Genomic DNA, 288,358 nt, shown 5'->3' with positions numbered 1-288,358 from the left:
ATCCAGCCTATTCTACACTTAGACATTTATCCAAGAGAAAAGCACATTAATACAATTACTTGTTCACAAACATTTGTATGTAAGTGTTCATAAGAGTTCATTTATAGAAACTAAAAAACCAGAAACAACCCTAATGACCCTTAGTGAGTGAAGGGATAAATAACTTTCCAACTACACAGACTGCAACTGAGCAATAAAAATGAATTGACTAATAATTAATGAACACACAACAATGAGAAGATTCTCAAAATGATTATGTTAAATATAAGAAGCCAAACAAAATCAAGAATACATTCTGTATGGGGCATGGAGGGATAAGAGAAGGAGAAATTATGTAGGAGTACACAGTTGCTGTAAGATATGATGAATATATTTACTACCATGATGGGGTCGATGGTTTCAGGGTTGTCTGTCCAAACTATTCAAATTATACTCTTTATATCAATTATACTTCAAGCAAGCTATTAAACCCAGGAGTGATGGCAAAAGCCTGTCATTTCAGAGGTACAGAGGGCTGAGAAAGGAGGATTGCAAGTTCAAAGCCAACCTCAGCAACTTAGCAAGGCTCTAAGCAACTTAGAGAGACCATGTCTCAAAATAAAACATAAAAAGGGCTCAGGATTTGGCTCAGTGGTTATGTCTTCCTGGATTCAATCCCTAGTACAAAAATTTAAAAAAATAAATAACAAAGCTATTTAGAAAATAATTTAGTGCCGCATTGTACTTAGTTATTCAAGTGCTTTCACATACACTACCTCATCTAATCATTCTAAGAACCTTTTATAGCATTTAAGACAATTACTATTATTCTGTCTTTCCAAAAGAAGTCTGTAAGATCAGAAGTGTATCACATGATCAAGGTCATGTATCCCTCAAATTGCAGAACGAGAAAAATGCTCACATTCCTATTTCCTGTGTTTCCACAAGTCTCCACGCTGACTTAATTCTGAATCGCATTCAGAAAAAATCCTTTCCAGTGATTAGATTTTACTGGACATATTCTCAAATCCAGCTTACACATTTTAGAAAGAGTGACTAGTTATATAAAGGAATTTCTTTATAGCACATGCTGCTCTAACTTCACAAAATTTGTCTTATTTCTGTTGCATATTTTCAATACATTTTCATGAAACCAGGCATTTAGTATTTGGAAACAGAATGCCATCTCATTTGGTTTGAGTTTCTTCTCATCTTCTCAGGACTTTAAACATATGACACTTATCAATAATGATTTTTCCACCATTATCTATTTCCCCCTCTTCCACATTGCCACTTTTACGATTACATATTTCTTTCAGATCCTTTTATTTCTTAGTGTCTTACTTCTACCTCATCAACGAGGTTTTACATTCCTTGAGGACAGGGAAGGTTGATATGCTGTTTTGAATCCTTATAAAGTGTTTCAGTAGACCACAATGCAGTATTTTACTTTTAATATATGGGAAGATAATATTTGTTGATGTGAATACTTATTTTTTCATTTTATGTTCAGATATTTCATGAACACTTGCTGTATAGTCTTATGCTTTCCAGTGCTTCACTGGCTCCACATGAATTCTCAAGCGACTACTTACTTTTCACAGAAAGATTTGATATTTTCAGTTGTAGACTTAACTTTTATACCATACTCCACTCAAAAATTATAAATTTCGAGAGACTCAAAAAGAGAGAGGTAAAAAAAATGATATCCTGGTAGAAGCCTAGATGAATATTTATTAGAAAAGGATAAAAAAGGAATCAATGTATTGGCCAATTCATGTAGCTGAACCAAATATAATAGAAATAAATATTCTAGAGGTTAATGTGGAAAAAGCAAAAATTTTAGACATATAGTTTTGATTCTTCTCTTAGTTCACCTGTGCTACTATAACAAAATACTTGGGACTAGGAAATTTACAAATAACAGAAATTTATTTCTTACAATTTGGAAACTGAGAAATCCAACATAAATGTATCTGAAGACTCTTTTGGTGAGAGCTGCAGTCTGCTTCCAAGATGTTGCCACCAGCTCTGTTCTTTTGCAGCAAAATAGGTAAACAGCTCCCCCATACTTCTTTTATAAAGATGTCAATCCCTCTCATGGCGACATCTCCCTCATGGCTCAATCCCTTTCATAAAGACCTAACCTCTTTTTCTTTTTCTTTTATTAAGATAAGATTTTGCTGTGTTGCTTATGGGGGTCTCAAACTATTGAACTCAAAGAATCCTCTCACTTACCACTCCCAAGTGTTGAAAGTACAAGCAAATGTCATCAAACCAAGTTCTAGGCCCAACATCTTTTTCAAAATTATAATTATTATTGCATATTAATAATACACAATAATGAGGCTCATTGTGATCATTTCATACATGTATATAATGTACTTTGTTTTTACCCACCCTCCCTTATTTCTTCCCCTCCTCAATACCTCCTTATATTTTCATGTCATCTTTTATTTTCTAGATTCTACATATGAGAGAAAGCATATAATTATTTGTCTTTCTGAGTCTGACTTGTTCCACTTAACATATATTTTTCAACAACTGACATGATTTTCTTCTTGTTTATAACCTAATAACACTCTATTGTGTGTGTGTAAACAATGATAAAATAAATAAAATGTGATATATATATGTGTGTGTGTGTGTGTGTGTGTGTGTGTGTGTGTGTGTGTGTATCCTGGCTGATTAAACAAATTGGCTAATGTGAAATAATCTGCAAGATGCATGGGTCTCATGTATCTCTATAGTATGCTGACTTTCAGTCTTTCTGCTACATACCCAAGGGTGTTATAGGTGGCTCCTATGGTAAGTCTACTTTTAGTTTTTTGAGAGGCCTGCACATTTTTCCATACTGACTGCACTGCTTTATAGTTTTTCTTTCTCTCTGTGTTCCTGCTAGCATTTTGTTGTTGTTTTCATAATAGCCATTCTGATTGTAGTGAGATGGAATCTCCGTGTAGTTTATCATTTACATTTCCTGGATGGCTATGATATTAAACATGTCTTTAGCCCAACTTCTTAATACCATCATATTGCTGAATTAGTCCAAACATATGAATTTGGGTGAGATACACTTAGACCAAAGAAGTCCTCCTACTACATGACTTTTGTTTTTATTAGAGATTTGGAAATTTACTCCAAAGTATTCACTGTGGAGGACTGGAAATCCTTTTAGGTTAGATTTTCAAAAGGAGTAGTTGGTAGCATGAATATAACACAAATGAATCAGCATTGGTTTACTTACTCAAACTCTAGGCCAAGGATTCTTGTCAAGAAAGACAAGCAAACCCCTTTGTCACAGCATTAAAACCTGGGACAACACAGGGAAGACCTCCTTTTAGTCTCATCCTATTTTTCCATTAACCCTTAATATTTAGGAAGTGCTTCATTGCTTGAGTCTCTTAGCTCAAGCCCTTTAGAGAAATCCCTGTGAAAGAAATACCACAGATTTATCATTTATGAATTATTCAACATTATCATTATTAGCTCTCATAATTCCAGCCTTGCTGTTCATGTGGCTCCATCTTTTTGCTTAAGTCATATAAAACTCAGCTGACAAAACATTAGCATGCATACCATGGGGAATTGTTAGGGGCTGGCAAGGCGGATTATAGCTGTCTTCTTCTAACTCCAGTGATTTTGTGTGCACATAACTTTGTAATTTCCAAACACAAAGTTTCCCCTAGAAAAATGAAGTGTAACAAAGCAATAGTTTGAAGACAAAGAGTGTTCCCAGTTAAAGAACTTGAAGTCTGAGCAGGGCCAGCTTCAATGAGTAACAATGCAACCTTCAGCTCCATTGATGACCTACAGTACAGTAAGTGGAGTTACGGCTGGCTAATGTACAATTATAGGGGATATCATACTTAGGACCTCGCAGGCCTTCAGAGAGTTGTCCTTCAGTGATATCTTAAATGTCACTAACATGACTTGTGCTTAGAATTTAGGCCTACCATCATAATGTGCAAGTATCCCAGTTAGCTGTTACAACTTTACCTCCCAACCCTCTACTATAAATCTTTCCATCAGGTTATTTTGTTTAATCCAACTGGGAAGGGAATAGATTGAAAACACAGCCTCTCTGCTTGGATTTGCAACCAAGGGGTTCCAGAAGAGCTGGCCAGGCAGCAAGTCTTATGCTGGCTTCCCACTGTTCAGTGTACTGGGCTCCTAGATTCCCACTGGGATTCTTATAGATTTTGGAACTGATCTGTCAGTTTACAGGGAGAAGCCAGTTTCTACATAATAGTATAAGCTTAAGTTTATGTTTGTTTTTCTTTCTCTAAATGCCAGTCCTGTAGATGCCCAACTCCAGGCCCATCATAGTGAATCATATGCAAAGTACTATTAATTGGGGAAAAATACCCCTACACATTTTTTGTTTAGAAAATAAGGAAAGAATATAGTAACTCTTCATAAAATTCCATGACTGTTTTATCCCATTCAATTACACAAAAACAATCATCTTATAGAATGAATATCATTATATCATTTTTATAAATTGTAGATGGACAGAATGCCTTTATTTTGTTTGTTTTTATATGGTACTGAGGATCAAACCCAGTGCATCATGCATGCTAGGCAAGTGCTTTGCCACTGAGCTACAACCCCAGCAAATCATTTTACATACAAACTGTTTCAGAAATTTGTTTTGATTTGATCACTCGTTCACACATTCTTTCAATAAATATTTATTTATTGGGTCCTCACTTTGTGCCTGTTATATGGATTGGGGATACACAGGTATATGGAGTGTGTGTGTGTGTGTGTGTGTGTGTGTGTGTAAGGATTAAGTCCTCCTTAAGCATTTTACAATATTGTAGGAAAAACCACAGGCAGATATATATTTTGAGCTCATTTCTGTCATTCATTTTCCCTACATTATATATCATCATCAGTCTGCGGGAAGCAAAGAAGTTCATTTATTAGAAAAAGTTCAAGGTTTAGAATTATATTGTCAAGATGAGGAAGGATTATAACCTCCACTTTCTCTAACTGGAGAACCTGTGTTTAGATCTGGGTCTCCTCTGGAAGGAGTTTTGGAATATTCATGCTAACCGACTATCTCCATAAATGAAGAGTCTGCTGTGTCAGAAAGCACATGTTGAGGTGTCTAAGGTCCTGCAGTTTATCAAGGTGATGCAGGGACCCTACTTTGCAAGGGTCTATTCTCCCCACCTCAGGCGATGCCTGGACCTTGAACTTCTTTTTTTTTCCACTTTTTTTTATTGGTTGTTCAAAACATTACAAAGCTCTTGACATATCATATTTCATACATTAGATTCAAGTGGGTTATGAACTCCCATTTTTACCCCAAATACAGATTGCAGAATCACAATGGTTACACATCCACATTTTGAACTTCTTTATGGCTGATTTCTTCAGGGACTGACTGGATTTTGCTGTTTCTGAGCAGCGGCACTGTGTGCAGGACTACACCACTGCCACACGAGGAGAAGGAAAGACTGCATCCGCCACATTGTAAGGCCACCTCAAGGGCCTTCTAAAGCCCAGATTCCTTCTAAATTGGGGTGAAGCAGAGCTGGGATTGCCAGTAAATCAGGATGGGGTTAGAGTCTCCGAGTTAAATATCGGTGGGCCTACTGGAGGGACTTAGAGACACAGGCAGGCTCACACCCACCCACGCTGCATACACACTCTCACACACAACCCCAGGTGGAGTGGGGAATTAGTTAGCGGAGGCCTGACAAAGTGCTTCCTACACATGCTGTTCTGTCAGGCGGCACAGCTTCTCGGGCTTCAGAAGTAATTACATGGATTTTCTGTCTTGTACTTGCAAAAACACAGCCCAGCACTGCGCTGCTGCTGCTGGCTCGTCGCTGACAACGCCTTTGGCTCTAGCAGGCAGCAGGCTGCAGGAGAATGTTTACATGCTCTCTTTTAAGAATTCAAACCCCAGGAAGGCACAAGAGGTACCAGTGGAAGGAAGTCAGCCAAGAGTTTACATGAGGGGAGGAAGAGCGTAGCAGAGGTACTACTGGATAATCAAGCAGGGTATTCTAGAGATGGGGGTTATGCAAAACTGGGGTGGGGTGGGGTGGAATTAATGAAAAAAAAAAGGCTACAATAATGCTATTAATGAGTTTTATTTTCTTTCACTTCATCCATCAGCATAATTACTGGGCCAGTAATACTCATTTTGCTTTCTATTGATTCATCAATCAATCAGCAATTATTAGACCCTGTACACCCAAAATTCTCAGCTGGGCAAGCTGTGTTTATGTGGTTTGAGGAATATAATATAAACTATAGTCCTTGCACACAGGGGACTTATACAGGAGGTGGAAAGATGATTCCTCATTTTAGTAAAACTGAAAGAGGGTGGTTAGTGATGTGTGCCCAATTAGATATGGAATTCAGACCCTGATATCAAGCCTATACTAATTATTTGGGTATATTCCCTTTTGTAATCTTCATCTTAATGTGGATGAGAACCATGAAACAAATATATATATATATATATATATATAATGTGCTAGGGTGTTGAAATGGTCAGTCTTGCCTATTGACTGGACTACCTTAGAAGGACACCTAGAAAATTGTAAAGCACACTTCTGGGTGTGTTTGTGAGGGTGTTCCATAGAAGATTGGCATGTTGGTCAATAAACACCTTCCCTGAATGAAAGGAGCAACATCAAATATTTTGGAATCTGAATGGAAGGGAAAAGTAGATAGTGGAAGTGAGCATGGACACCCCAACTCTGATTGAGTATGTTTGTTTTTCTGCTGTCATCATCCATAGGCATCAGACTCCAGTTTCTTCTGCCTTTGAATGCAGAGATGCACTAATCACTCTTCAGGGGGCTTCGGAGCCTTTATTCTCATTCTGGGGCATGCCATTAGTCCTTTGTGTTCTGAGGATTCTGGTTTCTTGAATTGAACAGCTACCAGTTTTCATGGCTTTCCGGCTTGCAGATGGCCATTGTGGTATTATTCAACCTCTAGAGGATGGTATAAGAAAATCTAATAAATGCCATCTCATCATTATACATATTCTGTTGGTTTTGTTCCTTTGGAGAATTCTGACTAATGCAGGTGCTTTTCTATCTTGTGAGCAAAAGCGACAAGATACAGTAAGAGTAAGGAAAGAAATATCACTGTGTGCTGAAGAGATGTTTATCATAATAGTTTGAGCAGTGAGACCTGTGCAAATTTTATAACTAGCATACAATATTCCACATGCAACTTGTGTTCACATTGCACATGGGGTCTTTTAGGTGTGAGACACCTCAGCTTTGTGAATGGAAAATCCCAGACTGAAACCAACCTGGCTGTTATATTAAGTTCAGGTAATAGCTACCTATCGTGACCATGGCTCAGTTTATGAAGTTCTTAAGTTTTTGTGATTTTTGTATTTATATATTCAAAATGCTGAACCTAATCCTGTGGGAACCTTAGAGTCATCCACAGCATATAGAATTGAAAAGAAATCCAGACTAAGTATGCATTTATAACTTTGATATTAATTGGCTCTGTGATCTTGGACAAGTATCTTCATTTCTCTTATGTTCTTAAATTTTTGGATGTATTTAGGACCATTCAACTTGTTCAACTGTGACAGATTTTTTTTTCCAACACTTTACCAAACAGTCAGTATCCTCATTTCCATACTTGTGTCTCATTTTGGATCTTCACCCAAACTATTCTCTTCTAGTGCTTCCCACTCCTTTTCAGTATATGAAAAGCTGGGTGTGTTTCCAGACAACATGTTGTATGGAGATAACCACTTGAATGATTTGAGAAGATTTATAAAACTTAAATGAGGGCACCCCTATGCCACCTAAGACATGCCTATTAAATGGCACGTTTTTGTAATGGAATAAAGATTTTACTATATATAAGATATGTAAGAGAATCTGTCAGGTTAAATCAAGAAATGAAATAGCACAGTATCAGGTTGAAACAGCACATGCAAAGGTTTACAAAGAGTAACCAATTTCCTTTTGGTGTGGGTATTACTCTTCCAATCACTAGAGTCCCATTTGTAGTACCGAAGAAACAACTTGACATAAATTTACAATTTTACATTACTCTTCCAAAGAAAAATAATTTACAGATCTGCTTGATGTTTATAGTATCTGTATTTTAAGAAATTGTGTTGTTTTAAGTTTTCTCCGTTTTTTGTAAAATTCCACATACATTGGATAAGTAAAATATTTTATATGTATATCTTTCTTTCTTGAAATCCTAGTAAAATTACAAGTTTATAACAAAGTCTGCAAAACATTAAAAAATATGTAGGAAATTAGATAAGAGAAACCTCAGACAAGAGTTGTAAACAAAATTTTTGAATAAACAGGTAGATGGTAATAACTGACTTAGCAGAACTATAAAATCATAAAACATAATTGCTCCTATATGGGGAGAGACAAAAGACATATGATTCACTTTGTAAAACTCTGTCAGAAATTGAGGTTCCAGACACATTTGAAGTTGAGTGTTTCATTATGGGTTTGGAAATTAAATGGGTTTTCTGGAATTCACAAAATGAACAGTAAAAGACCAATGTTCCATTTCAAAATCCATTCTGTTAAGACACTCTGTCTCCACTCAGAATAGAGAAGGTTTACCCTTGAGAGAGGGTGCACAGTGATGAATTTGACTCAGACATGGCAGGCATTGCTGAGGAATGGGGTAAATGCCATGCTAAAAAATGAAAGATATAGTTAAAAAAAGAAAAAAAACTTATTGAATGAGATTGTCCACCTTCTATTTTGTTTCTCTAAACAATTCTAAGAAATTCTGAAAGCTAGGACCATAGCCCCAAGGAAGAATACTGGAGTATTAGTCTATACTGAAACTCCCAGCCCAAGAAAAATGATTTGTTGTTACTGATGAAGACAAAGAGATATGTAGTTTCCTATCATTTTATACTGAGGCCAAGCCCACCACCCACCAAACCTGCCAGTGCCATACATAACTTTTGTCAGCTGATTTGAGCCTCATCCTTATGTGTGGATTATATCAAAGGTTCATCATTTGTATGCTTTGTTTATGAGCAAAATCTCTCACATGAATGACAAGGGAAAAGAAAAAGAAGACAAACAATATAACAGACTGTGTGAAATAGAGACAAAGCAGAAATCAGAAGAACACTTCAATAAAACTATAACTGGTTGGGAAAATATTATGTAATCATTTATTCAACAAAGAGTAACAAAGTTGTAATATAAATTACCTATGCCAGCCATTATTCTGGATATTTGGGGTATGTTGATGAAGAGCCCCTGCCTTTTGGAACTTAAATTTGGTGGTAGAGAGATAATACTTCATCCAAGAAAATAGGATGATATGCTATAAATAGAAGTGTTTTCAAAATGAACGATTATTTTTGAAAATGCATAAGTTAAGTTACTGATGAATAAAAAATAGAGGAGTTGTAACTGAAATTGAGAAAATCTCCTACTAACTAGAACAAAATGATAGAGACGGAAAGTAGAAAGAATAGTTAAGATTATTGAGGAGTCAAACCAGAAAGACTACTATTTAAAGGGAACACAGAAGTGAGAAAAAAATTGACGGGAAGGAAAATTATGAAGGTAATAAGATAAAATATTTCAGAAATAAGAGACATAGATTTAGAGATTGAGAGAACCCTTCTAATCCAAGTGAGGACTCATCTTAATGAATTTCCTTAGCAGTGGGGAAATCCTTTAAGTAGTTAAGGATTTGTCCCATTCAAAGTATTGAAGAACAGAAGACCTGAGATTTCACACCAACACGAACAGAACCTGGAAGATAAGCATATTTGCTTTTAACAGTCCAAAGGAAAACTACAATTGAGGGTTGAATGAAGATTTAAATGTTAAGGATCTTCTTTCCCAAGAGCCAAATTTAATACAGGTCCTCCCAAAGAGAAGAAGCTAAAAAAGAGAAAGTGGTGTGGCGGCGGGGACATGGTCCCACAATCCCCTTCAAGAGTGTGCCCCAGTGACTTTAAATTCTCAAATCAGAACTCACCTCTTAAAGCTTCAATGAACTTCCCATAATGCCAAGTTGGGGACCAAGCCTTTAACATATGAGTCTTTGGGGGGACATTCTAGTTCCAGCTATTAAAGTACAGTCCAAATTCATCAACATGATTTAAAAACATTTTTTTTTTGCAATTAAAGAATTCATAGCTCATCTCACTGGTCCCATTTCCCCACTCAGAGATTAAGCTTTAAAGAGGATTCTTTGCAGTTCCTGAAAATCATCATGGTTGCTCTGCCTCCTTGCCTTGGTCATGATGGTTCTTCTGCCCAGAATGTGTTCTCTCCTTCCTGCATGGCATCTGTGTATCTGTGAAGACCAAACCAAGCATCAGTTTCCTGGAAGCCTTCTCTCACCCTCAGCTCCGTGTGACACGACTTGACAGGTACCCTCCACAGGCTCCCTGATTCCTGGGCTGGTCCTTTATGGATCAACGAATTCACCCAATGTTGGCTTATTTTTGCTATCTTCTAAGAGAATGTGATTTCCTGGTCTCCTGAAAGGTGAGAGTCATATTATCTTCATTAATATATTCTTAGTTCCTTGGATATTATTTTAGCTCCTAAAAACTTCTTATTTTGGCATTAAAACAATCTTAACAAACAGGAATTCTTTCACACTTGGAGAAACTCAGAATAAAAGACTTGCAGAAAGGCAAACTTTTTTTAAGTGGTAGGGCTGAATTCAAACTCAAGTGTTTGTGGCTCTCATGTTATTCCTACCAGTACTAGAAGATAATAGCTGCTTGAGAAATGAGCCAGCCAACTAGATGTGGGATTCTTCAGGCCTAATTCTGGTGAGAAGAATTATATAGTTTTAGCAAGTTACTTTGTTTCCCTGTTAGTCTCCTCCCTAGGTGCATTTCTTAGCAGAAGTACCCGGTGTGTTGTTTGTGGCAGGCTGTTTGGGGTGATGTGTGGAAGCTCTGTGAAGTACGCAAAGAAAAACAGATATAAGGTTTTAATTGCAATCTGCTCTGTTTGCATGTTTCTGCAATGGATTTTCTTAAATATGAAACTTCGTGCTTACGTTCTCCTAAATGATATTTTTACCTCTCCTTTTGTCTGCTTCTAGATTACAACACACAGAAAATACAAACCATGCTACGTTGTTAAGTCTTATTTCTTGACAGTTTAGATGAAAATAAAGCAAAATGAAAGGCCAGTATTAATGCTATTAAAGTTATTTAAATTACATCTTCATCCTAAACATTGCATAGAATAGCTGGATACATTCAATATTAAAAAATAGCAAGAAACAGAATTAGACAAGATATTTTATTTGCAAACTTTTAACAATGAATCTTTAATAGGTAGGATCTAAAAAAAATTAAGTCTTCTTTTGACAGTATTTATTTAAAAGGGAGAAATATGTTGGAGTATATAGAAAAGTCATTTTTTAAAGACAAAAAATTGATGCAATATAGTTTAAAAGATTTATTTTTGTTGAAAAACAGACTTCTCTCTATATTATATTTCTACATCCTATTACTTGCATTTGATACAGAAAAATGGAAAAAGATAACTCATATCTAAAGAAACATTGATTCCAATGCATTTTCAATTCAAATAGTCTTCACTCAACAATGAAATTTATATAAAAAAGAAATACATTTTTTTCTCTTTTTCTCCTTTTATTTATACATCCACAATCAGTCAAGCCATAACACTATCTAAACAACTGTATGCATTAACAAACAAACATAGATCAATAGCTATAATTTGACACACATGCACTGTTCTCTATGAAAACATCAATAGTCTAAAAGCTGAGTGAGCATAGCTGGGAAAAATATGCTTTTCAGACACAATGTTGGCAGAAGATTAAATAACCAGATGTCAGGGAGAAAAAAAAATTCAATGAAACTGAATGCATATTGGAAATGTACAGGTATTCTGTAGAGCTAAACTGTTCAGGATTAATAATAAGAAAATTATCTTCTACTTGCAGTCATTCAATTACCGTGTGTGCAAATATTTTGGATTGGATGTTTCCTATTCAAATATATTATTATCTACCTAAGGAGCCCTGTTGGGAGTCAAAGCAGAACTGGGATATGAGTTGCACAATGCAGTCTAATCTGAAAACAATATCTTAAGTTGCTATAGAAGCTTTCATAAGCGAAACCACAGATGACGCGTGTCATTCAAATCTATAGCGCTGTGATGGAGCAATGAAAAGGGAATATATAACTTAGTAATGGGCTCAGGCAGCTGAGAGAAGCCAAGTTTATGTAGAGCATTTGATTGAAAATAGATGAAATTCAAGAGTGTGTCAACTCAGCCAGCACCTACACAAACCAAAAAGCAAATAAGCCATTTGCCATTTTATTATAAGGCAATATAGATGTGGATAGGGCAGTGCACTGAAGACAGGGCTATACAGCATTTTTATCATTTTCCAATGTTATTATATGAAATAATTCATTGTAATTACACACAATAGAAGAGAGTGTATCTCCCATGAATAATATTTTTAAAGGTTGACTCTCAGCTTTCTAGAATGCGCAAATTATCAGGAGTGACCACACCAGGAGAAATGGCCAATTTATCTAACAAAACTTTTTATTTGCTTATTAAAAAATTGCTACATTATAAGTCTTCAAGCATCATCTCACATACACCCCTAGTTCTATAGTTCCTGAAGTTTCTTAGAAAGCAAGCTCACCATTTCTGCAGTCGTTATTCACATGGGAAAGGAGCACATTAAAACCAATTCATGTGCTTATGTAAATATTATACTTCAGATTATGCCACAGAAACAAGAGAATGAAGAGAGGAAATGGGCTGTGGGTTGGGGGATTAATATGTGAAGATGTTACAGAGGAAGAGGAGGAGACAGTATAAAGGGGTTATCTCTCTCTCAAAAAAAAAAAATGACCCAGGGAAAACCAAAACTCATCATTTAGATGAAAGAGATTCCAACAAAAACTTCTGACCAGAGCCTGGGAATCAGGGCACAGAAGTCCAGGAAGGTATCAGGCAAGAGGAAAGGCAAAGTTTTAAAGTAATGAGTCACATGTTTAAGAGTGAATATAAAGAAAAAAAAAGAAGAGGCAAAAGCCATTGGTATAAAGAGATGTAAAAGATGAATATAAAGAATAATGTATATAATGAGTTACCCATGTATGTATGCTCACTTTTCCAAATAATTTCCTAAATAAAAGACTAAAATACAGAAAACTATTGTTTTTTACAAAAATCAATAAGCAAAGGAAAAGCATATTGATAAAATAAACCAACAAAGGACATGGGCAGACAAACAACTGTCCAATGCACAATTGTAAAGATATTCAACCTCATTAGTAAGTAAAAGCAGAATAAATAAATGTGCTGATTTTTAGCTTATCCAATTGGCAAATATTAAGACAATAAAAAGACACATCATTATACCAAGACTGATGATGTAGGCACTTTTTCTGTCAGTATGATGCTTTAGGACATACAAGAGAAACTTCTTGAATTTTCCATTCCTATTAGCCATTTCAATAAATCCATCCTATGTAAATAGGGTTTATGAAAACCCTTAAGCCAATCAAATGTATTAATTTGACATCCACACATAAACACACATGAACATGTAAATCATTTACACAATTATCGGAGCATTTCAGAGAATTCTGCTATTGCTTGGATATGAGGTGTCTCCCCCACACCACTTGTGCTAATACAAAAATGTTCAGAGGTGAAAGTACTGGATATTGTGTACTGTAACATGATCCGTCAATCCTACTTTGAATGGACTGCCTAGATGGTAACTGTAGGAAGGATGGGTATAAATGGAGGAGGTGGGTCCCAGGAGGCATGCTCTGGAAGGGTACAATTTCCCTGTGGCCCCTTCTGCCCACCCCTCTGCTTCCTGACCCAAACATGAGCTGATTAGTTTTTCTAATCAAGCCCCTTCTGCCATGATGTGTTTCCTCACCTTGGGCCCAGAGAAATGGACTCAGCTTTCTATAGACTAAGATCTCTAAAACTATGAGCACCAAATTAGCTTTTCTTCCTCTAAGTTGTTCTTGTCAGGTGTTTTGGTCATAGTGATGCAGAAACTGACAAAAACAAAGTCTAACCTGTTTTTTTAGGTCTTTTTTTCCCAAGAAATTGGCGAACTGAGATCTAATCAGGTTTATAACGTGCATGGAAAAATAAAGAAATGGAGAAAAGTCTTTGTTTCCAGAACTATGGACCAGGTCTGAGTCCTGAGGAAAGCAGGCTGCATGAGAAGCTTGCATTGAAGGGAATGGTTTCATGAGACTCTGGCCATAACCACACTTCTCATGGTGCCTAGAGACAAAGTTCTCCAGGAGCAGGTAGATGGATATGAGGAAAATGTGGAACACGTTGGTGCTTTTGGGTGCTTTAAGTCATGGAAAAGTTGAGGAAAGCAGAAGAAAAGAAGTCTCCAGAGAAAAGATGATGGGAGTAGCGACAGCAAAGAGCATTAGCCCCATGGGGTCTTCAAGACATAGGCATCACCAGAGGATGGCATGGGAGCCTGAAAGAACTTAGCATATGGACATGACAACATCGAAGCATCCAGAGACAATGATGAACACTCTTGAAGGTTGTGATTAAAACACTAACTCCCAATACAGTCAAAATCAGTAAAAAAAAAAAAAAAAGTCTCACTGCTACCACCAAACAAGGGACATAGTCAAATGACATACAATGTTCAAACCCAACTTAGGAAGGAAATGGAAGATTTTGGAATGGAGTTTTGTTGCTATTTTTGAGAATTCTCATGTATATCTTCAAATGTGGAGCACACTAACAACATTTGAGATATTTTCTCACTTTTAATTCGCATATTTCAGACACAACTACTGGTTACATTAGGGGGAATGAATGATAGGGCTGCATTTCTGATGGAAAAGAATATTCTGGCTCCACATATTAGTAGGGAATGCAATTGGGAGTCTGAGGACATGGTGAGCACCCACTAATTAGGTGAGGTGAATTTGCCTCTAGAGGGAAGTTAGGTCACTCAAAAATGACAGCATCTTAAGGGAAGATGAGACACTAAATAGGAGGGTTTTGATATAGTTATTGTGCCCAGCTTTTTGATAAAGTTATTGGCCCCAGCCATGTCTAGAATGAACTTAAGATAAAACTCTATAAAGATTTTTTAGGTAGCTCACTTCTCTAAGTAGGGAGAACCTGTTCTTTTGCCTGCCTCTCTGCCTAACTACTGACTTATGGGAAGCTGTTCTTAGTGTCCCAAAGAACATACTGAAGGCCATTTTATTTGAATTCATGCCCTTTCCCAGACATGCCCTCAAAGTATAGAAAATACAGGCCAGAAAACAAACACTTGAGTCTTAAATTATAGCTCAGAAGGGAAAGCACACAGATCTCAGATATTATGAGAAAGAGTAAATAATTCCTCTCACAACATGTACATACACGCACACACACACACACACACACACACAAAATAAAACAAACGTGGTCTAATAATATTATATGATCATATGATGCTATAGCAATGTTATATGCAAAGATCGAATTCAAATTGGAAAGCAATAGGCAAATTGTCAAACACTAAGAAGCTCAAGGATTTCAACATATCTACAGGTACCTTATAAAGAAAGTCTGGGGTTGGGGTTGTGGCTCAGTGGTAGAGCGCTTGCCTAGCATGCATGAGGCATTGAGTTCGATCCCCAGTACCACATAAAAATAAAACATGTGAAATAATGTATTAAAAAGAGTATTTTTTAAAAAAGAAAGTCTAGACAGAAATACCCGAATAAGAGATTATAAAAGAATGAGAGAAGAAATAAAGAGAGATGTGGAATAGAAAACTAATAAAGAATGGATAGTTGAATGCAGATTAAATGTTCAAATTGAAGACACAGAAATGCTTAGAAAACTTCAATGATAGCAAATGAATAAAAACAGAATCCAAGGAGATTAAAGCACACAGATAGGAGGCAACTCACAAACAGTATGGGAGAGATGAGAATCCTTGAAGCAGAGAACTCAACAATATATATATAAAATACTTACCAAGAGCACAACAAAATCATTTCTGTAATAAGAAACAAATGAATCTTTAAATGAAAACATGCACAGAATATTTAGAATAATTAAAACAGAACATTGCATATTGAGAAATATATTGGATTGATAATTTTTGAAATTCAAGGGAAAAGGCAAAAATGATTTAACTATCCCACAATAAAAAGCAAATTTTAGGTGAAGAAGACAATGCTGGATGGACTTATATAGCTTCACAGTCAAGAATTTGAGGTAGGAAGCCAGAAAAGCAATATTGTCAAATTGTGAAGGAAAAATAACAATTTCAAGACCTCGTCCAAGTAGGAAAGCAACAGGTAGTTTTTCAACCATAATGACAGTTGGAGTTTCATACTCATGAGATGTTCTTGAAAACCACAAATGACAGTAACAACCAAATGTTCTAAAAACAATTTCCAGCAAATTAAATGACAAATGAAAATCAAAAGCAGATAAATTTGAAAGATTATTTTTAAAAAGTAATTATTCTATGTCAAGATAAAGATCAAATAATCAAAATGAAGACACTTTGCCACTGTCTGGAACTGGGAAGGAAGGAGTGATAAGAAAAGGCAATGCTAGTGCCCTCTTCTTTGCGTACAAGGAACACATCGATGGCACAATGAAACGAGACATGGAATTTAAAAATCTTGGCTATAATTAATATTAAAAGAATCTTTTAGAAAAAAAGAATATCTCATTTTTTCCAATTTATTTTTTAATTCAACTATCCTTGCAATTTCAACTGGGCCTTTTTTCCTTTGGCTAGTTATGTAAAATGAATTTGAAAACTCTTTACTTGTGAGTCTGCATGCATATATAGGAATCCAGAATAATAAAACTACCACCCTCTCATTCATCCTCTTTTCCTTTATTTTCATCTCCCTCCCTCCCTGCCTTCCTCATACTATCTTTCCATTTATAATGCAAAAAAGTCTGAGATGTTCACAGGGCATTTGTTATTTCTAAAATTCTTCATTTTGGGGGTATTATATGAATTTTACATATATATCTATGGATCTCTGTATGTGTGCGTGTAGGTAAATAAATAGGTCTGCATATGTTTTGTGGATATATGTACTTGTGTGCATATTGTGTATATATGAATGTTTGTATGTATGTGTGAGTGTGTGTGCACTGGACACGAGTCTTACCTAAGTCATATGAGGAAGATGGTTCTTTGCAGCAAGCCATTTTTAAGAACACAAAATGAGGTTGAGATTATTTCTTAATCTTCTCTTTTTTGAAGATTGATCATAGGAGTCAAATAAAATTACAATACAGCTGTCATATGTATGTGTGTGTGCGTGTATATATGTATATACACCAGCATATATGTGTGCATATATATTATGTATAATGTGTGTATGTATATGTGTATATATAAATATATGTGTATATATACATATATTTATATTCATGAAATCTTTTAGATGAGGAAAAACAATACCTGTACAATCAAATTTATTTCTGAACAGTCAATCTGAGAATAAGAAATAATCAGGGACAAGAACACTAAAGCAGGCCTCTGTTTCTGCACACGTGTTTGGCATTGTAACACTCAACCACCAAGCTCACAGTGGGGTTCATGGAGGTGATATGGGCCCTGTTTAAATAGTCTTAATTTCTTTATGAAGATATGACTCAAAGAGCCAAGACACGTGGTGCTCAGTGAGTGCCAGAAACACAGGCTCTGGCCAGAATTGAACAACATGACCTCCCTCTCTGCTTCCATAAGACCCTCACAGAAGTTGGCCACACATCAGCAGTTTATCACACTCCTACATGTTGAATATTAATTAATGAATATATTAATATTGAATAATATTAACAACATGAATATATTAATGAATATTAATCTATCACTTTATTTATTTGTTTTTTCACTCTTTGAAGAAATGTTTATGAAACATCATCTCCTGTCCTTCTATCCAGGGTGAGTATAAAATTGAATATGATGCATTCTGTTTTTTCTGGGGATCCTTGACATCCCCCATGATTATAAGATTCTGGTGTGCTAATGATTCGAGTAATAGTACAATACAATAAAATAAAAATGCAGGACAAACTAAGCATGTAGAGAACATACTGACAAGAGGAGATAAGGGGGCCAGTGAAGACAACAGGGCTCCATACATTCTCCCCTAATGTTGGGCGCCTTCTTCCAGAGTATTGTACCTCTAGCTTCAGGCTGAACATGGGAGAGAGAGGCAGCAAATGTAAGAGTTGAGGGATCCAGTGGCTTTCTCATATTATCAGGAATCTCAGACTATAGCCCACAGTGGGCCCACCTACCGCCACCCCAAGGATGTGTCTCCTTTATTGATGCACACACACAGGGTTCTCTTGGATGGGGGCATCTGCCCCTCTCTCAAATCCCAGTCAGCACTTTCCCTTCTCCTTCCTCAGAGAGTCCTGGATACTTATTGTTAAGCAAGATCCATAGATATTTTATCACAATGTGGCCCTGCCAAGTCCTGCTGGCTCCAGGATGAGAGAGTCATCATATTTATTGTGTAACTATCTCTATTTCAAGGAAAGTCGAACCTGTTATTCTTTACTTTGTCATTTGGCTGAGCCTTGACACCTTTTACCTTGGCTTTTCCTCTAATCCATCCTTCATCTTCCTGGTGAGATCTCTTTCTTTTATTTACTGGTGCAATATGAATGTTCATAAGGCATATTAGAGTCAAGTGCGAATAGAAGCATACAGCTTCTATAAGGACATATAAAGGTAGAATAATCTTCAAATATGAGTCTATAATTTAATCACTATCCAATTACATTTTTATACTTGCTATGTATTTATGTAGGGTTATATACCAAAAATATCTCTTTATTATGGTGGATTCTCTTTTGTTTCTTTACAGGGTTATCTCATAGATTATTAATTCAAATCACAGAGAAGTTAGGTAACTATACTCATTCACACAGTAAATAAAATAATCTATATGTAAACTTTATCTATATGTAACCCATATCATCTATATGTAAACTTCAGCATATCACCCGTTCTATGTTTAAGTTTTTACCACTCTCTTCTTCACTCTGGAATTTCCTGCTACCCTGCTAACTTATGAGATTTCCTCAATTATAAAATATAATTGATTGTTCAATATTGAATCAACTTAAACATTGCAGTTTGAAGCTGATTTGTGATAAAAATATATTTGTTGAGTTAAGATTATACTTCTAGTAGTTACATACATGTGGATTTTGATAATGTTAAATGTAAAAAATGAGTATGTTATGTACTAAAATTTGAGTGTATGGTATATACCTTCATTCCACAACTGCTAATCTTTGAAGTCCAAGGTTAATGTCAGCATATCTGAGAAGCATTTTCTATTTGCTTCACCTGAAAATGACTGATTCTTCCCTAAAATCCACTCACGCTTGTTTGTTAATTTCTCACGTGAAATTCACATACACTGCTTATTTGGATAAGCTGTGCTCTTTAAAAAAAAACACTTAAGCATAAAAGATACAATAATATCTTATACTCCCAAGCACTTTCATGTAAATGCATTAGGCACTCAATAAATATTTCCTACCTATCTACTCAGAGTCAAAATTGCAGATGAATTTTTGTCAGTTAAGTAAAAAACAAAAGTTTGGTTTATATAATATCATAGGTCTTTTCTACTTATTTGACTAACATCTGTGAATGTTTGGTCATAGGTGTACCTTTTTAAAAATTTTTTTGGTTAATTTTTATTCTATTCTGGCAGTCCATCTGTGTTCTCACAAGTAAGCAGGGATTGTTAACCTTGGGATCACTCATCAGAACCTTCCTATTGGGAAGGTGAGGCTTGCCTTCCTTTAAGATGGTGTCACTGTACTCCAGTCTCAAGGTCTGGTGGATGAGGGAAAGCTTTGGTTCCTTTGCAGCAGCTTCAGAAGTGGTGTGAAAGTAGCAATCTATGAGCTCCCAACACTGGTTTATCATAAATGAAAGCATAATAATAATAATAAAGATAGAAACAGAGTGTCTGGCCCATCATTGAGGCAGCTCATCTCTCTTAGCTCCACGATCAGTACAGAACACTGCCTGGATTTCTATGTTCTCATTTTTGGTTTTGGCAATTTTGCTATCTATTTATTTTTTTCTTTCAGTATCTCTCTATTTATCCCATCTTGCAGTTGCTATTTTACCTTTCTCTAGCTTCATCCTTTCTCTTAGGTGGAAACAAGATAATATGTTTTAATGAAAAAAGTATGAGTAGACAGGATTCTAAGACTTGAAGTGAAGGTATATAGATATCTTCCCTGATTGAAGTTTGGAGGGATTTAGTTTGTGATTTGGCATTGTATGCTTACTTTCCTGTTTTCGATAGTTTTGTTTCACAATAGAGCAATGCTTCTACCCTTAAATCTCCTGCTCTGCCTGGTATCCTCAGTGCTTCTGATGACCTTTTCATTTAATAGTTTACATGGGCATCTGCTAATAAGGCTGTAAATATTGAAAACTCTTTCTCCCTTTCTCACTAATCATTAGGTATTCTGTATCTCAGCCCTTCTTAATCCCTGGCTTGTGGTATAGAAATACATTTCTGCAAAAGATTCTGAGATATTAGTTAAATGACACATGAAATGTACTGTAGACATCTTTAGTGCACTCACATATGTGGGATGGGGTTCAGGGAGAATCATTTTGTTTAAGGAGATAATTCGTTTTGCCTCTCAAGTCCTACCTCATCTACCAATCTATGGATTGGTTCTGTAATGGATAGAATCTGTTCTGTAAAGGGAACCACAACTCAGCCATAATATAGATCAGCCATCAGGGATAATATCCTATTGCAACGCCTAGCTATAGTCTTTATATGTACAGAAGAAATAAATGTGTTTTTTACTCACTGTTTTAATGCATTTTAAAAAGTTATTTATAAAGTTGTAAATTTATTTTTTTCTGCCAATTAGTCATTGTCCTTTCCCTTTCTGGGTACCTAACCTATCTTAGCAGACACTGCAATTCATGAGTTCCTGATTTACTATTTTAAACAACAACCATAAAAAATCATTATTTTAAAATTTTTCCTTCTATTGTTCTATGTGTCTTCTGTTTGCATTTATTGACTCATGAAAATTCAAAGCTGGAAGGAACCTATAGGGCATAGAGTTCAACTTCCTCCTTTCGTAAACTAGAAGGAAAGACACATTCAGTAATTTTTTTCCATGTTCACCTGCTATTTAAATAACTAGATCAGGGTAAAAAAACTTGTAGATACAATGAAAGGTCCAGTCAAATTACCTGATGTCATTATCTTTTGAAGCCTATACATTCCTTAAGAAGTTGCCTTTAATGATTCCATATATCACATTACTTGGAATATTTGAATAACTTTCAGCTTCTCGTCCTTCTAAAATTTACAGGTTATTGCAAATATTAATGGAAAAGAATTCCAAACTTGGGTACAAACCTGGTTGAAGGCAAAATGATCTACATATTCATGTTGGCTTTGATAGCCTGGCACATCTCCAGCACACAGTAAACAGACAGATAGAGAGGACCTTTATTCCAGCTGCTGCATTTAGCAGGGTGGTATCTAATACATTAGAGATGTTTTCCCAAGTTTTGCCCTGTTAAAATAATTCATAATGATATCAAGGTCAGTGCAAGCTGAGGCTATTTGTTCTGTAGATACCAGACATGCAAGGTAAACCTCCTAGGAGACTATTACAAGCCATCAACAAAGCACCCGCTAAGGATGTAAATTTTTATTCTCTCTGTAAATCTTCTGCTTGCATCTCTCATGGCAACTTCTGCCCATTCATACCAACACTCCCTGACTCAGTCCTTGTACAGACTTCAGCAAAGAGCATTTACTACATAATTTACAAAGCTGTTCAGGGCTTAGATCTACCTAGGAGTTCCTGTAAAGATAGAAAACAAGGGCTTCTGAGCTGTCAAACTCAAAGGTCTCATTTTGTTGTTGCTGTTGTTTTCCTTCTCCTTCTTCTTCACTTATTTTTAATTGACAAATAAAATTTTTGCATATTTATGGTGTACAACATAATGCTTTAAAATATGTATTTAATGTGGAGTGACTAAATCAAGCAAATAAGCATTATCTCACATACTAGTCATTTATTTGTGGTGTGAACACTTAAAACTGCTCTCCTGTTGATTTCAAGTATACAATACCTGTTACAGACATCAGATTGTACAATATGACCTTATTCCTCCTGTGTAATGAAATTTTTTTTCCTTTGACCAATGTCTCCCCAAATTACCTCTTGCCCAGCCCTAGTATGGTAACTGTTTGACTCTTTCCTATGTATTAAACTCTTTCTAGATTCCATATGTGAAATGATTTAGTATTTGTCTTTCTATGCTAGCTTCTTTTAGGTAATCTCCTATAATTTTATCTATTTTATTGCAAAAAACAGGTTTTCTTCCTTTTTAAGACTGAGAAGTATATCACTGTTTTTGTGTATGTGTGCGTACATCAAATTTTCTTTATTCATTCATTCATTCACTGAGGAAAATATAGGTTATTAGGATATGTGTCAACAGTTGGATTGCTAGTTATATTTTAAATTCTTTGAGGAACCTCTATACACTTTTCTATAATGGCTATACTACTTTATGGTTTCACCAACAGTGTATAAATCCTTTCAATTAATGGTGTTGGGGAAAGTGGACATCTACAGGTAGATGAATGAAATTAGGTTCTTCTCATGGCATATACAAAAATCAATCAAATTACATTAAAAGCTTAACTATGAGCCCTGAAAACTATAAAACTACTCAAAGTAAACAAAGGAAAGCTCCATGACAGTCAACAGTAACAAAAATAGACAAATGGGATAATATGAAATAAACATGCTTCTGTAGAACAACCAAGAGTAAAGAGATGATGTAATGGGAGAAAAATTTACAAACCATATACCTGATAAGAGGTAAGTATCCGAAATCTATAAGAAATTCAAACAACTCAATAGTGAAAAAGTAAACAAATTTAAACTATGCAAAAGATTAGGATGAACATTTATCAAATGTCCAATTTATACGTGAAAAGATACTCAAAAATCACAAAGTATTAAGAAAATACAAATCAAAACACAAGGAGATACCACCTCACCTTTAGAGTGGCTATAATAAAACAAAATGAAAGATAATGAATAATGTTATCGCAAAGATGTGGTGAAAGGGAAAACTGATTACCTAGTCAGTGTTCTTGCTAATCATTAGGTTAAAGCAAAGGATATCGTTTTAACTGGAGTGTTTTTACTGAAACCTGTTGTCCAATAACCTAAACTACCTTAATTTTTATGTCTTTAAAAATTGAAGAAAATTAAGTTCATGTACTAGACTTCATGGGATATGCCCTTGCTCAGAGTCTATTCCTCTAGGAAAAGTTTCCAAATAAAATGTAATCATGGAAAATCAATAAACATTGAATATTTCATTTGTGAATGAAAACATTTCAGTACATTTTATTAATATTAGATATATTATGCATTACATATGTACAGTGCATATACAGTAGAGTTCTTCATCCAGTCATCCCTTTGCACATATCTGTGCATGGCAGTAAATTATCTGTGAATTTCTGAAAGAAGAATCAGGAAAAGAGTGAACAGTTGTGGGAACAGCCTGGTATTCATTTCATGACCAGCCTTGTGCAGAGAACAGGTCAAATGTAACTAAGAGTATGCAGTTGGTTAAAGAATTATTTTCATGGAAGGCCTTATGGGATCAGGGGACTTTGGGTAACAAATTTAGCACAGAGTTAGCTCTTAGGGTTGTAAAAGGCTGGGTGCCCTTTGTGTGATGTGATGCTGCCAGTATGAGTAATAAGTAATTTGCTAGCTTAGTTTTAGCTTCTTACAGAAAAGGAGGCAGAAATGCATCCCAAGTAGCATCAAGAAGGGCAGAGGCAGTACTAGTTTGGCTGTTACCATGAAAAGTATATGCATAAGGGACAAAGGCAGAGATTTCCTATATTTGAGTCCTTTCTATGGCCTCCTCAAAATGACTGAGGATAATCATGACTGCAGAAGTCCTTGCAGACATTACCTCCTTCACAATCCACAGGCAGTGTAAGAGGCCTTGATGCATTATTCTCAATCATTACAGTCCTCATTCCTCCCTGCCTTGGCCATGCCTAGAGTGTGCAACACATTAAATGACATTGGCAAATGATGAAACTGCTCTTTGTTTTTTTAATTTTTAATTTATTATTATTATTTGGTTTTTTAACCTATAAAACCTCATCTTTAAACCATTTTTAAGGTTTTTTTTTAAATTTTAAATTTAAATAAGTAAATCAAGCACACTTTACCAGTTCATATGGTATCAAAAAGTAAACAGTGAAAATTAATTCCCATCCTCCTCTTTAAGTCCTCAGATTTAGCTACTATATTATCAGTTTTTAATGTATCGTTCCAGAAAAATCCTATGAATATTGTAGACTTTGCAACTTCTTATGAGATCACTGATCGTGTGCCATATTCCTTAGAAAAGGTTTGGATGCATATACAGTGTTTTCCAACTGTATATTAATAAAGACCTTGTTTCAGTGCTTTTCAGAAACCTGGAAACCCAAGGGTGGGTAAAACTGTGGATGTGGCCACAGTGAGCCCCAGAATCAGACCACAAAAATTTACACACAGCTCCAGTGCTACTGAGTCTAAAGAGTCAGCATTGCTGGGGGATTCAAGATAAATGATACTATGGAGACTATCAGATCTTGAAAAAAGGAAGCTGAGCTCTGGCATTTTACAATGTGCAAAGACAAATGCTTTGCAATGTGTATTAAAAGAACTCTGTGATCAAAGATTTGGCAAGTCACCCAGAATTCTTAACTTTCCCACCACGGAAGAAATCTCATTATGTATAACCTTTTAAATGGGACCAGAGAAATATTTTCAACTTGACTCTCATTGAGCTCAACCTCTACCTGGAAGTGCAGTCCAAATCGAGACAAAATGTATATTATTTTTGCACTAGATATGTCGTGCCAAGAGAACTGTTCCACTATTCCCTTTTATTCCAAAAAATGAGTTTCTCTTCTCCTTTCCTCTCCACTATATATAGCTCAAATGCATTTTAGTACACAAACTGAGCAATATTTTTGTTTGTTATTTATTCATGTTTCTTTTCTTTGGCTATACTAGGAATTGAACCCACAGGTGCTTTATCACTAAGCTATATTCCTGGGCTTTTTTTTTTTTTTTTTTTTGAGACAGGGTCTCACTAATTGCTGGTGACATTACACTTGCAATCCTCCTGTGTCAGCCTTCCAAATCACTGTCGTTAGGACAGTATTTGAAGTGTCCACTCAATCTACCTCCCAGATGAATGATCCTCCAAGAGCTCTATCAAATATGTCATTTCCTGGGTAAAACGCTACAGTCAGGTTTCATCCTCACTGAACTCAGACATGACTCTGAATCTTTACTTTCTACTCTTCACAAAACTGAATGTCTTTCTTTTTGTATAATCCCTTACAAATCTATAACTCTATAACTTTTCTGACTGCATACTTTACATATGGAAATCCCCCATAGCCCATCTCTACTTCTTTTACACTCTGTCTATTTTTAAGGAAAATACACTCCAGTTCCATCCCTATCATGACCTTCTTAGCCAAAGGTTGCTTATGTCTAAGCTGGTTTTGCAGAATTATTATCTCCTGTCCAGAAAAAAAGATGCTGTAAAAACAAGGCAAGGTAAGAAGAGAAGACTATGCTAGCATACTGTTTCTACCCTATTATTATGCCTCTGCAAAAGGAACAAAATTGTATTTTAATATTGAAAAGACAACTTCAGATTAAAGGACAGTTCTTAAGTCCAGTTCATTTACTTCAGTATAGAATATGTTTATATTTTTCTCTCTTTTCAACTTTTCTCTGGACTGGTAAACGTTCCAACAGTGTTTAGCATAAATATTCAGAGTATAGTTTGGTAACTACTGTCTTAGCTAATTGGCCATGCAGTACTGATAAAGCAGGGATGAGAAATGAATGAGCCCAAGAGATTCAGACATCACATCCGTGCAGGATTCAAAACTCTCTCATTATAGAAAGCTGAAATAAAAAAAAAAATCCCATATCCAGACATCTGTTAAATGAGGTAACTGACATGGTTTCTACCTTTGACTATGCAGGAACATTCCACATGTAGGTAGGGAGAGGAATATCAGCCCTCCCCTGCTGTGCAAGCATTGCCCTCCCAATCTGCTTAATATCATGCTGTCTCATTGTCCCCCATCACCATCTTTCTTTTTATTCCTATGTCCATCTTATCATCTCACAATTTCTGCTGTAGGGTCTGACATGTTTGTTATTTTGAGTATGATAGTGGTCCCAGATAGATATTGGATTCCTACTTCATACCTCTGAAAAAAATGCTCTGAAGAATACAAATAAATTATTCTCTTTCCTTCTCAGGATAACAAAAGTAATTGAGAAAGTGACAGAGAGAGAGAGAGAGAGAGAGAGAGAGAGAGAGAGAGAGAGAGAGAGAGAGAGAGAGAGGAGAAAGATAAAAGCACATATGTCAAACCTCACACAACTATTACAAAGTGGAAGGAGCCAAACATTTTTTTAATGCGAAACATGAAGGAGCTTGCTATCATAGTGAATGAAGCAAGTAGAGAAATAAGGGCAAGATAATTTCTCCATGTTGTATCAGACAAATAGGGTGACTCAGAGATGCATGTTAGCAGCATCTATTATAGAAGACTTTGAAGTCTCTAATCTATTATTACAGGGTCATTCTTAATTGGATTTTCAGAGACTTTTTCTATTTTGGATATCAGAGCGTGCTTCTCTATAGAATCAGATGACCCTTACCCCCAAATACTTTATATCCCCATTGCCCTGAATAACATGACATCTTTTGGACAAGGTCTTATGTTATATGTATCAATAATAGAAATCCTTAGAAAGACTTTCATTCCCTTATTCACAAATTTAGTAAAATCAGTAAAGTGATATTTAAATTCTGAATTTATGGTTGCTTTTCTACAACATTCTTTGTGTAAATTTTGTGCTACGAGCTGATTATTTGCTCTTCAAGTTCTAGTCACAAAAATCTTGTGAGAGAGACGTGATTATGATCATTTTACAGAAAAATAAGCTGAGAATCAAAAAGGATGAAACCACTTAATAAGATGTAGAACATATGTTAGAATTTGTACTGAGTTCTTCTAACTCCAAGGAAAGGGAAAGGAAGAAGTCCAACCCCTAGTTATATACCAAGATTGTGTATCTCTTTAAACACAGACACACATGCACAGATATGGCTTCATTAAATAGATACAGCATCAGGCATTGTCACACCTTAAACCCCTACAGTGATTCGAAGAAGAGCATTAGAGAAATGTCTTTTGTTTGTTTGTTTGTTTCTTAGCCATTTAAACTAGCAGGTAAACCAAAGTTCGAGATTTCTTGAATTGGTTGGTTTCAAAAGTGTTTATTCATTTAATTCAACAAATTCCTATTAAGTATAGGTGATTTGTGAAATAATAAAAAGTGTGAAATGCCAGAGATTCAGTGATGAAATAAAGGAAAATCTATCTAACCTTATAGAGTTTATTGTCTACATAGACCAGAACAGAGATTGAGGAACATATTCTAGGAAATGCCTGATAGAGCATATTTTCAGATGGTGGGTCATATGATGTCTATCACTACTATTCAATTTTGATCAGTCTTAGACAATGAATAAGCATGGTCATCTTACAATAAAAAGGTTATTATAACAAATGGAATTTTAATTTCATATAATGTTCTTATATGTTGTTATTATTATTTTTTGTTACTCAACCATTTAACATGTAAGAAACAAAGTAACTTCCTTAGCTCAAGAAGGTGAATTGTGAAGACCTACCTTTAACATGATTTTCAATGATGAAAGCCAGAAGATTTTCCACTAAGGTCAGAAACAAGGTCACAATGCCGGTTTTAAAAGTGCTATTCAAAATTGTACTGAAAGTTCAAAGAAATTATGCTACATGAAGAAATAAAAACCATTTAAGTTGATAAGAAACAAAGAAAACTATCTTTATTCCCAGATGTCATGATTCTCCAGAAAGAAAAAGCTGCTAGATCTAATAAATGAATTTAGCAAACTGAAGAATGTAAGATCAACCCACTAACATCAGTTGTTTCTTTACACCAGCAACGGACAACTTGAAACAGAATTAAAGGAAACAATTGCATTCATAATAGCAATCAAAAAGTAAAATATAAAACAATGAAATTCAACCAAAGATATGGAAGATTTGTAAAATTAAAACTATAGAATTGATAGCACAAGTGATAGCAGCAAATACATACTAAACCGGTGAAAAGACATCCCATGCTCATGGATTCAAAGAGTCATCTTAAGGTCTCAAAATTACTCAAAGAAATATACAGCTTTGATGAATTCCTTATCAAAATCCCAATAGTCATTTTTCTTTAAAACTGGAAAATATTATCCTTAGATATAGGACTACATGTATCTCAATAGTTAAAGCAAAACTGATAAAGAACAAAGTTGGAGAATTCACATTTCCCATTTTCAAAATTTATGAAATGGCAACTGTGATCAGAGTACTATGGTAATAATTTTAGGTTAGGTATATAGACCAGCTCAACAGAATAGATTTGGGGTTCTAGTAATAAGCCCATATCTATGGTCAACTTACATTTTATATTTACACATGGTGATAATTAATTCATTGTCATCTGATATACTATTTCAGTTAATGAAAGTGCAATTTACTTTTAAATCTTATTCTTTTTAATTTTTTTATTGAGGCATTATAATTAGACATATTGGTGGGTCACATACATGCACATAACATAATTTGGTCAATATTGCTCCCCAGTATCTTTCCTTTCTCTTCTCTCCTTCCTTTCCCTGACCCCTTTCTTCTTCCCTACTCTATACCTCTTTTTTTTTTTTCATGAAACAGCCCACATTAATTGTTCTATCTAGTTTCCCATGACCAAAACCTATCAGGTGCATTTCAGATCCTTATCAATTGTAATTTTGCATCCACTTTCCAAACCTATCCATAAGGCTGTGATCCTTGAGTGTAAATATTACATAAGGACTTCAGAGCAAAGGAACTCATCCAGCAACACATAAGATTCAAATGAAGGGAGAAGTCAGTAGGTCTGACCACCAGGAACCAAAGTACAGGGGGAGAAACACAGGAAGATACATAGGTTTGGTTGTTTCAAACAATACTTTGGTACTAAATTCATGGTACCTTCCATAGCCTTCTGAAACCTGTGTTGGGGACTGATTACAGAGTAACTGTTCTATGCTGGATTCTCTGATTACCATTTTCTTACCATATTTTTGACAGAGTCAGGCTCCTGAAGATGACTTGCCTCCAGTACTGTGGTGATTTAGGGACTTGGAATAAACACACAAGACTTTAGTTCTCTGTCTGGCACTTTTTTGTGAGCATGACATTCATTTTGAGATCTAAAAAGAAAAACAAAATAATAGGAGCTATAAATTAAACTCTCCCAGAGAACTGGCTTGAAAGGAGCATACAACTGATAAATACGTCAAGATACAAACATCATTTTTTTGCCTTCAAATGAAGAGAAGATTATAGAATTTCTTCAATAATTTCTAAAATGAGAGTAAGTATAATTTTTCTTTGTTATGAATTTCAGTATCTTTAAGGGATATATACAAAATGAAAATGAAGAAGTCATAGGAAATCAGAAATCTTATACTATGGACAGCCACATGATATAACAAATAAACAAACTCATATATGTATATATAGGCACAAACTATATATATATATCAACAATTGGACATAGAAAATTCATCTTCATATTATTCCATGCTTTTATAGATTCTCTTTCTAACCTAGAGCTCTTTAACATTTCAAAATATTTCAAGATCATAGTGAAAATAGGAAGATACTTCTAATGAGTTATTTCATAAATTCTAATAGAAATTACATATTTACTCATGATGGAATTGCAAAGGATAATTTAATTACAAAGTGCATTTTAGTTATTTTGCTTTTGACTGGGATTAAAATAATGCATTTGGATTTGTGTGTGTGTGTTTTAAGCAAAATAGAAGTTCTGATTACCTGCAGATGTCACATCAGACATTTGGGTCATATGGAAATTAAATAAGGAAGTATATCTTTGGTAGTTAAAATGTTTGGACAATGGTTGTAAATATGCATAATTCTTTTAAAAATTTTTATATGTTAACATTGAATTATAAAATTTAATATTGACTCTACCTTTGAACCCGAATCTTCTTTGGAAATTTGGAGATAGCTTTGTGACCACCCAATGATCCCTTAAAATTTCAGAATCAATATACTAAAGTTAAAGTTTCATTAAAAAATGAAAGCTGGTGGATAATTGTGTGCTGATTACAGAATAATAGAGCCATAGGAAATTCACCATGGGAGGTACACATGGGCACCATAGACCCACTAGAAATATATACCATAAAACCCCTTCCACAGTACTCATTCACCCACTCTCTCTTTAGCTATGAACACATCGAGCTCCTCCTAGACCACTGGTGCTCTGCTGTAACCTGTGGGTACAAAGATGGCAAAAGACACTTCCTATCTCATAGACTTCTAGAATTCTGTTATTTTTCATTTGGTTTACACACCACATTCTTTAAGTATTACTGATGTGAATGAATGGAGCTTAAGAATGGTAAGATTGGCTAGATCAAGGCAAGGTTTGATGCCCAAAGGAAATAGGAGACAGGAGAAGCAATTAGAGTTGGAACTCAGACATGAAGTCAAAAAAGGGGATTCATCAGAAAGAATGAAACAGGTTATTATATATGAATATAATAAGAATATTACTGGTGCTCATTATTTTTGGTATTCTCTCTGTTCTTCAAAACTACTCACTGGAGATGCAATTTGTCTAGAAGTGATGATGAGACAAGACCTAAAATTGTTGACCAGGAGAAGGGAACATCTGTAGGGCTAGGCAAAAACTTTCATGGCCTCCGGTGGAATTTAGTTTAACTAAACAAAGACAGTGCTGTCTAGAATTTCATGTTCTTCATCCAGTGAAAGTAGAGAAATAGAAGAGATGGAATCACTGTCATTAGTCCCAATCCAATCAAACAGTGTCCTTTCAATAAAGGTAAAATCATTATCACACAATGGTGAATGTATTTAGAAGAATCATATCAGATTAAGCGGAGAAAACAAAATTTTGCAGTCCTGGTCCCCAAATCTATTAAAAATGTTGTGAAATTCTTAAAACAGTAAAATAGTATTAGGTTTGTCTACAAGATTCTAGTAAGAAAAATAACATTGTTTAAAAAAATCATTTTAACTGCAAAGAAAATAATTGTGTTTGATGCATAGTTGTATTTGTACGTTAGATTAATCAGAAGTTTCATTCCTTGGGCATTTTATTTATTTGAATTTTAATTCTTAAAGATAACTTATGCTTAACAATGCCCTGAAAAAAAATAGGAATTTTGTTATTGTGGGAGAAGGCAACGTAGTTGATAGAGACATTATTTTATATACTAATTGTGTAAGGAAATTCTTCAGTAGAGCATTCAGTGTACATCCTATTTGCTAAGGCAGATGAGGCATATGGGAAAGTTATCAATTCTCTGTCTCTCCAGGTATTTAATAAAACTAGGAACATTTTTCATTCACAGCTGTGAGAATCCCCAGGAGGTTCTGTGAGTTTTGCACTAGTTGGCACTGTATTTCAAGACCAGACCAGCATCTCTCCCACGCCAGTATGGCAGCAGTGTTTTCTTTAGGAGTGCAGAAGAAAAGAGCATCTTCTCCTGTCATGGAGTGTTGGCTACCAAAACAGACAGGCCTGTGGCCCAGGAGTGTTACTTGGTGGTCTGAGTGTGAACATTTTCCTAATTTCACTTTGACCATGTGGAGGGCACTTTTGCATTTTGATTTTCAAGGAAAATTCACTGAATGCAGCCTCTCCTATTTCTGTCTTCTAATGCTCTAACTCGCCACCTCCAACATTCCCAAAATTAGTACAGCCAGAAGCATAAGGAGTAGAAATTATCTAATACCTAATAAAAGAGAAATTCAAACAAAGAAATCAATGAATAAAAACCTCTTGCCACCACTGAAGAAATGAAAACAGAAGCTCTGGTAGCGGTGAGGGCCATGACAGGTGAAGGCCACTCCTCAGACCTCTTTGCTTTTGCTTTAAACGCTGTGTTTAATTATTAGTCACGAAGCACTGTGGGCAGAACAATTAGTTGTATCTATATTAGATCTAAGCTGTAATTATTTGTTACATTAATCATGACTAGAGTGAGAATTTAATTAGTCACAAACATTAAGTGAAATTTTCTGAAGCGAAGGAAAAAAATATTTTCTGTTGTTGGGTGCATCTGATCAAAGCGGGGGCACTGTAACTGGATGGTTGAGCTGGAGGGAGGCCAACCCTCAAGCTTTTCTGTCTATTGTCAAAGAAATCTGGATCCAGGTGATCTCATGCCACCATTTATGGTTCACACCCAAATGGCGAATAAGTGCAGGTTCCTCAGCACCAGCGAAGGAGGACCCTGCATGTCAAATGTCACCCATTGATTCAGAAGGGACTTCTGATATCTAGTTGCTCTAGATTCCTATTTGTTTCCCTCATTTTCTCTCCGATTCTGTTTTTATGATGGCAAAGATGTTACCAGAGCTATCCCAGGGAATGAGAAAGGAAATGCCCAGGGAGAAGTCCACGTTGCGTTATGTCAGTATTTGTCTGTGTGATGTGTTTTGAAAGGAACAGAATGCTTGGCATCCATCTAATCACACAACTAAAGTGCAATGCCTCAAAGCTCTGCAATCTGTACTCTTTTCAAATTAGGAATATAAAGACTTTGGGGGGCACACAGGGGAGGAAACAAAGCATAAAGGTGGTGGCTGTGATAGTGTGGGCCACAAAGTTTGATAATGTCACACATTTAATGAGTCACATACGTAGAGCTGTTATCGCCCCAAACAGCTCTACCCTGCTGATGCGAGTGAAAACTTTTAGACAAACTCAGCGTTCTTCTGCTCATTACACTGACCTGTCAGAAATGACAACTTGGCCCAGTCTGGTTATTCCATGCTGACAAGGTACCATTCAGGCTTCGTGGCTATAATGTCAGCTTTTAAAGGTGCAATGTACTTAAGGAAGCTCATTTCTATGATTTGGCCAAAAAGAGCCATTTTCCTTGTCAGTGGTGAGGAATGCCTTAGTTTTCTTTAAATTAGGAGTCATTTTCATGGAGATTGTTCCTGGGAAAACCTGCAGAAAGGAGAGAAGCTATTTTTCGAAAGGTTTAAAATAATTTAGCCCACTGAGCTATGGTATGATTACTCAGTCTGTTGAAGACAGCCAGGGATACTCTGCTCTGTCCAAATCATATTTCAGAACGACCAGTAATGCAACAAATAAAACTTGAATTTGGTCCTGAACACTGTGTACCATTCCTGAAAGTAGAGGACGGTGAGTTTGAAAGATTTTGCTATGCAATTTTGGGCCACAGTATGTAGAATCTGGGGTACGATGACAAAAATGCTAGACTCTTGTTCCAGAGCTAAATGTCTTCTTAGCTTTATCCAGGAAGGAGGAACAGAAGGATTGTATGGTTAGTGTTAAACTTTATCCTAATTCTGGTACAAAATATGAAGAAAACTGGCAATGAGCTAGTAAATTGAAACAAGAGAGAGGAACACAGAAAGACACCACTACCTTTTATTACTTCTCCAATAATTCAATATCACAGTGGAGTCCACCTGAATTCCAAATTCTTGGTAGAACCAGAATTACATTTCAAAGTTTAAATATGAAGTATCTATGCTCATTTATTTTAAAAATCTACTTTCAAAATCCAATAAATAGATGGACAGATAGATAGACAAGGCTGGTTTTGCAGTAGTCATGAAGATGCAGAAGATGTTCCTCAACACTGGTGAATTCAAGTCTGACTCTACTGGTCTTATATTTTTTCCTCACTTTTTCCAATACTCTGGCTCATGCTAGGACTATTGACAACGTCTAATCAGCTACAGTGGATGTATCCACTAATAACTCATAGAAAGGTATGGTGGTAGTTTTTTCCATATCCACTATAATTTAAGACAAAAACCCTCCGGATGGGCACTAGATTGTATTTATCACATAATCAGATTGAGTTTTTGGACTAGTCCCAGTCAAATATTTCTATATGACAAAAAGAGACATTACTTAAAATACAGTTTGATTGTTGATATTTTTCCATTTTTTTATGTAAAGAAACTTGCATCTTCTCAAAATATTTATGACCAAATTACATGAGCCAACATTTTCATAAATACACACCCCAGAATTAAATTTCCTAGATTATTAAAAGTACATTTAATCTGAGGAATAAGGTGTTATGTTTAATTAAACTTTAAAAGCAGTGAATCTAACAGTCAACTAATAAAGTTCTATTTAACACTTCATACTCTTATGCTATAGAAAAGAGCACATCATCTTCAAACACCTCAGAATCTAAATGGGAAAGTTACACTGCAACATAGAAAATACTAGAGACAACACAGTGTCTGATGAATAGGCATGTTACTATGCATGCTATAGATATCTGAGATCTAGAAGTTTCAATACCTGGATGAGAATAGTCCTGTTTGTGGCTGCTTGGATAGGCAAGTAGATTTGCATTCATGTGCTGAGAAAGACATTGTAAGCAGGAGATAACAATGTAAGTAAAGAATTGTGCAAAATGTGTTTGAGAGGATAGTGAACTTTAATTGAAAGTGAGTAAAATGAGTAACTTCATTGCAAGAGGCACTGAATGACAGGAGAAGGAGATCAGTGTACTATGTTTTAGTCAGCTTTTTTGCCACTGCTACCAAAAGAGCTGACAAGAACAATTTTAAAGGAGGGAAAGTATATTTTATTTCAAGGTTTCAGAGGTCTAAGTCCATTGATGGTTGACTCAAATTGCTCTGGGCCCAAGGAGAGGCAGAACAACATGGCAGAAGAAAGAAGTTCAGAACATGGAAATTAGGAAGGAGAGAGAGAGAGAGAGCTCTGTTCACCAGGGACAAAATTTGAACCCCAAACGTACAGCTCCAGGACTCACCTCCTCCAGTCATTCCCTACCTGCCTACAGTTACCACCCATTCAATCCATATTAGTGGATTAATGCACTTATTAGATTAAATCTCTCATAACCCAATCATTTCAACTCTAAAATTTCTTGCATTATTTTACAAATGAGCTCTTGGGGGACACCTTATATCTAAATTATAACATACCATTTTGGTGTCTATTTTCTGATCACGTAGCTTACATTGCTAAGAATATTGAGAGTTCATACTTGATTATTTTTAATCCATTGCCATTGCAAACCTATAATTCATGTGACTCAACACAGTTTCAACTTTTATTATGTGTATTTCTATTCATTGGTTTCCTTTCACTTACTGCAGTTTAATATTTTTATTCAATATATCCTGGATGTCTAGTAGGGAAGCAGTCTATAATAGTGATGCTAAAATAAAATTTATGACTTCCTATCCATTGAGAACCTTCAAATCTAGGTGCCTTGGAAAGTTCTGTCTATGGCAGTGTTAACATGAAGAACTGTATTTAGAAACATAGACCAGGATAGCAGCCAGGCACATGGACACATACCTGTAATCCCAGTGACTTGGGAGATTGAGGAAGGAGGATTGCAAGTTCAAGGTCAGCCTGGGTCAAGTTAGCAAGATACTATAAATAAATAAATAAATAAATAAATAAATAAATAAATAAATAAATAAATAAATAAATAAATAAGTTAACTAATTAATTGATAAGGCTGGGGATGGCAATCAGTGGTCGAGTGCCCCTTAGTGGTGGCTCAATCCTCAGTACCACAAAAATTTTTTATAAAGTAAAGAAAAGACAGGGAAACAGTGTCCAAAAAATAGTTTGTGGGCTCAGGGAGTCATTCCACCTTCTTTGGGGGATCATGAGATCAACATTACTTGCTGGTGCAATTACTAATAATAACAATGCTTCTATGTGTTCAGGAATTTGTGGATGATAAGACACTATAGACATTTCATTTCTTTTGTAACTTCCTCTGACTTCCTGAAGAAGCATTCAGTGGACATCTCTAGGCTTTATTCTTCTTCTCCTTTCCTGCCACATAGGACATCTTTTTGTGTCATACATGTGTCATAGGTGTGAAAAAAATGTTTCAATATTTAAAGCAGAGAATTTAGAGTTTCTTATGACAGTACATCTCTTTCTGAATCACATTTTCCTTACTCAGCACCCTTCTACATCCTTTCTCTCATTTGATCCTCATAAGTTTATTTTTGTCATAAAGTATATTTACATATTATTCATATTTACACTTCTCCTCTCATCAAATGAAACCAACAGAACTTTCACAGGCATTGCATATCAATTTCTTATAACCCAATACTGTCAAAGTCATTGCTTCTTCTCACCTGTCTCACCTACACTTTTTCAATAATGTTCTCCATTTTGGCTCCCTCTGCTGAGTCTTACTAATGCATATGCATCAGTGGCTCACAGGTACTCTCTTCCACAAAGGGTGTTTTTTTTCTTTTTCTTTTTTTTTCTCATCTCTTTTATTGAGAAATATACAGCCTCCCTATACTAATAATTTGACTACTTTCTATTTTATAATTTTTCCACTTTATTTTTGACATATTTTTTTAAACAAAGGAGCATTGGGAGCCTACATAAGGATTTATATTCCAATGAACAGACACAATTCTTTTCCTGCTGTAGGAACCTCCTTTGTCTAAGTCCAGTTGTTGATTATATAACACACAACATCTAGTATCTCTGCTTTGTTCCACTCCTTCTGCTTCTTTCAACACCTCAAAAGAATAAACTTTCCAATATTTTTTTCTCCTTTGGGGGTTTATGTCCACCTAATCAAGAGGCTGTGATTATTATCCTCTCCCATTTTCAAGTTAAAATCCAAAACATTAAATGTTGATAACACTGAATTTTATGATTTGTCCTTTCTCTCCTAGAGGTGACCCATTAAATGACTTCTAAATTTATCCCAAGTATCCATAGGTTCAAATATAAATTTCACCTTTATAACACTTCTCAGAATTCAATGAGAGGAGGCATAATAAGCATCAAAAACAAAAAAGTCAAATCCCCTGCTAAGTACACACAATGATATTGTATTACACTTCCCCCATTTTTTTTTCTTTTTGTTCTTTATTCTTTGTTCAATTTTTCAACTTTTCTGTTTTAAATTTTCTTCCAAAATATATCCCAGCAATTCTCATTTATCGTTTATGGTCTTTTCATCTTAAGTCCTATATTTCCTCTCTAGAGACTACCATATTCTGTTCCCTCTACTCTTCCTCTCAGTCCTTTCTGTGTTCCATTCTTCTTCTTTCTCCTCTTTACCCTTCTCTCTCTGCTATATGATAGTCCTCATTTTTGCTTCTCCAAACTTTATTCATCACTTTAACATCATAATATTGTAGGGTTTTTTTTTTGTTGTTGTTGTTGTTTTTCTCTCTCTAAGCTAGCAGTTCTCAACTGGGGAAAATTTTGTTCCCCAAATGACATTTGAAAATATCTGCAGACATTTTTTGGTCATCATATCTGGAAGTAGAGCGCTACCAAAATCTAATGTGTAAAGTCCAGAAATGTCACTAAGCACTTCCCAGTGTTCAGGGCCTCCCTGTGAGTGAAAGGTTATCTGTTCACAATGTCAAAAATGCTGAAGCTGAGCAACAGCTATGCTTCTATTAGCCTTCTATGCAAAACCATATGTAACCTATCATAAATCAGAGGCGGTCCCAGCTGATGCCACAATGCTTCTTTTTAAACATTCTCACTGTACTTTTCTCAAATGTACATAATATCTTTTTGAAAAATGCTATATATAAACCACACATAAAGTTGAAGATCCCACGAAACTTTCTGATTACCATCAGACATATATATGGAACATAATATAGTAGCCCACCTGACATACCATAAAGTTTCAAAGAGAAAATTATCTACTCAAATAAATACCTATCTCAATTTCTTATTTTAGTGTCATTGATGACCTACTAGAATCAATAGTCAGAAATTTTGAAACTTTTTTTTTCTGCAATTGGACCTACTTGGAATTACTCAAAATCTTAATCAATGTGTTTGCAATCTCTGACATAAATATATAATTGTTCATATATTTATTAGTCATAAAATCTACTTGTCGATCCATTTTTAATGCCCTAGACAATGCATTTTCCATACACAACTACAAAAAATTTCAAAATAATTTTTTATGTTCCTTCAAAGATGTTTACAATGCCCTAAAATCAGCAACACTTTTGCTTCATCAATGACATACTTGGTTTTCAATGTGATTTTTAAAATTTCTCAGATTTTCCAGAATAAATCCATAATTTATTACTTTCTACATAGCATTTTTTCCTATTATGAGTAAATAATTTTAGCATTATTTTAACCTATTACTTTACTATAACAAATCCCAGAATTTTTTGTTCTATCATAATTGCATTCTTCAAGGTACTTACAAATAATAGTTTCACTTTTTCCTATCATTTCTTTTTATCAAACTTTGACCCTATTTGCAAAATTTCCCACATTTTTACTAGCTTTTTTCCTTCATCTTTGTTTACTAATGTTCTCTATGTTTATTGCTTGAAATATTTACTTTGTTCAGTAAAAATTGTTAATTTGTGACATTTGCAATTTATTTTGTATTTCAACATAAACTTATTTAAGAATCATATTACATACTTAAAATCAGTAAGGATTATGATAAAAGATCATGAAATCTATGTTATATTTCAAAATATTATAGATATGGTTTTTATCAGTTTAAAAGCCATCCCTTCAGCCAGGCAGAATTGTGCACTCCTGTAACTACAGGTGCTTGGTAGTCTGAGACAGAAGGATTGCCAGTTTGAGGCCAGTTTCATCAATTTACTGAGGCCCTAAGCAACTTAGCGAGATTCTGTCTCAAAATAGAAAATAAAAAGGGTTGGTGATTCAGCTCAGTGGTAAAGTGCCTTGGGTTTAATCCCCAATATCAAAGTAAACAAACAAACAAATAAGTTAGTAAATACTACTACGCTCTTTTTTCTTGTTATTGGCAGATTCTGTTATTTAAAATGGTACCTAAAATGCCAAATACTTGCTTTTCTAGTGCCCCTTGTACTTAAGAATGATTCATAAATCATTTCTAGCTAAAAAGACACATGGGAGAGTCATCTGAGAACTTTCTAAATAAGACTATATTCTCTAATAAAAGATTGTGGTGAGAAGAACCCATCAATTACCTTTTTCTTGTGTTGGACATTATCTTGAAGAAATGATGTTTACAACTCATATTTCCTTCACCACAGGAAGTTTGTGTCACACCCAAGACTAGATGAATAAATCTAAGGACTAGTTCACCAGTAGCGTTGTTATGGCTCTGAAGCAATGATTTAGAGGAGATGTATGATGCTAATAATAATAACAGATGCTTTTGGAAGTTTGCTACATGGCAAACATTTTCGTTTTTTATGCAACTAATCCATTTTTTCAACATAGTCCTACCTGATGCTTTATAATTATTTCCACATTTTCCTCTGAGGAAAGTAAAGGACAAATGGGTCAGATAGCTTACCCATAATGACAAGGCTGACCAATTGCCCCAGTAGAATTTGAGCCCTGACAGACTCACTCAATCAGTGATATTTTCCCACCACAGCCTGGAGGTCACCTACTCCAGACATTGTGGTTCATGAGGCAGTTTGTCTGAGCTCTGCAAAATGCTATCACCAAATATTATAAGTAAAAGCTACTGAACACAATCACTCTGCATTCCGATGCAGGTATCAATTGTTCCTTTTGGACTCACATTTATTTTATTTTTTTCTTTGTTTCTGTCAGCCTGTCCCTTTATGTTGGTGGTGTAGATTGCATACATGCATCAACCCTAAAGCTCACATTCCCATATTTTTCTATTGTGTGGTGCCCCAGCTGCTGTTCATTTCTCCACTCTTCTTCCAGATGCCTGGTTCCAGATACTTCATTTGTATTCATTTGCCTTCTTCCCTCTCCCTTTCTCAGAGGGCTTTTCTTATTTTCTCACCAATAAGATTTATATTAACTACCTCTTTGGAAGAAGGAAGGAAAGAGCTGTCTCTCTACTCCCAGCTTTTTCATGCTGTTATAATTTTGTCTCTGATTAATGTATTTTTTCCTTCTTTTGCTTCATAGACTAGATTGCATCCTCTTTACTTCCCTCTTATTTTCTAAAACCCTAATGGCTGTGATAAGTAGCATGCTATTAATGAACTCCAGAGGTCTTCCATGAAATATTTATTTGGGGGGTTACATTCTAGAGAATATGCCAGAACCCATCACCTGATAGGATCTTCATGTTGCCCATTAAAGGAAAGAACACATGAATGACTCCATTGACAACATCCTGACCATTTCTTCCTTATTAATTTAAGAAGGAAGATTCTTAAGTATCTTCTTAAGAATTCTTAAGAAGGAGATTCCTTTTCTGCTGTTGTGGTTGCTTTTTCTTCAGAGCGCTGAAGCTTGTCTATTGTCCTTGGTTGTCTTTTATTATTTTATTTTCTTGTGCAGTTTGGATAGATGTGTCCTTTTTATCCCCAGAAGCCATCCAGAGTCTTCTTTACTGATGGTACTTATTCTCTGGACCTAAAACCTTTTACCTGATTGTACCTTTTACTTCAATGATTTCCTGAGCTTCATCAGTAGTTGATCTTTAGATGTCCTCTGTGCAACTATAACTCATCTCAGTTCTTAAGCGAAGAATGCCCATAGGCACCACTTCATCCTCAAGCAAATGAACAGGGTCTTTAGCCTTGGCCTGTTCCGTGCAGTCACTGTAAAGTTCTCTGAACAGTATCAAGCCTTTTTATTTCTGACACCGTCTCAATAATAAATTCAATTTATCTTCTCATCTAATGCTCATATCAAATTTCTTGCATCCTAGATTTTAAATTACAGCAAATATGTCCCTTGGTATGTCCAATAGAATTAATAATCAGGTTCCCCCCCAATGTGACCCCTCATGAGGCTTCTGCTCTCATCTCTGGTGTCACTGTTTCCAGCAAATCATCCCAGAAAATGATTCCTATCATGGCTGGGCATTTACACATATGTTGATCATTTGTTCTTCGTCTTTCTCTTTTTCTACAGGAATTTTCAATAAGTATGTTTTCTTTCTTTCTTTCTTTTTACATTGTAATCTATTTATTCTTCCTACTTCCATTTCTCTTTTTTTTTTCTTTTCCAAATTACTTGGCTTTTCCATGATTTTATTCTACTTCTATCTTTTTGTTTTACTATGTAGTATGATGATTATAAAGTACAATGCTATTTATTATCATATACCTGGTGTGTACGTATTTATGTATGTGCATATTTTTTACTCAAAATAGATATAATAAAATTGAAAATTTATGACAATTAGTGTTTTTAATTGACACCAAATCAGATATGATAATAATTAGTGTTGTGTTGTGTACAGCTCAGTTGTGTTAAAATAGTGGGCAGGTTGCAGATAGGTCAAAGAAAGTGCTCAAAGACAAAATGGGCAACATATGGCTTATTGGGGAAAGCTTTCAAGAGGTCAGTGTCTACTCTAAGAAGAGTGCAGTGGAGACAGACTGACAGATGGCATGTCTGTCCCTCGTAATGATTTGCCAAACAGTGTCTCTTCTCCTTCAGGGTGTTTTGTCTAATGGCAGTAGACTAGATGAGTGACAGATTCTTCCTACAATGCCCTCTGTTATGTGCCCATCCCCACTCAGAGAGGACTTTTATATATTAAGTTATAGAAACAGTGACATCATCAGCCTTAGCTTGCTAATTTGTTTGAATAACCAATACCCCAAGAAGCTACTATCCTGGTGAACATGCAAGAAAGTGACTTTCGACAGATGCCAGTAACTTCCCCAAGTCTCCAGTGTGCATAAGAGAAGCCAATGTTCTTCAACACAATATGTACCTGTAATTTTGAGCCCAGCCTCACTTTCATTGTTCCTTCAACTTGGCTAGGTTTTGGGGAAAAGAAAGTGAGTTTTCTAAGACATGACATTTTAATTTCCCCTTGGTCTTTAGGGAAAATACAATAGTATATGGGTGAATGGATATATGTACACACACATACACCAAATGCATGAGAACTAAGTGTATGTATTATAATCAATCTCTCTCTCTCTCTCTCTCTCTCTCTCTTTCTCTCCACACACACACACACACACACATGTGTATACACACACACATGATAAGCTTATTGAGATAAGTGGGTTTTTTTCTCAAATTTCATAAATGATAAAACTGAGATTTGGTGAAATTAAAAGGTCTGACCAAGTCACAAAGATAGTAAATAACAGAGGAAAAATTTGAATATTTAATTTAGTTTCCAAAACTTTTTATGCTATCTGAACAATTCATTCATGTCCTCAAATAGCCAACTATATCCTTGGCATGGCTAATATTCCTAAGATATAACTGAGTGGGAACACACGGAGCAGTCCCATCTTTGTGTAATGACCTCTACTCTCCAGTGCTTAATTTTTATTCCTACTGATTTTGAAATTTTCTTAGGTCTTATTGTTTGTCTGGTTTCTCCATTATTGTTTCCTAACATATGCTCATATAAAACCTTCCCATATTAGTTCTATTCTCTTCCATCCTTGTCCACTTTACCCTACCATCTTCCTGTGCCCTGCATCTTCTTAGCAAGAATTACTCACTAATATCAGCAAAGTTCATTGATTATTGGCCATGCATTTTATTGGTAGGACAGATAATTTGTGATCCACTGAAGAGGACTCAAAGACCTAATAAGTGTTGGTGATTTACTCAAAGAAACATTGTGAGTTAATAGTAAAGGCTGGCTAGAAGCAGGTCTTATGTTTTCCTCAGGGTCTGGTACTTTGTGTACTTACTGTACCTTAACACTCATAGTTTTAAATCTAATTTCATCTCGGGTGTGGCTCTCCTATACAATTTTGAGCGTAGCTTCATATATTTTTCTGAAACTTGATTAAAAATGCCTGGTCCAAAAAGAACCAATGATGAAATTATCACTAAACCCCAGGATCATTACTGAGTTCTTATTTCAGTTGGCATTGGTTCCTCCTCCATGAACCATCCCATCACTTGGCATCACTGTCACAAACTACTTAGCTCCTCTCCTTCCCCTCTCTGGCCATTCTTCCTCAGTGTTCTTTAGGGGCTCCACTTATTTGCCACATGGTTCCATTCTGTGTTCTCTTCTCTTCTTATTCTTCGAGTTTCTGGCTATATCATTGACCACCATGTTTTTACTTACCATCCATGTGTTGAATGAAAGACTATTTCTAGCTCAGATCTTTTTCCCCAAATTTAGACTCATGCAGTTCACATACAACTAAGACTTGTTTGTTTCTTATATAAACCACATCTGACATATCCAAAATTGCACTGATAATTATTTTTAATGATCATGGTTCTTATCTCCCTGCCATCCTTCCTTCCATGTGTTCTAGGGGTTAACATTCTCCATATCCTTAGTCTCTCTTCACTATCACTCTTATATATAATCAATCTGAGTGAAGCTGTATTCATATCCATTTTTTTTTCTGAGCTTTATCAGTTTTTTTCCTATCCCTACCACTTCCACTCTTTTTGTTCCAAAAACCTATGAGTGAATTTTTAGGTTTGTCCATAATTATGAGGATCATACCTTGCAAGCCTCACTGGAAAGCTGAACTTTCCCTTCCCACAGTCAACTCAGTGCACTAGAGTTTCTAAAGAGGATTTCAGTCAAGGATTCAGTCTCCTCTTGTAGACCATGGTTTTAGGCATATCTGTAGTTATGGCCCAGAAGCATCCATCTGGAGATTTTCTTATCAGGAAAGCTTGAAGATACATTTCTCTACTCTCAGCACTTAGTGCTAATGCATTCCCAGGAATTCCCCATTTCCTTCTCCCAAGTCCAGGATCCATAAAACTTCAAGAACTTTCTGTTCAGGGTTTCCTCAGCAGCAATGACCCTAAGATTTCTGCTGATGCACCTGGTTCCTGACAGGTGAGCTGTTCCATGAGGGAAACTGCAGTGGAGGAGTCAGTACTTTCTCTGATTTTATCCTCTTGCTTACATTATTGTAATTGATGACTAAAAGATTGACCATTCTTCCATTTGAGTTTCCTCTTAGGATTTTGAAATTGAAGAAATCCCGCTGACTTTGCTGGGTTTGCTTTGAACCACCAGGGTCTAAGTATCACCATCCTTCCCTATGGTATCTGCTTTTTCAGAAGTGATCTGAAGGTATCTTCCCTGTTTCTCAATTGCTTGGTTGTAGTGGGAAGTGGGCATCAAATGATGTTTTGTTGATGTGTTTCTTGTCAAATTATAACAATAAAATTCCAAGCAGTGAATTACTGGAGTGGCCACAATACAGTAATCCAATTTGAAATGTTTAATAGTCAGTATAGAAAAGAAGGCTCATAGGACCAAAATGTTGCAGACACAAAAATAGGCCCAGAAGTCAGTGTGAATGTTTCTCTTGCATGTATATATTCATAAATAGGATGTTTGAGTGTTTGGGATTATAAATTTATAAGGGATTATTTATAGTGTTTGAGCTACACATAGGTAGGGAACATCAATCTCTTAACCTCTCATGATTATTTCTGAGATGGGTCTAGAATTATAGTGTAAATCATTTGAAATTTTTGTTCACTTATCCTTATTAATGCATATCACTGAGGAAAATAATATCTGATTGCATACTACATATTTCCATATAAAATATGGAGTCTAGAATTTTCTTTGGGATAACATGCAATGTGATAATATGTAGGGTCAGGCCACCCACAGGAGTATTTGGTACATCACACTCCCAAGGTACTTTGCACCATTACTTGTTTCTATGAGGTTTATACAGACCTGGGTGGAACACATGAACTCAGGGCAGAGTCTGAAATACACATCCTGCAATCCCAAAGTAAGACAGTAGTTAGTGGATTAACAGCAGCAGCTGCTGCCACTCACATCCACTGCCTTGAAATCTCCCACTAAACTTAAAGCAGCCCACATGACCTTTCCAACAGCACACTACCTTTCAAGGGGAACTACATGTGTGATACTTCTCTATACACATTACTTTAATACTTGGAATTTATATAATTTAAAAGTATGGTAAAAGCTTAAAGATTTTTTTTATTCTTTTATGTTATAAATCAGAATTTGAAAATCCAAAGAAGAAAAATACAGAATGCCACACAATTTGCTGGTGACAATCTACTCAATCTGCTCAGATTGAACTTCTGTTCTCCCTTTCTCCAGAAGGTAATGCTTGCCCTCATTTCTTACCTTTAATTTTAGCCTTCAAGTTATCATTTATATCTTCCTTTTTTCACTATCTTCTTTGGTTGTTCAAGTGACTTATTGGCCATTCTCTCTATGTAATGTCAACTAGAGATGACCTCTGCTCTTCAACTCAATAGTAATATGTCAGAGTCATTTTTATCATCTCAACTAAATAAATTCCAGGTACAGTATTTTACATTTCATAGTGTCTCCACTACATATTCTGGATCTAGGACTTTATTCCTTAACTCTGAAAGAAATGAAATTAAAGTATGTAAATAATCTCATTGACATTACAAAGCACTTTAAAGTATATTATCTAACTTGATTGTCATGATGATTTTATGAATAAAATGGTTCACCCATTTTATAGATAAAAATGTCAAAGCTTAGAAAAAAAATAAATGATAATTTGACCATCAAGGTAAAGCTGAAACCTAAGCCACTTGAATAAAAATTCCATGCAGATTTTCATTGTCCACTGAAAACATTCCTTGTGTGCCCGATTTATGTTCAAGAAGTTGGTTTTCTAGGAGATGGTTACTGTATGAAGCCAGACAATGATCCCAAGAGGTCATTGCAAGATTCAGTGGCTGCTCCAGAAATTTAGAAATGCAACTGGTAAAGGTATTATTACTATGGCTCTCCCCCTCCTGAGTTACAAATGCAAGAAACTGATTATTATGATGATACTTCATTCCAATAAGAACTGAAATAGGACAATGAAATCATGATACTTAGCACTTACATAGCACTATTCATCTTCTGAGCTCTTTACAAACAGTAATTAATTAGAGGAGGGCAACAGAGAGTTCAGCTGATCTGGTGATGCACGTGTAATAAACTGACTCCTTCTGAATTAAGAGCCAGAGGAAAGTATCTACCTGAGATCCCGGCTGAAATGTACACTAGTCTTTTTGTGTAGGGGAACAGGTACTAAAAAGGGAGCAGGATGCTCTAAAATAGCCAAACTTTTATATCTTCCTTAATCAGCCTTTGAAAAAATGAGGATTGCCATTTGAATTATAAGAGACTTTTAAATAGGAGAGGAAATGGAAGTCAGTCAAGTGAAGGGAAAGATCAGATAAAAATTACACTATATGTTGAATTCTGTTGTAAGCAGATAGTCCTTAAGGGTACAAAAATAATGATTTGATTATCAAAGAAGGAAAATGTGCAGTTTCCCTCTGCCATGGATACCTAGAGTTTCTCCTTTGAATCTGTTGTTCATCAAAATGTGTCCTGGGGACTGAACAGGACAACTGACTAATCTCTTGTTAGAAGACTTATAAGCAGAAGAGAGAAGAGATAAGGAGGTAAAAACAAACAACAATCTTAATGTCATAAGCTCTTCCCTTCTCTCTTATTTAAACTCTGTTCAAAGAAATAGCCACAAGGTCTAGTGACTGACTGACCATGTGTCTTCATCTGGCTGAAGGACATTCACACCACACCCCAACACACACTCTGCCCCTTAGTGCTTGGCATTTGGAAGCAGATATACTTTTTTTTCTTTTCTTCTCTGATTTATCTGTCTTCTCAGTGCAATCATCAAAAAGATACTCAAATACAATCAAATTCCTTGTATGCTCCCCCAAATATGCTGGCTTTTAGTAGAAATAAAGTAGTGAGAGATGGTGCCATTGTCTCTACATCAGTTGTTTTAGAAAAATAGAATTTTGATCCTGGGGGCATTTGTCTTTCTTGCTAGGTATGAGCAATTTTGCCTTATACCCCAGTGCAAATCCAGCTCTGCAATTTGCTGGCTGTATGATAGTAGGCAAATCATCCAATTTTCTCATCTTCAATTTCTCTACCTTATAAACTGAAGCAGGAAACCATTTACTTATGATATTTATTTAAGGCTTTGCATTAGATGTGAGAATATGAAGATGGGAAACGCAATTTTCCCCCTTATAGTGGCTAACAATCTTTTGGATATCACAAATAAACAAGAGTTTATCAAAAAGGGGTGTGATAACTTGGTCTTGATGGTATAGAAGAGGGACCCTGCACCGAAGTGATAGAACTCTTCAGAGATATTCCGTTAAATGTTAAGGAACCAGCTCTCCTGGGGGAAAACTGCACATATTTATTCATAAGCATAAATCTATTATAAACCCTGTTATATAAAATATCATAAAATATTTAACAAAATTATGAAATATACAACATTACTTAACATAAATTCCATTCAACCCATCAATTGATTCTCAGAGACTGTTGTCTGCTCTTAATTTTCACTGATTCTTATATTCTTGGCGGACCTAGGGAAATTGATAAACCAGGGTAGTTAAAACATGAATGTTGTTTGATGTTTTCATTGATGTCAATAAGGAAGGTAAAAGTAATACAAGACTAATTTATATTTACATTTTTCTATTCATTAATGATGTCAGCAATTTTTTTGCCAGATTTAATAATATAATCATACTAAAATAAATTTCCTGATTTTATCTGATTAAGAAAACATGGCATACTTTTTAAGGTTTATTCTGCTTTAATATTTTCTCCATCATATTCTTACTTTTACTTTAGAAAATCAACTGTTACTCTGTTACTCTTACTCTAGAAAAACACCTGAATTTTAAAAACATATAAAAGTTTCTTTTTTTTTTAAATCTGATTTTTAGTATTTGATAGTATTTTTAACTTGGCTTGAATTCTATCTTCCAGCATGACATTACTTTTTTTTTTTATTTTTTTGTTCTTGATCTGTTTTTATTGTGGTTAATTGTTTGGTATTTTCCCAGGTGAATTTTGAAATCAGCTCGTGACAGTACAAAAATAATCATATTGGCATTTTGATTAGAACTACATAGACTGTACAGATTTATTAATGAGGAATGATATCTGAGTTTCTCATGAGAGTTTCAGGACAGCAAGAGGGATCCATCAAAAAGTTTTAATGTCCCTTCATCCACAGTGAAAACAATGCTCATAACACCCAGACACTGTCCACATCACCCCAGCCTAGGCTGAGCAGTTCAGGGTTCCTGAGCTGGTACCAGCAGCACCTTGGTCAAAAGACAGAGGCAGAAACATTTGCCAAACTCCCCATCATGTTATATGGGCCCCACTTGGATCTGGCTTGTAAGATATGTCAAGGTCATTGTACTGTCATGTGTAACTAATTAAAACAAATTAAAAAAGAAAAGGCAGAAAGCGTTCTAACCTCCTCTAATGCCTGTTGAGAGTTGGGCATGGTAGTGCATGCCAGTAATCCCAGGGTTTCAGGGGTCTGAGGCAGGAGGATGGTAAATTTAAGGCCAGCCTAGGCAAGTTAGTGAGACTCTGTCTGAAAGTAAAATTTAAAAATAAAAAGAGTTAGGGGTGTAGTTCATTGGTAGAGCACTTTCCTAACATGCTTGAGGTCCTGGGTTCAATCCCAGCATGACATCAAAAAATAATTTTCTTAAAAAAGCAAATATTGATAATTGTTGAAGTTGTTGTATGTATTGAATGTAGCATTGGGAAAAGACCCACATAAGGAGTTTACAACATAATATTCAATAGATGTCAATGATTTCAAAAGCACAGATAATGGCAAAATGTGATAAGATAATTAGGAAGCTATGACTATGAGTTTGAGTATTTTTAGTATGGCTTAAAGTCAAGTTCATTTAGTTGTAAATTTATTTTGTAAAATGGGTATGCTTAACAATAGCTTAATAGACTCATAGAATTCCAAAGATTTTGACAGTTGACCCTAGTGAATGAGTATGAATGGACTGTATCATACTCTTGGGGACATAGAAAGACTTTGAGAATATTGAAGTTACTACTGAGGAGCCCTCAGAAAGCAAAAGAATGTTTCTCTAAAAGAAAACAATCTGTGCAGAAAGTGAGATGAAAGTTTATAAAAAAATAGAAGATGAAAGATTAAGGACAATATGGTCAGCTTGGGGCCTGCTGTGGTACCTTCCAGCACAGAAAGCCCTCAGGGCTCTGGGGTACAAACAGGAAAACTACTCTCCTAGAGGAAATATTTGGAGTTTAAGGACAATAATAAAAAACTACACCTAAAATATACAAAGAAAATTACCACAAAAAAAACACTACAGTATGTGATTAACCCTATATTACTTTTTGATCAAAAAAAAAAAAGAAAGAAAGAAAGAAAAAAAGACAGTAAGACAATGTCAATTTCATGACTTATTTGAACAAAGTCTTAAATGGAGATTGTCTTCTTTCTATGGCTGGGTGGGCACCAAATGAAGGAGTATTGATGTTGCTGTTTTTAATAAAACTCAGAGACAAGGCAAGAGAGAGAGAAAGAGAGAGAGAGAGAGAGAGAGAGAGAGAGAGAGAGAGAGAGATATCACACATGATACAGTAAACTGGTACCCTAAATTAGACAGTATAATGGTTCAGTACTGTTCCTATGAGAAGCTCCCAAAGTCCAAAAATAGAAATTCAGGGAAAAAAAATAAAATTAAAATATCCAGATAAATAGTGATTCCAAGAGGAGTACAGACCATAGGGTGGCTAAAGGGAGGGAATAAATAATGATTCATGCCAGCTCTTGGGTCCCATGTGATCTCATTAAGTGTTAGAGATTTTGGGTAATTGAAGTTTTTTTGCAAAAGTTGGAAACATGTATACCCCCCCACACACACAATTAAATATTTACATATTGCTTAGAAGTCCACAGAGTAATAAAATTTATATTAAGAAAAGTCAATTGATGGGATACATAAAATCTATTCCCAGTACCATCTCCCTGTTTTCTGCCCACTATGGAAGATACTAGAATATTTTCCCATCCTCTCTTGAAAATGGCAGTGACTGTGATCCTGTTCTGGTTTCTAAGGCAAAAGAAAGGACAGATGGAGATAGCATGGCTTTTCTTCTTTCTCTTTGCCTTCTTTTTTTATCATGAACATAAGCATTTTGATAGATATTAAGAGAAGTCATGTTGCAACTATGAGGTAACAAAGTAATGAACAAGAAAAATACCAAGGTTGGCCCACCCTGACAATGAGCTGCAAAACTTGTGCCAAAAGCCACCTGCCTCTTTATGTGAGATTAACAAACTTTCATAATCTAAGCCACTGAAAATAGGAATTTCTGCTTCTTGCAGACAATCCACAGATCAATAGAACACTATTTAACTGAAGACTTAGGGCTAAACCATAAGGTATATTGCAAAGTACATTAGTACTGAAGATTTGTGCATGTATCAGTGCTAAATTCTTTGAAACCTTTGTTTTAATCTTTTAGTCTAGGTTATTAGTTGTAAATACAGAAAACAATATTAAAAGTTGCTCCCAGCAACAGGACATTTCAAGAACACAGGTTACTTTCCTACTGAACTATATCCTCAGTACTTTTTGTATATTTTGAGACAGATTGACTAAATGGCTGAAGCTAGGCTCAAACATGTGATCCTTCTTCTTTAGCCTTGTAACTCCTGGGGTTACAGGCATGCTTCATTGTACCTGGATTGATATCATTTAAATTTAATTACCTATTAAAAGGCATATTTTCAACTGTCATCCTATTTTGAGGTACTGGGGATTAGATCATCAACATGTAAATTTTAGAAGAACACTCTCATCCCATAACCCAACTTACTCATGTGAACTTTTGGCTATGTGATATATCTTGTGATTGAAATTAGGAGAACTATGACATGGAATTATGGCATTGGCTGGTAAATGGATGCAGCTGGAGAATATCATGCTCAGTGAAATAATCCAAAGCCAAAAAGCCAAAGGCTGAATGTTTTCTTTGATATTTGGATGTTAATTCAAAACGAGGAGTGGGTGGCTAAGGAAGAATACAGTTACTTTATATTAGGTAGAGGAGAGTGAAGGTAGGGGAGAGAGTAAAGGGGTAGGAAGAATACTAGAATGAGTCAGACATTATTACCCTATGCACATATATAACTCTATGACTTGTGGATTGTACATCAAGTACAACCAGAAGAATGAGAAATTATACTCCATCTATATATGATATATCAACATGTGTTCTACTGTCATATGTAACTAATTAGAATTTAAAAAGTGGGAAGACAAAAAGGCATTTGGGACACAATCAATGAAGGAATCAACTATTCCAACCATACTTCCATTTATGTAAAACTTGCTAGCTTATAAAGAGGTAAATAAAGATATTAATTAGTGAATTAGATAGATGATATGGTAAGTTTTACTGGCACATTCAAATTGCACATATTAAGTGCAACAGTGTGACACCGTCAGTGCTACTGCAACATAATAAAGGATGAAACAGTTTTGTTTACATGAATGTACAAAGAACTTAGGGATAGTTTTTAGAGAAACACCATAGGATGGGGTTGAGCAGGAAGAAGGATAACTATTCACAATTGGCTAGGAAGAAGACAACTTTCTACCTTTTGAAGCACTATCAGTGTAGACAAGGAGGAAAAAGAAAGACTTCTACTAGTAACAGGCAGTGTATCATTTCAACACAGGGATTTGTGCAAAGAAAAGTGAAAAACAAGTTTGGAAAGATAGCTAGGTATACAGATTGTCAAGGCTTTAGATATTGTAATGTGTGTCTGCTCATGCAGTCTTGCAAGAGTTAAGCTGAACAGTTTTCTGCTAGAATTTTCTGACATCTCTGAGTTGGCCATCTAAGCTCTCCTCCTGAATTAATACAGGGTTTGGGGTGACCTGGAAGGTCAACTCTTAAGATAATTAGTACCAAAGAGCTGCACTCTTGCCATGCTGCCATTTCAGCCTTCTCACAATCTAGCAATTTTTCATGATAAATTGAATCTAATAACATATTTTTGCAGCCAAGATACATGGTGGATCATTGTCTTGTCACTTTGATAAAATGTTTGAGGTTTTTTCTCTGGTCCACACTTGACGATAGATCAGGTGAAATATCTACAGTTATGTCAAACCAACACAAATATAACAATTTCCTGAAACATGGACTTGGAAAAAATCATTAATTCTTTGAGTAAAATAATCCAGGAATATTGCTTGTGCTTCATGATTTAAAAATTTTTTGGTGGTGTTTCTGTTTTTAGGGTTTCTTTAAAGACTAGTAGCCAGGTATAACCCTTTAGAGATGTAGAAAGATGTAGTCCTTTAAAGATGGACAGTTGAACTTTGAGGAGATGTAAATGAGAGGCAGCATTGTATATGCATGGCACCAAAAGCATTCTGTTTAAGTGTGTTGAAGGGACTCTTTTAATATTCCTAACCTGAATCTATACCTGATATAAATAAGTTAAAGTCCTCTGTGATTCCAAAGAGTGGTTTATTTGCTGAAATGAATTGCAACATGGGGTTTGCAATGCCGCAACCTGGTATGTCTTAATTCTCTCAATTAACTCTTTGTGTAATAACAAATAGGTATATAGGCTCCTTTATTTCATGTCCAAAACTGCACATGTAAAATGAAGAATCTCATTTTGCTGAGAAATGCACAATGCCTGGCATGTAGATGCTCACAAATTTATATTTTGTTAATAAAGGCTTTTGTGGCTACATTTAAAATACACAGTTTAAAATAGATACTTTTTTCCTTATTCGATGCATATAATCAAAAATTTTCTTTCTCTCCTCTGAGGATAAGTATTTTGGAATCATTCATAAAAATCTTTTTTTTTCTTTGTAAAACAAACAAAATGCAGCTTCATAAATTATTCTAAAGCAAAGTTCACAGAGGGTCCATAAATACAACCTTTCTAGCCACCGAGAAATATCTTCCATGTGTTTGGTTCCAAGTGCAATGCCCTCTCCGCTTCACAAGGAATGATTGTCCTGACATTTATGATGCAACCTGTACATTTTTTGTATATTTATAACCCAAATGTACTTTAGCATATACTGTCATTGATGCTGTGGATATATTTAATTTTAATAGCTTTTAAAAGTTTCTTTTAATGTATGGGAGTTCTATATATTCTCCATCTCTTTCATTTGCTGAAAAACCTGGACTATTGGGCATGTAGCGTTTCCCCTGGTCTGGGTTTTGCTGACGGGACACACCATGCAGTTCATCCAGTGAAAAAAATCCTCTGAGGTTACTATAACTTGGCAGCTAGCTCTAGATATTGAATCACAATAAGATTGAGACCCCTTGATAAGACTCCAGGCTGTGCTTGGTAGATTGTAAGGGACATGATGGCTTGTTGTCCCTCTGAATGATCTTCGAAACACTAATGATTATTGATTGCATTTAGTCTTAAATAAGAGTTACAAAATGGGAGCATTCAAATTCCAACCTTTGGGAGCTGGAGTTGTGATTCAGTGGTAGAGCTCTTGCCTGGCTCACATGAGGCACTGGGTTTGATCCTCAGCACTACATGAAAATTAAATGAAGATATTGTATCCACCTATATATATATATATATATATATATATATATATATACACACATATATATGTATATATATATATTTAAATCCCAACCTTTGTTTCTAGGTTGTGATTATTTTTATATGTTATTGATTAATTAATTTATTTATTTTGTTATTATGGGTTGAACCCTGGAGTACTTTACCACTCAGTTGAGTCCCAAGCCCTTTTTTATAAATCTTATTTTGAGATAGGGTCTCACTAAGTTGCTGAGGCTGGCCTTGAACTTGTGATCCTCTTGCCTCAGTTGCTAGCATTAAAGGCATGCACTACCACAACAGCCTGTTAAATACATGTACAATTTTTATTTTTTATACTCAATACCAGTAACTTCCAATTCACTATCCTTGTTACTTGTTCATTTACTAAATCGCTATTATTTAGACGTAGTATTTTTCCATGCTCAGTATTATAAGCTGTGACATATATGTAGAGTCAGGTAACAAGCACCATTAGCAATGTGTAGATAACAGATACAATGATGTCAAAAAACTTCCTTGTGATGCTCCATCATAGGTGAAAATTCCTCCTCTCTAATCCCTGCAGGTTCTGATCTGTTCTCAATCTATGTTGTTTGCCTTTTCCTAAAATATCAGGTGGATAAAATCACATAGCATGCATCTCTTTGAGACCGATTTCTCTTATTGGCGTAATACTTTGAAATTTTTCCAATGTCAAGCATTCTTGTGTGTGTGCACATGTATAAGGAGATTGCTGAGGTTTTTTTTTTTAAAGTAATGATATCAACTGTAAAGGACATTTTATGTCTTCCTTTCTAATTTGTATACCATTATATTTTTATTTTTCTTGCTTTATTGCAATCTCTAGGATTTTCCATAGGACATTCACTAAAAATGTTAATAATCAGCATCCTTAATAGAACCCCAAGTTTTTTTTTCAACCAAGAGATTTTATTGCAGGTCTGCCCAAAGGGGAAGAGAAGGAGAGGCAGAGAGCAGAGAGAGGAGAGGAGAAGGGCAAAGAGAAAGAGAGCAGAGAGGAGAGAAAGAGAGTAGAGTGAGGAGAGAAGGAAGAGGAAGAGGGCAGAGAGAGATAACCCCAATTTTAAGGAAACATAATCTTTTATCACTAAATATTATGATAGTTAATGACTTTGGTTGAGGGAATAGTGTTAAATAAAGAAATGCTTTTTCATTCCTAGTTGGCTGAAAATTTTTTTTAATCATTACTTTATATTGAATTTTATAAATGTTTTAATTGACATAACAATGTAATTTTTCTTCTTTAGTCATTTCTTTTTTTATTAATGAAAAATTTTATTTTTTTTGTTTTTTTGTTTTTTATTATTAGTTGTTTAAAACATTACAAAGCTCTTGACATATCATATTTCATACATTTGATTCAAGCAGATTATGAACTCCCATTTTTACCCCATATACATATTGCAGATTCACATTGGTTACACATCCACTTTTTTACATACTGCCATACTAGTGTCTGTTGTATTCTGCTGCCCTTCCTATCCTCTACTATCCCCCCTCCCCTTCCCTCCCCTCCCTTCTCTCTCTACCCCATCTACTGTAATTCATTTCTCTCTCTTGTTTTTTTCCCCTTTCCCCTCACTTCCTCTTATATGTAATTTTGTATAACAATGAGGGTCTCCTTCCTTTACCATGCAATTTCCCTTCTCCCTCTCTTTCCCTCCCCCCTCTCAACCCTGTTTAATGGTGATCTTCTTCTCATGCTCTTCCTCCCTATCCTGTTCTTAGTTGCTCTTTAGTCATTTCATACGGTAGATTTTACCTGCATTTTCCCCCTCTTTAAAAAATAGACTTCAATTTTATAGCATTTTGAGTCTACCACAAAATTGAGCAGGAGATATAGAGATTTCCAATATACACCCTCTTCACCCCCTGCAAATTCTCCTCTGCTATCACCATCATTCCACCATGGTAGTACATTGATTATAATCAATAAACCTGCATTGTCACTCATTATCACCCAAAGTCCATAGCACCTACTGATATTTCAAATACTTATGCAGTCTCACATTGCTGACATAAAATTCAAGCCATTGGAGTGTGTTGTTATTTTTATATTACTATAATCAGTTTATAAATATTTTGCTCAGAAGTTTTATATCTATATTCATGAGGCATATTGATCCAGTTTTTATTTCCTGCAATTTCTTTTATTTTTATTTATTTATTTTTGTTAAGGTAATGATAGCGTCATGAAATGAGTTAGGATGAATTCCATCTTGTGTTTCCTAAAGAAAATTCTATAGAATTATTATTTATTCTTTAAAGTTAACCAGCAGAATAGTCTAGGTCTAGACTTTTTTTAATGAAAATTTGAAACTATAAAATCATATTTTTATTATACTTTACTTATTCAGATTTTCTATTTATTTTTGTTGGTGATTATTTATAGTCTCTGTCTTGTTTAAATCGTCAAACTATAGATATTGAGATTTACATAGTAATTCCTATTATATCTTAAGTATGTATAGTTATTGGATGTTATCCTTTCATTGACAATATTATTAATCTGTAATTTTTCTCTTTGTTACCCTTGGTAGAGTTTAACCAACTGTTAATATGGGACTACTCTCTATTTGGTCTACAAATTCAACACAATTCTATTTAAATTCAAGCTAACAATTTTCTAGATGTTGATAAGATACAAAGTTTTCTTTCTTATATTTTGTATGCAAAAACAAAATATGGAGGATATACAAAATAATTACTGAAGAAGTAATCAAACTAGCATGTAAATTAACAAAATAGTAAGCACATAGGTCAATGGGATTGAGATGTAATCAGACATAGACTTATGAAAATATATTCAATTGGTCTTTGAGAAATAATAATTTTCTAAAAGTAATAGTTCTGCAGAAAAATTACATACATTTTCCCTCTTTATTGCACCCCCAATGAAATGAACTAGATCCATGTCTTATATCTTTCACAAGAATTGACTAAAATGCACAGATCTAAAATGCTCCTCTTCTCTCTAACAGAAAACAAAAGAAAATCTAGGTAATCTTTGGTTTGGTGGTGAGTTTTTAGACACATCACTATGATAGAAAAAAATTGAAGTTGGACTTTACTAAAGTTAAAGTAGTCTGCTTTGTATAGCACACTGTTAAAAAAAAATCAGAGTAACCACAGAAAGGGAGACTACATTGACCAAAACACATGTCAGTTATAAGACATGTAATCAAAATAGATAAAAACCAGTTAACATTGAACAGAAAATTATTTTTATAATGGGTATGTACTCAAATTATTTGAAAACATAGGTTCACACAAAAATATGCACATGGAAATTGCCAACATTTTTCTTCACAATTGCTAAGATATTAGATGATATAAAGCTTTTCTTTAATTGGTAAATAGATAAACAAACTGTGTATTGATCCAATGGTACATTTTTAATGATAAAAAGAAATAAACTAATAAATTCTGAAGAGACAGATGAATTTTAAAGACATAATTACTAAGAAACCAACCTTAAAAGACTAAAATACTCTGATTTAGATTTTATGATATTTTGAAAAAAAAACTGTAGCAACAACAAAAATATTGGTGCTTGATGGAAAGAAGGAGAGGGTTCAATAGATGACACATAGAAAAAAATGTAAAATGGCGAAACTCTCGTCCATGAAAGTGTAACAGTGTGTACATAAGATTGCATTTGTCTAAACCCTTACAAATTCCAGCATCACGAACAAACTGCAGCCAGGCATGGTGTCACACACCTCTAATCCTAGATTCTCAGGAAACAGAGGCAGGGGGATAAAGAATTCAAAGCCAGACTCAGAGAGACACTAAGCAACTCACTGAGACCTTGCCGTTTAATAAAATACAAAAATAGGACTGGGGATGTGACTCAGTGGTCGAATGCCCCTCAGTTCAATCCCCAGTACACTCCTCACCCACTAAGAAAGAACAAACTTTATGGTTTCAAAATTAGAATTCATATTTATCTGTAAGCTGAGAGGTCTTGGAAACAATGACACTACAACAGCAATGAGCACCTGGCCCCTAAATTCTGTTTTCAATAGCATTCTTCAATAAAAGGAGTTTGGTCTTCATGGAGAAATATTGAAAATACAAAAATAAATATGCAGAATGAACCTGGAGTATCTTCTACCACCAGAAAACAAAGTCGACGGGGTGTGTGTATGTGTGAGGGAGAGAGACAGGGAGAGAGAGAAAGAGAGAGAATATGAATATGAAAAATTCAGTGTATCAAAGGAAGAAAGGAGACAACTTAGAGAATCCCAATGGCCAAAATTAACATAATTGCAGCAACAATATAAATAAGTTTAATTTTAGTTATAATCCTAAGTACAAATGTTCATGGGTTCATAGTGACATAATTAAACTATTAAATAGATACATAAATGGGGAAAAAGAAGAAAAGAAAAAAAAAGATTCTTCTGTCCTAAAGAATCCAAAGGTGGAACATAACTCTTCACAAGTGAGGACCATCCATAGTTACTTCCATCCAAAGAGGACACATGCTAAAGGGGAAGGAAAGTATGACTTCATAGAAGAGGAAACAGACAAGCCCTATCTTGTTGAGGCTATCAGAATCTCATAGGCAATGACAAGTCATGTTGATGATATGTAATCAATATAATGTGACAAAGGTGGCATTTTGATCTTATTAAGATGATCAAAGTAGTGAAGTAATTAACAATGCTGAAATTGATTCTGTTTTGTGAGCAAAGTTGTTTTCTCTATCAATGGTGTAAAAATGTTGGAAATTTCTTTTGTTGTTTTCTTGCATGGATCATTTCTGGCTACAAAAACATTGTGATGGTGCTTTTCAATAAGACTTTCATTTTCATTTATATGTCTAATTGCCAGGTTCAACTGGGAGAGAGGAATAGGATTTGGGGGCATGGACAACTTCCATGGGTGCAGGAACACTTGATGGAGACTCAGCAACAGGTCACCAGATACAGTGACAGTGCACACAGATGCGACTGTGAGATCAGTGGAAAGAGCTTCACAAACTAAATCTACCCATCCCTGCAGAATCTCTTAGGTTAAGGGCCAAAGCCAGTTAAAACAAGTCAAAACTCAAGTCAAAAATACTAAAAGGGGGAGAATTAACTCAGAACTCAAATTAAGTAAGGCTTCTTTGGACCAGGGCTGATTAAACTCTTCTAGACTTCCTTCTTCAAAGTGACCTGTCCTTTCGGCCAGTAGGCCCAACTCTTTAACCACCATTTCAGTAAAATGCAATCAGTAGGTTAGTTTTCAGTTATCAGAAACAGTACAAAAACATTAAATTTAAAAAAATAAGAATTTTAGATTCCTTGTTATCTATATGTATGTCAAGAATAATTCAAGAGATTGTCTATTGAATTTGCAGAGAGGACACCTAAGCAGGCTATGTATCCATGCTAATTATAGCATTTATTGTACTCCTAAATAAATGTGTAATTGTAATGATTGTATTTATTAAAATAATCTTTTCTCTTATTTCTTTTTCTTGATAGTTAGAGGTTTGATAAAGAATAAACAGCTATTCCTACACAGTGATACAGTCAGGAACAAAAAATATAGAATTCTGGAGGATGCTTTGGTGTTTTGAGCTTAAAGAGAAAACACCACAGGAGAAAAGTCTATCGATAGAGTTATGTCTGTGTGATTAATTTTTGTCACATGTATTTCAAGTCATTTTATTTGAATCTCAGTTTCATTATCTGTGAAATGGAGATAAAAAATCCAGTGAAAGATTTAACTTTCAGCATAATATGATAAATATAAATAATTTTTGAATATGGAGATTGTTTAGATGGACATTATTAAAAAATAAGTTATAATAATTATTAATCAAACCACTACAACAACAAATATTTCGAATAAAGCTTGATTTTTCTAGAAAGTTAGGAGGTTCAGCTTGAGATTCTGACATACTGCCACACCATCCACTTAGTACAGAATGGGGTATGGGAATTATAGGTTATATTCACTATGTTCCAGATGGAGAAATGTCTCCACCGTACAACAAGCTGGTGGGGATCTCTCGGCAGTACTGACAGGCATCATACAGTAGCTAAGTAGAGAAGGCTCAGCACAACTCCTCTCTATGGAATGCCTTTGGCAATGCCTTGAGTTATTTATAGTCCATCTACACAAAACACACCTGTTATTCCCACAGCTCAAGGAGGGTCTCTGCAAAGGCTCTCCTTCCTGGTTTAGAAAGTCTTACCTCTACCTGCCTATTTGGAAAAATATTATTCATACTTTAATTCTTAGATGTTTCTGTGAAACCTTCCAGTCTCATATGTGCTAAGTGTGTGACTTCATTTTCCTGCTGTTAGTGATGTTCTTCAACTACATATTTCTTTAGCACAGGAAATGTAACCTTTCATCTTTTTAATTTTTATGAAATTACTTGTAAATTTCCTGACACATGGAAGGTGATCTATTTAATTGTTTTATTCAGTTATAATTGGTGTATAATTAACTGCATAGATCTAGAGTATACAGTTTGTAAGTCAAAATTGTGCTCATATTCATCAAATAATTTTCTAATAAAATAAAAGCTTATTCTTAAAACCTGGCAGCATTTACTTTGAATTTAATGTAACAATTAATTTGGTTAATTTTTCCAGACTTATTGAGAAATAATTGACCAAAAATATTGTACAAGTAGCAAATACATACTAGTATATATCCTACGCCAGTGATTGCAAAGTCCATTGGTGTGAAAACATGAATAAAGTATTAGATTTTCTCTTAAAAGTCTTGTTCTCTGGTACTGATTATAGAATAGAAATGAAGTTCCTAATCTACTCAATTTGTTCATTGCCTATCAAATTATTTTTGTGTTTGTAGTTCATAACATGTAGTTCATGGAAATATATCCCCCCAAAGAGTCTATGTGGTTCACAACATGTAGTTCATGGAGATCTATCCTCCAAAAGAGCTAACTGAATGAGATACTGGAGATCTCAGTGATCAAGACAAAGAGTAGCCTGACATTTGCACCTGAGTGCAGTTATTCATCAAAGACAAGAATAAAGCCAGGGGTTGGACCAAAGATATAGATAAAATCAGGATGAAAGTAGTATATGGAAACTGGGTTAAATGTGAAGGAATTAGATTATTAGCAAAGACAATCAAAATCATGAAGTCAAAAATGATGTATAAAATGTAAGTGTTTAAAACATTTGTGATATTAAGTGTATAACTCCTGGAAGAGATAATATGTACTTTGTACATACATATATACTTCCGTTCTCTTCTGGGTCAGCTCTTGAGGAAAGAAGATTCCATGTGGTTTTATAATAGTATTCAAATGGTTGAGATGTTAAATATTTACAGATGATTCTCAACCTTTGAAGGGTTTGTGTCCCAATAAGCCCACAATAAATTTAAAATGTCATTGGGCAAAGAAACATTTATTACACCCAATCTCCTAAACACCATAAATTAGCAACACATTACACTGTAGAGAATCTATTGTTTAGCATCATGGTTGTGTGGCAAGAGTATGATACCTCATATTTCAAGCTTGGAAAAAGATCAAAAATTCAAGTGCAGTTTCTACTGAAAGTAAGTTGCATGAAACTTTAAGTTGAATTATCTTAAGTCAAGGGACTATCTGTATATCTTACTGACCTTGATGAAAACCTTAATTTCTCCCTAATCTGTTATGAATATACCTAGTATTTCAACTTAAAATTCAGTGGAATCCTGAACACCTATAGAACTTTTATTCTATGGCTCCTTTTCATAGGTTATGCCTTTTCTAGAACCATTACCAGATAAAACTTGAGTTATTTTAATTACATTCTTACATTCCCCTCTCATGATGTTTTCTCTGTTCTAATTACATTCTTTGCTGTTTTTTTTTTTCTTTCCAGAATCTCAGCCCTCTGTTGATGCTATCTACAAACTCTCTACCTCTTTTTCTTTCTATTTACATACAACACTGGGTATTTGGGCCACATAGTTTGTCATGTGGCTATATTCAGTTAACCCTCAGCTGGTTTATTCTTAATCATTTTACATTGATTATAGTTGAATTCACGTTATTAATTTTCTTCAACGTCAGAATTTATGAACAATTTATTGGAAGAAAAAAAGCACCTCAAGTTTGTTGCTTCTAACAGTGAAGCTATTTGCTTACAGAATCCTTGTGTGTGTATGTGTGTGTGTGTGTTTTCTTTTTAGTTAAACATGACTGTAGAATGTATTTTGGTATATCATGTATACATGGAATATAACTTCCCATTTTTGTGGTCGAACATGATGTGGAGTTACACTAGTGGTGTATTCATATATGAACATAGGAAAGTTATTTCTGATTCCATTCTGCTGTCCAGAATAGATATTTACAACCTGACATTCTTCCTTGCATATGTTTATGAGAGTTTGGTGATGGAACCTCTGGCATTCACCAGACTTTCAAACAAGGAATTCTCTCCCACAACAGAGATAGGAAAGCGATGATCAAGGAATGCAAGTTAAAGTAAGGTGCACAGACTTTAAGTGAAAACAGGAAGATTTAGGATACCTGTAGGAAGACAACCCAGCAATATATAGAGACGAATTAATACTTTGGGATTAAACTGTCTGTGAAGGATAGAAGCATGTCAGACTAAAAATAGGCACAGAGTAATTCAGAAGCTAATCAGGCTCTGTCACAGATAAAATTAATAAGTAAAAAAAGTTTTAACAAGACATTAGCCATCTGAACAGCCTAGAAGGCTTGGGGAGGGAGGTGAGTATTATGGCTGCTGCATTAACATCACTGTTATTAGGTTGGTGATGATTAACAGGATGTGGTCCCAGAGGGAGCAAGGTGAGTCTTCATAGGACAGCACTATGTCAGAAGATGATGGTCTCAAATTGGATAGTGAAGGTGAACTGTCTGTCAGGAGGGACATCGGGCCCAAGGACAAAACAAGGGGCCGGACCAGTCTAGGCAGGAGTAAGAATTATACCAGGGAAAAAAATTACAAGTGATATAAAAGTAAAGTGACACATAGATTTGTGACAAACAGCCACACCTGTTAGTCCTTGCTTTTAACTCTGTTCATATTTTGGGAATATTAAGACAATGTTTCTTTTGGGTCAATCTCATTCAGATTTTATGGTAAGAACTGAATTGAATCTATGAAGCAGAAAACCAAGGAACTTTGTAATTGCTTTACCCAGGAAACTTTGGGGATATATTATTCCATTTATTATCAGGATAAATTGATTAAATGCCCCTTGAATTTAGAGCCTAGTGCTAGGTGCTGTAGAAAATGGAAAGGAAACCTTAAGCCCGGCTTTTCACAGGAGATTATAATGTAGTGGAAGATGCAATGCTAACACAGACTAAAATATAAATAAGTACACAACTGGTAAATAGCTATGTGGAAATGTGAAAGTTCCTTCTTTTGGACAAGAGTATAGACTGTCATTTTTTAAAACATTCAAAATGAAGCAAATAGATTGTTGTTGAAAAATTTTTCAATAGGGGGCTGGGGATGTGGCTCAAGCGGTAGCGCGCTCGCCTAGCATGCGTGCGGCCCGGGTTCGATCCCCAGCAGCACCACATACCAACAATGATGTTGTGTCCGCCGAGAATTAAGAAAAAAATAAATAAATGTTAAAATTCTCTCTCTCTCTCTCTCTGTGCCCCCCTCTCTCTCACTCTCTCTTTAAAAAAAAAAAAGAAAAAGAAAAATTTTTCAATATGAAGTTCATTAAGTATTAAAGGAAAGAGGACATCAATTGTTGTGAAGGCAATTGTGGAACATCATTTGGAGATTAAAAGGCTGCATTAAAAAAACTAAAAGTTTAAAGGAATTATGATAAAATATTTTGAATTTAACCTATCATTAGTTAATGTTTTGCAATATATATATAGTCCTAGCAATAAAATAATATGTACATTAATTGATCATTTTTTATTGGATAAAAGTTCAGAGAAACCTCTTAAAAACTGGTTTAATTTATGAGGAATTCTTACACAACACAGTATCCAGAAGTGGATCATCTTCAGGTCTCACACAGGTGGGACTTTGACTCTGCTTCTTTGACAACTGGTCTCAGCAACATACCAATTTTGTGTGTGCACTTTGTCTCCTCTCTTGCTTTCAAGGTTTCTGCCAAAGACACATATTGTAGGAGAGAAAGGACCTTATCTCTCAATTATTTTTCATTAGAGAAAGAAAATAACTTTTCAGAATCACCCAGGAACACTTTTTCAGAGAATAACTAGTTAGTTCATTTGCCCATTTAGACACCAAAAAGTAGCAGAAAGTATAGTGTTACCTTGTTCTTAGACAAGTAGAAACTCTACCTCCAAAACTGACGTGCAGTCAACATCCCTTCAATCAACAGGGTCAAAATGAGAGATGAAAGATTCCTTAACACTATTAGGTCTGGTAGGAAATTGAGAGGAGGGGATAAATACTGGTGAGCAATCCCCTTGGAAACTACAATATCCTGAGTCTATTATCAATATTCCAATGAGACATTTCTTTTTATAAGTTTAGTTTTATTATCTTTAATTAACACATAATTGTATAAATCAGTGGGGTATGATATGTTGTTTCAATACATGTATACATTGTGAAATGATCAAATAGGTGTACCCATCACCTCAAATATTTACTGTTTCTTTGTAATGAAACATTCAAAATGCTCTCTTCTTTAAAATAAAGTACATAATGTATTATCATTGACTGTAGTCACCTTACTATGAACTAGAACTGTTGAACTTATTCCTCCAGACCACAACTTTGTACTTATTGATCAAGTTCTCCACATCCTCCCACTCCCACCCCCAACCTTCTCCAACCTCTGGTAACCACTATTCTACAGGATTGACTTTTTCTGGATTCCCCACATGAATGAGATCATGCTATATTTGTCTTTTCTACTTATGGCTTGTTTCCCGTAACACATTATACCCCATAGATTTGCACTATTATTCTGGTTCAATTAAAAATGGATTTTCTATTTTACTTTCTTGTAGGTAGAAAGAATATGGAACTAGAGACCCTGAGGTCAATCCCTGGAACAAATAAAACAATGGAATCATGTTGATGCCTTTTGTTTCTCAGCCCTTAAACAGGAATAGTTGTGGTAGCAGTTAAGTCATGAAATAGTCATGAAGCCAGGGATTGGGGGTAAAGCATGAAGAGTCCACTCACATCCTGTGGCTCTATTCCTCCTGCTTCCTGGTGCTCCTTCACTGCTGTGTGCCTGTTAGGATGCCTAGGCAGTCTTTTAGACAGGTACAAGAGAATTTGCCATTATATTTATCGGCCTTTGTCTTTTACTTGCCACTTTTCTGTATCAGTTGTAGGTGCCCAAATCACTCCATTTTGTTTGGGCAATTGTTCCAGGACCAGCCCATGCTGTTTCTGGAAAACTGCAATGAGCATGACATACCTGAGTGATGTTGTAACTATGTAACATCTTGTACACACAGCACTTGCACCTGTTTACATGTGTTACTCTGTCAAAACAACAATGAGGGTTTTGATGATAAAGGAAATACAGGTACTAAGAGATCTCATCATTTACTGGAACCTTGGAAATTTCACCATCATAAGATTTGCAGGTGGAGGGTCATCAATGTGCTTCTCAAGTTTCTAATTTTTTAAGCCCTGATAAAAGAAGAAAAGAGTCAACCCCAAATTTCCACATAAGAAAAGCTATTTGCTTAGATATTTACAGGACTAACTCTGAATAGAGCAGACAAAAATCCCATAAGGCAGTGTTTGCAGACTAGATTTTAACTTCTTGTTCAAAATCAATATAATGATGAAATTTTAAATTCTTACTTCAATGCTGCCTCCCATATGCATCTATAGGAATGAACCCAATAGAGATTAATACAACCAACCTCAGATACTGTGAAATATGAGCAAAAGAGACTGTTCTCCGTGTGGTGGAGAAAGGAAATTGGCATTTCCCAAGAAAATTCTCTGTTTGATAGTTTCAATTTTCCTTGTATATGGTTTGGAATAATTTGGTGTTCCTAGGAGGGAATTGTGGAGAATTTTACTCATTTTATTCTTATTTCAGTGTTATAGACTGAATATGTGTCTCCTCAAATTTTGTGTATTGACAACCTAATCCTCAGTATGATAGCATTTTCATGTGGGACATTTCAAAGGTAATTAGGCCACAAAGGAGGAGCTCTCATACACCATTGGTGTGCTCTTATGATAAGAGGTACAAGAGAGAAAGTCCTTCTGTGCCATGTGAGGACACAGCAAGAAGGTGGCTGCCCTCACCAGACACCAAATCTGTGAGCACGTTGATCTTTAATTTCCCAGACTCCAGAAATGAGAGAACTAATGTTTGTAGTTTAAGCTACAGAGTACATATGGTATTTTCTCATGGTCACACAAACTGACTGAGCCATTAAGTCTGTAAAACTTCATTTTCAAGAACTAAATAGTCTCTTTCTCTCTCTCTCTCTCTCTCTCTCTCTCTCTCTCTCTCTCTCTCTCTCTTCAACTTTACTCTGTGGCCATTTACAGTTTTTATTTTAATGAATTAATCAAGATATTTTTTATATGCAATAAATATCCTAGTAGTTTGATGTATCTTGACAAATGCATATAGTTACATACCATCATCACAATCATGATATAGAATATTTACACTTCCCCTAAATTTCCCTCATGCATTTTTGTATTCAAACTCCTCCCTGAAACTCTGACATATGGTAACCACTAATTTGCTTTTATCACTATAGTTTTGTCTCTTCTAGAAATTTACATAATTAAAATTGGTATACATACTCTCAAAGACTATATTTTTTTTTAAGGAAAGTGTTTTACTTTTTTAAATTTTACAGTAGGATGCATTTTGACATATTGTACACAATGGAATACTACTTCTTATTCCTCTGGATGTACATAGTGCAGAGTCAAACCAGTATATATGTATATAGGGTAATAATTTGGGGGAAGTGTAACTATTCTATATCATAATGTCTGTCTCATTCTACCATCCTTCCCATCCCTACAGCACACCCCTCCTCTCACTCCTCTCTACACAAACCAAAGTTCCTTCATTCTTTCCTACCCCCTGCCCCATTATGGATCAGTATCTGCTTATCAGAGAAAACATTCTGTTTTTTTTTTTTTATTGATGTTGGCTTATTTCACTTAGCATGATATTCTCTAGTTCCATCCATTTACCTGCAAATGACATAATTTCATATTATGGAAGTAATATTCCATTGTGTATATGTACCACATTTTCTTTATCCATTCATCTGTTGAAGGGCATCTAGGTTGGTTCCCTAGTTTTATATCCAAAGAGATTAGCAGAAGACTTGACTGTGCATAGGCTTTGTGGAGAAACTATGCACAATTCATCTATTGCTAGGAGGTGGCTATGGTCCATAGTTAGAACTACTGACTTGAAAGAAAGAAAGAGTGCAGATCATTTGTGTATCTTGGGGTAGAAACAGCTTGTCTACATCAAGTGTTGAGTATTTGAGATGACTGATAAATAACAGCAAGTAATTAAAGGCTTATTTCAGGTATTAGAATAAAATAAATAAAAACATCCAATCATAAGCTTTTTAAAAGTCTGGAGATGCCTAGAGAAAATAAAAGAATTTTTTAAAAGACAATCAACAATTAAAAGAGCTACTTGAGACTCACTGTGGACTGACAAAGGGTGACTCACACTCAAAAGCTCTCAAGAGATTTTGTTTTGCATCCAGAATATGCTTTAAAGATACAAAGGCCAGGCACAGTGGCACTCACCTGTAATCCCAGTGAGTTGGGAGGCTGAGACAGGAAGATGGACTTAAGTTTGAAAACAGCCTTAGCAATTTAGCAAGGCATTGTCTCAAAATTAAAAAATAAAATGAAAGGAGCTATAGCTGTGGCTCAGGGGTTGAGTGCCCATGGATTTAATCCCCAGTATGACCCACACTCAGAAATAAAGATAGGAAACCTCTCTATTCAAACTTTGGTCAGTAGTGTCCTTCTAGAAGGGAAATATAATTTATGTATTTTCTTTCTAATATATAAAAGTGATATTCTTTTCTATTTCTTTGAAGTTTTACACCACATTTAGAATATATCAACTCCATATAAATTTTTTCAAACTAAATTCCAACATGATAAAAATTTAATAGATTAAATCGCTTAGTTGAGTGTCTTCATATTTTTATACATATTTTTAATTTATCTTTAAGATGCATGGTTAATTTTGGACACCTGTTTAGTCAGCATTATTTGTAAATCAATCTTTTTTTCCTATCATCATTTTCTGTAACAAAGAGGTCTCATTGAAACTATGTGTATTATTTTACCTCCAACAGGTAGAGTTTGGAAGTCCTAATTTCCATCCTTGTAACAAAAAGCTGAGCAACCCCAAAATAAATGATTTTTCTTGGACCTATAAAAGAACTATAGTTGCAAGGCAAGTTGCTACACTAAGACCTAAAGAAATAGATGAATGTAGAAAAATAAGTAAGGTTAGTTTACTTGCATGCAGCAGGTACTAAGGCATAAACAGGTAGAAAAACTAAAAGGCAGTCCTGAAAAATTTCTGGAAGTTGAGTACTAGCTTGAGAGAGAATTCTTTCTACTGAGGGGCAGACATAGAAATGTTCTACGTTTACATGGCTTTTATTTACTTCCATGTAATCTACTACGTTATCATGTTCAAGAGCCAAGAAAAATTGTCTTGTGTCTTTGGAAAGGGAAGAGAAAAAGAACCATTTTTAAACATCCATAATGTTCTGGCATTAGGGTTCTCTAGAAAAACAAAATAGTATGTGTGTGTACATGTATATATATATATGTACACACACATATGTATATAAACATGAAAACATAGGAGATTAATTATAAGGGATTGACCTATGAAATTATGGAGGCTGGCAAGGACCCATCTGTAGTGGGGACCTAGCAGACTTCAAATCAAGACACAGTGGTGCAATTCCAGTCTGGAGACCAGCAGGTGGAGACCCAAGAGAGCCAATGCTTCAGAAGTTTAATGGCAATTTTCTGGAAAATTCTCTCCTACTGCATTTAGTGCCCGGATGTTGATTTCTAACATCATTCCCCAATAAAAGGAAAGAGGGCTCCTTAAAGAAATGGTTCATTCAAAGAATGGGACAGTAAATATTTAAAAGGAGTCTAGAACAGTTTGTAATAGCAGAAAATAAGAAAATCCTAAAAAACAAAGCCAAATAAAACAAACAAGCAACAGAAATCATGATGATTGACTTATGCCCAAGGGACAAAGGATCAAATTGAAAGAGCTCCCAGTGGTCAAAGATGGAAAAAAAATTAAGCAACAAAATAAATAAGTATTTTATTATAACTCAAAGTTTGAAATAAATATTTCCCATGAGTTCAATGAAGATACAAAAAAATTAACGATGAATATATAATATAATATATCTTTAATAGGGAGAACAGACAAATCTTCCTTGAAGAAAAACTTCAAATATTGTATATACATACTCTGTCTTTAAGGAGGTAAAGAATAACTCTCCACTTGTTTAAGAGTGGACTGTGCATAGTTAGTTCCTGCCCAGGTAATACATATAAACAGGGAAAGCAATGACTTCTCATTGGAGAAAACTGGCAAACACAACCTCAGCTAGGAGATCAAAGTTCATTTCTGCTATGGAAAATCAAGTGAAAAGGTGTATTCTCTCTACCCTGTGATAAAAATGACACCTTGGATCTGGGATTTTCCTCCCATAATTTCAGTTGAATAGTAAGAAAAAAAAAAAAAAAGACAGAAAACCTCAATGGAGGAGTATTCTATGATGTGCCTAACTAGTATTCTTCAAAAATTTTTGTGAAACTTTGAAAGAAAAGTAGTGCTGAAGAAATTTTAGTTAAGGACATGCCTTAACTAAATGCAATGCGACCTATTTCATGGAATTACAGCAGAAAAAAAGATATTAGGAAAAAATAAGAAATACTAAAAAAAAGTGGACTATAATAATAACAACCTACCAATGTTGAGTGTTTAATTACAACACAACTGTGTTGCTGGTGTAGCATGTTAAGTGGGTGTACATTATATGGAATCTCTTTGTTCTTCTCAAATTTCCCTGCATCTAAAAATGTTCAAAAAATTAAGTGTACCAAGAAAAACAATTCAGAATATAACTGCATGTCCAGGGACTTCTTCCTTTTCAATTTCTCTGTAAATAAGTCTACTTAACTGTTTTCAAATAATTTTCATGAGTTTCTGAATTTTCCAAAGGGTTTGAAGTTTCTAAAACTTGTGAAAAGGCAAATTAACTCAAGGATCTATAAAATATTACCTCTTTGGTTTTAAATTGCCCTCAAAGTCTACTTTCATTTTAAAGTACCAATGTTTATCTTACCCTATTGGTTTTAGATCATGAACAAATGAATACAGTATTCTGAAGATTAAATAGAAAGCATATGGAAATAAGGACATGAGTGAGTTGGAAGAACATTACAATATTTTTTAAGACAGCTACTGGGGAAATAGAAAGGGAAAAGGGGTGTTATCAAGACCAGGTTCCAGCTCACAGTTAGTCTTTCTCATGAACTACTACAGTAATTACAACACCTGAATAGATCACAAAGAAAAGAAATTAATGTAGAATAACATTTGATCTTACCAATAAAAATTTATCAATGATTGGCAAGGTGTGATGGCATATACATATAATCCCAGCTTCTCGGGAGGCTGAGGCAGGAAGATCATGAGTTCAAAGCCAGTCTCAGCAAAATCGGCGCACTAAGCAACTCAGTGATACCCTGTCTCTAAATAAAATACACAGTAGGGTTGGGAATGTGGCTTAGTGGTCAAGCGCCCGTAAATTTAATTCCTTCTCCCACCCTCTCCTTGAAAAAATCATCAATGATTGCAAATAAACATCTGAATTAGAATGGGAATTTTTTTTTTTTTTTGCAAGGGCTTTCTGTCATGTTTCCTGAAAACCACTCAAACTTTCTCAGTACCATTTCATTTTGGAATCTTTTGATACATACTAAAACACGTTTTTCCCTATATTGACTTAACAACTCTCAGTGTTACATGAAAGAACTATGAATAACAAATTAACAATTATTGAACAAGTCTCTAATCCAACCGCATACTAAATTGTGTTAAAATCACTCTGGACTAGTATGTATGAATATACTGATGTGGTATCAGATAATTATATTTGGTTTATTTTAAGTTCAGAAAACAAACCTGAATGATTTTGAAAAAAAAAATGTATGTTTTGAATCCCTAAAGTTGATTCATGTAAAGCCTGGTCCTCATATATAGTATAATTTCTTTTGTGTTAATATTAAAGTTGGTAGGTTGTGAGTATTGTATATTTTTCTTATCTGGAATGTACCAAATAATATGTAACTCTTCCCAAGGGCATTTTTTGCAACCAGAACAGAGAATTTGAAACACCCACAGATCCCTACTTGGTGCTCCATATTGAAAACACAAATGATATCTACTAGAGTTTTGTATTTCCATAATACTTTAGTGTAAATGTGTCTTTTTTCTTCCTGATAAAGAAAAAGGAAAATTAAGATTAAATACAGTCAAAACACTATATTTTGGTCCCAGGGGATTTTTAAAAAATGTTTTGAATCCCTAAAGTTACTTCACAGATATTCTCTTCATTCTCTGTGTTCTCTATTCTTTCACCATTTCATTTCTTCAGGGTCTTGCAGGCACTTTGAAAATTGTCCATGTTTCCTTGCAGTTTATGAACTATAATTAAGAACATTTATCTATTCATCAGGTTCCTAATATGATAAAACACATTATTCCTCTGCATCAGCATATCATATCATAAGATTTGGAATAGAACAATAGGAAAATGTTCTATTGTTCATATCCCCTTTGAGCTTATAGCCACATTACAGAAAACCAGCCACACACAGTGACAAATTCAGCTGGGCATCCTTAGGAAAACTGCTTTCTATCCTTTTGTTCCTGCCTGTATGTACACAACATGAGTCCCACTTCCCAGATGCCAAACTTTATCTACTGATTTGTCTCAAGCCTGCCCCAAGGTATTGTTGTTAAGGGTTTCCCATGACACAGGCTACTATTGTCATCCATCTAAATGAGTCCTGTTCTCCCTGAGAAACAAAACTAGTGACTGGAAGCTGCATTAACAATTAATGAAGTTCCCTCAACTTGTTATTCACAAGTTCCCTGTATCCCAAACACCAGCCTTTCTTCAGAGCATCCTCCCGTTTGTGTTTCGTTTTGGGCTCAACAGTTTCACTGCTGGAGCTGAAGGTTATGATCTTAATTACATTCAGGTACTCATCCTGGTGAGAATGTTGTGGAAACACAATGGGAAACGTAACATAGCAATTTAGTGCATAGTTTACAATCTTACATTGCTACTCCAACCCCTTGCTGCTGAAAGGTGGAGGCTTGCTATGTAATGTTGCTTTGGGTGAATGAGCAAAATCCTTTGTCTTCTAAATATGGGCCATTATATGATGGGAAGGTCACAGATCTATCTCAACCTTATGTGATTTGGAGGACTTGAGTAGAAAAGGAAAAATACCACATTTCTCTTATTAATTAGTGTCTTTGAACCTCAGAAGGGTCTCTTTTGTATACCCTCTAGATAATCTATCTATATATTTAAGGAGTTTACAAAGCAAGGCAGAAGAAAATAACCTTGAAAATATTACAAAAGAGCTATGTTGAAAAATGCTATAAATATTTACTAAATACAATGAGACATTTGCTAGGGACTGGGGAACCAGAAAATTACAACCATTTAAGAGAAATATCTTTTACATTAAATTTAATTGTAGTTTCTGGTGACTGAAGACAGGTTGGGAAAAAAAAGGTGAGGGGAAACAATAACAGCAGCAACAAAATCCCTCATAAGTTTAATAGCCACACACTGACTTTAAATGTGTAGAAGACCTCTCCAAACACAATTTCTGAAATGTAGAAGAATCCTGCTTTATTGGAGACTCTGGCATCCTGCCCATTCATGAGATGAATCAGAATGCCAGGTATGCAGCCCTGCTCTGCAATGTTGTTCTGTGTACTTTTATTTTCATTTCCTGGAGACTTTGCTCTATACCAGATATATTTGCAAGGCTCTCCTCAACCCACCTTCTGCATCTTGATTCTATTGGGTGAAAATCATGTCGTCTTTCAAGAAAAACAAAACAAAACAAACAAATAAGCAAACAAAAACTTCATAAAGGAATTTTGGTCAGAACAGGATTAAATATCTTTGTGACCAATCTGCCCCCCCAAACAATAACTACCCATGGCTCTTCCTTCCGCTTCAGGAGACTGGGTTTCAAGGTATTAAAAGAGCAAACAAAATAGTCCAAAATGACACAAAGCAGAAGTCAGAGTTGGTTTTCAAAGTGATTTTACAATTTCAGCTGCATTTTTACAAAGAACTTAGTGAAGTGTCCAGAAAATATAGATGAGAAGGTTGTTCAATACATTTAGAAATTTGGTTAACTTCGTACCTCTTTCTAAAGGCCTAGAATGGAAGTCAATGTTTTATATGTAGACAAAAGGAAAATGGTAGAATGGAGAAAAATAACCCCTAGCCTCACTCTGATCAAGACTTATCCTTGAGAAAATCAACACTACCATGTTTTCAGTTATTTGTTGATTATCTCATTCCCTTGTCTAGAATGTAAGCTACCTCTGAGTTGGGACAGGTTTGTGTTCACCAGAACAGGACATGAGAGACAGTGAATGCACTAAAACACTAGGTTGAAGGAATATTGGCCATAAACCTGTCAACTCAGAGAGAATAAATGTATGGTTGCTACAGACTGACTGCTGTTTCCCCTAAATTCATCCATTGACAACTAATCCCCAGTAATTTAGATGTGATGCTATTTGGAAACAGTCCCTTTAAAGAGGTCACCGGGGGAAATAAGGGTATAAGAAACTCACCACAACACAAGAGGGTCATCTGCAACCCTAGGGGAGAGGCCTCAGGAGAAATTAACCTACTGCCACTTTCTAAAAATTTTTCTTGGACTTCTGGCCTCATGAAATATAATAATATAAATTTCTGTTGTTTAAACCATAAAGTGTATAGGTTTTTTGTTTTCTTTGTTTGTTTGTTTTTGTTTGCTTGTTCTTTGTTTTTTCAGATAGGGTAACTCTAATGAACTTATATGATGCCTCAGAATAGTACAGTTAGAAAAAATGTAGGATGTCTAATAAAATTTGAGTACATGAAAGCTTGATTAATAACTATTTGTTTCCTTTTATTGGTGTAAGTTTGTCTCTTGCAAATTTGAGAAATTTTTTAATAAAGCAAATACATAATTTTTATAAAAATTTAAAATTACTGTTTATCTGAAATTCAAATTTAAATAAATGTACCATCCTTACTAAATCAAGTAAGTAAAACTTAAAGAGATATGAAGAAGATTTCACAGAGATAATGGTATTTATTTAAAAAAAAATGGTGGGGGTCTGAGGAACTTCGAAATCATAGAAATCAGTATGAACAGACTACACCAGAAATTTTCATCAAATTCTCTCACTGTGTATAGCAATCAGAGTCCAGGAACATTTTATGTATTCAGAAATGACAGCTTAATTAGATATGGAATTGCCATCTTATGACTCAATGGTTTCTAAACTTGGGAGCTTAAAAAATCACAATTCTTCGATACTCACCCAGACTAATGGGTCACTAATTTAATGTGACTAAAACCAGCTCAATTTAAACATATCTCTCACCCATAAACCAAACTGGGCAGGCTGAGAACTATTACATGGTCAGTCTCTGCAGAATTAAATGTGAAACCTTGATAAACTCTCTGCCAAAGGGAATACCACATTATAATGGCTCCTTGGAAACATCTCTATTTCACATGATATTGCATCAGAAACGCTTTAACTTTTTATTAGGTCAAAGTTGTATTGATGCACACACAGAGTACAAGCACATTCACTTTGTGTGTGTGTGTGTGTGGATGCATGCACACAAAATTGGCCATGTCCATCTTGTTATAGAAGTAGAGATAAACAAACTACCCATGGATTTTTACTTAAAAATCAAAGGCTATTGTTTCTCGGTGGTATAGGAATCCCTCAGTCTAGAGAGTAAAAGCTATATGTTATTGACACAGGGACTATTCAAAATTAATGTTAGGTAGCACAGTGTCTTCTCAAGTAGAGCTTGCAGAATTTACTGAGTCTAGAAGATTAATTTATAATTTACATAGTAAATTTCATGAAGGTTTGGGTAGAAAATATAATTACTCTTACAGTTCTTAGAAGATAGAATAAGTGGCCAATAGTAATGATTATGTAAAGTCTAATACCTATTTTTTAGAGACTAGCTGGTGATGGGATGTCAGGTAATGACTGGGGTCACAAGATAAAACCATGAAGAAAGAAGGAATCAGGAAAGAAATTAAGCAAATAAGGGTAAAGGGGAATGTATATAGTTAGGCACATATATAAAGATGGTCTATGAGAGGCCATTCCTATTAGCCTGGGAGAATCTTTTAAAGATGTGTTCTGTGGAACCAGATGCCTCTTTACTGGTAGAAACTGCTAGTTTTGTGGGGTTATGAAGGAAATCATTTTCTGTCTTTTCAATGTTTTTCTCTTCTTATCTAATGGTAAACTATACAACTTCTGGATAAGACCTTCTTCCCAAATCATTCTTCTGGGATTTCTAACCATAACAGCTTGCTTGTTTGGCCATAAGAATGAGTATGGGATTCAGAGTAGCCAATGAAAAGAGCCCATCTTTATGACCATACAGATCGTCTCAATGATGGTGAAGAATGCATGCCAAGTCAATCTGACTTCTTCAGGAGATGTCATTTTATAGTCCCTGGGAGTAAAAAGGTACTTCCCCCTTGAATAACAGAAAGTGACACTGTGACCCAGAGCTGCCAGTGACAGTGATCCCTGCCACATGCAGAACACAGGAAAAATAAGGCCAACAAGCACTCAAAATATAGGAAGAAGAGCATGATAGTCTATATTATTCTTTCCCTGTATGTCTTTGTATCTGTGTCCACTTTTCTTTCTTTCTTTCAGACCCATGTGTACACGTGCACACACATATACACACACATACAATTGTTATACCACATTCTGTTGACCTTGAGGTTGACTCTGTTCCCATTGTGTGTGTATATGTGTATGCATGTGTATGTGTGTGTGTGTGAGTGTGTGTGTGGTGAGGTTCAATGGTCCAACTAATTCCTCTTTTTGCTTGGAGGGATTTGTGTTTTCCTGCCACTAACAACCAGAAATATCCTGATTGATTTCAAGTATTACTTTTACCAACATATGGTCAAGAATGCATTTGAACTTCGTTTCAAGTTATTTTAGTTGATCTACAGCTATTATTGGGGAGGTAAATCTTCATGTTTATCTTGATAGCTATCCCTCTATATTTGGAATCATTTTTCCTTGAACTTCTACTTTTAGAGATAGTAAAACAGAGCAAAATGTTACTGGGTTCAGATGAGAAATGGATATTCAATGAAGTTCAGATTGTTCTCGGTGAAACATTACCATGCACAACTGGGCCGGTCTGCATGTGGCCTCTTAAGTATGCTTGGAATATATCTGTATTTGGATCATTGCTGAAATTTACCCTTTCCTCCTCTCCCCTTGAATGGATTCATTCCAGTTTTCTACACCTATGTTTTAGCTTCTCACTGCAAATCCTTCCTTTGACTCAGGCCATGTCTGGTTGCTTACCTTTGGAAAAAAACATTATATCCTCATATATCTTCTTCAATTAGGTTGAAAAGTGCCATTTTTCATCGGCTGAGGAAGACCGAAATTGTCTTCGAGAATTAACCTCTTTCTTTATTCATACAGATTAATCTGTATTTGAGTTATAAGTGAAAAATTGGAGGAGGAGTATTTTCATGGATTATAAAATAATACAATAATCCAACATGGATAGAAGCTATACCTTCCTTTGAAATAACAGATGCAGTTGTACAAAATGAGATAGGGTGGAGAACAATAAATATTTATTCATAACTTGCCTGTTTTCTATCAGATGTATAAGGTATGGTGTCTTCTTTGGTCTGTTCTCTTCATGGGTTTGATCCCTGACTGAAAAACGGTCTTTTCATTTTTAATTTAATTTTTTTAAAGGATTTCTGTCTTTTGGGAATGCAATTAGATTTTCCAGGACATCTGTCTGTCAAGAAGGATAATGGCATTTCCAGTGCATATTCACCGAACAGGAATCTTCATCTAAGGCAGGACTTTGGGGGATACGTGGAAACAACAGAAAGTCCTGGTCTCCTGGGCCTGGTAATTTAAGAGAGCTGGCCATCCAGCTGCATTTAGAAGCAGCTCTTCACACAGAAGTCAGCAATTATCTTCTCAGCCCAGGTGACAGATGGTAGGAAAGCATTCTCCTAGGCCCAGGAGTTGGCTCCTACATCTGTGAAGACATTTTTCATCAGGCTCCCTTTGCATATTCATGGTATGACAGGCTTCAGTGTTATCGAGTGGGCCAGACCCCTTCAGCCCTGTCAGGCCTTGTTCTTCCCTTATTCTATGCATCTTCAATCTCCTTCACAGGCTCCAGTTAAATCAAACACACAAATGAACCCAATATATACATATATATTTTTAAACTCTCACCAACCTCTGGGGAGATAGTCCAAGGCAGAAAGTCCCACAAACTTAGGAAAAACAAAACAAAAGGCACCTACTTCAGCAATCAAAAAACACATTCTTGACCAGCCTAGGAAGGGATATTCAATTCCTATTATTTTCATGCTGTTTTTTTTTTTTTTGTCACAAGAATCGAAGTTCCTTGAGGCCAAGAATTTTATGGTATTCACCTGGTAGCCCTAAATAACAATTAAATAAATGTTTGCAAATAAGTGAATATATTGACCCATTAGTGGGTAATTGGTTGAGAAGGTACTGACATGCTACAAATAGCAAAGGGTCTCATGGTTGAGGGAAAACAGAGACAGAAGGTTGTGCTCAAGGAAATTCTGTGCTATTTGAGCTGAAAGCCACACTGGAGCCACAGAAATCTGTCAACTCAGAACAGACACTGGCCTGGATTCCAGGTTTTGTTCTGATCCAAGACATGCAAGAGTTGTTTCCTGAGAAACAACTTTTCAGGTTTCAGGTCAGCTCCTTTCTTGTCCTTTGCTTGGAAGGCTTCTGGTGCCACAGTTCATCTCCTCCTCACCGATCTTGTACTGAGCCTGAACCTCAAAGCTATTGCTATTTAGCTGGAGCCCTGTGATTTTACCCAGTCTTGGCCTCCATATGTTAGGCTACATTTTTATCTTGATCTTTCCCAAAGTTGGCCTGATGGCCATATATTCCTAAGACTTCAGCTTGTGAGTCTGAATCCCCAAATTTGTCACAATCACATGAACATCATAGGACATGCTGGCACATGCAAATATACAAAATTTACTGTATTTTATCAAGTGCGCATATTTTAGAGAGTACATTAAAATTAAGCATAATTCTGTTAATTAAATATATTCTTTCTTCTTTTTAAAAAGAATATCAAAGACAATTCTATCCCCACAGTAGTCTATGAGTTCCATGTAACATTCTCAAGGTTATTGGAGTCCCTTCTCATCCAGAGACAAAAGTGGGGAAATTGTAACTTGTATATAATGTCACAGGGATGGCCACATTTCTTAACCCAGTATACCTGTATTTGACAGATTTAGGATAGACATAATTTTGAGGTACATGGAATTTCAGTGTTTTATTTGAATTTATTTTTTTTTGTAGAACTTGCAGTTAACATTTTTTCTGTTTCAATACAAATAATAAGTAGCAATGGAAATATAAACAAAACATTCTCTGAAATCTCAAAGCTTCATGGCATGTTTGATTGGTAGCTATATGACAATTCTTCATGAAGCAGGCATGGAGACCCCAAGTAGGCTAGGGAAAACATGATATATTCCAGACACTTGGTGATTTCTACTTCATAAATGACTTTACCTAGTATGTATGTGTGTTTGTGTGTGTGAGAGAGAGGCTATTCTCTATTCTATTAAAAAACTATGTTAAGAACTTTTATTTCAAAACGACTAGGAGACTCCACTATGAGTCTTTCCAAAACACTATAGCACATAAGCATTCAACTTTAAGCAGCTACCAAGGTCAATGACTTGACCAACCTTGCGAAAGATGGATAGATACCATGAAGCATAACCAAGTTTCCTAGGCAGTGCTGAACATATCTCATCTTACTCCTCAATGAGCAGTTGGTTGTTGTGTTTTGACATATATTTTAGGAATCATCCTGAGTTTTAAAAATATTACAACAACAACAACAAAAATAAAAACAAAATAAAATGTGGGTCAGAATCAGACACAATAGATCAAGGAGATCACTTTGTTCACAACTAGGATCTTTACTATGACCAAATCCTCCTATTTTGTAGCTGTCAATTAGATAATTTTGTCAGGTATGTTACAACTAATGGATAAGCATCAAAGCTGCCCCTCATTATTTTCTGTAATTTCTGGGAACGCCCAGGCATTCCATATGCTCAGAAACTCAGTCTCATATTATTAATCTCTTCCTAGAGTTGCCTGTGACCTGAGAACATCCCTTTCTAACTTCTCCATGGAGCATAGGAGGGCCAACCAGAGGCTATTGCTGTGAGGTAGCCACTGTCATCCACATAGCTTCCTCCTCCAGGTTTCTCCCCCAGACAGAGAGCCTTTCTGCCCAGTCTACCTTGCCTTTATGACTTCAGTCTGGTGTTTTAGAAAATATAAAATATATTGTCAGTGGAGCTATCTAAGTGTTTTTTTTTTCTTTCTGACTATACTCCGTGTCTCTGAGGTGAGGAATGGTTTCAGAGACTATAGGAGGGATCAAAAAAAGTGCAATGTCCTATTTTAAAATCTAACCATAGATCAGACCCCAGGAATTCTACTTACATCCGTGGTCTGCTACTCTTGACCCTCCTTGTACACATCATTTTATATAGCTGGATGCCTGGGCAGGAGGTACTTGTTAGTCAACAGGTCAGGATGACAGTACTATATCACTATTCACTGGGTGCTTATCCAGGCCCCAGCCCTGGAAGCCCACAGTGAAGTGTGAAAAATCACTGTAAACAGCTCAATGCAATTGAACAAGCACAATTTGGTGATTATGCTAAAGGTGAAGAACATTAGGAGAAAGTCATAAGAGAGATTTTGCTTATATCAGAAACAGCAAAACCAAAAGTATAGGCTAGAAAGTGACCTTCCTGTTGAGACATGTGAGCTAAGGAGGAGCCAGGCAGCAGAGGGATATGTTTAGGCAAGTGGTCAACAGTAAAACACACTCTAAGCTAGAAATGAATGTGGACTTTTCCAGATGTGGAAGAGAGATCCTGTGGTCAGACTTTCCAAGCCAACACAATAATGACAGTAATTCAGGATAAAGAGAGAAACATCACCTTAAAGACCATGTTCTAATGTTATCAAGGAATCACCAAATACAGTCAAGAAAAGTTCCTTTTGTGATTGAGACCAAGAAGACAATACAGTATAATCTCGAATGCAAATAACTTGTGAATGCAGTATAATCACAAGCTTCCTAAACAATGATCTTTCAAATTTGATTTTGTCTCAGGCTTTTCCTTTGGATAAAGGTAACATGTATATGTTATCACTACATCCAAGTATGTCTTTGGATGTTCCAAGAAGAACAGGGAAATTTAAATACCTTATTCCAGGAATCATCTATCCGAAAGGAAGAAGAAATTAGCAACGGTACAGAATAAATTACTTCAGAAGTGTGACAATAATGCAATATATGTACCTGACTTGGGTGGGAGCACCGCACAGTTGATAAATTAGCCAGATCAGCAAAATTCAACTGAACTTGCAGTTTCTGGGATACACATTGCCAACTCTTAGGTTGCTTGAGGACTGCCTTATTCTTATGTCAGGACAAACCTATGCACTTACCCTGAAAAGCTCACATGCAATGGTGAAGTGTGCTTCTCCAAATGTGATTGACAAAGTGAGGTGCCAAGGCCCCCAGGACCCCACCTTTCAAGTAAGCCTCCTCTTTTTTCTGAATTGTAAAATTTCAAGCTGAGCATCACAACAATATTCTAATTTCCATTTTTTAAAATAAATACTTAATTCCTCCTTAATGCCATATCATAAATCTATCTGGTAGCTGTTAGTATTTTACTAACATATTTTATAAAGAAAGGTAAACTTGAGTCAAGATATAAAGAAATGCAAACACCTAGGTACAATTAGTATTTTCTCATTAAACTTCAACTGTTTCTAATAACTTTTTAATTTAACCTTGATTTTCTTTCCAATGCTAAGGAAGGAAGCACCTTCAACTACTTTTTCATGAGGACAATTATTCAGGATCTCTTAGTACATGCTGCTGTAAGAAGAACATGAGGAGAGTTAAATAGGCACTCACACTGACCTTGAGTAGTTTATGATCTAAGTAGAACATTATGATGCAGAAATATATCTTCAGGGAACGCATTAGAGACCTTACATTACTTATGTGTTTAAATTATGTGCAAGCAAAAAGGTAACAGAATTTAATTCAGTGATGAAGAAGGGAAGAACTTCAGTTTAAGGGAATGTATCAAAGGTAGCTTTACGCTTAGGAAGACTGTTTGAAGAATTAGCTGTTTCAGAAGTATCTTTCTAAAGGGAAAAGAATCTTAGTGAATCGGGACTAGAATTATCTTAGATCACTTGTGGCAGTTATCAGACATATAAAGGATGTTGCCCATGCATATGTTTGCCTAGAAAACACATTATATTGCATAGGAGTAAACTTGTTCCTTCTGTTAATATAAAATAAATAATTAAGTGGAATAATAAGCGTTTGGGTCAGTTATAGAAAGATTTAGATAAAGGAGACTGGCCTTGGATTAGCTATTAAAGGTCATACTGAATGTGAATCAGTATAGGAAAATAAAGTGGGGCCATTTTGGACAAGTGAGGTGTCTTAGCACCTGTACTCCCAGCTACTAAGGAGGCTGAGACAGAAAGAACACAAATTTGAGGTCAGCTTGGACAAATTAACAATATCTTCTCTCAAAATAAAAAGAAAGCTAAAAGGAATGGCGAGTATAGTTCAGTGGTTCAGCACCCCTTGGTTTAAGCTTCTATACAGTAAATCAGAACGATCCAAACCAAACAAAGGAAGGATCAGTAAAGCAGATAAAGTAATTACAGAATTATTTGGAAAAATTTGGTCAGTGTGGACTTGATGATTGAGAGTTATGAATACTACAAGAAGGATCATATAACTGCCTCATTTTAAAGACAAAATGTCCGCAATGAGCCTTGTGTAATGTCACCTGAGTCACTCTCTTTTTCTGATCTGGGAGTATGCCTTTCTGTTAAACCTCAATCTTTACCTTCTTTCCTGCCCTCCCTCATAATATCTTTTCCAAGTTGCATTCTACCTACCTTGTTCAGAATAACACAACATGCCTCCAGTGTGTGTATTGTCCCCAGACACTGCCACATATATAGACTCAAACAGTGACAATCATTAATAAATATCCTACCTATGGGCCAAAGCAAGGTTGTGTAAAAGAGAGCAGACCAAACGTATATCTTCTCACAAGTGTTTTAGTTCTGTTCAAATAAAGATGTTTTGTATCTCATATGCAGAATCTTACAGCCCACCCAGATTAAACATAAAGCACAAACAGACATCCAAATGCTATTGCCCTTTCTCTACATCACTTACATTATGTTTCTCTTATAAACCTTTCTTCTTTTACAAAGCTTCCAATGAATATTTTATCCAAACAACTATAAATCCTTTCTCTGAATTCCCGAATTTATTCTCCTCAAAACTTTATATTGTACTCTGTTCAATAAACAGGTCCCCTGGGCTTTAGTGAGGTAACTGAGCCTTAGTCTTCTGAATCTCTTCTTTTACTGTGGTCTGCACATACGAAGATGGGTTAATATATTACTAATGTTCAGTTAGACAAATTCAGATTTATTATCTCTCCTCCCAAGCTTTTAGTAATTAGAATCCTCTTAACCTGGGTCCTGAGCCACACCAACATGATGGATAAAGTGCTACTCCTGTCATTTCTACAGTCCACTGTCATTTGGGGAAATAGCACAAAGTGTTTATTTTTTTATTTTTTGCCTTGTGAAATGAGGCTGATAATTCCTGCTCCTTCTTCCCTTTTTCACTGATTTCAGGAAAAATACAGACTAAGAAAAGAAACTCTTTGAACTGTCTGGGAGAAAAATCCCATTTAAATCCTCTGTATTATTAACCAAACTCCAAGCCTGAAAGGCTTAGTTTGGCTTTTATACTTCAAATCCACCATATTCTTGGGCAGATTGGACTTGACAAATCATATCACCATCCATCGCTCATTCTCAGCAGCTCCTGATGCTGCTGAAGTTGTGGGGAAGATGACAGAAGGGGCTTGAGGAAGCAGATGGATTGGATGTTGTAGAGGGAAATTCAAATTTCCTCAATACATTAAAACTTAAAAGTTTTACCAAGAAAATAAAATGAAAGGTTCAACAGGGAAATAAATTGGTGTCCACTACCTAGAATAAAAGCATTAGTAATCCAAATCTAAATATTATTGTCAATTTAATCTCAGAAGTCACTATTTTGTTCCCTTATACCACCTTTTTGGAAAAATGGATAGAATGAAACCAGTTTTCACTACCAATCATCGCATTGTTTTTTAAAGTTTTCTTCCATACAATGATGCCCCAAATCTCTCCTCTAATGTGGGGTTATACGATCTAAATTTTATAAGCATAAGTGATGAAGTTAAATGAAAACATAAACAAATGCAAAAGTTCCTGGGGAAAGTAAGATATATTATATGGTCTATAAAATGATTATTGCTACTGATTCCCACGTTAAATTCCATCCAGTGTTGTTTTGTGCCATGATATGAAATCCCTCTCACTAAGATATCTTTTGAGTTCAGAAGAGAGGCGATGGTGCTACTTACACAGAACCAAATGTCCACTTTGTGTCCTCCTGGGAAGCCGACATACACTGACATGGGTCTAGGTACCCTGGAGTTTTTCTCATGACAGAAGAAAAGACATAAAAGTTTGATGACAAAGTCATTTTGAGAAATTAACTTTGGTTAATTTATCTGACCTTGCTTTAAGAGGTACAGCTATGCTGAGTCCGCAGACGACTTCAGCCCAGCAGTGCTTGGCTAGTAACTTTTTAAAAATGTAGTGGGTTTGTCATGATTAGTTTTTTCTTTCTTTTTTCCACAGTGAATGGTACTTTCCTCATACTCTGTATTTCCTTTACTGAAATAAATTTCTGCCATTTGCCTGGAAATGTCCTTTTCTCTATCTCCCTTGCTAAAAAGCATAAAGCGACAATAGAAACTGTTTGAACAATGGATTCTCCATTCCCTGAACTTAAAACATTTACCAACTAGTATTTATGCACTAATGTGAATGCTTCAAGAAACTGTGATACTGTGAATTACAAAAACGTGTATTGGTTTTCATCTCTATTTTCTTGCAATTCTTAAAATCCTTAGAATTTTACATGGCATATGTGTCCTTTGTGTGTTAATGACTGGTGACTGGGGGCCCCCTGGATAGTTTGAGGATGGTGGCTGGTCATAAAAAAAGACCAAAACATGAGATTAGGAGGTTGGAACTTTCAGTTGCATACACCAACCTCCAAGGAATAAAGTGGTAAGACTAACCTGATCATCAATGGCTAATGATTTCATCAATCATGCCAGCATAATGAAGCCTCCATTAAATATTCAAAATCACTGGTGTCATTGACATTCCAGAAAGTAGAATACACAGAGGTTACTGGAGGATCGGGCCTAGAAGGGCATAGAAGTTCTACGTCCTTTTCCACAAACCTTGCTTTATGCATCTCTTTATCTGGCTGTTCATCTGTATCCTTCATAGTTCCTTTATAAAAGCCATTAAATGAAAAGTAATTATTTCCATAAGTTTTGTGAGACACTCTTGAAAATTAATCAAACCCTAAAAAAGGGGATCATGGTAATCTTGATTTATAGCCAATCAGAAGTACAGGTCAAGAACGGGATTTACTGTCACCTGAAATTGGTGGGGGACGGTGGGAGGATCTTAGTTACTGAGCCCTCAGTCTGTGGGATCTGATACTGTCACTAGGTAGACAATATTAGAACTGAATTAAGTTCTGGAGTTCCTGGTTAATATCTAATGGAGACTTTCTTGGTGTGTGAGAAAAACCCTTCTGACACATTTGGTGTCAGAAATGTTATGTTCGGTGGTGTGAGAATAGGAAGAAACACTGAATTTTTTCCCTTCGATCTTAGAAGTGGTATCAAAGTGGAATATTGTAAGAGATAGGAAAGAAACATATTTTTTTCCTGTTCTCACACACCACTCAACACCACACTTCTGAAACAAGCTGTTTGTGGAATTTTCTACATAGCTCGAGTAATTCTTCAGCAGACACCAACTGGGTATCCTGTAGTTTCGTTCAATTATGACATCATTTACCCGAAGTTAACATTACTTTCCACAGAATAAAGGCACAGTCACCCCCAAATGCCCCCTACTTCACATTCAAATCACAAGTTGCAGGTTGTGATTCATTTTTCTGACTGAAGTGACACAAGAGTTACCACAATCTCCTTTGGGGGTTCAATTAATTTGTTTTAATAGATCATGAAACTCAGGGAAACACTTATGTTTACTGCTTATTATAAAGGATATTACAACGCATATAGATGAACATCTAGATGAAGAGAAATATAGGGAAATGTATGTGGGTATAAGGCATAGAGCTTCCAGTCTATCTGAATGTTCCAGCCTCTAGACCCCTTCATATATTCAGCTTTCTGGAAGCCCACCAGACCCAGTCTTTATAGATTTTTATTAAGGCTTCATTATGTAGGCATGGCTGATTAAATCATTGTCCATTGATGATCAACTTAATATTCAGCTCTACTCTTCTCCCTGGAGGTTGGAGGCTAAAACTGAAAGTTCCCACCCTTACTGGGGTTCCCTGACAACCATTCTCCATTTTGAAACTATTCAAGGGCCCAATCATCAGTTATCTCATTAACATACAAAATATACAACTTTGGAGAATCCAAGTCTTCAAAAGCTGTGTACCAGAGATCAAATATGTATATTTATTATATCCTAATATCACAGGAACAAACTTTAGGGGAATAAAAGTAAAATGATCCTCTTTTTGTAAAACATTGTGTTCTGGAAAAAATGCCATGATCCTGAACAAGCCCTAAGTGGAACTTTTTCTAGACCAATATTCTATGGAAAGAATTGTTGTTTCCAACTATAGTCATATTATGTAGGTCCCGATAACCTGAAGTGTTTCAAAATTAGTTTGAAAGCTCCCATGAACATTTCATGTAATCAACATTGTGTTGTCCACTCAACAGTCTTCACTGACTGCTCATTGCAGGTAAAGCACTGGGAAAGAATCTAGTGACATAATGTTAGGTAAACACTTGTGTTACAAGTTTTTAAGTTTGTTAAGTGTTTCAAAAATGCATTATACAATCAAAATGTTACCTTTTATCAATGCATAACTGATTTTACATGAAGAAATGATACAACAGAGCTAAGAATTAATGGGGAAGATAAACAATGTATATGTAATTTCTGTGATGATAAAGTAGAAGGTATGTGCAGAAGAAAGTAATCAGATTTAGCAAATAAAAAGATAAAATGCACTTCTTCTTTTGGAAAGGTGAAATAGACATATTTTAATTCTTCTTGCTAAGTACAATTAAAACCCCTGTTATATATATAATATATATATATTATATATATTATATTTAGAGAACTCTGAAATATGGAAAGAGGCAGGAACATAGGGTAGGGATCTCGAGATCCAAGAAATAACATGGAGGTACGATCTCTCTCTGGACTTCCTTTTTTATCTCATGCAACCCAGACTTGGAGCTGATAAAACTGCCAACCTGGAAATGCCAACATACTCTGATTTTAAAAGCCTCAATAAAAGCCTGATCTCTCTAACCATAGAACCAACAAAGTGCCTAACTGGAAAGACAGAAAATCCTTTAAAAAATAACTGTCTTCCCACAGCCAAACATATCTGACAAATTATGGCTTCATTTCTAGATAGTCCAGTCAGTAAGGCTGCATTGGAATCCTAGACTGCTACTTTATTTCCAGTCTCTAGAGGTGGTAATGAGGTATTTTACTTAGTATCTCTCACAAGATGGTGTCTGGGATGACCAAAGATGGATATGGGACTTCTGTCACTGCTGACTGTAAGTGAGACCACTCTTCACCTCACTGTTCCACAGTATTAGTGGAGATAATGTGAGGAGCCTGGTCTATCTCTTTCATGCAGCAGTAACAAGGTACCTCTGAACCTCCCCTCTGGGGGTAGTGTCAGATGAGGCCTAGTGGGCAGTCAGAACTTTGATCTTCACCCAGTGATAACAAGGCCACTCCCCACTGTGTTTCAGTGGAGACAGTATGGGCAGTAAATATTTCCATTCTCACCCAGCAGGGAAGAAGAGCAGTTCCCACCACAAAATACCCATTTTGGAGGTCAACAACAACAAAGAGAGTAGGCAACTTGGACTTATGTTTGCATCTGACAGTTATTAGATAACAGCTTTCCCCAGTTTGATCTTTATTGTAGAATGTTAGCTATTAAAAAAGGTTTTAGTGTGATTGAGAACTTCATAAGAAAATAAGAAAATTTCCAGGTTTCACTTGAAGACCTCCTGTCATAATAAAAATCAAAAATATCTCAAAATGAATGAAAAGAAAAACAATCAATACATGAAAACACTGAAAAGACAGTGAGGCTATAGTGTCTTAACAAATATTTTTAAACCATCTGTGATTAAAAAAAAATTCTTCAATATGTAATTATGAGAACATTTAGAAGAAAATGAAAAATCAGAAAATCTGGTGAAGAAAAATCTCCCCCCAAAATGAAAAAGAAATTATAAAAGAGAAACCAGTGGAAATATTAGATTTGAGTACAAGAATTGACTTTCAAATCTCTGTGGATGGATCCAATTACACAATGAAGGAAACAGGAAAAAAAAACTAAAGACTGATTAAAAATTTTGAAAGTACCCAGACAAAAATGACCCTTTGCCTACAGGATCAAAACAGTGTCTTTCTCATTAGAAGCAATGGAATGACAGTGTCTTTGTCATTAGAAGCAATGGAAATAAAGAAAATTTTGAAAAATGTAAATATGAAATCTTATACCCAGCAAAACTTTCATTAAGAATGAAAGTAAGTTCAAGATATTTTAGGGGCTGGGATTGTGACACAGTGGTAGAGCAGTTACCTAGCACATGCAAGGTGCTGGGTTCGATCCTTACCACGTAAAAATAAATAAATAAAATAAAGGTATTGTGTCCAACTACAACTAAAATAGTGTTTAAGAAAGATATTTACAGATTATGGAAAACCAAGAGAATTAATTTCCAGCAGATAATCTAAGAGATTCATTTAAAAAAAATTTATAAATAGAAAGGAAACAAAGAAGGAACTTTGGAATGTCTAGGATGAAGAAAGAAGATGTTAATAAAAAATAATATAGGTAAATGTAACATAGGTTTGTCCTTTCTTTCTTAGGTTTTCTAAAGTATAATTGGTGCTTGAAGCAAATATTGCAATGCTATCTGAAGTAATTTTAAATATATGTGGTGAAGATATTTAAGACAGCTTTATAATAAATATTAGAGAACAAAGAGTCATAGAAAAGTTACTCTTTCTATATTTCTCTTTTTAAGATTATGATAAATCTTACTTATACAACACAATGCCTAAAAAAACATTAAAAGAGCAATACAATGAGATATAAATAAAAAATATTACTGATAAACAAAATGAAAATGAAAACAGTTTAAATGCCCTCATCCCAATAAAAAACCAGTAAAATGTAGGAAAATTAGAAAATGGTAACAAGATATATAGCAGCCGACTTAGGCCTTAATACATCAAATTATATTAAATATTAATGAAATAAATACACCAACAGGACTTAAAAGGCTGAGGGAAGCAGAGTAAATTTTAAAATACATGCCCAATTATTTGCTATCCACAGGAAAACCAATTAAAATATAATTACATAGTTGGTTTGAAAATGAAGTGATAGACAAAGATACAGCATAAAAATTTAATCGAACATTAACAGGAGTGACTATTTTCATATTAGATACAATGAATTTAAGACCAGTTCATCTGAAAATTATTGAGCAGCACATCACCATTATATGTCAGTCCATTGAGAAAGTATAGAGAGTCTACATTAGTATGAAACAAGTAACACTACTGCTAATTCCATGAAGTAAAGACTGGTAGAAGTGAAAAGGGAAATAGTCAATTTAAGCTAAAAATTTCAACCTGCTTGCCTATACAATTGATATAATAACAAGACAGAATAAAAGTGAGAACACAGAAGAACTCAATAATTCTATCAGCCACAGGGAATATTTGGTATTTATAGACCACTCAGCAACAGTAATAAACACTTCCTTTAACACATGGCAAGGTAGACAGTATCTGATCTCTTAAACAAATGTCAAAGGATTTCAATGTGATTTTCTTGCCATAATGATTCAAAAAGTGAACCATACCTAGAAAAGCACAAAACACTTGGAAACTAAATAATCCATGGCTCAAAAAGGAAGTGAGAAGAGAAATGAAAAATAATTGAGCTGGATGAACAACAAAATTCTATCTCAAAATTTGTTGGACTCTACTAAAGCAGCCTCAAGAAGAAATTTTAGATTACTGTGTGTATATTAGAAAGTGAAAAAGTACCCAATCAATATATTTAAAATTCTCATCTCAAACACAAAACTAAAATAGAGCAAGCAAAACATAAAAGAAAATTTAAAAATAATAATAATAGAGAAGTAGAAAAATACTGAAACAGAAAATAACAGAAAAATCAATGGAACAAAGCCTTCAGTTTTTAAAGTTAAAAATAAAATCAATAAAATTGACATACCTCTAACAAGACTGACAAAGAACAAAGATATAGACAAAAATTACAAATATCAGGGGTTTTCTGTCTTAGGAAACACTTGAAATAACAACAACAACAACAACAAAAAAAAACTCTACAAATATATTTTTGAAAGTTTAAACTAATAAAACTATTCTTTGAAAAACAAAACATACATCATAGAGTATATGAAATAAATAATTTGAACAAATTTCCATACTTAGGAAATGGGCTCCATAATTTTAAAACCCTTTCAAGAATACTTTACTCATATGGTTTTATTTATTTATTTACTTATTTACTTATTTATTTGTACTGAGGTTTGAACTCAGGGGCACTTGACAACTTAGCCACATCCTCAGTCCTTTTTGTATTTTATTTAGAGGCAAGGTCTCACTGAGTTGCTTAGTGCCTCATTTTTGCTGAGGCTGGCTTTGAACAGGCGATCTTCCTGTTTCAGCCTCCTGAGCCACTGGGAATACAGGCATGTGCCACCATGCCCAGCTTACCCACATAATTTTAATGGAGAATTTTATCAAATGTTTTTGGATAGAATGGTATAAACACCATACTAGTACTTTCAGAAAATGGAAAAATACTTCCTAATTTATTCTATAAGACCAATAATGACCCTAACACAGGAAAATAAATAAATAGATAAGGACCTGAAAGGAAAGGAAAACAGCAGACCAATACTCCTTAGGAATATTGATGCCAAATACTCAACAAAATATTTTCAAATTAAACTCATCAATGAATGAAAAAAATTATTCACCATGACTTGGAAAGATTTACAAGGCTGGTTCAATATTCAAAAGTCAATAAATGTAATCCACCATATATACAAGCTTAAGAAGAAAAATTCACAAGTAAATCAACTGATGCATACAAAACATGTAACAAAATTCAGTACAGATTCATGATGTGAACTCTTTGAAAAGTAGGAATGAAGGAGTGTTTTCACAGTTTAACAAAGTGTATCTACAAATCTCCTAAAGGAGATATTATATTTCATCATGAAAACCTGAATGTTTCCCCTTAAAAGCAGGAGCAAGGCAAGAATATCAACACTCAGGCTGGGGGTTATGGCTCAGTGGTAGAGCACTCACCTACCATGTGTGAGGCCTTGGGTTCAATACTCAGCACCACATAAAAATAAATAAATAAAATAAACGTATTGTGTCCAGCTACAACAAAAAAGTAAATATTAAAAAAAAGGAATGTCAACACCCTACTCTTACCACACATTCAATATAGTGCTGGAAGTTCTTCACAGTAAGATAAACAAGTAAATTAAAAGATAGGAATGGAAGAAATAAATTTGTCCATATTTACAAATGACATGATTGTCTATGTAGAAAATACTGATAGTACTAAAAAAGAAAAGAACAATAATCTTAGAACTAGTAAATGAGTTTAGCAAGGTTGTTTGGTAAAAAAAAGAAACATAATAAAGTTATATTTCTATGCAATCAGTAAATGTGAATTATAAAATTTAAAAGTACAATATTATAATTATCAAAAAATAAAATATCTAAGTATACTCTAACAAAATGTGTATAGACCTTTTTGTTAAAAACTGTAAAATGTGGCCAGGAACAGAGGCACATGCCTGTAATCCCAGCGGTTTAGGAGGCTAAGGTGGGAAGATTGAGACTTTAAAGCCAGCCTCAGCAAGAATGAGGCTCTAAGCAACTTATTGAGACCCTGTCTCTAAATAAAATACAAAATAGGGCTGAGGTTGTGAATCAATGGTCGAGTACCCCTGAGTTCAATCCCTGATACCACCCAAAAATAAAATATAAAAAAATTAAAAGTGTAAAGTGTGAATGAAATAAATCTAAAATCTGAATAAATGGTGAGAAATGTTGTTCTCACAAGTTACAAGGCTAACCAAAGGTTTTTCAATTTTTCTCAAGTTGTCATACAGGTTTTACAAACTTTCCATAAAAATCCCAGAAAGAGTTTTTGTGTATGTGTGCGTGTGTGTGTGTGTGTGTGTGTGTGTGTGTAAGTAGGAGCTAGAATAGCTAAAACAATTTTGAAAAAAAATGAATAAAGTAGTAAGAATAAATCTACAAAATTTGAAGACTTACATCATGACAGTAATCAAGATTAGAACTTATTGGTGGAAGGGAAAATTTATATGTCAGTGGAATGGAACAGTTAAATCAGAAATACTTACACTCATATGCCTAATTTGTATATGTATGAAAATATATAAGTAATTTAAAGGAGGAGAAATAGCCTTCTTAATAAATGAATGGAGATATTGGAAATCCATAGGATGAAATAAAAAGAGAAAATATGGTGTAAACATAAAAAAAACACAAAAAGTAACTGAGAATGGATTATAGACTTTAAAGTAAATTGTAAAACTATAAACCTTTTCAGAAAAAGAATACGTGAGTTAGAAAACATATTCTTCCATTTGACCCCCAAAACATGATCCACAAAAGGAAAGCTTTATAAAATGAATGCTGTCAAATTGAAACTTTTTACTCTGTGAAGACAAAGACAATGAAAAGACAAATGGTAGAGTGAGGGAAAATTTTTGCAAAACTAATATCTGACAATGGGTTACTACCTAAAATATATGAAGAGCTCCAAAATCTCAAAAGTCAACAAATAATACAGACTATAAAACAATGACTTTTCATTGAATAGAATATGAAGATAATAAATAAGTTTATGAAAGGAAGTTTAATATCATTAATTCTTAGGAAAATGCAAGTTAATTTCAATGTGAAATACCACTATACATCTGTCAGAATGGCAATTAAAAAAATAGGGACAATATTAAATGCTAGAGACTGAATCATTCATACATAGAGGATGGGAATGCAAAATAATATAGCCCTGTGAAAAACAGTTTAATAGTTTTTTGAAAAAAAAACAATAAGCAACTGCCAGAAAACCCAGAAATTACAAGAGTACTCTTGGACATTTATCCCAGAGAAATGCAGACTATATTCATATAAAAGTCCCTAGAAAAAGATTTAAAGCAGCTTTATTTTTAAAGACTCCAAAGAGAAAACAACCCAGAGGTCCTTTAAGGGATCAATGACTAAACAACTGTGTTCCATGCACATTGTGGAATACTACTCCAAAATAAAAATGAATGAACTATATTCACCCACACCAGAATGTGGATGGATTTTCAGTAGATTATGCCATATGAGAAAAACAATTTCTAAAAGTTGCCTGCTCTCGGATTTCACTAATATAACATTCTTGAAATAAGAAAATTACAGAAATGAAGAAAAGTTGATTGGTTGACAGGACTCAGGAGTGAATGGGGTGGGAGGAAGGTAGATGTGGTTATTAAAGGGCAAGGGCAATAATCATTGCTGCAAATGTTCCATTTCTTTACTGTATTGTCAATATCCTGGTTGTACCGTGGTTTTGCAGTTGGAGGAAACAAAATAAAAGGCACATGGAATCTCATCTTCTTATTCCTTATGCGTTTATTTTTATCAAAAATGAGCTACAAAAATGTTTAATTAAAAACACAAGATTCCAAATTGACTCTGAATAGTGCATGGGACATACTTATACTAAAAAAAAATATTGTTTATCCCAAATTGCAAACTTAATTTATTCTTCTCAATTTTATCTGGCATCACTAAGGTGGAAGAAAACACTTAAATATTTCTGTGGAAGAGACACCATGATCTATCTACTGAGGGGAAGAAATGCAGGCATGTTGAAGGCCCAGAGAGCAAAGCAATATGTCTTTACCTGAGATGCTCAGTGCCTCAGTGTCAACATCTGTTTAGAGGTAGGAGTACATGAGTGGAGGGGAGTATGTGAGGGGACACTCACTGGGTCAGCATCCTTTCTGTGACAGTTCTTCACAAAGAATGAGGAAACACCTTGGTATGCTAATGCAAAAGCAGCATTTCATGTTTAAATTATCTGATATGAGACTTCTTGGTCTTTCCTCCCTGCCACCCTGTTTCTCTTCATCTCCAGCCTTCTCTCCCTCATTCTTGCTCCTTCTTTTGCCAGTTCTCTAAGCACTGTTCTGTATGCTAGCAGAGCTTGGAATTGAAGCAAAAGCTCAGTTTAAAAAAATAATAATTTCTATTTTATTCTAGCATCTGCCTTATGAATTATTTATTCCCACTATACTTTCAACAGTCCTCTCTTCCCCAGTTTTTCATAAATACCCCTCTCAGAGTTTTGGCTTGACCCTGAGCATTCTGGAAGTTGTATCACTGAACTCACTTCGCAGCTTGTTTTCTCAGAGGTTTCCTCCTGCTCACAAATCCATTCCTGCACTCTGGGACTTCTAGAGAGAATATACTAGAGGGCTTCTGGCTTCATGAAATCTCAATAGAAAATAAAGGATTAGTTAGATATTTTACCCTGAGAAATGGTGCAGGCTGCTTACCAAAGTACCCTTTAAGGCATGGGCTGAAATGCAGAGAAACGGCAGCTGCTGACATTGGAGGTAACTGGAGTGTTCCTTTTCTTCCAGCTATGTGAGGCTCAGAATGTCATGTAGACATCATCCAGAATGAGACCTCAGCTTATCAGTCATCTCTGCCACTCCTGCATCTATCCAGTATATTGTGTTCATGGGGGTATCTCTCCTATCAGTTCAGCTGGGCCTTTCTTTTGTAGGAACAACTTTCTTTTCTCTGAGTTATTGCTTGCCTAGAATTTTCATAATAAACTTGAATCAAAATGAACAATCTGCAAAGAATATAGAGTGACAATGCATTGTACCTTCTCGAGTCTTTGAGTCACACAAATAATGCAAGGTGAGTGATAACACAGTCTGCATGATGCTAGGGTGCTTGGCAGTGTTACAGAGCCGAACAAAGGAGCCCCTACAAGTTCTGAAGCAGGGAGGCAGTGAGAACTGTCAAAGTGCTGTTCAGTGTCATGGCCATTCTGGAAAGTTTATACTGGGATGACCAAAGCTTTCACCTACAGCCCAAGCTCACAGATAAAAAGAGAAAAGGAACACAAACACCCTCTTCTCCTTACCTTGACATCAGGCCACAAGAAGAGAATCTTCTATTCTTATTGCCTCTTGGCATGGGCAAAAGTGCAGAGCATATTTTTAATTGAACTGAACAGACTGAACCTCTGAGCAGTAATTCTTCATCAAATTAAATTTCCGGTGTAAATTTGTTATCTAACAGGCAGGAGGCAGTGATGGTGAACTTGGCTAAAGAAAATGGATACACTTGTAATGCTAGATCAAGAGAATCATTGTGTTGCAGCAAAAGGGGAGGACTATACTTGATCATGGGATTGATGAACAGTTACTGAGTGGGTGACCTGGAAAGAAATGTGGGAAGCTCTGAAGCAAAACTTCCCATATTCTATGATATTGCCAGCACCAGGCTATATCAGATCACAGACACTGTCACTAAAGTTGATGCCCTGAAGCATCCGCATTCACTGCCTTCTGGTGAACATTTATGTCCCCTTGCCACTTTCCAGTACTTTGAAGTACAAGTCCTCATTATTTTATATCTGAATGATTTGATAATTTCCTAGGAATCTCCCTGGCTTAATTTGTTCTCCTTTTCAAACTATCCCCTCTGAAATTGAACTGCACAAAACCCAGATTTTTACTACTCATACCATTTCCCATAAACTTCAATAGCCCCTTATTGTCTGCAGGATGTAGTCCAACTTTTTTAAGATAGTCTTTATATGCCCTGTAAACACTTGGCTCAAACTACACTCCAGCTCTTACCATGCAACACATCTCTAGCTTCTAACTCAAAATTTACTTCAGTCCATTATGCTCAGATGTGCTTTCTCCTTTTTTTTTTTTTTAAATCAACACTTTCTTTGAATTTGAGCCTAACACATCTTTCTTCTTCATTAGCTCTTTCTATTACACTCCAACCCCTAGCCCTTACTAACAACTTCCCTTAAAACTATAGTTTTTATAGTTAGACTGACGATGTGGAGTACTTCACACCTTATCTTCTGCTAGCATGTATCTTTAAAATCCTGAATTATGTTATTCCAACTAGGTTTTAAGTGCCTGCCTTGACGCTGCTTTCTAACATTATTTTTAAACAGCAATCCTCAACAAAATTTTGTTAATTTAATAGTGTTTCAGAACGTATGTTCTTTTATATTTCTTTCTCTCTTATTTATTTTTGTCATGATTCACTAAGACGTGTTTTCTCTTCCAGAAACACAGTTGCCAAGTGCACGGCCCACTAGTGAAAGGGTGATGATTTTATCTTTGGATGCACTGGCAGGTGGTCAGCTCTCCAGTCCTGCCACATCTGTTACCAACTGATAGTCAAGAATTCCATTTTTTGTGCCTGCCTAAGCTTTAGGCACATGGAGGGAGAGGTACTGGCTCAGAGATGCCTAAGATTCCATGTGCCGAATCATATCTTAAGTGTTGGAGTGAGCAACGAGGCTCAGCAGGGGGATTTTGCTCCCAACTGAAAGCTTGACAGCAGAGAAATCCTTCATGCTTGTGCATGCGATGCAGACCAGCGAAGCCTCAATCGAGGTATTTATTTTCCCCTTGGAAGCCACTGTGGTTAGATTGAATAATGTAGGAGCATCTCAGTGGTCTCCACGCTGATAGGGAAGTAGGCTGTTGTCTGTATTCTGTTACAGAGAATAAGGGAAGAGTGGGAGAAAGACATGACTAAAAGCAAAGGACTTTTTTCCCCATTGGTTATTATAGTTTTAGACCTTCACATGAATTACATAATTTTTATTATGGTGATAATGTATTCAGTAGGCCAACATATGTCTGAGACACAGTACATGCAATGCTGTATACTAGACATTGAAGGCATGGGGGAAATTCAAGGGGGAGTTTCTTTTAATTAAACATGCTAGTATGAATGCAGAATTATGACGTATATTTTACAGAGAACTAGAATAAAAGCCCTTGAGATTTATGCTTTAGAATTATGAGTTTAAGTTCTGATTTGAAATTGCTGGGAGACTTTGATAAAACATTTGATCTTCCCTGAGCCTCAGTTTCCTCGGCAAACACATAGGATGGAGACATATTGTTTGACAGGAGAATGATTTGTGAACTATAAATCAGCCCTCTTCACACTCCAGCCAAGTCCATCTCCATCCATTATCTAATGCGAAAACAAAACGGTCATAATAATGATAATATAATTTCTGAGGACCTAAGGTAGTGGCTGTCCAGGCTAAGAAGTGTTGGTAAAGGATTGCATTTTAGGAACAACAGTATTTAGGTAGAATTTCTGAAGTTGCAAATGATTATTGCTACAACAGTGAAGAGCAAGAAAGACCTGCGATGCAATATACATTAGTGTTCTCCCCCAAAAGATGAACTCATCTGTATCAGAAAAATCTGCGGATCTGTTTATTTGGGATTAGTTTAGTACTAGGTTCTAAGGATATTCTAATGATGAACCAAGCATCATTCAGGCCTCAAGGAATTTAGAAAAAGAAGGAAATAATTATACTAAATGAGACACTTGATCTTATTTTGGCCAGAGGGCTGAAAACCTTAGATGCGCACATTTTAGTTTCTCATTTCCCATGCCTTACATCAGATTTCCCTATATCCCATTTAACTTCATTTAGTATTCACTTGATTGTAGCTATATTTTCTCAAGTATCCTTCCCCTTTTCCTTTCTTTATTTATCTTTCTTCTTTTTATCTCCCATGTATATCTGCATTATCAATACAAATTTTTCTTTCTCTCTTTCTTTCTATTTTTTTTTTGCACTAAGAACTGAAACCAAGATGCTTTACCACTGATCTACATTCCCAGTCTTTTTATTTCTTATATTGAGACAGGTTCTTGTTAAATTGCTAAGTGTATCATTAAGTTGCCAAGGACGGCCTTAATCTTCTGACCCTCTGACTTCAGCTTTCCAAGTTGCTAAGATTACAGGCATGTGACACTACACACAGCCATTATAGGTTTTTCTCATAAATAAAGGAAGACTATAGGATGATGTCTAATTTTAAGCATAATTTTGATTTTTATAAAATATCGATAAATAGACATTGGATTATGCAAGACAATGAAGTCTGGCATTTTGAGGTAGACAAGGAAAGATCAAGATCTGAAATAAACGTGCCCTTTCAGGGAAAGACTTGCTTCCATGATAGGACCTTCTGTAGTCAGCATATGCAAGTTTTGTTAAGTGTGTAATGGCATGCCTAAAGAGGCCAGAGGGCAATATATGGACTATCTTACTTATTTATCTTAGTATTTGGAGAGTCAGCTAGAGCAACAGTCTGGAACAATGGCTATGCCCTTTGACTATCATTAGAAGGTTCTATCAGACAGGACAGGACTCAAAACCTAGAAAAGAATCAGTTTCTAGGCCAGTGACCTAGACCCAGGATATGGAACAAGGTACAATAGGCTAGTTGGCACTCAGGTTCAAGTTTCTTTTTCTATTCTTATGCCATTTTCTGTGTCTGCCACATCCTTGCCCTCTTCACACTCCAGCCATGTCCATCTCCATCCATTATCTAAGAAGCCTCTCAGAACATGTGCCAGGCTAACTCAGGACCTCTTTTCTGAGGCTTCACAGCATCTTCTGAATACCTTTAATACTGTCTTTTTCCTAGGCTGTGACTCTCTTCAACATTGCAGAAAGTGGCACACTGTCTAGTATACAAAGACACTCAAAGTCTGAAGAATAGATGAGTTGATGTATGTATGTATGGATGGATGGATGGTGGGGGCACAGCGCTAAGAGAACTGGAAAATAAAGTTACAAATAAAAAAGAAACAAATAGAACTGGTATTCAAAGTTAAACCTAAAATTTAGCTTGAATAGTATGATTATAATGTTTAAAGTAAGGGTAAGAAGAGTTGGTATGGCATCGCAGGGCTCTAATGGAGTGAGAAGGTCATGTTCATGGCAGGGGTGCTGAGTGTGATGTATTGGAGCTCAGATGAAGTTAAAGGGATACTCATGTATGAAGCCATATGAAGCTAGTCCATCATGAGGTTTGGGATCAAATCAGAGTAAAGGTAGCACCTACACAGGAGAAAAATCTGCTACATGGTGTCAAAGATTGGGATAAATGAGAAGTATGCTCCCTTGGGGGTGGCAGATTGCATGACATGTATGAGTCCACAGAGCATAAGAAGGGCATCTATGGTGGGACTTTCATGACACAGGGTGAGGAATCTGAGTGAGTAAAGAGGGAAGAATGGGGAAAATAGAGGGGGAGACTTGGCCAAATATAAAATATAATATAATTTAATTATATTTTAATATAATATACAATTCAATATAAGTAAATACAGTGAGGCTATGGGAGCTAATTTCTTAGTAGTGAAAAAGTAGCTATAATTTTGGAATGGAGAAAACTAGTATAAACCCTGGTTACTGGACTTGGATATATCAATGCAAATTAATGCTGGTATATATCTATCTCTCTCTCTCTCTCTCTCTCTCTCTATATATATATATATATATATATATATATATATATATATATATATATATACATATATACACACATGTAGACTTACGTATGCATACCTATTTAAAGCTATATATATGGTTTATATATAATGGTTGTAAATAATATAAATGTATAAATACATAAACATACCTACAGTATACAGACATATAGCCATATATATAAAATGTGTATATGTATATATATATATATATATATATATTGTACATACAATACACATATAATCTGGTGTAGATATTTGTGTCTTGTTTTTTTGTGTGAATTTCCTGGCTCTGTCCTCTGAAAGAATCTGAGATAACCTCTAATACAAAAGCATTGAGGACACCTGGTGCCAATATCTTCATTACTCACTGTTATTCTCCAACTAAAGAAAGTAAGTTTTTTTATTTTGTTTTGTTTTGTTTAACAATTGGCTTATTCCAGACATGTGGAACAAAATGTATAGAAGGAATCTCAAACATCTATTGCCAGAAAGTAAAGATTTGCTCAAAGAATGATAGAGACAGGTCAAAAAGATACAGAAACTAATTTGAATCAGCTCTCACTGAGAAGTCTGGTATAATTTGAGCATTATAAGGAGTGGCAGTAAAATGTTGCGACTCCTTGAATACAATGAATAAGCATTATTCCATAGAGATATAATGAAATTCAATAATCAACAGAAAGTTTGCTATGAAATGTGATAATAATAGTTTTTGAATAAATTTCCCACAAAATACCTCTTAATTACAAAGGGGAAAATATCTTCAGAGTGGAAAACTTGGGCAGACACTTTAATGAAGTGGTCAAAGCAAGTGTGGTCATTCATGGTTCATTTTAACTGTGCACTGCTTGATAGGCTGCAGCTAGAACACAGTATTGATTCTATGATATTCCTGCAAATGAGGCATAACCTGAATCTAATTGTAAAAAAGACTCAGATGTACCCAATTGAAGGATTATTTTATATTAAAACAAGTTCTTTAAATCTTCAAAAGTGTTGAATCCACAAAAGTCAAAGTAAGAATAATAAACTATTTCAAAGACAAGAAGACCAAAGAGATATGAAAAGAAAAGTAAATGCAATACGTGATTCTGGACTGAATCATTTTACTCCAAGAGACACCACTACAATTGGTGAAAGTTGAATAGAATCTGAGCATGACATAGAAGTGTTATATCACCACTGATTTTTAAAAATACTAATTGCTGTGTGTTTGTTATATAGAAAAATCATCTTATGGTATGAAATAAGCCCTAACATATGTAGGCTTGTTAGAACATCAATTTGATAGTTCATTGCAACGGTACACTAACAAGTCTTTGTACTGTACTATACATTTTCAGTAAGTTTAAAATTATTTTTTAAGTTTTAAAAAAATAATTATGAATAATATAAATAAGTTGAAATGTCTTTTAGTCTACAATCCAAGACACATTTAAAACCTTGACAGGTATGAGAACTTTATGAGCCATTTTAATTGACTGGTTTAAATTTCTCAAAATCTGTGTTTTGTTCTTGTACTTTACCTTAGTTCTTGATATCTCTGTTAGGATCTCAAAATAAATCACATCTCATCATGCCTTTACACTATAATAGTGAATTCAAAACTTAATAAATTCAGTCCAACATGAAAATCATTAAGCATTTTAAAAGGTCGTTTTAAGCTCAATCAATCACTTGCTGGGCTTATGTCCAGCAGCTATGTGTATAATTGTGAATTAACTGAACAAAGTGAAGATTGTGTGTGAATACTAGGAATGTATATAGCACTGAATTACTAGACCCAACCCACAAATTTATCTTAAGATTTCAGGGTAGTTTTTAACTCTGCTAGCAGGGACTCTTTATAATAGTATACTTTTGTTATACTTTCATTCATTCGGTCTTCTACACTTGACCACATACATATGATAAGAACAATTTAGAATGGAAATCTGTCTATAAAGTAGTGGAATTTAATTACTTCTAACAGCTGGCATATTTTAGCCATCTGAATATCAAGACGAAAAAAAGTAGTTTATTTACTTTTGCTATTTTTGTGATTCAGAGATTTTTATCTTTATTATTACTATTACAATTATTATTATTATTATTATTATTATTATTATTATTATCTGCAGTACTGGGGATTGAACTTAGGGCCTCATGCATGTTAGGTAAGTGCTTTATCGCTGAGTTATATTGCTATCCCCAGAATCTTAAATCTTATGTTTAGATAAAGAAATTATATTTATTACAAATTGATACATCATTGACATTTGTCTACTGTGGCTATATTAACTATTTTTATACCAAAAATGAGTGTGATTAAAAAAGAAAAAATATTTTCCCATGGACTCTTACTGTTTATGTTAAAAATCTGAAGTCTCAAAACAAATTGGTAAATCTGGCAAATCCAGAGCTGCCCCCAAAGAATACAGGGGGAACAATGGAATGGAATGAGCTGGAAAGAAGTACAAAATAGTGATATATTCTAAAGTATAGTAATCCTTTAATAAATATTCATAAATATCAAACAAGCTGGGATAATTGAACCTTACCCATTTCATCAAATTTCCAAAAGCTGGTATTAAATTTTATTATCTATTAATAACCAGAAAATCTCTATCTCCTGGTGCAACTTTTCCTCTGAACTTCAATTCCACCTTCCTAATTTACTCTGGACACCTCTGTCTGTCTGGATGATACACAGGAAATTTCAAAATTATCACTGCTGCAGGAATGTGAATTAAGACCACAGTGAAATAGCACTAAACACACATTAGAATGCATAAAATTTAGAAAGCCAAACAGAAACAAAACCAACAGCAATGACATTCTTGGCATTGTCATGTCTGAAGCGGAACTTTCATATACTGCTAGTAAAAATGTTAAATGATGTTGAGAAAAAGTAAATATGTCCACACTATAACTTCTGCACACATGTACATAGCAGCCTTACTTGTTACTAGACATAGATGGAAAAACTAAAATATCCATTTGCTGGTGAATAATTTTTGCCAAGCCTGTGCATAAACTAATAAAGTATTCATACACACACTAACAGGAATAAGTTAAAATTATGCTGAAAAGCAGTAAATGAGAGAAATAGGTACAAACAGTATGGTTCATTTTATGTAAATACTAGAAGAAACAAAATGCATCAATGACTGCCTACGTGAGTGGTAGAGAGATAGTAGGAAGATGCATGATAAAGAGTTAATAAATGGCTAGACAGGAAATTTGGGGAGCAATATATCTGATCATTGTCTTAGTTATTGTGGTGATGTGCTTTGTGATATAAAAAATGACATAAAGTATCCATTTAAATATTCATCAATAGGGGCTGGGGTTATGGCTCAGCAGTAGAGCGCTCACCTGTCTTGTGTGAGGCCCTGGATTCAATCCTCAGAACTACATAACCTTAAATAAAAAAATAAAGGTATTGACAGCTACAACTAAAAAATAAATATTAAAAAAATTCATCAATAGTTTTATAAACATATGGTCATGCCTATTACCCATAGTATATGGCAGTTTTTGTGCAACAAAAACAGAGTTAAGTAAAGGCAGACAAAATATTTAATCTGTCCTTTATGGAAAAAGCCTGCTGAACAGTCTAAAGCCATCTTTGCTTTCGATTAGTGCAATGGCAGTCTTGCATCTGGTCATTTCTTCACAACTTTATCCTCTATGTGATTTCTACATCATGTTGTAAATTATGGTTGTATAACCCTCATTCTTATCCTGTTAAATACAAAAAGAATTAAGTTCCGATTTATTATGTTAGTATACAAAGCCTTCCAAAACCTGACTTTGCTTTTTATTTATTTTTTTCTTTTTCTACTTTAGCTTTGCCAATACTCTACATTTTATACTTAAATTTACAGAGTTCCACACAACACCAGATATTCTATTATAGATCTTTGCCTTTGTTCTTCCATCCCATGCCGCAACTGACAAATGCCTAATCATGTTTCAAGATTCATGCCACATTAAATATCATATGTGTTGAGGCTACAGTGTCACCTAGCCTCATTCCAGGAGGTAAAAATATCTCCTTCATTTTTTGTCTTATTGCACTTTGTGTACATTTTTTTAAAAAATGTAAATTTCAATACATTGAATTAAACCTAAAAGTTTATATTGTTTATTTAAACGAAATGTTTCTATATTGCAGTCTTTAGGAAATAGGACTTGTATTTTACTAGTTGGTCCCTTAAAGAATGCTAATACCTGCTTAGTAAATGGGTGTATGAACCAATGGGTGGGGGAATAAGAAATAGAATTGCAAATAGTGAGGAAGGGGAAAGAGGAGAAAATGACTCAAAGGGAGAACAATGAAGGAATGAATAAAGGAAGGTGATAAAATAAAGGGAGGGGAAAGAGAAAGAGGAAAGAGAATGAAAAGGAAGGTAGAGTTAAAAGTAAGAATGGAAGAGGTTGTGAGGGGAATAAGAGGTTGTGAGGGGAATGGGAAAAAAATAAGGAGAGAAATGAATTACAGTAGATGGGGTAGAGAGAGAAGATGGGAGGGGAGGAGAGGGGGGATAGTAGAGGATAGGAAAGGGAGCAGAATACAACAGTTACTATTATGGCATTATGTAAAATTGTGGATGTGTAACCGATGTGATTCTGCAATCTTTGTAATGTTTTGAATAACCAATAAAAAAAGTAAGAATGGAAATGGATATGTTGGAATGAAAGGAAAAAAAAGGGAGAGAAAGGGGAAAAGAAGGAAGAAAGAGAAGAAGAAAGCAACAGCCAGAAAGAAAGAAAGAAAGAAAGAAAGAGAAAAGAAAGAAGTAGTAGAAGAAAAGAGGAGATGAAGAAGAAGCAATGAAGGGAGGAAGGAAGGAGAAAAAAGTAAGGATAGAATAAAAAAGTAGAAAGGATAAAAGTATATAAAATGTATGTATAGTTGTAGGTCTTGCACCTGTAGGGTTTCCAATAATTTGAAACAAATTATGAAAGCATTATTCATTTATAAAACATCGTATTCTTGCACCTTTTAATATTTTATTTTGAACCAAAAGATGGCTAGTCTCATTAGTTCAAAGAAAGTATGCTTTAAAAAAAAAAAAATATATATATATATATATATATATATATATATATATATATATATATACACACACACAAACAGTATCACATTTTGGTTCAAAGAGGTTCCTGCCAAAGGAGGCAGCATCTTTAATTCACATAAACAAATGTAACTCTATCCTGAGACATCTGGAAGGAAGAAGCCTGAGGTCACTTGGCCCTGAAGTCTGGCATACAGTTTGGACATGTTGAATAAGCATTCATGTCACAGAACTTACTCCATGCTTGACATAGGTCATATTCTGGTAAATTTCTGGTATATTCAAGAACAGATGGAGAAAACCCACAAAGTCAAAAGAGGCATCACGGTGCTCAAGCTGATATATTATGATGTTGGCAGAAGAGTTTATGAGTTATTTTACTGTTTACTCCTCTCTAGTTAAAATTAAGTATATGTCACAGATTGTATTCCTCCTTCCCCCAATTCTTATCAAGGTTGTTTTATTTGGGAAAATGGTCAATAATTGTTAGCAATTTTGCTTTCATGTGATACATTAGAGGTTACCAGGCCCCAATTATTCATTTGATACATGTTCTTTGCCTGGTGTATTGTAAAGGGAATTACCCATCCATTTCCTGTCCCCAAATAGCCAGTTTCTAAAGGAAGCAGCTAAAGTCCAAGTTTGAAATATCAGGGTGCTAATAATTACCATTGAGAATACTGCAAGAATGATCTAAGTAATGCTCATCAAATTTCTGGAGAAGGTTGCAGAGTGGGGTCCTCAGAGAATTTAGCTCATACAGGTTTTCAATGCCTTTTTTTCACTTCTCCACATCTGTAGGTTATTAATATTCCTGGTGCTTTCAAAGCCTCCATCACTCAAGTTCCAGAGACTTTGAATATCTGTTGACCTTTTGAAAGTTTTTGCACAGGATTGAACACTGGACATAGCTGGACCCCAAACAGAAAGAAAGGCCTTGCATTGGTATCCCTTCTAAGATATCATGAAGTGTTGCCTTTTTTGGTCTCTTGCTTTAGAATTATCATATTGCATGAGTGAATTGGATTTATCTGCAACACTCTGGCACACTCAGGTCTGATGGAGGGTGACTTCTACTATGGAGTATGAATCCCAAAGTCCAGAGCAGCAGGGGTAGATGATCTAAAATATTTTAACTTTAAAATGCTAGTGAATGCCACTGAGGTTGTACTTGTCAGGGAAAGATGTTTCCTTGCTCGCCTGCTTTGCATGCTTTATGGATTTGATTTAGCAGAAAAAAAAAACAGGGTTTGTCAACATTGATAGAACATTTAACAATATAAGACAAAGCTGTCCAGCCTCATTTTTATGTTTAGTCAAGCCCAGAACTTGGTTATAAAATGATACGATCAGCTTTTGTGACTGTTCTTCAAGATATTAACATAAAATGGTTAGGGATGGAACCTCCAAAGGTACATCTTCCTTTATCAGCCTAGAATGTGGTCAACATGACTGAATTTGTGTAAATCATTCTAGAAAGTAAGCATATTTTCCGTCACTTCCTCCTCTCCAGGGTGTTTACTGTTCATGGAGTTTTGAACATAGATCTTCCCATGATTTAACAACAAAAAAATTACTTCTTTCACATTTCAACAGGTTCATCTGAGACCTACTATTGGAGATTGGTTGAGAAACCTTGTACTTAATCTTCTGGCCCATTTTTTTATATTTTAGATTTTAATTTTAGATTCTGTTCCTTTCCCATTTTTGCTTCCCACCCCTGCTCTATGTTTTATTCCCACCTCTGTCTCTATTTCATTTCATGTAAAGGACTCTACTTATGATAGGACAGAAGCAAACACAGCAGAGTTAATCCACCATGCATACAAATGCTCATTTGCAGACTCACCCGGCTTCCTGGGTCTCAGTGAAGGTGAAATACACATACTCAACTAGTTCACCAGAGGTAGAGAATTTGCTTTTAATTGCTTCTTGCCTTGGGACTATGGACAGTCCCCCAACCTCTCTTAAGCCTTTGTCCTCATCAGTTAAATAAGATTCTAGTCGAATTCACTTCACAGCTCAACAATTTTCTCATCTATGACCAAAAGTAATCTGTGACATTAAAAGGCATACTGTATAAAACTCTGACAAAGATAATATGAAAAATAAAAACCTTTGACAGTTTTCTGCCTTGTCCTTGCTCTTATTTGCAACCTCTAAGAACACTTGTGCATGAGTCAGATGGATCCATTGTCTTCTTTGTTAATAATTCTCTGCTGAGATTTTCTCCTCTCCCACACCTTTGTCTTCCTCCACCATTTATGCAGACTTCCCACACTCTCAGGAAGGGTGGTTTGCATTCACAGTCTCATTACACTGGGGTGTGGTTATGTTTCTCATATTTCAGAAGTGGGTTCATTTTTAAAAATGCTCTGCTAGAGCAGCAGAGTTTCTGACATTCCCATGAGTGTATTTCCACTTCCCCTCTCATTAGCCCATAGACTTTGGCTAAGAATTAAGCCACTAACAAACCACAAACTACCTACTAAGATACTGGAATGCATTTGGAAGTCTGTATCTTTCTATTTCCTCCAGGAACTCATATTCTTTGTTTACATTTGTATAATGAAATAAGAAGTAGTTTTACATTTTGTAATTATAATCCTTTAGACATTATAATCTCACTATGAATCATGGTATCTATGGTAGATGAAACCTTTCCATGAATACATGAAATGATGAAGACTTTCAGTAGTCCAGAAAATAATGTTTCCTTATTTCCATGTATGCAATGATAAGCAGAAATATGCAGGTTTGATTTTGCCATCATTAGAAAAGAGATTTCTAAGAAATACTTATTTCATACTCATTTGGGTGCTATTGTTCTGGTCCCAGCTACAACAAAGGTTTAGGTCTCATTCCTAGAGGGAAAGTTACATTACACTGGAAGAAGACTTAATGTTACCATAATTTCACAAGTGCACAGCCTGAGACCCCAAAGATGTTCCCAAGTTCAGGCAACATTGTAAGCTGGTCTCCTGCCTCTAGACTCCTGGATTATTCATCTGAACCATTAGCTTCCTGCCCTGGAGATAACAGCCTGAGGATGGCCACCTTGAATGTGACTTCAGCTAATTCCCTGCTTTTAGGCTTTCTTCAGTTTACAAAGGAAAGAGGAGCAAGGAAAGACTTATCTCGATATTTTAGAAGCTCATAAAAAGTTTAGGGTCAAGTATAGTCATAAAAATGGATTAACATCTGGGCATTTCCTTATGCAAACCTTGCCTGTTTCTGCAGCTCTTGGCTGCTGACAGTGGCAAAAAGATGGGTTTTGCTTTGTGGCAATGTTGTTCCAACCCAGTAAAAGGTCTTATGCCTCCAAAGTGCACAGACTGAATTCGTGTGTGGCATTTTTCACTGCCAGCAAAACCAGCAAAACAGCAAATTGTGCTTGGAAGATGTCACTTGAAAGAGAAAAGGCACAATGGGTTTGAGTTTTCCATCATAATTTCTTTTGAAAAGAAAGACTGGTTTTCACAGGCAAAGACTCTCAGTTTGTTTTGTGTAGCTGTGAGGTGGCTTCCTGTAAAAAAAGTCATTATAAAATTCTTTATATCCTATGATTGGGCATTTATCAAATATTTGGCCATTTCTCAATAAGCCCCTTTGCTTTTCAATCCTATCTCCCCAATCCTAGCTTTCCCTCTTGCTCCATTCTGAACAAGCACATGGCATAGCAAGGGGCTGTAAAGTTGGAGGCCCAAAAGATAGGATGAAGAACACATTTTCCAGAGTGAGGCAAAGCCAAGGGAGGATCAGAGAATTCAGGCAATGACTGAGGAGGTCACATACCCTTGAGGTCAGACCAGGCAGATGGTAAGCAACAAGAGCCTCCCAGCCCCATTGTGGAATAGAAACTGATGAGGACCCTGGCTTGGCTACTGTATACCAGAGCACGGGCAGGGTTGGACAACTGGCACAGACAAGTGCAGCCTGGATATGGAGAAATCCAAATGATACACAGACTTTAAAGTTCACATGAATCTGACTTTGCCTAGAATACAGGTGCTTTTCTCATTGGGTTGCTCTCCTACATTCAAATGCCCTTCCATGCCTAAGAAAATGGCTTTGCTTAAAAAGGATCTTCATAATATTTTCTTTACTAATTTGTGTAAGGTGTGTTATATTATGTAAAGAATTGAAAAATTATTTGTATCCATTGTGTAGGCACAATTGAGTACCAATAAACTCTGGATTAAAGATATACACATTTATGCAATTTTTACTTTAGATTACCTCACAATTGTAATATATGGGTAATTAGAGAGACTAATAAAATGAAAATGGAATAGTAATGGAGACATAGTCAAAGAAAATTGAAATAAATAACAGTTTATAGAACTTGTAGTCAGTACACTAGCAGCATTGATGTCACTTTAGAACTTGTTGGGATCCTTGGTCCCACCCAAGATTTACTGAGTAGGAATTTGCATTTTAACAAGATCCCAGCTAATTCATATATATGTTAAAACTTAGAATCACTTGTTTAAGTGGTGAAAGCAATCAAAGAAATGCTGAAATGATAAAGTTACACTTTCTTTTACAATAAAAGAATTTTATAATGACCAATTCCACCTGTAATATGTCCAAGAAGTCAGTATCCTGTGTAGAGGTCGACCTGGATATAGTAGAATGTTCCACGGGGAGTTGGGAATAGGACTAGCTGTTCATATTACCATGATAAACAATTACAGTACCTAAAAAAGAAAGCATAGACATGGTCAATAATACTAAGTAAAGCACAGGCTAACATGTAAGCACCAAGACTTGTAGTGAGTGAAAAGTTGGAGAGATGATAATGCAGCATAATTACAGAATGAATGTGAAGAATAGGGTAAATGAAGTCAGTCTAACCCACTACCAAAGTCTTTGAAACCCTGGCACACAGCAGGGCATTCACTGGAAAAGAAGTCCTCTGGAATGTGCCTAAATAGTTGCAAAGTTAATAGCCAACTGCCTAATTCCCAACTACAAAAGTTGTGCTATATGTTCATGGGCTAAGAATAAGCAATATTTATAATTCAGGTCATCAAATCACATTGAGAGTCAAAACTGAGTCTGAATTCCATACAACAAATTCTGTGGTAGAAACTCTTACTGCAGGTCGAATTGCTTATTCTTACTATTGAATTATAATTTTGAACTAGAATTTCCTATGTTAAACATTTTCACAGCATGGCCTTGGTAGGCATTACATTTGTACCTTTGTAGGGTGGTGGGAATTAAAAGAGTAGAGGAGAATTAAGAATGATTCCTGGGTGGAGGAAGGTTGGTGAGGACAAATGATCTGGGAGAGAACAGTAAGAGTTTATCGGACCACAATAGCAACACTTTGAGTGATTAAAAACGAGGTGGCCAATAAGCATTTAAGGCCAGGGAAGGAATGTTATGGTCTGGATACAATATACCCTCTGACAGCTGATCTGTGAGACAATGCAAAATATTCAGAGATGACAATTAGTAGATTTTGAGAGCTGTAACTGAATCAGTGGATTAGTCCACATTAATGGATTAATGTGGTGGTAACTGTAGACAAAGTATGGCTGGAAGAGGTAGATCATTGGAGGAATTGTCTTTAGAGTTTATATTTTTCCCCTGGTTAGTGGAGAGCGCTCTCTCTCTCTCTCTCTCTCTCTCTCTCTCTCTCTCTCTCTCTCTCTCTCTCTCTCTCTCTCGCCTGAGCTACTTTCTCTGCCACACCCTTCCTCCATGATGATGTTCTACCTCATTCTCTGTCCAGAGATATGGAGTCAATCAACAGTAGATTGAGCCTGTGAAACTTTGAACCAAAATAAACTTTTCCTCTTCTAAAACAAACAAACAAACAAAAGCCAAGGCAAGACACTGGAAAGGCATACTAGAAAGGCAAATGGACAGAGAATCTGGAGGGCAAATTTGTTTTCCAAAGTTGGGTTTGGCACTGGAGACACGGAGAATATATAAGAAGTCTCTGTGAGTTCATCATTAAAGCTGCAGAGAGCTCTGATCTAAATGTACTATAATGTGTAGTGGGCCAGGTTTTTAGAGGGAAGAAGCCAGGCCTCAGAAGGAGAGCGAGAGAATGGTCAAATGGGTAATTCAACTCCCCCAGGTTTACCTAAAAGCAACTATCAAATATTACTCATGCTAACAGATCAGTATTTATGTATTGGATTCTCAGTAGAAGTAGATTCTCATGATCAGTGGTGGAAGGTCTGCCCCTAAAACAATTCCCTAATAGTTTGTCAATTTAGATTATCTCCTCTAAGAAAGGAAATATGAGAGTAGGTAAAATCAGCTGGAAGTGGAATATCTAACTTTGTACTATTTGCATGGGGTTGGGTGGGGTCTCAAATAATCTTTCAGATATAGATAAATAAACAACTATATTTTTGTGTTACCAATTAGATATTGGTTACTGTAAATACTGAACCTATATAAGTATACTTTGGGAAATAAAATTTATCAAGACCCATTAACTATAATATAGGCTACTGTTACATAGAGTTCCATGAAATGACAAACAGAGCAGAGATCTAAGCAGGTAGAATGCTGTGCAATCTCCCTTCCTTCTGGCCTTTTAATAACTTCACCCCATAAAGCTGATAAAGAGCTATTCTTCTCTTGTTGAAAGATAAAGAGTCTGTGGAATGTCTGTAAGCTCAGTATTCTCAGAAGTATATCTGGATGCTGTATTTCTTACCTTTCTGTCCAGGGTTTTCTTCTCTTTATTATATGATCTCCTGAATTTGCACTCACTGGAAATGCCTAGGACAGAACCACTGATGAGAGATATTTTGGGGGGTATCACACTCTCTTGTAGACTGCTCCAGTGCTCCAAGTGCTGCAGTCTGAATGTGCTCTCTATTCTGACACAGTCTTCTGGATCACACTATTAACACTTTGGACAGATGGCTTCTAGTATGTCCCCCTTAACTCAGAATCCAAAGTCTGGTTCTCTCAAGGGTGTAAAAGCTGATTTTGAAATTGACTTATTCTGAACCTTTTAGTATCCCCACCCCTCAAATAGTCCCCAATAACAATTCAAAACTAGAACTCAGAGGTATTGAAGGGCAGGGGTCCAAAGAATGTTAAATTCTTATATGGGCTATAAAGCATCATCCTTTTCCCCTTAAGCCTGTGTTCTCTGTAGGACCTGCAAAGACAATAAGTCTGTATTCCCTGGTGACCAGAATGACTTAGAGGTTAAAACGCAAATTGTAAAGGAATAGAAGGGGTATGTGCAGGCAATGAGTAAAAAAAAGAAATGGCAAGATGAAGTTGAAGTCATGGGAATTAATTTCACAGGAAGGTTGTTATTGCCCCCTTTAGCAGCTAAAATTCACACACAGGCACATCTTAAGTAATGTGTCGAGCTGTCCGAAAGATAATTTGAATCCTGTCAAGGCAAACAAGAATATGCTCACAAATTCAAGAGCAATATATGTGCAATTTGCACAACATCAATTTCTTTGGTTGTTTTTGGATGGAGCCATCACCATCAATTAAGTTAGTGACTCTTTGATTCAAATTACTTTTTGACATGTAGTCAACTAAATGGCTCACACAAGCATTATTTTCTGCAGGGTTCCCTAGGCAGCCATATAGTAAATGTAAACAGGTGGGAAGGCAGAACAGCACTGCTGCACAAGCAGCCTCCTCCCGCTGCAGCAGAGAGAATAATAACATGAAGAAATATGGAGACATTATTAGATGGCCTGGAATAAGGCTCCTGAAAAGGGAGATTTGCATATTTATTACATCTTGCTACTGATTCAATATTTCTCCACTCGAGGTTGCCTCTTAACCCCACATTGGACTCTATTATCATTGGGTCTCAGAGGTTAAGCAAGGGGAGGCCTGACTCTTAGGCCATAGAAGATGGTTCAGCCTGCAATGAACTTGAACTTAATACATGGTGATGAGGAATAATGATATTATTGGCAATGTCACCAAAAGTGAGCTTTATGGAACCCACATATTATTTAGAAGTAAGTACGTTAGAGAGGATTTTTTTTCAGAAAATAAAGATACATAATGATTGATAAACAAATGCACAAAATAAGGTTTTGCCTCTAATGTGCTCTTCAGCATCATGGAAAACAGCAACAGCAGCCTGAGCATCAATGTTATTCACATATGAAGTAGGCCTGGCTGAGGTTTCCAAAAGACTGAGCAGAATTCTAAAGTATCCAAAATCACTCAGTACCATGTTTAGTTCCTCCACATTAAAGACTCAGAACAAAAGTTCAAACTCTTTGGTTCCTAGTTCTGTCATGAGAACCTATAACATATGTGGCGCATGGTAGGTGAAAAATAAGACTCTGTTGGGCAAACGTAGGAACAAATCAAAGAATTAATTCACCTTGCATTTGGTGGTTAGAACAAAGGAAACATAAATTATACTTACGGCGTTACATTATTAACCTCTGGAATCACTTGAGAACTCTGGAGTTCTATTTGACCTCTCTAGAAAATGGGGAAATGATACAAACCCTAGCATTTGAGGTGTGCTAAAAGAAAATATAATGAAGCTGAGTGTGGTGGTGAACACCTGTTATCACAGAGGATAGGGAGACTGCAGCAGAAGGATCACAGGTTCAAAGCCAGCCTCAGCAGTTTAGGGAGGCTGTAAGCAACTTAGGGAGATCCTGCCTTAAAATTTAAAAAAAAGAAAGAAAGAAAGAAAGAAAAAGTGCATGGAGATATGGCTTAGTGGTTCAGGACTCCTCGTGGTTCAATCCCTGGTATCAAAAAAAAAAAAAAAAAAGCAGATAACATGATAGATCCTTATGAAAATAGCTTTACAAGCTGGGCACAGTGAACAAAGTAAATTATTGTTTTTGTTTTATCATCACTTTCAACAGACACTGGTTCTTAAATAAGGACATTTCTAAAGGGAGGAAGTAGCACAAATCCCTCAGCTGCCTACACCACAGTCCAATTTGATTTTTCTTATGCACAAGATAAAATGTCTCATGCTAAGATATACAATTCCAATACCTTTGTGTTTACTGGTTTATAAAATTCAAGATCATAAAATCCCAAGTTTCCTTGGGTTTTTGCCAAGCATAGAATACAGATGGAAAGCTGAACATTAAGCCTGTTATGCCAAACTTAAATTTGGCTATAAATTGCTGGATAGTTTCAGTTCAAAGAAACATGACAGTATTATCTTTAAAGCAAATTACAACTGAAAACCAGAAACCAGGACAGAAAAAAATCGACATCGAAGCAAGTATTTTCAAAGGAATCAGGGACAAAGCAGAGTCCATGTTCAGCTCAGTCTGAATGTTCATTTATGTGGTCTCATCTTTCTTCTTATACTAAAATAACTTTTATTCATTGACTCATTAAATAAACATTTACACGATGCCCCTAGGCCCAGGCCTGTGGAGGTCGTAATTAAAAAGGCATACTTACTGCTCTGTATCAGTTAGGGTTCTTTGGTTGGAAGCAAACAGAGAACAAATAAATAAATAAAACTCTAACTAACACGCAAAAAGAATATTAGGTTATATTAATGCTCTGAAATTTTTATTTTTTTTTTCTTTTGCACCAGGGGTTGAACTAAGGGGCATTCAACACTGAGCTACATTCCTAGCTCTTTGTTGTGTTTTATTTAGAGATAGGCTCTCACTGAGTTGTTTAGTGCTTCGCTGTTGCTGAGGCTGGCTTTGAACTCACAATCCTCCTGCCACAGCCTCCCGAGACACTGGTATTACAGGCAAGCTCCATGTTGCTCTGAATTTTTTAAAAGGCTATGAGAAAGAACAGAATTTTAGGAAAGATGCATAATGTACTTAGAACAAATATGAATATAAAAGCCTGGTGGTAGAAACTGTCTCCAGTCATATCTAGGTTCTTCTGCTGTAATAAAGTGATTTATTTTTGCATGTTTGCAACATGGTTTTTAACATCAAAAGTCATGAAAACAAGTAGCTGACTGATCAACTTCAAGTCTTCACCTCTACAAAAGTGGAGCAGTGTGCAGAAGGATCCAACAGCAATATCTTCAGCTTTTACATCAGGAAGTTAGCCTTTGGGTGGAAGATATGCTTGCTGAACATTAATGCAAAAGCAGGATTGGTATTCTCTAAACAGACTTAGTGTGTTGTCAGGACAGGGTAGATGTCAGGCTGTGCATGCTTTGCTCACATTCTCAGGTCCTGTGTCACTCAAGCAGTCTCTAATCCCATAGGCTGGGATAGGCACTCATAAGTGGTACTGACACATGGAGGTTTAGAGAGAACAGAATGGAATGCTGAAGTAAACTTCAACAGAAGAACAACTAAAGAAGGCTTCATTGTGAAGGGTAATATTTAACATCAGAAAAACTTGGTCTTGGCATTGAAAATCTTCTTGGTTGTTTTGTATCTTCGGTTCTATGAGTTCTGACAGTTCACAAAGATCATTCTACTCAGGGACAATAGAAACTAATTCCTTACAAGTTTATGGGAAACAGGGTTCTGTCAAACCTCTGTCCTGCATAGAATTTTCCTTGCAGATTCCTTGTAGTGGTTTCCCATTGACATGCATGAGGTGATGATTAAAGACTCATATTAGTTTTTTTCCATGAATATTATTTATTTTTTTTGTTGTTGTTGTTGTTATTGTTGTTGTTCTTTTTAGTTATACATGTCAGTAGAATGTATTTTGGCAGCTGGTGAATGGACAGAACTGGAGAATATCATTTTAATTTTTTTTATTCTTTATTTTTCCCTAAACTTGAAGACAAGTGTTACAAACCTACAGGAGATTTAAAAAATCATGATACTTAAGTTATAAAAATTTCACTTTAAGCTATGGGCACTAATAAGTATGCAGGAATGATACCCCGTAAAGTCAGTAAAGTCAAATAATGCAGCCTAGAAGCTAAGAAGAATTCCTGATATGCATTCGGTGATCATCAAAGATGAACTCAGACTTTTGGTGAAGAATGTTAAGATTAATTTAATCAACAGATGTGTTGTGACCATCTGACTTGTACAAAATCCTGTGGAACAAAAGTGAAGATAGGTAGAGTTGCAGTCACTGAGAGCCACTCCTCCTGTGGGCAAATAGTCTTTTGCTGAAGTATCTTCTGTGGATAATTGGTAAACAGCAAAAAAAACATTGGGAATGGGTCATATACTAAAGTAAATTTTCAAGGAATAATATTCTGTCAGTTTTCAATCTTACTTCATAATAAATGATAAGTTGATCAAACTATCTATATCAGTCTGTTTGCTGTTAGTATAATAAAATACCAGACAATGGAGAATTTTATAAAGAAAAGAGGTTTATTTGTGTTCATGGTTCTAGTACAAGGCTGGATCTGATGGTAGACTTCTTAGTATCAGAGTCCAAAGGTAGTATAAAAAACAGAAAATGCATGTATGGATGTATATGTGGGTCTTTCTCCCTCTTTTTATATAATCACTAAAGTTAAATCATAGGGTTCTCACCATGAGAACAGCATCTAATTATATTATGATGGAATAGGACTCTACCTCTATATGCCACAATCTGATTCAATTTTCTTCCTCTTAAAACCTCACAATGTAATTCCCATTGTATCATTAATTCTCACAACAAAGATGCAGGATAGAAAATATGACCTCGGTTTTATAAATGAGACAACTGAGACTCCAAAAACTCCATTGAAACATTTAAGTCTCTTGAGTAAATATGTACGTAGTGTTATTTGCTCATTTGGGCTTACATGACACCTGTTTCTTTATTCTATTATTATATGTCATTCAAATTATTATATATGTTTTTCTTCAAATAGATCTAATATGCTTGAAGGAATTATTCATTCTTTCACTGTTATCCATACTTTCAAAGTATGGTAGAGCAATTTTTTTTTCCAAAATGCTGATTTTCTGTCTCTAAATTTTCTTGGAAATGCTAGTTCTAAAACTTGTGACCTGGGAATTGTCATTAACCAATCATAGTCATCTTCACTCTTCTTAGCCTGGCACACCATGCTTCTGATTATTGCCGAGGCTCTCTATCATTCCTATTGCCACCTTTGTCTCCAGGAGTTGAAACCTCAACTCAACACCAAAAATGATCTGAAGAAAGTATGTCAGATGATATCATCTCTCTGTTCAAAACTGCAGTGGCCTCTTGTCATTCAAGCTAAAGCCATACACTGTCTACCCCATGCCCCTTCTCTCTTACTGTTTCTTCTCACTTAACTCAGCTAGCTAGATTATTGCTTGATGGATAGTAAGTGATCACAAATCTAGGATAAATGAGTGAATGTGCATAATGTAACATAAACTTCTGCCCTTTTCCAAATGAAAACCTTACAGTCTTTTAAGGTTTTTTTTATGTTTTTTTCTCTTTTTCAGACTAATCACTTGATCTCTTACTCGTAATATAATTTTCAGAGTCCCTCTCACCCTAGATTTTCACCTTAGATTTTCCAAGTCCCTCTCAAAATGTTACTCTTCTAACTGATTCCTGATTCTATGTGGGACAAGACCATTCTAGAACAATTTAGAAGTCATTGGACTGATTTAAAAAAAATCATTTATATGCCATGACAATATCACTACAATTGAAAGTTAAAGCTATTAACTAATGTTGAGCCAGTCATTTATTAATTCCACAAAAATTTATAGTATTTTTTGAAGCATTTTCATTTCCAGGCTAACATTGACCACTATCTGTTTGCTGTTCAGATTTTACTTGGACTTTGTAGGGAGGGAGACCTTGTTATCTATAAACTACCCCTCCTTACTCATTGTTCTACATTCATGATTAGCATGCTTCAGAGAAGCAGTCCTTACATGAGGTTTCAGGACAGGCCTGGCATCATTGTTGTGGATATTTTAAGATTTCTTTGGAGTGAAGGCCCTGAGGGAAACCCAGATACTGTCAGAGGAGCCACTCAGTGGCCAGGCCTTTTGAGGTTGATGGCCAGTTTGCTTATGACAAGTGACTGACAAGCTGTGAAACTACAGGGGAAATATATACAGAACACACACGGATGCTGATTGATTAGAATTAAATGAATGAGAAAGGGCATGATGTCTCAAGAAGCAAATATATGCAGATCTTACCCCTCTGCAAAAATGGCCTAGATTAAAATAAATGATAGATGGGGAAATGATAAGTGATCTCAGTTTATGGGTGTAAAGCTGTGTGTCTGAGATATAGATGAGATGAAAAAAAACCTGTTCAAATTTTTCTCCCCACTAACGATGGACTAATCAAACTAGAGAGCATTAATTATAAAAGATATGTGTATTGTCTTTATAAGGACAGGACATCAAACCCAAATTCACTGAAGCACAGCATACACATATTGTAAAATAATAATAATAATAAGTAGCTACCTTTACATCATGCTCTTAGCCACCAAGGCAGACGGAAGCTATTCTGGACCTTGTCTGGGTATGGAGTCAAGTATGACATGTTAAGAAAGAAATTGGCAAATATTTAGGGTTGACTGATCATAACACATTCAGATAAGAAATTCTCCTCAGGGTATATGTGGGAAATAGCATCTCAAAAGTTAATGTACATTTTAAAAAGTCTAGTTTTAAGAATATAAGATATGCCATAAATTGAAGCAAGAATGTTATCAACAGTAGTCATGAAAAACTACTGGGATGAACAACCAGGAAATATTGCATTTAATTTGAAGATGTATGGAATTCATGCTAACTATAGTCATTTTAATAGAATCCCATGATTCAGAAAGTCACAAGAAAAAAAGCAGAGAGAATGATAGAATAATGAAATTAAGTGTATTCTGAAGTATTTGAACAGTTAAAAGGATGTATTAACTGGTTAGATTGAACATATAAGGAGAGCTGACCCTTGCAGAAATAGAGTAAAACTACATTTTTTTAAAGTAAAGGAATTATCCTATCTATCGTATTTCTTTGTGTCTTTACATAATTTAAAGTCACGTTAATGAAGAAGATGGTATTCCCTATGATTTCAATGGCTGCACAGGTTGATTACAGTTATTAACTAAATGTCTCTTGGTTTGGTAGAAATTTGGTCACATCTGGATAAATCAAAGCATGGAAGTGTGGAAAGAAAGATGAATAAGTCTCTTAACCACAAGTGTATTTCAGTTTAAATGGGAATGGAAAAGAATGATGGCAAGTCTTTCTCTTTACTGGGAAATATATCATCTTGTCCTGTCTATTCCTCCATCCAAAATATAATTCCAGCTATGCACTCAAAAATTTACCCTCTCTGAAAACTTCACAATGTTAATTTCTATGGTTCATGTTCATAGAATAAGCTCTCTTGCACATAAACATCCATATCCATACACACTAACAGATATAATGTATACCTACTCTCTTATACTCATCTTCATCCTCATTATTTCTTTTATCTTCATGTTTCATGCCCCATGTAGTGTATTCTCAATACAATGTCTGCTGATGAGTTAAAAACATAATTCTTTCTGTACACAGACTCCAGTGGTTTCTCATCTCACAGGAAGACTCTCTGATCACCCATATGACCCTGCTTAATGTCCGCCTCCACCACTTAAAACCTCCACTGTCTTTCTGATCTACTGTATTTTACCCTGTCTTTCCATTCTTGCAATACCATAGATGTAAGTCTGTCTTAGGAATCTGAATATAATATTCTTCCATATATTATATGATATTTCCCTCCTTTAAGTGTCTGGTCAAATGTCCCCTCACCTGGTGAGACCATTCCTGACAACTTCTATTAATATTGCTTTTCCCTCAACAATTCAGACACCTCTTCCATATTTTATATCTCTATATAGCACTTACCTAATATACCATAAATATTTCAAATACATATATATATAATCATGCAAATCAAGATCTACTAAGAAACATAACTTTATCTTGTACCCCAAATTACTAAATGGAAGCACTTCCATTGTGTGTGTGTTCATAAATATAATATCTCTATGACCCAATGAATCAATTTAAGAATTGTATTTTGTCCATAAGGATGCATAACTATAAGCTGATGGGAGTCAGTTTTAAATTTTGCATTAAGAATAGTATAATGGTCGAGGACAGACATCATGGATCCAATGACAATTATTTGGCTATTGATGTGAGGTAACTAATCATTTCCCTCTGTTCAGAATTGCAGAAACTTAGGACTGATGAGAACATGAATGAAGTGTGTAACTGCTTTAAAAAATGAAGTGTTTTGATCTCTCCTATTAAAGTGTGGGTCTTTCTATATCATGTGGCCCTATGTTGGTTCCTGACCAATACATTAATATTATCTGATATTACACAAGCATTTTCCCTTCCTTCCTTTTTCTCCTTTTATTTTTTTCCATTCTCTTTTGTTCCCTTTCCTACCTCATTTCAATCATCCTTCTTTTTCATTCCTTTCTCTTTCTATTTGTTTCTTTCTTATTTTTTCCCCTCCTTGCTATTTTCTCTGGCTCTTTTTCACCATCCCTTGTGATGCTTCAGGGGAAGCTCCCGATGCATGATGTCCTTTCCTGTGTCATCTGCTGCTGCAGGAGCAGTACCAATTATACCTGGCACATCAATAACTATCTTTGGGATGGACAAAGAAGCGATGAACCCATGAATGAATGCATGAACCTATCTCCTCCACTAGTAAGAGTCTGGCCAGTTGTGAGGAGGAGCGGCGGCTCCATAGGATGCTGCCTATTGACTCGGATTCTGGGTAGCTGTCAGCCTTCCCCTCCTCACTGCCTTACCTCAGACCCCCTGGTGACAGTGATGGAGTTGACAAGATGTCAGCCGACCCTTATTGATTATGCATGATCTCATTAGCAAAACCTCAGCCCAGCGTGACCTAATCCTCGCCCGGGAGAGGCTGTGATATATGAGGACCAGCACTTTGTCACTTGAGGTTAGGCAATCAGGCAGATCACTTAGTACCTGTGGTGCCCCCAAGACACACCCCCTCATGCTTTGGGAAGGAAGCTGGGAGAGCAAAGTACACAGAGAGCAATGTGGGTCAGACAAGTCACTGAGATACCATCCTGGCTGTGCAGCTGGTTATTTATTTATGTTTTGTTTGCTAGAAATTCATCCATTGTGGCAGCCCTGAGACATTTGTCCCAGAAAATAGTGAAGTCAGAAACGGGGCAGGAAGAGGCATGCTTGGAGCAAACCTGCCATGATCATTGGGGTCTGCCACTTAAATTCTCTTTGGTGAAAAGTAGCATGTTCTAAACTGTCCTTGTCCCTACAGCTAGCTGATCCCTGTCCCTCCCAAAAGGCAGCCTTGCCATCAGAGGATGGAGACAGAAATTGCTTAACACATGAGGACTTTGGTAAGGGAAAGGAAGAGAGTCAAGTTCTGTGATGGAACGGCTGCAGCTGATGGTGCCATTGTGAGAAAGTATGGGAAGAAAACCTCTCTTCCTCCAAGAAGGAAGAACTGAAAAATATTTTCTTTTCTCTAGACCAAGGGATCCACAGTCAGCCCCACTTGTTCTGTCCTGTGGGCCACACCTGTGCACGGCAAAAACTGTGCATCTTGCTCTGAAGTCCTGAACACGATGTGACTGGCCTATTCCTACCCTCAGGGCTTGCAGTCATAGAGGAAGCAGCAGGGCATGCTGAGTCACCATGCACAGGTGACTGGGAGCATGGTTACTTGGAACTGAAAGCCAACAACTGGTGCTACTTTCTGATTTTGCAAATGAGAAAAAACAGAGTCTTAGAGAAAACACACACAATAACTGTCCTGTTTCAAAAAGAATGTGGTACAGGTGGGGAGACCTGCATGAATTTGTCCCCAAAGTGCTTGACTATAAAAAAAAAAAGCCCAAGTTTTCTCTAGGAAAAGGTGATTTTTTTCAATTGCAATGACTAACTCCTGATTTAAAAAAAAAAAAAAAATTCCTACCTTGTTTCAATCATCCTTTTTATTAGTACTCTCCCCTAACTGAGTCAGTCAGGGAAGAATCATCAGTAAATATTGCTTATTAAATGCTTGGGTCAGGTTATCTGCATGTCAAGCGGAGAGGGTGGGCGTGAGCCTGGGCCATTGCTGCTGACTGGGCATTCTTGGCCTCCCCGAACACACCTCAGCAGCACCCAGCCTTTAATAAGCGTTGTGTTCGGTGCCCTTTTTAAAATGATTGAATTATGGCTTTTTATGGCTCTATAAAAGCCTTTATTAATTTTGGGAAGCTGCTGCATCTTCTGATCCTGTCCAGTCCCTGCCGGGAGGTTAAATTATTCATATAGGTTCCAATTGGCTATGCTGATTGTGCTCTGAAAGAAACAACAAGCAGGGCTTTTGTTTTCCATGAAGGTTGGGGGCAAGGGGACAGGGGAGGCAAGGAGAATGTAGGTACCCCCAGGGGAGTCGTTTCAGGGTCTCATGGGGCCCAGATATTGTGGGAAGACAGAGAATGTGTTTCTGGGCCATCAAGGAAATTGTTGAACACATGTCCAGGTCAGGAGAAAAGGAGAAGAGACTTTACCAGTGTCCCACGTGGAAACACATCTCTGTGGATGTGGGTGTATTCTGGTGGGTGCCTGGGTGTTAACTCCTCCAACCTGTTTCCTCTGTTACTCATGAAATGAGAATAAAGTGTTGTTGTTATAGCACTCTTACTGGTCTATGATGTGCTTTTGAACATATTATCTCATTTTATCTTGAATACGCCGTAATTCTATCGGCTGCTGAAATGGCTCTTTTATCCACATTCATTTGTGATCCCAAGGTTGGGTCTAAGGAAGGTGGTGTTGTTCGGTGCTATGCAGTCCCAAGTGGCATCTCTGAAGAGTAACTGTATCATTTGGTTGCAAGACTGCAGCGGTATTCCTTATTATCAGCTTAAGAGTGTGTGGAAGGTAATGCTGCCCTGGGATACTTCCCACTGCAGTCCTTCATGAGGGTCTCTCCCTCCTTGTACCTACGTACATTCACACAGAGCATGTATATAAATACCTTTTACAGGTGCCTTCTATGGATCCTCCTCTTTTACTACTTTCTGAAGAATCTCAAACTCACAGAAAGTTGTCTCTCTTGATTTTGTTCTCCCACCATATAGCCTGTTGGTTGCTTCCCTTCCTTGGTCTGTGCTTCCTTCCTACCTAGGATGATCCATTGATTCCTTCAAGGCCCCTTTGGAAAGTCACCTCTTCCATGACTTCTTCCTGGGTAATTCCATCTCACATGGCAGCCCCTTCCTGGAACAGAAGGGATACAGTGAGGAGAGCATGGTTACTCTTCAGGGTCCAGAGCCCAGTGCACAAAAACTAGCTATGTCAGTTGTAGCCAGAATCTGTCTTCCTCGAACCTGTTATCTTTCCCATGCCTGTCCAGCCCACTCACCAAAGTTTCTATGAAGGAGAAATAAAATAGAACAGGAAGAAAGGACCATGGAATCTATGAACCATTACATGCATTTTATAAAATTATCACCCTTGCTGTGACATATAGAAAAATAAGTAACAGAGAAATCAAGAAAATCTGATTTCATCAGAGAAGTTCCTAATAATCCTTTTGGCTTTAGATTAGCATAGTTTTTTAACTAAGAGTCAGGTAGTAACATTTTTGCAATTGCTGGGATTCCAGGATGTTGGAAAATTGCAGGTGAGTCAGAGGAAAGCATTCTGGACACAGCGTTTGGGTGATAAGCAAAGAAATAAATGACTAGACTTGGGATAAACCTAGGAACACTGGGACTTGGGCCAAGACCAGGAGCATAAAAATGGGAAGGATAGCTGGATGCTGTGTTGATTCTTGCATATATTTACAGCTCCCCAAATATTCATCTGGGCTACAAAGAGGATTGGTTCTAAACTAAAGCAAGGCTATATAAGTAGGACAAATTGGAAATGCATGGGATCGGCTAGGAGCATAGGAGCAGAACAGGGCCCTCCATTAACACAGTTTCAGAAGATGAGTAGCCCAAAGAAAGGCAGTTTCCTTAGTGTGTTCTCCCTAATCCCCCTTAACACACCAACACACAACACCCCCCCACACACACACAGCACCTTATAATCAGTGTAGTCAAATTCAGCTCCAATGAATAAAAGACAACCCAAAGATACAGAGGCTTTAGAGAGCAGGAGTCAGTTTAAGCATTTTCAACGCTTGTTAAGGTGTTGATTCTAAAAGTTTCCACCCTTCTTAAATTCACTTAATATTTCATATGCTGTCATCTGGCTACTCTCTAGAAAAATCACTTAGACACACTGTGGCTCCTACTAATATTATCAAATTTATATTTTCTCCTTTTGTTTCCATGTGTTTTCCCTCCCTCCCTCCCTCCCTTTCTCTCTCTCTCTCTCTCTCTCTCTCTCTCTCTCTCTCTCTCGTTCTCTCTCTCTTGTTCTCTCTCTCTCGTTCTCTCTCTTCTTTTTTTTCTTTTTTTTTTTAAGAGAGAGTGAGAGAGAGAGGGGGACAGAGAGAGAGAATTTTAACATTTATTTTTTTTTTCTTAGTTCTCGGCGGACACAACATCTTTGTTGGTATATGGTGCTGAGGATCGAACCCGGGCCGCACCCATGCCAGGCGAGCGCGCTACCACTTGAGCCACATCCCCAGCCCCTCTCTGTTCTTCTTTTTAAACCTTGTTTATGGCTAGAATTTCTTTATTATTTTACATGCACAGCATTTTGATGTACCTAACTTCTTTTTAGCATCTGCACAGATACCACTGAGAAACTACTGTGTTCTGAAACAATACTAATAAGGTGGCCAGCATTTTTGTGTGATATGTCACTCTGTTTGACCAAGGACCCCTTCCAGAGCTCAGTCTGTAATATGAAAATAGCCAAGGTGTCACCCACAGATATAAACACTATAGAACAACCCCCTTCACATTACAGTACTGGGCACAAAGTATTGTTGTTCAGGGGTAATTAACCTACAAGAAAGAAAGAAAGGAAGAAAGGAAGGAAGGAAGGAAGGAAGGAAGGAAGGAAGGAAGGAAGGAAGGAAGGAAGGAAGGAAGGAAGGAAGGAAGTTTTACCAATATTAATTGGAGTTTAAATTCTGCCCATTACCATAGAGGCAGAAATGTGCAAAGCTCACATTTCCATGGTATTTAGACTCTAATGTTCAGATAAAGATAACAAAATAACAAATGCATCTTGGTTAGTGATAATTTAATCCAAAGACATGAAGTTCAAGCAATGATGTGTTTCTGACATTAGGGTGGAAATCAGGTATGTCTACCTCTGATAAGAATCCTTTGGTTTGGGTACACCATTCTTCGCTCTTCACTTCAGCAAGTCCTATAGGGAAAGAATGGGCCAGAGATGTTTCAGAAAATGAGAAATTCAAGCACCCCATCCTCTGCCTGCCCTCAGCCAGGTCTGCTGGTTCCTCGTCCGTAGACACATTTTATGTCAGATTGAACCCTAAGGGGAAGACTAAAGCATCAGTTTAGTATTTTTATGTAGAATCACGATAATAATATTTGCAGATTGAAATTCCAGAATGACTACACCTGGACTTGCCAACAGCCTACTAAGCTGCCCTGAAGTGACCACTGAGAGACTTCATCCTCCTCTTTCTTACCTCTCTGAACTTTGGAAGATGATGGAATGTTTGGCAAGTGAAACTGACTCCCTTTACCCAAATCCTGCTCTAGGTCCTTTTGTGAAGCTGTCGCTCAGGGGATACAGAGCTGTAAAGGTCAAGTGGAAACTTGGTGGGAAGCAGGGGCGCTGACTACATGAATAGACATGGCTGCTATTGGATATGGAAAATGAAAAGCCCCCAAATAGTGAGACCTGGGAAAAGGGAATGAAAAAGTCATACATTGATAGCTTGCATCTCTCCCAAGAGAAATCCTTCCTAGATGCTAGCCACAAGTGGGAAACAAGTATTTCATCAAACTTAGAATGATAGTCTTTAGGAAACACGAATCTCTTCTAAGATAAAAACTCTCCAGGTGCTGGCCACCGATCCCCAACCCAAAGACCCAAATTTCTGAGTTCCCAGAAGAACACACTTAACTAAATCACCCACAACCTATATAAAACTAGTCCCCCTCCTTTGTTCAGTGGCTCATTTTCCCTCAGGAGAGTGGGCTCATCAGAGCTATAATGTCATTCCTGAATAAAGGCTTTAGACTGATTTGTGAAATTTGCATACAGCCCAGTCTCTTGGTGTTAATAGCTACCAATGAAAACCAAGAGAAAAGCTTTCCTTCTAAAGCTATCTAATATGAGGAACAAAGGGATTCAGTTCCAAACACTCCACTATTCAAAACACTGATTTTTAAAGTGAATCAACAGTGGAAAAGCCACTCCTCAGAGAATCACTGTCTGAAGACCCAGAAAAGTCAGTGGCAGCCCCTGAGCAAGTGGAGAGATTCAGAGCTGGACAGTCTAGGCAGCAGCCCGGATGCCAGAGGAAAAGGCACTTTGAGGGAGAGAGAAAAGGACACAACCCCTCTCCCTTTACGCATGGCAAATCAATTCAGTGTCTTTCATTACCACCTGAAAACCGAACGTACATGCGAACAATAAACTTTAATCTGGTTGACAACAGTTTTTTAAAAAACGCACTGAAAGCAAGTTTCAGCAGCCTGACATACTTTATGACACTTATTAAAAAGACACACTTGTAAGTCAATTAACCTGGCCAATGGTTCCTTTTAACTTGTTTTCTAGGAGGAAAGGCAGCGGCAAAAGGGCAAAGTTTCCATCTAGAAGGTTCTAAGTTGATTTCCTTTCCCTTAAAGTAAAGGCAGCTGCCTGACTTCTAGCTAATCTAGGTGAGTAAACCCACAGGTCATGCACCTCCGCTACCAGGAGGTTCAAGGAAGGGCGCCTACTTGCTCTTGCTTGGTTTTCACATTTTGTCATCCAAGCAAGAATTGGCATTTTACCTGCAAAGAAATAAATGTTTGGCAAAATAGATAAAAGAAGAAGGGCTTAAAAAGAGGCACGATGCACAATATTTAGGTGACCAATGTACCCTGAGTTTGCACTGATGTGCATTGAAGAGAAAAATATAAACCAAGGAACATGTGTACTTTACTTAATTGTCTCTGAGGATGCGAGGTCCTCTCTTCAGGGTACCCCAGACCTCTACTAGGTAATAAGTAAATAAGTAAATAAATACATAAGAATTTTTAAAAATTTCTTTTTGGTTTCTTATACCTTTTGTTTTGTTATTAATTTTAAAAATTTGTGATACATATAAAACACGAAGAATTTAATATATAGTCTATAATCTCTTAAAATGATTGCTTTAAATATATAATCATCTTAAAAGATCAATTCATTATAATTACTCAAATTCTGTGAATTTATCACAACAAAAATAGTAACTTCCCCAAAAAGGTTGCTAAGATGATATTAGTATGCAGTTCTCTAAAACAAAATCAAGTACATTTTGGTCCGCAGGGAGGAAGGTAAATAAATAGATAAATAAATAAAAATGGGAATAAGTTTCTCAAATTTTTCTTTGCTTGTGAGCTGCTTGTTCTAGACTTGACATATTTGTGTCCTTTTGACTAAACTTTAAAGAACTGATATTGGAAAGGTTCTTGCGGATTAAATAATTTAACTCTACAGAGATTTTAAAAAGGTGAGTAGTGACCTATTGCTCTAACAGTTGAGGGCTAAAAGACAATAAAACCAGGTAAACCATTTGAATTTGAAGAGTTAATGGTTCCTACCTCCTTGCGTCCCTGTGACTTTGACATTTACAGTCTGAAGTCAAAAGGAACACTTCTTCATTGTAAGATCACCCAAGGTCAATGTTTCATTCCCTACATTTAGATTTATCTGAAATGAGTATATAAAACAGTTTAGCTGTATTCATTCCCCCCCCCACAATATCTTTGTGAACTGTAATTGAATTCCTACTAATCCAAGGTTTTGTGGCAAAATCAGTTGCCTGCAGGGATCCAACATTGTTTACAGTCAACCCTGAGGGGAGGCATACGCTGAGTGTATTAATAGTGAAGCCTGATGTTTATATTCAAGCCAGTCACTGCACTATGTTTTTGTCCTTCCTTTCCCATCTCCCACCAGCAAAATAGAGGAGTAGGGGTCAAAAGAGGTTTCAGTTGCAAATTACTTTTAATTTTCACTGTATTCAAATGAATTCTTGTATACTGGAGTTATTGTGAAAGAAAACAAGCAATTTTCATATTCTGTCAATTGATAGGTTTATTTTTAACTGTTATTAGGGTGATTTCCACTTTTATTTAATATTTCCTGCAGAAACAGTGGAAGAAAAAATAGTAACTTTACATTGATACTAGACACTAAAAACAAAGTTGAACAATGAATACATTTGGCAAAAATGTATGTAATGATTTGAATAGGAAAATGATAGATATTCCTAACATGTAAAGAGCCCAAAAATCAATTACAAAATAAAAACTTCAAGAATAATAATAAAGAGTATGAACAGATATTTCAAATAAAAATATATACATTAAATATATGGCTAAGGTACACATTTTTAAAAAATAGTAAGTTAACATTATTAACATTATAGATTGGCAAAAATTAAAAGAACAATATATAACTTTATCAGACAATATTATTGGTAGGACAGTAGATTTTCAAGCATATTTTGAAAGAAATTTACAACATAAAAACTTTAAATACATGTGAAAGTTGGCCTTATAATTCTACTTTCATTTGTGTGTTCTACTGAAAAATAATCAACAGAAATGGCCAAGGATGTTCAATTTTCCATTCTTTAAAGTAAGACATATTTGAAGACAATCTATGTGTCCATCAATATGGGAAGGGTATGCTACAAGAATGCACATTCTTAGGAGGAAATTGTCTAATGCTACTTAACATAAAGAGAATTCTGTGCATGTCAGTGAAAGATTTTCATTATCATCTAACAATTCTGAAAATTGAAAGACAATTTTCTCATCAGCATGAATAATATGAAATTTTTAGAAAAATATAAGTATATAAACTTGTCTGAAAGGCTGCAGAAGGTATTCCTAAAATCAGTCATTTGAAATAATTAGAGGATAAATGAGGATTTCAATAGGGCAATGTGGGATTATGTTTTCTCTAATATTTGGAAATTTTATCCACCCCTACTCTATTTATAATTAAAAATACTATTAACTTCTTCTTATCTCGTGGATGTGAAAACTATAAAGGAAATTCAAGTAACGGATTTCTCCTATTCTTCAATCCAAATCTTTTCTTCTAATGTTGCTTTTTTCATTTGAGTAGTACACAGATCCATCTAAGTGACACCCTGTGGTACTCAAATATTACCCATCAACAGTTGGTGTATTTACTCATTACTGTTGCTTGTAGAATATGTGATACCCGGAGATGAAATATAAAAATAAATAAATAAATAGACAAATTCATTCAACTTTTGGGGTGCTGCAGATTCTGAAACACCATTATCAATAACTGAAAATGTAAACTGAAAGAAAGTTTTCCTAAATTCAGAACCATCTTATCTTGCTTCCAGTGAATATTTCATCGGCAAACTCTTTCAGAGACAAAATCTGAATGGATAAAGGAAGAATCTGGACAAACACAATGAAAAGCTATGCCCTGTGGTCTTTAAAGATGAATGGACAATTGTGCAGAAAAAATAAATTATCCATGGAGATAAACACCCCATCCTGGTTTTACAGATACATGGACAATAGAGAGAATGTCAACCATGTTGTAATGAACTTTTATTCAAATATCTGACATATTTTTTGAAAAGACCAAATGTTCCACTGAATAATGATACTCATTAAACATGTTGTTGTGTTAACCATTTCAGTGAAAAAAGTATGAAAGCACCCTCAGTGATTGCAATGGATAAACTTCTGTGTTCATCAACGATGAAATTTTACATGCATTTCCTCATACTATTCAGGTAGGCACAACTTCAAACTGTTATATAAAAGTTACAAAGAAAAAGCATCTAATATTGTTACCTTCTACTTTTAAAAAAGACAAAAAAAAAGTATAGGTTAGAAGTCAAAACTACAGAGACATTGGATAGGAATATGGATGTCTTTTGAAAATGTATTTTTAAAAATCAACAGAATCAATTGTTAATAGAAGCATGAAGTGCTGTCTGTGTCCAGGTTGTAGATAACATGACACATATTCTGCAGAAATCCCCAAATGATGAAAAGCTGATTTCTGAATCAGGCAAAGTACACAAATTGCTCCCCCTACCTCAGAGTGTTGACTTACAACTACAGAAGAAAATAAATTGGAAATCTTTATTTTAAAATGGAAAGAATTTTGTTGTCAGTCAATTCATGCTGCTACATATATTCAGATCAAAAGACAAAAAAAAAAAAAGAAAAGAAAACTCTGAAAGTCAGGGGCACTATTACAGCACTTGGCTAAACTGGAAAATAAAGTGCTCAGGATTTGATGTAAGGACAGACAGGTTTCAGAAAAGCTGCAGCACAGAGACTGTTATTAACACTGAGTCCACACCTCTAGTCTTCGGAGCCTGCCTCCTGCAACTCTGCTGTTCTTGTTATAAGAATCGGTTACTTTAAATTCCATAACAAATAAAATCAATTGTTAACTAGAAATACATATATATCACACACAAATACATACATATATACATATAAAGGAGAGGGGTCTTGATACTATCAAGAATAAGACTGCAGAAGTTTTCAAAATTTCATAACGATAAAAGGATGCATCCAAAAAAGTATACACTTCTGGCATCCATGAAGATGTTATGTTAAGTACAAATGTATGCAAATAGAAGGGATGGAATTGGATAACAAGTTGAATCAAGTATTTTCTCCAAATGCCTGGAAGTTTTCCTTTTCTTTTTTTAAAATAAGGGTTATCTGCATCCACTTGACAGTATTGTGCCAGACAACTATATCAAAAGGTGGATGTCATGTTTTTCCACTCACTGTATGAGAGTTGAATCTGGAACCCTTTACTAGTCCAAAGGCTGTGCCCTGGTTACCTTCTGGTGTGAATGGGTATGCCTTCCTGATCCCCCAAATGCTGAAACAGCAGGTTTTGCTACATTTGAAGCAAATGAGATACAGCTGGTGGGTTTTGAATCTCTTTGAAAGGGTAGGGGTGGGTCTCCTGACAGTCGCTCCATGAGCAGCAATTTGAAATTCATAAAGAAATGTATTTGCACACTTATTTAAATACTTCAGTGTGATTCTTAACACTAACAACTTGCCAAATGCTAAATAAACTTTAAAGGAAGGAACTTCTAAATTATGGAAATGGCAAAATTGAGACCACATACTTTCAAAAACTCTTCAACCAAATTTATTGCTGAAGAAAAAAAAATTAAAGAAGAAAAAAAAAAAGCAGTGATGTTATTCAGAACCAAACAGGACCACCAAAGAAGAATTGTGGGATCAGGCCTGGAGCAGGTGTGAATACGAACGGTCCTGATTTCATTCTCCTAAGCATAGAGAGCCTTTCTTCCCTTAAAAACAAGAAAGAGCTCACCAGGTGGATTTTCTAAGCCCTGGTTTAAAGGGGGAAATAACCACAAACAAATAGTTGCAAACATTTCTGACAAATGGTTGGCTCTGATGCCTGAGGTAGGGAGGAAAAGAAGGGGGGGTGGATAAAAACGGACACAAAAGTAGAAAGGGACCCAAAATGAATAATGTAGGATGAAAGCAATCTGAAAAGAACACCTGCTAGACTGACAACAGAAGAGGAACAGGAGAGCAAAGTAAGATAAATGCTCATCTTGGAGATATGTAAGATCGAAGGAAGGGAAGAAGAGGCAGGTATGAGCTAGTGATATAAATGAATTACACAGGAGCAGGCTTGTTTCAACACACACTTGAATCAATGCTATGCAAAGATCTATGATAACTGCCATGCCGTTTTGTCGATGCTCAAAATAAGCAAGAGTAATCAGGAGGAGTGATGGTAAGGCACAGAAGTAGGGGTCCATCTGTCTTTTCCTTTTCCGGCACTGTGGTTATTATTATTAAAGTAAAGCTGTCACTATTCAAAGTCCACAGACATAAGTCATTCTGTATAGCTGAATTTCTTCATAGGTGAACGTTTGCCAATTTAAGGACTGAGATTGTAGGTTAAATCTCTGAGCTAAATCCCTTTTCATAGATTTCAAGGGACTTTACTATTATTTATGTTAATTGCCTTTTTTTTTTTTTAATGGACCTGGCCAAATTGGACCCCTGTATGAATGAGAGCTGATATGCGGGTCTTTTTCAGATATTCACAAAATCACTGTGGGAGTGTGTCTTACAGTTGTTGTTTCTGTAGAAAGCTGTGTCAAGATGCTCTAAATTCTTTTCTGAATCTCTCTACTTATCCTGTGCCACTTTCTGTTGTAACTTCAAGAACTTCCATCAATCTTTAATTATATGATATATTTTTATGGTTTCTGTGTTAAGCCTTACCTCTCTAAACAGATTGATGAGTCTTTGAGAAAAGAGATCAGTAGTTCATGAAATTTTACGAAAATTTTAAAAAGGAAGCAAGTAATCATCTAATGGAATCATATTATTTTCCAAATGATAAAATGGGCTCACTGAAGTGTTTAATTTGCTGAATTCCCCTCAGCTGATTTGCCCATATCTCAAACAAGTATTCAGATATCCTGAAATCTTCTCTAGTGGATATCTTTGACTAAAAAAATATTAATGAATATCCTATAGCTCTTCTGTTTTGCCACAAAGAAAATCAGCATAAAGTATAAGAATAATGTCAATGCATGGAAATAGGATCAGAGCCTTTGTAATCCCCATAAGTAAGATGCAGACTTTAGTACATGACTCCTATGTATTTTGATCCATGTTCAACTTTAAACTTTTCCAGAAGACTGGGGAGAGATTCAGTTGGTTAAAAAATGATAAAGATTTATTTCCATGTGCCACTTGGTATCATCCTAGTAAATATTGACCCCAGGAAAACAAAAGTTGAATCTCCCAGACAAATGTAAAGATAGCCAAGAGAGGAAATGATATACGATGAATTATTATTTTACATCTGAAACTAAGTTATTCTCTATTCTAAGGCCCCTTTACCGATGTTTGAATTGTAAGAAAAGGAACAAACCAGTTAAAGTCCTATTTAACTAAATTCCTTTTGAGAAGTTTTCCATGTGCTAAAATACAGGATTTGGTGCCCACCTCTGTGGCCACGGACTCTGAAAATTATAGGAAGAGGCATTGACTCCTCTTCTGATGTTATGCATTTTGCCTTGGACTTCAGTCTTCTCAGCTGATAGTGGTGTTTTTGCTTTCAGAAGGCATGGGAATTAGGAGCCTGAGTAGCAGATACCAGCACTTTGCATTGTTCATTCACTTTTCTGATGTGAACTGAGCATCTTCTGATACCAGCACTTTGCATTGTTCATTCACTTTTCTGATATGAACTGAGCATCATGCACTTCATGATGTTGTTGGTGCCTTATTATTTTACAGTGGGATATAGGACTCAGTAAACTGTTGATGATAATGTGGCATGAATCCTGGTGTCCAGGGTGCCATGAGACCATGTGGGAGAAATACTTCATGCAGGATTGTGGGTGGGCAGTGAGGGTGAGATTACCTCCCCAAAATCACTTAATTTAAGGTAGAACTGAAGTGTGGTAGGAGACTGACTGTAAGGAAGCCCTTCTAGATAGAGAAATAGGATGTACACTTTGTTATCAAAGAGAGAACTAGCATCTCTAGGTACCATGAAGTTTATCCTGGCCTGCAAGTAGACTCTGGAGTGAATGGAGGATGGAAAATCAGGCTGTTAGTGTAGGAAAGGACAGAAGAATAAATAACTCTATCCTCAAAAATCAGGGCATCATTGTGAGACTCTAAGTGTAAGCATGATATATCAGATCTGCATTAATACAAAAAACTGTATTAATCTCCCATAGATAAAATCATATAGGGGGAAAACAATTCAGATCTCAGCTGATTTCTCAACCCAGGCCCTCAGTGCCAAGAGGTCCTGGAATAACCACGCTCTGAAAGAAAATAGATGCTAACCAAGAATCCTATATTCTGCAAAACTAAGCTTCAGATTTAAAGATGAAATAAAAACCTTCTATGATAAACAAAAGTTGAAAGAATTCACAACTAGAAAGCCTGCACTACAGAACATTCTCAGCAAAATATTCCCTGAGGAGGAAATGAAAAAAAAGAAAAAGAACAAAACAAAACAAAACAATGCAAACCAGCAGCTATGGGAGGAACTACACTAAAGGAAAAGTCAATCAAAGGAGAAACTAAGTTTAAAAAACAACAACAATAAAAAAATCAAAATGGCCAGGAATACAAATCATATCTTAGTAATAACTCTGAATGTTAATGGTCTAAACTCATCAATCAAAAGATAAAAATCAATTGGAGAACCATCTATTAGAGAAGGTTGTAGTCATCCAAGTGGGAGAGGCTTATTCAGGAGCCGATTGATGTGATTCAAACATAGCAAAGAGCTCCTTGGGACCTCACTGTTGCAATGATGATTTGTGGAAACAATTACAACTTGAATCTATTTTAAAGTCATAGTTGGTAGGACTGACTGACATGTAGGATAGGAGGGGAAGCTAAAAGTCAAGAAAGGTGCTGAGAATGTGACCAACCTCATAGATAATTTCATAAGGAAAACAAGAGATGGAATGATAAACCATAAATAATAAACCAGATCTAGGGGGACACAAGGAAAAGATGGGAGTTGTTTTAATGGAGATAAAGGGGTAAAAACCATCAGAAACATTGGAAAGATGTTTTCAAAAACAATTAAAGAAAGAAGCTGAGAAGGAAAACTGTGACCAAAGTGTCACAGCCCAAACCTGAAGGGTCAAAGTGGAAAGAATTAATGCAAGTCCCAGCCCAGAGCATAGAGCTCCTCAGAGGACTGGTTGCTCCTTGGGGATTCTCAAACTTATAGGAGGAAATTTGCTATTCTTCTGATTATTCACTGAAAAAGAGCCAAAGAAACCCAATTCCTGTTATCAGGTCCCGATCTTCACCCCATTCTAGAAGAGCCCCCAAAACAACGTAATCTATAACTAATTTTTTTTTCCTGGCATAAGCAATCAATACTGTTAACTATTTTTCTCTCTTCCATTTCTCACACGGCAATATTCAAGACCAAGAATTCATTATGCACCAGTGCCTGCTAATGCATACATGTAATCCAGGCAACTGGCAAGGCTAAGGTAGAAAGATCTCATATTCTAGGGCCAGCCTGAACCACTTAGGACTGGTCTCAAAATAAAGAAAATAAATATAAAGGGTTGGAGGTGTATCTCAGGAGTAGAGTGCTCATAGGTCCAATCCCCAGTGCAGAAAATATAACAACAACAACAACAACAAAATTTGGTAGGCAACTAAACATAGCATTTTGGTATAGTTTGATTAATGGATTGATTGACTAATAGGGAGGCAGAAATAATTCTGCATATCTATGGCTTAAAAAGTGTTATTTTTCTCAATCTGCTATTTTAATTGGTTATTTAGTGTCAAAGAACTAGTTCGAGGTATTTTATTTTAGTCCTTGTGTGAATCACACTTTCAGGGTACTTTATAGATACAGTCTTGGTAAGATGTGGAAAGCTGAATAGATCTTGATTTTTCATTTAAAGATTTCCATGTCAAAAGTATGTCAGTTTGAATACTGAATGACAAGGACACTGAGACAGCAGCCTACTCTGGCTTCCACCCATCATATCCAAAGTAATACTGAACTATTCAAAAAAATTCAAAACAACCACAATAAAGAACGGATAAAATACTTTAGGTCATGTTTTCAACTTCTAGGAAAGAAAAATATGCTAAATCCACATACACACACACACACACACACACATACACACACATAGGCACACACATACTCTTTCTAACAAGCAGATAAAACAACTTTAAAAGGAACTCCAAGCTTAAATGCTCTTGGGAATTTCAGCAAAGAAAGAATCTGTTTTCATCTCCAAACTTTGTCAGATTCACCAAGGGTGGGAGTTGACCCCAGGCATGGACTCTGAGATGTAGTTCAGTCCTGTTTATTAAATTTTGTTGTCTCTGTCTGGCTCTTTCACTCCTGAGTTATTCTGCAAACCCTGCTTTATCATTTCAGGTTACTATTACTGCATAGAATAACTAGTGAGGAATAGATAGTGAGAAACCATTAAATTCTGCCATTACAAAAAGAAGGAAAATGTCTTCAAAGACCAGAGATTGGTGGTAAAAGTTAATATTTTTGATCACTTATTACATGTTAGGCTTGGTTCTAGGTGCTTGACATACATTGTCACTTAATCCTAACAACATAATCAGGTAAGTATTGTTATTATCCATTTTAAAGATTAAAACTTGAGGGAGAGCATATGTAAATCACTTCCTCATAGGCTCATGTGTAGAATAGGGTAGACTCCTCCACACTTCACTCTAATTTAAGAAGCCATTAACCTAACTTCGATGTTTGAAGAATTATTTCTTAAAGTTCCAAAGTCTATAGTTATTTATGCAAGAATTAATGACAAAGCTACTCATTGTAAGTCTTAGTGTCAGAATCACACTCAGTCACCGGGGAGCTTATCAATACATAAGAGGCATTGGCTCTGCCATCATGGAATTCATAATGTAGATTTGGAAGCACAGGAGGTAAGTGGTTAAGAATGTAGACTTCCATGTAATGCCATGCATGCCTTTGAACTCATGGATCTATTACCGTGGAGCTACATCCAGGCCATTAATTCTTATTAAGCCCAAATTTTTCTTACTTAAACAGGATTTAGCAATATGGATCCTAAACTGTTATCAGAAGAATTAAATAAGATTACGTATACAGAACCATTTGCATAATGTTTAGCTACTGTAGCTATTATTATTGCCAATGTTGTATATTCACACTTCTAAAAACATAAGCAACAGTACAGGGCATTCTGTGATAAGTTCTAAGCTACTGGTACATACAGTCTACATTCCAGGAAGCCAAGCTCTAATCCTCTCCTTCCACAAAGTTTTCCCTGAGGGAGTACATGGTCCAATTTTAAGAAATGCTTGCAAGGGATGAATGGATTGAACACTCCCCATCTGAAATGATTTTTCCCACCTCTGAGCTTGTATCTATTTAATGCTCATACTGTCTTATTCTTTAGCCCGTAGAGTTACATTGTGTAGGTAACTTACCTTGGGTGGGTATTTTCACTTCTTAAAACTGGTTAACTGTTCACCCTTTTAGATCCTGTATCTCAAATAATTAACTAGATCCTAAAAGAAGGGGCTGCCTAATAATGTTCATATTTACATATTTTATAATGTCATGCAAATGGCATTGCCCATTATAGGTATTAAAATATATTTGTTACTTTTGATTCTTTTGAATTATTTTTCCTGAATTTAATTTCATAATAGATGTAGGAGAATTTTCATAGGCAGATGATGCCTTCTATTCTTCTTTAAATATAATTACATAATTCCGACATATTTTTCTCACTGGAGATTTAGATAGAGAGAATTATTCTAGATTCAAACTAGCTAGCCTTTAGAAGAAAAATGTTCTATTTGAGATATGACTACTTACTACCAAAAAGGGGGAAAAACTCAGAAATAAAATCTGGCAGTCAAAAATCTTTAATCTTGTCCAAAGTAGTCTAAATTGTTGTAAAGAATGATAATTTTGAAAATTTTTAAAAAACTTCTCATACACAGTAATTGCTAGAAATAAGTATCACAAGCTTTATTCACCATTTTGACTTTACAATTTTTCCATTAAACACACACACACACACACACACACACACACACACACACACAACCTGTGCATATAGTAAATGTTAAAGTATTAAGGGTCTTTGTACATAGGAAGAAAAATAGAGAAAGAAATTATGTAACAAATAACAGTGCAGATGATTCTTCTCTATCAATTAAATTCAACTGAGCTGGGCTTTATGTGGTTGTGTTTATTACTGGCATGATTTTGGTATTGGCAATCATTTAATAAATATTCCCCATGTCAATATCTATAATAATGCTATCATCTCGAGGTGGAAGGGAGCAGAGAGTGGATGCAGGAGAGATGGCAGTTGGACATGGCATCCGTGTTTTTAGTCGAATTGTGGAGGTCACTCATGGGAAGGACAGTACCTCGGATGTTTATGATGGGTAGAGATACTGTGCTGGTGGGGATTCTCAGTGGTTTGCTGGGAATATCTTACAATAGCTAAGACATGAACTGAAATTCATTTGAGTAACTCGTCAGTTCATTTGACTAATTGTTTTACTTGATTTGTCAAAAGAAACTGAAATCAAACAGCTCAAACCAAAAAGATTGCTCCATTTCCTATATGGTCTACAAACAGGGCTTTTACCATTTATTTGCCATTAAAAGAGTCTACAACAAATTGAATGGAAGGGAAATTTTAATTCTTTACTCAATTTATCCAAACTACATAGACACTTAGCTTTTTAGAGTAATAGTTTCTTAGTCTATTTCATTAATTCCAAAGGGTGCTGAACTGTTTCAGGATGAACCTGGGGAGAAGTTGTGCTGCTTGGGGGATTTCCTCAAGTCCCACTGGGGACTGATGATATCGTGATATCCACATAGCCATGTAATTGTGGAAGCTCTGTGGCATGTGTTCTGTTGGATTTGCTACACACTCATTGTAGGGAGGCTTTAGACACCATTCCCCCCTCAAGAACTCTAGTTTTGAAAGAGAACAAACTGATAAATATAGAACACACACACACACACACACACAAATACCTTATTCAGAATTATTTTGTATTCTTTAATGAGCACTTACTTGGCAAATCCCCAGACATTCACTTGCTCTAGGAATAAACTCCTAGGCTTCCTTTTAAGCCAGGCAAGCTTAGCAGAATGCCAAAGGCCCTTCTGTTGGATAGTACTGAAGCTGGGATTTGGATCTTACTGTGACCCATTTTCTTTCTATGATGAGATGCTCTTTCTCTCAGGATAAATTAAACCAAGAAGGTTAAAATGTGGCCAAATGGTGAATTTTAAAAAATTAATTAATTAATTAAAAAAAAAACAAACTTGCTTACATTCTGTTACAGGACAAGTGAGTATGTCATTGGAGGTTGATATTCTTTCAAAAATGCTAAGACAAAGGCTTAGATGTTGAATGCTAGGGGTCTTTAGGACAGAAGGACTCTACAGTAGGTCAGCATGCCAGGAAATATAATTATTTCACTACTTCTCCCTTCTTTCTGCATCTATTAACACTGTAGAATTTATTGTAGATACCATAAGTACTTTGCCGTCAAGTAGATTACCTGTGGAAAAAGACAGATGTGAACATAAATTAGGATGAAGGCAGTCAATGGGAATTTGGAAACTGGAATCAGCATTTTATCCTTTCTCCATTGAGATCACATAAAAATGAGTAAGCACATCCTGCTTCCCCTTTTCTCTGCATGCTGTCTTGGCAACATAAATACTAATTGGTTGCTATGGTGATCTCAAGTTTGTATCTAAAACTGAGATATCTAGGTAACCAGATCTGCAGGTGAGAAGATGGATGCTTCAACTCTGGAGTTTTGTAAGGAGATGGTCCCGGAGTATGAAAACTGGCAAATGTAGCCTCAGCTCCAAGAGATTGGTAAATTTGTTAATTTTATCCTTGTCATTTCTGACTAGATCAATTCATCTACCTACACAGGCTGGAGTGCCTTCATATAAGTTTGGTCTCTGAAGTTGACAACTTCCATAAACTTGCAGTCAATGAGAAATACCAGTTATGGGCAGAATTTAGCACTTAATACACTTTTTATTTTATTGCTGAAAAGGGTTCAGCCGCAGTGAGATGATTTAAGCCATCAATGAGATGCAGTGGAAACAGCCTAGTAAAATCAGAGTCAGTCAGTGCCTCTCTTCTCCATGACTCACAGGTTTATTAAGAAATCTCATTCTTTAGGGCCTAAAGGATGAGCAACACTCCTCCAAGTCAAGACCCTTGTGCGTTAATAGGTGACTGCCACCAATCAGCCATGTAGCACGTCAGGACACCTTTACAGGTGTCCATTTCCTCTTTCATAAAGGGAATGAGAACTGGGCCTCCCTCAGAGGGCTGTTATGGGGATTAAGGATTGAATTATTCTAAAGTACTTTGCAAATACATGTGTTATATAAATGCTAAATACTAACCTATGGCTTTGATTTCATTAGCTGTTCACATTTGGAAGTTATAAGAATTCAACAGTATGATGTTCAGCAGAGAACACTTCTCTATCAATAAAAAAAAGAATAAATAAATAAAAATATATATGCATAGGCATAGGTATATTTATATATGTATATAGACTAGCATATAGGATTTTCTATGTTTGCTCATTATTTTGTGATCATCAGGATGTTGAGTAAGAATTTTTCTATCATCTTAGAATTGGCAAGTGGCCTTAAGAGGAGAGACAAACTCATAATGTAATAATTAGGAGAGAGATTACCTTTCCAAGATTTATTTAGAAGCCGGAGACCAACGTCAGCCCATCTCCTTTCACACCCCTCCTCTCTCCTCCTTCAGCTTACATGAAGTAGAGAGTGAGTTCATGGAGATTGTCTAGAAGGAGCAGGGAGAAGCCTGACTCAATTCTTTAAGTCAAGGAAGTGGGGAGGACAGACATTTCTCCCCACCGTGACTGGACATTTTGCAAGGATTAGGAAGGAATCATGGGGGCTGGGGATACAGCTCAGTTGGTAAAGTGCTTGCCTCACAGGCACAAGGCCCTGGATTCAAACCCCAACACCACACACACACACACACACACACACACACACACACACACACACACAAACACACTCAGAGAGAAATCATGGACTGTCAGATAAAGTAGGAAGAGTTGGCTTCTTTTCCTTTTTTCTTTGTTGAATATATGTGTATGCAGAGTTTTTGCAGCTTAACTGAGAAGATAGATTTATAAAGAGAGGAGATAAGGAGCCTCAGTGAACAGGTAAATGTCCAGATGCTTGGCTTGGCAAAGTTATTTGTGTGTTTCTTTGCTAAAAGAGCATATGAAAGGTAGCTAGGTTTGAGCCATCTTGCCAGTACCCAACCCTAAAACATTGGTCACTGGTCAAGGACATTTCAGGAGTAAGAATCTGTGGAGTAGATTACAAGGCCTGCAGCACAGGAGGGCAGGGGTTACACCAGATCACCCACAGCAGCAATGCAGAGTGAGATGTCCAGCCACTTCCCCAAAGAACTCACAATAAAATCACAGGATAGAAGGAACATTTGTATGCCTGATGGAACAAGGCATCAGTGGAGTGATTCTTTTCCTTTTCTGCTTCTCCTTTCCCTCTTGTTTACAGGTAAGACCCAGAGACCAAGAAGAAGGCGTGGAGGTTGATACTATTAGACCCAGATTTTCTATGTTCTCAGTCTTTGGGGCTCAAGCCCATCTGCCTCAGGAGAGCAGAAGAAAAGGAGCATTCAGTCTGACATGAGACCAAGATTTTAAATGGAATGGAAATGGACATTTTAGAACTTAGATGCTGAGAAGACAACAAGATCTACCAGAAACATCAAGAGAATGAAAGGGAGATTAAGCCATGTCCCTGTGAAGACAGTGACGGAGAAAAAAATGAACCTAGATTCTGATCACTTAATAAAACAGGAACATAAGTAAAGATAACAGAAAGAGTTTAGATTCGTCTCCACACAGCTTGGCCAAAGTAATTTCTGTGTGCTGTACAACTCAGTTCTCTTGTTAAAAAACAAAAAATGTACATCATGCACCACAAAAAGCAAGCACTCTCCCTGACCCTTTGTAATTTTTAGGCCTTATATGTGTGTACTCATCTCCTAAAACAAAAGGGATAGAAAAACAAACAACAAATATTTTTTTTTAAAAAAAACTGTTAAGAAGGAAAAATTCAAATAAAAGTATAGTCACGTTTTCAAAATCAAAATGCTCACTATGGAACCCAGGAAACAAACATGCTTACATAGACTAAAAAATAACATATCTATTACTTGAGTTTATTTGGCAAAATAAGGATAGCAAAATGATGTCACTGTAAAGTTAGAGTGAAATATGAGATGAAATAGAATTTTGAAACACCAGAGAGTCCAGTCAGGAGGCACCTATCAGTATTCAGTAAATTCATTATTTAATATTTCAATTCTTATTACAATGAAATGAATAGTTTGAACATGATTCTTACCGATTATTTAAACTGCCACTATCATCTCTTAGTATTTACTTAGCTTGATAATCTTCGTTATGTCACTGAAATAAAATGGCCAGTGATCTGTATGTTAAAAAACAAAGTTCAAGTGATAATGACTGCTTAGCATGCAGCCAGTGCAACAGTAAAACCTTTGCATAAGTTGTGTTATTAATGCATAAAAAAAGCACACCAGACGGGTGCTATTATTCTTACATTGCAGAAGAGAAAACTGATGATTTGAAATTCAAGTGACTGGCCCAAAACACAGAGAAAACCTACTTGTTTTGTTGTCTAATTGAGTAGGCCTATTCTTTTAATCCCATTGTTTAAGAACAAGTCATTAAAATGAAGGCATCTGGTTTGCTTTTTCCTAAGGTGTGTGCCTTTGGATATTCTTCACAATGTATTTCTCATCTCCCTTCCTAACCCTGAGGCAGGTGAGGTCATGGAGTAAAATCAAAATCATACATCAAGTCAGATCAGGGCCACTATAAATTTGTGATCACACAACCTCGACCAGGCCCTGCTGCCAAAAGACCTACTGCAACATGTAAAAATAATTTTAGGTTGAGTACAAGTGTAACATGCATGTAATACTAGCAACCCTGAAGACTGAGGCAGTAGAATCACAAGTTTGAAGCCAGCCTCAGCAACTTAGCAAGACCCCATCTCAAAATAAAAAGGACTGTGTATGGAACTCAATGCTAAAGTATCCTGGGTTCAATCCCTAGTATCTTCCCACCAGAATTAAATAAATAAATGAAATTTTAAGTCTTAAGAATACACTTTTTAAAAAAAACTTATATGTGACTTTTAAAATTCTTTGAATCTTTTTCTTTCCTAAGTCCTAAGACGATCTAACCTCTGTGATTGACAAAACGGGAGGCCACTCCAAGTGTTATTCTCTCTTTGGATCAGTATTAAGAATATTGTGCAGGATCATTCTGGAGAGATGAATGCAAAACTCTGGGGAAACACTATGCAGCATCCTCCTTCTGAGGTTGGGGCCATTCTGCTCTTTTGTATGCCACGAAATGCATGTGGATTAAATGAATTAACATGGTAGCTTTTATATATTATGAATGTCAATATATAGAATGTTAATTTGATTTTTTTCCTACGTTTTTTTTTTGACACCTGAGGTTGAACCCAGAAGCACTTTATCTTTATCACTGAGCCACATCCCCTGCCCATTCTTAATTTTTTTTTTTTTTTAATTTTGAGACAAGATCTTGCTAAGTTGCTGAGGCTGACTTTGAACTTGCTATCCTCCTGCCTCAGCTTTCTGAGCTGCTAGGATTACAGGCATGCATCACCATGCCCAGCTTGATTTGGAATGATTTAAAGTTGTGTATGCTAGTTGTGGGACATAGAATAAAAACACATACTCATATTTGGAATATAAACATCTTGATCTCATAAAAAATGAATGCACAATGGTGGTTAACAGAGGTTAAAATGAAAAAGAGAAAGAAAAGAAATGGGAAGAATAGATCAATGGGTACTAAGTTACAGCTAGATGTCAATTAGAAGTCCCCATGTGCCATTGTACTTAGTAACAATAGGTAACAACTAGAGATCATGTACTGCATATTTAAAAAAAAATCAAGAAAGTATTTCAAAAACTTTTATCATGTCTGAAAGGAGAGTTGTGTCCACTCTAAACATTACACAACATATACACATATTAAAACATCAATTGATAACTCCTTGATGGGTACCATTTTTATTTTATATATCAGCTTTAAAAAGTAATAATAAAGGAAGAATGATCATAAACCAAGTGTGCAAGTATAACTAATATTAGGTTCCACAAATGTAAAGATGGTAAGTGCCTATTTAAGGAGAGATGCATTGTGGTAAATGGATGGTGGGGCTGACAATGGAGCTTCATGAGCAAATGACTGTAAGAATAAATACTTTTCACCTAATGATTAATAGAATTAATGTGTTTCAGGGAATCACAGATAATGTAATTTCTTCTTTGTCTTTGTGTGCATGTGTGTGTGTGTGTATGTGAGTGTGTGTGTGTGTAATTTTTGTGTGTATATCCAAAGACATTTTCAAACATGGAAGACCTGTTCCCATGTGTGTCCTTTTTCAGGAATGTGTGCTGTTCCATGGCCCTGAATATAATGTAGGTGGAAGTAAGGAACCATGTGAATGGTGAAGGTAGCCTCTGTTTGAAAAGGACCATTTTTAATAGAATCACCAGGCAGTCAGCTACTAAGGTGCCAACTATGTCAGTTTGGACTCTTACTTCTCTTACTGAAAACTATTTTTTTTCACCTGATTACAAGGTATTTTATTAAAAAATAAAATAACAACATACCACAATTGGAAAATGATCTCAAAAATATTTCTTTACGTTTCTGTGAAATGCAACCCATAAATAATGGAAAAATCCATTGATCTCAAATTTAGGCAAAATAAGGAGGCTGGTTTAATGCAGACCATATCAGAACATTTAAAATGCTAATGAGAATTTGAATCCTCCAGGCAGGATATGATGCTTTCTAATGAGTTTCTTGTTCATTTATTATTCATTCAGCAAATATGTGTCGAGCGCACATTATATGCTAGGTGCAGATCTGGGCATTGAGGACACAGGATGTAGTAGGACACAGGACAGACAACTTCAAAATCCACCCCATTGGTGAGAAATGTGCCCACCTGTGGGGAAGGGACTAGGCAGCTCTTTATCTTTCTGTATTGTTTCAAGCTGAGGAAAATGTTGACTTGAGAAACATCTGTGAGATAAAGAGTGGGATTATCATCAGGGAGCCGGGCACCTGCCTACCTTTCTCCTTTCTGATAATTAACCATCATCTCCGCACTTTCTCATCTTCTTTGTATTGATCTTTCATCATATAATGGCCACAAATAGCAAAAGGAAGGCTTAATAACAAACATTAAAATGAATAAATAATTACAGCCACTAATCTTCCTCAACCAACTGATTATTTGTTCAGTGACACTATTACATAAAACGAGGTTTACATAATTTAAAAGGACATCATCATGCAGTTTTTATGGTCTTTTTTTTTCTACTTGTCCTTGCTTCAGATATCCCTTAAGAAGAAATACAAAGACATAATTATTACTGCTTAGGTAAGGTACAAACAGAGTGGTTCTATATGGACAGGGCATAATTTAAACAAAAAACATATATTAAGTTCAAATCAAGTGCATTTATTATACTTTAACTTTCAGTGTTTTAACTCATTTAATAATGACCATGATTATTAATTCTTACAATTCAGATCTTATGACAAAAATACATTTCTGTCCACATTTGATACTATTATATCTTAAGTCAGGAAATGGAAAATTTTAATACTCATTTCCTATAGGTATGCTTCATCTTTAATGTTGCCTATTTTTTGGTGTTACACAGATAAATTTTTGTATGATGTTCTTGCATTATATTTTAAAGAGTAATCTATAATGATTGTCTTTTAGGAATTGCTTGTGTTCCTTGAAAGAGCCTGAGTGAATGGAAATACAAGCCCATACTCAGCTTGAATTGGCCATGATTGCTAGAACAGGATCACAAAGCAAATGGCCAGTCCAGAGACTACCTTCAAAACACTTGGTAAAGCAAAAAAGTGGAAATCTTATTTTAAAGTAGCCATCCTATGTTCCCAGAATTCACTTTGTACTACACATACAAGGTCTGTGAGAAATGTGTAAAGAATTAATTTTCAATATTATAATCAACACACACATTGAGTACCTACTATGCACCAGGTATTTCTTGTTCCATGTGGATCCTTCTCTGTGCCCTAGCTCTGCCAATTTCCTCTCTTCATTTGCAGACAGCTGACTTTGGTTTTCTTTTCTTTTTTTTTTAAGGGAAGAAAGAGAAGAGAAAGAGAGAGAAATAAATTTTTAATATTTAGTTTTTAGTTTTCGGTGGACATACATCTTTATTTTAAGATAAAGACATACATCTTTATTTTATTTTTATGTGGTGCTGAGGATCGAACCCAGCGCCCCGCACATGCCACGTGAGCGTGCTATCACTTGAGCCACATCCCCAGCCCTGCCTTTGGCTTTCTATAGCCTGAACTCTAGGGTGATCAGAGGCAGTCCATCTTGCTGCTTTTAACTCCCAACTTACAAGACATTTCAGTTGAGTCCCATAGTTCAGCATTCTGATTTTCCTCACTCTAAATTTCTGCCATGGTAATTTGATTGGAAGAAGTAGTCTTTTTTTTTTTAATCCTGGTCATGACTCTATGTATGACTAGACTATGATATGCTGACCTCTGGACCTGACAAAAAGGAACTAGATAGGAATTCTCCTGCAAAGAGTAGCCATTAACAGGAGTCAGTTAGGGTGTTTGGAATCAAGTACCAGAAAACCCAGTGGAAAATCAGTTCCTCCTTTGGACAGGTAACAAAATGGGTTAATCTCTTCCAGGCTCTACATCTAAAGTCAACAAGGAAGATAAAAGAAGGGTCATCTCCCTTTAATAATCCAAGTTTAGGAGCAAGGACAGCCTTGCCCAAACTATCTTCTTGAATTTCTTCTAATATCTTTTGACCAGAAGTAGGTGAGAAGGACATTCCTAAACTAAACGCTGTCATGTAAATCCCACATGTTTGACTCACTCACAAACTGAAAGAGGTTCCTGAGCTGAGGAATAAAATACCCTCAAATAAGAAAGGGTGGATACAAACAATATAGGAATCCTGTTAGAATGGAATAAGCTTGTGAATTCTTGCCATGCCATTGATCCTTTAACATACTTTCTACAACATCAAAGTGCTACTTGGTAAGTTTCCCAGGCAGACTGAGAGCTAAAGAAACCTGACACAATAAGAGATAACCCAAGCTTCACCATGCTAACCTGGGTGTCCAAATTTCATGATAAATACAACTTATTGTGAGAGTGGGAAACTTTGTGCTATGTAAAAACCTTGAGCTTTTGCACCAACTCACTTTTTCACCTTTGAAAGACTCAGTAGCTTGGTTTTGTGTGTGCATGCATGTGTGTGTGTTCGTGTGTGTGTGTGTGTGTGTGCATGGGTGTGGTAAGGGAGATGTCAGACAATTTTCCCAGTAACCTCACCAGACATTTTGAGGAATAATGCTTGCCGAAGTTTTGGGTTGTGCAGTGGTGTGCAAATGTAAGTTATTATCATGCCTCTTTCTCATTAACAACCAAAAAATCTCTCTTGCAGATGCAAAATATCCACAGGAAAATAAAATAATTTTCATATAAATAAATAAAAATATGTAAAAGAATGGTTTGAATAAAACTGGCTGGCTTGAGATTTGGTCTTATTTTGAAATGAGGTCAGCATGGTTGGGTTTGGAATTTCAATAGAGAAATTTTGCATGGCTCTCTGAGTTACACAAAGATATTTTAAACATTAGGAAAAAGAAAGCCCCTCACAGATAGCAGCAGGAATCACACTGGCAGAGTTGAAGCAAGTAGAGAAACAAATGCAAAATGAAGAGAACAAATATGCATTTTTCTCTCAAGGTGGTCAAAAAGCAGGAGAATCACAAGAGACAGAGGGAGATGGTTCTAGAAAGTAACTGATACTGCAAAACCAGAAACAGTGGCACTCTCTGCCAAACGGAGCTATCTACCAGCAGGGCATTCAGGTGCCCGTGGGAGCTGTGTGGAGCAGTGACAGGAGCACTCTGCAGAGAATCCGATCTGGGATTTGGTCCAGGCCTTGCTACTACCAAGTCCCTTGACACTGAGCATGTCAGAGTGTACCTACACCTCAGGTCTTCTCAACTGTGAAATGAGAGTTCGGGTGGGGATAGTATGACTACCAGAGCAAAACTGGTACATGGAAGGAGGTCAGGTCAGAGCTGATGCATGCTTTACTCTCTCTGGTGCCACCAATGCTCCTTAAGAGGACTTACTATGACTTGAATGTCATTTGTTCCCTTAAAGGTTCATATTTTGGGAGCAAACATGGACAAAATGTGGCAAAAGTGGGAGATGTTGGGACCTTTAAGAGATGGGACCAGCAGAGGTTGTGAGCACTGGGGAGCTGTTCTCATAAGGCATTAAGTTATTTATCCAGAGACTGGCAAATTCTTGCAAAAGCGACTTTAATGAAAGCCTAGGCCTGACCTAGAATCTCTCTCTAACTTCCTGTTTTGTGAGGTTATCTCTTGCTCCCACACATATTTTACTTTCACCAGAGTTGGGAGGGGAATGGGGCCAGCAGATATTGGACTTACAGCCTACAAAACTGTGAGATAAATAAATCTTTTTATTTTATAAAGCTAACCTGCCTCATATATTTTGTTATAAGTTATATAGACAAACCTCAGCATGAATTTGATGGTACTGTGCATCCCAAGTTGCCTTATTGATGGGATACATAAATAAATTTGGAGACCAAGATCTCTGGGAAACAAACAGAATATTTCTATACTTCAACAAAATGCCAGGAAACCTTCAAATGTTCAATTTCTATAGTATAGACAAATAGCCTTTTCATAACTACCTTACTAAAAACTGGATCCGCCTTAGTGACCAAAAAGATATCTGAAAATTTTAAAGCATCATCCTTCCCTAAAGACTGTGATTCAGTGGGATCTAGATAGGAGCCCTATGATCTGTTTATAAAGATTTCCCCATGCAATTCTTATGAGTTCTCCAACGGTGAGTCAAGGCCCTAGAGGAAAACATAAGTGACATGCCTGGATTCTCCAAAGACATGTTGTCATTGACATTATGCATCACTTTGCTACATAAAGCCACTGTGGAAATTACTTTTAGAAGTCAGGATGAGGCTGCAAAATATGTATAGCTTTAGATATTACCGTACCTATTAGACATTCTATTTTAAATATGCATTATACTATAAATCTGTTTTTTACCATGATGGAAAACATGGGGGAGAAAGGAAAAAGAGAAGGTATGGGGTGATGAATGAAGGGAAGAAAAGCTCTTTTGGGAATGGGAGAAGGAAGAGAAAAGGGGATTAAAAAGCAAGAGAAAAGCAGAGGTGGCTCATTTGAGAAGAAACTTCTGTGAGCATGCTGCTGCCATGAATACAGAATTGTATTTGGAAATGGAAGGAGCAAGTCATTGTCAGCAAAAATCAGAGGTGCTCTTAATGAATGGGAATCAGAATGTGGGGTCAGAGGATGCTTTGTATTCTAGGTTATAAAATTGCCAATATAGTTTTTCACAATTTTTTATTGAATGAGCATGCCAAGATTACTCCAAAGTAAATACTTCAATTAAAAAATTACAGTATCTCTTAATTTCAAATAAGGCAATGTTTTAAGAACCACCTGGGTTAGAAAGGAGACTGGAACAACTGTCTCCTAGGAACGTACCTTCCATTTATTTAAATGATGTTGAATTAAACCTGGAAGTTGCTTATCAATTAAATTTCCTGGGGCAAAATACCAATATTGCTGTCTTCTAAAAATATTATTTTTGTCAGGGGAAAAAAAGTTGAAAATTATGTACGCTAACATCATGTTTCTAATGACCCTGAAATGGCTTTATTTGCAGGATGACGGGCTATGGAAACTTTTCTAACACTTCCCAGTTGTATAGTTTCCCCAAATCCGTTTTACATAAATATAAAGGTATGCAATCTGCTGGTTAATAATAATGTGCTCATTTGTGAGCAGGTTGAAATAGCATGACACATCTGGGAAGGACTTCATTGACCCTTTGGTTAGTGGGGATTTATTAAATGGTCACTCCTTGAGACAGCAGTACCTTCTTGGACAGCTGTTAACATTTTGAGACTTAGTTAGGTGTTTATTACCTTTGAGTAGAAATCTACATCATGGCTAGCAAAAGGTAGATTTGTGTGTGTGTGTGTGTGTATCTGTGTGTGTGTGTCTGTGTGTTTGTGTCTGTGTGCACAAATAAAGATGATAAATGGGTGATTTGAGCTGAAACACATAAATCTGAAATTATCTTGCTGATTCAAAATCGTAGAAGAGTTCTAATGGTGTGTATAGTAGGTTCTCAATGAATTGCTTATATATTGTCCATTTGCATGACATGAATTCCACTTCATATGCATCCATTTGATACATTTTGTGGGGCAAATACCATATTCCAAGTATTATTTTAAATATTGGCACAACAGTGAAGACGATAAAGCAGAAAAAAAAAACTACCTGTTTTTATGGAGTCTGAAAACAAACAAACAAACAGAAAATCAATGTACAGGGTGTCCAGCAATGAGAATTTATTGGGTGAAGAGGAAATGGATTGAGTAAAAGATGTCTTCCATCACAACTTTAGGTGGAGTGGTCAGGATAGTCACATTAATAAGGAAGAATTTGGGAATAGATAAAAAATAGTGAGAGAATGGATGACACACATATGGTGGGGGGCTCACAAAGATAAAGTAGTAAGAGAAAACTCAGAGGAAACTGTGTTGGCTTGTGTTGAGGAAGAGCAAGAAGATTCTGCCATTAATGACAAATGTAGGGATCAAAGTCTGAGTGGATGACCAACAAGAACCTTGAAGATCACCACATGGACTTTGTATTTTCTCTTTAGCTATGTAAGAGAGGAGAATGGACAATTTCTAAATTTTGTTTTTGAAGGGTCACTTTGTCTGATATCTGAAGAGCAGACTGTAGGAGCAAAAGGACAATAAGAAGAGAACAATTAGGGAAAGTATTAAAATATATATACACACACACACATACTCTCTCTCTCTCTCTCTCTCTCTCTCTCTCTCTCTCTCTCTCACACACACACACACACACACACACACACACACACACACACAATAATGGCCCTGGGGGAGACTGAAAATGGGTGATTGGATCCTGAGAATATTTTAATTGTAATGCTGGAGGATCTTTTGAAAAAGTGAATGTGGCACAGGAAAATACAAAGGAAGACAAGATTAATGGCATAATTCCAAATTGTTTGTCTTTTTTTTCCCTGTCCCAATTGCTAAATAAAGAATCAAGGTCTTGGACTACATTTTTTTCCTTTCAGTCTTCTCTGAAGAATTGGTGTAAGAAACTTTTCATATTCCTTATGAGCATTATTTTCTCTGTGAAATATAATGATGATCCTTCAGATCCATTTCCACCTAACACAGGAATCCTCATTCACATACTCAATGATAGATATTCATTCAAACATGTGCTTGAATAACTAAGTTTTAAAATTGGACAAAGGAAGGAAAAGTCTGATCCATCTTTTTAATATTTTCATTAGTGCATCATAGTTATACATAATAGTGGAGTTCATTTTGACACATTCATAACTGCATATAATTTGCTCCATTTAATTCCATAGTACATCTCCTTTTGCTTTTTTCATCCCTACCCTGATCCTCTTCCTTTACACTTTTGGTCTTGTTTTTATTTATTTATTTATTATTTAAAATATTTATTTAGTTGTAGATGAACTCACATTATCTTTATTTATTTTTATGTGGTATTGAAGATTGAACCCAGTGCCTCACATATGTGAGGCAAGCACTTTGCCACTGAGCTATAGCCTTAGCCCCATATTTATTATTTTTAATTGGTGCATTATAATTGCATATAAAATTGGAATTCTTTGTGATACATTCATGTAAGCAAATGGTATATTTTGGTCAATTTTATCCCACAGTTTTTCTCCTTTTCCATTCCTTCGCTCTTGACCTTGGTCTCCTCCCTCTAGTCCTCTGTTCTCCCTTTTATTTTCATGAGACCTTCCCTTTTTAATTCCTTATTTCTCTTCAGTTTCCACACGTCAGGGAGATATCCAACTCTTGGCTTTCTGAGTCAGGCTTATTTGAAGCCATATGACTTATTGATTCTTTTTTTAAAATTTTAATTTGTTATATATGATTTATTGCTTTTTAATTCTAATTTTTTTCATATATATTATGATTCATGTTACACATATAGAGCACAATTATTCATATCTCTAGTTGTATACAAAGTATGTTCACACAATTGGTGTCTTCATACATGTACTTAGGGTAATGATTTCCATCTCATTCTACCGTCTTTCCTACGTTCTTCAGTTACATCTAATTACCAGAAAATGTCATTATTTCCTTCTTATTTGTGGGTGAGCAAAACTGCATTTTGTATACATACCTCATTTTCTTTATCCATTTGTCTGTTAATGGACACATAGGTTGGTTGCATAACACAGCTATTGTGAATTGCACTACTAGACTATGAACATTGGTGTGCATTTATCACTATAATATTGTGATTTTAGTTCTTTTGAATAAATACCAAGTGCTTAGTCATAGGATGGTCTTTTGAGGAATTTCCACATTGCTTTCCAAAGTGCTTGTCATAATTTTCAGTCCTCCCAAAAATGTACGAGTGACTTTTTTACTCCCCGTTCTTGCCCACACTTATTATTATTTTTATTTTTGTTGATTGGCCATTATACTGTAATGAGATGAAATTTCAGTATAGTTTTGATTTGTATTTACCTGATTACAAAGGCTGTTGAACATTTTTATTCTGTGTATGTTGTCCATTTGCATTTCTCCTTGTTATAAATGTCTGTGCAGATCATTTGCCCATTTAATGATGGGGTTATTTGTGGGTTTGTTTTTGTTTTTGTTGTTAAATTGCTGAGTTTTTTTATATATTCTGGATATTAATCCCTTATTGTGGGAGTAGCTGCCAAAGACTTCTCATTCTGTAGGCTCTCTGTTCACTCTCATTTACTTTTCTGTGCAGAAATGTTTTAATTTGAAGCCATATGACTTATTGATTCTTTTTTTAAAATTTTAATTTGTTATATATGATTTATTGCTTTTTAATTCTAATTTTTTTCATATATATTATGATTCATGTTACACATATAGAGCACAATTATTCATATCTCTAGTTGTATACAAAGTATGTTCACACAATTGGTGTCTTCATACATGTACTTAGGGTAATGATTTCCATCTCATTCTACCGTCTTTCCTACCCTCATACCTCCTCCCTTCCCTGGATTCTTAATCTTATTTCTTCAGCTTTAGGAGTCTTACTAAGCTTTTAACATCTACTTTAACTCATCTGCTCTCATCTTTAATTTTTTAAAAATGAAGAATTCACCTTTATGAAGAATTACATTTATAGTTTACATTAGTGTTTGCAATGTTATAGATAATGTATCTGATTTAGATGATCTAGAAACCTTTGGTAGTATTTTAGTTTTTTATCTACATCTTTTATAAAAAGGAATCCTAGTATTGCAGAGCCTTCTACCCTGTAGAAGTTCAAAATTAAAAAAAAAATGTTGTGGGTATATTATAAACCACTCCCAAAGTTATTTAAAAACATTTTTGATATGACAGATTCATTCTAATATAAGCAACAATATGACAAGATACAGTTTAGATGAAAAAATAGAATTGTACTCAAATCCTAAAAGCTTCTATCTCCCTAAAAATCAATACATCATTCCTCCCTAAACATATATTGAACATAATGGTACTTTATTTCTTCTATTTATTACACAAACATAACTCACTAAACATTAGTTTCACATGTTTATGTTTTCACAATCATGTGAATCATATAATATTTGCTTTTTTGTGTTGCCATCTTTGACTCAACATACCATTGTGAGACTCATACATGTCATTGGATTTGGTGATAATCTGTTTATTTTCTGTGATGCCAGCCGTTTTATTGTGTGACTTATCATGATTTATTTGTCCATTTTACCATTAAAGGATGTTTGGTTCATTTCCTATATTTCAACTATCATGTAATTAGACTTCCAAACGTGTTTTGTGTACACGTCTTGGTGCAAATGTTCACAGTTGAGTTTTGATGGGATGTCCAGGTTGCAGGGAATGTAAATCTTCAGCTTTACTAGAAGATGCCAAACAGTTTGACAAACAAGTTGTACAAATTACATAAACTTTTACTGTAACAGAGTTACATGACCATTCTTGTTAGTATTTTGTATTGTTATTCTTTGTAAGTTTAGATATTATGTAAGGGAACAGTAATATCTCATTTCAACATTCAGTTTCCTATTTATTATGTTGAACATTTTCCCATTGCTATATTATTGTGTGGAATGGAAGTTTAAATCCCTAGCTAATTGCTAATGTTGGTATTTATTATTGATTTGAAATATAAATTTTGGACTTTTTCTAATGTAATCTAAAGTCAAGATTTTCACCAGTTATATAAATGTCTATCCAATGGTTTGTCTTTGAATTTTTTATTAATGTCTTTTGACCACATTTATCAATCTTCTTCTTTAAAGTAGTTTCTCTTGAAACCTGTTAAGACACACACTATTTATTTGTTGTTTGTAAAATTAAGCCGTAACATACCAATTTTTAGTTTCTTTTTGGTGGATTTTAATTGCAAACTCAACTTCTTAAAATACTTTCTGTGCCCATTTTGTGGGTTGTATTCTTCTGATTTTGTCCATTTTATCTGAATTTTCAATTGTATTTGCATAGATCCACATGTTTATAGTTTCCTCATGTGATCGTCTTAAAATTTACAGAATCTATATTGAGGTTCCTTGTTTTATTTCTGATGTTTTTTGGTGTCTTCTCTTTTTGATGAGACTCTTGAGGTGTTTATTGGTTATATTAATGTTTTCAATTATACACCCACTCATGCACACACATTGCTTTTGCTGTTCCAACCCTGCCCCCCCCACCCCAGTCCCAAGTTTTGCTCTACTTCACAACTTTCAGAAGTGACAGATGTCCTTAATAGAAGGAGGGTTCTCGGTGTCAGGCTGTCCTCTCTATACCTCATTCCTCCTCATTCTGGCTGGATCATCCTGCACTTTCTGATTAACATCATACTGATTTCAAGCACACTAAAATAAAATGTTGTTAAGTTATCCAGTTCTCCTCTTGAAAACATAGTTATTGAGATTTAACTTTTAATTCTATATCTGTTTATTCCAAAACTTGTTCATTTTCTACGCTACCACAACTTACCAGTACCATGATCAAATCAATATCAGAATCAAATGATTGATAATATTCTAAATGGTAATTTTTCATATGTATTTATATTTTTTTCTCTTCTCTTCCAATATGTTTCATAGAATTCTCTAGGACCCTTCCCACACTCCCCTAGTCCTCAATAGGCACATCACACAGAGGTGGATACATAGGAGCCAGTAGTCCTTACTGAATAAAATCAGATAGAACTCATTAAAGAGGAGACTGATTTTAAGTTTATTTTGGGTTATGCATACCAACCAACTGCTTTTCAAACCAGGTTTTCACCAGTCAACTGATTTTTGCATTGTGGAGATGCAGCCTAAATCCCAGTCTGAGGAAATCCTCCAAACTGGTGATTTGAAAATTGCTTTGAGCCTGAATCCACAAGCATCCCTCAAAACCATCAATCTGAAAAACCACAAATGAACCTGGGTTAGGGAGAGAGCCTTGTTCTCTTCTGTGACTTCTTTACAGGAGTTGTGTGAATATTATCAGTAAAGAGCAGTCCTAAATGTCCTCCTTTTCATACACAGTTCCTTCTTTTTTCCATATTGCATCTTTCTTACTAGGTTTCTAAGCTACAGCTTTGGCTTCTGATGATTATTCATATCATCATTATTCCAGGCTAAAAGCCTTTAAGTAAATAACCAAGACTTGAAAAATTGTAGAGGATAATTCTTACATAACACAAACTTCATTATATGGTTCTGTCATCCTCCCCCCATTCCAATCCCTTTCATTGTAATTTTTTGTCTACTTAGTAACATTATTTCTTGTGTACTTTTTACACCACGTTCAGTATAAATGGTATAATTAGCAGTGGAATGAAAAGTGAGGACATTTAGGACTGCTTCTTAACAGATAATATTCACTTACAACTCCTGTAAAGAGTCACAGAGAGAACAAGGCTCTCTCCCTAACCCAGGTTCATTTGTGGGTTTTTCAGATTGATGGTTTTGAGGGATGCTTGTGATTCAGGCTCAAAGCAATTTTCAAACACCAGTTTGGAGGATTTCCTCATAGTGTGAATGCAAAAATCATTTGTGTAAACTAGTTAGGAAAAGCAAGTGTTGCTTTGTTAGGCATGTGTTCAAAGAAGTATTGTAGAGACATATTTTATTCTGGGCACCCTGTCACCATGTAGACAGGGCCCAATCCATTATTTAGCAGTTAATTTGTTAATCGATTGACCAATTGGTTCAGGGATTTTTTTTTTAGTCTTAGATTACTAAAAAGAAAAAAAAAGAAGAAAGAAAACAACAATAAAAGCCTCCTCTGTAGGGTAAATTTAAGGAAATTGCATCAGAATCGAAAATGCAGTGGTGTTTGCAGATCTAGATTAAATCTGACACAGATTGGCAAACAATGAAAAAGGTTCCTTTGCTCGGAGCATAAACATTTTGAATCTCACCAGCTTGATGTTAAATCTCAGAAAGTAAATAAACTGAAGTGCCCTTCTACTGTGGAGGTGGGGCACCAAGAAGGAGGGGGAAGTTGCCCCAGGTTTGCTAAGTTGTCCAAATTTTCTCTCCAAGGTCAGGGAAAGGGTGGGAATGCTTCTACTTTTTCAGGTTCTCTTTCAGGGGTTGCCGCCCCCCCCCTTTCTTTCTCTTCATCTTTAGGTGAAGGTAGAAACAGGGTGAAGAAATGCACTGTGATACACACACTCTGATCCCCAGCGTGTCCACAGTATCATAGGGAGGGAGGATTGTGAAAAATCACAATAAAATTAATTTATCTGAGACATCAGATGATTGTGTATGCAAAGCAATAAATCAATTGATTTCAATTGCTGTTAATGAATATTTTAACAGTGATATATGAATCAAGACAATTTCTATGTAGCAATTTCATTTTCTCTCCAGATTAACTTGCATTTATTTTAAATATTTTCTTTCAAAAATAAAAGAGGGGTGTGTGTGCATGTGTGTGTGGTGTGTGTGTGTGTGTGTGTGTGTGTGTGTGTGTGTGAATTAAAGAGACAGAACGTATTTGTGTTGGTAACTTTTTTATTGATATGACCAAGATACCAGACAAGAAAACTTGAGAGGAGGAAAAGTTTATTTGTATCACCGTTTCCGAGGTTCAGACCAAGGTCATCTTATTCCACTGTTCTGGGCTCCAGGTGAAGTAGAACATGATGGTGGAAGGATGTGGCAGGGGAAAGGTGCTCACCTCATGACAGAGAGGATCAGAGAGAGACAAGGAGGCACCAGGGTCAAAGTACACAAGCCAAGGGTATGCCTCCAGTTACCTACTTCCTCTAGACGTGCCCCACCTGCATGTAGTTCCCATCCAGTACAGTATTTCTTCCACATTATTAATCCATCAAATGTATTAATCCACAGGCTAGGTTACAGTTCTCATAATCATTTTACTCCTGAATATTGCTACATTGTCTCATGAGATTTTGAGGAACACATTATAGTCAAACCACAATATCGTTTTTTTTTTCTTTTCTCCATTTATTTATGTTCCATCAATTTTCATGGAACCCAGATCTCTCTCACATGACATTACATCTTTGACTGATTCAGTAACTTGAGGGGGTCAAAATTGTGAACTATTCTGTTATCTTTCCTCAAGGCTAAGATTAAGGCTTATGCAAATATAAAAATTTAAAAGTCCACTCCACAACCCTAAGAGAATAATTGACCTATTTACATGGAAAAAAATACTCTATCAACCCATTGTGCTGGGATAGTGAGTAACCTCTGTGTCCATCTGTTCTTCATCCATCTTTCTCTTGTAAAGAAAAAGTTAGGATTGCCTTGAGTCCTACTTATTGAGACTCCATGAACAATACTGTGTGTAAGGGTGCTCTATAGAAACATTAGCAAAGACACAGAAAATACAGCTTAGCACTTGCTTACTCTATTAAATCATGAGACACTCAAAGGGAACAGTAGTTACTGAGTTTCTTCTCAATGCCAAGAACTCTGTTTAGTCTCTTTTCCTCATTGTTCCATTGAAATCCAAGGATTTTCAGGGTCAAGAACAACTCTCCACCTGCAGCTGTACAACTAAACCCTAATAATGATAGAGTTAAGAAAATGACCTTATGAAGTAAGATTGGCATGGCAATGTGGACAGCAAGATATCCAGCTTATGAAAGAAACATATTATGCACATCTAGTATAACTACCCAAGGGGTGTGGGCAAGGCCTTTGTCATTTGAACCCAGAAAGTCAGCAGTTTTATCTGTAAACATTATTAATCTCTCTTCTCAATGCCATTTTTCATATTTTATTCCTCTACCCACCCTGTTTCTGCTGCATGGTCTGAAACTCCTCCCCACATTGGTAGCTTGGTATCTATTCATTGCTCCCTTCTGCTCAGGTGCCCAACCACTGGGAAGACCCTGTGAACTGGTCCTCAACAGGATCTGCCAGGCTCTTCTTCTCACCTCTTTTCACTTAGTCACTTGTGTTAGTCAGCTTCTCATCACTGGGATCAATACCTGACAAGAGCAATGTAGAGGAGGAAATTTATCTGGGCCCATGGTTTCAGAGGTTCAGTCCATGGCCAGCTGATTCCATTGCTCTGGGCCCATGATAGGACTGCACATTATAGTTGAAGGGCATGGTGAAGAACAGTACTTCATTTATTAATGGCAGGAAGCAGAGGAGGGGAAGGGGCTGTAGGGAAGATCAACCCTTCCAAGGGATGTTCCCAGTGACCTACCTTCTTCTTTCATGATCACCTGCCTAGAGTTACCCCTAAATTAGTCCATTGAAAGTAGGATGGAAAGTAGAACAACCCCAGTGTGTGTGTGTGTGTGTATGTATTTATATGTATATATGTGTGTGTGTGTGTGTGTGTGTGTGTGTGAGAGAGAGAGAGAGAGAGAGAGAGAGAGAGAGAGAGAGAGAGAGAGAGCAAGAAAAGAACACTACTGACAACCGAGTCAATATAAGAGGCAGCCAGGAAGTTGTGATACATGACAAGACCTGGGCCTAGTGCATTCCTGGGCCTCAACTCTGTGCCAGTCTGTTTGTCTCAAAACACATTCAGTGTGCATTTTTTAACTTTTCTTTTCTTTTTTTTTTTTTTTTGCTTAACCAATTTCCATCTATTAGCTTTCAGGTGAACAAACCTATGTAACATGTCATCACAAAGGATATTTTATTAATAAACCAGAATATAAAGAAAATAAAAATTCTAATATTTCTCATATTTAAGGTCTTATGAACAAATTATCCATGAAAAATAGGGATAGATGGATATGGATAATGATATATATGTATATATTTACTATTCTCTCTCTTAGTCTCTCTCTCTTTCTCTCTCTCTCTCTCTCTCTCTCTATATATATATATATATATATATATATATATATATATATATATATATATACACACACATATATGTAATTTGGAGAACTCTAGGATGTCTGGTGTTTTCTTTTTAAAATATCTTACACCACTCCCATGTTCCTTTGTCAGAATTTTTGCTGCATAACAATACATCACATGGAGTATATCCAACTAAACATATAATTATTCTTTGAGCTAACATTGCAAGATAAAGCATCTTCATACAAAGTCTGGATTTGACTACTAAAATAAAGAAAATGAGTTAAGTGGATATAATATGATTCATTTGGAGAAAGAAATAAAAAAGAGGGTAGAATGTTGAGAACACTGAAGAAATTGCCAAAGGGTGTTTGAGAAGACTGGCAGCAAGTTTTTTACTGAAGAAGTCTATTCCAGCCTGAATCAAAGTTCCAGTGATGGGTAGAAGAAGTGGTTCTATCTAAGTTGCATAACTAGGAGGCAATGCAGGCATGCCTTTTTCCCTGACCTATGCCATCCATTTATGAAGCTGTCCGTGTTTTCTCACTTCCTCTGCAAAGCCTTCCGTAATTTCTCCATTTCATTGTGATCACTATCCGCAAAGATGTGCAGTAGTTATTATACGCATTTGCCCTGAGACTTGGGCTCATGGCCATGTCATGACACTTGCATTGTTTTCCACTAGCATTGGTGTTTTGTTTAAATAACACAACAACAACAACAACAACAACAACAACAACAAAAACATTTGGTATAGGCTTCCAAGTGAATCAGTAAATTCTTAAAATTTTATTTCTTAATATTTTCCTACTTCTATATTTTCAAGCTTCACAGGTACATCTGACACAGAAATAAAAATACTTGAACTATGGAAGAATTAAATGTAGAAGTAACATTTCACATTTCACTTCCAAATTCTGTATTCAATATTTATGTGGTCTGTACTGTGACTTGTTTATTTGAACAGATTAAGAGACTTAGTTTCACAATGGGTCAGGATAATTTCACTGTTGAGGAAGCATTTTGAAAATCTCTCAGTGTTTTCAAAGCACCCCAAGTATTGTTCCCCTGGTTCTCTTAGGTTTTCTGGATGTAACAGGGTATGTAATCTCACCCCCCCCCACACACACACACGTATGCAGGAGATAAACAGTATGGCAATTTTAGAAGTTTATTCATATTAAATATATACATATGTATCTATGTATATATTGCCCTGTGTGTGTGTGTGTACCCCTTAGCTGAAAGTTTATTTTTATATAAAGAGAGAGAGAGAGAGATGGATTACTTGGGGGGATTTTATGTTAGGTATATTCACAATAACACACACACACACACACACACACACACACACAATTTACCTCACTCATTATTTTCTAGGTCTGGTACCATGTAATTTCACATGCCCCCTCATATAGATGATGCAGCATGACAAATACAATTATAATTATCTGCAATCAATATAACCAATTCCAAAGGGTGAATAAGATCTTTGAAAAATTGTGATTTAAGATACTCCCTTAAACCACAATTATAGAGACATAAAACCATCCAGGAAAGAAACATTTATCCCAACAACCTGTTTTTTTTTCTTTTTTTAACCACAGAGGAAATCTCAACTGATCTTCATAAACTTTGCATCAAAGTTGAGTTCCTCATCTAAAGGGTATGGAAAATAGTAGCTGATCCTTATCAAGCCCCAACTCCTGGGACGAAAGAAACAACTATATCCATTTTCAACATGGCAAACTGAGTCCCTCAGAGTGTCTCCTTTACCCCAAAGCCACACCAAGCCAAGAATTGACCTCTTTCCTGAACTGGCTTCTTGAGTTTTCCTTCAGAGCAAAAAGAAAATCTGCCAGACATCATTAGGCATGATTTCTTCCTCCAACAGGCTTTCAATCTAAGCTGTATTTTACTTAGAATCCACACACAGGAGAAAGCGGTAGTGCAGCACCCCACTAGAAATGAGCAATAACATTCAAAGGAAAATTGGAAGCTGAAGATCTAATCATTAACAACAGATGGTTCAACTTGAATCCAATAAACAAGTTTTGCCGTTTGCTTTCCTTTACACCCTTCTCCACTTGAACTGCTATCGAGCATGTTTGCATGTAAAAGCGCTAGTCCTGACATCATCAGCATAGATGGCTCACCTGATGGAAGGAAAACTTTTATGGCCAAGCTGGAATCTTTTCAGTTTGAAACTGATGTGCCACTTTGATGTTGAAGGCTGTAGCAGGCCTGTCCTATTTATTTCCTTTGTGAGAATTTATCAAGTCAGTGTCCCTTAAGTGGCTCTGACAGTACATGTTTATCTGATCATGTTGCTCTTCCTTTTCTGGTTTCCATCCAGGGCTCTTGCCTTCCTAAAATCACAAACCCACAGGGCATTTATTGCTCCTGCCTTGAATCAGTCCTCTTCTTTGTGTTCTGTGTTAGAGAAGCCATAAAGTATGGCATATGAAGAACATCATATTAGGGATTGGTGATGCACTTTGAGATTCCATCTCATAAAATATGTGTTTGGTTCCAAATTATAGCTCCTGGGGGGCAAATAAGCATGTTTAGCTCTTTTAACCATAATCATAATGGGTATGCATTTATTAATCTCCAGAATGAACTATCCTTCTAGACATACAGTCATGGTTGAGAGTTATTTCATGTAGAGCCCATTATTGTATCTTTAATCTTCAAATAGGTTGAAGGAAGTCAATCGCAAGAACCAGTACAATAAGTTAAATAAAACAAAACAAAATGAATAAAAACCCTTACTATGACTAAATGATCAGTCACAGACAAGCCCAAATTACCATGAAGACCAATTTTATCAGACTCTGGTTACTATAAGCTGAAGATCCCAAATTAAAAATCTGAAATCTGAAATGCTCTAAAACCCAGAACTTCATAAGAGCCAATATGACACCATGAGTAAAAAAAAAAAATTCCATACCTGACTTTATAATAAAGGTTGTAGTCAAAACACAGGTACACTATAAATATTGCATAATATTACCTTGAGGTATCTAGGGGTAGAGCAATTGCCAATCATGTCCAAGGCCCTGGGTTCAATACCCAGTACAGAAAAAAAATTACTTTCAGACTACATATAAAGATACATAAGAAACAGAAATTAATTCAGTTTATGCTTGTATCTCATCCTAAAATATTCCATTATGTGTGTGTGTGTGTGTGTGTGTTTACCATATATATAGAAAGCATGTATTCCAAAACCTGAAAATTTCTGAAATACAAACTACTCCTCTCCTAAGCACTTTGGATAAAGGATACTTGGCCTTTGTTACTCCCTAAACTTCTTTAGTTGAGAACTCAAGGCACTCTTTTGCTTTATTTAGAAGTGCTCACCTCGTGTGTGTGTGTGTGTGTGTGTGTGTGTGTGTGTGTGTGTATGTGTGTGTATTAATCTTATAAAGGGTGACCCTGGCCTCCTTTCCAACACTCTAGTGCCCCACTGGTCATGCATCCAGAGCCTATTTTCTCCTTACTGGGGAATACTTCTCAATTCATTGCTTTATCAAGAATATCAGCACTTCTCAAATTAGTCACTTGCCCTCTTTATTTTCCTTCACAGACTTCAACTCTGACTTCGATCACTTATTTACTGAATGAATTCTTCCCTGTGAAACCACAAAGTTGTATGAGGCTGAAGAATGGGAATTGATACTCTCTCTCTGTTTAGCCTCATGGCCACAACAAATATCTAATAAAGTATTTTTGCATTGCAAGAAATATTTTGTATTGGTGAGGGTTCTCAAGAGAAATAAATAAGAAATATGAGAAATATCAAAAGAGATTCTTCATAGGAATTGGATGATGGAATTATGGAGGTTAAGAAGTCTTAAAGTCTGCCATTTATAAGACAAAAAATCAGGATACTCATTGGTATAATTCCATTCAAGTCCAAAAGTCTGATTTGGACCAATTATATAAGCCCTCAAAGCCCAGGGATTAGGAATACCAATGTCTGGGGGCAAGAGAAGATGGATGTCTCAACTCAACCAGAGAAAGAGAATTCACTCTTCTCCTACCTCTAGTTCTATTGAGGTCCTCAACAAATTGGGTGGTGCCCACCAATATTGGTAATCTCTTTTGGTGGTTTTTCCAAACCCAGTCTATGGATTAAGCTAATGATCTCTTCCACCCTTATAGACACATCAGAAATGATGTTCTTACCAGCTATTGGAACATTCCTCAATACAATAAAGTTGACAAATAAAATTAGTCATCACAAGCCTAGCCCTTGTCAACTTGGCACCTATGTGTACCTCCTTAAGCCATGTTACTCTTCAAACAAAAACCATATAAAAACATAATTTCACCTACAGTGATATGAAACATTTTGATTGGGAGGTATTCAGTTATAACCCTACAGATGATAGCTCCAAACCATTGGCTTCTTAGACAAGGGCATACATCAAATATCTGACATTGGCACATAAAATTAATCATCACATAATTAATCTTAGCATAATGCTTTTATTGTATTATTTGAAAAATATGTGATCTCTCTTTCTCTCTCTGTCTCTCTCCTCTTCTCTCCACAAACCCCCCTTTCTCTTTCTCTCTCTTTCTCACTGTATTCACATTGCAAAAGTATACATTTGATAAGCCTTGGATTGGGAGAAGACTTCAAAGTATATATATCTAATGAAGATCATGCATTTAAATTATACAAAACTTGTCAAACCCATAAAATGAAGAATTCAATTTAGAAGACATAAACAGGCACTTCTCAATAAAAAAATCAAAAATTCCAAGTTCAATAAATATATGATATAAGCAATAGACATTATCTAATTTAAAACTACATTTGTCAGAGAGCTTAAGTTAAAAAGATCAACAACATCAAGGGTTGGAAAGAATATAAAGCAAGTGAAAAACTTTTTATATTACTAATCTGAGCATCAACTGTTTAAGCATTTTATAAGACTATTGGAAACATCTAATAAAATTAAATTTATGCCTTCTTCTTATTAAGCAATACCATTTTAAAGTATTTTTTTCAGAAAGAAATTAATATTTTTGATGGTTTCCTTCTAGGCATGGGACACATGGGATATTTTGCCTGGCAGTAGAATGAGTTATTTTTGAGTTCTGGATTTAAAGAAGGAACAACACATGACCATTGGTATAAAATGGGGAAGGAAGAAGAGCACTAATTTATAAAGTGATGTTACCTAGCCTAAATAATCAAGTAGGGCTCAAGCTTTGATGTGGAGCAATAGAAGTGGTAATCATTCTGGTCGCATGTCAGTAGAGTTTGAAATGGTGAGGAAAAAACAGCCTTAGAATTTCTGGGTGGTTCTTAATAGCAAAATGACTTCTTTTATAGAAGTACACTAAACTCAAGTTAAAGTCATGCCACAAAGAAGAAAGTAAGAGAAATAGAATAGGATGTTTCAAGCTTCAGGAAATGTTGTTATGGCTGCAGAGCTAGGCAGTGACATCAGCAGATTGCCAACATGGGTAGCAAAGTCATGGGTAGAAGTTCCTGAGAAGGTAGAACAAATAACCAAACTTTGGGCCTCCATCGAGGATGTTGAATTCACACCCTCTAAAGCCAGGAATGGATGCTGCAGATGGCCCCCCAACACCTCATTAATGGGGAGATAATCCAAAAAGTAGAATCAGGATAAGCTATTTTAATTAGTTTGGGAGTGGGTAAAGCTGGAGGCTTCTGATAACAACTTTTTATAGGCAGTTATGTGGAAAGGACAAGAATAGCCCCCAGTTGACACTGAAGAAAACATCTTTATCTATATACAGAGAAGTAATACTGTGTATCAGAGTAATAGTACAAGAGCTGGCGTCCTTTTTAAATTATTGGTTTATGTGACTGATGTATTTATTTGAATGCAATCACCCTTTTTTATCTGCATTAAGCTGTCAACCAACATAGTTGAACTTTACCCTAAGTCTCAGATGTAGCTACATGTCTCTGATACTACATATGAGCTGAGTGAACTTTAAAACCCAGGGAATACCTATCAAGGCAGAGGAACTCAGTGGGTGGATCTGTTTACAGTCTGTGTATATTTCAGTTTATAATTGTTAATGGAGAAATTTTTTTATTCCCAATGATATTTGAGATTGATTAACATTTTAATAAAATTATACTTTTTAATTTATATCTTGCCGAAGTTTACAGTACTTGTTGATCACTGTTGACCCAGTAGTCATCAATAATTTAAAATAAGTGTGGCTTGAGTGGGAGGGAGCCCAGAGGGTTTTCTAATTGTTTTATTGAATTTCCCCTTTGCTTTATTAATAAGAGCAATTGAAGTGTCTAACTTCAATTATCAATAATGATAATGTATATACTTCAAAGCAATAATCAACTAGCTCATATCTACATCACTCATGGCTAAAGTTAAATGATTCATTAAACCCAATTTTTTTTATTCTATAGATATTAGGATAATTTTATTTATAGATTTTGAGCCCTTTAATGAAAGAAGGCAAATCTTTTATATTACTATAATTTTACTTATGACCAAAACAAGTTGGTTGAAATGTCAGAGATTCTCAGTAGTAATGAAAAGGATAAATGACGAGCTCTAGCTGACTGTGTTATTATTTCCAATTCTTCCTGCTGACTTCATGCAAGAGGATCATGTTACCTGCACTACTTTCTCAGCAATTTTAATGCTGACCTTGGCTGTATATCTAGCTTTGGTCAATAAAATGTAGACACATGACATGTACCATAGTTGAGCAGAAGTTCTGAAAGAACTTGTGGGGTTTCACTCACTATCCTGAGCATAAAAAGTAGAAACCTGAGTCAAAAAATAATTCAAGAAACCTGCAGCATATCTGCTGTTGATAGGTACCTTGACCAGAAAATAGAGCTTTGTTGAAAGCCAGTGGAATTTAATAGAGTTGATGCATATACTGCAATCATTAATCAATACAATTACAATCAAAGAAGGATGTAATGTGTCAATAATTAAATTCATAGTTTTACCTAAAGATCTGGTTATTTGTGGTATACTTTATGAAACTAACTAAGCTGTTCTACAGATTTCCCTTTGGTAAGTTCAGGAGGGAGTCTTTCATACTAAAGTGGGCCATGACTGATGACACAATAAGAAGCTAGTAAACTGCATACCCAATGCAATAACTCAGGTCTTAGAATGTAGAGCAGTGTTTTGCATGGAAGGTAAAAAAAAAAAAAAACTGGTTTGAACCAGTGTCAATGTGTCAATCATGAAGTCTGTGATTGGGGTTTAGTAACCTAGTGTAAGGAGACTTTGAAGTAAGCTATGAGATTGACCACTCTACATTTCTTAATTTTTTGTTAAATTCCTGGTGTTTTTAATTTGTTGTTTGCCAACCTGTATAGCAATATTTAGCTAAAAAGCACTGCCCACTCCCTTGATATTTTGATTGAATTGCAAAGATAAGATCCTCTTGGTTTCAACCTGATTTGGCACTAAAAGTGTTAATTTAGTCAAATTTCTGAAGAAATTCTGACTACTGTAGGTGAATTGGTTTAAGGCTGCATTTAACCACAAGTTAAAACAGCTTACAAACTAAGGTGGCATACAAACTTATGTAACGGAAACACTGAAGGTCAACAGGGCCCATGTTACTCTTTCTTTAAATGTCCTCAGTTTTGCTTTAGGCTGAAATGTACTTTTATCTTGCGTATGAGAGAGAGAGAGAGAGAGAGAGAGAGAGAGAGAGAGAGAGAGAGAGAGAGAGAGAGAGAGAGAGAATAAATGATATCCTTAAATTTTGGAATAGAAATTCCCTCAGTTTTATTATTTTAACTTTGGTCACTATCTTATTTCAGAATCATCAATAGTGGCTGGGAACCCCATGAATCTCGAACTCATCATTAATCAAAACAATGGAATTGGTGTGAGCTTCCCCTAATCTCCTTGGTAATGTGGATGATAGGACAGTATAGGGATTTGGAATGGTAGTAAAGATGGGATCATGAAGACTGGATAAGCCATTGAAAGTTGGGTCTTAATAAGCATAGTATTTAGATACTGAGGAATAGGAAATAAAATGCATGTAGAATAATTTTTATTTTCTTCCCTGAAATTTTATTTGCCTTCAGAAAGCATTACATATTCATAAATGAACACTCCAGTCATAACTTCCCTGTCCCTTGAGTAAGTCTACATTTCATACCTTCATGCTTAGAGTGTTCTTTTAGCTGTAGGTGACTTTCTATATATAACACGTCTATTTATTAAAATTCTACATCTCCTTCAAAGCCTGGTTAAATTGTCTCCTCCTTGGAATCTGTCCTAATTAATTCAGTCCACAATGATCTCATCATCTTATGACCCATTAAGAACTTGTTTTCAAAGTTACCAATTTATTAATTACTAGTATACTGTCTTATGACATAATCCGTACCCAACATTGCTATTTCTTACTATTTGATTAACCTTTTTGTGTGTTCTGAGCTTCGTGTCCTACATTTCACAGTAAGATTTGACTTATAAAGAAGGAGGCCATGTCTTTTCATTTTTTGTGCCATTTTTATAATCCTCTATTAAACATTTCATGGAATAAAATCCTATATATGTGTTTTTAAATAAATACTGAGTGTTAGAATTATTAACTCTTTTTTTGAAGGATTGCAAATATTGCTTTTAAAAATCTGTCAACATTGGAAACCATTCAAGTGCTAACTTATTTTACTTATATAAGCAAACTTTTGTTTTGTTTTGTTTTATTCTAGCCTGGATGAAGTGCTTTAAAAGTGGAAATGATGGGTTGGGGATGTGGCTCAAGCGGCAGCTCGCTCACCTGACATGCATGTGGCCCGGGTTTGATCCTCAGCACCACATACAAACAAAGATGTTGTGTACGCCAAAAACTAATATATATATATATATATATATATATATATATATATATATATATATATATATATATATAAATTCTCTCTCTCACTCTTAAAAAAAATAAAAGTGGAAATGATTAGTCTTTATTCCTAAGGTAGTTTAACCCAGCCATATCCCTTTATTTATAAAAAGGGCCTCTTCCTGTTCAAAAGATTCATCTTGAATTTATTTGAGATCTTGTTATATCTAGAACTCTGATGCAGTTTGAATTACATATAATAGACCAGAGTTTGGTGCCAGTGATTTTGAAAAATGTCAGGATCTCTGTTTTTGAGATTTACTCATTGGTCCATTTTCCATGAACTGCAACTGAGTCTAAGAGATGCCTGCATAATACATATAAACAAAACTAAGATTACATTTTTAACTTTGTTTGAATACATGAATAATCAATAATTTGAACTTCACTAATTCATTTTTCAAATACGTATTGCACATCTGTCTCTCACTTCCTGATTTGAGATATGAGAAAACTATATTTTAAATCTAAGTGTTAATTTAACCCCTAAATCACTCTTGATCCCATGATCACAGTTATTGCTATTACCTTCATTGTTTCTGTAATTCCATCTTTGTCCTTCATGTTTGCTTCAGATTTCCTGATGACCTGAGTCCTGGATGATCAGGAGGCTGGTGGAAAAGAGGGCTGAGCTTCTTGGCTATTGACCCACCTGCCTTTCTTCTCTGCTACTCCTGTACCCTGGACAGAGCTACTTCCCTGATTTCATTAGCCTGTGTGCTGAAGGCAATGGTCTCCCCAGTGACTGAGAGAAGGCCTATCATTCTGGTCTTAACTCCCCTGTTCTATTTGCATACCCTTCCCCCCTCCCAAATATTCTTTTTCTCACTATTTGAATTGAGTGACCCAGGGTGGGAGGATTCTGTAGTGAGTTTCAAATTTGTTTCTAGTATTAATTTGGTATAATTGATCTTGGAAAAGGCAATCAGACATTATAAATTATTCTTTTTCAATGAAATATTTAGCCACAAAAGAAACAAAGAAGGTCCTAAATGCATTAATTTAAAATATTTCTCCATGCAGAAAGCCAAAAAAGAGTCAGATTATTTTTCCTAGAAGTGAGAAATAGTCTGTACAGAATGCAATAAAAATAAGAAATATTTTAATTAAATTTGTCAACAAAGTAACAGATATGGCTGTATTATTCTGTTACAAATCAATTATCACAATAATGAAACTTCATTTGAGTTTACTTTAATTAGTTGCATCAGTATGTGCTGTAATTATTAATGCATCAAATTATAAATGATGAAATAAGGTTAAATGGTGACTCCCAAAACATGTATATTTTATAATGTAGGGGGAAAAAAATCACACTAAAATATTATAAATAATGTGGACAATCATCTAAAATGTTAAGTTTGTTCAAAATAATTTTTGGATTTAAGAGAATTAAAATGAAAAAATAATAATAAATTTTCATTTTATTTCTTAGACATTTACATTTTAGATAGTTAGGAATCAAAGTTTGTAGGCAATAATTTACCAACAATTTTTTCTTGATAAAAGACCTGATACCTCTAAGTAGTAAAGAGATTTGTTTAAGGTCAGCCCAGCACCCAGTTTTTTAGAGAAGTAGAATCAGAATCCCATTTTATGAACCCTTGGACAAGGCAGAGCTCAGCAACTTCACATTACTTCCTCCCATTCTGCAGCAATGATTATAAAACATGCATTTCTCTTTGATTTTCAGAAATTTCCCCCCATGGCTAACACAATTTACTTGATATGTGAGAACATTGCACAAAATAAAAGTCATGTAGAGTCACAGGGAAATAAAATTCTTCCTCTGTTCTATGCAACTAAATACAGCTGATACTTTGAATGCTGAAGGGTGATAATTTAAACAAAATTGACACTGTGTTGGTTTTATGGATTTCTAATGTGTTTCATCTTGGGTACATTGGACATACCAATGCCTGAGCCTCTGCTGCATCTAATACTGAGGTTTGGGGATTTATACAAATCAAAAACTGCAGTCCTCCTTTGAAAGTTAGGCTGGCAGGAAATACTGCATTTTCTCCCCTGTCTTCTGTGTGTTTGCTTACTAAGAACCACAGATTTAAGAAAGGAAAATGGTTAAAATTCAATTAATACTTCATTTGTGGATGTTTCTATTTGAACACTTTGCTTAAATTGTTCTCTTTAGACTTGCAATCTTTATAAAATTGGCTTAACCTGTGTGGAATTTAAGACTTCACGCTGTGGCAGGTCACATCTGGAAAAATAAAAACAGAAATGAAACAAAGTAAATGATAACAAACTCCTCACCATTAAAACAAAAACAGAAGACGAAAAATATTCACAAACACAAGTTAAATTGAAGAGCAATGTAGAGCTTCACTCAATTTGTTTTTTTTTTTTTTTTTTTTGAGGGGATGGAGGGAGACTGGACCACTAAGTCATATCTCTAGCCCTATTTTGTAAATTTTATTTAGAGACAGGGTCTCACTGAGTTGCTTAGTGCATCCCTGTTACTGAGGTTGGCTTTGAACTCACAATCCTGCTTCAGCCTCCTGAGTGCTGGGATTATAGGCATGCACCACCAAGCTCAGCTAAGTTTCTTTTTCTTTCTTTCTTTCTTGCTTGCCTTCTTGCTTTTTTTTTTCTTTTTAATAGTTTGAATATTTATCCTTCATATTTTACTTTCATTAGAAAACAAGAACTCTATTCCTCTCATCAGGTTGTTGTTAGGAAGTATGTCAGCATAATTATATGTATTCCTCCATTGTATCCCTCGTCTTCTACAAAATTAATTTTTTCCGAAGAATATGCTATTGAAAAAAACTGTATTTATATTTGAACTTTTATGAAAGGAAATAATGACCATGTTTGAGGAATTCCAGGCCAGGACTTATGTTTTGAGTGTGGCTGTATTTTTCAGTTTGTGAATCTGTTCCTGCAAATATTTACTCATCAAGAGTTAGATTATTAATGACTTATAGAAGAAATAAAAGCACACAGATTGGTTTCATTCACTGTTGTCTGGCTGAAGTAGCCAAGTTTCTGCTCTTCACTTTCTATGATAGAAAACACAGGTAAAAGAATTCCAAATCCGCAGGTAGATGTGCTTCTCCATGCCCTGGTAGCACATAATATACTTTGGCAGGACATCCTTTTTGTGAGAGAATTCAAATGTGTCTTTGGCCTATCATTACCTATCTTTTGGGGACTTTGCACTTTAGAAACTTATCCACGTTTTAATTGTAATGCTTACTGATATGATTCGTTTGATTATTTACAAAATAATGTTATAGCCAGGCACAGAGGTACATGCCTGAAATCTCAGCAGCTTGGGAGGCTGAGGCTGGAGAGTTGTGAGTTCAAAGCCTATCTCAGCAACTTAGCAAGGCTCTCAGAAACTGAGTGAGAACCTGGAGAACCTGTTTCTAATAAAATGCACTTCCTCTGCAAAAAAAAAAAAAAAAAAAAATTAAGAAAAAAGAAAAAGAAAAAGGGCTTGGGGATATGGCTCAATGTTTAAGCACCTCTGGGTTGAATACCTGGTATCATCATCATCATCTTCTTCTTCTTCTTCATCATCATCATCATAATGTTATATCATTCTGTGTTGGGGAAAATCAAACAAACAGGTGACAATTTTATACTGGGATTGGCTCAGAAAATCTGAACTCTTCTGATGTTGCATGGACATAGCAGCTCTTCTTTTCTGGACCATTATAAATTGGGAAGAGTGGTATAGTTAGAGATGAGAGACACCCCTTAAACTATCAGATAAACACAGAAGCAAAAGAAAAAAAATGATTCATAGATATAACATAGCTGTCAGGAAGGATATCTCAAGGTTCTTTATATTTTATTGTTCTATTTGCATTTCAAAAATAAATTGTTAGCATAGTACCATGAGCCTGAGAAATTAGAGAGTCACAAACTCTCCTAAGCTTCTGTTTAGGTTTCAATTTGTTCATTAACTAGTTTGATTCATCACAGGTAATCACCCATTCTCAGTCCCTGTCTTTGGAAAATATCATAATCTCAGAAGTTTTATATTTGTCAATGTGAGACTTAGAGAAGCTAAGATTTCTTCCAATGGTAACATCCAAGTTATTCAACAGAATAAGTTTGCTGTGGAAGAAGAATCACAAGTGCAGGTGATCACTGCCTGTTTGAAGTCTACTTTCTGGAAACTGGGAATGCCATATTTACAATGTAGTATTTAAGAACACTTTAATGAGAGTTTGAATTTGTGTTTTCTTATTGTTTTACGTAATTAGAATCAAACATTGAATGTTCAGAATAGATTTGAAGGAAAATATTATAATAACTGGCTCACCAATAATTGGTAAGGTCAGAGTCAAATAATATATCCACAGGCTTCTTAAGTTTTTCATTGAGTTAGGAAACATCCATGAAAGAAGTGGCATTACCAGAGCATTCTGCTTAGTGCCAGGCACAGCGTTGGGAAAATGAGGTGTGTTCCTTTGATGCATTTACATTCTAGCAGAACACATGCTCTCGTTCAACCAATAATCACTTCATTGATTACTTAATTAACACTTGAGATAATGAAGAGCAAATGCAGAGTTTTTGAAAATGAGGAGCAAAGAGGTGATAAAGCCAAGGGTTGTGCAATTATTATTATTATTTTTAAAAGAAATGATAGGAAAACAGAAGAACTGAACTTTTCATCAAAGGAAGTCTTTTCAGGATTGTTTGTGTAATTCTCTTCTACATTCTGGGGTGCATTTTTATAGTTGTATATGGTGAGGAAGGACAAGAATCAGTGTTAGCCTCTCTGCTCAGGTTTTCTCTGAAATAACACCCACCATTCCTGCCCAGTGTGGAGAGAGAACAAGGAAGGAATTACCTTTTTCATAATTTCCCAGACGCTCAGCTTTTTGAAGACAAAAAAAACTATCATCTGCATTCTGTGTACTCCCTAAGGTTTTGGTTTCAGAGCCTTGCATGTAAAAGCTGTTCATTTAATGATTATTGAATGAACAATTCTTCCTGTGAAATTTACATAAGCCTGTCTTCTTAAAAATTCAAGACAGAACTATGAAACTGTGTAAAAATCTTCAGAGAGCAAGTTGTCTATTTCTTCTTGTTTTAACATTGGTGTGAGAGAACAGGGAATGCAATAAACCTCTTTGGGAGATGATTGTGATTTTATCCACCCAAGTTTGATAATTTAGTATGTGCCATGCCTCATTTTGTTATATGTACTTATTCCCTCATTCGTGTTTGGTCTTTCCAATTAGACTATGTATTCACCTGCTGGGATCATAACTTTGATCATTTCATGTAGCACAGGACCAACAATTTACTTATCTTTTTGATAGGCAAGCCAAAGGAATTCTGGGGGGATATTGTGAAATTCATAAGCATCAATGATGCTCTTTTGGCAGGTCGCTTAACTGCTGAGCAACATTTCAGCCCACACTTTTTACTTTTTATTTTAAGATGGGGTCTCGCTTTGTTGCTTAGGGCTTCACTAAGTCGCTGAGGCTGGCTGTGAACTTGTCGTCCTCCTGCTTCAGCCTCCTGAGCTGCTGGGATTACAGGCATAAGCCACTGCACCTGGCTTTGATGATGTTCTTATTCTTTGATATTTGTACTACCTTATCGACTATGTAAGGAGGAAAACAAACAAACATCTGTACATTGTCATACCTTTGTGAAGATCCTGGAAATGGTAGAGCTAATTGTGTCCCCGATGTTCATTTGCTGGTTTAAATCAGGAAGTTGTGGTTGTCACTGTCATGTGTATGCTTGAGTGCCCCACTGTTGTTCCTCCCTCTCTTTCCTCCAGAAGGAGAACAGGAGCCTCCTTCCAGAGAGCTGCTCTACCTGTTTTGGGGCAGAAAGGAATAATCTGTTACTTTCTTTGTCAAATGGCAGGACATCTTTCCTGATGAATCTTAGGAATATACCAATCTCTCTCTTTCTATTTGCCTATTTCTCTCTTCTCCTTCAACTGCTGTTTCCACCCCCATATTGGCACAAACTTCTTTCTTTCTTTCTTTCTTTCTTTCTTTCTTTCTTTCTTTCTTTCTTTCTTTCTTTCTTTCTTTCTTTCATTCTTTCTTTCTTTCTTTCTTTCTTTCTTTTTCTCTCTCTCTTTCTTTTTTTTTTAAGCAAACATACTAGAATGGAAGGCTTTTGCAGTGGCAGATTTTTTGTAAGAATACATTTCTCTGCTTTCTTTCTTTCTACACTCCAAAGACATCCCACATACACAGATGTGACAATTTTTTTTCAAAGCTAATTTGAGCGAATGCCTGTCTGGCGACTTAACTCTGGGAATAGTTACACTTTCCCAAACTGAAGTTCTGCCTTTGTAGAGGTGACACTGACGGCATGTGATTCGTGCACACTCAGAACAGAGACAAGCAGTGGGAAAAAGAAAAAGAAAAGACACAGAAATGAGGAACACGTGGTCATGTTTTTGAAGAATCTTTGTTAATGGAACTGAAATAGAAATGTTCACCCAAATATGACTCTGCTTTTGTGAAAATAGCTATCTGGGAGGCATCTGGTTTGGGTTTCTTTATTTTTCTTAATAAAGACAGTCCTCAAATTTAGCAGAGGCACCAAATATAATAACTCCTCTAAAGATTTAAGGAGGTGGAGGGTAATGAATCTTATTGGAAAATTTAGTTTTAAATTTTACCTTTTCCACTGAATGCATAGTTATTTGAATCTGTATTGTTAAGTTTTTCTTTCAAAACAGATTTTTTTCTAACCAAACTCGTAACATATTAGGTAATAGCTATGAGATTTGCTAAATTTTTTGATGAGGACAAGTGAAGTTATCTCTGGAGGGAGAAGCAAACACCTGAGCTGTACGTTCCAATTGCATGTCATTCACATGGGTAGTTGCACTCCTTTCTTCCTTTCCACCCCTTCTCTGCATTTTCTCTTCCTTTCTTTGTTTCATCTCCTTGTACTCATCCTTTCATCGTGCAGCTTATATTTATATTTCTACTTACTTAATGCATTGAGGGATATGGGGAATGCATAATGCATTTGTGGGAACATAAAGAATATTATACGCTGCTCTTGCCCTCAGGAGTTTGCTGCTATTTGGGAAGACATGATATATATGCATGAAATGTTGAATAAAGATTCAAGATTTGAATAGCAATATAGGAATATAAATCAGATGAGCAATAAGTACTATCAGCATTTAGTTGAGAGATCAGTGCAGACTGCATGGTCAGAAAAAAGCTTTGTTCAGGTCTTTCGCCCCTCTGGAACACACAATGCTCATATATACTTTGAAGATTATAGTGCTGTGCCTATCTGTTTTTCCAAATGCTTTATAAATATTCTCAACTTTCAAAGTTTTGATTAAACTTTATTTTCTCCATGAAAAATTCTTTAGTGTTCCCAGCCTGCAGGCACCTCCTATTCTAAGCTCCTGTGTATCACTACTTCTCTACCACTTAGCCAACAATATGCAGCGTGTTACTAATTTTCACTTTGTTTTGTGTGCATAATTTTAGTCTCACCTCTTCTCTTAAAATACCTGTGGTTTTGGGAAATACAACTCATGATTTATATTTATACATAGTGCCTAGTGTCAAATGCATTACTAGGTCCATTTTTGTGTTCGATAAGTGTTTACTGAGTTAATTTGTAGCCTTAGAAACTGGGAATAAATTCCTCTTTGAAATTACGAGAGTCTCTTCCAAGTTTAATATCCAATGAGACTTTGTTCTATAACTCGAAAACAAGTTATTCTTACAAACATCTACGAGACACTTCTAGCTTATGGTAATCACAGTATAGATATAAAACAGTTTAAGGAGACATTTTAGGTTTTCATGGAGTTTAATGTCCAATGACACTGGCCATCACCTACAGCATCAGCCCGCAGGATACAGATATTTAGAGGGGTTAAATATATTTACAATTTGTGTGACCGCTTCATCTCTCTAATAAAATTTAGCCTTTAAATTTTGTTTTTCACGATTTTATTTTAAAGGCCTTCCAAGGGCCATTCAACTGAAGGCAGCAGGAGATGATTTCCAACATCCCTCTAGGATTTGTCCTTCTAGAATTTTAAGTATCAACACACACACACACACACACACACACACACAAACACACATGTACATTTGCACACACTCCATATCCAGGAATTCAGACAAAGGTGCCAAAGTTCAACTTTTTCCTGCAGACCTCCCACTTTCAGATCAGCACCCCCAGCTTTCTCCCTCTCTTTCTGACTCATGGGCTCCAGTTATGTTTGGCTGAGCAACCAGAGGAGTTGTGATTCCTGGGAGAGTATCTAAAATGACAGTTGCTGAAAGGTTACAGCAAAATCTATTAGAAAAGGAAAGTTGAGGAAAATCAGGTGAGCTCATAGAAGAAAATAAGGAAAGATTGGCTCCCTTTTGGGATTAGGTCTAATTAAGGTGAGCAAGCAGCTGGGCCTGTTTGGAATAACAATTGTGCTAGCATGTCACTTTTTTCTGCTTAGTTGAAATTTATATAGTTTGGGAATGGTGGATATAAGAAAATTAGAGCTCATTTAGAATCTGTTGAAAGGACAGTGTGCCTTCATTATTAGTTTTGCATCTGAATTTTCCTGGGGCAGTCCTCTCTCTGTTATAGGTAATGGATTTTTCCCCAGATGTAATTGGATGAGTTTAATTTTTTCTTTCATTACCTGTCGAGGAGGCCTATGCCCCTACTTCCCTTTGTGTTTTATTAGGACTGTAACCCCTATTTAAATAAAGGCTTTGATTGTGCTTATATATGTTCAATCAGCACTTTCTGATTGAATAGTTCTGGTCACACAATGCTCTCGCCTAGCATTTTTTACTAATTACATTTTCGCCCTGGCTGGGTATGGGAAAACCTCTGATGCTGTTTGTTTGCTACTTTTGATTATACCAGAGGTTTGGTCCATCACAGCCGCACAGGGGTGAGAAGATTGATCTTCAGACTAATACCCTACTGGTCTTGAAAGGTGACTTGATTGAAGTTTATCTTCTATTCAAGAAGCCAGTTCACGTGCTGATGAATGCTTAGCATTTTATATATATATATATATATATATATATATATATATATATATATATATATATGACAAAACAACAACAAAAAAAATATTTCTGATTAGAGTTTTTGGTCGATTTCCTTGGTGTAAATCCTCCCACCAGGGGCTGATTTCATTGTGCTAGTCCTGCAGTTAAAGCTGGGAATAAATGCACCCAATCAGAGTTCAAGATCCAGTGCCTGAAACTCTAGCACATTTCAAAAAGTTTCAGTCACATTCCTTCAATGCAGTCTAAGCTACATGGTTAAGGTGGAGACAGGTAACTCAGCTGCCTTCATTGGGATGTGATTTCAGTGAAATCTAGTCACAAATTCTATTTTCTGTAGCAAAAGATATTGTTAAGATGCTTTTTCTGCCTGGGTTGAAAACTCAAAAATAGAATGGCTAACCCACATATTGTTAAATTAAATGTGTATGTTTCTTCAGATATTCATTAAATATTTATATATTTTATTTCTTTCTTATATTTTTAAAAAATTTTTAGTAGATGTACTAAATTAGAATTCAGAAGACCTTAGATTTTGTCCAAGCTATCACAAGTGTTTTCTGTATCCTTAGGTGACACACTTAATATCAGGACATCTTCGATTTACTCATCACTTTAGGAAAGAGAATAATTGTGCAATCATAAACTCTCATATAAAGCTTCTCATTGCCACATGGATAGCATTACTATTTCCTTTCATTGAACTTTTATGACATTTTATCTTCACATATCCTAAAGTATATTTTTAAACTACAAGCTTAAGTAATAATTTGCTTATATAAACTGTATCTACAATTTAACTTATGTTGATGAGTTTTAAGTCTGGAAGTCAGGAACCAGCCTTGATTCCTCTTCAGATGTCCCTCAACATTTAGCTAGGGTCCTGACCAGACTGAGGACTCAATGAACAAGTAAGGAAGAATTAGTTGCTCATTTTCATTTATCCTGAAAATAATATTTATGTTGTAACATAAAATAATTCATATAAAAATATTTAAAAAGTTAAAAGTGTGTTATCAATGATGAGTATCATTTTTCTTTTCCACAGTACATATTTTGTAATATTTGATAATAAATAAAGGGGGTTACAATGTTGGCTTTTAATTATTTTTAAATATGAAATTTAATTATATCCCTATTTTTCTACTACAGGGAAGCATTCTCAACAATCTACTATATTGCTAAAAAAAAATCACTTAGATTAAATTGAAATGAGAGCCACCTCCTAGTCAAAGGTCCATTCCATTGGACCATGATGCTTCTTCTGCTTTATGGTTCCATCTACCATTTGACCATGGCTGCAGGGGTTGGTGGGAAAGATACATTCTAGAATCAAATTTAAACTTAGCAGTGCTGCAGAGCCATACGAACTGTGACTAAGGACAGGTTTTCTTGAGAATATTGTCACTCCACCTCTTTAAGTTACTATATTTCTAGGCCTTAAACAAGAAAGATAAAATGTCATCTTTGTCTCCTAGTATGAAATGAAGTATATACAAGAAAGGAAACTTGAATATAAAAGTGCTACAGGATAAAATAATTTCCAACTTTAATTCTTCTTCAATGACCAAAAGATTGATCATCAGGCAATAAATCTCATAGATGGTAAGTAGAATTTTGAAAGCTGAGAGTGATTTCAAAATAGAAAGGAATCTGGAGTGATCTGTTTTGAGCAAAATGAGGGATAAAATAGCGCTGATATCCTCCCGCTAGAAGTAAGCTAAATTAAATGAAATAATAAATGACCAAAACATATTTAACAAAGGTCTGAGTTTTTTAAAAAGAAAGAATTTTTTAAAAAAAACCTCTCCTTATACAAAGTGCAAGCACAAGAAATAAGGGACAATAAAGAGCTGAGGCCTTGGATTTTCATACATCTATGTAAGAGAAATGATGTCATCAACCTGAGCTAAGTGAGAAAAAATATTATCTAAAATCAAACATGGACCTGCAAGCTACAATCCAAGAAAAAAGAAGCCTTTACACTATTGTTGAGTAAATTTAAAATATAAAGTGTCAAACAAAAGTTTGAAAGTAAAATTATTGAAAGGATGGATACTTAAAAATACTAGCTAAAGGGAAACTAGAATAAATTTTTTGAATATCAACCAATATACACTGTAAGAGAAAAAATTGATAGATTAAAAAATTCATGTTATTCTAAAATATGCAAGTCAAAAGGAATACATTATTATACTGAAAAACAAACCCTTGGAAAAAATTACAGAACTAAAAAGGAAAAACGTATAAATCTAAACTAGAGGTGAAGATTTTAAACATAAATTTATGAGGAATTTGCAGATAATCAGACTAAAAATAACTTATAAATAAAAAGATGATTTATATGAAGCAATTTTAAGTTTATGGAAAGGAATAAAATTCATTGAGTCCTTTTATTTTAATAGAAAAATTGTTCAGTTAAAGAACAAAACAAAACATGAGCTAAAAGTAAAGAAAAAGGTTTTAAGTAATTTGGGGATAAAATAACCTTTATATTTCACAGACCCTGTAAATACTGGCATAGAATATATAATAAAGAGAATATACAACAAGCCATTACAACTAATAGAAAACTTCAACAGTCATTTAAACTAAGATTATCAATATAGAAAAAATTGGTGGTATTTCCATATACAAACAATTAGGCACATGATTTTGCAAAAAAAGAGAATAATTTATAAAAACATGTATAAAGAACCTAGACAAAAAAATCTAAAAAGAGATGTATAATTTACAAAGACAATTTTTAAAAGTTACTGAAGAATATATAATGCTATCAAAATCACCAGAGAAGTACATCAGGTTTATAAATGGAAAATACCAAAAAGACAAAAATGAAATTTCTCTCAAAAATTAATTCATAAGTAGGACATTATTTACACCAAAACACTCAATTTTCTTCAAAAGAATCTGAGAAGCTGAACACACAGTTCATTTGAAAATGGATAACACCATGCACATCCAAGAATATTTTAAAAAAATAAAAAGAAATCTTTGATCCACCAAAGGCTGGTTCCAAAGAGACAGTTATTAAAACAGTGTGGTAGAAAATTAGACAATAGAACAAAACAGAGAGTGCAAAAGTATAACCACTTATAGATTGGAAGCTTATTATGTGAGACAAAAAGCATTACAATTTGGGAAATAAATCATGGACAATTAAATCCTCCGCAGTGAAACTTGATGACTTTCTTCACTGAAAATTTAATGCTAGTCATATGGATTACAATGCACATATGTGAAAATAAATTTAGAGTTTTAAAAGAAAATCTATGAGAGTATCTTTTTTATATCAATATATATATATATATCCATCTATGTATATATAAACATAGATATATATATATAGATAAATCTATATATATATATTGATATACAGAAACAAAACAATGATATGTATTCTTTATGAGAATATAAATTTGTATGAATAAAATGTACAGAAACATGCAAAAATATTAGATAGGTAGGTATATGTAAATAGAGTAGTGATGAAAGAGAGAGAGAGGGAAAGATGGAGGGAAGGAATGAAGGAAAGAAGGAAAATGCTTTAGTGACTGCTTTTGGAGAATGAAGAACCAAAATTTATGAGATAGATACTAGGTCTTGTGTTATTTTATTTAATTAAAATTAGAAATGAAGATTTAATTTTGAGCCTTCAAATACATAAATCCATACTGTTTTTTTGTGTACCACTTCAAGGTTTGCAGATTTTGCTATTTCTTCCTTGTCATGAAGCATAGCCTGCAGAATGACTCGTGTGCATGGTCACCACGGGGGAGTTCTGCACAGTAACATTGCATAGTTCTGCACAGTTACATTGCATAGTTCTGTAACATAGGCTTCCCTACATGAGGCAAGGATCATTCTAGAGTTTCTATGTCGGGAGACCAGAAGCAGGAGCTATTTGAATATTGCAAGTCACAAGGGACTCACTATTCCCATAATACCTGCTTCCAACTTGAAAGAGTTTGTTAAACTTACTGTGCTGAGACAGCATTTACTCTTATTTTGTTTTTTGGAGCGGGGGGGGGGGGGTTCTCTTTATACTTTTTTTAAAAAATATGTTTATCATAGATGATAGTACTTCTGATAATTAAAGCTATGTGCCTCAGTGTTCCCACCAACCTTCTTTTTCAACAGACTCACATATTATTTGCAGACCCCTCAGTACTCCTTGCCCTCTACAGACTCCTGTTTTTAATGAGCACTTTCAGTAAGAGACAGAAAGCCCTAAACAGAAGGGTGTGGGACATGCACATTTTAAAGTATGCTCCCTCTGCACTCCAGTATCTAAAACATCTCTGAAGAGTGTGAAGGGATTTGGGCGCTGGCACTTTTCATCCATCATGTTGTTACAAAATGGCTTAGCAGTGGGTGGTGATGGGCCATCTCTAGGAGAACAGCTCTGGCCCTTGCCATCCTATTGTGCACACAAATAGCCTACATCCCTTTATACATATTTATACAGACAGGAGACTTGGGTGATTTTTTTTCATATCATGAATAATTTTAACACTACAGACGTTTGACTTTGAATCAACAACTAGTTTCGGAGGATCATAGTTGCAGCCAAAGAAAGTTTCTAACTAAAATTAGTTACTTTTCTTATTTAACAAACTACTGCCTGCCGCATTTCCTGTGGTCTCGGCTTTCCTCTTCCTCTCATACCGTCACATGTAACAATGACTCCTTCGCTTCCGTGTCTATTTTCTTCTTGGCTTCTCTAAGTGTAAAACTTGCAGTTCCTCCTGCCAAGTGACTTTCCAAGGCTGTTCCCAGGAGATGCCAGCCTCACACACGCTCACCATGCTCTCTCCTATATTATTCTCAGATTTCAATGGCTATAAGTACCTTTGGCCTTTACATATCACCAACAAGTGGAATGTGATCTTCACATAAAAACAATCCTTTGAGAGCAAGAATTTAAGCAAGAACTCTGGGTACAACCTTACACAGACAATGGGTTAGATGCTTCCAAGAGTTAGATCTCACTTAATCTTTATAAAATTCTAAGCAGTGGCTGTGATTATTCTATTTCACAGATGGAGACCTTAATGAACTTGCTCGTGTCCTGCCAATGAATCTAGGACTTTGATGGCTTGTTTTCCCTGTTTAGAACTAAATACATTTCACCCCCTTTGAGCCCAATCACTGTGATTCCTCTCTGACCACCTGCATTCTCCTGTAGCAAATGTATTGGTAAAGGAAATGCCTAGTTTGCATGATTCTTCTATTGTATGACTGGAAATATGAGGAGTAAGACCGGGGCAAATTCACTTGGTGGAATCCTGATTACAGATAAGTTTTCAGTGACTACTTTTGGTGAGTGAGAGTCATATTGGCGATATAATTTGGGGAATTCTTCAGTTAGACTCCAGTCCTCCTTCCTCTATCTTCTTCCCCAGGTTTAGAGCTCCTGGGTCTTTATCGTGAAATAGACCTGGCCCAACAATTTTTTTTTTTTTTTTTGGTACCAGGGATTGAACCCAGGGATGCTTAAACACTGAGTCAATCCCCAACTCTTATTTATTTATTTGCTTGTATTTATTATTTAGTTTATTTATTTATTTGTCTGTCTGTTTGTTTGTTTTGAGGCAGGATGTTCCTAAGTTGCTTAGGTCCTTACTAAGTTGCTGAGGCTGGCCTTGAGCTTGGGATTCTACTGCCTCAGTATCCCAAGCTGCTGGGATTACAGGTGTGCACCACCATGCTGGATGCAAACATTTTTTATTCAACTGATGACCACCAATTCCTGGAGGCTCTCTGGCACTGGGTTTAAAATATGGGTTTCGAGGATCTAAGATTCTGGTCTCAAATTCCAGCTTCTCCACATAGCAGATCCAGGATTTGCATGTTGCTTCATCAGCTGGTCCTTGGTTCCCCTAATAGCATCTAATTTGGCACCAATAATTTATTCTGAATAGGTTCTACAGTTTTATCTTGACTCCTAGCTACAATTTTTTCCAGGGCAGTATCTCACAGTTATTACAAGATCATAAACATTTGACATTTGACACCCTCTCATTTTATTTTCATGTTGAGTGAGCAATAGACAATTTTTCTATAAAATTTTGCATTTTTAAAATTGATCCTACATTCTCTAGAAGATTATCCTAGTTACAGTAGATTTATAGACTACACAGAATTGATGATTAGCAAAATCAACTATTCTTTCTTCTGCCTTAGATTTAAGTGTCTAAATCTAAGGCACGTGTACTATCTAAGACTTGTACTCTCCTTCCCATCTTATTTAGATTTGAGATAAGTAATTCTTTATTTTGTACTCTGAAGTAAACACAAATAAATTTATATATAATTGATTTGGGTTTGCTTTGCACTATCAAAGACAAATAAAAGTTGGAAAGGACAACCTTTCTCTTCACATATGATTCAGTTTACATTATAAATTATAGTTTCTGCTGAACTTGATTTTAGGGTCCAGTTTTACAGAAATGAGAGAACTGAAGTATGGAAGTGAATCAATTCCTGTAGTACAGTGGTCAGAGATGAACCTAATTCTAGAAACACTTAGAGATTTTTGCCAAGTTCTTCTGTGCTGGAGTTTGGTGCGGCTGGCTTGGGGCAATGTGCAGAGCTAGAGTCAGTACTGGGACCATGAGGGTTTGTACACCATTGATCAGACCTGGGATCTTGGCTCATTAAATTCTCTTTTGAATCTGTATGCTCAATCTTTTTAACTGCCATTTTTCTTAATTTTTACAGCTGCTTAATTCTGACCCATTATGTAAAAGGAACAATAATTTCTTCTACCCTGCTACCTCCATAAGCTACATCTCCTCCCCTTCCTCTCTTTCTTCTTGTGTGGATGCATACCAGCGCTGGACAGCTATAATGAAGACTCAGCTGTTTGCTCTCTATTGTCTCATTCTTGCAGTAATCCACAGCCTGGGAATTTTATCCACATCAGGTTATGTCTCTGTTCTTTCACTTACCTCCCCCAAGGGGAGTCCAAGTGATAAGTCTAACCAACAATTGAGTCAAGTAAACACACAAAGTGGTGCTACTCACCTTAGTAAGTCATGGGCAGGGATGAGGAGTGGGTTAGTGATAGGGTTAATGTTTTCTCTATCATCACTAAAAGTTCCCAAAATTTAGACTTGAAACTGGGTAGGAGCTGAACTAGGACTATTTTGCTCACAACCGTATCTGTTTGAAAGAGTCCTGGATTGCTTTAAAATCTGGCACACTGCTCTCTGTATACTCTGTGTTTGCATAAACAAAGTATTGTGTTCTAAATGCATTCAAAGCTTTCTTAGTACCTTTGCTTTTATTTGAGCTCTTTCTCCTTATACTGTTTTACTTTTGAAATAATATTTTTTAAATATTTTATCTCTCTGTCATTTAAACTAAAGCAGTATAACCCTCCTTTTGTTCTGAAACCAAAATGAACACTTTCATTCTGTATTTTAATTTACATAACTATTTTTAATATCTCCTCTGAGTCTGCAAACTTCTTGGATTTAGGGACAACAATTTGTTCACATTTTTAATCCTCTAAAATGCTTAATTTAATGTTTTGTATGCAGTGAAATCTCACTATTTATTTGTTAGCTGGGGCAATAAAACTTTAAAGCATAAGTATTCATGGGAGTCTTCTAGTCATGCCAGGCAGAGAAGGTGTGTGTGTTACAAAATGTCTAAGTAAAATAAAAATAGGGATGATTGGTGTCAGCTTCTCAATGACTTGAAAATTTATACAAATTATAATTGGCAATATTTTTTAGCTGTTAGGCAACATAAAAAGAAAACTCATACCTCACTATTTATGTATTTGCAATTGTTCACATTAACATTTTTTTTTAATTTACTGAATCTTTCAAGGTAATATCTATGGCTAAATTTGTCAATCCCAAAAGACTAAATTGAACCGTAGAGATGGCCATTCTCTCTCCTCTATGTCTATACCAGCTATTTTCAGTCCTGGTATCTTGACATTTGTCATAAATTATGAATTCTGAGACATATTGCTAATAACAAAATTAAAGCACAAAACTTGTGAAAAATTAGGGCAAAATGAAGGTCATTACCATTGCCTGATTTATGATGAAATACTCACTTGCTGAATCATTTTGGGAGTAGGAGTGGTATAATATATTTAACATAGAATTGCACCTTTTCAGGAGGAAAAACAAAAAGTTTGAAAATGGAAGAACAATACAATGAAACATTTGGATGAATGACATATCTCCTTGCTGGATGTTGCACAGGGACAGTTAGATTCCATGCCTCCCTATTATTCCTTATCTTTCTTCCCAGAGTGTAGGTAAGTCATACTGATGTCTGAGCTATTGTTAACTCACATAATTCATGTAACCCAATCAATAGATGTGCACAGCTGGGACAAGAACAATGCAAGCAGCAATTGTTTACCATATTCACAAATATTTCTTAACTTGGAACGTTCAAATAATTCAGACTTTTTTTTTTTTTGTCTATGACTCAAAAAGCAAATAATTTATTCCTAAAATCTAGACAAAGGCTATCTTGGAACATGGTGACTGCAGTTTCAGAGAATTATGGAGAGGTAATATTAATTTTTTCAATCAAGATCTTCATATCTTGTTAGTAATATCTCACCACATTAACATATTAGCAGTATCCCATTGCATTGTATTAATATTCATATCATATCAGAATTTATTGTTGCTTATACAGTGTTAAAGTCATATCACATTAGTGACTTTCATATCAGATTAGTGAAAGTGGATCCTAATAAGACTTTCATATCCAATTACTAAGGTAACAGTTTTGTCTTTCCAAGTCACTTCTAACTCGAGCCCAGAGTACAAATTGATGAATGTGGTAATAAAGCAATCTTTCTGGCTGAAGATGGATGGCACCTGGGACCAATGGGGCTGTGAATGTAAGACTTGAATAAAGGGGCACAGCAGATGGGAAAAAAACTCCTGCCCTTTGCCTACAGAGCAGCACTTCTAAGCAAAAAGATTTCATGAACTTAAGATGCTAAAAATACAAATCTATACCTTGGTAATTTACACCCACCTTCATCATCCTCTAGTAACCTAATGATTTAGGCCACCATAAAAGAAAGGGGAGAGAGAGAAGCATAAATAGAAACTTCTTAGCAAAGTGGTATGTGGCTTCTTAGTATGCATTCCCAGAAATTGTTTGAATCTTGAAAGATTTTCACTTTACACTTGAATGGGTACTTTGGACATATTGAGAGAGATAAATATTCCAGGGACTCCTTAAATAATACTACACAATTATTCAATGTAGTAGATTCAACATATTTTTTCTGGATCTTTTTCAGGATAGAGACAAAATGGAAATGATGAACCTATGCATAAGTTGATTGAATCTTGTCCCTTTGTTACCATTAAACCTAGCATCCTGTGTTTGTCAGATTTTCCATTACTGTAACAAAATATATGGCAAAGATAAATTTAGAAAGATAAATTTGATTTTGGCTTATGTTTTTAGAGGCTTCAGTCCATCATTTGCTGGCCCTGGTGTTTCGGGCCTGCATGGGGCAGAGAACGTTTTGTGGAAAACTGTTCACCTCATGGAGGCTGGGAACTGCTCTCCTCTCCAAAGGAAAGAGAGAGAGGTGGAGTGGGGGGAAGATGTGGGGGATGGATATCCATTTCAAAAGCATGACCTCAGTGATTCTAACTTTCTTACTGTAGGTCCCAACACTTAAAGGTCCCCCATTTCCCAATAGCAACAACCTGAGAACCAAACCTTTAATAAAAGGGGAATATGCCAGAACCAAATCATAGCATACCTCTTCTCAAAACCTGCTCCTATACTATATGTATGTTGTTTATATAAATAACTTTTGTAATTGTTTTATGTGTCTCTACCAGCAATCCTTTAGCCTCCAATCAGTCAGGCACACTTTCTAAATTTCTCCTCTTACTTCTTCTTCTTCTTTTTTTAACATCACAATATTCTTCCTTAAGATTTTAATGTTTTTGTCCTCAATGTCTTCTTTTGGAATATTAATACATATTAACTAATTCCAATATAAAAAAGAAAACAAAACATTCTCTCACTTGGTTTAGTTCTCTCATTATCTTATTCTTACTTATTTTTAGCTAAGATCGTTCTTTTCCCTTTCTCTCTCTCTCTCTCTCTCTCTCTCTCTCTCTCTCTCTCTCTCTCTCTCTCTCTCTCTCTCTCCTTCCTTCCTTCCTTCCTTCCTTCCTTCCTTCCTTCCTTTCTTTCTTTCTTTCTTTCTATTTTTTTTTAGTACTGGGGATTAGACCCAGTGCCTTGCACATGATAGGCAAATGCTCTACCACTGACCCATATCCCCAGCCCTGACCCTTGCACTTTCAAATGTCTACACCATGTTTAGAATCTCAACACCATACCTTATCAGCCCACTCTGCCTTGTGCTTTGATGCCCTGTTTCCTCTTTTGATCAACAGTGCTTTGCAAAATGCACAAGCAAGAGGGAATCTTTTCAGTCTGTGGATTTTGATCTCTGGGTCCATTGTTCATTTTTTCAAAATGAGCACTTTATTTGACTTTGCTTTCATGATTTCACTTTATTTGGGATTTATCCCTGCCTCTTTGTTTACTTCCAGCAACCAGGCCATATCTCCAAGTTCTCCTGAACTTTGCACAGCCAATTGTATTGATTAGATAATATGCCTGTATCTACACAGTTTCAATATTTAGTGTGCAAGAAAATCATAGGAGTAGGGGGGCATGGGATGATAAAATTCAGATTGCTTAACCTCAGCCAGATGGTTTGACCTGGAAACCCAGGGGTTATTATTGTCTGCCTGTCTCCCTAAGGTGACTCCCCTTTCCATCACCCTAGAACACCTGCCACCTGGGCAAATGATTTAAATAATCGCCTGTCTTGTACTTATCTTGACCACTGTTTAACTAGATTAAGCAATAGCTTCCTTACTATTCTCATCTCTAGGGAGGTAGTAATTGATATTCTAAAAGGATTCATTAATTTATATATCTATTGATAATATCTTTCTCATTTTTTCAAAAATTCATTTTTAATTAATTTATTTAAAATGATATTAGAGAATAGATAAATTGGTATTGTATCTCACAAAGAAATGCTTACATGATTATTCATGGCCACAAAGATTTTGGTGAGGCCATCTATTTCTAAGAATTACAAGAAATTTCAAAATGCAGTCTACTTCATATATTTAAAAAATAAAATCAATTAAAAAATTAAAAAGGAGAGGATAGAAATAATAAAGGGGCTATAATTTTAATATAGTCATTACTTTCTGGATGAATTCACTATGTTAAATATCCTGCATACATAGAGTTGAATCCGCATTTTGTGGGGCTTGAAGCTTATAAAAATTAGGAAACCCTTTTTTTAAGAAAATGATGGGTACAAACTTGCTAGGGATTTTCCTAGGGATCCTAATGCAATAGGTGTATGACCTTTCTCCATCTCTGACCTTAGAAGACATAGATGCTACTATTAGTGCTGTGTTACATATTAGAAACTTACATGTGGAAAGATTAAGTAACTTTTCCAGGATCTCAAAGCAAAGAGGTAAGATTGAGGTCATAACAAAGGCATGTCTAACTTCAGAATCTGTGCTCCAACTCCTTTACTATATTCTCCATCTGCTCTGAGGCAAAGTTAACCAGCCCTTCCTGTGAATACTCGTTGAAGATGATAGTCTCCTTTTTAAAAGCTGGTCATTCTTAATTATAGTTGAATTTTGAATTCTCACTGAAAGTCTTAAAATGTTCTTTAAACCAGCAAGATTCCACTGCAACTTGTGTGCTTCAACTACAGCATGAAATGCTCTCCAGGCCAGATTTAGCCTGGGTACAGAGCAAAATTACCACCTCTTCTTATACTCCATCATCTATGAACACACATTTATGAATGATCAGGTCAGTCTCTATATCTTAGCTAAACCTCATCTTCATTCCTGGATATACTAATGGCTCGGGACAATTTCCTTGCTATTTTCTATGAGCACAATGGTCTGATCACTCACTCCTTTTGCATGGGACTAGTAGCAGCTCCTTTGCCAATTCAGGCTCAACCTGTAAATAAATAAATAGCTGATGTGAGTTGCTTCTAGCCACTCTTGCTGGTGGTGCTAAACAGGGCCAGAAGAATCACAAATAAGAACTTGCAAAAGTCATGCTGGTTAGACAGATTTGCCTCTTGATGTGGGAATCATTACACATTTACATTTTCCTTAGAAGATTGTCAACTAAATGGCATTGTCAAAGAGTCTAAGTCACTAAAGGACCTAGAGTGGTGGTTTATTTTAATCTTAAAATTATAAGTAAATCTATTTGCCTACTCAGCTGTGAAACTCACGAGTCCATATAATTGAGCAGCTTTTTCAAAATTCAGGTTTCTCTTCATCTTAACTGGTATTGTGAGGACTTTTGGAGTGTGTCTCCCACCTGCTGGGTACTTTGCTAGGAAAAAGAAAAATAAATAGAATATTAAGTCTGATATAGAGGGTTAATCATTCCACCTATGTGACAGCAGAAATCCCTCAGAGATTTCTGTCACCTTCTTCTTTAATAAGCTCCCTCCTTCCCCTTCTCACACAAACATGGCCCTGCTACTTTCTGAGCCCATAGATCTAGTGATCTGGTCATGCTAAATCAAAATCCACACTAGTACAGAGCACAATAGAGATTTAGAGACTTTGTCTTTAGGGCCCAACAAAGATGCTAGAATCTCTTTTGATAACATTATCTTTTTCCTTTTTAATTTCTTTGCAGAACACTTTCTGAAAATTGAAATCCTTTATCTTAGAGGCAGAGATCTTAGCTTCGACCCAGTTGCCCTTTAAATATGAATAAGAGCTGGTGTTGAATGCTACCTTTCTTATATTTGCCTGGTCTACTGGACTGCTTAATGTTTTGTGATGCTTGCAAGACAGATTTCTTCTCTTATCCCCCACTGAACAGTTCTTTGTAGCTCATAGGAGTTTAGTGACATATTTTCTACGTTTTTTTTTTTCATCATCCTGATTAAGTCCAAATTGTAAAAGGTTATCATAATCACATCATTTTGGATTCATTTCATATTTTTGGTTAGATTAGCATTATTTGAGTTATAAAATGTTGTTGAAAAAATTGGAGTTTCCAGTGCATATATCTGGAATCCCAGCAACTCAGGAAACTGAGGAAGACGGATTGCAGTTTCCAGGCCAACCTCAGCAACTTTGAAAAACCCTAAGCAACTTAGTGCAATCCTATTTCAAGTAAATAATAAAAGAGACTGGGGATATAACTCAGTGGTGAAGTACCCTGGGTTAAGTTCCCAGTATTAAAATAAATAAATAAATAAATATGAATTTATATTTCAGTTTCACTGTCCTATATTATTTAGTCAAGAACTCCTCTGGTCAATCAGCTCATTCACATTTATATCATACTGTTCAGAAAGGTGATATTATGGTATAACATAAACATACTCTCTCTTCCCAACACCACCATTCTCCTGTCAATAAGCTAAAGTGGTGTTAGTATAAGAGTCAAATGGAATTGAACAAGTGACTACCCATGTGACCTCAAATATTGCAACATCAAATAATGAAAGATATTTATTGAATGTGAGGCCAAATTTACAACAGTAGACTACATTGTGAACATTTTAGTTGGACTTTATAATGTTTTTAAAGCTATCTTGAGCCTGAATGACACAGCTCTTTAAGCAAATAAGTAGTGTTGATTGTTTTGAGAGGATTCAAAGAAGTCCTTCTGGAAAACCTTGAAAGATAACCATGGCTGAAACAGGAAATATTTACTATGGGTTGAACTGCATCCACTCAAATTCATATGTTGAAGCCCTTAAAAAAAAGTCCATGTGACTGTGTTGGAGATAGAGCCTGAAAGGAGATTAATAAGGTTAAGTGAAGTTACAGGAGTGAGGCCCTGAACCCATAGCATTAAGATAGCATTAAATGAAAAGAAAGAGACACCATATCCCTATCTCTACACATGAGGACACAGCAGGAGGTGGCAGCCATCTACAACTTAAGAATAGAGGCCTCACCAGAACCCAACAATGCTGCGCCCTGCTTTTAGACTTCCAGCTTCCATGACTCTGAGAAAATAAATTGTGTTATCTAAACTATCCTGTCTATAATACCTTGTTATGGGACCCCAAGCTAAGTGATGAACAATTAGCATGTAGAAAAATATATGACTTCCACATACAAGGTCAGACATGATCAGTGAAGTAGAAATTAATGGTTTTAGTTAGTTGGGAGTTACAAAGATAAATTTAATGATATCTGGTGTAAAAAGCAGATTCAATTCATATGCATACATAGAAAAAAAAGTGGAGGAAAAAAAGTGTAAGTTTTTTTGGGGGGTGGGGGTGCAATCAAGAATCTGATTTGTTTATATTCAATGCTTATTTATTGGAAGGATATACACAGTAATAAAGAACCTTGGATAACCAGGTGATAAAAAACATTAGGGAGAAAAAAAAATGGACTTTTGCACTACACTCAATCATTGGCAGGTTAGTTATACCTGGCCAGTTAGATAAACTAGTATTACTGCTCTGGAGACCAAGATTGAGTCCAAGATTCACAGAAAAAAAATATGTACAAACAATGTCTTCTACAGGTGACGGTAGGGAGAAAGTTGGCACAAAGGTGTATATGGGGACACCAATCTATGCTTCTTCTAGTTACTGTAATAAGAATTGGGCAGAGAAATGTGACTTGATATTTTCCATCTTCTGCCTTTCATTTGGTGTCCTGAGATATGTCTTTCATGAAGAGGAGAATGAGCCTGAGGAAGGGTATGCATCTCCCATTGTCCTCACACAGGAAAACACTGTTTCCTTTTCACTTAAACACATGGATCCTGAATGTAGTATTTCGAATAATGCGGAATTTGAAACCAGAATAGACAGTGTGCAATGCTGCCTTATCAACATGACAAATTTTAGATCCTGGATTAATTATCTAACTTCTCAGAACTTTGGTCTCTTCATCTGAAAACTTACTTTCCTTGTTAGGTTTTCTTGATTACATGAGCTCAGATACAAACTAACAAAGTAGAATAATAAATCATTACGTAATAGGCATTTCACAATTGTGAGGAATTTTAAAATTTCTGTCTCACCCCCACTTTGATTTATGTTGAAATGACAGATCTCCATTTTTGGGGGGATAGGCTGTCTTTATTTGTTCTATCTCTACAACAAAAAGAAAAGTCATCAAAACTATTCTCTCCACTGATTAAATAATTTTCTTATAAATGTAAAATGATTTTTAGACACTGATATAATTATATAAATTTTAAAAATAAAATGATTATATATATTAAAATTATAATAAAGTATTTGTCTCCCAAATATGAAATATTATGGTTTAATTATTTTGAAAGCATAGTTTCTTCTTAGAATATAAATACATTTAAAAGTCATGATAGTACATACATACAAATACAATGTTGTTATTAATATTCATTTTTGGCAGTATCAATGATCCCGTAAAGTCTCAGTGTCTTAGAAAATCATCTCCATAATACAAAGTTCCTAGGCCTAGCCTTTCAGCTTTATGACTATTCCCCCATGTCCCACTTTGTAAATGTTCATTTGCTTGTAATGGCAATTTATGTCACTGTGCATTATACGGATGGCCTAATTCAAGGCCAGTCATCCAGTGGAGATGTCTTCACTTCGAGGGAAGTCGGTTAATGGTTGGAACCAAGACATTTTATTGTACCATATCATTGAACTGTATTTTCTACAATGTCTTTTTACTGACTGTGCCTAAAAACATTTCATTAAGTTCAATCATATATACTCATTCTCATTAGAAGGTTATCACTTACCATGTAGTTCCACCTGCCCAATGCCTGTGATGCTTAGGGTTTCTTAACCCTGCCATAAGAAAAGATTTGGTTTTAAAATGAAAATTCTTATTACTCATTAGGTGTCTAGTGGTTTAAATAAATGAAATATACTATCCTTCATTGGAAGAGACAATGCTCCTGATCAGGGTCTAGCATATGTTCAAGCAAAGGGGGAAGGCTTTATGATTTTAGGGGCTCCAATAGTCTCTCCTGAATTCCTCTCAATTGCCTTTCCCACCCACTTATATCTTATTCCTATAAGAAGCTTGATTCTTGACATTCTTTCAAAAATTACACTTTTACTTTTTTTTTCTACTTATCCATCTTTTCATTCATTTATGCTTTTATGTTTATAAACTACTTGGCACAGTATTCATTTTGTAATTTGTTTAGTTTGGAAAATTTAAAGATAAATAATTCACTGTTAACTTTAAATAGAGGGATATGTAGTGGGTATACAATATATAAATGACTATAATCTAAGGTTTTAGAAGCACCGATAGCCAATGCTAGTAGAATACATGGCATTGTTAAAGAATATACTGAGGAATTTGTAGGTTTTATTAGTGAGGTTTTCATTGCAATGGCCAAAATACCCAACAAAAGCAACTTAAGAAAGTAAAACTCATTTGGCTCATGGTTTCAGAGGATAAGTCCATGGTGTGTCAGTACCATTGTTCTGGATCCAAGAGAAAGCAGAACATCATGGTGGAAAGTCGTGGCAATAAAGTACTGGTTAGTCCATGACTGACAGGAAACAGAAAGAGTGAAATGGACTGCAGGCAAGATGAACCCTTCCAGGGCATGACCCCAGTGACCTATCTCCTCCAGCCATACCCCACCTGCCTACAATTACTACCAGTTACTCCTTTCAAACTAGATGGACTGATTACTCAGAACTCTCACAATCCAACATTTCACCTCTAAACATTACTGCATTCACAAAAGACACTTCATGCACAAACAATGGAACAGGTACAATAGACCAAGGTAACAATGGAAGACAATGAAGGAGGAGCACTGAAAAGCTTTATGTGAATAGCATTTGGAATGAAGGTATGAGAGACCTTATTGTGTTCCAATAAGAGCAAAGAGATTTAGTGGCTATACTGATGGGAACAGAAAGACTATCTGGTTGGTTGGCACTGTAAAGGAGCAAAGATGGGTTGAGGTCAGGGATAAAGAATGAATTAAAATTGAGTGAAGCCTAGTCTTGCAACTATTGGTAGAAAATGATAACACTAGAGGTTGATATATTTTTTGAACACTGATACTGACTAAATGTAAAAGTTTTCTGCAAAAAAATGGGATTATTATAATGATTATTATGATCTGTAATGTGTGTACTGTATGTATCTTACTATTTATTTCTGTAGTCCACCACCAACTTTTTTCATGAAAACCTTCAGTTAATTATTCCCATCAAAATGTACAATATGATGTACTATCATCCCAATATGATGTACTATCATCCGCTAAAAAAATCATCTGGAGGAATCATTCCTCATACTACCAAATCATTGCTCTGACAAACTAAATGCTAAAAAATCCAAATCAATTTTTCTATTAAAACTTTTTTCCAAAATTCATTAATTTTATATCTAAAGTCTTCATAGCATAGAATAATTTATTCATTTAATTATCGAGGGATTAAAATTTGTATGAAACTTACCACCAAGCACTCACTAAGAAGTTATATTATATAAAAGTATAGATTTTATAGACTATATGCTTGGTATTTTCTGCAGGCCAAAGTTGTTTACTTTGACATCACTTTCTCAATTGAAAAATGCCTGTGGACACTCACTATTGCTTCAAATTTTAAGGTGTTTATCAAATTGTTGATTTATTTTAATGGAGACAACACAATATGTTGTATGAGGAAATCATAGTTCTTCCTTTTCAGAAGTGAACTGACCACCTTATCACACCTGTTAATTTTGCATCTAATAGAAGATTGCTATTTACATTTGCTGCATTACTAGTAGCAGTTCAGTTATGCTTTCATCCCTCTTTCCAAGAAGTTGTCAAATTCTCATTATATATATATATATATATATATATATATATATTCAGCATACAGTTTTCTGTGTCTTATTTTTTCCCATATTTTTACATTATTTAATTTAAATATTTATTTTCATTTTATTGTCCCTAAACCTGATTCTAAATTACATGCTCATTTTACGTAAATCCTATAAGATGTCTTTAATCCACATTTTAGTGAAATGAGACAAAAATAAATGCACAAAAGAGAATTCTACTTTTTACAAAACTCTAAGCGTAAGAAAAGATCACACCATGTATTTTCTTTTTATAGAGGAGACATTGAGGATGCGTGGTATAACATGATAGGGGATACTACCCAATCGGAATTGAAGTTTGGTGCTGTAGGGTAATAGATAGGCACATGTTTATGAGCTCATAATTTGGTCACAAAGCCTTGTGTTGTATCTATGAACAGAGCTGCATAATTTAATAAATAATAGCAATAATAGTGACAGACAGGAGAAGAAAATTATAACCAATCACACACTCACAAAAAAAAAAAAATGCTACCTGCGTTCAGCAGAATCAAGACAGAGAATCTGCCTTGCCATTCACTAGAGAATGCTGGGAGTTGAACAATTAAAGGCTGCTTCTCTAGAGACCAGAGGCTGTGTTTCCCTCCACATCGTTAATGAAGTGTAATTCATTTTACCTCGCCCCCACCTTTAGAAATCAAAGTTCAAGCGTCTGTATCAGACGTGTTTGAAAGGCGAGGTCTTCTCTCCCCTTGCAGAGCTGTGTCTCCTCTTCAGGGAGCATTCTCCTGTTCTATTAATTATTGTGCTTCCATGACATTATTATTCATGGACTAACATCTCAAAATACTTGACTTAGCACTGGATCTGGAACTAATACTAATAAGTACATGGATGAATAGTGGGTGAAGTTATTTTCCCCCTTCTTTTTCCTGCTCTGCACCAAAGAAGGAAAATGCTTTTATTCAAAATCCAGTTGTCTTGCACTTCTAAACAGAATTTAGCCTGTTGGCTTGTTAGGGGAAGTGCCATAGAGGTACGCACTAGGAGTGTATTCCAAAGAAATGGGAAACCCAATTCCAAATTTCCACAGACCATCAATAAAGAAAGTGGAGCAAAAAAAGACATTTAATCTATTATGATTTGAACACAACTTAAGATAATATTTAATTTGGATATAGGGCATCTTTGTTCACTGATGTGGGGTTAGTGATTATGGTGTTATACTGGTAAGAGAATGCTGATACTTCAGGTAAAATTATGATATAATAAAATTGCTTTTTAAAAGTAAACATAGAATATATCCATTCAAAAGGTTAATCCTCTTCAAATTAGCCAATAGAAAAAGATATGCATAAGTTAGGAGGTATAGTGCTAATTATCAGCTATCTATAAAAATGACAAAAGAAACTGTTGGTTTTCTTTAAAAAATAACATTGTCATGGTTTCACTAAATTTGCTAATAAAAACAAAGTCATTTTCTATTTTTTGCTCTGCTGTCATGACAAGATCATTAGGGTGTTCTCTTATTATTTGTTGTCCAAGCTTGCATGATAGCTAACTCACCTTTCGTTCTATATTTATATTCAATGGAGAGAAAGAGGAAAATGGGTAGTGGCAGTGAGCTTTTTCTCAAGTCTTCTCATCAGGAAAATAAAGAAGATTCCAGATATTATTCTTCCACCTCTTCATCAGGAATTGGATCTCTGGCTTCTCCTATCTGCAAAGAAAGGCAGTAGGAAATAGACGTGTGACTTTATATTATCTATAATGGGAGGTGAGCAAGGCAGGGTTCTGAGATTGGGGGTGGTGCTGATCAAAGAAAATTCCCCACCATAGCACTGAGTTTTGAGCTTGGCATGAGTTGGACTCCATTATTCAAAATTCTTCTTGGAACTGGGGGTGAGCTCAGCTGTTAACCATTTGCCTAGCATGAATGAGTTCCTTGGTAAGATCCCCTGTACTACAAAACAAAACAAATGACATCAAGAAAAACAGAGCTCTTCTTGGCTAACTGACTTCTCCATTATCAAGACAAATTTTTCCAGAGGGGAGAACATGCTTGGCTTCATATAGTATTACCTTCCTCATCTCCTGGCAAAATGCCTCATAATATGAGTGAATTGAATGAGTGAATGTATAACTGAATAAATGAACCAACAGATTTTCTCTTCCAGTTGCCGGTAGGTATGCTATATGTGCTCCCAAAGTATGATGACTATGGGTAAATGGTAAATTGGGTCCTAAAAATACTGTCACTTTTTTAAGTGGATGGGATACAGTGACTTATTATAGATGGGGAATCTCAGATAGATGCAACAAACCAAGCAAGCTCTTCTAGCCCATGTCTTTTCCTGAGTCCCACAATCCAGAATTTGGTGTGGCTCATCACAGTTACCATGGCCTAGAACTGAACCTGGAAGCCTGATTCTTTCCCCTATTGATATGTCACCATGTCAGTCCTTCCATATCTTCCAGACAGCCTGTTGGTATTATGGAATCCCAGGTCTGAATACTGGCAGTTCCAGCTGAGAGGAAAAGTTTCTTATGGAACTTTAATTAGTTTTTCATTAATTCCCTTTTTTAATAAAGATTTTTTTTTGTTCCTTTCACCTAATACTTATAAGCTACATGCCAATCTCCTAAACAATACTTCCATCACTGAAATTGCTTGAGCTGCCTGTGAGTTTATTGAAAGTCGTGGCTTTTAGGAGTTTTCAGTGAATTAATTTTTGAGACACAGAATGCTAGGATTGCCTTTGTATTCTGAGTTTGGGAAGCATCCTGGCTGGTGTCCATTGTACCTATTGCTTAATGAACAGCTGTGGAATGATGGGCAAAGACAATGGTCTGAATAAAGGAGAGAGTAGGACTATATTCGTCTTAAACAATGATTCTACCACAAGCAATTAAAAAAAAGACAGACTGGTTTACCTCTGTCCTTGGATTTGTAGTTATTTTCTGCCCTTCATCCTCCACTTCCCCTCATTTCATGTTATTCCCACTACCACATGGCCCTACCTTACCTATTTTGCAAGTTTCATCGGTGTTTCTTCTCCCCACTGTCACAACAAATTATTTAAATTAGAGTTGCATGTTATACATTTAGAACTGTCATAATCATTATTGAGGTTAATAATTTGAGTGATTCTATGAATCAGATGAATGTGATTTATTTCTATTTAATAGAGTTAGAATAAACTGGGATAGTAGGAGGTTAAATGGGATGAAACCCAGATTTTAGGTTTAAAATGATGCTTTTTCCTATCTATACCAAGTCTCATAGTACCAAAAACTCTCAATATTATCATTTAAAGACAGTGACCACTCCCTTTATAAAATGCTTTTTGTGTAGCACATCAGGCTCAAACTCAGGCTGAATTTGAAAAAAAAAAAAATTTATCCTCTGTGGGAATGGGAAATTTTTAAGCATGTCTGATAATCATTATGTTAAAATTTAAAAGATACTTTGGAACTTCTTAAACTCTAAGAAGTTACCTAGAAATTTTTTTTTTCTTTAGACGGTTTCCTTAAATAATGTAGAGAATTCTTGTATTTGTTGTTATCATCTGTCTCTTGATTTCAAACTATGATTAGGAAAACATAAAAATTGTCACAGTACATGCTGAAAAAAATCATTTAGCAAAGTTCAGCATAAATCCATGATTATAAGCTTTTAGAAAAGTATGATTAGATGAAAATTGTCTCAAAATTTGTTTTAAAAAAGATACATATAAAAGGCTAAATCAAATGTTATCCTAAATGGAGAAAGGTTATAAACTGTTCCTTCAAAATAGGAAACAGAGTAAGACTCTCATCTATCAGTACTTCACTTCTACATTATACTGGGCCACTAATCAATATAATAAGAAACAAATCAACAAAATGGCAAAGACATTGTAAAGGGAAAAATATTGCTCTTATTATTTATGTATCATAGAATTAAATATTTATATAGAAAATACCAAAATGTCTATAGCAAAACTTAATACTAGTAATTTGGTAAAGTCTGAAGTCAATACACACAATACCCTTATTTCTACACAACAGCCAAAACCACTTAGAAAGTGTAAAATATATTTGAAGTGCTTGTTAAAACACTACAATTTTCTCTGCATCACTTAGAAAAACTGAATCAGGATTCCATGTTTGTAACCCTAGAATTTGAATTTAATTTTACAGTTCATGTCTACTTCTACTCTTCCTCCTTTTAGTCTGCTAAAATGTTGTTGTTGTTGTTGTTTTGTTTGTTTTTTAACCAAGATATAAGCAAGAGGCACTCAACCACTGAGACACATCCCCAGCCTTTTATTATTTATTTATTTTTATTTTGAGACAGAATCTCACTAAGTTGCTTAGGACTGAGGCCTCCTGAGCCACTGGGATCACAAGCATGAGCCACTGCCCTTGGCCTTCTCTGTTAAGTTTATAAGTGACTTTACTAAATAAAGGAACGTATTTTTTTTAATGATACTAAATTATTATTTACTACAGAGATGTTTTCAATTTAATTGATTTCTGTAGTATTTTTTGCTATTCTCTCATTTTTGCTTGTATTAGAGTTAATTTGCTCCTTTCTTTAGTTTCCTAGGGTGGAAAATAAAATTATTGATTTTAGATATATGGACACACAATTATATCGTAATTATATTGTAATGCTATGAATTTTTCTTTAAGAATTTCTTTAGTGACATCCTGTAAATTTCATTTATATTTTCATTTTCAGTGACTGTAAATTTTTAAAATATTTCTTGAGACTTTTTTGATCTTTTTAGAAGAACATTGCTTCATTTCCGAATATTTGCAAAAATCCATAAAAGTCTTTTAGATCTCTTACTGATATAATTTTAATTCCATGCAATTTGGAAATTACTTTGTATTTTTTATTTTACTAAATTTGTTAAGATTTTTTATCACATGTAATACAGTCAATGTTGGTGACTATTCTATGTGTTTTAGAGAATAATGTGTATGTATCCTATAGATATTGGGATATCTTTATTTTTATAAAGAATGATTATTAATGTCCATTAGATCAAGTTGATTTATAATGCTATTCAGGTGTGTTTTATTCTTAATGATTTTCTCCTTGCTTGATCTATTAATTACTGATAAAAGACTGTAAGTCTATATAATATATGTAATTGCAATTTTTGTTGTTTCACCTACTGTTTCTATTGGTTTTTGCCCATCTTTTTGTTGAAGTTCCACTATTAAGTGGAAACTTATTCAGAATTGGTATGTCTTTTGGATTACTGATCCATTTTTCATAATACAATGCATGTTATTTTCATATGTGATAATCTTCCATGGCTTACAGTCTTCTTGTCTGAAAATGCTACTGTTGTCTTTTGGCTCATGTTTTTATAGCATATTTTTTATATGAGCCATTGAGGAGTCATAATTAAAGTGTTTCCTATACACAGAGAGAGATCAAACTTACTTTTTATTCAATTTTTTAATTCATACCATTACATTTAACATGATTACTGAGTTAGCTGAATTAAAATTTACAATCTTTGTAATTGTTTTATTCATTGCTTTTCTTATGTATTTTATACCCTGTTGTTATACCTCATTCATTTTTAATTTAAGATCCTGTATTATTCTATTTCACTGTTTAGCAAAACATTGATACTTTTTTTAAAAAAAAATCCACTTCTTTTATATTTACCTAGGGTTTTCAATGTACACTTTAACTTATTATAACTTCATCAACTATTAATACTAAAATACAAACATATTCTAACACTTATTTCTCTCTGTTTCTCTCATCCCTTGTGAAATTATTTCCATTTCCTTCATTTATCAGAATGTTATAGATAACCAGTGAATTGTTATCATTATCACTTTGAAGATATGTTTATCTCCCAAGTCAATTAAGATTAATAAAAATAAAATATTATTTCTCCACACGTTTATTCTACATTTTTTCTCTTTTTCCTTCTTGTGTTTCACTGGTATTCAGTTCACTGTTTATTTTCTCAATTGCAAGGAAACTACCTATGTGTCCATTAAAGGACTTCTCCTCTGAAGGAATGTTGTGTCTGAAAACTCTCAGCTGTGACATGTTTATAGTTACTGAAGGACTGAAGGCTTGTCAGCATTACATGCTATAAGGTGTGTGCTAAGGGGTGTTTCGAGGGGTGTTACTAAGGTTCTCATTAGAAGCATAGATGCACAGTGGCCTTGGGTCCTGAGAATGTGGTCTTTCTAAGAGATTCTGTTCCTTTTTCTGTCCCCCTATCTCATCCCCTATTCTCTCCCCTGACTGCAGAGAAGATTTCTACTTGTTCTCTATGACTTGTTTTTCCCTCTAGGTAAGAAAAATTGAGAGTAGAATTATAGAGGGGCAGTGTCCTTCTCCACAGGAAATTTCTGTTAGTCTACAATTACTTCAAAATTAGGAGTTAAAAAAAAAGGTTTATCTTTTTTACCTCAGGATTGAATTTTTTGATATATCAATTTTGTTACTGGTTTTTGTCTTTTTAAAATTTCTTCAGAATATTTCCTCTCCTAATTCTCCACTTATATTTTTTAATTGAAATATTTAAGTATTAATAAAATAAATCTAAAAAAGACAAAATGTATGCAGTAAAGTAAGAAAGCTTTCCATAATTTTTCAGAACTTTTATTTAGAAGTAAAATTGTATGTTGGATTTTTTTAATTTTATAGACCATTTATTCTTGAACATGTCAAATACGTCTTCCAGATATTTTATTATTAGCTCAAGAAATTAGCTTGCTTTGGTTGTGTTCACTAATTATTAATGATTGAGGTAAAAAGACAATCTTAACGTGTATAAAACAGCTACACATATTCATTTTAAATATATAATTATTAAGATTTAATTAGCCCCACCTGATTCCTTCTAGACATTTCTGCCAAAATAGAAAGAACAAGAATAGGTTTCGAATTCTGCAATTTATTTGCCACGTCATTTTTGCACGTTATTCAGTGCTGTAGCTCTTAGTTTATTATGTGCCAAGAAAGGAGGTAAACTCTCCCTTGTCTTTTAACACTTTAAAGTTATAATTCTGCAGTGATTGTTTAGCAGTATGATTTCAGATAGTGGAAAAGACAGATAAGGAAATACACTTCTGGAAGATCATTTTTCAGGCTCTGAGAATGTTTCAAGCCACTCCTATGTTTATTCTTTACAGTTTGAATTTTCAGTAGTTTGTTTGTTTCTTGCACAGCACAGTCCTTAGAATAATAGATTCCAGAACCACAGTATGTGGGCTCAGATGAAGCTCTGATACTTCCTTCTGATATGAACTTGAGGCAGTTACTTAATCTCCCTGCTCCTCACATGAGAATCTAACCACTCCTTCTCCATGTCTTTCTGAGGATCATAGGAATCTTAGCTGCTAAAGACTTAGAACACACTCTGATAATCAGATGTGACATCTCCTAAGTGTATATGCAGTTTATAAAATAAAATTACTTGTGGTATAGCTCCATGGTTCACTTAGTAATGAAATAATGTGATGCTATTTTTGCTTTCAGAGATGAGGGTAGGAGAAAAAAAAATATAGAGAAATCAAGAGTATCTTGAATCAGAGTTTACTTAAGAGTAAACTACTTAAAGGGAATTAGTCAACTTTTTTAGAAAATTATAGAAATTATGTAAGAGTTATACAGCTCCTCCAAAGAATAAACTCTATTCTAAAATGAGAAGCAGAATGTCTTGGACAGTTTGCTTTGTATGTATGTATGTATGTAGGTGTTTAAAAACACACTTTTCACATGTACATATATCTGGTCACAGACTGTCAATGGTCATTTGGGGAATGGCAGCTCTTTTTCCCAACTTGTTCTCCATTGTCATTGCTATTGGCAACATTATAATTTATTTTCATCTGATTATCAGAGTGTGTCAAGGCTGATATGTCCAGGAGAGCTGGGTTGAACACAGGAGCTGCTTTCAGAGTGAGATAAACAAACAACAAACAAAAATACTTCAATTCATCAGTTCCCTAAAGTGTGTGATTCACATATGAGTCATTCTCACGAAGTGGATAAAATTCCCATTTACAAAATCAGAAATGAAAATAAAATTGTTTTTAATTTAGGAGACAGAAGAGTGGGATGAAATATCTAGCTCAAGAGGATCCTTCTGAAAATGGATTTCTAACAGAAAAGTTTCAGCCCTCCAAGCATAGAGATGCAAATTTTGCTTTCCATAAGCTAATCAAGACTTTTTCTTTTGGCAAGAAAACAAAGGAAAACCATTCTAATCCTGAATAAACCTGGCTTTTTCCTTACTTATTGAGTCTCCCAGGAAAAGCAGATTGCAATGTTTAACTCTGTAATATATGCAATAAAAGATTTTAGTGATACTGTCAAGCTGACTACTTACCCATTTAACTCCTTTCATATTATACACATAGCTATGCACTGTCACTTGAGATTACTTCGTGCAAGAAAGCTTTGTTAGGACAGAGTAATTTGATGAATGTCAAAGCCAAATGTATATAGAGAGATATAGATATAAGGGATGGGGCCAATCTGATTTCTATTTGACTTCCACACAAATCACATTTCCAACACATTTCAGTGAATCACGGTTAGATGCCAAACTGGCAGACATAACACATTCTGGACATGGTTGGGAAGATAGATTTGGGAGGTTTCAAACATGGTTCCATGTAGGGCATTTTGGTTTATATTTTTTGCAATTTTTTTTTTTACATTTTGCAAAAATTTCAGTGAGGATAATGCTGAATTATTTTTCAGTATAGTTTTGTTAGAAAATTCAAATGAAAATCATACTATACTTAATGTGTCCAAGCAAATATTGCTGATTTGGGATGCTTTACAGAGAGGAATTATTCTTCATGACATCTTTTCATATTTCTTAAGAAAGATGTTACTTAAGTCTGTAGAGAGATGGCTTTTGTTACATGTGAGTATTCTTTCATGACTCGGTAAGGGAGCAACCAACATAGAGGTGCCCTCCTCATCTGAGCAATATGAAGAAGATCTTTTCAAACACATACCTTTCACCACTAAAGCCCATCTAGTCTGCAAAGGAGGAGAAAAGGGATTTTGAGTGATGATATTTCTCTATTAAACTGTTGAGGTTGCCTAGGTCTCTATATTTTTTAAAAAAACTTTATTTTATGTGACAATAGAATGCATTACAATTCATATTACACATAAAGAGCACAATTTTTTATATCTCTGTACACAAGTAGAATCACATCCTTCATGTCTTCATACATGTACTTAAGGTAATGATGACCATCACATCCCACCCTCTTTCTTACTCCTATTACCTCTCCCTTCTCCTCCCTCCCCTTTTCCCCTTTGCCCTGTCTAGAGTTCATTTAATTTTTCACCCCTCTCCCCTGTCCCTGCCTGCAGCATATTATGGTTCAGCATTCTTAAATCAGAAATCATTTGGCATTTGTTTTGGGGGGAGATTGGATAATTTCATTTAGTATTATATCTCCAGCTCCATCCATTTATCTGCAAATGCATGATTTTATTCTCTTTTAGTACTGAATAATATTCCATTGTGTATATATACCACTTTTTTTTTCATCTACTGAAGGCCATCTAGGTTGGGTCCACAGTTTAGCTATTGTGAATTGTACTGCTACAAATGTTGATGTGGCTGTGTCCCTGTAGTATGCTGTTTTTAAGTCCTTTGGATATAGACTGAGGAGAGGGATAGCTGCATCAAATGGTGTTTCCATTCCCAGTTTTTCAAGGATTCTCCATACTGCTTTCCATATTGGCTGCACCAATATTCAGTCCCACCAGCAATGTATGAGTGTGCCTTTTTCCCCACATCCTCGCCAACATTTATTGTTATTTGTATTCTTGATAGCTGCCATTCTGACTAGAGTGAGATGAAATCTACAAAAACAGAATGACATTGGCACCAAAATAGACTGGTAAACCAATGGTACAGAATAGAGGACACAGAGACTAACCCACATAATTACAGTTATCTTATATTAGACAAAGGTGCCAAAAAACATGCATTGAAGAAAACATAGCCTTTTCAATAAATGGTTCTGGGAAAACTGGAAATCCATATGCTACAAAATGAAATTAAACTCCTATCTCTCACCATGCACAATACTCAACTCAAACTGGATCAAGGACCTAGGAATTAAACCAGAGACACTGAATCTATTAGAAGAAAAAGTAGGCCCAAATCTCCATCATGTCAGATTAGGTCCCAACTTTCTTAATAAGACTCCTATAGTGAAAGAATGAAAATCAAGAATCAATAAATGCGATGAATTGAAACTAAAAAGCTTCTTCTTAGCCAAAGAAATCCTTAGTAAGGTGAAAAGAGAGCCTACTATTTGGGAATAAATTCTTACCACACACATCAGATAGAGCACTAATCTCTAGAATATACAAAGAACTAAAAAATCTTACCACCGTAAAAACAAATAACCCAACTCATTTTTGGTTTTCTTCTATATAGATTGTGCACATTTAGTTTTGGTTCTTCTGGAAAAGCTTTGGTTATCTAAAGCAGAAAGATTTAAGTCAATGTGTTGCTTCCAATTTTCCCATATGTATGGTCTTTAGATTTTAAACAAATAAATATTTTTTATATTTAATTCATTACATGCACATCTTTGAATATCTCTTCCAAAATATCTACATTGAACATTGAACTTCATCTAAAAAATAAGGTAAGCTGAGTTTGATCTTCAGCATCATACAAAAAAGAAAAGAATAAAATATGCTGAGGGTTGTGATCTGGCCTCATCACTCTTCTTTTCTGATTCAAAATTCTCTTTTGCTTACTAATTTCTTGGCTGAGAATATTACTGATTATCAAGGTATAAACATTGTTGCAGAAACCTAACTATGAAAGGTGCATTGTAGCATTAAAATATAGAATGGCCTGTTTGGAAGGACCATAGTATCTCCTAAGCCAAAGAGCTAATGTTATGAATGAAGACAGGGAGACACAGAGTGACTCTTCTCTCAGCCACAAAGGATTGCAGGAAATTTCTCAACTATCTTTCACTGACTTCTACTGTCATTTCCCATATTGGATAAGATCAGTTTAAGTGAGAATCATTATAAATAAGTTGCCATCAATGAACAATTACACTGCCCTCTCACAAATACCTTGTCTCTCTTGAATCCATCCTAGATATCAAGAAGACCCTAAGCTCTTTTGAAGCCCCCAGAGTTGTCTATACTCAATATACACGAGAAAAGATAAAACTAACTATTTTTGTTGAACAGCATATGTATGTAGGGTACAGTTTAGAATTATGGATTACAGAACTAGATTGCCTGGTTCAAATTCTAGCTCCACAAAACTTCTGTTCTTCAGTTTCCTCACTGATAAAACTAAAGTCAGTCCTGGCACCTGATTTCTTGGGGGTTATTATGAAATTTGAATCCTTTAATAAAGATGCCAGAAGCATCTTCACAGTATGAAAATAGTGCTTACTATTTTTAAATGGCCCATAATCCATGCTGTAAAGTCATTGATCCTTACTATCCTCCAGAATTTTAGATCTATGGGAGGAGAAAGCTGCGACTTTTTGTCAAACAGATATCTACATAGAACCAAATTAAGTTGTTTGACTTCTATGTCAACCTGTTTTCTCTCTATGTGTGGCTTCCTGAATACAGGGGATCTTCCTTATTTTTTCCTTTACGTAAAAGAGCCATTTTTCCTCCTCTTGCCTGTTTACCTAGTTAATACTTCTCCTTCTCCCAGAGATAATTTGAATGTTATCTCCCTCTCATTTGTGTAGCTCTCTTGAACAGCTTTGCTCACCTTAATCATATTTCTGGATCATTTCATGAACCAATTTACATTGAAATCATCTACTTACTTGTGTGTATTCCCTACTCAATTGCAAGTGCCTATGTCCAATGTCATAGACATGTGCATATCCCAAAGCCTACCAGAGTATCAAGTATATATTGTGTGCTAAAAATGAAACTGAATAGAACAAGCAAGAAGCTTACTTACAATTATTTTGGAGTCCACATGATGGAAGAAATAAAGGGAAGAAATGCTAATGTACAGATGGCAGGAGGCAAGGACTAAGGAGCTAAGCTGAAACTCCAAGAGAGTAAGTGTGTAATTGAGTTTGGTGAGGAAGGTATGGCCGAATTCTTCAGCTTAAATGTACCAAGGAACCACAGACCTTCCAGAGAATACAGGTTAATATATGCAAAGTGGCAAGGTTATCAATCAATCAATACATAACATACATAATTCAATAAGCACAGCATCATTGCAAATGTCAAATGTGCCCATTTGAAAGATAAAGGGGAGGAGATCAATGTCTATAAATATCTGGATATACTTTATATAAAAAGAAGTAATATTTTGTTCGTGGTAATGCAGTGGAATAACCCATTGCTATGATTTTGATCAGTGTCACCCAAAGGTCTATATGTCAAGTGTTGGTCCCTGGAGTTAAGGTATAGGGAAGTGCTGTGGACTTTTAGGAGATACGGCAGAATAGAGAGGTCCTTGGGTTATTTGGGGACAATGGGAGCCCTGTCTCAATACCTCCCTGTGTTTGAGCTCACTACATGAGTGGTTTGTTCCCTGATGCTTTTTCTGTACTTGACATCCAGCAACTTCACCAAAGGCCGAAAGAAAATGGGGCTTCCTAATTTTGAACTGATTCATGAACTAAAAAAAAAGGGGGGGGGGTTTTCTCTTTATAATTTAATTGCCTCAATTATTTCATTGTAGCACAGCAAAATTGACTAATATGACAATTATAGGAAACAGGACAGGTTTAATGTCTCCTATTCATTTATTCAGCTATTCCATAATTGTGCACTTATTGTGCACCATGTGCCAATCCCTGTTCTTTTTACTATGTTCATCACATCAGCAGTTGGGAAAGGTGCTTAGTCAAAACCTACCCTCAAATAATCCAAGACCAGAAATGTGGGAGAAAAATATCCTCTCTTGGCAAAATAGACTGGTTCCAAGCCCTTTCTTTCTCTGATCTTCTTGGCTGTCTGCTTTAGATATTCTTTTTATAAATGCATAAATGAACATCTGTTTTTGAGATTCCATTGGGAAATAAAAACATTAATAATTCACATCCCTCACCACAACTCTACTAATACCCATAAATGTTATAGAAAGAATACATTTATATCCAGGAGATGCTGGTCAGCTTTCATTAAAAAAATATACCACAACTATAAATACAAAATAACAAATAACATTGAACTCGGGGTCCCTCCTTTCCACAAGGCATACACTGAGAGAATAGTGGTAGAATCAATGGGTCAGATTATTTATAATGTTGAGCATATTATTCATAATGTGCCCTTGAGTTTACAAATCTTGCTTAGCTTCTTACTTTCCTGGTTTGGGGTCTTTTCTCCAATGAAACTGTAATCTCTTGACACTAAAGCCATTTCTCTGGCTTCTTTTGTCTCACCTAGAATGGATTTTGCCACCGAGCACACATTTTTAAAAAAATATTGAATAAAATTTAAAGAAAAATTTTACATGAAAATATAAATAATAATGAAATGGAGGACAGTTTGTGAAATACATAGAGGAGAAGGCTGACATAAATCTTCCTTGATGAGGAATATCACTCAAGGACTCAGGAGCCAAGTGGGCTGCATTTTTATCTGCAGATCACCTGCCTCCTCTTAGATGATTACAAATAATCTCCTTCTCATGGCTTTCACTGTGGAATTCTCTTTGAGAGAATTCAAGAAGGTGCCCCTTGCTCTCCCTTTTAGGATTTAGGAATTCCATCTGTTCCTACCCTAGTTGGTATTGGTTCCCATCATTAAAAAAAAAAAAAAAAACTGACTAACTATCTAAAACACTTCTATGGGCTTCTATTTTATGAGGAAGAAAATGCAGAAATATTTTAAAAATCTATTGTTAAAAATTGAATCAAAGAAAAAAAATTAAGTGCTTGCCCTGAACTTGGAACTAAATAGGTGCACAGAAGTCTCTGATCCTTTCTCTTCTGTGTCCCATACCACCATGGAAAAGGGACATCCTCAGTCATAGGTGGTACACGTCAAAACTGGTCCATAAAACATACTACATTGTATTTTTAAAATTTAGAATGATAGGCCCAAATCTCATCTCCTTGTCTTTTTCTTTTATAACAAAAAAAAGAATGTAGTGGGAATTTGGTTGCTGTACCTTGAAAGTGGCAACTCCTTTATTTTTTTTCCCTAGATTGTGATTTTATTTCTTAGACAGTGAGGAATATTAGATTCCAGTGTAGTTTAATATGTGAATCTGAGAACCCCTGTAGACAGTGGACTAACAGAAAAAGCTAGGAAACTTGTCCCAGCATTCTGAAGCTCCCTTCGTGTGTTGCTTCCAAAGACAATTCTCCTATTTCCTGGTGCACTGGCATGTGTCTACAATTAAGAGATGAAAAGGTTTCCTGGAGGGGGTGAAGTTGCAACATATACCAATCCAACAGGAATATTTCAGACAATAGCCATAATTATAGACATTAATTCACAAAGGGTATATTGATTGTATTGGTATCTTTCCAGCTCCTTGAATACCTATTTCCTAGCTATGTTCAGGAAGAATTGGGCTGACCACCTTTCATGATAGAAAGCTTCAGAAACCTAAGTAGTCTTAATCATATGGTGTATATTTATATTTTCTTTTAACCAAATAGCCGAATACTGTTTATAGTGCTATATCTCACACATAGTTTTATTAAAACACCAATATAGTTAAGGATGACAAGGACCACCTCCCTTCGACCGCTTAGTTTAGAAAACAGTAAACAGACCAGGAGGGATTTATCCAATATCAAATACTACTTGAGGACAGAGCAAGGTCTCATATTATCTCTGCTTGAGAGCACCATCTTCATTTTACCCTTTGGGGCTTAGCATGGGAGCTCCCTCTAGTCAAGACCCACCCATCTTATCTCCTTATGGAGAGGAGCTTTGATATAGAACCATGATATGGATTTAGAACGGATGATTCAAGAATTTCTCTTTCTCCACCGATGTTAGACAAGGATAAAGTCGTTTTGTTTGTTTTTGTTTTTAATCAGCAGTTCTACCTCTTGGCTAAAGAGTCTTGTAGGTCCATTTTACTGGTGCTCCTGAGGTTGCCCCCATGACTGGAAAGTCTTCCAACTTTTAAAATAACCCTATTGCTGATGGAGTCATTCAAATGCTATCAAAATAGTCAGAAGTAGATGGGCTTTGGTGACACAGAGAACAGGAGATGGTCTACAGCAAGAAAGCTAGAGCCACATACACAAAGGCCCTTGCTCTGCCAAAGCTCACATATGTTCAGTGAGCTTCAAAAGCACACTGTGGCTGCAAGATATCTTTGTTTCCTCCAGGAAGGTCCTTCCTATCTTCTGAGTCTTCCCTGTGCCCTCCCAATCTGAACTCACTGTCGTTTTATTTTCAACTCATTTACCAGTTACATTTTCACATAGGATACTGTTTCCTTTGTCCCCAGATTCATTCTATTCTATTCTATTCTATTCTATTCTATTCTATTCTATTCTATTCTATTCTATTCTATTCTATTCTATTTTTCTTCTTTCATGTGTATGTCCTGGTTCCCAGATCAGACTGTGAGCTTACTGGTTCTAGAAATGTAATTATTTATTTCTTTATTGCTCTCATCTTACTTCACATGGCACAATTGTGACAATAAATGTCCGTTATCTGATTTTCACTGAAACCCTTTTGCATCTGATTTGCACATGTGGTGCCTCCTTTAATAAATCTGGGACTACATAAAGGGGAGAAATGTTTCTTAAATACACAGTTCCTGCTGTGTCATGGAAGATAAGAAAATTAAATTAAACTAATAGCTAGTATTTATTAAGCATTTATGGCAGGTACTATAATTAGAATTGCATTATCAACTTCACCTTCAAAATGAACAGATTATTAACACCGGCCTTCACAGGTTGATTGTGGGGATTGAATGATACCCTGCAAATTGTGAAACATGATTGAGATATGAATTGGGATGATAATCGTGATGAAGACAAAAAGGAGCTGACTTACCGTAATTGTTCCATTACAGTTTAGAATGTTCTAAAACCTATGGGAAGAGATGCTTAAAGAGTAAGTTTTAATGAGGAAAAATCCACTTTAGGAAAAATTCTGGAATGCTAAGGAAAAGCACAGATTTGGGCCAGAGAGGGAAGCATTAAACCAGTTTAGGGGACCCAAAAATATATTTGGAGTTGCTGATAAGTGCTAGCCACTTTCTATTTCTTCCTAGAGCCACTCCTGTTCTTTCTCTAAAATTGTGAACAATATGCCTTTGATCTTGCATATTTTTTTCTTGATCCAATCATTGTTTTCTTTTCAATCTACTTCCACTTATCCTGAGGGCTGCTGATTCAACAGTAGGTCTGAATGCTCAAGCTTAAATGATATATATATTTTAACTTGTTTTTAAAGGAAAGCTTTGTAATTCCTATAAGAAATGAATCATTAATTCTGCCATGACATTATATATGAAATCTACCCAGGAGCTCCCAAATACTCTCCAATTCAGAGGAGTCTAAAGTTCAGCAAACCAAGCTGATGTAGTATTATATTTGCCCTTTAAAAAAGGTCAGAATATTGTTCAATTGATGCCAACATCCATGAACTAAATGAAAGGGGGCCTGAGAAGATTGGATGTGGTTAAGGGTTTTGCTGAATTCATGAGGCTCCTTAGTCACTGTAAAATAAAACTCCCTAGCAAATCTTTCCTGAGAGTAAATCCTGGGAGCATTTTGACATTGTATATGGGCAATCAGTTGGAATATTTTCATTGAGTTTGAATAAGCAAAGCGATTTTTTTTTTCAGTTTTCAAAATTCATAGGATATTAGCCCCCCTGCCCCATTTTTAAAATTTTTTATTTATATCTTGAAGATCCAGAGGAGAAAGGAGATTTACTTAAGGTCAAGTTTTAATTAAGCTTATGGCAGATCCAGGGTTAATACTCATGACCTGAAGTATGTGGTTTGGCATTAAGTTACTTGTATGAATATTTAAATTTTCTAGCTTGCTACTTTGGGCACCGTTTAGAATCCATTTTAATAGCCCCAGTAAATGGTCTTTGTTCCACCTGTTACTTGAATGCACTTTACTATAAAGCCTTATATTTCTATGCTGTAATTTTTTTCCATTTTATTATACCGTCTGTCTTCAAAAGAATATATAAATTAATTAATGCACTTAGATAATTTTTAAATACCCAAATGATACTATGAAACTCAAAATAAGAAATGGTAGTGTCTTCTCCGCTCCCCCCACCCACCCATTTCCACTCTCTGGAGAAGAAATCTGTCTATTTTTAGGGATATTTTTATTTCTATTATTTATGTAATTGTACATAACATGTTTATATTGTTTTGTTTTGTTGGCAATTTTTACTCTGATGATTGGCTTTATGTTGCTGAAAGTGGAGATCCAGTGCTCTGACTTGCTTCATGTTCGCAATCTCCTTTTTCCACTTCCTCATATGGTTATGTTACTAAGATTAAATTTGTCCTTCCTATGCACATTATCCTGTAAAATTTATCCATGACTGTGTCCTATATGCACCATGTGAACATTTTCTTTCATGTTCAATATTTTGCCACTGGGGGAGGGAGTTATCAATTCACTGATACCTTCAGCAGTAAGAGGGAGGGATTTTTAGAATCTAGCCTGGAATTGGCCTATATCTCCTCTACCTTCATTCTGTAGAGCAGAACTCAAGAACATAGTCCCATCCTTGAAAAGTCGCAAAGTGGCATCTCAAGGAGGCTATAGGAAACAGAGCAAAATGATTTGTGGAAAATTTTCCAGAATCTTTGTAGCATCTTTGCTCTTGATTTCTTTACTTGCTTTTTGGGGTTTGGAAGACAGAAGAACTTAATTAATTATATTTAACTGAAACCGTTATATTATGCTTCTCTCCTCTACCTCTTACCTTCTTCTCATTTTTTCCCTACATTTCTTCTTTACTTCTTTATTTTATTTTTAATTTTCAAAGATCTTTCCAGAAAAAAAGTTTTATTTACTCCTCTCAATAACTTATGTCCCATTGGTAGAAAGATGTCAGGGCACTGATTTATTATGTAAGACACTGCAAGTCAAAGAGTCAGTGATTCCCCATCCTCACCTCCATGTCACACAAAGGAAGTTGAAGTTCATGCTGAATCCTTTAGAACCTTGCTTTTCTGGTTGTGCCCTCCCTCCTGCTCCTTTCCATGGAGCATGGGTCAGTATGGATTTTTTTTTCTGAATGCAAGATGATTGAAAAAAAATATGAGACACATGGAGCAAAATACCCATTATTTTCAGGAAATTTTCTTAGGCTTGACTAAGCACCATATCTCTATTCCATTTCTATTCCATTTCTCTCATTATCACTTGATGGGTCAGCTTCCACACCAGATGCAGAGGACAAGCTGCCTTCTCTACCATGACTCCTGGGCTCCAAAAAGCAACCTATCGACACCGTCAGCTCAAAACAGACTAAGATCTAGCATGATGAAGAAACACAGAATCAAGGTCACATATGACATCCACGTGCTATTGGGCACAAATCAGGGCTAACAGGTCAAGCCTGTCAAAAGCAGTGTAGAATCTACTCCTATCTCCTGTATACATAAAGTGGACTGTCTGATAACCCTATCATTGCACCTTAACTGCAACATCTTAAGAAATCTATGGAATAGAATAAAGATATATTTGTTGGGGAAAAAATTATATACTAAGCTTTATGCAGCTTAGCCCATTCAATATTTATAACTCTCTGTATAGGCTCCATATTTTCTCATTTAAGAAAAAGATACACATAGAAATTAAAGATTCAAGAAATCTGACACCACCTTTGGAGGAAGCCATGGAACCAGACCCAGCACAGAGGGAGATCCTGGATAAATGGCAAAGACCAGAAAAGACAAATGATGCAAAAGACAGCAAGGAGAATAGAATTTTAAAAGCAATGCATATTTAAGGAGAAATAAAAGGAGATTGGTCTTTACCAATCATTGCTGATTTAACAGTGGCTATTGATGAAAGCTGTCAGTTTTGAGACTAAAACAGTTGGGTTTTGAAAAAAAAAAAACAGGGCTTGTGATGGAGAAAGTTCTTCTTCAACTGGTGTGAAAGTCATGACACCAGAATTTATCTGCAGAGTGCTCATCTCCCCCTGCAAAAATGAAAAAGAAGTCAGCAGTATAGATGATTATCTACTTACGTGTCGTCATCACACAGAAGTTTCTGAGTACTTCCATGCTGAGATTGTGTGGTTCTCACTGTGGCAAACAAGCACTGCTACCTTTCTTCATCCTCCATTCATGGAATTTTAATGGAGTAAAACATGTATACCGATAATTCACCCTTTTCTGTTCCAATCGTGCCTATATTCATAGCAAAATTTTCCAAGACTACTTCATTTATTTGCACTTTATCTCTTGCATCTTCTATCTTCCTAAGTGAATGTATGGCTGCTTTAAAAGATGTCCCTTTCTTAATGAAATCTACCCAAATAGTTTTTATTATCCTATTCCTTCCCATTTTCCTTTCTCTGTGGCACATAGTTTACCTGGTATCCGTTGTTGCCATTCTACCTTGCTGTCATTTAACCCAGAGTTCATTATTTGCTCTTCTTTTAAATGCATTTGTGTTAATTTCCTCAGAATGTCCTTATTGCCAGCTGGTCTGTTCCCTGCAGATTTCCTGTGGCCAAATGTCACATCTAAGCGGTCTGCACCTTCAGTGATTTCTTGGAGCATTTGTTTAGACCCTATCAATCATTATCTTACAATAAACAACAGCTTTGCAAATGGAGAGCAAGACTTACCTAGTGATTGATGCTTCTGGAAGCCGGTCTTTTCTCCTTGTGAGAATCATGAGGGCTCTCTCTTATTCTGAGGGCTCCGGCTATATCTGCCATGGTTTGTGGGAAGACAAGGCTAAACTGCCAATATCAGGCCTCTCTTCTTTTTCTCTTACTGCATTTCCTTATCGGTTGTGACAATATGCCACAATTAATGATAGCAGAAATACCCATGTTTGATACCACATGCATCACACTTAGGAGTGATGGATTAGCAATCAAGGAAATTAATTCTGCCATTACAAAGTAACATCTGAACTTTCACGTTAGGCAATTGCATTGTATAAGGTTTCCTTATGAATCCAGACATAAATATAACATTAGGCAAGCTTATTTAGACTCAGAATAGATTCAACACTGTTAGCTTTTTAGTAACCCACACAATGGTTTGCAATTCTTTTCTACCAAACCTCTTTTCCCTCAAAAGGGATATGAGGGCTATACAATCTCAAGGTCAGAGAGGTATTATATGATGCTATGTATTTTTGATCAAGTAAATAATAATTCTAATAGGCCCATCATGATCACAGATGCTTTAAAAATCAGTATTTTTCTGAAATGAGTAATTTAAATTTGATGGAAGTCATCATGCTTATTGTAAATGTTTCTTTTGATTGAAGAAGTCCTTGGAACAAACCATAGTCAACCTTCCTAACTGTACTTCCTGCAAAGCTTCATCTTTGAGGTATTTTATATGTTACACCAAAAATACACCTTTGGAACTTTCTTCTACTTTCTTCAGTTTTGAATTGCTAGTCTTTTGCACATGTTCAATCGGAACCAGTATACACCAAATTGCCTCTGGGATTGCTGAGGCTGTCAGCTAATGGTCAAATCAAATCAAGTAAAATAAAAAGGATGCCTTAAAACATTGCCTACAACCAAGGTACATATATTTCTTTTTCCTTCCGTATTTTATATATATTTTTTTTGATGGAGCCATATGAATGTCATGAAACCGTATTTTATAATGAGTTATTTTTGTGTTAATCTTAAATATATGTTTACAAATCATACTCCTAGACCTTGTAGGTACAGTATCAACTAATATTGATGGATTTATTCGTTTCACTTTATTTCAAGTAAAGCCATTTTGCATGGGGCCACTGTGGTAAAAAGCCATTTTAATACTACTCTGGTCCTAAGGTAGACTATGAATTTGAGTCCCTTGAGTATCAAAGGAGATGCAAAACCTTCTTGCATAAGTTTGAAAACCATTCATGAAAGCACAGGGAAAGAAGAGAAGATTAGGAAGAATGATGATTTTTACCCCTTCCCACATATTCCACCAAAGGGACTCCAACCACCCATTTCCCCTCATACCTCTACTTGCTATTAGGCACTGCAATTCTTATGAAATAATACAAAAAATGCACAATACTATGAAGTCTAGTAAATCTCTCCTCCTTCTAATATCTGCATTATTTTGGAATCAATGATATTCTGAATCTTGGATAGGGCAACAAAATTGTGTTAAAAAGAGAATTTACACAGCATATTCAGAACCTGATTAAATTCTTAGAACAATGTCTGGATAAATATAGAACCATTTCCAATTGTTTTAGATGTGCCAATTTTCATTGTATTGATTGATTTGATTTATTAATTGTAAAATATTATTTGTTCTCTAAGATGGCTTCTCGGGAATCCATACCAAGAAATATGTTAAATTCATTATGAATTCATCAGAAATGTCTCATTTATTTAAAATTATTCTGATAATATTTTAATATTTAAAATGTCGTTTCACCCAAATTCTTTAAGTCAGTAAAGGATTTTCTTATTTGTTTACATGTTTTGTTTTTTAAATTTCATCTTATTTAAATACATCAATATTGGCAATTTTTATGCCACAGAAGTTGAGCTGGGACCTGGGAATGAAGAACAATGACAGGTAGAGATTACAGTTTTTATTATGCCTAAAATATCACAAAATGTGTTTGTAGAGGTTAGTTGAGTCCATACTCACTATGGCTATTGATGTTAGAGAGAACATGCTCATCAGCTTCATTTGACACATTAATACACTGAAGTCAGGCACTAAGTACATTTGTAGCAAATCTAAGTGTAGGATCCAAGAGTCTCCACAATCAGTCTGGTGTATTTTCTAATACTCTGTCATATTTCTTCTTTCACCACTTGTCTTAAGATTCTCAAAGTCAACATAGATGCTTAAAATACATTGAGCCGTTTAAAATGTATTAGCACAAAGAAAACCCTGCATCAGGTGTCAAAACTCAAATAGACATATTTTATAAACACATTTTATACTTTCGTCTGACAAATGGATTCTAATGCCCTGATTTTTACTGAAGATTTGATAATAACTAAAATAAACAAGTATGTATTTCAAATTTAAGCCAAAGTTTTATTTCTTTCAGGCACACACTATCTCAGAAATTAGATAAACACACTCGTCTAATGTTATCATATTTACATTTTTTTGACTATCTTAGGTCCTGATGTAAATTAAAAATAAATTGAAAACCTATCATCAAATAAACAAATTTTGAAACAAAAGTAAGGCAAAGAACTGAAAAAAAAATATGTGTAAGTCTTATTTCCTGATCACTGGATCATGTGATCATCCTCATACTGTCATGTTCTTCACAGTTATTTGATCAGGATGGTGGTGAGGAAGGAAGTATGTTTCATTGAATTTAAAAAGTGCAATTTTTATTCTCTACTGTGACAGCAGTGTGATTGATGTCTGTGGATTTAGGTGAGGTTCTGGATGTTAGTTTCAGGCACCGATATGCTTCCTTAAAAGCTCACACAGAATCACTGTCTACAGATGGCTGTGTGGTGTCCAGAGTGCCTAAAAGACAAGACACTCAAAGTCCTGGTACCAATTCAACACCATTACTTACGTTTCCAAAACATGACTTGACTTCCTTGTGGCTTATAATAATAGCATATGGAAGTAAGGTGTGTGTATGTGTGCATATATTTCATATGTAAACTTAAAATTTTAAGATGTGAAGTCCTTCATTATACCTAGCCTTGTTCCTAAAAGTCCAAATTAAGACTTAGGGTAAGTAAATAGTATAATCATGGATTGATTTAGTTAGTTCAACAAATATATTTTTTTAAGACACAAACCAGACTTTGCTTTTAATAAGATATAACAGAGTAGTGGAATTAAGTATGGATGAAACATAAAATTTCTCGATGGTTTATTGTCATGGGCATTGCTCAAAAGGGGAGGAAACGGCCTGAAACATACAATGAATCTGGATCCTGGAAAGGCAAAAATGGGCAACAAGGAAAATGTTCTCGTGACTTTCCTTCTTTTGCTGTATTGTTAACTGACTTTCCCTGCTCCTCCTAACCTGCTTTCTCACTGCAGTCCTCAGTCCCTTATCAGAAGGAGTTCAGTCCCTTGTGTCCCTGGTCTTAAGCTCTTCCAGGAGACAGCTCATCAGCAGGGCAAATATATATGGTAGGTCCCAAAATAAATTGATCTGATGGAAAATATCTTTTTATTCCTCAGTCATCACAGCATCAATGATATTTTTAAATCACTCAGGATCCCCCTTTCTATCTTATAATTAAAAACACAAGATTCAAAACCATAATCCTTGAGTTTCTATTCCAACTACTCAATAGCCATGTGGCATCTGGCAAGTTATTTAACTTCTGTGCTTATTTACCCTCACTATGAAATGAAGGTTCCTATTTTCCTGGGCTGTTATAAGAATTGCTCACTCAATAAATAAATAACTTATAACAATGCCCAATGTATAGTAGAGTATGTATTGATTTTTCTAGCATTCAAGTACAAATTAATTTGTTTCATGCCCAAACAGTACTAATAAAAAACATTAAATTACTTCATGTAATGAAAAAAAAAAAAAAAGAAGAAGACGTTTTTGAGCCAGCATTTGAACCCAAGCTGATTCCAGAAACTGCAAACATTCTGTGACAATTTTAACTGTTTGGATATACTGAGTCTATGTGGAATAGGTCTAATGCGATACATAACAAGGACAGGTGATTTTGGAAATGTTCTCATACAAGCCATCTAGGGACAAAGTGGACATGATGTTGGCATGTTCACATCATGAACAGCTGTCTTCTTTGTCTTTCTGCATGTGGACTCAATTCTTTCTCTAAAGTATAGATAGGTTTTCACCCCTTTGTATCACCAGTCTCCTGACTATGATGCTCATCACTGATGAATGTAGCTGCTAAACAAGTATTCAGAGATTAAATTTATAGTAATCCTGTCTCATGGGAATATAAACCCATTTCTGGGAATAATCAGAAAAAAAGAAATCCTTTGATAACACAAATTGTCATAAAAGCTCTAGCTTTAAAGTCAGGTACTTGAGTTCTCCATTCAACACCTAACAATTCTGATTTAACATACCACTTCATTATCCAGTTATTCATATCACAACATAGCTTCTGTTCAAAACTAGCAAAAGATAAAGGTTTTGTATAAATCAGTCAGGCAGACACTTGCAAAAAATTATATATAACAATAAAATGTCAAACCAAAAATTTAAACTAAAGCATGCATTTCCAGATAGTGCAGAAATAATCGTAGTGGTAATTGTGAGTTATCAAGCAATGGTTAAAGGGTATTTAAAACACTGTGATGAGACAGGTTAGAAATATATCTATTGCAGTTTATCAAAATATGCTCATTTTTGACTTTTGAAACTAGATTCTGGTTATCTGGAAGTACCATTCCCTTATAATGACAGATAAATTAAATGATAATTTAATATGTTCTGTATAGAACACAGCTGTTATATAGTGATCATTAAACATATACATTTTCTTATTAAACTGAGTACTCATTCAAATGGAGATTGAAATTTCACAAAGAGCCCATTTGCAAGAAACATCGGTCACTCTTGATAATGTGCATCATAATTAGTTTTATAGATATTACACTTAATGTTCAGAGTAGAGAAGGAACATAACAGAAATCTGGAGGCCTGCAGATATTGAATCCCATACAGAAAATAACTTCTGAAATTGTATTCCGTTCTTCTGCTTCCTTAGCTCATAATTTGGTTCTGATTGGGAAAGAAAAATCTCTGAAGATTCAGAGGTTCAAATCATATTAGCACTCAAAAGTTTGGATGTGTCTTCAAACCTCCTGGGCCTGAAAATATTGGCTGGAAATGCCACGAAAAAACAGCTTCTTCACAGCTTTTCTGGCTGTTCGACTCCTGCTCCTGGCTGGAAGTTCAAGTGCAGAGACGCATGAAATTGAACAATGATAATAATAAAAACTTTTCTGAAACCATTTTGAAGCTGCAAAAAGTGGGATTTTAGGTCTATCTAATCGGGAGGAATGGCTCAGGTACAATTTTATAGTCAAATGGGTTCATCTTCTTTCCTTCTTTCTCATTTGGTTCCTATTGCATGATAATTTTACCCCTTTATTAAGGAATTCAAACTTCAGCACCACTGAACTGATACCTACTAATTACTTGGAGTTGGATTAGTTCATTTGTTGGCTGGCAAGACCCCTTTATTCTGTCCTTTCTTTGTGAGCCATGGGAAATTCAATTCAATGAATTTTGCTCTTCTCTTGCATTTATGCTATGAGAGAACTGGTTAAAAATAGTGGGTGAACTACAATAAATTTTGATGACTGTCTCTGCATTTCATTAATCTCAGAACTTCCCCCTTAGTGATATTAGTGGGAAACATGTTAAAGTCTTTATCCAAATGCTCTCTGGGGCCATTTCTGGAGAAGGAATCTTTATGTAAGAAAGTATGGATACTTGAAGACTAAACTTCTCATGAGAATTCATCTGCCAGTTCCATATCCATGGATTCATCCAAGTTCGGATTGAAAATATTGGTGGGGGGAATTGCATCTGAACTGAACGTAAATAGCTTTCTTTTTCTTCCTCATTATTTCCTAAACAATGCAGTATAATGACATTTCAAATATCCTTTAAATATTATGAGTTATCTAGAGATGGTTTAAAGTATATGGTAGGTAAAGAAGAATGAAATCACGGCATTTTCCAGTAATTGAATGGAAATGGTGAATATCAGGCTAAGTGAAACAGGCGAAACTAAAAAAAAAAAATCAAAGGCCAAATGTTTTCTCTCATATGTGGAAGCTAGAGTAAAATAAAGGAAATGGGGAAGGAAGAATAGGGTATCAAAAAGATAAAGGAAAGATCAGTAATGTAGAAGAAAGAGATCAAGAGGCAGACTGGTGGGATGGGGAAGGGGAGGCAACACAGAATTAATTATTAAGGGGCTGAGGGTTGTAGCACAGTGGCAGAGCACTTGCTTAGCAAAGGCACTGGGTTTGATACTTAGCACCATATAAAAATAAACAAATAAAATAAAGGCATTCTGTCTATCCGGAATGACAAAATATTTTTTAAAAAAATAATTAATGACTAAAAACCATGTTGTGTGCATGTATAAATATACCACAGGGAATTTCACCTTCATGTATAAATATAAAGAAACAAATATAAATAAACACATGAACAGAAGAAAGTCTATTAAAGGAAAGAGAACATAGGACAGGAGGGGAAAGGTGGAATCCATGACCTGAAGTCAAATTCCATGCATGTATGAGTTTGTCAGGATGAACCCAACTATTATGTATACACAGATAAAGCTCTAATTAAAATAAAATAAATAGGAGGATGTGCATTAAAATGAATGATACTATGACATCTTATAAAGGGACTTGAACATCCACATAATTTGATATTTGGGGCATCCTGGAACCAATCTCCCATGGATACCAAAGGATGCCTTCACTGTCCCTAACACAGGAACATGCAAAAGGAAAAAGTAGATGCAGCTTTTCTTTGTTCCTCTTTAATAGGCTTTCCTTATCTCCTCTTGTAAAGTTCTAAGCATTATTTCTAAGGTGAAAAGAAAGTCTTCTTGGAAGAAGAGTAAAGGTGAGTAAGAGATTCGTTAAAATTCGTAATCTAACAAAAGGGTTGTTTATGGTACCTTTAACATAAGCAGATGTTAAACATTACCTATCTGTCACTCAACAATGAAAAGGACCTTCCTCAGTAGCAAATTCTGCTCTGCTAATATAACTGGAGGATTCCCTGGAGGCACCTCCATGCAGGGCATCTCAATTATGCCTGATACTTGATTTAAGATGGTACAGATGGGAAATGGCCAGGAACGAATATATGTATTCATTTAGTATCTATGATTTCATGAAGGAGCCACCCAAATTCCTAATATTGTTTTACAAAATCCCTCATATATGTTCAGACTCCATAAAGGGCTTGTTTTGGGAACTGCAAAATACAGAAGATTCTTTAATAATTTGCTCGAATTGGTATTTTGTGTGGTCGTGTGAAAGTTCTGTTCATTTTTCCTTGTAGACATATTAATTTAGTCAAGGATTATTTTTATATAGACGGATTATGGTGATTAGAAGTTTCCAAAGGAGTTTGCATTCACAATAAATACTGATGATTTTAGCCTACTGAGAAGTTGTTTATAGCAGTTTGTTTTCTTAGCTCGAGTCCATAAGTCTAGCTTTCAAAGCAGCAGGGCTGATAAACCATGAAAGACATATTTTATGGGCAATTCAGTAACTCGAATTACTAGAAAAAAGAGAAAGTAAGAATTTTAAGAAAAAAAAATGCTATTGACTGATACATACAGTGGATGGTGTTCACCTTCATCTGTGGGAAAATTGGACCTGAGGACACAAATCCATTGCAATACAAGGCTTTCCTTACAAGACAGTTAATGCACCATCAATCAGCTTGTAGGAATAGTTTCTATGTTGCAGTCTAAGTATGTTTTCATTCAGCTCATTTGCACTTCAAAGCTGAAGTCGATAATTCAGGCCCAAGTAGGTGCAATTTGGGCTATTTCCCTTTTGTAGCATAGGAACACAAGCTGAGAAAATCTCTAAATTCATTTGCACAGGGCATTACTGGCCAGAGTTGGCAAAGCAGAGACGCTGCTTGTTTCCTATAGGTAAGTATTATTGCTATGAATAAATCCTTTGGGAGCAGGGGGGCTCCAGATAAACATGGTTTGCTCTCTATTGGTGATCAATGATTTTATTACATAAAACATAAGGATACTCTTTGCTTCACAACAGATCTTAGCATCTTATCTTCAGCAAAACACTTGTGCACTGAATTAACAAGCCAGAACAATCATCTACATGGATTAAGAAGTGTTTGGTGGATAGGGAGAAGGAAAATGTAATGGGAAAAGTGAGCTCTGCCTGCATCAAAATAATGTGGCTAGATCTTTGTCAGCAAGTACAAGAGACCAGAAAGGTGATGCAAGCCACTTGCAGTTACCATTTAATAAAATCTTTCAATGGCCATCATAGTATCATGTAATAGTAATGGAATATTATGTTTCTGATACTTTTTCCTCTCTTATTCAATTCCAGAGTCTACCAAAAGACACTAAGTTCCTGTTTCCTATATAGAAGCCTCTACCCCAAATTTCACAGGATAGTTCTGCATAGTCTGCTGAACATCACATTGTGTTTCTACATGTCCATTATAGTTAACATATTCATGTAATGGTCACTGTGTTGAAGAATCTCACCAGCATTACTTTAGATATTATTATTTAAAGCTACTCATATAATTCTGGGAAATATGATCACATTACCAGTGATTAACTCAAGCTGCTAAATTAGAATTGTTTGTTTGAATTTTTTTTGAGTCAATATTTATTAGGTACTTCCTGTGGGCCAGGGACTGTGTAAAACACTTTGCATTCATGGTCTCATTTAATAATTACAAAGTTGTTATGGGCAGTGAATTAGCACTATGACCATTTTACAGATGAAAAACGTGAGGCACAAAGAGGTTCGATCATCTGCACATATCAACATCACTTTCACTTTGCCTTTCATGCCTGCGTTACTAGGCAATGCACTTGTAATATTTCCTGGGATGCATACCACTGGCTTCTTTGCTGAGATATGAGCATTATGAAAAGGGAATAGCTCAAATTACGGTGGTTGCTGCCTGGCTTCTCACATGCACCCGGTGGTGGTCCTCTCTCACTGTTCCATTCTCCTCTTTCTCCAACACTCCTCTTTGTTCACACCACTTCATTCTCTTACTATTCTTTGTATACCCCACACTTGGTTTTAAGCTTTAGGCATTTTCTTCCTGGAATGCCCCTTCCTTGATTCTGCTTGGATTCTTGAATTTCAAGATTGAGGCTTTGTGGGATCTCACCCCATCACATTGATCCTAAGTGATTTCTTTTCTCAATTTCATGTGAACTCACCATTTATTATATTTTGTCTGTTATTGCCTCCTGTCAGTAGTCTTGAAACTTAAAAAAAAAAACTATCCCAAATCTCACACCTGTACCTATGATAATCTAATTCACGTCAAAGAGGTAGTAATTATTTGTAAACTTTAGTGGATGCTGGATTCCATATACAGTGCTAGGGATCCTGAAAATCTGCCTAGGAAGTAATCGGTGAAGAATAGATCTTTGTGACCATTTTATAGGACAAAAACTGAGGATGTGTGAGAAGAGTAAACTAGCTAAGACAAGACAGTTTTATAATCAGAATTCCACAAATATTTGACCCCAAAGCCTGTGTCTCTCAATTCCCTTCAGAGTGTTGTTTTATTGTTTCTCCTCCCACTAATTCATATAATGACTTCAAGGTGATTCTAATATAAGAATCTAGAACACTCTAGAGTGAGTCTCAATCAAGCACATTGATCTGACTTGAACGAATAAACAACTTTTCTTTAGATACCACTACCATGCCAAGGCAAGGAAGACTTACCATGGCCCTATATTATTAAGGAATCCAAGTTTCCTAAGGGATATCTAAATAGTAATTACTGTTATAATAATATAAGGATGCTTTAAGTAGTTTCTATATGATTTGTTTTCAAATATGCCTGCCTTTGTTTTAACATTACTGCCATCATGTAATAAAAAAAAATAGGTTAAATTATTCAAAAAAAATTTTTCAGGTAAACATAAAATAAAAATCTGCTCATGGTGAAATCTATTTGACTCTATTAGAGGCATTATTGATTGAGTCAGTGGACAGAATACCCTGATTCCCTGGAGATTATTCTGAGACAGCACCAAGCCAGGGGAGAGAGGAGCAGATGGAACCCACAAGTCCCTCATCCTCTAATGTGGGTGATTTTTTTCTGAATTCCTTCATTTTGCCTTCTTGTCAACAAATCCTGCCATCATTTCTCTCACATCTTCGCAGCATTTTCCAGAGCTGTTAACAGAAATCATTTCACAGACAGTGGGAAAGAATGTCATTTTGTCATTTTCTTGGGGGAGTAGAATAGAGGAACGGGCAGTCTCTTCTCTTAAGGCTTTCAGGATGAAAAAAATAATAATAATAATAAGAAGAGAAGGAGGACCGACTGCTCACAAGGCCTAAGATCATGCAGAAATAGGAGCCGGAATCTCTCAAGATAAACTTTCTCCCTGATAACTAGAGGGAAGAACAGCTTGGTCCTACACTGACACCCCCAAATTTATGAGCACTAATGAGCTGTGTGAACTTAATCATTATATTACATCTGAAAGGTAAGAGGGGCCTTAATGATCATCAGGTGTAACCTACTTCTTAATGCAGAAACTCCTTTTAATTACAGAATTCCTGTGAGAGGGCCATTGGAAGCTCATTAGTTCATTGAACTCTCTGTCCCATGGTTGTTTCATTTGTTAAGAAAGTCACCTTTTCATTGAGCTAGGACATGCATTTGTTGGTATTTGCTCTCTTCATTGGAATAGTGACAATGTATGACAATGCTAATCATGCTAATGAGGATGCTCTGAGTGGCAGAATATTTTCTCACATGCTTGGTGTGCAATAAAAACTAACATATATTTAAGTCAATTAGTTATCACAACCATCACATGTTATAGCAATTATTCTTTTCTCTTAATATACAAACCAGAAGGCAAAGCTATGGAGGACCACAGTACTCACCAATGGAGAAGTAAATTTGAACTCAGTTCTGTTTGAGTGCAGAACTCTGCATACTGAACTCACATCAAAAAAAAAATGCTCCTTATTTAATGCATTTAAAATTCAGTGCCTCCTAACTTCACTTTTTTCCCAGGTTATGCATCTGAGCTCCCTTAAATATTTCTTAATTAATAAGACTTTCAGTCACGACATGAGCATAGTTGATTTCATTTTAGAAGTTTCTGGATTTCTTTTCTCAAAGATGGAAGCCTGAATTCAAAAATAGTACTGAAAATATGTTTTGACAAGTGTAGCATATAGAAGATTCTACAGGCACACTTCATCACTTTTCCAAACCAAGCTTCTGCATCTGCAGAAACTATTAAAGCAAAAATGATAATTGGCATCAGAAGAACATCAAAGCATAAAACTTTAAGGGAAGAAAACATATTTGAGAAGACCCCATTATGATTTTCAGATTCAAAGGATTTTTTTTTATTAGATGGAAACATTGCCATGTTCTCCATAAAACTCTGCATAGAAGGAACTTTACATCATTCACCTAATCTACTTAAGAATGCAGCATGGCATCTCCCTCCCTCTGTTGAAATTTGTGGTGAATGTACTTCTCTCTCACCTCCCCTGGGTGCAACCACACGGCGGGCATCATAGATTTAGGAACCCACTACCAGCTTCTTAGACACCTAATGAAGCTGAGAGGGGCTCAGGCCTGTGGATTAGTCAGGAAGATAAACATGACTTAGGTGTGACTGTCTTTGGGTGGCCAAGAAAAATCAAAGAGCCAGGGAACAGAGCACACAGAGGTATGGTATTCATAGATTGAGTGGGAGTCAGGGTGAATTTCTGCCTTCTGATGCCATTACAGAGACTCTCAGGTGAGCTCTGATGCTGATGTGGAAATTGGGCCTCACAGGAATGTATCTTTGAGGAAACTCCAGTAAGCTAGCATGGTTTCAAGGATCTCTTGGAACATTCCCGGCAAGTAATAAGGCCAGTGCCCAAAGAAGCGGATAGATCTCATTCAAAGGGGAAAGCAGCAGCAGTAGTGGCAGTGAAAGAGATACCGGAAGGTTATGCACAATGGTATAATGTCAGTAATATAAGCAGTAATATAGAGAAAAGAAGGGGAGGGGTCTTTGTAGTTACACCAGAGCCATGCTTTAGCTTGTCTTTTCAATGAAACTTTGTTGTCCGTGACAAGGTGTTTTGTGAAAAGCATCTGGGTACCATGAAAAGTGGACTATCTTAAATGTGGTGAGTTCTGAGATTTATACTGTTTGTTAAGTAATACTCGGATTGGGGGAATTTTCTATGATTTTATATACTTGGAAAAATAACAATGGTAATGCAAAATGCCTTTTTAAAAAATCTCTGTCTGCTCTACTTTTCTAATTATCCTGTCCTTGTTCCAGAGAAATTCCTTTGCTATTTGTAAAAATATTTGGTGTTTGCCAAGCTTACATCCACAGCTCTAACCAAGGTGCAATATGCCTTCTAAATTTATTAACTTTAGGTATCATCATTTTCTGTCCATTAAAGATGAATATTTAGCTCATTTATATTACCCCTGCTTTTCATCCTCCACTAAATTATTTGGTAATGTTTCAGTTGGCCATCATTTAATCCCATCATTGCATTAAAACTTTAATGCTTGTTTCAGTAGCACATACGGTAATAAAATGAGCTAAATATTCATCTTCAATGCGGAGACTAACCTGGCCCCTGATCAAAGACAACATGAAAATTTATTTAGTGTTTCATATAATTTAGGGAATATTATTCATCCTTTAAAAAGAATACATGTCTAATATGCATTACAACATATATAAACCCTAAAGATTTTAGGTTAAGAAATAAATCGGATGTACCAGGCAAACAGTGTATAATTAAACTTACATGAGTTAGTTAAAGTAGTCAAATTCAGAGAGACAGAAAGTAGAAGGGCAGTTGTTAGAAGCTTAAGAGAAGGAGAAATAGGAAGTCTTTGGCAACTATAGTGTTTTCATTTGGGGAGATGAAAGTGTTCTGGAGATGAATGATGCTGATGGTCACTAGTATAGTTTGAAAGTCATCTCCAAAACTTACGTTGAACTTTAATTTTCAGTGTCACAGTATTAAGAGGTGGACCTGCTAGTGGATGATTTTGTCACCAGGGCTCCTCCCTGATGGGTGGGATTTGTGTCATAAAAGGATAACTTTGGCCCCTCTCTTATTCTTTGTTATCCTTCTTAACCTCCACCATGGATAAAGAAGGCCCTCACCAGAGCCTGGACTCTAGATCTTGGACTTCCCAGTTTCCAGAATTTTAGAAAATTAATTTCTATTCATTATAAGTTACTCAGTCTCAGGTGTTTGGTTATAGCAGCACAAAATGGATGAAAATCATGTGAATGTGCTTAATGCCACTTATGTGTGCAATTAAAGTGGTGAAAATGGTAAACTGCATATTATGTGTATTTTATCACAGTGAGAAAATGTAATAATGTCACCTGGTCACTGAGTTTCTCTCTCATCTCTTGATTTAACCCATGTAACATTATTTTTACACATTTGCCCCCCAACATTCCTCCTTGTACTAGAGCAAATCTTTGTTCAAGCATTCATAAAGATAGGCAGAAGCAATGGTTGTAGACATCAGGTCAGTTGCTGAATAGAACTTCTCTGCTCTCTATGCCCATGGGGAAACTGAACTTTCAGGATGTCACCTGACTGTCCAGCCAAGTGACCAGGTTTGTCCAGGGAACTGAGCAGCAGCAAAGTGAGATATGTTCAGACATGAGCACTTATTTCTGTTATCACTGCTCGGCCACAACATCTGATGGTATTGGAAATGGTTGCTTTAATTCTCATTTTCTGAAATCTCCAAATAATGTGCTTAAAATTAGAATTTTTCCATCCATCTTTTGTGTAATGAAGACTTTTTAAATAGATTCATGTCTTTCTACAGACATTCAAAAATTTCCTGTATTTTATTTTGCTTATTTCCTCTATTGCACTTTTCTCCTTTTAGAGCTCAGAGATGTTGGATGCTGGCTATTCTGAGTTGTTCTATGCCTTTCTTATTTTATCCTCTCTGTGGTGGGTCTGCCCTTTTTTGCTCTATATTTATGTAGAGTTTCTTGAGTTTTTTCTCATTGATTTTTTCTTAGCATCCTTCAAATCTCTCTGAGGAATACTGATTGGATTTTCTTCCCTAGTTTTTTCTCCTCTATGAGTTATTTTGGTTGCCACTGGACTTGTTTCATTTGCTTATATTACCATTTTAATGCTATTATTTTTATATAAATATCTAAGCCTTTATAGGTTATCTCTGCGTATTTCAAACAGGAACTATTGAGTCAACCTTTCCAGGAAGGACATTAGATTTTCTCTGCTGCATTGAAGGGAGGCTTCTTTTCACTGAAAGGGTTTTCTTTGACTCTTGAGACTGACCTAGCCACCTGGACACTTCCGCCACTGGGGAGCCAGGCTTTGATAAGGAATTGCCGACACAAGAAGGAATTATTCTTGGTAACTTCTCCTAAATCTGTTCCAATCAACTCATTGTATTTTTGTCATTTTGGGGTCATACTATTATTTTATTTGTGTGTGTGTGTGTTTTTACATAGATTATAAAGTTTATTTAGTAAATTTAGGAAAGATAAATAAATGATAAAATCCCCAGCACAGAGTGCATAATAAGACAGAGATTTTGTTTCTAATATACATAACGTATTTAGCTATCCTCCTATCCTGGAAATGTCTAACGTGCACAAAATGATGTTTCCATTTGAGTGAAAGTTTAAGCTTTGATCTTGGAAAGATTTACCAAAAAATATCTAGGTGGTGGTCAATATTCTTTCAAATCAATATAGCTCTTTTATTATTAGAGGAAAATTTTTATGTCCTTGAGGTGTATGTTTATTACTCACATTATGTTCTTCCTTTTTTGATGGTCCTTCTCATTTACAGGAGAAATAATCTGATATCAACTTTCCATCCTTTCAGGTTGATGTTCTCGCTATTTCTGTAAGTGTGAATGATTTCTATGGAGTATCTTTAATTACTCATTCTTAGTTTTAAACTCTTTTTTTTTTGGTTAAAATCTTTTACTCTTCACACATCAGATAGAGCTCTAATCTCTAGGATATACAAAGAACTCAAAAAGTTAAACAACAACAACAAAAAAATCCCCAAATAACCCTATCAACAGATACAGGAAAAAAATGCTCATCATCTCTATCAATCAGAGAAATGCAAATTAAAAGTACTCTGGGATACCATCTCACTCCAGTAAAAATGGCAGCCATTATGAAGTCAAACAATAACAAGTACTGGCAAGGATGTGGGGAAAAACGTACATTCATACATTTCTGGTGGGACTGCATATTGGTGCAGCCAATTTGGAAAGCAGTATGGAGATTCCTTGGAAAACTGGGAATGGAACCACCATTTGACCCAGCTATTCCTCTTCTTGGACTATACTCAAAAGACCTAAAAATGGCATACTACAGGGACACAGCCACATCAATGTTTATAGCAGCACAATTTACAATAGCTAGACTGTGGAGCCAACCTAGATGGCCTTCAATGGATGAATGAATAAAAAAAATGTGGCATTTATACACAATGGAATATTACTCAGCACTAAAAAGTAACAAGATCATGGCATTTGCAGAGAAATGGATGGCATTAGAGCAGATTATGCTAAGTGAAGTTAGCCAATCCCCCAAAAAACAAATGCCTAATGTCCTCTCTGATATAAAGGAGGTGACTCAAAATGGGGAAGGGAGGAAGAGCATGAGAAGAAAATTACCTCTAGATAGGGAAGAGAGGTGGGAGGGAAAGATAGGGAGAATGGAAATTGCATGGAAGTGGGAAGGAGACCCCTTTCGTTACACAGAATACAGGTATGACGATGTGAGGGGGAAAAAAAAAAGAAGAAGTGGGTCACATTAGATTGGGTAGAGAGAAGTGATGGGAGGGGAGGGGAGGGGAAGTGGAGATGGAAGGACAGCAGAATAAAATCGACATTATTATTGCTGTGGGTATGTACGTGACTGCATGACCAATGTGATTCTGCAACCTGTACACTCCGAAAAATGAGAAATTATACCCCATCTGATTCAAATGTATGATATGTCAAGGTCATTGTACTGTCATGTGTAACTAATTAAAACAAATAAAAAATCAACAAGACTATTAAAATAAAGTCAAAGATTTTATTTGTGTTTTTTAAGGCTTGAATCGACATGAGAGTTCATGTACACTTGTTAAGTGCAGTAACAGAAGACAAGATGATTGGGGAGGTAGCTTGTTTCTTGTTACAGAGACAGAATTTTAGTCAGTTCCTCTACTCCTCTGAACCCACCAATTTTGGACCCTTGCATGATCCTTCCCTCCATATCTACTAATGCTATCCCCTTGGTGTTTTGCCTGGAAGATCAGTTCCCATTTTCCTGTCATCTGTTCCCATATTAATTCTGGACTATAGAGTTCTAAAACCTTCTTTGTCCAAACACATAGCTCCCCCACTCATTTTCCATCTCTTAATAATGCCTTTGCACCTGATATTGGATGGCGGCCCTTTTCCTATTCTCTTTTCTATTAAGGTTTATGACTTTAATTCTGTTTTTATTCTTTCATTTTAATGAGAAGGGGAGGCAAATGCAGGCACTTGATCACCTTATTGAACCAGAGATCACCTTGAGCACTTGAAAAAAAACAAGAATTGTGCACCTGCCGTCCCCCCGCCCTGTGTTTTCATTGAGGGCTACAGGTGAGGAGATTGGGGACCCAAAACACAGGGGAAGGGGCACATTTTGCTGTTTTCTGCTCACAAAGACATATTTTAAAAATGATTTTTAAGCTGTTTGAAAGGAAGGCCGTAGGGATATGGAGGGTAGATGGAAGTCAGGGTTTGTATCAGAAGCCCTTTCTCTTCTCACAGCTTTGCTTTTCTTTAAATTGGTGTTATGGTTTAGAAATGAGGTTTCCACCAAAAGTTCACCTGCAGGACAATGCAAGAGAAAGTTCAGAGTTTGATTGGGTAGTAACAGACTTAACCGAATCTGTGCATTAATCCCCTGATAGGGATTAACTGGGTGGTAACTGTAGGCAGGTAGGTGTGACTGAATTTGGGTTCCTGAGGGGTGGGCTTTGGGGTTTACATTTTGTCCCTGGTGAGCTGAGCTGTGTGTGTCTCTCTCTCTGCTGTTGCCATGCCCTGAGCTGCTTTCCTCCCCAACACTATTTTAACTTGACAATTCTGCCTCAATCTCAGTCCCAAAGCAAGACTCGGCCACCTAAGTACTGAGACCTCTGAAACTATGAGTCAAATAAACTTTTACTTCTCTACATTGTTCTTCTCAGGTCTTTTGGTCACAGCAGCAAACGTGCTTACTAAAACACCTTGTCCTTGGAAGAATACAGATATGACCACACAAAAAAAATCAATTATTAGACTGGGAATTCTACTTTTAAATATATCCAATAACTTAGTTGAAAAAAATCAACAAACAATATTAGTTGTCAGTATGAGGAAAACATTTTAATAAGTTTTGTGTTTGCATTTTGTAATAATTTATATCTCCAAGAACTTCAAATTCAGGTTTCATTCTTGTAATTTCTGGATACCATAAATATTTACTCAAGTTGCTTTCCTCAGTGTTTACAAAAATGTCTATGGTACTCCAGAAAAGTATTTTCACAATTGTCTATCAGTAATTTTTTGGTGCTGAAATCTATCCTGTGTTTGGGGTATAAAATCATGCCTGCTCAGAATGCCCAACATAGGCAGCAGCAGAGTTTTCATAATCCATCCAGTCTGCCCTTCTGAACATCTGCTTTTATTAACTTACCCTTATTGTTGCTCTTTGTTTTCCCTGAACTTCTGGAATCAGAAGTACATCATCTGGTTCCATGCGCCTCAGCACCTGCCTCCTTATGATTTCCCACTTGGATCTTTTCATTGATACCATCACTGAGTGTCTTATTCAGTTTAAGTCTATTTTGACTCTATGTTCTACATTCCTTGGCTGTTTATATTTTCAGATTAGACATCACATGTGGAGGGGAAGAAGAAGCAAAGGAGATTTCTGCGACTCCAGCTATGTGCAGCAGAGTCAAAACTAGGTTGCATAAAAGAAGAACTGTTGGCTAAGCGAAAGAGTAGTGGTGCCAGGTGTGTGAAGTAGGAGAGTTCTCCATGCCATTGGAGCATGAATAAATAGTTGGTAAAAGTCTGCTGAAAATGGGATCAGGTGATTGCCAGAGACAAGGACTAGAGTTCACAGCTGGGTATGGGGAATGCAGCTGTCTGGTGTTTTCCTGTATGGTGAAAATGTCTAAAATAGAGAAAATATTACTATTTTCAGTCTCAGTCTTATTATTAATTAAAAGTAAACACATATGACTTTTGTGTTTATCAAAACTATGATAGACATTATGTAATGCATTTTCCATTATATTTATATTCGATAAATATAATGGAAAATTCAACATGAGTAAGTATCCTTGGAGGAACCTTATATATGGCAGGAGAATGAGAGGTAAGTCCACTTCTAATGGAGACATGAAGTGAATAAGGGTTTGACACTATTTTGCAGGTGGTAGCATAAATTGCTAATGACTAAAAAGACACAATGTATTTACAGTTGTAGATGAAAAAAACATGTTTAACCTCCCAGCCCTTGGATCCACATAATCAATGCCACACTTATTCCCACAGAGGAATACAGGAGAGATGAAATATGACAAAGCCAGAATTCTAGGTAACTTTATCATGGCCCCTGACAGGAAATAAAGCAGAGTTTTCATTTATTGAAAATCTGCTGAGGGTGGCCAGAAAAGAACTTTCTGTTAAGTATTCTTATTTACTTATAAAATGATAATACCTTTTGAATAAAAAAATTTCAGTTACTCCATTGGGTAAGTCATCTTGCTTAATTAGAAGTCCAAATCTTTCCATTGTTTTTTTTTCCTATGAGAACTTGAAGATGTTATTCTACTCCTTCAATCTTCTTTAAAAATTACCAAGAACTACCGACTGCTCTTGATCTTTTGGCATCACTTTGGATGTTTCTTGAGACAACTTTGACTTTTAAAAAATTCTGTTCACTAATATGTTGTGTTATACACCTACAGTATATTTTATTTACAATAGTCCCCCATTTAGCCATCTTGCCAAAGGAAAGGTCATTCTGTGATTAATGTCACTCATCTTATTAGAGAGAACACCTCAAGTCACCACTGGATACAGCTTAGTTATTCTACTCAGCAGAGCTGTTTTTTTTTTTTTTTCTATTGTCATGGCCGTCAGTGTTCTAACAATCTGGTAAATTCCTGCATTTCTAGTTTCCAAGTGCACAGAGTGAGAGACAGAAATGTTTGTCTGCAACAATAGCATACAACACAGAGTACAGTACTCAAACACAGGCAAGGCCCATGGGGACCCATTTGGCTTTTGAATTGTGAGTTTGGATGCATTGTGAAGGAGGAAAAGATGCTACATCCAGAGCTGTCAGGCTGAGTCCCACACAACTTTTAAGGGTAACATCATAAAGACCACAGTGAATGGGACTCTCTGCAATCCTCTAGAGGTGTTGTGCTTTTGGCGAACATCAGCAAAACTAAACACTAAGTTTATTTAGGGAAATGCATAATCTCTTTGCTACATACAATGGATATTTGCATCAAATTTTCAGTCTGGGTCATGCTAGTAACATTAAGATATCTATAAGAAATAGAGAGAATAATATTTAAAATTCAAATGTGTGTATCATTCCATATACTGAAAGCAAACACAAATTATTAAATAATTTACCAAAGATGAAACAAGCACACATGATGTACAATGCACTAGGATAAATGGTATGGAAAAATCAGTGATGACTAAGGTGGTATCCTCATAGGAACTAGGGATCTGGTGCAAGAGAGAGATAAATAAAGATTTATGGAGTGATGGAAGACCAAAGAGGGAGAGTATGAGTTGAATGTGGAGGCATCTAGCCTCAGATTTATAAAATAGAACCATAGTTCTTATGGTATAGACGACACATGATATATACCAGCAGAATGAATGATCATAATTGGTATGGTTTGAATATGAGGTGTCCCCCAAAAGCTCCTGTGTTAATGTAGGAATGTTCAGAGGTGAATTTATTGGATTGTGAGAGCTGTTACCTATTCAGTTCATTCTAATGTGAATGAACTAACTAGGTGGCAACTGTAAATAGATGGGGCATGGCTCGAGGAAATGGAGGTCATTGTGGGCTGTCCCTGGAAGGAGTCATCTTCCTTGAAGCCTCTTCCTCCCCCCCATCTCTCTCTCTCTCTCTCTCTCTCTCTCTCTCTCTCTCTCTCTCTCTCTCACACTCACTCATTCTCTCTCTCTCTCTCTCCTTCCTGGCTGTTGTGAGACAAGCAACTTTCTGCCATGATGTTCCATCTCACTGAGGGCCAGAGTAATGGAATGACTCACCATGGATTGAACCTCTGAACCTGTGAGTCCAAGTAAGCATTTCCTCCTCTAAGTTGTTCTCTTAAAGTATTGGTCACAACAACATAATGTTGACCAATACAATAACTATCATTGAATTCATAGACCATTCTTATGTCCTAGGTACACATGAATATCCAAGATTTTACATATACTATCATATTACTCTAGACAGATAATAGACACCATAATATACTATGAATTGTGAACACTGTATAACTGAAATGATGAAAGATACAATGTAGGCAAATAGAGAAAGGGGGAGGGGGAGGGAATGGGAGAGGGAGAGGGAGAGAGAGAAGAAAGAAAGAGAGAGAATAAAAAAGAAAGAAAGAAAGAAAGAAAGAAAGAAGGAAAAAATGAAGAAAATCTGGGATAAATGATAAGGAATGAAGTTTAATTGCAGGGTTATACCTACCATAAATATGAAAAATAATCAATTGATGAAATGTAATTTGGTTTGAACCTTTAATTTCAAGTGAAATGACGCTTTTTTGAACATAAAGCTAGTTTTAATCTCTGTATGTTGTTACTGATGTGTTCAGATTTCAGCTAATATAAATTTCAGTGAAGGACTCCCTTGAACCTGGTGAACCTCACTGCAACAATTCCGTAAAGGTTTCCCTTAAGCTGTTAACATTTTTTTCAACATAGAAAATCGGAAAATAGACTGCTCATTAATTGATATGGTAATTGTTCTTCTGATTAACAGAAATGTGCCTTGATGTACTTAATTATATATAAAACACACAAAAGGTAGAGACTAAGTATTGAATATATTCATAAATATATTTGTGTGTTGGGTAAAATTAATAGAAGTCGATAAAATAAAATGCAGATCTTTCTTTAATTGACATACAAACTACCCCCTCCTTCCACCCCTTAGTGCTCTGTACAGGAGTGCTCCAGAATTTGATTCAATCTGGAATCATGTTCCGCTACACTAGCTCCCAGAGCTGGCCAATTATCTATGAAGGTTTCTTCTTGGATGCCCTCAGTTAGCTCTGTTCATTCAATGGAAAACTTGTAGTACTGAATTCATTCTAAATGACAGGCAGAAAAAATCTCTACTATTTGAATGGCAACTTAAATATACAATACAAGGTATTTGATTTAACTTAACTTAAATTAATTTAATTTAGCCATCAAAGCCCAAATGAAGCTTAGTGTTTTGTGTGATGTCTTTTTGTTATATAGAGGGGTGTGTGTGTGTGTGTGTGTGTGTGTGTGTGTGTGCGCGCGCGCGCGCATGTCTGTGTCTGTGTAGGTGAAACAGAGAGAGTTCATACAATTTTCCTATACCATTACAATAAAAGTTTTGTTATTTTCTTTTGTAAAATTAAGGAGAAACCAAATTAACATTAACCTCTCTGGAGTTGTAAAATATGATAAAACGATTTCAATTTCAATTTATATTACATAATTTTCAATAGAGTTTCAATAACTCCAAACCTGAATCAAAATTCTATCACAACTATCCATGGAGCATCTATCCAGCAAGCACAGAACCACAACAAATTGAAAAAACAGTTGTTTCTGGTGTATTCTCTCCTGTGGAGATTAAGTCAATCAATCGGTATGCCAATCAATTGTCAAATCAAATCTGATCATATCTAATATGCCACATAGTATGGAAGAAACAGAGGGCATATCTCTACTGCTCAAGACAGGTCAGCATTTACCTTCAAATAATCTTTACTGAGTCACATACAGGAAAATGACTATATGAAAATGACCAAGAGTGGCTTGGATTAAAAAAAAAGAGAAATACGTATCAATTTAATAGAATTGATTTTCCCTTGGAAATAAATTCACACCATGAAAATTGCACCATGAATGGAAAACAAAAGAGTAGGATCTCTTATTTAGTAAACAGGCAGAGTGTGGTCTTAAACACTTGGGGATGGAAGTGAAAATGTGGAGTAAATGGTAGTGGTCTTTAAAATAGTCAAAAATTCACCTCCAACAAAATTAACTTCTGGGGAATCCTAACTAACTTTATTTCAACACAATGTCTAGAGTAGTAACTGAGATACAATTTTATGGTTTACAGGACATTTCTTCGATGACACTAGGAGGCAGCTTCCCCAATCCTTTTCACCTGTTCCTCCTCACCTAAAAATGGATACCTGATGCTTTAAGAGTAAGTTCTGCTGAGAATAGGCCAATATGCTAGTCTGATTTGTGTTGCTACATTACAATACCTGAGGCTTAGTACTTTCTAAGTAAGGAGTTTTATTCGACTCATAATTCTGGTGTCTAGTTGGTCCAAACAGCACAGCACTGTCATGCTTGCAAGGGCCTCCGTGACATTAAATCGTGGCATAAAAGCAGAAAAGGGACATGACTAAGTGCTGATGGGGGATGTGTGTAAATAAGGATAAATGAGGCAGGGAAGGGCCAGGCTAGCTCTTTATACAAAACCTTGGTTTCAGAAACTGATCCATTCTTACCAAAAATGATCAAGAGATACCATTAACCCATTCAGGAGGAAACAGCTCCCATGAACTAATTACTGTCTAGTACTCTTCTCTTCTTAAATGTTTCAACACTTTGACACTGCCCTGCTGGGACCAATGAATCTTGGGGGAACAAACTATATCTGAATCATAGTAACAATCATTGCATATAGACTAAAAAGAAAATAATTGCTAATTAAATGTTAATTTTGGAGTAAAAAAAAAAAAACAGCCTTATCAATGGGACTGATATGTGAGAAACCAGAGAAAAGCAAAGAAATGTAATGCAAAGTTACAGGCAGGAAAAACATGCAAAGTATTTCCTAAAGGATATTGGCAATGAATACTTAGAAGATTCTGTTGTTAATAGAATAATGATCATTAAAAGCAGCTGGCTGGTGAGGAAGTTCCATTGAATATTAGAGCAGGACAGGAGAAGAGCAAAATATTAGTCTGATAACAGCATCTTCCTTATATGCAATTTGAGTTGGCTTCAAGACATAAACTATTTCTTATACAAACTTCATCCTATAATTTTATACTAAAAATTTGAAATATTAGGATTCTTCAAAATAGTAAAAATAAAATTATTCTTATGGTTTATCTGCATCTGTAGTAGTGATGTTAGAACTTAGTTGCAGGCAGGCTTATATTGTTTTCTGCCTGTTTTTATTGATCAGACACTCATTGTCCATATGAGTTACATATTGAAAATTGTAAAAGTTTTAAGCAAGGATTTCTTGTCCTTAAGAAATTAACAATGTCATAAATGAGAAAAAACTTGCAAATGTGAAAATAAAATAAACCATTATTTCATTACAGTTATATTCCCATCATGTAGAATTTTCATTTGCCTGTTACTTAGTAATAGATGAATACTGACTCAGACCATAAAATATTGCCCGTCACAAAGAGGGTGTATTTGACTCATTGCCAACCCACTAATTTGTCCATATAGAAACGGATGTACAGTTTCTTTGCTTGCTTCAGGCTCAGCTTTCCACCAGGAGGCATGTGTTCCATATGCACATAACTAGATTTAAAAAAAAATTAGCTCCTTTTTTCCCCTGTAAAGTAATTTCATAAATAAATAAATAAATAAATTCTAAAATGTTTCCAAGGGAGCTTTTGTGTATGTGGTAAAGAATTTAGCAAAGACCCTTGGAGATGGCAGGATTTGACATGTGGTTTGGGTTATCACTCACTTACTAGTTATCTCAGACTAAATAAATTTGTGGGGTTTCTCAAAATAATCAGAATGTTAGATCTTCAAAATGATACCTCAGTGTATCTTGCATAAAATGTAATTCCACACTCTGAGTGCCAGATGCTTGAAGTATACTTATTTAGTCAATAAGTTGGGACACTCAGAACTTTCTGTCGGAAATGATTTGATGTTCCCCATTCAAAGTTGCTTTTTTCCTGCAGTCTACGCTTCATTCCTCTCACTCTCCCCTCTTGAACTTGGTTTTTGAAGACCACATTTAATCCTGCAGGTAAATTTCTAGTAATCATTTTTCTTTTGCCATTTCCTTACTTCCTGAACAATAATTCGTGTTAGTTGAATATGTTTAGTCAACTAAAGACATCTGCTGTTGCTAAGAGAGGATTGTGATTCTGACCCATATCATTCCACACTTTACTTCAGGACTCACTCTGTATGTGGTACCTTTTATGTGTGCTTTTTTTTTTTTTTTTTTTTTTTTTTTTGGTACTGGAGATTGAACTCAGGGGCAATGGACCACTGAGCCACATCCATAGCCCTATTTTGTATTTTATTCTGAGACAGGGTCTCACTGAATTGCTTAGCACCTTGCTGTTGCTGATGTTGGCTTTGAACTCATGATTCACCTGCCTCAGGCTCCTGTGCTGCTGGGATTATAGGCATGTGCTACCACACCTGACTTTAGGGGTTTTGATGAAGATGTAGTGGTATGTAGCCTGTATTATGGAATCATACAGAATAATTCCTCTTGTATACATTCATATGTGTCAGCTAATTAACATTTGATTTCACAGGGAACACTCCTTTATTCTAGATGCTTCTATGTTTCACAGAGATTGTAAGGGCATCTCTCATACCAGAGTTCTAACTCCTATAGTTTGTGATTAGCAGGAGACTGCAAGGTAGAAACTCAGCCACAGTCTCCAGGTTCTACATTAAGTCCACTCTGCACAATGCAAAATATCTAACTTTAATGTTAAAAGCCAGGAAGAGTTATTAAGATTAGATTTTCATGATACTAGATATTACAACTATTTTAATATTTTAATTATTGTTAACCTTCTATGTTTTATTAGTACATTATAGTTATATGTAATATTAGAGTTCATTTTGATATAATCATACATTCATGAAATATAATTTGCTCCACTTCAGTACCCAGTACTTCTTTTCCTCCCCAGTAGCAAGCTTTCCCCTCCCTCTTCCTGTTCCCTTCTTCTCCTCTAATAGTCTTTTTTTTTAAACTGGCAAACTTTCAATCATGTTTGGAAGTAACACAACATATGTGTGGGCTGTCAAAAAAACATAGATGGCAGTGAAGATTGCAACCCAGTGTTTGCAAAAGAAAAAAGAATTGCATATTTTTTTTGAGTTCTGATAAATATAGAAAGGAGGTCCCCCAGTGCTGCAAATCGTTATGAAGTGAGTCTAATGATAACATTTATACTTTGCATAAGGGAAACTGGATTAACTATTTTCCATTTATTTATTCACTCAAAAACTTGTTACCGGGCACTTACTCTGTGAGGGCCACTGTACTGAATGTTAACTATTAAGGGCAATTTGCTTTTATATGAGGCCAAATTTTTCAGGTGCCATAGTAATGTAAAGCTTCACTGAACACAAGGTGCAGACATTCTTTCCAATCGTGTTTATAGAGCTGGTAATATTTTTAAATAATGAAATACTAAACACAAAGATAAAGTGTGAATTCCCACTTGACAATGGTGGCTGGCAAAGGCAAGTGAGAGGGTAAGATCATGGTAGTAGTTGGCACTTGATAGCAAAAGAGGCAATTTCAAGATGGCAGCATTGCCTCCTCTGATTATTAATAAATAAATATTGACATTAATTTAGCACTTTCCATCTTCAAAGCACTTTATAATTATTAATTAGTCCTCTTAGGACTATTTGAAATATAACTTCCGAAGTTTGCATTTAAATAGGATTTTCATGATGGTGTTTTCTTGGCTTCAAGTACAACAGATTCTACTTTTTTTTTAATTCTTAGAATTTATATTTCCCTGAATTCAAAATAGTAAGATGAATGCAGCTAAATAGACATTCTAGAAAAGGTAGTTTGAGGATGATGAGAAAACTGGCTTGCTAAGTTTGCATATTGCCATAGACCAAGATCTTAGTTTGATTTCCCTAAAAGCCTCCAGGCAAGGGGATGGAGTCTCAGGTGGGTGAATAAAACTCACTTTTGTACTCAAACTTTTACACAGAGCACCACGTCCACCTGGAATTTCTGCTGTGACTGCTGCCATTCTCATGCTGTCTGCTCATTCCTCTGCTTCTCAGTTTCACACTTTACCACAAAGAAGCATTTACCTCAAAGAAGTTTTATTATCTTTCAATTAACATTTATTTAGTTGCTCAATAGAAAGTTGAAAAAAAAAAGAATAGATAAAGAAAAACATCCATTCTTAACTCTTAGTGCATAGACTAATGAAAGAGCCAATAATTTATTGCACAAATAAACACTATATGATATAACAATTTAAGTATGTTATTTTATTTTTAAGAAGTTTTATATTTATAGAAAACTTGAAGGAAATGTCAATGGTTCCCACAACCTGTCTATTTCTTCTTTTACCCTCTCAGTTTCCATTACCTTAACATCTTGCATTAATGTTGCACATTTTTTTTTTTACAAATAATGAGTCAACATTTATGTTACTATTAACTGTTGTCCACAGCATATATTGATTCATTTTTTGCCCAGTGTATTCTATGTGATTTGATAAATGTATAATAGTATGTAATGGTGTGTTTTCTGCATTGCCATGTCATACAGAACAGTTTCCCTTGTAATATGTTCCCCTATGTCAGCTAATTAGTCTGAGTTGGCTGTGACCACTCACCTTCATCCCAGACACTCCTGCATATCAAGGAGGTTGTGTCTCTTTGGTGATTGCTTGTACAAACACTAAGACACCTGTCTTCTCAGCTCTGTTGGACAGGGAGTCACTCTGTCCCTAGAGAAATGCATTCCAATCAATTTGAAGAAAAGACCAGGGTCCAAGGGTTGGTGATGAAGGGAGAACATTTGCAGTTGAATTCAGTTTTGACTTATAAGAGACCTTCACATATACATGCGCCTGTCATGCATCTTTCCTATTAGGGAGCATGCTGGATCCTTTACGTTTGCCACACCTCCCTGACTTCTGCACTATCCAAGATCATCATAGGATCCAGGGGCCATCTTCTCTCTCTGTGCTGCTATACATAGTTCTACTAATTATTGGGAAAGAATCACCTTTATAATTTGGAATGGCACCTTGCAACTTACTTAAATGAAACAGATGTATTGGTTTATGTACATTTGATTTTTTTAAAAAAAAAGATCTATAAAAATTTGCTGGTCCACAATCCCTCACTACATATACAGGGACATTCCAGCACAACTTATTGTATCCCCTATTAACTTAGGCATAAAATTGCATTTTGATTATGTTTCCATGTCTGTCTCCCCCTCTAGCCTGCCAATTATGTAATGGAAATAATCTGTAATTTTTAAAAATTTTTTAATCTTATTTTATAATTTTTATTTACTCTTGGATTTCCTAATGCCTTGAACATAGCCTGCTACATGTTAAAGACTCAATTATTCAAAAAATGTAAAAGATAAAAATAAAAGCAAATTTAAGAAATGTATGGGGAGAATAAATAACGTAGAAAATTAACTTTCTGTAACACTTCAAGGAGATAGTTTAAAGAAATTTTTAATTTTACTGCCCAATCCTCATTCCTAATGAATTTGTAATGGCACAGAGAAGATGAAAGGAAGAAAAAGGTATGTTATGCTTTGCAATATCACACCATAAAATCTTGATCAGAATATTGTATGTGACTCAAATGCAGCCCCTTTTGTCCTTGAGGGTCTCCTCTAAATGCCACATTAAATCACTGAGAAAAAAGACACTGATATTAAAAAGGATGATCCTCCATTTCTTCCAGCCAGGAGACCTAGTCTAGTGACAGAAAGGAAATTTCAGAACCTCAAGTCTGCCCAGAGATTCCTTTCCTTCATGGAGAAACAAAAGTGAAGGTTTCCTGTTTACCTGGGGTGTGCTCTGGAAAGCTCTCTCAGTTACCTTCCTCCATCTGGGCCAGGAGCCCCTGATTAGGGTCCCATTAGCATGTGGTAGCCGCTCTCATTTTCCCAATACACTATATTTTAATTGCTTGAATACTTGTCTTTCATCTCCACCAAGCTTTAGGATACATTATGACAAGAAACCTCTTTGCCTTGCCTATCATTTTATTTCTTATGCTCAGCTTCATATTTAGAACATAATATCGGAGGAAGAAAGAAAAAAAGGGAGAGATAGAGAGAGGAAGGGAAGAAGCCAGGCAAATATCAAAACTAGAAATAAAAGAAATACTCTAATAAGTCTCTATACATTAAGGTTTCACTATTTTTCCTAGAATGATGAATTCTAAGAGAGCCCTGGTCTGTTTCATTTATGCTTTTTCCTTGGTTGACTGTGACTCTGTTGGTTTTGTATCTTTTCCAACATCTCAGATGAATTTAACTGACTTGTTTCCTGTGGAGTTTGTTATTCATATATAGCAGACTGTATTCTTCCAGTTACTACATAGCTCCTGGTTTTACTCCTATCATACATGTGTTCTATTATTGATATTAACAGTAGGCAGGGATCATGACCCGTTTTGCTATATCTTTCAATGCACGGTGAATTATATTGAATAAACTAGCTTCTCAATATGTTTTAAAAGAAAATGAATGCATAAAAGATGAAGGGAATTTTCTTGCTTCAAATATAAATATTTGTTTCATACATACTTCCTCCAAGCTTCTAAGATTCTAAGATTAGTATGAAGAATTTAAGATATGATAAAAACAAATTGGTTTTAAAGCCAATGGATATAATTGTACATGTTTATCTGTATTTTCATTGAGTAAATAAATAAATAACCTGTTTGTTAGTTTCTTTGCAGGATGGATGTCAACCTCCTAGAGTTAAGAGATTCCATTGCAAACCCCATGCCATCCCTCCCTGTCACATTTGTGCACACCTAGGCAGACACCACCTACAAAGATGTCCCAAAAGGCTTCTCAAAAGAAGAAAGGTCAGAAACAAAAGGCGCTAAATTCAAGAGATTTAAAGGCAAGTTATCAGGGGTTGGACTGGAGCCCCAAACCATACAAGCTATAAGGTCAGAGCTTAACTGCTTTACCGTTTTATTGCTCAAGGACAAGAGAACTTGATGCATGTGACCCCAGCACCATAAACTGCCTATCGAGGTGGCCCTTTCATCATGTATGGTTGCAAGTTGAGTAGTGACCACACAATTTAAATTGACAGCAGCAGGGCCCTGGTGTGGATGTGAGAAGCAATGTCACGCACAACATCTTTTTCCTAATTATTAGGACCTGGACAGGTGGCAGGAAGGGAATGAGGGGCGGCGTAGGGGAGAGGGAGGAGTGGGAGACACAGTGACATTTCCCATCTCAGGAGTACAAGATTCATTACCTCTGATGAAAAGTCACCAGGCAGCAGTGAGTCCTGACACACTCCGTGACGGGAGAAAGTGACATGGCCGTTTGACATTCAGGGCTAGAAGGTTGCCGGTCTGTAATCACTAGTTAAAATTGAATCTTGTACATTGCACCCTGCCAGCACAGCTCAACTCTTGATAATTATTTGGATGCTACTGTATTTGGATTTTATTTCCCCAGCAGAGAGGGGAAGTTGAATTTATAGTCTACTGCTGGGTTAAGATTGGAACAGGCTAGATCTTTTTTATGGTTAATATGGCAGAGCCAAATAAATCTGGAGATGTTTTTGTCCCCATTTTAATTCTAAACCACTTGGAGGTGGGGATGGGGAACCACAAAGAAATCAAAGGGCATGGCTTCAAGATTTTCACACAAAAAAGCTCTGATTCTGTCAGTGCTGATGTTTTCCTTTTATCTGGTCATAGAAGGGCTGAGAAATACCATTTTGCAATTGCTATAGCCTGAGCTACCACATGGTGAGGAATTCTTTGTGGTTGAGGACCACATCTAATGGCCAATGCCACTTAAACATCCACTTGTTCTTTACCTGAGGGTCAAGGAAAAGACAAGAGAAGTGTTTTACACTAGGTCATTTAGTCTGACCACAGGCTGGTTTTGAATGGTGGACTTGCAAGTGGGCATGCTCTGATTCCAAAAAGAAAGGTCTCCCCTGTGGCTTCTATCCTGAGGCATGAAGGTTTCTGGTCATTGCAAAAGCACAGCCTAGCTATTTACTCCATTAAGCCCAGAAGGATCCTAAATGTCTGACTTGACAAACTCTATCTTATATTTTGAAGATGATATTTATATTTTAAAGTGATCTCCACATCTAACATCTCCACATCTAACTTCATGTCCACACAAAACAAGTGCTGCCTATACACTAGTTTATCTGTGCTCTCAAAAACAGAACTAGCTAGATCAAAGATCCCTTTACAACTAAGCTTCCTCCATTTAATGAAGATATTGCATTTCCAAGGGTTCCTAAACAAGTGAACATTTTTCTCAGAAGGATAAAAAGAAAAAAGTTCCCAAATACAGCCACAGAGAGGTAAAACGTGGTAGGAATTTTGTTAGGAGAAACTTCCAGTTTCTGTTTCAGGATTTTCATATACTTTTCGAGGAGGGGGTCCCTTGTGGACCTGGGGCTGACCAGGCTTATGGGAACCCTGACTTCTGTCTGCTGTATTTATCTCACTCACCAAAAACTAACATTCTCAAATTTGAAGGACTAATGGATAGAATTAAAATACTTATGTAATTGACAGTGAGAAATAATAATGGAACCTGATTTGAAATAAGCAAATTCCAATGGCCAGTGAAGACATACAGGTAAATAAACCACATTCTAAACAGAATAGTGTCCTGGTGATTCAAGGGGTAGGAGCAAGTGGAATAAAACCAATCTAGCTCTTCACCTCCTTATTTATAATACAGGAACGGCCAAGGCCAAACTTCCTCAAATAGAGAACTGCCTTATTACACTGAAATAGTAAGCATTCTTAGCATGAAGCTCATTTTCTCCCGAATAGTACTGGGATAGGTATTGATAGCCATGTTCTCTCTTATCTTCATTCAATTTTCAATAGCAAACACCACCCCCACTGCCTACCTGCCACTTCATAGCAGAGAGACTGTGTGTTAATGTCAACCTCAGCTATACAGTCCTGCTATTCTAGTTTTTAGGGGAAGCAACTATGCAGACTGAAAGGGTCCCCAAAGGGGCACATTTCAATTTCCTTACAGATACAAACAGTTTAGCATGAATAAATTTGCTACTTCCCCTCATTTCATTACAAAGCACACTGACCGGACAAAGTACCTTAAAGAGAAGGTTTCTAGGCCAAAGCAGAACTTCCTGAACAGGAAGAGTCTAACAAAGCAGTTGAGTTTGACACTTTAAGCAATAAGGTGGCAAATGGTACTATTGGGTTTAAGGATGGGAATGGTTTAAAAAAGAGGAGAATACAGAATATTTTAGTTAGCTTTTTTATCACTGTGATTAAAAGATGTAACAAGGACAATATAGGGGAAGAAAAGTTTATTTTGGCCCATGGTTTCAGAAGTTCAGTCCATAGATGGCCGAGTACATACATGTGGGGCTAAGTTGAAGCAGAACATTATGGTGGAAGGATGAAGCAGAGATAGAGCTCCACTAACCAGGGACAAAATATAAACCCTAAAGACACACCTCAGTGACCCATGGGTTTCAGCCACATCCTACTTGTCTCGAGTTACCACCCAATTAAGTCCTATTGGAGGGTTAATCCACTAATTAGGTTAAGGCTCTCATAACCTTAATCATCTCGCCTCTGAACATTCTTACATTAACACATATTGGAGATTTGAGGGGACATCACAAACCCAAACCATAACACTGAACAAAATTAGAAAAGGGACAAAGAAAATAGATACAAAAAAGAGATTGAAATTAAACCTTTCATTTCCTAATAGATGTGAGGAGTGACTAGAATCCAGAGGAGGTTAAAATATGGACTCAAGCAGTAGTTAAACTGAAAATTTAGATACCTAGGTTAGTAAATGCCACATGTTCAAATGCACAATGGAATGTGTTGATTATATTACACCTCAGCTGCTCCTCCTTGTAGAGATGGGATTCAGGGTACTTTCTCTTCCCATGAGCATCAGTTGCCTTTGCTAAGAATGACCTCATTTACTTGTTGTCTAGGTCACTAGACAAAAAGGCAAAGTAAGAGCTAACTAGGGATTTTTACCACAGTATGGCTCCTGGAAAACTGAATGGTGGTCCTCATGTCCCTATGGTTGGGAAAGGACCACTTTCTATTGACCCCCCAAAGTAAATTTCAGGTATGATATATGGTGCATTTAACATTACTTGTCCCACAAAGTCTCCCTTGTCTAAGCAGAATAAGTGACTTTTTTTTCTTCTCTAAATTTCCATTCAGTTCATCACTTTTGTATAAACATGTCAACTGTGTTTGTGTTTGATTTTAAAGTTCTTTATGTTTCCAATTTATACACCTTGTTTGAACGAGCAATTAAATTGTGGAGGCAAGAAGTCTGTGAGACCTAAAGCTATTATTTTGAACTCCTGGAAACTCAATTTTGCTATCTATTATGAAGAGAAAATGGGAATGTGAACCTCAAAGTTATCTTCTAGTCCTAATATTCTATCAAACAATGTGCAGTGTTTCTGTTGTCATCTCAAATCCAGATGCAATGGAAAAGGACAATTAAATAAATCATTGAATAATGAAATTGTTTGTTTGATTACTCAGGAGTAAGCTGTTTTATCACTTTCGTTTACATATTTATAGGCATTTTTTTTTCTAATGTAAATTTTCTCAAAGTTCGTCAGTCAAGCTAAACAGTCCAAAACCTGATGGCATTCTGGGTCCAAAGGTGATTGCATTCTCTTGGTTCCAATTTCCTTCTCTTAGAGAACTCTGGGAGATGGGACAGAAAAGTGTGTTTTTCTGTGTTTAATGTGCTATACATAATTGAAGTAAAATACCACAAAAGCAGTGCTTAGTACTGGACTTCAGGCACACCATGGAAATGATAGCCCTCTAAAACGTAAAGCTGCTATTCTAGGTTCAGCCCAATTCATCAACTCCAGATGTGGCCATGCACTTAGACCAATGGGAACTCTGCGCGTTCTCGGGATCAAATTATATTGTTTAACATTACCATTTTAAAATGTTGTGTCACCAGACATCTTCCTAGCCTCACTTGGTTTGTGTGTGTTGTTGAGAAGAACAAGCTGTCTAGAGCCTTCGACTCATATAGCTCCTACTTGCAAGCTTTTCCCACTGATCTTGATGCAATTAGCATCCTGGAGGATTGAACAGAGGTAATTTTATCATGCAATCAAGAATACTTCAGCAAAGGTTATATGTTAGTTATTGCTAAAAACTGAAAGAAAGGATGATTTTGAAAAGTATAATTTCTCTAGAGGAAAAGCATACAGCCTGCACACCCTTGGGAGATGGTGGCATTTTGATATTGCTGTTTTAATTTGCATTACTAGTGTTCTTTGGAAGTGCATTGATTAATTTCATTGGCATTACATAAATGGAGATAAAGTAATCAATAGTCCATTGAACAGGGGAGACAGGGAGAGAATTTGTGGCAGCCTCAGGTGAAGCCCAAAGATTAGGCCACTGGATTTGGATAGATTTTCTTTGGAATTTGTAGTCCTGATAGAAGGAAGATTTTTGTCAGAGACCAGGGTTCAAGTGTATTCCTGTCCTCAGAAACACAAGAAACACGAGCCTCCTTTCTTCCCAATGTTCCCTAGCAATGTCTTCTGCAAACATAAGCAATGAATACTTTACCTTTTGCTGTCCTGGGGGCTGTTGATTGAAATGCAGGGGGAAAACATAGGTTTGCATTTTCTGCCACTCTCTTAATCAAGGTGATTTTCTGAAATGCAACCGTAGAAAATAGACTCTTTTTATTTTGGGATCAACAACAGTTCTTACAATGTTCGGCAAACCTGAGCCCCTCCTTAAAATGTCAGGAAAACAAAAACGGTTCCCACCTGAAAGGCCTCTTCACTTGTCTTGAAAGGATTTTTTCGGCTGTTCCCCTTAAGCTGCTTTCTCTTTCTGTGCAACTTCCCAATCCCATTCACAAACTGTTGCCATGGTAAATAATTATATCACAGATGAATTGTGTACACTTCCTTTTCATAGCTGGAAGAGAAATTGTAGAGGAAAGGGGAAAAAATCAAAATCCTTTAAAATTACAGGGGAGATAGCTGAGGAAAGATTGCCTCCTCGTTAACATAATTAGCTCCATGAATTATAAATTGGTATTAGAACTTGCTCTTCATGACAAAAGGAGTAATTATATTTACTCATGTAAAATTAAACAATACCAAAAAAAATTAATGGGACTCACCAGAAGCTCTCTTGACATTATCATAAAATTCAGAGATCTGAATATCCTACAATCTGAAGTGATTTAAGCCGCATAAACTTTAATGCTGCTCAAATTTGCTCTGTAGAAATATATCTCCTGGCTAGTTTCTTATTGAACTCTTATGTTAAAAAAAATGCACATATACACACATACATACACACACAAAACCACCAAACATTAAATGGATTCTTTCATAGGTTGATGCACAGAGAGGATAGATTTTCTGAACTCAAGTGGGAAGTGGAAGTATTTCTACAGATGGAATTTTAAATTGACTATTCTAAAGTCAAAGCCTCCACAATAGGAGATAACTTGTTTATTTAAACAACTCTCAAATGTATCTAAAAATGGGGCTGATACGAGGGAAGGTTGATTTGTCTACCCAGAAGAGAACACCCAGAAAGATTGATCACTGGGGATAAATGGGCAAAGTACCAGAATGGTATTGTGGTGAGCACTCTGCACATGTGGTAGAGCTAGCCAGTGACCAATAACTGGGAACATCTCAGACCAGTGGATGTCAGACCTCAGAAGAGAAAACAATAGAGACAAGCCACTCTTTGTGTCCAGTTATTTAAGACCTGTTATACAAAGACAGGCATAGGCAATTTGGGTCCCTTATAAAACTGTGGGATAATGTTTCCTTCATTTGTTTGTTTGGTTGGTTTTGGTATCAGGGATTGAACCCAGGAGCACTTAACCACTGAGCCACATCCTCAGCCCATTTTTAATATTTTTAAACTTTTGAGACAGTCTTGCTACGTTGCCAGGACCTTGCTATATTACTGAGGCTGGATTTTAACTTGTGTCCTCCTGCTTCAACCTACTGAGCTGCTGGCATTCTAGGCATGCATCACAGTACCCTGCGGGATGTGTTCTGTACACCTCTCATATTTTTTTTTAGCCCAAATTACCTTTCAAAAGTACTTTCTCTATTTTTTGTACTTATATTTCTTCACAATTTCATGTAATCTTGTATTATCCATTTCCTCTCAGTAGTCAGATTATAAGACAGTGGACTAGACATCCATTGTGTGTGTGATATGCAGGTTGAAAAGGCAATACCATTGTACCTACAAACCACTTTTTATGGCATCCAACTACCTTTGCATATGCTGTCTTCTAGAACATCTCTTCACATCTACCTGCCTTTGTGTGCTCCGTATCTCCGTATTCCTTCCACTGTTTACTCTTACAAAGTAAATCACAGGAGCCTCCCTTAAAATGCATAACTAGTCTGAAAGATTAGCTCTCTTATAAAGCTGTTGACCCCACTATATGAAACCAGGGAATAGGATACTTACTTTCATCCTAGGAAGGGTGCACAGGACCAATGGAGACATCCTTGGTGAACTTTTTTTTTTCTCTGTGTATGCATTAAGGCTCTGAGATTATTTTGATAAGGAATCTGTAACATGGACAGCTGTATACTGCATGCTAGGAATGGGAGGAGGACAGCAAATAAAATTGAAAAATGTTCGTTAGGCTTCCAGAATTTATGAATCCTAGAAACCCAGCCCATCATTTGTAATAATATGTAGCCAAAATTATGTTTACAATGAATCCTTAAGAATATGACAAAATGATTAAATCATATGTTAAGTGAAAAAAAAAGATGCAAAATTGTTATTCTAATGATGCCTGGTATGTGCATATGGGATGACAATCTGTCACTGCTTTTCCTCCTGGCCATTCTTCCCACTCCAGGACTTCCTAGAGCCTAGATTGATTCACTTTGCCATTGGGAGTATTTTCTACTCTATCTCTCAATTTGCATCTCAGAATGTTAATGTAGGCCAGTGGATAACTTGGGGTAAGCAATCCCTATGGGAAGAATCAACATCTCCCACCTCAGGGTATCACTCAGGGTCCCTTCAGAAAACAGATGGTATACTCAAATGGGATAATTGTGGAGAGATTAATAAAGGGACTGCTTTAAAAATACAAGCAGGATTAAGAGAAACCAATAAGGGATTGTGCAGTATCCCAGGGCTGACTACATTGGGAATCATTACCATCTAACCAAAGAACAGAAGGAGGATGTGGGTCACCAGAATGTGAAAAGGGAAGTTGTAAAGAGGAACACTGAACAAGTGGGTGGCCTTCAGTAGAAAGACACAGTTAACCTGAAGCAACTGGCCAGTCAGGGGCAAGAACAATGAGTACATTTCACTGGCTTCATTGTCTTCTACTGGCAACTACCACTGGCTAAGCCCAATGGACACCAGAGGGTGGGTGCTCTTTAGTTTAGTTCATGAAGACGGATTCTTTGGGGCACAAAGACAGAAACAAGTCAATAGCTGAGACAAATATTTGAAATTTGGTACTTTTTCTAATGTAGAAAATAACATACTTTCAAATAAAAAATGTCACTGAATTTTGAAAATCTATTTTTTTAAAAAAAATGGGGTATGAATCTTCACTATGGACTATCTTTTTATTTTACTTTGAAGCTAAAAGCATTTTGAATCATATGAATCATATTATTATGTCAAATATTTGGGGCTAGTTTTTAAAAATCTGAGTTGTCTCCCCAGTAACACATTTTCAAAAACAACTTAGTTATATGAATATATGAATGAGAGAATAAATAGTGAATTTCCTGGGAAATTTCTCCTGATCATTGGTATCATCCTGGACTGCATTTTGCAGCTCTTTTGCTCATAATCTTACTTTTTCTACCACAATAAACTCTACTTTTAGCATCAAAGGAGGTGGATCTTGCTTTTACCTTAAAGTAAGATTGCAAGAGACTCTTGTAACATTTCACATTAAGGCTATTTTGTGAAAAAGAAAAAAAAGGCTTATCTTTAATGATGTAGTGTGGCTGATTTTTATTTACAATTACTATGTTATCCTTTATAAACAACCCATTAAATATGTTTACTTACTGCAGGGAAAATTGATACTGTGAACATTTTCATTTTTTTTTTCACTAGAATAACAAAAAAAAGCCCCAATACTAAATATATAATAACAAAGACTGTTTTTGTTTGTTTTAAAATAGTCCATTATTAAATATTTTCCTTTTGAAACAATTCTCTCTGCATTCATTTCCTAGACTATCAAATATATTCTATAAATTTCTTTTTTAGCAGAGTTCTGATTTTATTGATACTGCATAACCACCTAAAAGTTTTTAGTAATAAAAATCATCTTTGTCACATATTGTGACTGATATTTTCTCAGTATGTAGATACTAAAGAAGATCAGAAAGAAAGGACCAAAGAAAGACTTCTAAAAAATGGTATATTTTTAGATTCTTCTTGTGGTAAAGTCTGATGGTACACACACAAAACAAGGTCAAATCCAGGAATGGAAAACGCTCGACACTTATATTGTCACATATGTCCCGCTCCCATGGCAGATGCCACAGATATATCACAGCCCAGCTTATCCTCCAGATCTTGATAAAGTTTTACAATCTTGCTCATTCTAGTACTATAAAGCTCCCTGTTCCAATGGATCAGAGCCAACCACAGTTTCAACAAATGCCCACATTTTCAGAATTGCTCTTTTAGATGCTCTTTTTGCGAAGGAAAGAACCTTTGAAAATTATGCATTACGATGCCATAGTAAGTTAAATGAAAATGCTTTCTTTTGCATTATGTTTGTATTAAAAATGTAACGCATGGTATGATTTGGAACTGTAAAATCTGAGCATGTTACATTACTTAGTATTACTTAGTATTCACTCAGTCTTCAAGCAAGGGGATTTGGAGAGATAAAATATAATCTTCTAACAACTATAAAAACTTTCATGATTAATGACATATGGTAGTGAACCCTTCACACATATCACTTATTTGGACCATCTAAACACCCCAGAGGACATTATTGTTTTAATGTGACAATGGAGGAAACTGAGGTTTGAGGATTATGTAAATTATCCAGGGTCACCCATCTAATACCCAAAACCTTCTTACAGAAATAATGAAAGGACGTTATTGCAGAGAGAATTTTATGATTCTTTTATAATATAAATATCATATTAATGCTATAAATGTGTAAACTGAATTTAGAGACTATAAGTGACTTTTCCAATATCATAGAGGTGCTGGGATTACATCTGGGATTTGAATTTAAGGCTGCCATCTTTTTGAGCTATGGCATGTATTTTTCTAACCAAATATCTGCCTAAAATGTCATGAACTTGAAATTTTATAAACTGCCCAACTCCAAAACAAAAACATTTTAGGATGTGGATATCAAAACCTGCTTCTTTCCCCATGATTTTTAACTAGTTCCCAATTGGGAAATATAAATAAGAATCAGCATCCATTATTATCCACCTCAAAGTCAGAGAAGGAAGACAAATGATTTAAGGTCACATGTGCTCTGGAAATTGTGGAGATCATCAGCAGTCATAGGTCAGTGAAGGAGTACAAATAAGATCATGCCATTAATAGGCAAACAGAAGATTGCAACATTGGAGATAATAGCCACCTGCACCTCTGAGTTCTCCATTGGCCCAGTGCTAAGAAACCACCTTAGAAACAAATGTTGCTGGAATCTGAGTGCATTCAGAATGGCTCCTTGCCTGCTGGCTGAAATCCTCATCAGGGTAAGCTCCAAAAAGATGCTATTTCACCTAAAGCCTGTCGACTCCTATTAGACCACCCTGAGCATTAATTTCAATTTTTATGTTTCTGCACCATAAAAAAAAGCAAGAAAAAAAAAACTTTGCATGTGCCAAATCTTAGCTGCCAACTGTTGGGAAAAAATTTGATTTCTATTGAATACTGCACTTTGGAATGAAAGAAAACATTGTCTAAATGAAGTGGAGGCTCTCAGTCACCTATGCCTATATTACTGTGAAATCAATTATGTGGGCTCTTTCAAAAGTTACTGATTGTAGCAAATTGAATGGCCTTCATTTCAGCATAATTTGGAGAGGTTGATGTAATCAGAGACCTTACACCATGGTGAGATACAAGATTCGTGATATTCAGATGGGAAAAAGCTACAGTGGTTAAGCTTGTTCTGTGCCTTCCACTTACTGGCTGTAATGCTTTCATAAGTACAAATGGAATTGTTTTGATGAAGGCGACAATGGTTCTGAAGGGATGTGTGAGGGGGTAAGGGTGTAGAAATACAGTTGCTGGAAATCACGCTATTGTCCTCATATGCAGGGAAGCTGTAGAATCTAATCTTAGGCCTAATTGCCTGCAAATGAAACACTTTAATATCAAATCTTGAGTTATGCCCCAGAGCTGAGGTTCAAGCTTGGATTTGAGGAGAGGTGAAATACTTGATTTTTCTTGCTGTGAATGGTTGTTGTACTTCCTTTGGAAATCTAGAGGCTCAAATAATTGCTCTTCAAATAATAAATTCGTTCTGTCCAAACTCAAAGACAATTTTTGGTTTAAGCAAACTCATGGCAGATTGGGTTTCATTATATTTGCCTAAATGAAAAAAGGATTGCTTTCATGTATATGTGGAAAGTGTCATTTTGCCGAAACATCCCTACTTTGTAATAGGTCAGCCATCATTGTCCAATGTTGAGACAATGTGGTGTGCTCCATAGTACAATGTAACCATCCTCCATCAAGTATCCATGAGTTAAGTGAACACAGGTCAATCAGCCTTTGGGAGGTAGGACACATGTCTTAGATGATGCTCAGGACATATTTTAACTTTGAAAATTAACGTGGCTTTGATTTGTAGGACTCTGTCTTTTCTATACTGAATTCATGTATTTGTTCTTTCTTCACCCTTTCCAAAAAGCACAGTTAGAAAAAAAAAAAAAGAAAGAAGAAAACAGGTGATCTTTTTCTCTGAATGTTGAAAGCTCTCTCATTTGGAACTGACTTGGTCAGAGTTGATAGACCTTCATGTAGCAAGTGCAAAAGAACCTTTGTTCAATCGCAGTACTGTTGCTATGAATCCATCTTTTTTCACCTGACTGAGCTTCAGTATGTTCACTGGTACATGGGATTTATTTTGTAGGGTAACTGCAGCATTACAAAAATTCATCTGTGTTAGTGGGCATGTAATATGTGTGAGGAAGTATCACTTATTAATATCAATCAAGTAAATTGAAAGATTTTTTTAATGTAATAGCAGCCTTTTCTCTTTGAATAAAATAACATCTAATCTATTTTCAATTATTCTTGTTTGAGATAACAAGATAAAATGGAAAGAAAATGGATGAGGGTTTATAAAGCTTAGTTCAACCTCAAATATAGCTATACAAATCTTGAAAACTGCATTTATTTTTCTAGATCTTTCTAAAGTAATTTGCAAATCAATGAAATTCATAAAACTAACTTTAGAACTAAATTCTGGAAATCAAAAATTTATATTTGAAAAGTGTGAAGTAAATTTCAACTATAATTGTAGTCTAAACTGTGTATGTATAAATATTGGTATATATATTAGTCCATATATTTATTAATGAGAGAAAGAATGTGCTATAAAAAGTTGACTCGAATAATTAAAGAAACTAAAAATTTCAAGATCTGCAGGTAGCAAGCTGGAGGCTTAGGAGAATTAATGGTATATCACAAGTCCTTGTTCAAAGATCTGAGAATCAGAAAACTGACAGTGTAAGTTTGAGTTCAAATCTGAACACAGGAGAAATAGATCCCAGTTCAAAGACCGTCAGAAAGAGATAATTTTCCTTTTATTTGATTTAAGTCTAATGTAAATTGGATGAGACTCACTCACATTTGAAAGGGAAATCTGCTTTACTTAGTCTACCAACTTAAATATTAATTTCATCCAAAACACCCTCAGAGATACACTCAAAAGTAATGTTCAAACCAATATGTGAGCACTCTTCATGGAGAGTTTGGGTCACCCCAACAGGTGACCAGAATCATGATCACCTGAGGTGCTTGCTGAGACAAAGAGGATACTCAATGTGTAGTGGGAGAAGATAGCTGTAAATACCGGTCAGGAGCACCTGATCAGTTACTGAAAAGAGACTACAATTGTCCTGAGTGTTTTTTCCTTATACAGTTGTAAATATATTTGTGTTTGTATATGTGCATATGTGTATTTATAAAGCAAATAATTTATTTTGAAATCAACACATAAAATCAACCACCACAGTATCCTTCTGTATAAAGCAAAATGTTGCTACCACAAAGATGGAATTCTGTGCTCCCCTCAGTCCACTTTGGAGCTAGAGTCATGCCCAACCATAAGCAACTACCATAAATCTAGTTACTCTCATTTGTACACTGACTGAATTAAATACTAATGTTATTAGGTGAGAAAAGTGGTTCAAAAACAAAGATGTCCATAAACAAGATTGTAGGAATGATCTTAACCTGTCTCAAAGATAAAATCACTTAAAAAAATGAAACCTAGTAACTCCCACATTTTTCTATAGTATATACTAACTCTCCTCTTCTTATCTCCCTTTTATAATAGGTTTAATGTATTTCCATTTTGCTCTGTCTCAAGTTTTACTTTATGTACTGTAAAGTTAAACACTTTCACACAATACACACAGTATCTTTCCATCATTTCCATTATTCATTTAAATATTTGCTAAAATCTAGTGGAAAAGATCAAGACATAACTTTTGGTTTTAAATATTACTAAATTAGACTATTAAATTAATTGTTAGATTTTATGAGGTAAATAAGTCCCATAAAGAAAAAAATCAGATAAAAGCTAAATATTTAAACAAGCAGAGAATGGGTTATCAGATAAAAATTAAGAGGTAACTAAGAGAGGCAAGAAGGCAGGAAATATTGCTAGCATTGATAAAATACATTTACCTGTATTATCATAGTGGTTGTAGCATATATTAGTACTTTTTAAAAATTCAGTTTGAAGTAACTTATATCTTAGATTAAAGCACAGACTAACTCTGTTCATCGGAATGCCTTTATTGACACATATATTTCTTGATGCATAAATACTAATCTATAAAGCATCAAATTTATTTCATGTAAATAACAAAAGTCACCATTTTAATTTTCTCTCACTTTTTATAGGCTATATGATAATATGCTTATTGGATTTTAAAACAAGTATATATGGGCTGCATTTAGTCCATTCTGTAGCACTGTACCAAATAGTCTCTGAAAAAGAAATACTGTCCATATTACCAAAATCATTCTATTTTTTTCAGAACTGTCCTAGTGTCTACTTCATATGGTACACCTGCTGGGTTTGACCAGTCCTGTCAAAAGCATTCCCTCTTGATTGTCAGGCTTTGCTTCTAACACAATACTGAGAAGAATAGAGAAAGCTTTAAGAAAGCAGAGAAACAGTATTTCTGAAAGCAAGGCTTTTAGAAAACTAGAACTGTTCAATGATAGAATAAATCAGCTCAAGAGTGCCAAAGAGACATGGGTGACTTGCTGGCTCTTTCCAGGCTGCTAGACAAGAAATTGTCCACTTAGACCAGGATATGGACCCTGAGACTCCTGTTCTATTCTACCTCCTCAGTCTGTTCCTCAACCTTCCCTACTCACCTACTAACAAAGTTTCTGTTTGCATCTTTAAGATGGAGAACATAAAGCCTAGCTTATTCTTTTTGACAAATAAAACACATAGTATATTAACAATACCTTGTTCAGCATGTAGGAGTAAAGCTTGACAGTTCCATCCCTCATATCACTCCCAAATATTATGATACCTCCGATATTCTTTTCCTTACTCTCCTAGTCAAAATTATTGTCCTTCAATAGAATGCATAATGGGTTTGCTTTAGAAGATGTACATTGATACTTATTATCTGCTTGGATTTGGATAAGTGTCTCTCAGAGATACATGTGTTAAAGACTTAGGTCCAAAGGTGGCACTGTTAGGAAGTGTTGGAATATTTAGAAGTGTTTGTTTCTTAGGTCCTCAGGGACATGCACTCAGAAGAGACTGTAGAACTCCATGTCTTCTCCTTTTTCTTGTGCTTCTTGGTTCATGATATAAGCAATTTTGTTCCACCATGCACCCCCTGCCTTTGCCTCCATCAACCTTCCTGAGGTCCAATGTGATGAGCCACTCAGTCATGGACTAGAATCTCCAAATAAAAGAGACAATAAACCTTTTATTGTATAAGTTAATTATCTCAGTCATTTTGTTATAGTAATGGAAAGCAAGTTCACTACATTTAATTTTCTATACTTTGTCAACTTTTTGAAAACAGATATACAATTCTATTCACCTGCCCACAACAGTGGGCATTTTTCAGTGTGGGAGGGGGGACTAGGTATTGAATTCAGGGGCACTCGACCACTGAGACAGATCCCCAGCCCTGTTTTGTATTCTATTTAGAGACAGGGTCCCACAGAATTGCTTAGTGCCTTGCCACTGCTGAGACTGGCTTTGAACCCACGATCCTCCTGTCTCAGCCTCCCAAGTCATTGAGATTACAGGCATGTGCCACCATATCTGGATAGTGGGCAATTATTCAGTACTAATAAATATAAAGAACGCTCTCCTTGTTACTCTTTTTAATAACCTTAAATCAACAGTAGGATTACTGCTACACATTTGTAGAGAAAAATTTACCTTTGACTTCAGGAAGCCTCAACAACTTTCTCAAACCCAAAACTTGAGATAGGTTTTGAATCAAGTCTGTTTGATTCCATAACTCGTCTCTTAACCTCTATATTATGAATGTGGTTGTGTTGACCTGAATCTAGCCTTTAACAGTGAAGAGGAACTTTATAATCTCTGCAATAATAAACATCTTCATCTTAACTAGACAATGGAGAGAGCCTTAGGTAGGAGTTAGTATAGTACTTTCTATATTTGGGGTTTAGTAATAAAAGAGAAAACCACAATAGAGTAGTGCCACTTGAAAGGCTACATCTAGACATAATTACTAGGAGGGCTTAGTGGGTGATATTGGCAATATTATAGGACATGTTTATGAAGAAAGATTGGACACTAAGTTCAGAAAGAATTGTTTCAGATATGGTACCCACATAGACCACCACTATGAAAAGTGGGGAAAAAGAGAAGGATCTTAACAGGAAAATTGAGCATGAAAACATTTCAGGAAAAGAATAATATTCAGAAATCCAGTAAGAGTATTTTAAGTTCAGCTCTAAAACTGATCAGTCTCTTGGAGACACTTGTTAGAAGAAGGTACATTTTTGGTCATAATGGAACTAGGCAGCAAGATGGTGACAGAAGTTGAGAATATCAAACAGGGACCTCATAATCACAAAAGAATAAGAAGCTATTGATTGCATCTCAGGATCAAGTCAGTCATCTTCTGTGCTAGGCTAAGGCACAAGTTCAGAGACAAACTAGAGTCAAGATGGACATCACACAGAGCGAACTGAAATAATTACATTATAAAGCCAAGCTTTGATGAAGATGCAGTTAGGTAACATTATGTGTATGCAACTTGTAGTCTTTGCGGGTAATAAATACTAAATGAATCTCTATGTTCATATTTTGGAGAGAGAGCCAAACTGATTTAATAAATACTACTGAAAATAAAGAAATATTAAAATTTACATAAATCATTTAAAAAGATTTCTAGAAGACCAAGAATCAATATTTCATCATGGACAGACACAGCAAAATAGAGACCCTCTATGGAAATAATAGCAGCATTTCTACTACTGCTTCAGTTACATACACATTTGTTTTTAAACTTTGTCAGTTCTCAAAATCACCCAAAATCCTTCTTAAAACACAGAGTTCTAGGTCATCTCCAAGTTTCCGGTTGATTATATCCATGATGAGTCCCAGAAGTTGTGCTCTAATAAATTCCCAGGTAATAATGATGATGTTGGTCTAAGGAGTATATTTTGAGCACTGTTGAATTAGAGTAAAACATCTCCTCAGTATCACTTAGTAGGAATTGATTCAAACCCACAAACACTAAACAAAGAGCAGAAAACGTGGAGGGAGGAAACAGATTTGGCCAAAAACAAGATCCCTTAGTGTTTAACGGAACATGAGAATTCTGTCCGGATTCATAAACTACCCAATTTTGAATCTTGCCTTTCCATTACTAGGGCAGTTGATACACCTTCAATTTATAAAGTTCTAAATTATTATTTAAACTGATAATATCTTCCAAATGTATCCTTATAGAGAATTCTTCTCCAACTCTATTTTGTTATTTCTACCTATGTGTTAAAATGGTATCACTAAACTCTGACTTCTCATGACATTACAAAGTGATCTTATAATTATTCATCTTAATTTGCCAAAAGTATTTGAATCAAATTCTTAACGTGAGAAAAAATGGAGGTAAATAACAGATCTTGCTTTAATTATGATATTGAGAAGAGATGTGGATCACAATAACATTTAATAAGGGGTTAAGATAAGTCAGAACTCATTGTTACTAGCAATGACAGAATTGAGGAGCAGGTGTCCACTATTAATCCACACAGCCTTGTGACGTTAATGGGAGTCCTGTGGCTTCATTCCCAAGCACCACTTTGAACATTCATCCCAAGATATGAATTAACACAATGTAGTTCCTGCACTGCTGGGTCTTATTGCTTAATTAATGTGATCATAATGACAGTGGGGGACTTTAAATTTTCTATGTCACTTCATGTCCTATAAAGTTTCAATAGAGTAATGAGCTTCATAAGAAGATGAGTCATTTGCATGTGAGAGTTTAAGTAAGAGGCTTAGAGGCAATGTCCACCATTAAAAAAGAGGTTATGCAAAGATATTGGCTGAGAACGACATATGATGTGCACCAAATTTTAATATTTATGATGAGCATCTCAGGGTTACATTCTGAAGAATTAATTTTCATTCATTTTTACTCTATCTCCATTGTAATCCAAAGAAAGAAACAATCTGTTAACTTGGCATACTGTTGGCTATCATATTTTTTCCTTTCAACAGGTAGGTATAAATTTTGCCTACATATTTGCCCTATAGCGTGTTATGTGTGATGGAATGAAGAAAAATATACCTGACATTCCCACTATATTTTACAGAAACAATTTTACTCCACATTATTACACTCACTGTTATTTTCTTTCTTTATCCTGTGTCATCTGTAGAATTTGGTTTTGTCCTTTAATTTTTTTTCTCCCTGACCTGTAATCTCATTAAATTCCTCTCATCTTCCTTACATAACCCTATGGTTCTGTAACCTTGGATTATCTCTCATTAATATAATCACTCAGTAGAAGTAGCCCCTTGTATTCTGATCTTGACCCTTTTCTTTACTACCTTTTTTTTTTTGGTTATCCCCCTATTTCTGACTTAAACTATTAGTCTCAAGAAGAGGGAAGTAGGTCATGCAATATTCAGTGTCACTTCCATATCATATTTGATCAAAACTATCTTGGCACTAATAAATAGCAAGGAAACAACAGGAAATTTTCAAAACTATAACAAATACAAATATAATTTCATAACAAATACAAATATAATATAATTTTCATGATGTCCTGCAGCTTTCCAAGTCACATGTTGAGTTATAGTCTAAAGGAACATAAAACTGTTTTATACACTAGAATTACAGACATTTATCACCAAAGGGACTGACCTTTCTATCCTCTTACCATATCAGGGGTCTAGAAAGTGATATGTGTATTCTATTTCCAATTTCAAGGTGGTTATCAATTTTTCTTAATGTTTAGATTTATACTAGAGTGAAATTGATAGGCTGTTCTAATTGCACGAGCTGATAAGAAATGAGTGTCAAGATTCCAAGATTTTGAGGTTTAAAATCCAACAGGGCACATTACAAATAACATTTCATATAGTCTTCTTAATATTTTCAAAATAAAATATTAAAATTTACAAAGCACAAATGGAATTTCTATTCTACTAGAGTTATCATTTAGTGCCATGAGTTTTTGACTATATGGATTTTATATACAGACAATCTTGAAGGAAGCCAGATAGAAAACTGAAAATTTAACACTGGCCTTAAGACATCTGTACTAAAGATTATCTAGTCTTTTATGTGAATCAAATTTCGGGAATAGAGTGCATAGAAGTCTAAAAGGCCAACATATACAACGTATACAACAAAAAGTCAAGGGAAGTCTGGGTTTCACAATATCATCAACAAACAGAAAGCAAATCTACAATAAATTAAGACAGCATGAGAAAAAAAAAAGTTTAGTTTCAAAGTCATCCCAAACTCTTAAACAAGTAACTGCAGGCCAGGAAAAATATTGACATGATGAGGGCCATGGGGATGAATTGGGCAAGTTGGATTGATGGATACTAAATTATAGTTAGATAGAAGCACAAATCTCTGGGATACTACTGCACAGTGTGATGATTGTAGATAACAATTGTGTACTCTACATTCTAAAAAGCTAGAAGAAAGTGTTTTCACCAGAAAGAATTAATAAAATTTCCAGGAGATAACTAGGTTTAATTTAAGCATTGAGCAATGTACATTGTATTGAACATTATATGGTACCCTGTTAATGTGAAAAACTTTTTTATTTCTGTGTATCGGTTTTAAAAACATAGATGAGCAACATAAAGAAAATTGGACTGAGCATATTTGACTGACTTATGGAGAGTTCCTATCTTAATATTTTATTACTTCTATGCACCAGAAAAATAATCCAAATGTAACTGGTTCTTGGTCAACATGTGAGAAGAGAGAGAGCAAATCAGAGAATTATGCAATGTGGAGTAGGAGAGCTCAGAGAATACAACATTCAATGATCCTTATTATGCATGAAGAAATTGAAGAGCAGAGAATGAAAACACTTGAATAGAATAGCATGTTTAAGGCACACCTGAAACAAAGTCACACTCCCAAACTTCCATCTTGGTTACCTAAATAGTTAACTGAGTTCACAGGTGCTAAAATCTCATGCACTGCATAATGGAGTTCTGGTCAACAACACACTGTATATACAACAGTGAGTCCATAAAACTGTTCCACCTACTGATATCATAGTCATCCCATTCTGGGAAAGCATACTCTAATATGTTCACATAATAAAACTGAGACCACTTCAGTCTCAATAAGAAATATGTGGATGGTTGTGGGTGTGTGGTTTTGTGTGCGTGTATACATTTGTACACAAACTCATTTTAGGAATTTTATAGTATTATCATTCCCAATGCCTTAGTTTTAGAGGACAGTAAAGAGAAGACTTTACATATACAAGACAAGAAGTAATATCATGAGATCACAGTCCATATTTGTTTACTTGTTTCTGGCTCATGATTCACGTCATCTCATTTCAATCCCACACCCAATAGACAATGTGGAATGGAGAGAAGGGAGGAGGAATAGGAAAATGAAAGACAGTGGGATGAATCTGACATAACTGTCCCATGTACATATATGAGAACAACACAATGAATCCCATTGTCATATACCTCCATAAGAATGGGATCCTAACTAGAATGATATATTCCATGCTTATATAATTATATCAAAATGGATTCTGCTGTTATGTATAACTAAAAAGAACAAATGAATAAAAAATAAAATAATAATGTACAATTTCAAAATTGCAACTTTTATTCTTACATGTAGCTTTCTAAAGTCATTTAAAATCCCTTACATTTCTTTGCCACTATTCTTAAACCACATGCTACTCTGAAGACAGTCCCTGAAGCTGTATTAAAACCTCACAAAACTCATTTGGAAGTGCCCAAAGGAACCCAAACATGTCCTATTTTGAAACTGAATTCATATATTAAGGACATTTTGTGAGAATCTTTTGGTTATCAATATGTAAGTCCAGCAGAATGATAGTATCTGGTACATGTTAGTGTCTTCCATCCCTATTAGAAACTAAATTTTACACATTAAATGCAGGTGTTGAACAGTGCCGCGGGGCCTCTGAATTGACCACATAGGATTGACTGGTGACTTGTTGGAAGATCCCACAGAAACATATCTTTGTAGAATTTAAAAATGTGTCTAGTTGAAACTCATCTAAAGGGAATAATTTCAATCTGATGAGCTGATCCACTAACAAAACCTTAGCTTCAAATAAATGGTTGACCCAGAAACCACTGACTTAAACCTTGAGGTCTCAGGAGACTTATGACATGGAGATGTGGAAGAGTAGTTTTGCAAAAGGATTTTGGGGATTTGGGAAGATAGTATATTCCTAAGATTTATCTGAATAAATATAATAAAAATTGGAAACAGGTGGGTCCCCTATTCCTACAGAAAAAATGAAGTTTGACACCTATGGATTTGGTTTCTCATCTGTACTGTGCTTGAAACATTGCAGGAGATGATAGTGGCTAGCAGAGCAATAGTTGGAAGCACAGTGACCAGTGCTGCAGAATGAGGGCCAAGAGCAAAACTCCTGGACCTGGAGTAGGAGTAGCAAGATTTGGAGAAGCATCAGCTTTGCTCAAGGGAAGTTCTGTAATGTCTTCCAGATTGGTGATTACAAACAGGTGCCACCTATACTCTTGAAATTTTGTAGAGGACTCCAATTTCAGCATGGATTAGAAAGAAGACTTAAATCCACATCTATACATTTATGCTCTTTTATACTCACAGTTTGATAGGCCCAAAGAAACCTCACCTGGCACACTGACAAATTTTGTCTCCAATTACTTACTGTCCAGCCAAGCATGAAGATATGAAGATCCTGTGTTGTATGTTAGAGTTTTGTCGTCATTGTTGTTGTTTTTGATGTTTGTTTGATTTAGCTTGGTTTTGCAAGGTCCTAGAAGTTTTTCTATTGCTGGAATTTAAAGCCATTATTCTAGAGTAAACTGTCTTGGCTATCTGAGTCCACTATGATCTTCTGCTGTCCTCTGAAATTGCATATCAATTGATTGTATTATTCATTTACTAAACTTATTGAAGAATTGTTATGTATCATTGCTGTATTGTTGCCTTGAATGTCTAACACTGCAGGGATGGTCTTCACAGAATCTTCTCTTTCTCCTTTACTAGACTGCACACAATCTTTGAGGTTGTTAGGACTTGTCTCTTTTTTAATTTAGCTTAGAGTAGTTTCTACTGGGTTATAACAATGCTAGGTACTCGAAAGCACTTGAATAAATGCGTGAATGTAATAATTAATTTCCCATCATTAATGCTGTGATGGTTTTACACAAAGACAAACCTAGTTGCTGTTACTGATTTGGTGTGTCTATTCATACTATATTGTAGCGAATAACAAATAAATGCTGAATCCTTCCTCTCAGTAGGGTGTAGTTTTCCCTGAGACAATTTCTCATTTGTCAGAATTGCATTTGTATATAAGTGCAAATAAAGAGGTGAAAAAAATGAACAAAAATCTGCTGATAAATTTTTTAAATTTCACTAAAAACACAGCAGTAACACAGCTGAAGCTCAAATGTAGAGAATCATGTCTCCTGAAAATAAATATCCCCCAAGCTCATAAACACCAAGGCTAGTGGTCAGGAATGAACAGATGTTTATTGCCTCATGCACCCTCTGCTACTCTGGGATAATCTCTTAAATATCCCAAATCCAGTTTGAATTTAAATTAGATTCATATTTTCTTTCACGATTATTCCATTAAAAATATCATATGATTAGCCAATTAAATGGAGGGAAAAAAATCAGTAGGAGAGCAATCCCCTTTAATATTTTCAATTAAGATGTAGTGTGGCCAATAAAAACGGCTTACATTTTCATTTTATGGGTACCTATGGAGAGCATTATGACACAAATGACTCAGAAGAAGGTAATCGTTTCAAAATATATTGTAGTGGAAGACTGTAAACAGTGCAGTGTGTTAGCTTACAAGGGATGTGATGAAAATATAAAGTTTTTTTCAAAGGGGATTCATGTTTATTTTATAGTCTTTTAGGGTGTTTGTGCCTGCCAATTTACAGCACATATTTCTAAAATGCCAGACAACTCTTTTCTCCTAGGGAAGGGTAGGAAGGTGAGGTTATACCCATTAGGGGATAATATGTTTTTAAGGAGAAGAGAGTTGTGTAGCAACTCCATCCTGTCTGCTGTCTAGATTTGAAATGGAACTTCACCAGGGCATAGTATAAAACCTTATTTTCTTACAGGACCATAAGGAGAAGACTGAAAGTCTCAGGCTACATGATGCCAAATACAGCAGGAATATTTCTAACTCGGGGTACAGCAGCAGATATTTGGACTGGATTATTTCACTTTGGCTGTGTGCTTAATGATAAGATCTCAATTAATACTGCTTAGTGGTTATAGTACACCATGGCATTTTTTATAAGGTTTTCTTCACATGTGATTTCATTACATTAAGCTAGCAATGATTTAATTCTTATGGCCCGGGGATTGTTCTTAGCACCTCCCTATTAAAAATACTTACCATGACTTTATTTACAACTTATAGACTTGATTTTTTATTAAGCAGTTGTTTATCAAACCATGTAAGCTGAGAAGAGGTAGTTAAATATAGGTATTTGAAAATATTAACAAAATTTATTTATTATCTCTGTAAATGAAGGCCAATCATTTTGAGAACATTTCTCAAAGTAAAATTGCAAAAATAATCAAAGCAATTGAGGATTAAAAGACATGGGAATAATAGTAGAATTTTATATTTAAGAATATAGTAATTAACAAATATTATGTGTTTATTATGTGTCAGATCCTATAATAAGATTTTACACATTATTCTCTCAATGTTTCCACACACACTAGTGAGTCTGGAGCTATTATGAGACTCAATAAAATTTACAGAGCTAGTAAGTGGAAGTTAGAGAATAATCTGTCTAGGTACATGTTGGTACGTGTTTCATCTGATGGTTATATGAACTTGACCCTGTTTTAAGGGCAGGATATTTTGAAGTAAATAAAACAAATAAGCTGATATAATTTTTTCTCTCATGTAACTTACATTCTATCTTCTTTTGTATAATTAAGATATTGTTTCTAAACTATTGATGAGGTACCTATTTTTTTGATAAAAATATTGAGGAATTGAAAACGTTGTGTCGATCATTGAATTGAAATCTTTTCTCCCTCTTTGGGTTGTGTTTATGTAATATAGGTCTATATTATCTGTCTCATTTCACACTTATCTAACGATTGCATCAATTATGTTAATAATTGAACTAAATTGCAGAGGTCTGGGATGAATTAGCTTCATTCTTTGTATATGGGGAGATTTAGAGCACTGAATATTTTCATATAATTATTTTAGTCCACAAGCAAAAATAAAGTCTGGAAGTTGCTGTATCCATTTCCCATCCCTAAAAACCAGGTTATATTTTGTGAAGCATTGTGTTTTCTTGTTTTCAAAAGCTATCATATAGGAGGTGTCTTTATTTTATTCCCCTTAGAGAGCTGCACTTTACTCCTTGAGAAATTTCTTAATTTTCCTAATGCTCGGGTTTTCTATGGAAACTATGGCACACTGAAAATCAAATGTTAGGTCTTAGGGCTGGGTATGTGGCTCAAGCGGTAGCGCACTCGCCTGGGATGCATGCGGCTCGGGTTCAATCCTTAGCACCACATACAAAGATGTTGTGTCCGCCAATAACTAAAATAAATAAATAAATATTTAAAAATTCTCTCTCTCTCTCTCTCTTTAAAAAAAATGTTAGGTCTCACACTGTGAAGGAAACATTTACAGGTTTGTAATGCTGCCTTGTTATTATATCTTCTAATCTATTAAAGACACTGCCCACAAATACAAGTTTAGCAGTTATATACTTGGCCTGTCTTCTTTTATCCCATCCCAGAAATTTGATGATTTCCCCCATCAAGGTGAACTTGTTAAAGTTTGGTGTGATTGACCCAGAAGTACTTTCTTGCAACTAATCATTCCATCCTATGATTTTAAGGATATCCATGAGATCATAAGTATTGTAATGAGTTTCATACACATGTGGCTTAAGAGTTTCCTACATATGAGGTATATGGTAGGGTTGGGTAGAATGTTGCTTGACAGGTTATCAAATGTTCATTTATAAAAATCTTAGTCTCAGATTATTCATCTGTAAAATACTAATAAAAATACTTTTCTCTTAGAATTTTAATAATTTAAAAAGTATACAGTTTATGTAAAGCATCCCATAGAGTTTGTGTCACACAGAAAGCAAATATGGTAAATATCATCATAATTACAAAGTTGTTTCTATATTAAACCAGCTGTATTAAATCAGCTATAGAAATTTAGTAATTTGAAAATAAAAAATAATTTATCGTTATCTATATCACTATATCATTTATCCATATCCTATATCACTTGGTTTCTTGATTTATCTCTATAAATTACAAATTCCAATGAAAGTAAACAAGTTGTGCAGTTGTGTAATCAATGTGATTTGAAAACCCTTCTGCTAAAACAAATAACCCTCATCCCAGGATTGCCTTTCTTTCTTTCAGGTCATTTATTCACTTTTTCATGATTCCCCAGTGATAATTAGGCAGCAGTTTTTACTGAGTGAAACTACTGTGCATCCAAAGTCACATTTAGGCATTAAAAAAATCCAGTCTTTCCTTTTATTTCCACCATCAATAATTTCCACCATCATCATTATTTTATAAATTGAGACTGAGGCTTTAGTAATCTGGTCCTCATATTTTTCCTTTTTGTCATATAAGATATTGACAAGACTAGCCAACTAAGTGAGGGCCCACTTTTAGAACCGAAATTTGGAGGAAGCATGGCACAGAATAATTATTCCAGCTTATAAATATTATATTGATTTCCAAATTTTTCATCCTAACATATTATTTTGGCCATAAAAGTAAATGATTCACAGAAACATGCATGAATATTAAATGTATTTTTTTCAATGAAAGGAGAAAAACTCAAAAAGTAATATACTATATGATTTTAATTTATGTAACATTCTGTAAAAGTGAAACATAGTAAACATAGCAGTGGTTGCCATGGTTAAGGGTAACAGCATGGATTTCTTACAAAGGAAAGCATGAGAACATCTTTGCAATGGTGGATCTAATCAGTATGGTACTATGATAATATGCATATGGTTTTATATATTTTACAAAACACATAGCACTGCACACAAAATATTAAATTTTATTGCATGAAAATAAAAATAAATTTTCAGCTCAAATATGGAAGAATCCAAGTTGGAGTGCAGACTGTGACATACTCTTCTAATCATATTACACATCAATAAAATTACTTCAGTGACAGAAGTACAGAAGAAAAGAGTTGATTGAATTAAATTTGGAAAACAATGTAATTTCCACCTTTTTAAAAATAATTTCAAAAAGTAATAAAAAGAGAAAATATTTTATATTATTTATATATTCAGGAATGCATTTATAATATACATTTTACCACTTATGATGTATAACTGTAGAGAACATATATATTGTATATACAAATTTATACAATACTTTAGAATGTATCATTTACTTTATAAACAAGGTTAAAGATGAATTAGTTTTTTGTTATTAATTTCCAGTTCATTTCAACTGTGGTAAAATATCTAAATAATAATAATTTGTTCAATTAAAAATATTTATGCATTCTTTACAAAAAAAAGCATATGGTAATTTTCTGTGAATATTCCATGTTCACTTGAAGTGAAAATTCATTCTGTCATTTTTATGGTGCTGTTTCTACATATGTCAGACATAATTAGGTCAAGTTTGTTGTATTATTCAAATATTTTATGTTACTTTGTTAATTTTTGGTTTTGTATTTGCTTAATTTAACTGTTATTGAAAGTATGTTCAAATATCTTATTATGATCATGAAAATTTTCATTTATTTTTGTTTCTTAATATCTTACTTTTTGCTTTATCTATTTTAACACTATGATATTGAGAACTGGAGATTAAGAATTGTGATTGTTCCTAATAGACTAACTATTTAATTATTATGAAGTGCCCCATAAAATTAATTATGCAACATCCTATGACTATGTGATATATTCATTTTAATTCAGATCAAAACATTCTTCTTTTTTTTTCTTTATTTTTCCCTTAGCAATGTTTATCTAAATTGTTATTTACTTTCAAATATTTAGGGACTTTCCAGAAATATTATAATATTGATAAATAATTTCACTTTGATCATAGTATGTATTAATGTGTTTAGTTTTAAAAAAGTTTTTGAAAATATATTTCAATCGAAGGCCTTGTGAATACCAGGTATATGGTCTACCACTGAGCTTCATACTCAGCCACATTAACCCTTTTAATCTATTGTGAGAATTTAAATTTGTTTACTTTATCATAACTACTCTTAAGGGCACAACATATTGTCTATGTCTGATGTTATTGGTGGGTATTTTCAATGTTGTCCACTAAGTTAACTTAAAAGTGTTCAGATTTTCTACATCTTCACAGGTTGTCTACCAATTTTTTCTAGGAAATTTGGAGATGTTAAAGTACATAAGTGTATCTGTAGTTATATGAATTTCTTTGTGATTTTTCCAAATTTATTTATAATATTCTGAAATAATTTTATGAGACCTATAACATTTAGGATTGTGTCTTCTTGATGTATCAAATCCTTTATCATTATGAAAGGACTCCTTTAACTGTGGTAACTTCTTTCTCTTTTTCTCTTTTATTTATTTGTCTAATAATTAATGTGGCATTCCAGCTTATTTTCAGTAATATTAGCATGTTATATTTTACCTATCCTTTAATTTTAATTTAACCTACTAATATGTTATGGTAGGTTTCTATGAGTCAGCCTGTAGTCTGTTCTTATCTTTTTATTCAAACTAGTAATAACTTTAGATCACTTCCAAATAATATGATTATATGTTTATGTTCCAACTGTTCATCTTCTTGTTGGTTTTCTATTTCTTATTTGCCCCTTCTATTATATGTTCCCTTTGTCTATTTTTATTTCTTAAATTAATTATTATTCTAATTTTTCTGTTTTATATTTTTATTGGCTTATTAGCTTTGTCTTCTTATTTTAATGTTTATGATTTATAGTGTGCATTGTTAATTCATTACAATTTACCTTCCAGTTACAATTTACTAAATCACTTCTCATAAAATATAAGACTTCACCTTAGTGTATGCTCACTTCATACCTCCATTCTTTCTTATGTTGTCACATTTTATTTCAAATACCTATGAAATCTACAGAATATTATTTTCAGCAGCAATCTTCTAGTGAAATTAAAATAACAATTAATTATTGTATACTGATCCACATAGATGTCATTTTTGGTATTTTTCTAATTATTTTTCTCGACTTTTTATTTTTGATTGTTCCTGCGAAAGTGTCTTCAGATTCACTAATATTTTATCTAATTAATCTCTTCCAATATTTTTTTTAATTTTAACCACTATAGTTTTTTTTATCTCTAGTGGTTCAATTGCATTTTTTAAAAAATGACTTACTTATTATCCCTTCTTAATTTTTGAATAGATTTAATGTAATTTTATTAGCTGTTTTAATGCCTTTGCTAATTTTAGTTAGGGTTAATTTTGATTGATTTTTTTTTTCTTTTCATCACGGATCAGAAGCTTCTGCTTCTTTGGATGCCTGGTAATTTTTTATTGGATTTCAACTATTACAAATTTCACCTTTTTGTGTCGCTGACATTTTGAATTCTTAATATTTTTAACTTCCTTTTAACATAGAGTTGTTACTTGCAGATAATTGAATTGTTCCTTTCCTTACTTTTCATGTTACGTAGGAACAGAGCAGTACATTTGATTGAAGACTGATTATTTCCCTATATTGGGAAGAACTGGTAATTTTTTCTACTGAGGCAAGACCCTTCTATGATCCAACGTCACACAAAGCATGAGGATTTCCAGACATTCTGGAAAGAACAGGTACATGTGCAGCTCTGCGTTCATGTTCATGTTCATGTCACCTGTTGCTCCTCTAGTTCGTTCTGCTCTTCCCTGGACCCAGGCAATGACCTCAGAGGTCTCCTTGGATCTGTTCCCTGCTGAACTCTCACATTTACGAAGGTTGATGTGGTCATTTCTCAGGCACTCTGTATTGAAATCTCTTTGGTCATCCTGACCTCTTAGTGATGTCTTTTCTACTCATATGACTGCTTCATTTTGTCTGGGTTGCAACTCTGGGCTGCAGCCTAGTATTTCTCACAAGGGAGTCATCTGGAGATAAATCTAGGCTCACTATATTATTTTCTTTACCTTGCCTATTACGCTTCCTCTTTTTCTTTATATCTACTGTCTTAATTTTTTTTTCTGTATGAGGTGGGGAGAAGGATACAGATCAGGTGGAATAATAATCTAGTTTGCTGTTTCTTTATTTTGCCCAGAAGCAGGAATCCATATAATGAACTATCGTAATAGTTGCTATCTGACACCATTTTTTTGGAATAATACATTTCACTCCTATAATTGGCTTTTTGAAACTGTTTTTTTTTTTAATTTTCTACCATTAGGGTATTTGTCTTAGCACTTATAATTTTTATATATCTATATATTTTTTTTCTATAAACCCTGTTAATTGTTAAATATATACCTGAAACTGTCCCTATCTCCTGTGTAATACTTGAAGTGACTAGCTTATATTGGGGCTCTATAATATTATACAACTGAAATTAATTTCATGGCCCTAAATATTCTTAATATTGAGATTTTATGTTGGCCTTGTACATCAATCCATACCACTTAGCTCATTTTATAAGTATACAGTATATGCTCTATAAATAGATCCAATTTTATTGTCATTGAAAGGCAAAGATTGAATTTAAACATCACACCAAATAACCTGAAATAATATCAGACATTAACTGTATCAATTTTAGTTTCTATGAAATTGGAAGACTTACTACTCTGATAAAATATATACAGTATGCTTAAAAATTACAACTTTAAATAATAGTTGAGAAATATGTAAATAGAGAATACCTCCCGGGGATTTTACATAAGGATGGGAGGACTATACCATGTGACAAACAAACTTTATGATCTTGTCTTTCTCAGAGGAGAATATGAATGTAATTTTGAGCTTCTCAAGAGAAAAAAATATTGCCGTTTAATTAACACCATAAGGCAAACAAACAGCTCAAGTGATCTTTATCTCTGAAGTCTGCTTGGGATGCTTTCAGAAATAGAAAGCTTTCAACAATTTCATGCTTTTCATGGTACACCTTTAAGGTACCTTCAGGCATTAAACACATAAACTACATGCATAATATGGTTTTATTTATGGAGACACTTGCTCTGGCATGTAAGAAGCTGTTTTATATTATTATTCAAATATCAAAAAGATTATACTGTGTTACTCATGTAAGTACCTCTGGGAGAATATAATTTTCTTCTATAAAAAATAAAGTTTAAGTTCTACACATGAAAAACACTTATGGTACCTCTTTCCATAAACCTCACTATAATTCCATAAGAAACTAGTCAAATTGATTCTGCAGGTAATTACTGACTTTTTAAATTTATTTTTTGTTCACTGTTTCCATTAAATAAAATCTGAAAATAAGAATATTTATTTATTTATTTATAAATATTTGCATTTACTTTGTAATAATACTTATTACAAAGTAAGAGAAATCGGTAATTTAACAAATATTTCAGAGAAAAATTTTTATCATCTTCTATATGTTAGGCTACAACAAAAGTCTTAGGAATAAAGCAAGCAACAAAACTCAAGGCGATTTTACTCTGACTAAGGAGAAATCAGGGGTAAACAAACAAACAAATGCATTTACCAGAAAATATCAGATAGATATATGTACAGAAATTTAAAGATAATTATATAGAATGCTGAGGTAAGAGTGTATGGAGTTAATTTTGATGGTATAAGAATGATTGGTGATTCTGGTAAGGCTTTATTTAAGCTAAAATCTAAATGACATGATGTATGAAATAATGAGAGAGAAGATTTTTTTAAGGAAATGTGAGTTCATTTAAAGACTCTGGTAATATATTACTCAGGGAAGGCTAACAACATGGTTTAACATATTAAAGATTACTTCTCCAGGTGCTTTTTCAATAAAGGGTTGATAAGTTTCTTTTTTTTTTTCTGTAGGCCCAACTTAGGCTTTATCTAACTGATATCCTCCCATATTTTGGCTGTGAATGGACTGTAAGGCAAGATAAAATTTTCAAAAAATTAGCCCAGAACTGAGGTATAGCCAGCTATGACGGAAGAGCCTGCTAAATTGATAGGGGAAATTAGAAGTGAATCTTCACATGCTTAGAGTCAGGGAAGAACTGGATAGTAGCAAACCCTGATAATGTTTACCCTGAGGAGGGAAATAGCTCAAAACACGTTATGGAACATCAATAATTAGAAAGTGATAGAATATCAAAACGAAGAGAAAGTGGCACACAATGAATTTGGAGATGGAAGTCAACATTTTAGAATGATTTTGTAAGGCGACTGGTAGTTGTTTCAATTTTATCCTGAGTATGATGGAAATTCATTAACTGTTGTAAAATGATCATATAAAGTGATCATATAAACTGATTTTCATTTTTAAAAGATCAGAGTGGATTGTATGTGGAAAAAAAAGGAAATTGGGAAAAATAAAGAGGGAATGAGAGGAAATATAAAGAGAGAGAGAAGAAAATTGCAGTCTTTTAGGAAATGGGTTGGACATAAAAACATAGAGAGGTGAATTCACTTAAAATGCATTTTGGAGATAAAGGTGGCAGGATCACCCAATGAATGGATTGTTGGAGGAAATGATAATGTTTAAATTTTTATCTTGAGACACATGTTGCCTATTTACTGCAAGGGGAAAAGTGTGCATTGGATGCTGGATTGTGATATCAATCCAGAGCTGTCTTTTGAGCATGTTTGATAGGTATATTAGAGAATATTCAGGATGTGTTAATAGATGCTCTTCCTGATGATGTAGACAGTTGTCAAGGATAGAAATAAAAATTTTGGATTCTTCAGCATATACACAGTGAGGCCATAGACAGGAAATTTACCTAGAAGATCCTGGGGGATGTTTTAAAATAGGTTTATTGTTGATTTAGGACAGGGAAAAAAACCCTAAATATCTGGAAACATTTTTCCAAATATTCCTTTTATTGTTTCATGCATTTCTCTCTCTTTTTTTTTTTCTTGGAACAAACTCTACACATTTTCATGATGACAAACAGCATGGTAAAGTTTCCAGGGAGTGAGCCTTAAAAATGGCCTGCCCTACTCTCTAATCAATAAGAAACTGTTTTTAAGACAGCTGCTATTTTCTGGTGCAAAATACATCTCAGCATTTCCGGCTGAGTGGTTCTGGAGGCTGCTTCATGATTGCATTTTATGTTACTTATTGAAGGGCCCACAATTACTATGCCATCTTTCACAGCAAAAGATGATTCTGCTGACCCACCATTGGCAAAGCATATGAACTGCAGAATGGGCTTTATCTAAGTGCCTGTTATCTTGCCTTTTTTCTTAAGGAACTAACCAAATACTTCCTTAGGAAGTCTTTGTAATCTCTATTTACCTACTCATCTGGGACAAACTCAAGACCCAAGTTCAGTAAAGTGTCTCCATGATGATTCCTCCCCTTCAACATTTACAAACTTATATAAATAGTTGCAATCTCTATGTCTCATTTTGACATGATAATATGTAAAACCCCAATTATTAATTTAATATTTTATATTCATATACTGTATCTTCCTTAGAAAATTACTACAATATATGAGTTCTAAAGTTTCTTTTTCAATTACTTGGAAAGTCTAGCCTAGTTTGGAGCATATGCGGATTGTTTAATAGACGATGTTTTCTGCATGTGTTTGGTATGTGTGTGGTAGGAATATATTTAGTGTTGTGTGGTAGTGTGTGTCTGTGTGGGAGGTGTTATGTGGTGTTATGTGTGAGTTGTATGTGGGTGGGGGAAGACAACAGGTGTCAAAATGTTACAATCCCTTATATGTTTTAAATTATTTTATTAATATAAATATAACTTGTACAACTTGTTCAAAGTACAATATGAATGATAGAAATGTCTTAAGCATATTTTCATAAGTCGAAATATTGTGATTTTTCTATAGAATTTTTTTATTCCAAAAGTTTGAAAAAAGCAGCTAAATATTGACAATTTTATATGATTTGATATAATCTACTTACATTATTACATAAACTTAATGTGAAATATGTTACAATTTCTCAGTGTATAAATGTTTCTGAAAGAAAAGATTTTAATTGACTATACAGAGATCTCATATGTCTACTGATTTATTCTGCTATTTTCAATAATCTACTTCATTTGTTTTTTCTATTGTTAATAAATATAAAACTTGTTTTCTTATGCATTAATTTTTGTCTCTATATATACTTTTTTTATAATTCTGGTAAGGAACCACAAGTTTAAAAGATAGTCATTAGTAAATTTCTTGATGCACTTTGACAAGTAGATATCTAGAAACAGTGTATTAATTTACTCTCCCATTTGGATGGAGATAAAAAAGCACTTTTGTATGCATTTACTGTACCTTTTATAATGAATAAAAAATTATAGTTTATTTGTTTTGATTATTAATGATGACAAACATTTTTAACATTTTACCAGGTTTTACTGAAATATCTGTAACCACTTTCTATCTTTCTTTGGTGAATAAAAATATATCTAATTCCTAATATCTTTTAACTTACATAAGATGCTACTCAAAATTTTAATCACATATATTAAAATATTTCTAAAATATTTTACTTATGCTTTTATGGTTGTATCAAGTTTTAATGTATAGACATCTAAAACTTGTGATGGAAAAAAAAAGATTTGAATTAGTCTTGAAATTTTCAGTAGAGCATAATTATTTTTCTGAATCTTATTGTTGTGAAATACAGTTTTTATAGTATCCTTGTCATCTTATTAGATAAAATCCCACTTTCATACCTAATACTAAAATTTTATTTTCCCTCTTTTTTCTTTATCTTCTTGTTTTAATTTTCTTAATGTAAAAACTAGCTTCTGGTGATTTTCACTATTATTTTTTATTTTCCATATAGTTGACTTTTTATATTCTGTGATTTATTTTATTTTACTTGATTTGGTCTTATTGTGATTTTTTTTCCTAGAGTCATAAATTGGAGGTTGAGACTGTTAATTTTAAAACTTATGTCTGTTGCTTATTAATACTTTAATGTGAAAAATTCTAATAAATCTTAATGATATCCTTCAAATTATGTTACACTCTATTTTATTATAATTTATATTGAACTATTTACTTATTTTTATAGCAATTTTTTACAGGATCTTCTATATTTAAAATAGTGTTGTTAAATTTTCAAATATCTATTATTGATATATGACATATGCTACATTATTTCATTACCTTTAAATCCATCAAGATTTATTTTTTAGTCTAGGTTATGGTCTGTTTCGGACATCTTTCATGTGTAATTCAAGAGAATATATTTTTTGAATTGTTGAAAATAATTTGTATACATGTTAATTGGGTAAACTTGCTCAATAATAATGTTTAAATCTTCTACAGTCTAATTGTGGGGCAGTTTAGTTCAGCCATGTTTACTTCAGAATGTCTGGAAAACCTTTTCACTTTATATAACTATGACTAATTTATTTCCACAATGAGAATTTGTTGCATCTACTTATATACATAATAATGACAAAAGCATGCTTGAAGACTCTTTTAGATGTGAGTTTCTCAGAATCTCCTTCTGTTTATTTTTAATATGTATTTTACTGATAAATTACTTGGTGTATAAAATTATGTGACTGGTAGGAAAGTTATAAATATATGTGTTGAATATATATGTATATAATACATAGCGCTTTTATTGTTCTTTAATGAAAAACATTTTTGATTTTACTTTGTCTAAAGATAATGTCACTTTATTTTTATCTGTTTTAATACTGCTCACTAAATGTTATTTCATTTATTTATTTGAGTACCCAATTTAATCTTAGGAATCAAAATAATAAAGCAGTTACCATTTATATATTAATTTGTTAATATTCTGTAGCTTTGTAGAATTTACATTACACAAAATCTTGGAAATGAAGGAAAGTTTACAATGTCATAAAAGTCATCCTTTTAGGTAGTAGATGCCAATGATCTGCTTTTTATATTTATTTCTCATCTTGACATTTATCTCACTATCTTTTCATCTCAGAATATTTTGTCTTAATTTATCCTGTCGGTGAGGGTTTTTTCATGTATTTAATATATTCACAGACCACACTGTGACAAATTTCTAAATTTTCTTTATTGATATTAGAAATTTTCATTTGTGCATTTGTTCCTTTGTGCTGCTATAGCGAAATCCCACAGACTCAGTCTTCTATAAACAGCAGAAGAACATTTATCACAGTTCTAGACTTTGGGGAATCTAAGACACAGCAGGATCTGTATCTGGTGAAGCCTTGTTCTGTGCTTCTACAATGGCACCTATTGTTGCATCCTCCTCCAAAGGAGACCAGAGCTGTTCCAAAATGGCCTAAGCCAGGACAATAGAGCCTAAGCAAATCCCTTCATCCCTCCAGCCATGTTGATATATTCCTGGGGGTAGAGCCCTCACCATGTCATCACTTACCCAAAAGGTCCTAGCTCTTAATATCACCATCATGGGGGTTATTTTTCTCAGCATGAAGTTTAGACAGGACCCACTCAAACTATACCATGTTCTTATTTTGAGACTTCATAATAAATAGCTTTCTTCTTAACACACAGTTTACAAGGAAGCTTATTGTCTTTAACCATTACAAATTCCCCAGAAATTTGTCTATAGTCATGCAACTTGTTTCTTGGTTTCTGCTCTTATAATAAGCAGCTAAAATCAGAGCCTGAGTCAATTGTAATCAGATCTTGATAATTATTTTTTTATTCATGATAAATGAAACTAGCAAAATAAAGTACACATTTGGGGCCTGTCAAGGCATAGAATATAAGAACTACTTTAAAAAATGGCATTGTTCATTTTCATCCTAGTTTAAATATTCTTTTAGAGTAATGGCAGGAGGGCTAGTTGTTCCAACTATCAGGTCCAACTGAAATGTCCATTCAACTCAAGTAATCTAAGAGCTTAAGGGACTTAAATATTTGGTCTACTGTCTTAACAGCTTCTTTAAAGAGCAAAAACTACAAGCCTAAGCATCCTGGATTATAAGCACTCTTCTCCTCTGCATTCACCATTGATCTGGCAATGTTTTGTATCTGTCCCATTTCTCCATGATAAAACACTCTTTACAAATTGATAATATTTGCATTCAATGTATGGGGCTTTAGTTAGCCTTATCTTGCTCATATCTCTAAGAAGCGGGAATATAATGCAGTCTACCCTATCTCCATATTTGATCTCACTGTCCTCAATAAGTAGTTTAAGTAGGGGAACATCAGTTGTGTCAAGGCAGAAACCTCCTTGGTCATCTGCTTCACATGTTTAAAAGGAGTTTTGCTTTCTCGAATGTTGCTAACATAATAGTATGAATTATAAACTATCAGAGACAACTTTTTGTCAACATTTGTAGGAAAGCATGCCTGGGAATAAGCCTATCATGTTGGAATACATAGCCAAGAAAGAAAGAAAAAGAAAGAGAGAGAGGAAGAGATATTTGGAGAGATAAACAAAGGCTGTAAGGTCTAAATATTCTGAATCTAGATTCATGCTTGGATAATTTAACTGTACAAGCAGGGGAAGGGTGGCAAAATACCCTCTAAAATTACCAGATAGTAAATATTTAAGATTCTGAGGGCCATATGGTCCTGTCTCAATTACTAAGCACAGCTGCTGTAGAGTGAACAGCTGTATATTGTGTACAGTTATGTAAAGGAATGAGTGTGGCTTGGTTCCAATAAAACTTTATTGATAAAAATGTTGGTCCCAGGCTATGGTTTGCCAATAGGTGATATAAGTAATGCATTAGTTTTCCTCTTTAGTTAAAAATATGTGTATATCATTTATAGTAGAGACACCCTTAATGTGAATTGTCTATAAAAAGTATAACTTTTGTGGCACATTCTGTACAAATCACTTAAACTGTCTTTGCAGCTTTGTTTCCTGGTTTTTTTTTTCAAGAAAATGCAGTAATATAATGAGCATAAGAGAAGAGCCATATTTGGGCTATGGGAAAGGACAGCAACCTGCCCATTTAAAAAAGCACTGATCTTGCAGACAAAAAGCTGTTTTCTGTTATATTTCTGTGTTCTATGGGGGAGGCATTTTCTCCCCATTTTATATCCAGGGGACCAGATTGCTTCTGTTAGGTAAGTGAAAAACAGGAAAGCCACCTATTGTTTTCTCAAACCAGTTCAATTGTCTTTATACTTAATGCCAGATCTTTTCAGATAACAGTGAAAGATTTTCTGTCACTTGAGTTTTTTGGGGGGTGGTGAATTTCAGTGTTTTCCTATCTTCTTTCTTCAAAAGTGTCTCTGCAGAAAATGTAAAGTGTCTGCATTCAGAGCTGCTGGCCCAATGCTGCTTTAGACTGGACATTGTTCAATATAATGAAATAAACACACTACACAGCTTTGGGGCATTTATTTCTTAGTCTAAAGTTGTGGAAAATAAAAAAAAAAGAGAGAGAGATGAAAAAGTAGACTCTGGCAGTAATGAAACTTTCCCAGAAGGCTATGTGGGTCTCCTAAACTCTCAGCAAAACATATTAGAAAGAGTCTGATTCAGAGATGGGTGCCAGGCCCAGTAATTCAGGAGCATATGCATTATCTCAACATGGGAAATGAAAATAAAAGAAGAAGCATTAATCAGAACTCTAATCAGTGAGCGATACAATAAGGTTGATCTCACCTTATTCAGTTAGAAAAGCTCACATTGAGGCAATATGCAAGTAGTCACCATTTTCATACTGATTATATCAGGAAAAATGAGGGTAATGATTCAGATTTGGCAGCTGTGGTGTTCTCTTGTAAGAGAAACTAATAAAGGGACACTAAATCTTGATATACTTATCACATTTGGGCTGTCAGGAGTATATAATCTTTTCCAAAGTTTCTTGGATTGTTCAGTGCAGCAGATTTCATCAGGAAGAAGAGTCCCCCTCACCCACCTTGGAGCATCGCCTAAAGTAACAGAGTTACATATCCACAGAAAAGCAAAGGATTGTTGCTTCATAAACAATATATTTATTTGGGGCTTTAAAAAAATGCTCAGACACATACACAGCCCTTTATCTATACACTGATATTCTAATTTAATTTATTTGGAGACCGAGTCAATTCACATTTGTAGAAATTTTTGTAATGTATATTTTTATATGAAAAAGCAGGAAGTCCGTTTTTTAACCTAACAAATATTGTCAATCATCTGATATTAGATTAAGGGAACAAAGATGTGAACAAATAGTGAAGAATATTTCACATGTAAATACAATACAGAAAATACAGACATAGGAGTTTATAGTGGGCTCATACACACATTGTATTTCAGAAAATTTACATTTAAGACTGAGGCTGAGGCAGACAAATATAGTCAGTTCTGCATTTTGCTATGGTTGGCTCTGCTTGCCACATTCTGGACAAGGCAGCCCATTATAAGCAAGTAAAGATATTATTGTCACTGTCAATGCCCTTGTGAAGTGATTGATTGGAATGCTAATGGTCAATCTTTCTAACAACACGAATAGAATGGAGTGACTAATTGTATTTTCGATTTCATTGCTCTTTCATCTGTTTCAGAATGTTCTGGATGCACAGTCTCACATTGTACATAACTTAAGAATTGTTTCATCACTGAAAGTGGTCACCGAGGTCAACTTTTCCATCAGAATTACTTACTAGACATCTTATACTGCAGGACTCCTAAGGTGTCTAATGGTCTTTGGCTCACCTTCCCTCTGAGCTTCCTATGGGAGGTCTTTGGTTTATGACAACTGATCTTAGATAGAGATAATCCACTAGTTGCGATTTGGGTCACAGAGTGATACAGGATGCTGCCTCCCTCTGGCCTGCCATCTTGGAATCATTAGGCTGCAACTTCTTTAATCAGACTCCTATTGAGCAAGAATTAAAACCAAGAATCAATATATGGGATGGAATCAAACTAAAAAGTTTCTTCTCAGCAAAAGAAACAATATGTAGGGTGAACAGAGAGTCTACATTCTGATATAAAATCTTTACCTCTCACACATCAGATATAGCACTAATCTCTAGGGAATATAAAGAATTCAAAAACCTAAGCAACAAAAACAAATAAACAAAAACAAATAACCCAATCAACAAATGGGCCAAGGACATGAACAGACACTTCTCAGAAGAGGATATACAATCAATCAACAAATATATGAAAAAAAATGTTCACCATCTCTAGCAATTAAGAAATGCAAATCAAAACTATTCTAAGATATCATCTCACTCCAGTCAGAATGGCAGCTATTATGAAGACAACAATAAGTGTTGGCAAGGATATGGGGAAATAGGAACACTCATACATTGCTGGTTGGACTGCAAATTGGTGCAGCCAATATGGAAAGCAGTATGGAGATTCCTTGGAAATCTGGGAATGGAACCACCATTTGAGCCAGCTATCCCACTATTTGGTCTATACCCAAAGGTCTTAAAAACAGCATACTATAAGGACACAGCCACATCAATGTTTATAGCAGCACAATTCATAGTAGCTAAACTGTGGAGCCAGCCTAGATGCCCTTCAGTGGATTAATGAATAAAAATAATTACATAAGAGATGGATACATTGTTATGAGAAGTATATCCTAAGTATCAGTAGATATATATATGTGAGATTGTATTATTGCCTTAAGTATGAAAACTCTTCCTATGACATCTTATTTTTGCACAGTTACCAGTGGCATAGAAACATCTCATCAGCTCCCAAGAAAGAAAGAACTAAGACATTGCTATAATGCTAAAATGACACATAGATCATTTACCTATATTGTTATCATTATTATTATTTGATAACATGCATAGCTGATCTGATGTTCAGTGAATTATTCCACCTTCATCCATTTTGAAATGAAGGTAAGGACCAAAGTTTTTCATACTTTTCAAGAAAATTGGAATGAAGATGTGTGATCTGGGGTACTCAGAATGGTGGATGCTGTGTGTGTTTGTGCATTTGAGTGCCTGCTAACTTTTTAAATAGATTTTGTAGAAATTATAATAATGAATTCTTAAAGGTTTGATTTATAAATGAAAGCTTACAAGGATATATGACAGGGTTTTTTTTGGGGGGGTATGTAGAGTCATTGGTAGAGTTGTGTTTTCAGATCTAGGTAGAAAAGTAATGAAGCAAATATATTCTCTTGGCTTTGGAGGTCTGAATGCAAACTTTGATACCATCAATATATTCAGTCTCAGTTGTTAAAGCAAGAGCTTTGAAAATGTGACAGGTAAAGTTAATGCACCACAGAAGAGAGGGTCATTTTGCCACTGACTTCATCATCAGCCATAAATATTAGCAAGTTAGTAAATCTCTAAGTAATTATATTGTATTTTTTATTTATGGTATTTAACATATGTAATCACAGAATATATATCACATATATAGAGTTTCTTATTACAGTAAGGATACAAGCAGGGTTTATGTATTTTAAAAATTTTAGCATGATAAGTCATGTTAGAAACAGTTAAGACATTTGTGCTAATCCGCGTTTCAAGTCATTTTAATTTTCTTATTTTTCCTCACAACATCCCTATGCTATTGTATTTTTCTATGATAAGAAATATATTTTTAATTTGATAGCTAAAGAAACAGGGACACTGAAGTGAAAGAAAATTTTACTGAGAATCCCAAACATTAGTATGTGAGTTTTACTCTATTTATAACCAGGGTTGCTGTGTATAATTATAACTCCACTAATTTTTCCCACAATCTAAGCTGGGATGCTCCATTTTAAGGGATAGATTTGAGGAGCCTGTTGTTTTTAATACAATTTTGTTTTGTTTGATACTTATGTGTTTAATCATTATTGCTGCTGGCTATTGTTCCTTTTCATGTATTTTAATACTTTAATCAATGGGAATTTTATTGGTACTTGTGCCCTGAGGCTATTGAAAGTGGAGGGTGTGATTTTATAAATACACAATTGAAATAAAGAAAAATAAAACAGATGGGCATGGAGACCATGTGGGTAATAAAGTGATAAAGTCTTTCAGGAGCTATGAAGGAAGGGCTCTTCGCAGATGAGCATTTGCATTGGAATCTCTGAGTTGAAGAAGTTGGTTCTGCTTCTGTTCATTGTGTTTTCTCATTTAAAACTTCTCTCCTACTTCTTTGAAATCATTTCAGTTGAAATTCCCTAGGAGGCATTAACCTAAATAATCATAATCTCTTGAATATTGGACTACATATTACAAATAGAAGTTTTATGGTTTATTCTTGTACTTAGTTATGTTAAATGTAGTGCCTAAATTTATGTTGGTTTGTATTTTCCTCTGTTTGTTTCATATCTAAATGTAAATTTTGTCCTTTATATACATATATTTGTCTTCTCTTACTCAACTAGATTTTACAATCCTGAGGGCAGATGTCATGCTGAATGATTCTTTGATATATCCCTCAGGAAGTAACAGCTCAATTGCAATAATTACTTGAAAAATACTTTTGGGAATTATTGGAAAACAGTGAATAAGTCTAAAATTTTGAAAAGTTTAAACTGTTTACTTACCATCAAATTTAATTTTCTTCTTCAGTAATTATTCAAACTTCATTTCTTATACTTTTGTTCTATAATGATAATCCCCAAAGTAACAAATTATCACCATCCATTCTATTACCATAGGACAATGAACTGAAGGGATAACTGGACAAATAATTTCTCAAAAATTTCATTGTATTGAATCCTACTATATATTCTATAGGATGCTATAATATTCTTCTCTATATCTAAAAAAAGAAAGGAAATGTCATTAAATTTCTAAATTTTTGTTTTTTCTTTATTTCCAATTCCCAGGATTAAAAAAATAGATTTACTGATCTCTTAGGCCTCTTTAATGATAAGGATTATCTGATTTCTTCATAATGATTAGAGAGATGTCAGTGGACACGTAAAGCATTTGGTGGAGCTGACCTTCTGATGAAGAAAGAAGTTTCCACCCTCTCACAATCGTGCTGAAAGTTGCATTTCTTTTAATGACTACACTTAGAGCAGCAGGAAGCAAAGTGATCATCACCAGCAGGTACTTAGAGAAGAGTGAGAGGTTGGATGTGGACTGCTCTATTAAAACATCCCCATCTAAACAGGGCTTCCTGGAGCTTAAGTGCCCATTGCTGCAGAAGCCAGGATCCCATCTGCAAGTGCACAGCAAAGCTCACAGCTCTGTCTAATGAGAGGAACTGCATCAAGGAGACATCCTTAAATAGATGAAAGATCCATCGCACCTAATGGACAATTAGTTAACTTCATTCTTCAGAGTTTTTAAGCATCTGATAAATGGAGAATTAAAGAAAAACACTCTGAGTGAGACACTGAAGGGAATTAAAAGCAGTCTGATAGGAAATGACTTTCACATTGTAAATATGTCCAATGTTGTTCTTTTTTAAAGTAAAAAGACTAATAGTCATATACTCTTTGCTATATTTTACCTTTGTTTCAAGTTGTGAAGACTATGGCCAAGGTCATTCCATGTGGTTAGAACATACAGTGGGCTAACTCTATGAAATAAATATACATTTAAATTAGGGATAGTGGTCCAAAGAGAGTCAAATTTGAATAAAGTTATATTCAGTAATACTCAATCTGGAATGGATCTGAAAGTCACTATTTTACTGTGTTATTTAATACATTGAAATTGAGGTACAGTGAGAATAACTGTTTTCTCTAGAAAGTCCTAAAATCTAGGTTTGACAAATTTTTGAGTTCAGTATTTTTCTTCCTCTATCAACAATACAAAGATAGTACTATAAGTTCATCTTAGGTAAATTAATTTATATTATTTTAGGTAAAATATTTGGAAGTTCTAATTTGAGCTTCACACTGGGGTAGTTGCTTCAGAAATCTATGAGAAATATGTGGTGCCTCAAATTTCCTCAAAAGGAAATACTATCAAGTTGGAATAGAAACATTCTTATACAAATTAATAGAATAAAACTAAGTATCAAAATGTGTGGTATGGACAATAAGACCAGGAAATGGAGAGATGACTTTAGCCCAACTAGGAAGATTGGATGTAAAGAAAGTTCTCTCCAAATGGTCAATCTCCCTCTAAGGTAAAAATGACTGAAAGATTTCTACATCTTTTGCAGAATCAGAATTTATGGGAGCATGATACTTAAGAGACTGCTTTAAGAATGTATATTTTAAAATTACCTCCATTTGTGTTGGGAAGAGGAGTAGATTTCTTTCTTTCTTTAGAGACTTAAGGTTTGATTTACTGAATACAATATCAAGTACAAGGGACTTCATTAGTTAGTGCTAAAAGCAATAACACTAACAATGATATTATTCTATTCCTTACTTTTCATAACCTGTTATATAACCTCATGAGTTGGCAACATTTCTTTTTGTCCCTCATCATAGATGGAAAAAAATTGAGACACAAAGAAATGCAGATTGAGTGGCTCAAAACCACTGGATTTTAACTGAAAATTCACAAATGTTGTAAAAAACAAATTAAAAAGCTTAGTTAGAACATTAAAATAAAATTTATCTCTTATCCTATTGTTGTTTTTTTCAGTATAAATAGGACAGATTCCAAAGGAAATGAATTTTTTCCCTAAGATTTCCAGTTTCTAATGCTAACATAGAATTCTCTCTATTAATGTCTCCTTTCAGCTCAGTCTCAGAGGTTGGTATTGATGGAGGCTTCTCCTGAATCTGAAGATGTGAAAAGCCCTGGAGACAGTGCCTGTCATTAAAAAGTTGCCATCTGTCTTTTCTTGATATCTCCTGTGCTGTAGCCATTCACAGTATTTCCCTATCATTTCAATGACAGCTCATGGTAAGATAAACTCGCCATGATAAGATAAATGGCAACTTTTTAATGAAAACCACTATGTGTGAGCTGCTTGGTTAGGTTACAGTTCCTCAAAGTGCATCTCATACTTTATTCCTTAATATCAAAACCAATGACCTATTCTTCAAAGGATTTTCTTTTCAGTTCTGTAACTTACATGATTTACAAAGTCCTCCCCCAACCTATTTTAATATCATCTCAGAAGAAGACTTTGAATGACCCTGTAACCTTAACAACTTACAGAAAATTGGGGGGAAGTGTTTGTATAAGACACAGATATATTTTTTCACTATCTTGAAAATAATATTTAAGTAATTGACAAAACACATGGAATGAGTAATTTTTATTTGCTTGAATTATTTCTTTCCCATAAAGATAAGCATGCTTTAAAAAATATTAAGGTGAATTTAGAACTGGTTGCAATCTATTATGGATATACTGTAGTTTGTATACCCATATAAAGAGATTTACCAAATCTCTGCCTACCCACTTGTCAGATGGGAATTCATAGTACAACTGCATTAGTGTAAGCCAGATATCCATGTCACAACAGTGAAGGTTGTCCCAGAAGTGCTGTGGGGGCCTGGATAATCTTTCATTTTAGAATATTTTAAAAAATGACATTTTAAAAATCAAAATAACATTAAGAACAATTACAATTTTCAAGGTTCCTATTCTAAAATTTAATATTATTGATAAAGCTATAAATATGACTGTTTTACCTCTTAACTATCAACACAAGCCATTTCTAAATTCCTATATATGTTTGCTAATTTCAAGCACACCAGTGAAGAAACCAAAACAAAAAGTTTAGTATGAGTTTCAATGGACTCAGGGTCATCATTGTGGGTATAAATTTCTAGATTTACAAAGGCAAATGTAGATGAAAAAGATATAGATAAAAGTAAGCACATGGATTTAAAATTATTTTTAAATATTTTATATAATTACTTTAGAAATATCTCCTGCTTTCTCCCATGATTTTTCCCTAAAACTTAGATGTTTTGCTTAAGGCAGATAATGATTGTACTTGCCTTTTTATTTGACTAAGCCAAGTTTTGCTGGTCTCAGTTTACAAAGAAAAGTCCTTATACAATGAATGAATGAATAATGAATTCAAACAGTCATTTGAGAATAATTTATTGACCTCCTATCATAAGCACTAATCTGGGTGATGGGAATTCAACATCCATTAAGAAAAAGTCTCAGCCTTTATGCAGAAAACCATCATAATTGGGGTTTGTGAGGATTGATTAACAATGAATACTATGAGTTTAGAGGGCAATGAAGTCAGAAAACAACAAAGTATAATAAAATAGCAAGTGTTATGAGATAGTTATAGATGGTTTGCCCCTATAATCAGTGACAATGCCATTTATGTTAATACTTGATGGGTAAATATCCAGGCAAGGTAGATCTCAAACAGAGAGCCTGTGGAAAACAAATGACAATGACTTTCACAGGCATAAGGATAGGAAATAATATCTTTGAACTTGGGTATTGACAATAAGAATAGCATATGTAGGAAATGACATTGGAGAGGTAGGCAAGAGATTTAGGAAATGATATTGGAGAGGTAGGCAAATGTGAGATCATGCATGTCCACGAACACCATGGCAGGTTTAGATTTATTCTAAGCATGCTTGGGATATTTAGGACTTTAAGATTATGTCATGATAATGACATAATCTTACATAAGAAAACCACTATGTCTATTGGTTGAAGAAGGAACCACATGGGTGCAAAAATTAGACACCAATAAAGAGACAGCTATTGCAGTAGTCTCTGAGCAAGAATGTTGATTCATTCAGAAGTGATTGTGTGGGAAATGGAAGAAATTAATGAATATAATATACATTTAGAAGTCAGGAGCAATCATGTTTACTGATGGATGAGTAAATGGGAACAGTGGTGTAAAGAAAGAGAATAATCAAGGATAAAACTTACATTTTGAGCATAAACAACCACTTCAAGTGGTTAAGTCTGAAAAGGTGGATATAGATATGGAGAAAATGTGTTTTGTTTATTTACTTAACTATGAATTTTGAGAAGCTTGAATAGATCTCCAAGTAGGAATGATAGATAAATAGGCAATTAGATATATGAGTGTAAAGAAAGAATAGAAGTTTGTATGTCCCAAACATGTTTTGGTAATTAAATGATATGAGCGTATATGAGTTCATGTAGAGGATGTATTTAGATAAAAGCATTTAGAGGTCAGAATTAGAAAGTGGTACAAGAAAAATAGATTGAGAAAAAAAGAGTCAAGTAGGAGAACCAGTTGAGTGGTTTCAAAGAGTCCAAAAC

Source organism: Ictidomys tridecemlineatus, chromosome 13 (genome assembly GCF_052094955.1).
Source record: "Ictidomys tridecemlineatus isolate mIctTri1 chromosome 13, mIctTri1.hap1, whole genome shotgun sequence".
Lineage (NCBI taxonomy): Eukaryota > Metazoa > Chordata > Mammalia > Rodentia > Sciuridae > Ictidomys > Ictidomys tridecemlineatus.
Note: the sequence above shows the minus strand (reverse complement) of the source record.